The 245,390-nt window shown below is 46.9% G+C and overlaps 21 protein-coding genes, 2 long non-coding RNA genes and 3 pseudogenes across 31 annotated transcripts; 15 read left to right on the plus strand and 11 right to left on the minus strand.

Moving 5' to 3' along the window:
• Positions 1–281: 281 nt before the first annotated feature.
• LOC120665271 lies at positions 282–2,901 on the plus strand. Its single transcript, XM_039944794.1, has 2 exons — positions 282–1,459; positions 2,486–2,901. The coding sequence occupies exons 1-2, from the start codon at positions 394–396 to the stop codon at positions 2,497–2,499; spliced, it is 1,080 nt and encodes a 359-aa protein (XP_039800728.1). The 5' UTR covers positions 282–393; the 3' UTR covers positions 2,500–2,901.
• An 11,434-nt stretch (positions 2,902–14,335) lies between these two features.
• On the plus strand, positions 14,336–15,625 carry LOC120665280. The gene is made up of 2 exons (XR_005671134.1): positions 14,336–14,582; positions 15,235–15,625. It is a non-coding gene; the product is annotated as an uncharacterized LOC120665280 (long non-coding RNA).
• A 4,461-nt stretch (positions 15,626–20,086) lies between these two features.
• On the minus strand, positions 20,087–23,146 carry LOC120695044 (annotated as a pseudogene).
• Positions 23,147–31,489: 8,343 nt separating this feature from the next.
• Positions 31,490–32,281, minus strand: LOC120665286 (thaumatin-like pathogenesis-related protein 3). Its single transcript, XM_039944811.1, has one exon. It carries the CDS (start codon positions 32,248–32,250, stop codon positions 31,723–31,725), a length of 528 nt encoding a protein of 175 aa, XP_039800745.1. The 5' UTR covers positions 32,251–32,281; the 3' UTR covers positions 31,490–31,722.
• A 20,914-nt stretch (positions 32,282–53,195) lies between these two features.
• On the plus strand, positions 53,196–56,216 carry LOC120665295. Its single transcript, XM_039944823.1, has one exon. The coding sequence runs from the start codon at positions 55,620–55,622 to the stop codon at positions 56,046–56,048; it is 429 nt and encodes a 142-aa protein (XP_039800757.1). The 5' UTR covers positions 53,196–55,619; the 3' UTR covers positions 56,049–56,216.
• Positions 56,217–61,184: 4,968 nt separating this feature from the next.
• On the minus strand, positions 61,185–61,833 carry LOC120695885. The gene is made up of 2 exons (XM_039979096.1): positions 61,352–61,833; positions 61,185–61,244 (listed from the first exon to the last, which is right to left on the minus strand). The coding sequence occupies exons 1-2, from the start codon at positions 61,758–61,760 to the stop codon at positions 61,198–61,200; spliced, it is 456 nt and encodes a 151-aa protein (XP_039835030.1). The 5' UTR covers positions 61,761–61,833; the 3' UTR covers positions 61,185–61,197.
• A 5,286-nt stretch (positions 61,834–67,119) lies between these two features.
• Positions 67,120–67,793, plus strand: LOC120695886. The gene has a single exon (XM_039979098.1). The coding sequence runs from the start codon at positions 67,197–67,199 to the stop codon at positions 67,623–67,625; it is 429 nt and encodes a 142-aa protein (XP_039835032.1). The 5' UTR covers positions 67,120–67,196; the 3' UTR covers positions 67,626–67,793.
• Positions 67,794–72,443: 4,650 nt separating this feature from the next.
• Positions 72,444–73,128, plus strand: LOC120695887. Its single transcript, XM_039979099.1, has one exon. The coding sequence runs from the start codon at positions 72,547–72,549 to the stop codon at positions 72,973–72,975; it is 429 nt and encodes a 142-aa protein (XP_039835033.1). The 5' UTR covers positions 72,444–72,546; the 3' UTR covers positions 72,976–73,128.
• Positions 73,129–78,197: 5,069 nt separating this feature from the next.
• Positions 78,198–79,890, plus strand: LOC120665309. Its single transcript, XM_039944845.1, has one exon. It carries the CDS (start codon positions 79,235–79,237, stop codon positions 79,661–79,663), a length of 429 nt encoding a protein of 142 aa, XP_039800779.1. The 5' UTR covers positions 78,198–79,234; the 3' UTR covers positions 79,664–79,890.
• A 1,425-nt stretch (positions 79,891–81,315) lies between these two features.
• On the minus strand, positions 81,316–84,405 carry LOC120665304. Its single transcript, XM_039944834.1, has one exon. The coding sequence runs from the start codon at positions 83,539–83,541 to the stop codon at positions 82,294–82,296; it is 1,248 nt and encodes a 415-aa protein (XP_039800768.1). The 5' UTR covers positions 83,542–84,405; the 3' UTR covers positions 81,316–82,293.
• A 4,436-nt stretch (positions 84,406–88,841) lies between these two features.
• On the plus strand, positions 88,842–91,554 carry LOC120665319 (non-specific lipid transfer protein GPI-anchored 14-like). The gene is made up of 3 exons (XM_039944858.1): positions 88,842–89,517; positions 90,653–90,748; positions 91,100–91,554. Exons 1-3 carry the CDS (start codon positions 88,971–88,973, stop codon positions 91,273–91,275), a joined length of 819 nt encoding a protein of 272 aa, XP_039800792.1. The 5' UTR covers positions 88,842–88,970; the 3' UTR covers positions 91,276–91,554.
• Positions 91,555–97,327: 5,773 nt separating this feature from the next.
• On the plus strand, positions 97,328–104,571 carry LOC120665324 (exocyst complex component EXO84B-like). The gene is made up of 7 exons (XM_039944866.1): positions 97,328–97,739; positions 99,532–99,629; positions 100,240–101,281; positions 101,913–102,425; positions 103,109–103,297; positions 103,372–103,505; positions 104,111–104,571. The coding sequence occupies exons 1-7, from the start codon at positions 97,521–97,523 to the stop codon at positions 104,271–104,273; spliced, it is 2,358 nt and encodes a 785-aa protein (XP_039800800.1). The 5' UTR covers positions 97,328–97,520; the 3' UTR covers positions 104,274–104,571.
• A 1,731-nt stretch (positions 104,572–106,302) lies between these two features.
• Positions 106,303–107,051, minus strand: LOC120695888 (uncharacterized protein At1g15400-like). The gene has a single exon (XM_039979100.1). It carries the CDS (start codon positions 106,854–106,856, stop codon positions 106,410–106,412), a length of 447 nt encoding a protein of 148 aa, XP_039835034.1. The 5' UTR covers positions 106,857–107,051; the 3' UTR covers positions 106,303–106,409.
• Positions 107,052–131,198: 24,147 nt separating this feature from the next.
• Positions 131,199–132,680, minus strand: LOC120695046. Its single transcript, XM_039978368.1, has 2 exons — positions 132,006–132,680; positions 131,199–131,831 (listed from the first exon to the last, which is right to left on the minus strand). The coding sequence occupies exons 1-2, from the start codon at positions 132,021–132,023 to the stop codon at positions 131,199–131,201; spliced, it is 651 nt and encodes a 216-aa protein (XP_039834302.1). The 5' UTR covers positions 132,024–132,680.
• A 1,237-nt stretch (positions 132,681–133,917) lies between these two features.
• On the plus strand, positions 133,918–139,984 carry LOC120665331 (replication factor A protein 1-like). 8 transcript variants are annotated; one of them, XM_039944906.1, is made up of 15 exons: positions 133,918–134,272; positions 135,584–135,646; positions 136,853–136,943; positions 137,249–137,393; positions 137,475–137,748; positions 137,828–137,924; positions 138,016–138,143; positions 138,236–138,317; positions 138,389–138,506; positions 138,593–138,744; positions 138,827–139,143; positions 139,230–139,315; positions 139,401–139,460; positions 139,550–139,631; positions 139,701–139,984. In XM_039944906.1, exons 1-15 carry the CDS (start codon positions 134,083–134,085, stop codon positions 139,853–139,855), a joined length of 2,040 nt encoding a protein of 679 aa, XP_039800840.1. In that variant the 5' UTR covers positions 133,918–134,082; the 3' UTR covers positions 139,856–139,984. The 8 variants fall into 8 exon arrangements, with proteins under 8 accessions (XP_039800840.1, XP_039800864.1, XP_039800831.1 ...); XM_039944930.1 differs by having other exon boundaries at positions 139,550–139,611; XM_039944915.1 differs by lacking the exon at positions 133,918–134,272 and adding an exon at positions 135,416–135,440.
• Positions 139,985–142,570: 2,586 nt separating this feature from the next.
• LOC120695889 lies at positions 142,571–144,152 on the plus strand (annotated as a pseudogene).
• A 59-nt stretch (positions 144,153–144,211) lies between these two features.
• LOC120695890 lies at positions 144,212–145,698 on the minus strand (annotated as a pseudogene).
• Positions 145,699–148,888: 3,190 nt separating this feature from the next.
• LOC120665376 (coatomer subunit gamma-2-like) lies at positions 148,889–156,369 on the plus strand. Its single transcript, XM_039944941.1, has 18 exons — positions 148,889–149,127; positions 149,362–149,459; positions 149,609–149,659; positions 150,107–150,220; positions 150,318–150,518; positions 150,615–150,716; positions 150,927–151,034; positions 151,104–151,334; positions 152,179–152,429; positions 152,509–152,680; positions 153,149–153,304; positions 153,381–153,431; positions 153,651–153,788; positions 153,865–154,065; positions 154,157–154,288; positions 154,369–154,542; positions 155,291–155,530; positions 155,907–156,369. Exons 1-18 carry the CDS (start codon positions 149,079–149,081, stop codon positions 156,099–156,101), a joined length of 2,664 nt encoding a protein of 887 aa, XP_039800875.1. The 5' UTR covers positions 148,889–149,078; the 3' UTR covers positions 156,102–156,369.
• Positions 156,370–158,036: 1,667 nt separating this feature from the next.
• LOC120665386 (putative UDP-rhamnose:rhamnosyltransferase 1) lies at positions 158,037–160,224 on the plus strand. Its single transcript, XM_039944951.1, has 2 exons — positions 158,037–158,696; positions 158,998–160,224. The coding sequence occupies exons 1-2, from the start codon at positions 158,319–158,321 to the stop codon at positions 160,006–160,008; spliced, it is 1,389 nt and encodes a 462-aa protein (XP_039800885.1). The 5' UTR covers positions 158,037–158,318; the 3' UTR covers positions 160,009–160,224.
• Positions 160,225–162,122: 1,898 nt separating this feature from the next.
• On the plus strand, positions 162,123–163,821 carry LOC120695891 (UDP-glycosyltransferase 91C1-like). Its single transcript, XM_039979101.1, has 2 exons — positions 162,123–162,601; positions 162,707–163,821. Exons 1-2 carry the CDS (start codon positions 162,152–162,154, stop codon positions 163,706–163,708), a joined length of 1,452 nt encoding a protein of 483 aa, XP_039835035.1. The 5' UTR covers positions 162,123–162,151; the 3' UTR covers positions 163,709–163,821.
• A 3,028-nt stretch (positions 163,822–166,849) lies between these two features.
• LOC120665396 lies at positions 166,850–169,636 on the plus strand. Its single transcript, XR_005671157.1, has 2 exons — positions 166,850–167,171; positions 168,178–169,636. It is a non-coding gene; the product is annotated as an uncharacterized LOC120665396 (long non-coding RNA).
• A 3,426-nt stretch (positions 169,637–173,062) lies between these two features.
• On the plus strand, positions 173,063–174,261 carry LOC120665402. The gene is made up of 2 exons (XM_039944967.1): positions 173,063–173,328; positions 173,872–174,261. Exons 1-2 carry the CDS (start codon positions 173,124–173,126, stop codon positions 174,114–174,116), a joined length of 450 nt encoding a protein of 149 aa, XP_039800901.1. The 5' UTR covers positions 173,063–173,123; the 3' UTR covers positions 174,117–174,261.
• Positions 174,262–189,860: 15,599 nt separating this feature from the next.
• On the minus strand, positions 189,861–196,021 carry LOC120695047. Its single transcript, XM_039978369.1, has 4 exons — positions 192,718–196,021; positions 191,957–192,120; positions 191,645–191,773; positions 189,861–190,388 (listed from the first exon to the last, which is right to left on the minus strand). The coding sequence occupies exons 1-4, from the start codon at positions 196,019–196,021 to the stop codon at positions 189,861–189,863; spliced, it is 4,125 nt and encodes a 1,374-aa protein (XP_039834303.1).
• A 6,668-nt stretch (positions 196,022–202,689) lies between these two features.
• Positions 202,690–206,075, minus strand: LOC120695048. The gene is made up of 4 exons (XM_039978370.1): positions 205,609–206,075; positions 204,325–205,052; positions 203,597–203,691; positions 202,690–203,115 (listed from the first exon to the last, which is right to left on the minus strand). The coding sequence occupies exons 1-3, from the start codon at positions 205,977–205,979 to the stop codon at positions 203,636–203,638; spliced, it is 1,155 nt and encodes a 384-aa protein (XP_039834304.1). The 5' UTR covers positions 205,980–206,075; the 3' UTR covers positions 202,690–203,115; positions 203,597–203,635.
• A 4,113-nt stretch (positions 206,076–210,188) lies between these two features.
• Positions 210,189–216,761, minus strand: LOC120665410 (DEAD-box ATP-dependent RNA helicase 52B-like). The gene is made up of 7 exons (XM_039944977.1): positions 216,610–216,761; positions 215,120–215,969; positions 214,943–215,026; positions 214,088–214,330; positions 212,371–212,538; positions 212,066–212,179; positions 210,189–211,048 (listed from the first exon to the last, which is right to left on the minus strand). Exons 2-7 carry the CDS (start codon positions 215,927–215,929, stop codon positions 210,530–210,532), a joined length of 1,938 nt encoding a protein of 645 aa, XP_039800911.1. The 5' UTR covers positions 215,930–215,969; positions 216,610–216,761; the 3' UTR covers positions 210,189–210,529.
• A 703-nt stretch (positions 216,762–217,464) lies between these two features.
• On the minus strand, positions 217,465–221,121 carry LOC120665422 (DNA-directed RNA polymerases II, IV and V subunit 11-like). Of its 2 annotated transcripts, XM_039944997.1 has the most exons (7): positions 220,943–221,095; positions 220,852–220,912; positions 220,366–220,453; positions 219,828–219,917; positions 219,675–219,753; positions 219,492–219,587; positions 217,535–217,889 (listed from the first exon to the last, which is right to left on the minus strand). In XM_039944997.1, the coding sequence occupies exons 3-7, from the start codon at positions 220,416–220,418 to the stop codon at positions 217,845–217,847; spliced, it is 363 nt and encodes a 120-aa protein (XP_039800931.1). In that variant the 5' UTR covers positions 220,419–220,453; positions 220,852–220,912; positions 220,943–221,095; the 3' UTR covers positions 217,535–217,844. The 2 variants fall into 2 exon arrangements, with proteins under 2 accessions (XP_039800922.1, XP_039800931.1); XM_039944988.1 differs by having other exon boundaries at positions 217,465–217,889; positions 220,852–221,121.
• Between the last annotated feature and the right edge of the window lie 24,269 nt (positions 221,122–245,390).

Here is a 245,390-nt window from a genome sequence, read left to right on the forward strand (position 1 = left end):
GGATAAGCGGTTGGTGACTAGGAGTGATAATGGGCCATGACTTTAGTAGCCTCTTCACAGCCCAATAAATTTTTTTTAAAAATATTTAGCTCAAAATTATATAAAATTAGAATCCGACTCTTTTATGATCTGGTCCATAGATTTTCTAGTTCAAATCTTGGGCCCTTTACTACCCTATTGGTGACGCATCAGCATCGCAATCACAGTCTCGCTGCATCACTGGCCCCACCTGGCAGATCAACCGCACCAGGTCAGGTGGTGTGGCCCCGTCTTCCTCTCTCGCGCTTATCCGTCTCTCTCCCAGTCCCAATCTCGCTTCTCTTCAGTCTCCCCGTTTCCCCGACCAAACCCTAGCTCCCGCCGCGCGCCGCCGGACGAATCCGACCAATCGCCATGGCTGCGGCGGCGCGGGTCCCTGCTCTGATGGACGAGCTCGTCGAGGAGATCATCGTCCGCCTCCCGCCGACGGAGCCCGCCAACCTCTTCCACGCCGCCCTCGTCTGCAAGCCCTGGTGCCGCCTCATCTCCGGGCCCCGCTTCCGCCGCCGGTTCGGCGAGCTCCACCGCACGCCCCCCATGCTCGGCTTCTTGTGCAACCGCATCGACGTGTCCCGCTTCGTCCCCACCGGCGCCTTCCGCCCGCCCCACGCCGACAACCGCGGCTGGAACGCGATCGACGCTCGCCACGGCCGCGTCCTCTTCCGCACCTCGGGCTGGGGGCCTCGTAGACTCCTCATCTGGAACCCTGTAACGGGCGAGGAGCGCCAGCTGCCCTTGGTGGGGCCTCTGCTCGCGCGCGACTGGAACGCGGCTGTGCTCTGTGCGGCCGGCGGCGCGTGCGACCACCTCAACTGCCACCGCGGACCCTTCCTCGTCGTCTTGGTGGCCACCGGAGACGAGCACATTACTCTGCGGGTCTACTCATCGGAAACTGGCTCCTGGAGTGAGCCGACCTATGTCGCTCAGTTCCCAAATTACAAAGTCGATAAGCTGGCCGTGCCTGCCATTGTTGGGAATGCGCTCCATTTCGTGATTGACTCGAGCAGGAGAATTCTCAAGTACGATTTGGCCACACGGGAAACCTATGTGTTTCTCCAGCCTCCTGTGTCCTATGGGTACCATACCACAATCATGACAATGGAGGATGGCGGGCTGGGAGTCGCAAGAATGAAAGGGCTCAGTCTCTCCCTGTGGTCATGGGAGGCAAAATCCGACGGAGGCATGGGATGGGCACAGATCAGAGCCATTGACCTCGCGAAGCTACTCTCTGTCAATGCCCACTCCGTTTGTTCTGATTTTGTTGTCTTTGCACATGGTGTCGGAATCTTTTTTGTGGGCACAGATGATGGGCTATTCAGTTTTGATTTAAAGTCTGGCCAGGTGAGGAAGATATGTGAGGGGGATCGCCGTTACAATGACATCCGTGGCGTTGTTCCCTATATGAGCTTCTACACTCCAGGTACAGCTTTGCTTGGTTTGTGTTTTCTCAAGTTTTAGGACTTCTACTTTACCTGTTGGTAAATTGTAACATGAATTTTAATGGTATTGTGATTATATCTGTGTTCAACTAGATTAGTGGATTATAAAGGTGGGATATATTTCAACCTTATGTGTATCAATAGTTATTGTTGGGGTTTATCTACCATTTTTACGTTGCTAGACTTGGCTAGGAATTTATTAACACAAATGTTTTTATCAAATGATGGGGTCTCAACAACTTTAGAGCGCCGAAAAGTCATTTCTCTACCCCAGCTGCCGGGTAGTCAATGTTTAGTGCTGCACATTGCTTGGCTTTGATTCAGTTGATGTCAATTACTGTAATGATATGGATGATGATATATGTGTTAAACAAAGAATTTTGCATTTCTTGAGTTTTGAGTTCATCCCCTCTCAATGATTTTGTGCAAGTGTCTGTTAACGGTGTGCATGGGGATAGTAGGTTAGTGTGTTTAGTTATCTATTAGTAACATATGTTTACTGGTGTTTAGTGAGTAACAAATTTTTGATGGGGGCGAAAGGATTGCCTTAATAAAAAAATGCTATTTTGAATGTTTAAATTTATGAAAGTGTAATGTCACTGTTACATGTACAACTGTGATACTCCTTTGTGACAAGCTTTGTTATGAACCATTCATGAAATTGGTTAGATACGTGTATCGGTGTAGGACCTTTCTTTTTCCATCTTTTGCACCAGCCTTGAAGATCTAAATTTTGCTGTGCCTGGAAGGTATCAAGCAGGTAAAAACTGAAAAAGGCCATTAACACTGTATTCTTTGGGTATGATCTGTAAAAGTCACTTAACAGACATTTATACGATTGAATTGAATCAGTGTTAAAAAAGCGTAGTTCTTTTTTTCTTCAAGTTATGAATCAAATGCTTGTATGATTAGCCAGCATCTCAGTTTATTTTGTGGCAATCGTTAATTGAGGTCCAATTGGTTATCAGTGAGCTCATGTTATTTCCAAAACCTGTTTACTTCTGCAGCATTGGAAGCATAGCCTACAGGCAAGGGAGCAAGAATCGGTGCTTTAGGTGCATTAAAAGCTTAAAATGCAGATCCACTCATCCACAGGCTTCTCAGACGAGTGGAGATCAGGTCATGGTAATGGTTGATGGTAGAAGCTTTATGATGGGCCAGTTTTATAGCATCAGTGAGGTTATTTGTGGCCTTAGTTTGTTAACCTTTAAGGGTTCTGTTTTTTGTTTTAGGGACTGTATCTCTCAATTTTTTTCATTTGTCCATTGGCCTTGTCTGTAAACTGGTTAACCTACTCTGCATGCCTACTCCATGTGTATTCCAAGGCTTTAGCTAGGTTGCACCAAGCCTGGAATGGATATGCTTATGAGAATGATAATTTGCAATTTAAACAGTGCAGCTATGGAAGACTGAGTCATACTGATATCTTGAGTAACAACTTGGTGACATGTGGTGGGCTAGAGCAAATAATAGTGGGTGGTCAGGTCTGAAAAGGCTTCAACTTTATCATCATTTTAGGTGCATGTTCGATATGGAATCACCGTAATCTCTGCATGTTTGATGGAATTCTTCCTAACATAAATGGAGTGATGTTACTCATTAGGAGTTGCACTTCTGGAGTTTGGCAGGGGCTTGAGGCATAGTTCAGCTAGGCGCTAGGAGGATTTTAGGCGCCGACCCATTGCCTAGCGCCTAGGCGGGATTAATCGCGCCTAGGCGGCGCTAGGCGTTTTTCTAGGCATTTTAATTTTTATACACCTATATATGTATTACCTTAATAAAAGAAAAAAAATAAGAGAACTGTGGACCCAAAGTTAAAGAAAGGCCCATCAGGAAAGCCCAGCAGCCTACTTATCCACCCATCCCACCTTATCCATCCGGCCATCCTCACCACACGATGACTTCTCCCTCTCCCCTGTTTCTTCGACGCCGCCCGTCTGCGCTCCCGCAGATGCAACCACCGCCTCCTCCTCCGCCGCCGCGCCTGCCACCTCCACCTCGTCCTCCTCCGCCGCCGCCGCCCGATGTCAAGCCCGTCTGAAGTTCCTCCCCCACCAGCAACCTCCGCCAGGCGCCGCGGAACCCCTCCACCTCCCCCACCGGCGCCGCCGACAAGACGCCGCCGCCTAGGAGCCCGCCTAGCCCCAAATAGACGCGGTGCCCTCCGATTAGCGCCTAATCGTGCCTAATCGCCGCCTAGGCGCCGCCTAGCTGAACTATGGCTTGAGGTATATCTCATCTCTTTGTCTCAGTGCCAAATATTGGCTAGGATTCTGGTTGAGACCAGGTTTTATATGTATTAAAAGGCAAGTTTGTGCAAGCTTATTGTATGGTGAGATTGTGTGATGTTGTATGGGTTTTAAACCCTTTTTCTTAATATCTAATGATGCTCAGCTTTCCTGCATGTTCGACGGGACAAAAATACAGATCTTGAGTAGTACCTTGTGTCTGGTGGGCTTGTAGGGCTATTTTGGCCCTTTTACTCCCTTAATAATGTAATATTGCGCAGCTCTACTGCGCATTCGAGAAAAAGATAGCAACTTGTTGACATTTGGTTGCTGGAGTAACTAAATGTTCACTGCTGGTATATCAATTCTGCAATCAGCCAATTTTATTTTCAATATTTGTATTTTTCAGCAGCACCGGGACTGGCCGCTACATAAGCTTTGGAATTTATTCATCTATGGTAACATCTTACGGACATGGCTACATATGCTTTGGAATTTATTCATCTATGGTAACATCTTACGGATTTGGGCTGAAAACACACACAAGAAGGTTGCTGAATGCGTACCTTATGCCTATGTTTAATACTGCACATTTCTTAGCTCTGATCGATTTAGTGTCACTTGATGTCACAAAATATATGGATGATGCTATGTGCTAAACAATAAGAGGTATTCCCCAGGAAGTTGCGTCAATCCTCTCGGAGTGATTTCTGCAAGTGTGGCTGCTAACTTGTGGAGCTGAGATTGTAGATTATTTTTGCTTGGCTAGCTACATGTGGTTGGTTGGTGAGTAGCAAAATGTTCATTGATGGTGATCTTACTGTCCATGTTTGTGCTTTTCTGCAGCATTGGGATCAGCTTCTACAGTTGTGGGACCAGGAGTTGATGCTTCGAATACTTAAAATAAAAAACTCAAGCTGCTGGAACAAAAAGTATTCAAAATCAAGAGGGAAGTCTCCTGTGTCCTTCGAAGAAAACAAATCAAGAGGAAAGTGTGCTAAGGTGGGGGTATAACAACTGTTGTTTGGTTTCAGTGAGTGGTGAACGTAAATCGAAGGGAGCCTTGAAATTCGTTGTTCTGGTTTCCTGTTGTCAATTTACCATTTGTGCCAAGCTGCTAAGGTTCACCATCTCCTTGAATTTGTTTTTGTTAGTTAAGTTTAACTACTCTAATCGCCATTGTGCCATCTTCTGCTGGGGGATAACCAAGTTAAATGTAAATTACCGTTGTTCATGTCATCACTCATAGCAGCATCAATGTGAATGAGATGTTAGAGTGCTAGTAGTGATAGATCTCTTTTTAATTATCTGGAGACGTAGGTGCTCAGTATTTGGTTTTGCCACTAAGGGTTAGGTCCCTGTATGGACAGATCACCAATAAAGGCATGTTTCCTTTCCAGACAGAAGGTGAACCTACCTGCACATTGCATTTGTTTGATATGTGCCCTGTTTCATTATCGAGCAACATATACATACATGTTCAATATTTGGTTATGCTGTAAGGTTACTATGTCGGAAAGAATGGTTGAAGATGGACCACCTACTCTATGATGGTCAAGGAAAAAAAAGATGAAAAGGCATGTTTCCCTACCAGAATGTGATGCCGTTTTCCTGTGGAGTTAGACGAGGCAGCAGCGGAGAAAAGCTGATGATGACTGTCGTTGTCTCCAGTTATTTCGTTTTTCTAGGTTGTTCATTTGTGAAAAACTCTGCCATGGATACAAGTTCTGCACAGCACTCTGACTGTAACTTGGCTGTTCTAGAGTTAACTCTTCAGCATAATGCATCTCTATCCAAAGCGCATTTTCTTTTGCTTCACACTGACCAGGTTCAGTTCTTATCTTACAATACGATTTCCGCACCAAAAGAAAGGAGAGCGTGGCCGCGTCAAAAAAAAATTGTGCCCGTCCATCCGGCGACCAACGGCCGGCGGCTGGCCGAGCCCATCCTCCCCGCGGCCCGCTCCTCTGCCGTTGGGCGAGGCCACGCCCCGCCGGCTCCTCGCAGCGCAGGCCTGAGGCTTCTCGCACCCCGCCGGGCGCCGCGCGCGCCCGCAGCCAGCCCGAGGTGCGGCCGCCTGGTCATGGCTCCCCGGAGCCGGATTCGACCGCCGCAGGAGAGAGAGATAGAGGGAGAGGGAGAGGAGGGAGAGAAAGGGAGGCCAGACGCCGAGGCCCGTACGCCGCCGCCGCGAGCTCGTCGCCGTCGCCCGTGGCCCCGCTGAGCTCGAGGCCGCATGGGCAGGGCTCGAGGCCACGCCGCCGCGCCACGCAGGCCAAGCTCGAGGCCACGCCGCTGCAGCGAGCTCCGGGCTGCTCGAGGCTGCGCGCTCGCGGATGGAGAGGATGGGAGCGAGGTGGGCTGGGGCGGCGCTCGCAACCGGGGAGGGAGGAGGGCCGGGGCGGCGCGGCCTCGTGCAGCCACCGCCGCTACCTCCATGGCCGGAGAGGGAAGCGCCGGCCGGGAGGGAGGAGACGCCGCGCCCCACGCGGATCCTGCCGTGAGGGAGCTCCAGGGTCGCGTCCAGGCGCCCTCGAGGCTGCCGCCGCCGCCATGGCCCTGCGCGGACCCACCATGGCAGCCAGGCGCCAGCGGCCGACGCGCTGCGCACCCGCGGAAGCGCAGCTCCCGCCGCCCCGGCCCTGTTGGCATGCCAACGCCATGGCCGAAGAGAGAGAGGAAGGGGCGGCGGAGGACCCAGACAGAGCCCCGCTACCTCCAACGCCGCAAGCCCTACGCGGATCCGGCCCCGCCACGAACATGGTCGTCCAGAGGATGGGGAGCAAGGAGGAGCGGGCCACTCGATGCCGCGCGCTCGCGGATGAAGAGGAAGGGGCGAAGCGGGCCAGAGGAGGGCCGGGGCGGCGCGCCGCTCGCGGCCGGGGAGGGAGGAGGGGCGGCGCTGCGCACGCGGCCGGGGAGGGAGGAAGGGAGGTGCGGCGCTCCCGGCCGAGGACGAAGCAGGGAGGAGGGAAGAGGGAGGGGGCGGCGCGGCCCTGCTCGCCTTGGAGGAGGCGGTGGAGGGCACAGAGAGGGGAGGGCGGCCGAGGAAGCTAGGGAGGGGGAGAGGGCGACGGAGATCGAGAGGGAGAGGACGGGGGAGAGGATAGGGAGGGAGAAATAAATAAGAGAGAAAAGAGAGAGAGAAAAAAAGAAAATAGGAAAAGGAAAAGGGTGAAAGAAAAAAGAGAAAAAAAAAGAAAAAATAGAAAAAAAAACTGTAGCACTGACCTCCGAACAAAAATAATGCGAAGATAACGAATTGACATATTCATCCCACCTACGTTACAATCCTAAAAAAAAGCATCAAACTACGTACATTCTTATTCCACGTATTAAATAAATTTACAACAACTAGAATACGTTCCAATCGATACTACTACAATAACAACACTATACATACAATTCGATTACTATTCTTCTATGGATTCTCATGCTACGTCCACAATAATGCATCATATTTTAATATAATCACTACATACTAAAAAAAATAATGCGTCTACTAATTAAAACATGTTTTCGAAAATACATTAAGTAACGCACTAATTGCGCTCCGCCCTCCCTAATAAACTATCTTACCCCTTCTTTCACAAAAAAACATCAACAAAATAATATACAAAGTTTCGTATAATACAAATAAAAGTTTGCGGCCTTTCTAGTTTATCCAATTCACACTGATCAGGTTCAGTTCTTATCTTCCCGATTCACACTCATCAGGTTCAGCACTTGCATTCTGCCAGATTTCTTGGTTGCTAGCTCATAAGTAAGATCATGAGAACACAAATCACCGTCCAACGCTGAATTCAACGCTACAGCATTAGCATTAGCATTAGCATTAGGAAAAGTCTAAATTTCTACCCTCAACTATAGCTAAAGTCTGGATAACCCCCTAAACTATCGTTTGGTTTATTTTACCCCTCCAAATTATGCTCTTTGGTTCAAATTGCCCCCTAACATAATTTATCCATTTCATTTCTCCATGCATAGCTGGAGTTTTAAATTGAAATTTTACAAGGATACTCCACATCACAACACATGTTAGAAAAATATATCATTATTATTTTATTATTATTGTGATATGTTAGAATATTTACCAAAAAATAAATATTGGAGTTCACAATTATATGAAAAATTATAAAATTTTTCTAAAATAGGCATCATGATGTCCACTACCACCCTGCAAAATTTGAGATTAAAATTCAACTTGTGTATGGAGAAACAAAAAGAACAAATTGTATTATGGGTAGAATGAACTAAATGACATAGGTAAATTAGACCAAGTTATAGTTTAGGAAGTTATTCGGACTTTGGCTATAGTTGAGGGGAGTAATTTAGACTTTTTCCTTAGCATTAGCATTAGCATGAGTAGTTCGAATTTTTCCTTCAGGTCTATTATATTTGTAAATAAATAAATACTCCGCAGTTGGATTCTGACATTCTGCTCGCTGACTTGTAAGGTCAACTGGTCAAGCTGTTTCGCAGACCCCACCCGCAGGCCGCCGCCCACCCCCTAGCTGCGCCGCCCACCCGCGCCGCACTAGACCAAACCCTAGCTGCGCCGCCCGCCGCCGCGCACCGACGAGAAGCGAGCGGCATGGTGCTGATGGAGGAGCTCGTCGAGGAGGTCCTGCTCCGCTTCCCGCCGGCCGAGCCCGCGAGCCTCGTCCGCGCGGCCCTCGTCTGCAAGCCCTGGTGCCGCCTCATCTCCGGCCGCCGCTTCTAACGCCGCTTCCGCGAGTTCCACCGCTCACCCCCAGTGCTCGGCTTCCTCTGCAATCTCCCAGGCAAGGGCGGCTACGCCTCCCGCTTCGTCCCCGCCTCCCCCGCCTGCCCGCCCCACGCCGACCTAGAGCGCTGGCGCCAGCACGCGCTCGACTCCCGCCACGGCCGTGTCCTCCTCCACGCCGCGGGCCCAAGCCCGCACCTCAACGTCTGGGACCCCGTCACGGGCGAGCGGTGGGAGCTGCCGCCGCCGCCGGGCGTTTGGAATTGGTTGCCAGGTGACTGGAACGCGGCAGTGCTCTGCGCGGCCAGCGGCGGCGCCTGCGACCACCTTCACTGCCGCGGCGCACCCTTCCTCGTCGTCTTTGTGGGCTCCGACGCCGAGCAGATTTCCTTGTGCACCTACTCATCGGAAGCTGGTTCATGGAGCGAGCCGATCTTTGCCGCTCCGGCCAATCCGGACGGTGTCGAATCTGTCTATTCGGTGCCTGCAGTCCTTGTGGGGAACTCACTCTACTTCAATATTGGTATGAGATTTAGCATGCTCAGGTACGATTTGATCACACGGGAAACATCTTTTATTGATCATATACCCGTAAAGTCTATTATTCATGATCGTACTGAGCCAATGACGATGGAGGACGATGGGATATTAGTCGCAGTCTTCAATAATTATGAAAGGCTCCTCCTCTGGTCAATGGAGGAAAATCCCAACGGAGACGCAGTATGGCCACAAATCAGAGTAATTGAGCTCAAGAAGCTGCTCCCTGCCGATGCCTTTCCCGTCTACCCTAATTGTTTTGCCTTCGTCCGTGGTGTTGGAATCGTTGTGGGCACAAAAAATGGGTTATTCGTCATTGATCTAAAGTCTGACAAGGTGGAAATGGTATGCGAGGGCAAGATCATTCAAGGTGTTGTTCCCTACTGTTAGATAATTATCCATGCTCTAGCTTGTCTAGGTTCTACGCTGCTAGGGGCTCTAGCTCCTCCTCAGTCAAGCCTGCCATTCAATGTTGGGCGGCAGATGACTGTTGTCTATAGTAGTAGCTGCAAGTTGTAGCAAGGTAACAGTAGAAGTAGTGGTAGTAGAGGCTGCACTACACTGTGGGAGCCATACCTTGTAAATGCTTTCTTTGACTGATTGTCTATAAAAGAAAAGAGCAGCTGCAGCTCACTGATTAAGCAGCTCCACTTCGTGTGCTCTTCCTGAGTCCTTCTTCCTCTCATCTTCTTCCTCCACCTGCAAGCAAGAGGGTGTTGTGTGTGTGAGAGAGTGCCAACAAGTGGTATTTAGAGCTTGAGTGTTCGAGTTTGGTGGCCATGGCTTCCTTGAATCGTGAGCATGGGCACGGGCGTTCTCAAGAGCGTGGCCGTGGGCGCCAGACGACGTACGTCGTGAAGAAGACGGTGCGAGACATCAGCGGCGCGCAGTACCCCATGCTCACTCGCACGAACTACGCCGAGTGGGTGGTGCTGATGAAGGTGATGCTCAAGGCGAGGCGCCTGTGGGCGGCGGTGACCGTGGGCACCGCTGACGAAGAAGACAACCAGTCGGCCATGGAGGCCATTCTCAAGTCGGTTCCGACCGAGTACGTCGTCCCACTCGGCGCCAAGGACTCCGCCAAGGAGGCATGGGAGAGCCTGGAGACGATGCGGCTCGGCGGCGACCGCGTGCGCAAGGCGAAGGCGCAGCAGCTCCGACGGGAGTACGAGGCTATCGCGTTCCGCGATGGCGAGGCCATCAAGGACTTCGCGCTGCGGCTCACATCTCTGGTGAGCCAGCTAGCACAGGTCGGCGTCGACATCGGCGAAGAGGAAGCGGTGGCGAAGTATCTCCGCGTCGTGCCGCCGCGATTCGCGCAGATTGCGCTCTCGATCGAGACGCTGCTCGACATGAGCACGCTCTCGATCGAGGAAGTCACCGGGTGGCTCAAGGCGGTCGAGGACCGCGCGGAGGCCCCCGCCCGTACGACCGCCGGCGGCCAGCTACTGCTCACGGAGGAGCAGTGGGCAGCGCGCCTGCGCGAGAAGAAGCAGGGGGAGGGCTTCTCTATTTCACGCAGCGGCGGCGGAGGCGGCGCGTGCGGCAGGCGGCGCAGCAAGCCACGGCGGAAGCCGGAGGGCGCCGGCAAGGACGGCAGAGATCGTGCCGCCGACAAGGATCGTTGCCGCAATTGCAGCAAGATCGGGCACTGGGCCCGCGACTGCAAGGAGCCGCGGCACTAGGAGCGGGCGCACCTCGCCCAGGATGACGAGGAAGAGCCTGCGCTGCTCATGGCGCAGGTTTGTGCCATCAACACCGAGGCAGAGGACCGCGGCGGGCGCGTCGAGCTCGACGAGCCGCGTGTGCGGGTCAACCTCGGGCGGGCGGAGGAGGCAGAGGAGCAGTGGTACCTCGACACCTGCGCGAGCAACCACATGACCGGGAACCGCACAACCTTCTCCGAGCTCGACACCGGAGTCGTCGGCACCGTGAAGTTAGGGGACAACTCCGGCGTCAACATCCAGGGGCGCGACACAGTCGTGTTCCAATGCAAGAATGGCGAGCATAAGGCGTTGACGGATGTGTACTACATCCCCAAGCTCCGGAGCAACATCGTCAGCATTGGCCAGCTCGACGAGCGAGGCTGCCAGGTGCTGATCGACGGCGGCGTGCTCCGGATCAGGGACCATGAGCGGAAGCTACTCCCAAGGTCGAGCGTGGCAGGAATCGCCTCTACACCTTGGCGCTGCGCATTGCGCGCCCGGTGTGCTTGGTGGCAAGGTGCGACGATGCGCCGTGGCGCTGGCATGCGCGCTTCAGCCATTTGAGCTTCGATGCTCTGGCCAGGATGGCGCGGCAAGGCATGGTGCGAGGGCTGCCACTGATCGAGCATGCCGCCGAGCTGTGCGACAGCTGCCTTGCCGGGAAGCAGAGGAGGCTGCCGTTCCCCAACAAGGTGAGCTATCGCGTTGGCGATACCCTCGAGCTCGTCCACGGCGACCTCTGCGGGCAAATCACGCCGACAACGCACGGCGGGCGACGCTACTTCCTGCTCCTGGTGGACGATTGCAGCCGCTTCATGTGGCTGCACCTCCTATCGAGCAAGGATGAGGCGCCGGCGGCGATCAAGGAGTTCCAGGCGCAGGTGGAGACGGAGACGGGGAAGAAGCTGCGCGTGCTGCGGACGGATCGCGGTGGCGAGTTCACCTCGATCGAATTCGGCATCTACTGCGCGGGACAAGGCTTGGAACGCCACCTCACGGCGCCGTACTCGCCTCAGCAGAACGGCGTCGTCGAGAGGAGGAATCAGACGGTGGTCGGCATGGCTAGGAGCATGCTCAAGGCCAAGAGGATGCCGGCGGCGTTCTGGGGCGAGGCGGTGAGCACGGCGGTGTTCATCCTGAACCGCGCGCCCACCAAGAGCTTGGAGGGCACGACGCCATTCGAGGCCTGGCACGGGAGGAAGCCGGACGTGTCCTTCCTCAAGACATTCAGCTGCATCGGGCACGTGAAGAAGACGAAGCCTAACCTCGCCAAGCTGGAAGACAGGAGCACTCCCATGGTGTTCCTAGGGTACGAGCGCGGGAGCAAGGCTTATCGGCTCTACGACCCGGCCAGCAGCAAGGTGGTCGTCTCCCGCGACGTCGTCTTCGACGAGGCGGCGTGCTGGGGCTGGGAGTCCGGTGATGGGGAAGCGACGCCAGGAGGCCTGAGCAGCTCCTTCACCGTCGAGTACATGGCGTACTCCGGTGCGGGGGAGCTGGCTCACGGCGAGGCGAAAGGGACACCCTCGAGCGAGGCGGAAGGGACACCCTCGAGCGAAGCGGAAGGGACACCCTCGAGTGCGACACAGGGGGCACCCTCGAGCGAGTCGCAGGAGACACCCTCGAGAGCGGCACAGGGGGCACCCTCGAGCGAGTCGCATGGGACACCCTCGAGTGCGACACAGGGGGCACCCTCGAGCGAGGCGCAGGGGGCACCCTCGAGAGCGGCACAGGTGACACCCTCGAGCGAGGCGCAGGTGACACCCTCGAGAGCGGGGCAGGGGACTCCGATCTCCGCCGCAACGAGCACCGTTTCGTCGATTCGCTTCGTCACGCCTCCGCCAAACGCCTCCCCGAACATCGACGCCGATTACTCCGGCGAGCCACTCCGATTCTGTCTGGTGGATGACATCGTTGGCATGGGGAGTCCGCCCGGGCAGGCGGCCCATGTGCTGGACGACCTCAAGCTGCATTTGGGCAGCACAGAGGAGCCACCAAACTTCGCCGCAGCAGAACAGGAGGCATGCTGGTGGGAGGCGATGCTGGAAGAGATGGCAGCGGTGGAGGAGAACCGCACGTGGGAGCTGGTGGATCCGCCGGCCGGTTGCCGGCCAATTGGGCTCAAGTGGGTGTTCAAGGTGAAGCGGAACGAGCGCGGCGAGGTGGTGCGGCACAAGGCGCGGCTCGTTGCCAAGGGATTCATACAGCGCGAGCGCATCGACTTCGAGGAAGTCTTTGCGCCGGTGGCGCGCATGGAGTTCGTGCGCTTAGTGTTGGCGCTGGCGGCGGTGAGGTGCTGGAAGGTCTATCACCTGGACGTGAAATCGGCATTCCTCAACGGAGAGCTCGCCGAGGAGGTGTACGTGCAGCAGCCGCTAGGATTTGTCATCGCCGGCAAGGAGCACAGGGTGCTCCGCCTGCACAAGACCCTGTATGGGCTGCGTCAGGCATCGCGCGCGTGGAACATCAAGCTCGACGCCAGCCTCGCGTCGCTCGGCTTCACCAAGTGCGCCACCGAGCACGCCCTCTACACACGGCGGTCGAAGGGAGGCCTGGTGATCATCGGCGTGTACGTCGACGACCTCATCATCACCGGAGCTGAGCAGCGGGACATCGACGCGTTCAAGGAGAAGATGAAGTCGATGTTCCGCATGTCAGACCTCGGCCTGCTCACTTACTACCTCGGCATTGAGGTGGAGCAGGGGAGGGACGTCATCACGCTCCGCCAGAGCTCCTATGCTGGGAAGCTGCTGAAGCGGAGTGGGATGGGCGAGTGCAGGGCGTGCCAGACGCCCATGGAGGAGAAGGTGAAGCTGTCAAAGGACAGCACTGCCCCCTTGGTGGACGCCAGGAGCTACCGGAGCATCGTCGGCGCACTGCGTTACCTCACGCACACGCGGCCAGACATTGGGTTCGCCGTGGGGTACGTGAGCCGGTTCATGGTGGAGCCGCGGGAGGATCACCTCGCCGCGGTCAAGCATCTGCTCCGTTATGTGGCAGGGACGCGCGACTACGGGCTCGACTACCCAAGGAGGAGCAGAGGAGAGCTGGAGGTGATTGGGTTCAGCGACAGCGACATGGCGGGCGACGTTGATGGACGAAGGAGCACGACTGGTGTGCTCTTCTTCCTTGGAGCGTGCCCGATCTCCTGGCAATCAATGAAACAGAAGGTCGTCGCGCTGAGTACTTGCGAGGCAGAGTACATTGCGGCGGCGACGGCATGTTGCCAGGGAGTTTGGCTGGGGCGGCTGCTGGCAGAGCTCACTGGAGAAGAAGCTCGGGCACCCGTCCTGATGGTGGACAACCAGTCCGCCATCGCCTTAGCAAAGAACCACGTCCACCACGACCGGAGCAAGCACATCGACACCAAGTATCACTTCATCCGTGATTGCATCAATGGTGGACAGATCAGGCTCGAGTATGTCGAGACAGCTCGACAGCTCGGGGACATCCTCACCAAGCCACTTGGGCGCATTCGACTCACAGAGTTGAGGACCAAGATTGGAATTGAGGAGATCAAGCAAGAGCAGTGCAATTAGGGGAAGAATTGTTAGATAATTACCCATACTCTAGCTTGTCTAGGTTCTACACTGCTAGGGGCTCTAGCTCCTCCTCAGTCAAGCCTGCCATTCAATGTTGGTACTATAGCTGCAAGTTGCAGCAAAGTAACAGTAGAAGTAGTGGTAGTAGAGGCTGCACTACACTGTGGGAGCCATACCTTGTAAATGCTTTCTTTGACTGATTGTCTATAAAAGAAAAGAGCAGCTGCAGCTCACTGATTAAGCAGCTCCACTTCGTGTGCTCTTCCTGAGTCCTTCTTCCTCTCATTTTCTTCCTCCACCTGCAACCAAGAGGGTGTTGTGTGTGTGAGGGAGTGCCAACACCTACATGAGCTTCTACATTCCAGGTACCACTTTTCTTGGTTTGTGATTTCCCAAATTTTAGAACTTGGAAATTAGCAGTTAGTGACATGAAAATCTGGGCAGTATCACCGGAGTGTATACGTTCACCGAGTCTATAAAAGTATGATAGATGTATAACTCTGCTACTTTTGCCTTTTATCTTGGATACGAACCATTCTTGACACTAGCTACACTTGCCTAGGAACTTATTCATCTATTATACATCCTATGGTAGACATGATGGTGGTGTCTTCACCAATTTAGGCTGAAAATACCTAGTAAAGTGAAGCCATTAATTAATTTGCCCTCCAGATGCCTGCTTGTGCCTGTGCTGCTTATTGCTGTACATTTATTACCTTTGATCAAGTTACATTACTTAAAAATATGGAAGACACGGATGATGATACATGTGTTAATAATATTTAATAAACAGATATTTTCCTCAGGAGGTTTGAGTTTATCTTTCTCTGAAGGATTTGTGCAAGTTTAGCTGTTAACAGGTGGAGCAGTCGGTAATTAATGGTGCTTAGTTATTACCTGTTTAGTAGAGACTTGTAGGAACATGTGTTTGGTTGGTGAGTAACAAAGTGTTTGCTGGTGGCATATCAGTCCCACAATCAGAAGATCTTATTGTCGATGTTTATGTTTTTTCTGCAGCACTGGGATCGGTTGCTGCAGTTGAGGGGCCAGGAACTGTTGCTTCAATTGCATGAAGTAAAAAAAAAAATCAGAGCTGCGGAGGCAACTGGGCAACAGGGCAAGTCCTTCACAATTAAGAATAAAGTGTGGCTACATGCTGGGTGAAAATGGGAATTCATGTCGAGTGAGAAGGGTGCAAGAAATTCCCGTACCGTCAGGAGCCATCTTCCTATTTATGATATTGTTTATGACCATTTCCGGTTTTAAGAAAAACATAGAACTTGTCATTTTCAATTGTTTGGCAATCAAATTGTAACTTCCATTTAATAGTTCTAGTTGTAATTTGAAGAGTCTTGAATTTGTATCTCTACGCTTGTTTGGTTTTAGTGGATCTTGAATGTAATTTGAAGAGTCTTGAAATTTCTATAGTCCTAGTTGTCTACATGTTGGAAAGAATAGTTCAGGGCTTGAGGCCAGAGTCTTCATCTGTTTCTGTTTGCTAGGTTTCTCACATGTGAACAACTCGATCTGCCATGTATATGAGATCTGAAGCACCAGGACGAATTGAGTCCCTGCAGTAAGAACATCTGTCTGAACGAAATGCTGAATGCTGATTTGCAGAGTCGCACATCACCAGTGGGGCATGGGGAACTGTTTTATCAACGTGTGGTCAAACGAAATCTTCTAATGCGAAATCTTCAAACTCCAGAGTGAGGATGCATGTGGAGTTTCGACCCATTCAGTTACAGCAATCGAAATCTTTAGGCTGAGCCGCCAAGGCAGTAGCAGAGAAGAGTTGGTGATGCTGGTCCTACGATAATCCTACGGCGACGCACGGCTCATTGGAAACTTGAACAAATTGTCTGTTCTATAGCTGATCATTGGAAACTTGAACAAATTGTCTGTTCTATAGCTGATCATGTAACCTTTTTCGCATTGTCCCAGCACTAACTTTTGCCACTCAACCATCAGGATCAGCTCAATGACTTGTATCTTCCCTGTGACCATCTGTAATTCATACCGTCATGGATCACGATGAATTTGTGAAATCTATAGTTCCTTCCAAAGAGTGCACGCAACCATCTTAACCTGAGTATGCTAGAGCAGTAAATGCAGAGTTATGCTGGCCAAGAAACTGTAAAGATCTCTGGGCAGCAAGGCAACACTAGCCATCCAACACTAGCCATCCAGCAAGGCAACACTAACCATCTATCAGTACGAGTTTACTGTTGATCTTAAAAGTTCCAGGAAAAGCAAAAGTTTATACACCAGCACAGCCTCCAACAGATCGATCTCTGAACCACTACGGCCAACAGCAGCTCTTGCTGGTCACTTTTCAGCAGAAAAACATCACTTCCTTCACGTTGGCCTTGACCTGATGGTGGAGGCTCCTGCTAGCTCCTCCATCGGCGCCCTCTGCATGCTCATCGTAGTACCTCGAGCGGAACGCCGCCAGGTGAGCGTAGTAGGCCGGCGGAACTGCACGGAGAGAGTTGGAATAAATTTTCTAGTGGCAAATAAGAAACTCCAAGATCATCAATGTGGACATGAATACAGACAGAAACATGAGAGGAAAACTAGTTTCTCTCACACTGTCTCTCACACTGTCACTCCAAGATAGTGAACATACTATGCCAAGGTCAGTCTCGCACAACCACTCAATTGTCCCTACAAAATCACACGACAATATAAACTAACCATGAAGCCAAGCTAAAGTGCTAATGGAAAAATGGATTTGCATGCAAAATGTTGTAAAATGTTATCCAGACACTTGTTACACAGAAAATGCAAATTACTTACACATATAGAAGACAAAAATAACTTGCCATATGTGTGCTACACAAAAAAAACAACAACATATTTTTTTACTGCTCCACTTTTTTCCACACAATTCTTTTTTCCACTAACCATTGAGCATTTTCTGCAAACATAAAGTGAAAAGTTGGCAGCCCTCACTTCGGCCATATTAACATGCCGTGGAAAATATTACCGTTGTGGCACTGGACATAGCGTATCAATTGTCAATTAATATATATATGCCAGTCATTCCCAGGTGGATCATTTACGGATTGAGAATTGACTAAATCTTAGAGATCTAGTCATCGAATACCTTCCAACAAAATGAGATTCGAAATATGAAAATATGCAACTCTAGGAACCAGAGCTTGCAAGAAAACCATCAGATCAGGAAATATAATTCTCCAACATATAGAATCATCACTCATGGAACTAATTAAGAAAATGAAATTAAAAGACAACAATCAAACTCAGAATGTTGTATAACAGATACCATAGGTGGAGGCAACACACGCGCTTGCACATTGGTCATCTGATTGGTATTCCAAACACCTGTGCCGGTCTATCAGCTGCATAGTTGTTGTGGCCAACCATCTAAACAAGGTAAACAAAAATTTTAGAAGTCATAACACTTAATTTGCTAATCCAAAACATCAGAAAAGACATTAGATCAAGAAAATGAAAAGGAGTTAATTTAAGAAATAAAAACTACACTATACACATTTAAATGTGTGGTACACTTGCTTACAACAATTACTTACACATGCTTATTAAATTTGCAGTTTTTGGATACATATGTGAGGATACCATATTGCTTTTTGATATTTACGAAACAGATTGGGGAGTTTTTAACTTCATATATTCCAAAAGGAATTCTAGAAATTTTAACCCGTAATAAAAGCAAAGAATAAAAACCCAGAACTGAAATCAAATTTGTCAGGCTATCGGTTCACTAGTTTCCCGGTCCAACCAGTGGCTCACTAGTCGAACTAGCGGTTCGTTATTTATTAATATAATATAAATTTCTCATGATTTGTATGGAAAATATGCAAATTTCTATCATATATGTAATAAAATTTGCCCAAACATAGCACATATAGCATAATATATTAGATAACATGGTAATACGACAATAGTATATTGTCCAAAGTTCAAACCTAGTGTCAAAACATTGAATTAATCACTGGTTCACCGCTTCAATGAGAAACCGGCTGGTTCAACCGATTCACATCGGTTGAATTGCAAGACCGATCTGAACCAAGTCTGTTGGGTCACCGGTTTAGTGTTTTTTTCCCAGTCCAACTAGTGACCAGTTCATTTTGTTGTTTTATGAATAAAAGCCGTGACAAAGCCAAGTGGAATGGACACATACCTGAATGATGCTTTTCTCCCTCTCCTGGGGACGTTTACAGGTTGCCTTCAGTATGCTGGCTACCTGTACATCACTGAGCTTCCTAGCATACTTCAGTCCTTCAATAATTTGGCACACCTTCAAACTACTATACATATACTTAGCATGGTGCATCAGGTGTTGCGCAGCACAAATGATGCTAATGTTACCTCCATAGGTAAATATATCGGCTTAGAATTATTGCCAGACTGCAGGCAGGGCCAAGCAGTGTATTGCAGCCAGTGCTTAAGAAAAAGAGCCCTTTTACCATGCTTGGAAATACTTTCCAATACTTCCTAATGCCTCCCAATACTTCAGCAAAATAATTTTTTATTGATTTTATTCTTCAAAGGGCATTGTTGTCATTGCACATCATCAAATAACAGAGGGCACCATCGCCCAGTCGGCCAGAGGCCTCCGCCGCCCCTCCCTGACACCGCGCCGCGCGCCGCCCTGACCACGGCGCTCGCCCAAACGCCGACGCCCCTCCCGGGACTATCGGCACGCGCCGCCCTTACCAGAGCTCGCCCCAACGCCGACGCCCCTCCCTGGACGTTCGCCCCGCGCAGCCCTGTGACGGGCTCTCGCCCCGCCATCGCCGCCGCCGCGAAGTGATATTCCTGTGTCGTAATTATATGTTTGTACCTATTGTGCAGGCCACACTTAATTACAGCCAGGATGTGGTAGCCCTGCTTCATTCTGAGATCATTATACTCCAGTTCATTAGTTAGTGTTGCTTGGAGCAGTTTAAGATCATGTAGTAGTTCCTTGCAAATATATGTTTATGTAGTTCACATGATGATTACAAATAGCTCTTGTAAAGTATGGGAAGGACTTTTCTGATTGCATCCATCCTCATTCTGTTCACTGTCATTTAAACAGATTTTTTTTTTCATTTGGTTGGACTCTTTACCTACTTAATTGTTTCCACAAATATTCTATTAACTGCACGTGTCTTTTAACCATGAGACAATATAAAGCATGTTGGCTTGCCCATCCATGAACCCCATTGTGACAGCTTCTTTTGTTTTGCAGGGTAGAAACTAGAAAGCAGTGTTCATCTTGTTGCTATATTTAGACGTGGACACCATAGCAAGTTTATATGAGACCTCAGACTCTGCCACAATCAATCTTTTGTAGTTGAGATAGCCTGTACATTCTTGTCATAATTTAAATGAGCTTCTGTAGTTTATTACTCTCTCTTTTTTAGTGGTCTTGTGCAGCTGCTATGCCGCAATTCTAATGTGAAGTTGTTAGGCATCTCATGTATTTTGTGTGTTCATGTTCGGATGAAATGATATAGAAAGTTCAGTGTTGCACGTGCGAATGGTGCTGATGTGAAAAAACGAGGTAATGTTAACTACTGTTGAGAGTAGCAGCTGCCACAAATTATGTAATACTCTGTTACCATGCTGTATGGGATGCCTTTGGAAGAGCAGCCAACGAAGCGACCATTACCGTCTGCTGACATTTTTTCTCTAGCTTACACACTGCAAGACGAGTGCCAATTTATAAGGTCGATAACAAGTGTTAGTTTGAACAAATAAATTGTGGTGAAGTCTATAATTATGGAAATATTAGAGATGAATGTAGCATTGTTATGACTTATGACATTTTTATGACGGCAACCATATGAATGACTTAACACCATCTAGAACTAACACGTAACCACTGACAAAGAACTGATGACACCTGATGAACCCTCGCATGTTACATCAGATATTCAGATTCAACGATGCCATAGAAGGTATATGCCATACTATACAAGCAAGCCACCCTAAGAACAAACAGCTCGTCAACCAACAGCAGCAGTTAATCCAATATCACTATCAACAGTAATATGGGAAAAGGTAATCTAAACAAATTGCCTTTCTTCTTTTTTTTGTACAAACTTTTCATAATTCTAATTTCTTCCTATAAGAGGTTCCAGCGCTGCCTCTGGCAAATGTCTGCTGCCTCCATTTGCCTGCTCCCAGGTACTTCTCGTCTCCCAGAACGATTTCAGAAGCTCATCGTAGTCCGGGGTCCGCAGCTCCTCTATCGACTCCACACTTGGCAGGTCGATCTGCCTTCTCCTCGGTGTCGAACACAACGGCTCATCCACCTGTCATTTTTCAAGGTACAGTGGCAATTTCATCAGTTGGAGCACATGCATTTTCTTAACTACCTGTTGCTTTTCAAGATTGCTCACCAGATAATGCCGCACTGACCATTCTACAAGCACTTCGGCCAAGCAAGACCTTCCACTATCAACTGCAGTGGTGGCCTCAGTGTAATTTTTCTCGGTTTCTTCCATGTAGAAGCCCCACTTTTCCCGCACTGATGAGGTGAAGTCCTAGGACATCGAAATTTCTTTCTGCAGGTGACTTGTCCTTTTTACAGCACTCTCTCGAAGGGTACTTACGGCTGTTTGGACCTGCAATGCATGCCCATGATTAACAGTCTGTAGCAGTGGTGTGATAGTTCAGGATATCCATCCATCAGAACACTACTTCTTTTCATGCACATCAAACACTACATTGTGTTAATCACATGGGCACAAAACAAGGGAAGCAATGGATAATCCTCACCAGATGCTTCTTCCGTGCATTGGAACTTGCAAGCATCTCCGCCACCTTCTCTAGAAGCTGTTTTCTTCATTAGCAGCACACTCCTGTAAAAAAGAATAAAATTATATCATGCTGCAAAATCATATCCTCCGATGAACTGCTTACGGTCAGCGTAATTATCACCACAAATTTCTTTTCAAGGTCAACTAGTTGTTGATCTTGCACACTTTGTGTGTCTTCCAAAATATTGGTGAGCTTAGATGCATGAACATCTAGCGAGTGGGAGAAACCAACAGTGATCTTAGAGATGGACCGTGATGCCTCCACAGCTCTCAGGTGTCCATGTGCCCAAAAACAGAAGTTATAACAGAAAGTGGCTTAGGAGAACAGCAAATGATTCTGTGCTTCCACAAGATACAGACCTCCCTCTGCTTATTTGCAAAATGGGCCAGTCTTTCTTCTTGTTTCGCTAGGCCGCACTAAAGCTCATTTAACAAGCTATCTGCTTCTGAAGCAATTCCTCCGAAACACTGTAAACAGGAAACCATATGACTGAGACTAGAAAGGTACCTGAGTCTTTCCAAGTTTTTCACCCAACTCTGCACTGATCAGCTTCAGGTACGAACACGAGTTCATGAACTGAGTTTACGCTCTTAATTTGGAAGCCATAAAGTCATCTCGTGCTACTGCATTCCATATCCTGAAGGTGGAGAATACAATTGCCATTGATCGTTAGCAATTCCATAAGAATACTTTTAGATGGAGGGCCAGGGATGTCAATGTTCAGTCTAGGCAGAGTTAATAAGAAGAAAATATGTGTGGTAAGAGAACTCACGAGCACGACGCGTGCGGCGTCGGAGGTAACGGGCGGCCTGGCGAACGCCGCGGGATCGGAGGAGAGGACGGCGGCGAGCACGGCGCGGCCGGGGTCGGAGGAGAGGTCGGCGGCGAGCACGGCGCGGCCGGGGTCGGAGGAGAGGTCGGCGGCGAGCACGGCGCGGTCGGGGTCGGAGGAGAGGTCGGTGTCTAGGAGCTTGAAGAGGAAGGGGATGGAGAGGGGGGAGGATGAGGCGGCGGCGTGGGCGCAGAGCAAATGGAGCCGGACGGCGACGGTGGCCTGCAGGGCGTCTCGGCGTCAATCGGCGCCTCCCTGGTCGAACGGAACCCTAACGAGCTAGATGAATATAATCATCTTTTCCTTTTCTTTAGAATAAATGAATAATTCATCTAACTAGAAATTACTATGCTACCCTTAATTGAAAAAAATAACTACGGAAAAAGGAATCCCCATGAATTTCTAATCCATTTAATTTTAGATGTATTGGGAGGTGTTACGGGACTTATGGCCCACCGACCATAGACACAACTAACGCCTCCCAATGCCTCATCATTGACGCCTCCCAATACCTTCCGTTATATAGGCCCACAAATGATAGACACATGAAATGCCTCCCAACGCCTCTCCAAGTATTGTAAAATTTCTATAAGAAAATACTATACCGAATAGGCATCGAGAGAAGAGATATGACAAATGGGGCACCTCAGCTGTGCCAGTGGGACAGAAGTAATCCCAATATCTTGTAGATGCTCCCTTTGCCCTGCTGGTGTGTAGTCTCCACACGAACTCCGTGCAGGGCTTTCTTAATCTGAAAAATAATTAGAAATAGATCAGTTAGTGACTGTAAACTGTATGCAACAACCTTTGTTGACAAATAATACCTTCAAACGATCCCTGTCCGAGAAAGGCTGCAAAGGGTTTGTCACCCGCAGAAACTCCGCAACAAATTGTATCACAGGGACAGATTTATAAAATGATGAGCAAATGTCTGAAAAATATAAGTATGATCAAGAGGTTAAAGAACAGAAAACAAATGCATAAGAACATTCCTATGAACAAAAAAAATGAAGACCCATCTGTAAGACTGTAACCTACAGTGTTGAAGGGGAAAACTCAATTTTTGAACTGATGAAAATGTATGCTATGTTGGCACTCTCTCACACACACAACACCCTCTTACTTGCAGGGGGAGGAAGAAGATGAGAAGAAGGACTCAGGAAGAGCACACGAAGTGAGGCTGCTTAAGACTCTGAGCTGCAGCTGCTCTCCTCTTTATAGACACACCGGTCAAAGTGAGAATTTACAAAGCATTACTCTACATTACAATGCAGCCATGACTATTACATGTACAGCCATCTACGGCTACCATGCTGCATCTTGCAGCGGCTACTATGCACAACAGTCCTTTGCCGCCCAAGAGTAAATGGTAGGCTTGATTGAGTACAAGCTAGTGCTACTACTACTAGGCATGGAAAAAGCAAGCATGAGCATGAGTAATTATCTATCAATTCTTCCCCTAATTGCACTGTTCTTGCTTGATCTTCTCAACTCCAAGCATGCCTCTGATGAAACCAGTCTGACCGGTCAGTGGCGATCGGTCTGACCGGTGCAGGCTGCCGCCTCTGACCTGATTGGTTGGATCTCAATCGGTCATGCACTGGTCGTGCAACCTTGCCGAACACAGGCCTTCTGTGATCCTCCTCCCAGTGGTGAGATGGTGGGTATAGCATCAGATAACAATACATCCAAATTCTTTCATGCCCCCATGTAGGACAAGAAAAACCCGATGCCGATGACACCCATGGCGTGGTAGTACACATCTTCTGAGGAGGGAACGCTGTAGTGCTGTCACCCCTACGCTTGCTGGATTCTCCCATAGGATAAGAACGCTTTCCTTGACGCGGAGGTGAACTTGGTTCTTTTTTTAGTGGCCGATCTTTTGGAGCGGCATTTGTGTACTTGTTCAGTAGCTGAGCAAAGGTGAGCTTCTGCTTTGTAAAACTCCCCTGCACCTTTAACTCATTAACCTTCCGAGTACCTCCTTCCGGGCGCTTAGACTTGAAAGTTCTGGGCCGGCCTTTTGTCTGACCGGTCTGACCGGTTGAGGCGACCGGTCTGACCGTTCGTGCCTGGGCAACAAGCCGACTCGTGTCTCGTGAGGAACTCTCTTGCCCCCTGGGCCTTGAAGTTTTGATAGTGATCTTCAATGACTCCTTTCCATCAGGAGTTTTCTCCATCGTCACTTCCCTAACCTAAATCTTGTCATTGATATTTTTCGGCCTTGGCTCACCAATGATAACATTTTTTCCTTTTGCTCCGTCGGCTTGTTCCGGCCAAATGAGTACCTTGACATTATCCAAATCAATCGTATGGACAGGGAATGACGCCTTGTCATCTTTTACCTCATGCATTACCAATCGTCCTTCATTAACGGCTGATTGGATTTTTCGACGAAAGATATTGCAATCATTAGTTGCATGACAAAAAGTATTATGCCACTTGCAATATGCATGCCGCTTCAGCTCCTCAAGCGGCGGTATGACATAAGACAACTTGATGTTTCCGCTTCTAAACAATTCATCAAATATACGATCACACTTAGAAACATCAAAAGTGAAACGAGCTTGTTCTTGCCGATTCTTTGGAATCGGCTTAAGCGATGAACAAGAACATGGCTTAGCATCTGATGGCCATATGAATTCAGCAACATAAGTTTCCTTTTTCTCATCGTCCGAATCAGATTTACAATCGACATGTATGGACCGATGAGTATTATGGGCATCTTTTGCGCTCTGGAGTCTAAATTTTAAACCCAAAACTTTCATGTGCAAATAATTAACAGTGTAGTACTCAAAGCCTTCGAGTTCTTTTTTCAAATAAGAACGCAAACCATCAAAAGCCAAATCAGTCAATTCCTTTTCAGAAACTGTTAAATTGAAATATCGGTTGTTTATATCTTTAAACCTTCGGAAGTAATCCGAAGCAGGCTCATCTTGGCCTTGCCTAACCGATGCCAAATCCGACAGTTTAGGTTCATTCTGCCCATTATAAAAACGATCATGAAACTTACGTTCCAACTGATTCCAAGATTGAATAGAATTCGGGGCCAATGAAGAAAACCAAGAAAAAGAGGTTCCAGTCAAAGATAATGAAAACAAGCGAATGCGCAAAGCCTCATGGAAACCAGCTTTTCCCAGTTGTAAGATATATTGGTCAATGTGCTCCCAAGGTGCTCTATTATCATCACCACTAAATTTCACAAAATCAGGAACGCACCAACCAGCAGGAAAAGAAACTAAATCAAATTCAGCATGATATGGCTTTTGATATAATATAGAATTACATATATCCACACCGAATTTAGTTTTCAGAGCACTAGCCGGATCCTCTTTTAACCTAGCGGGATCGGCTTTGCATCTACCACTCGTGGATGCTTGTGCTACAGAAGTAAGACGATGTTCTATAGGATTATCTTGTACCATCATTTGAACCGAACTTATCGGTGCATGCCCCATAGAATTTTCATGTACATTAACAAAAATCGGTTCATGTGGAGAACCAGATTCTTGTGAAGGAGAAGGCTGCACACAATTTGTCATCTCATTGGTTCGGCTAAGGATTGCCGAGCAAAGAGTAGACGTGTTCGGTGTAGATGTTACTGGGCTGACCACCATCGCACCGGTCTGTTGGACCGGTCTGACCGCATTCGGCTGTACCAGCTGCAATGGTGATGTCTGCCCTGCAAAATAGTTCGTCGGCATGCTATATAGTAGTTCTTGAATAGATGCTGGCGTAGCCGATGAATTAGCAGTTTGGAAAGCACAATTATCATCTACGGATTTGCCTTTTTTCATGATATCTATTTGATCTTTTAAATCATTCATGGGCTTATATATATCAGCAATTTTCTTATCCATAATAGATGATAATTGGCTAAACAAGTCGGAAGATGAAGTGCTTACATTGCTTATTACCTCGACTTGCTTTGCTGATTTTTCTTGAATCCCTTCAAGAATTGTGCTTTGAAGTGCTCCCTAACCACCAAGTACTCTTGGTGCTCCTCCTCGCTGAGTTCCTCGATAGATGTGGAGATGTTGCCTTCGTCGAGGTCGGTGATGACGCCCATCTTCTTTGAGAACTAGATTAGATCGGTTTAAAAACCAGATTAATCTGTCACCAGCGGAGTCGCCAAAAAGGGTGTTGACACTAATTTGCACCAACACACTCGAATGCGCTAGAACGTGCTTTGATCGTCAACACGATCTTCACCAACGGGCTCCTTGCACATAGATCGGTCAGATCGGTTATGGCGACCGGTCAGACCGGTTCTACAGAGAACGCCGCGAAGACCTAAAACCTCGAGCTCGGGAGGAACCCTGTCGGAGCTCGTGGATCTAGGGTTGCTCTGAGATCGGCAGGCCACTCAGAACGCCATCGAACGCCATAGAGACGAGCGAAGAACAGCAGATAGGGTTGGAAAAATTAGGGTTTGGAGGATAAAAGGTGAAGGTAATTGTGTGAATCGATTGGGATTCCCCTCAATCGGCCGTGGCCCTTCGTATATATAGGGTGGGGAGGTCGTACCACTCTCCAAGTCGGTTTATACAAGAATTTCTAAAATAAAACGAAGCCTACTCGGATTACAACTGAACAGACCGGTCTGACCGGTCGACCGGTCGGCCTCTGAACTGCCAGAATTGGTTGTCCGTCTTCTTCACGACGTACGTCGCCCACGGCAATGCTCCTGAGAACGCCCGCGCCCATGCTCACGATTCAGGGAAGCCATGACCACCAAGCTCGAACACTCAAGCTCTGAATACCACTTGTTGGCACTCCCTCACACACACAACACCCTCTTGCTTGCAGGTGGAGGAAGAAGATGAGTGGAAGAAGGACTCAGGAAGAGCACACGAAGTGGAGCTGCTTAAGACTCTGAGCTGCAACTGCTCTCCTTTTTATAGACACACCAGTCAAAGTGAGAATTTACAAGGCGTGGCTCTACAGTACAATGCAGCTATGACTATTACATGTACAACCATCTACTGCTACCATGCTGCAACTTGCAGCGGCTACTATGCACAACAGTCCTTTGCCGCCCAAGAGTAAATGGCAGGCTTGACTGAGTACAAGCTACTGCTACTACTACTAGGCATGGAAAAAGCAAGCATGAGCATGGGTAATTATCTATCATGCTACACACGAGCTGTTGTTTTGATCGTGTGCCACAACTAAGTTTGTATTTGTTTGTATGCCACCTGAACTTGAGACACAGATTCCAATAGCATACACATAATTGCGGAACCAATGATGGCACACGAACAAGACAACAACTTGTGTGTGGCTTACACACACAATCCCCAAGTTGAAACTATGCCGATAGTTGCTTAGTTCAGCCTCTCAATGTGGTGTAATTTTCAACAAGCTGACTTTTTGGAAAAGATCAGTACCAATGTTTAATGAGAGGCCCAATTGAGTGAGGAACAATAGCCTCTCTCCAGCACTCCATCCCATCACTGGTGTCCTCAGTATCGAAACGCTTGGAGAAAAAGGATCTAGAAATACTGACATGACTGAAAAACATAAGGAAATAAGTAATAACCACATGATCATCTGGTCCAACAAAACAAGATATTTAGCAAAGAAATGGTGAAGAAATATCACTGATATCATACTTGAGAGAAGGAGACTCCCTTATGATAACATCAAGTGCTTGGATTGTGTCATGTGGCGAGTCCCTTTGTAGCCGGTTGAGGAATTGCTGCAGGTGGTACAGATTTACCCGTGCCGCATATCGAATTGCCATCTTGTATTTCAGCAATTAAGATAACAGGAGACAAAGTGCATGCACTAGTTAGCAGCTGCAAAGCAGATTGTGTAATAGACACATAGAATACAGGTGTGGTGCTTACATTTCTTGGCGTCCCAATTTGACAACAAAATCCATTGATTTGAATGGCAGCTCGCTTGCAATGTACAGGCTCCTGCTTCCATCATAGGCAGGCATCTTGTGGGCGAGAGATGTTGCACCGTGCAGCCTGACAAGCTCCGAAAGCAGCACCCTGTTGGTTCTTCTTGCCTTCGGCTTTCAGGACTGATTGAAACCTGTAGGTGAAATGTGCAAGGAGCAAAACAACAGCCTTCCAATCAAACACTAAAAGATAATGATAAAATGTGTCATGAATACAGAAGCAACATAAATCAAAGAAATTTTAGTAAACAAACAAACCAAATCTATCAGCTACACTCCAAACGCACAAGTGCAGCGCTACTGATCAGGTATGCAGTTCTGGAACATGTTGAAATTATCTCACAAACGAGTCAAAATTGCTACCTATATTTTTTCGTCTTTCTTTTTTTCAAAAATGTTCAAAATTCAAATTCATTCAAGCCCCAAAGCTTCACTAGCATCAATATCACCCTTCACCCCACATATGCCTCACCACATAGGAGACCCCAACCTCCCTCTAAAAGGGCCATGACCACAAAATCCTAACCCAGTAACCCTCCTCCTAATTCTAGCCCTAACCAATTGGCCAGAGAAGATAATGGTGCAGCCTCAAGCAGGAATCTACAAGTTCATCTCTGACGGCATGAGATCGAACTACTGATTTCTCGAAATGACAGCTAGCAATTACAGATAAGTACCTCTGGCTAGTAACAGGTAATGCACGACAGCACGAGGTGCAAAATAAAAGCTCAAAAGGGGGATCGCTAGCTACCAAAGAAAGAACCATAACCTTGCCGAGCACCAACCAAACTAAAATCCTAAAGAGCATATCCACTGTGCAACCACTAATTTGCAAGAGGACCCAAGACCTTGCCTAAAAAGCATTGATCACTGGCAAAGCAGTATTGAAGTGACCCGAGGCGTCACTGCCAACCCATCCTTTTTACAAACATGGGGTGTGTTTAGTTCCCACAAAATTTCCAAATTTTCCATCACATCCATCACATCTCCTATCACATCGAAACATTAAATATAGTAAATAACTCATGCATGGAGTACTAAATGTAGTTAAATAAAAAAACTAATTGCATAGTTTTGATCTACGTTGCGAGATGAATCTTTTGAGTCTAGTTAGGTCATGATAGAACAATATTTACCACAAACAAACGAAAAGTGCTACAGTGACTGATGTGACTTTTTCTCCCTCTTTTCCCCTCATCTAAACACAGCCATGGAAGCAAGTACATCACATGCAGACTTCTGCTCAGAATAGCAAATGAAGAATTACCACTTAAGAACCTAGAAAATAAGATGAAATTGGACTGCTAATATTTCCTCTATGAAAATAAAAAGATAACTCTACCTGCTTCCACCACTACATCCAACAACAACAAAAACTCGACCTGCAAGGGCTAAGATAGCCTCCAGATATTTTGCATAGAGACTCAAACCCTTACATAGCGGCACCTAAGCCCGTGTGAGACAACCAACGACTTGGATCATACCAGACGTTGGACCTGTGCTATGGTTTGGGACAAATGAGGGATTGTTTTTACCCCCACCTTGAAATTCGCTCGCCAGGACTACAGGAGAGCCACCTAACTAGTTCAGCAAGAGGCCCATTGGCCACTACATCCAACAAAACAAGCCCACAGTGGTGACAATCCACATGAGAATCGCATGGCATAAGAAATTCATATGGTGACGAACATAATATAAATCAGATCCGACACCAACAAAAAACTACTAACCGCTAAACCCCTAAAATGGAAGGATAAAAATTGTGAGGGGACTGCAATAAGTACGAGCAAAGGATGTTAATCTTGATAAATATTGCTTCACATAGAGAACAAGCATGCCTAAACATGAAAGAAACCCTTACTAGATTGATCTGAATAGATCTAAAGCTATGGGATACTACAAATGCATGAGTAGATGGAGAGGAGTTGAGAACTCACATAGTAATGGCAGATGTCGTTGTTCCCAAAGTTTTAAATAGCCGGCCATAGCTTCCGCTATAGATGGCTATAGCTATTAGGAAGGACAGACGCTATGACATTTAGCTCGCTAAAGCCGGTTATAGCTCGCTAAATGCCTGCTATAGCCCGCTAAACACCGTAACGGCAGCCCTGCCGCTAAACATCTTAGCCGGCGATTTAAAACATTGTTGTTCCCCACTTCAACCAGGAAGTAGTTCGCGCGGATGACAACCCTTCTCCCTAATGTGCCAAACTGCGGGCGCATCGGGTGGGTGATCCCCTTTCTTGATACAAGTGGACGCACTGACAACGGATACTCGGCAGCCTGTGTTGGAGATCTAGCTAAAGGTGTAGAAGGAGCGGGGTCCGCAATGCCCAAGCCTCTCCTTGAATCTCGCCAGAGAGATCACAATTTTGGTGGTGGGTATCGAAGGAAATGGATCTGAACTCAACACAGATCCAGATCCAGATCTAGACACATGTGTGAGCGCGCGAGAGCGGAGGCTACCGCTGGGACTACCGGCACTACAGTACGTGGTGCGGTGGGATGGACGGGCACCTCCACGCCGCCATAGCCCAGGTCTCCACTCTCTCTGCGCCTGGTGGTTGCTGATAGGGCTACCGATGCCTTCCCCTACCTCCGTGTTCGTAGGATAGCTGGTTCCCTCCCCCACTGCCGATGTGGCTGCTAATTCCGCGCCTTCACCCTCATCGTCTTGCCTAGCGAGGCCTTTACCTCGGCCACTGCCTGCGCCCCGTAAAGCCATGGCAAAGAGAATGTGTTGTGAAAGAAGGCGCAATGATGAGAAAAGAAAATGGCAAATGAGCACACAAAACCAGGGAATACCGAGGACACGTTTATAGCCCAAGGTGCGCTGGCACACAACAATGAGGGAGGCCGTAGGTTTGGATGGCACAGCTGGGTTGTACCAACACTCGTGGAATGTGGGGTCAGAAGGCACAGGTCCCACTTGTTAGTGAAGTTTAGGGGATCCTTTTATGTGTGATTAGTCTAGCATACATTTGGAAACAAGTCCGTCCAAATTGGTACAGCATACCTTATATTCCCATGTATAAAATCATGTAAATCTGCACCTTCTGATTCGAATCTAACGATTGATAACCGTAGTCTTTGAAACTTATCGTCTGCTCCATACCCTCCTCCCTACTACCCGAGCGCCGCCACACTTACATCGCCTAAGGTACATTCAAAATGGAAAACCACCTTCAAAACCACCCCAGGGGTTAAATTTGTCCGGTTTTGACAGTTGGATGGCCTATATTGTCCGATTTCGTAGTTGAAGGTTGAAAATCGGACTTTTATGATAATTGGAGGATGTAAATCAGACTTTTCCCTATTCTAATAGAGGCGATTCACAGAGAACAAGAGGCGGCAGCTAGAAGTTAGACGCTCGGCTTGGCTTAAATCCAGCCATTTTGGTTGCCGCTGCTGCCAGCCCAAGACACAGTGTCCACATCAATACACATGCTCCTACCAGATATGCCAAACAGAATAGCTCTATTATTGTTTATGATGACTCGCTGTGGTTGGCAGCTAATTTTGTCCACATCAATATATGCGGCTAGCTGGGGACTAGCTTTTGTCTGACTCAAGCACACGTACGTGCGTCTAGTGGCTGAATATGTCACGATCTCGACGCAAAGGGTTGCTTTCTAGCTAGCCATATAATATGCCTGCACCCTTTTTTTTCTTGTTTAATCTCTTCGTGGAAATAATTAAGAATTTTGCTCTCTTTGCTGCATCGTCATCCCTGCTTTCCAACATGACAAGAACATAGTCTTATTGTATTGTATACCATATGGTATACTGTATACAGAGTATACGTACACAGATCCAGCTACATATATATGGACGAGTTTTATCTACACTCGTGTGTAGCTACTCTCACAATCAGTATACCGTGCACGATGCGTCCGCATTATTCTTCCTGCTGCAAATATATATAATCACTTGATACATTATTACGGCAGCCTCATCTCATCGATCACGGGCAGAAGGTGACCCGGTAGTTGCTGTTGCCGCCACAGGCATGGGTCTTGACGTCGTTGGGGTTGTGGTACGCGTCAGGGCATCCGGAGTCCCTGCACACCAGCCCGACGCCGGTGCTGCAGGAGAAGGCCATGCCGACGTTGAAGCCGTCGATGACCGAGATGTCGTAGAAGTCCTGGCTGCCGCCGATGGTGAACTCGGCCAGCGTCAGCGGCGGCTGGCCGGACAGCGTGCAGGCGAGCGCGCCGCCGCAGTCGCCCGTCTGGCAGCTCCCGCGGTTGCCGTTGAAGGAGCAGCCCGTGCGCGCCCACACGCGGCCGGAGCTGGTGCCCGCCGGCACGTTGACGGTCCACGTCCCGCCTCGGTTCAGCTGCGTGCCCCCGCCCACGGGCGTCGCCGCCGGCCACACCGTGAACCCGCAGTTGTTGGTGATGGTGAAGGTCGCGGCGCTGGCGCTGGCTGCCAAGGAGGCGCCCAGGACCAGCAGCAGGAGGGTCATCGAGGAGGAGGAGGAGGTGGCCATTGATGCTAGCTGCTGCTTGGGATGTTTGGGAGAGGGAGTATCCGTGCATTTATAGGTGGCTGGCCGCCCGGGGACGACGAGTCGACGAGGGGTTAGAAAAGTATGTATATCTTGGCAGCGATTGGCCAAGGTTTACAAGTCATACTACATAGCATAAGGTTGCCATCAATTGTGGTATCTAAGCCTATTTTCTTTGACTTGATTATTAGAGAAATCTGCTGCATTGATTGCCGTGTTACGTCTGTTAGAAGTTCATGCACATTCGTCCAGATGTGCAGAAAAATTAATCCACTGACGAAAGACAACACATTAGTCATACAAGGTATTGCTTGCTCAATGGATATAACTTGGTCTTGAAGGCCTTTGCTTGCAAACTTGTAAAGGCTGATGGATGATTTTCTCGGAAAATTTCTAAAGGTTGGATGAAATTTAATATACGTACATACATACAGTGCTGATCCTCACACATAACTGTAGCATTGAACTAGGAGCAGCAAATAAACAGAGCGGCTTCGTGTTTTCTTTTATCAAAAGTTCTGGAGTTCATTTAGTGAAAGATGATATTATTTCCCTTTTTGAGGATTTTTCATAAAGGGTACTTGATTTATGTCGTCTGAACGTTGCCTTGGTTACTCTCTCATCCCTAAAGTTGGGGATTGAGACAACTAACGTGAAGCAGTTGAGACATATAAGTTTCCTAAACTGTAGTTTCAAAATTTTGTCAAAGTTACAGACCTATAAAAAAACTCAATCTTGGTGCCGGGGGTGGGGGGGGGGGGGGGGTTTAAGACCGCTCTACCGCATTTTATTAAAGAAGAAGACCTTCACACACAGATCGAAAAAACCCCCGAACCCCGCTCCTATGCGGGCCCGTAACTCGTGAGAAGACCGGACCACCTCTGTGGTTTTCATTGCCTGAGTCAGTCCTACAGCTGTGCTTTGGACATGGAGCGAGCGAAGGAATTTTTTAACTCATAGGCAGAAATTCGACCCGGCCGAGGATCCAACCCCAGAGCTTGGGGTGTTGCCGAACCCAGCTAGCCAACTCGGCTAGTGGGTTGTTCGCAAAGTTATATTACAAACCTATAGGTGGCCTGTCCGCCCGGAGACGACGAGAGGTTTGAAAAGTATAACGGCCAGTGGAATGACAAAACTGTCCTTGATTGTTAGTTGGCCCAGAAGGATAGAGTCGCTGAGATCCGGCCAAATTGCCAATTGGAAAGTGTCATGGACGCAGATTGCAGAGCATGATGTTGATCTTCGTGGCTAACTCTGTCAATGAGCCACTTCACAACCTGTACGAGTCTGAATGCGCATGCCACCGAAAATCCAGATACCGGGACAAGGGACGCTGAAAATCATGTATAGCTAGGGTACATACATGCATGGAGAAAGAGTACTCATTAATTTTATTAAAATCATAATAATAACAATAATTTCACATTTGAACTTATTTTTATTTCTAAATTAGCATCATGTTAAGTTTCCCACGTAAACTTGCATATCCTATGAGGAACGAGATCCTCTGCGCACTTGAGTGACTGCCATGTGAGCCCCACTTGAGTGATTGCCATGTGAGCCTCAAGTGCAGTGAGTGAACTGCAAAGGAACCGTTCCTCCTATGAAGGCAATGTTCCCATCAACCACTGTTCATCACCTAGACGAGCGTCTAGACACTAGCCCGAAACCATAGAGTCTAGTTTATAAATATCTAGCCAACGATTGGCCAAGATTATAGTTAGAAAAGTCAGGATAAATGGCTCTCAGCCTAGCTAGAAAATAGAAATTAGCGTCTAGGATAATGTTTAGAGGTTGCCATCAGTTGTGGTATGTGCAGTATGCCTATTTTGTTTGACTTGATCAGATGATCGAGGAGCTAATAGTACTTGGTACAGAAATCTGTTAGGCTTATTAGAATTTGTGTCTGCCGTGTGTTAGGCTTGTTAGAAGTTGCGTCAGATAGTTCATGCATCTAGATGTTCTGAAAAAAATAATCCAAGGACAACACATTGGTCATCCAAGATATATTGCTTGCTTGTTCAAGTACAATTAACTTCGTCTTTTTTTTATGAAAATAATTAACTTCATCTTGAAGGTCTTGTTTGGAAACATGCATGTGAGTACAAGTACCATAGGCCGCCGGCCGGCACAAGCAGCGCATAAGAGCAACTTCAATAGGGCTTTTAAATTTAGGTGAGCAAATATCTATTTAAAAGCCCACTTTTAAATTTTAGTCATCCAAATATGGGCATCCACTCCAGCAGGCCGAGTAAATTGGGTTTCTATAGAAGGTCCATAGTTGGCAGCCCAAATAGAGGGCCGCCAAATTGAGGGGATGGGGGGAGAAATTTGGAAAGCATACCAAAATGGCAGTCCATTTCGAATGCTTGCTAGAGATCAATTTTTTGCACTCACCGAGTAAATATGAAAATAGAAGCTCATTTAGTAGCCCTGCTGGAGTTGCTCTAATACCCTTGCCGACCCAACATTAGAAACTATTGCATTTTTCTCTGAAAATTTGTAAAGGTCATCGCAAATTACATGTATACGCACACACAACATGCTGATGGTTGTGCCATATTTGTCGAGAATCTAGACATGCAGATACGGATCCAAAATAGCCTTCAATTTTCCACACTGCCGCCAAATTGTGTCCTTGTGCATCCGATCCTGAACTACACTGTTCCTGATCAAGCAGGACGAGATGTGTGGACGCTGGAGGACGAGCAAGTCCACGAGTCAGCAGTCCGCCCTGTGCAGACCTAAAGGTGGTGCTGATCGCCACACATGTACCCACAAAGATAGTTTTTTCCTCTCTTTTTCCACGTACGTACACATCTGCAGAGCATGATGTTGATCTTGCGATGACCTGTCGTCAATGAGCAAAGACAGATTGCAGAGCATGATGTTGATCTTCGTGGCTAACTCTGTCAATGAGCCACTTCACAACCTGTACGAGTCTGAATGCGCATGCCACCGAAAATCCAGATACCGGGACAAGGGACGCTGAAAATCATGTATAGCAAGGGTACATACATGCATGGAGAAAGAGTACTCATTAATTTTATTAAAATCATAATAATAATAATTTCAAATTTGAACTTATTTTTATTTCTAAATTAGCATCATGTTAAGTTTTCCACGTAAACTTGCATATCCTATGAGGAACGATATCCTCTTCGCAGTTGAGTGACTGCCATGTAAGCCCCACTTGAGTGATTGCCATGTGAGCCTCAAGTGCAGTGAGTGAACAGTAAAGGAACCGTTCCTCCTATGAAGGCAACGTTCCCATCAACCACTGTTCATCACCTAGACGAGCGTCTAGACACTAGCCCGAAACCATAGAGTCTAGTTTATAAATATCTAGCCAACGATTGACCAAGATTATAGTTAGAAAAGTGAGGGACCGAAAGGGCGACCAGAGGGGGGTTAATGGGAGCCGATTAAAAATTTTTATGATCGAAAGCTCGGCCTAAGATCCCAAGTTCGTACACAACCCTCAAGTCCTAGGTGAAGTGTAGAGTAGCTATAGAGGAGCTACACTAACACAAAACAGCCCTAGGAACAAAGCGTGAACAAGTGCGGAAGCATACGCGAAGAAACAGCGCAAGACACAGCACGGTATAATTCAACGGTTGATCCGACGCACAGATTTGAACAGCGTCGGTTCAACCGATGAACAGAGCCGGCAGCAGAGAGAAGCGAGCACCGGTTGATCCAACGTGGAAAATGACACGGCGTCGGTTCAACCGATGATAGAACACATAGGATGATCCGGCAAAATCAAATCCAAACGCTGGTGCAGTTGTCCAGAGGGACTGCAAAATGACTTAGAGGTCACCGGTTAAACCGACATGCATAGAGAGCACATCGTCGGTCTAACCGTCGCGCAGAGTTGCACAAAACACAGAACCAATCACCGGTTAAACCGATGAGCGACAAAAGGAGCTCGTTGGTGCAACGGCTCAACAACAAAACCCTAACGCATGAGAATCCTACTCACCGGTTGAACCGACGCGTACAACTTCAAAGCGTCGGTTCATCCGGTGCTAGGAAGAACAGAGTCCAGAAACGCTTTTCAGCCCGCGACCTTTGGAATCTTTGATGATTGGAGGGTCAAATCAAGTCCAAAAGAGCTCAAATTTTGCAGGCATGATCACAAACTTGTGAACATGTCCACAGAAGGAATCGACAAATCACTCCATGGTTTGGGAGGAATCGAAGAATTTCGGGCAAAAACGGGGGTTTTCTTTAGAACGCCAAGAAAATATCATCCACGTATATCTGAACTAATAGAAAATCAGTGCCAGACCGCATGAGGAACAAAGTATTATCCACACATCCCATTTTAAAACCCTGAGCCAGCAAAAAAGTTTTCAGTCTATCATACCAAGCTCTAGGTGCCTGTTTCAAACCATAAAGTGCTTTCTGAAGTTTGTAAACACGGTTTGGAAACTTGGGATTTTCGAAGCCAGTGGTTTTTTTACATACACCTCTTCTTCGATAAAACCATTTAAGAAGACAGATTTAACGTCCATTTGAAAAACTTTAAAACCCTTAGAAGCAGCAAATGCAAGAAAAATCCGAATCGCTTCCAAACGAGCAACAGGGGCAAAAGTTTCATCAAAATCAATTCCTTCTTTTTGACAAAACCCCTGGGCAACAAGACGAGCCTTGTTTCGAACAACCAACCCATCCTCACCCTGCTTGTTTTTGAAAACCCACTTCGTCCCGATGGGATTACAAGCAGGTGGAGGCTCGACTAAAACCCAAACTTGATTTCTTTCAAAATTTTCGAGTTCCTCATGCATGGCATTGACCCAATTAGAATCAGAAAGAGCGTGTCCAATATCTTTGGGCTCAAAAGAGGCAACAAACGCTGAATGAGCAAAGCCAGCGATACTTGTTACCTTGGACCGTGTGACTCGCTCATTTAGGTCACCTAGCATCTGTTGAGGTGGATGACGACGCTGAATGTATCGCGGTGCTTCCCTTGTCGAAGTCGCCTCCTCCTCAACCAAAGCTGGTGCCTCCTCAGGTGCAGCTGGTGGAGGCTGAGTCACCTGCTCGACTGGCCCCCGGGAAGTAGATGTAGTAGGATCAGGGCCGTCATCATCGTCCGAGCTCGTGGCGGAGGTGACTGGGTCCACAGCACGCGTGGTAGCCTCAGCATCACCCTCAGCAGCTTCTTCCTCCTCATATTCAAATATGGAGGTGCCGAGCTCATCATCTCCTGCAACCTCAAAGACAGAATAATTGCACGGTGCAGTCTCGTCAAAAGTGACTTCACAAGTCTCTCTGACGATGTTAGTATCAATAATCAGCACACGGTAAGCTCTAGAGTGAGAAGCATAACCGATAAAAATACCGTCAGACGATCGAGACTCAAACTTATCAAGATTTCCTTCTTTCAGCACAAAGCACCGGCAACCGAAAACTCTGAGATGATCAACACGGGGCTGGCGTCCAAATCGCAACTCATAAGAAGTCTTGTGCATGAAAGCACGCAATAAAATACGATTGGACACATAACAAGCGGTGTTAACCGCCTCAGCCCAGTACTTTCTAGGAGTCCTATGCTCATCGAGCATCGTCCTAGCCATCTCAACCAACGTTCGATTCTTCCACTCTACAATCCCATTCTGCTGTGGAGTGTAAGGGGAAGAATACTGGTGTTCAAGACCTTGATCACCGCAAAAGGTGTCAAAACGAGCATTTTTGAATTCTGTGCCATTATCACTGCGAATCGCTAGCATGGCCTGGGGTAGCTCCTTTTTCAACCTTAAGATCAAGTCTTGAACAAACTCGAAAGCCTCATCCTTGGTTCTCAAGAAAAATACCCAAGAATAACGAGAAAAATCGTTCACGATCACAAGAACGTACCACTTCCCACCAACTGACATCACCCGAGAAGGACCGATTGTGTCCATGTGTAGCAATTCTACAGGGTGAGTGGTCATCACCTGATTAACAAGCGGATGAGAAGTAGCAATCATCTTCCCGTGGCGACACGGATGGCAAACAAGGTCCTTTTCAAACTTCAATTTGGGCAATCCTCGGATTAGGCCAAGTGAGTTAAGTCTAGACAACAAATCGAAACTCAAATGTCCAAGTCTCCTATGCCACCTCCACAGTTTCAAACTTCAATTTGGGCAATCCTCGGATTAGGCCAAGTGAGCTAAGTCTAGACAACAAATCGAAGCTCAAATGTCCAAGTCTCCTATGCCACTTCCACAGATCAGAAGAAGGACCAGCCAACAAGCAACAAGAAGGGCCAAAAGGAGTTCCAGAGAAATCGACCAAGAAGACTCGGTCACGAGGAACGATCCGGCAAACCAAGTCTCCTCTGGAATCCAAAACTCGAGAACAACCCTCCTTGAAGCGAACTTCCAACCCCTCATCAAGAAGTTGCGAAACAGAGAGCAAATTAAAGCCAAGATTCGAAACCAAAGCAACCTCTCTCAGGGTGAAGCGATCAGAAACTCTAACAGCGCCAACACCATGTACCTTGCCCTTACCATTATCCCCAAATATGATGTATTCTTTGTGGTGCGTTGGGGTGAGGCTGGAGAATCATTTGTCATTCCCGGTCATTTGGCGCGAACAACTGGAGTCCATGATCCACCTGTTCTCCAAGCCTCCAACCTGCACATCAGTAGTAAGACAAAGGATGAGCAAATGTCTCAACACTGGGGTTAGCAAAGTGTGAAGCAAACCAGTGTCGAGCCATTTGCTCTACAGAGGGGTTAGCAAAATCAGGCAAAGCGTATCCCCTGTCCCGTCTACCGCGAGGCTGACGACCACCACCGCGAGGAAAGCGTGGTGCATCGTAACCTCCTCCAAAGCCTCGGTCACGTGGTCCACAGCCGTACTGAGGACGACCAGGAGCACGACCGGTAAAGCGACCACCCGCTGGAGCACGGTAACCACCACCATCTCCCTGTCCTCCACCTACACGGCACGCCCTAGTATCTTGCCTACCACCACGCCGAGGAGGACCATGCACCCGAGCAGAGTACATGTCCGAGTTGCGTCTCTCCTGCTCATGCCTCTCAGCCCGCTTCCTCTTGAAGCAAAACTCCTCCAAGTGACCATCTCTGTCACAGAACTCACAGTGGTACCTCACCTCTCTCTTGGGAGGTGGAGGCCTCACCTGCGGACGGGGGGGGGGGGGGGGGGGGGGGGGGGGGGGGAGCAGCCCCCTTCTTCTGGGCAACCTGGGCTGTGGCAGCAGGGAGCATATCGAGGGGATTCCTCAGCTCATTGGGCTTTGGAACCCAAACCTGCTTCTGTGGAGGTGCTTTCGATGGTTCTTTAAGCACACCATCCACGGGGTCAACAAGCGAAGGCTGCGTGCTCGTGTTAGCAGTGTTTAGAGCACTTGGAGCTCCAGCAGCCTTGCCGATCTTACCATACAGCTTGTCAAAGTCTGATTTCGTGTATGTGTAACCGACCCCAAAGCCATCACCACGCTTAAACTGCTTAATCATTATGACCAACTACGGCTCACTGCTAGAAACCCAACTCAGAATCGCCCTAAGATAGGTATTCTCATTCTCCAAGTTGGCTTTCTCTACCGCAAGATTATCCAAATCAGAAATCAAACTAGGGCAAACATGACAATCAATAGGTGGGCTAGACTCCCCGACATTAGTCTTCCCTAAAGACTTAATCAAAGCGTTCTTCTCATCTAGCTCCGACCTAAGCGTGGGACAAAGCTTACAGACACCAAGCAGAACAGGCCTAGATCTAAGATCCTCTAGCTCACAAACAATAGTAGCAAACTTAGACTGCAAATAAGCTAGATCAGACTTAAAGATGGGACACTCATCACATTCAAGCACATCACTAACTATGGGAGCGTCCTTGACCAGTTCAAGTTCATGCTTGGCCTTGGATAGCTCGTGAGACACGTCATCAAGCGAAGTCTTAGCATCATCTAAGTTCGCGACGTTCTCATCATGCTTCGCACGGAGAGCAACAAGATCATTCATGTGAGATATGCAGCCAGCGCACTCATCCTCACCAGATTTCTCTCTAGCACAAGCCAGCTCAGCCCTAAGCTTTCTACGCTCTCTAGCTGCTTCCTTAAGCAGCATCTTCTGGTTGTCGAGAGCAGCGTACAACTCCCTAACCTTAGTATCAAGCTAGTCAATAGTGGAGTTTACCTCTGAATCACTCTCGGATCCAGGAGAAGAACTGTCGTGCGTCAATGTAGCATGCCCACCTGGAGACGCACGAGCACCATTGGCCTCACCCGCCATGGTGCAGAAACCCTTGCGCCGACCGGCCGCCAAGCAAAGGCCGATGAAGCCGGTGGCATCCTTGTCCCGCTTCTTCTTCTTCTTTTCGTCGTCATCAGAGGTCGGTGAAGAAGAGCGGTCGGAGTCGGAGCTCTTGTCAGGGTCGCTGATCTGCACCAGGAAAGCCTTCTCCCGCTTCTTGGCCTTGTACTGGAAGCGCTTCTTGAGCGACTCCTTGTCGAAGCGTCCTCCCCGGACACGACTGCGGTGCTTGTGGCGCCGACGCTCCTTGTTGGAGCCTCTCTTGTCGCGGTCGCGGTGGCGGTAGTAGTCGAAGTTATTGTTCTGGCCACCGCCGGACTTCTTGGGGCAGTCGGCGATGAAGTGGTTCCGATCGCCGCAGTGGTAGCACCCGGGGTTCTTCTTCCTCTGCCTGTTGTGGTAGACACGCTGAAACTTGTTGATGAGGAGGCACAAGTCATCGTCGCCCAGCGTCTCTAACTGCTCATCTGTAACAGAAGGCAAAGAGGCAAGAGAAAAGCCAAGAGCAGAGTTAGCGTTAGAGCTCGATCCACCTGGGCCAGTTACAAGAGCGATGCTCTTGGAAGGAGGGGCACCATTGAGCTTGGCTCGTGTCTGGTTATCCACCTCTGTGGCCTTGAGCTTGCTGAAAAGCTCATTCACGGTCAGAATCTCATAGCCTGCAGACTCGATGATCGTATTCACCTTGAGATCCCACACAGAGCGGTCAAGTGCGTAGAGCAACTTGAGGGCCTTCTCGTGCTCTGTGTAGTCAAGGGCATCAGCAGATTTGTTCACACTGAATTTGTTCACAATCGATTGAAACCGACTGAACATGTCGCCAATTCTCTCACCCGGCCCCTGTGTGAAGTTCTCATATTCACGCCGGTGAGTCTCGAACAGTCTAGCCTTCACCTGAGGTGTGCCTTCGTGGTAGTTCTCAAGGCACGTCCAAACTTTGTGGGCTTCCTGAAAACCCTGGACGCGTGAGAACTCCGCACGAGAAACACCAGCGAACAAGGCATTGACAGCCTTGGCGTTAGCGTCATGCTCAGACACATGAAGTGGAGAGGTCCGAATGGCAAGCACCTCGTACGTCTGGTTCTTGGTGATATCCCATACCTCGGCTCCCATGCTTTGCAAGAAGGCACGCATGCGAACCTTCCAATAAGCATAGTCCTCGCCGGAAAACACTGAGATCTTACCAAGACTCACCATGGTCGTCAAGTGGTTTTCGAACCGGTTAAGGTACTGAAAACCTCAACCAAGCTCTGATACCAATTGAGGGACCGGAAGGGCGACCAGAGGAGGGGTGAATTGGAGCCGATTAAAAATTTTTATGATCGAAAGCTCGGCCTAAGATCCCAAGTTCGTACCCAACCCTGAAGTCCTAGGTGAAGTATAGAGTAGCTATAGAGGAGCTACACTAACACAAAACAGCCCTAGGAACAAAGCGTGAACAAGTGCGGAAGCATACGCGAAGAAACAGCACAAGACACAGCACGGTATAATTCACCGGTTGATCCGACGCACAGATTTGAACAGCGCCGGTTCAACCGATGAACAAAGCCGGCAGCAGATAGAAGCGAGCACCGGTTGATCCGACGTGGAAAATGACACGGCGTCGGTTCAACCGATGATAGCACACACCGGATGATCCGGCAAAATCAAATCAAAACGCCGGTGCAGTTGTCCAGATGGACTGCAAAATGACTTAGAGGTCACCGGTTAAACCGACGTGCATAGAGAGCACATCGTCGGTCTAACCGTCGCGCAGAGTTGCACAAAACACAGAACCAATCACCGGTTAAACCGATGAGCGACAAAAGGAGCTCGTCGGTGCAACGGCTCAAAAACAAAACCCTAACGCATGAGAATCCTACTCACCGGTTGAACCGACGTGTACAACTTCAAAGCGTCGGTTCATCCGGTGCTAGGAAGAACAGAGTCCAGAAACGCTTTTCAGCCCGCGACCTTTGGAATCTTTGATGATTGGAGGGTCAAATCAAGTCCAAAGGTGCTCAAATTTTGCAGGCATGATCACAAAGGACTTGTGAACATGTCCACGGAAAGAATCAACGAATCACTCCATGGTTTGGGAGGAATCGAAGAATTTCGAGCAAAAACGGGGGTTTTCTTTAGAACGCCAAGAACTTCGATTCGAGTGAACTCGTGATTCCAGAGGTATTAGCACTAGGTTAGATGTATTAGAATCACTACAAAGAGTCACTCGATCATCAGAAAACCACTCGTCATCTCGTGCCCAAGATTTATCGAAGGAAAATTGAATTCATCCAAAACAAAGCACAAATCGTACAAGATTGAATTGAATTCAAAACCCCAGAGGGTACAAGGAGGATTGGGCCTCCTTTCCCAATCAATCTCAGTACAAAAACTCAAAACTCCATGGATCCAAAGCCTACTCTAGAGAGGAGAGGGAGAGAACCGAGAGAGAGAGGGGTGGCGCCAGGAGAAGGGCAGCTGTGTTCTGTTCTGGATGGCTGGCGCAAGGGAGAGAGAGGAGAAGGTGAGGGGTATTTAAGGTGCCCGCGCAGGGGTCCAAAATACCCTCGACTCAAACTAGACACTAAAACGCCCGTAGGGGCAAAACCGTAAATATCAAATCAGTCAACACGGTATATCAAATCAGTCTAGAGCTAGGCAAGTTCAGTTTAGGAGAAATAAAAGCATCACCCTTGATCTAACACTAGCAAGTAGGGAATGAAAAACAGTGCTAATCAAACTCATACAGGTGAGCCAAGAACATCCAAAGCATGTTGTAAACATTCATTTTGCAATCAAATTATATCAAGCAATTTAATGCTAGGGGTTGAAAGCTTGTCATGCTTTACTTAGCAACGAGGCTAAGCCTATGCCAAAGGCAATCAGAAGCTTAAAGCACTCATTTCAGTCATGCACAGCCTTGCCCGGGTTCTCACAAGTGCAAAGTGAGCCGTCCCGAAAGCTCGATCAGTGCGACAAGCAATCCCACCTGGATTTTTCCATTCCATTTCAAGCACAATTCAAACAATTTTATCAATTTTAGATCATGTCAAGTATGAATTGCTGAACGAAAGGCTACACTAGCATGAATGAGATAGCAAAGCATATCAACACGCCCTAACATGCTAGTAGCCAAGACAGGGTGACCATGTTTTCAAATTTTCAAATCAAAATAGCTTAACTCAGATAAAGTCATATACACAGTGGAGCAAGCTATACATGATCACATTTATAAACTCACACTAGCAAGCACTAGGAGATCATAGCAATGTATACAAGAATGCTAGTGCAAGTGAAGCAATACAAAATGCATAAATGTACAATGCATATGCACAATGCAACTACCAAACCTAGAAAACGAAGAGAAAAACAAACAAGACCTACAAAGCTAACCAAAGAAAAATCAGCTATCAAAAGGGGTAACAAACCCCAAGCTCCCCTCGCAAGCGAGCAAATGTGTCCTGCTCAAGAGGTTTGGTTAGGATATCTGCGATTTGCCTCTCTGAAGGGATATGGATCAAGTCTATGTGGCCTCTCTCATGATTGTCTCGCAGGAAGTGGAACCGAATATCTATGTGTTTGGTTCTGGAGTGTAGGACATGGTTCTTTGCAATGCTAATAGCGGACATATTGTCTACAAAGATGGGAACCCTATCAAAACTCAGTCCATAATCCTGCAAGGTTTGTTTCATCCAAAGTATCTGGGAGCAACAGCTAGCAGCGGCAACATACTCAGCTTCTGTGGACGAAAGCGCTACGCTAGCCTACTTACGAGAGGACCAAGACACCAAAGATGTACCGAGAAATTGACAAGTGCCGGATGTCGACTTGCGATCCAACCGACACCCACCGAAATCGGCATCAGAAAAGCCCACCAAAACCAGAGAAGAATCCGCAGAGTACCAAAGACCAAACTCAGGGGTGAATTTCAGATACCTGAAGATGCGTTTCACCACCTGATTGTGGGAGGTGCGCGGAGAAGCCTGGTACCGCGCACAAAGGCCAACGCCGAACTGAATGTCCGGCCGCGTTGCCGTCAGGTACAGGAGTGGACGCCACAACTGCCGCCCGGCACGAGCTCCGGTCCCGGCTGCCCTTCACCGCCGTCCACCGCACGGTCCATCGGCCACAGCACCTCCACGGAAGCTCTTCGTCGACACTTGACGCCCGTGTACCTACAACCAAAGGCCAAGCACACGATCACACCGCACGGTTGACAATTCACTCATCACAAGCAGGATAGAATACTCAACATTCCTCAAAAAGTCAGGATAAATGGCTCTCAGCCTAGCTAGAAAATAGAAATTAGCATCTAGGATAATGTTTAGAGGTTGCCATCAATTGTGGTATGTGCAGTATGCCTATTTTGTTTGACTTGATCAGATGATCGAGGAGCTAATAGTACTTGGTGCAGAAATCTGTTAGGCTTATTAGAATTTGTGTCAGTGCCGTGTGTTAGGCTTGTTAGAAGTTGCGTCAGATAGTTCATGCATCTAGATGTTCTAAAAAAATAATCCAAGGACAACACATTGGTCATCCAAGATATATTGCTTGTGAAAGTGCCGGTAGCGCGCTCTAGCCTAAGAGGGGGAGGGGGTGAATTAGGCAAACTAATAAACTTAAACTTATGGCTCCAACTATTTGCACAATATTAAACTAAACCATGCTATCTAGACGTGCAAGTATGGTTATTCTAGTGTGAAACCACTATTCCAAAAGAGTTTAGCAACATATAGCTTTTCCTATCAAGAAACTACTCTATGAAAGTAAAGGCACACAAATTGCTAGCAAGAAATGCGGAAGCATAAAGAGCGGGATAGGAGAAAGCAAACTCTTGACGCGGGTGTTTATCCCGTGGTTCAGTTAGCCACAAAGGCACACCTACATCCATGTTGTTGTAGCACTCACTAAGAGTATTGCTACTCGGCCACCAAGTCTCTTCCGTGAACACAATCACAGTCACTTTGGCCCCGGGTTCCACTAAGGAGCTTCTCCACAAAGGATGGGGGTCTCCACGTCCCCCACACAAAGTTGTCGTCGCCGCTCCACACCAAGTCGAAGGGTCAATGATGTTGCCGGCGAGCTTCACAGCTCCAAGGAGCCGGCGCACCAAGCTCTTTTTTTGGTTCACTAGAGAACCACAACACATGGGCTCAAGGCCTTGCACTCTCACTCACTAAGAGCTAATCCTTTACACAACACTCTCAAAGTGTGCTAAGGGCTAAGGATATGAACACTAAGCTCTTGGATGGCTTGGAGTGGTTCTTGGGTGTGTATGTGACTTCCTTGAACTCCAGCAATCTTCAAATGGCCGGGAGATGCCATATATATAGGCCTCCAAGTCGTGGAGCCGTTGCTCCAACGGTCAGCAGAAATCTGCGCACCATCGGATGAACCGATGCTTCTGCCAGGGATGATGTCGGTTCATCCGGTCACTCTAAGCAACTGAAGTAGCCATTGGCTTCACTGACATAGTTGCAGGGACTCCAGGGACCATCGGTTAGACCGATGCTTAGGGCGTCGGTTCAACCGGTCACACACACAGCATCTGGACTAGCTATTGGGCCTCCCTCTTCTGCTGACGTCAATGCACCGATACTATGATCCGATGACTCGCCAGTTCAACTGGTGCTGAAGACTTGGCTCCTGCGCGCTTGACATCGTCTCTGGAACATGGTACATTGAATGCACTTATGCCTATCTTGAAGCCGTCGGTACAACCGGTGCTTCACTTGATCTTCACATGATCTCCAGAGGCGCACAGACTTGTGCCAATAGCCAGGCCGTCGGATCATCCGACAACCATCGGATGCACCGATGCTTGGGCATTGGTTCTTCCGGTGCTACTGGTTTCAGTAGAACTCGTCCAATTCAGCGTTTCTTTGAGTTCATTCTTCGTGTTTTGCTTTGCATGGCCTTTTTACTTCATCCCTGGTATCTAGAAATGTTCACTTAACAAAAGCATTAATCCCATTGATTGCGTTGTCAATCGATCACCAAAATCACTCGAAATGGCATAAATAGTGCCATGTTCGTTACAATCTCCCCCTTTTTGGTGATTGATGACAACACAATCAAAACAAGCATAAAATTTGCAATGATTGACAAATTTAACCACTTGATACCAATTGAAACCGCTTACGCTTGCTTGGATGGTTTGGCCTCCCCCTAAAACCATGACCCCCCTTTGATCCTCCCCCTTTCTCGCTACTTCTCCCTCATGACTTGATTCACTTGGCATGTCTCCCCCTTTGGAATGTTTTTCCTTCTTGGGAACATCTCTCCCTTTTTGTTGGGAACATGCCTTGCTTTGATCCATATTTCTCCCCCTTTGGAATCAAATCACCTAAAAGGTCTTGCACCTAAAAGGTCTTGCAAAACAGCATAGCTCAAGAGAAGATTAGTAGCCTAGTGAGTTAGTTCCATGACTCATGATCCAATGATATGATATCAATGAAGATATCAATTGAAAATTTTCACTACGGTGGATCACAAAATCACGAAACTAGCATGACATGAGCTAAACTCTCCATAATTGTGTACACAACATGATAATGTGAAAATCAAGTGCACAATGTTATAACTAGAGAGCTTAGATCATATCATGCACGGAGGTAGCTCTAAAATAAATAGGATATGTCAATGATACCAATTTAATGAATTTAGAACCTTGCATACCTCTGGGGGATATCTTTGTTTACCTTGTATGTACAAATTTGAAAGTGACTTGCATACAATTGAAAGTCTTTAAACAAAAAGCACTTGGTACACCAAGGTTAAGCAAATGTATGAGCATATAGCCTATGAACTTAGATATGAGCATTTAAGTTCAATAGAGCATGGCTCAATATGCATGAAAGCACATTTTATCTAATCACTTTTGTAGAGTTGTTTGTTCACATTGATCGTGAGAAACATTCTCTTAGAGTGTTAACACCACGTGAGACTACAAAAGATAAACTTGAAAACATGTTAGTCTCAAAATGACAAGCCATAAAGTGAACTCCCCCTAAATGTCTGCATTTAGTGTTTGAATCACAAAGCAAATATATGCACATAGTTATTGACAACAATGGGAAGTTTACCCTATAGCTTGTGTTCATGGTACACATATGAAATACATACCTCATGAAGTCTATGTACCATGAAGGGGTAACCTTGTGTAGCTTTCTACACACTTATCAAACCATGTAGGTTGCTCATGGGTTAGAATCATGACACAAGCAATCCACCATATATAACACTAGGAAATGCAAATGCATGCAAACATCCTAGCAAAAGTAATGGTGCTACATGATGCTTGAATTGAAATCTAGCTACCATTACCTTATGGGGGACTTGGGGAACAAATGTCCAAGTTGTGAGCACTTCTTTGGCTTGAACCTTCACTTTAACTTGTGAGCTAAGTCTCCAAATCCCCCGAAGCCTTCCTTGGCTTTAAGTCTCCTTTGGAACCCACACCATTTGAGGCCCCTTCATATTGGTTATGACATCCTTGGGAATCCAAATGGATCGATTCCAACTCCTTTCTTACTTCCCAACCTTGTGAGCAACCACCTTGCCATTGGTTTTCTTCTTGATCACATAGGAGGTGCTTTTCCTTTTGTTCCTCCGGTTGGGCTTGGTGTAAATGAGAGAACTTTTGATTGTAAGCTTCTTCTTGTTCTTCTCATCCGAAAGCTTCTTTCTTGGTTGAGGACACTTGTTGGACTTGTGGGCTTCTTTGTGGCACTTTGAGCAAGTCACGGTGGACCCCTTCTCAAGCATCTTCACCATGTTTTCACGGTTATCTTGAGAAGGTTGGACATTGCTCTCTATGCCTTTGCCCTTCAATCTATACAAGTCCTTCATGAGCCTTTCCACTTCTTCCTTGAGCTCATCATTCTCCTTGGCAATGATATCATCACATGATTCTACAACAATATTCTCATTGCATTTCTCATTGCAAGGGTTAGAGCAAGAATCATCAATTAAATCAATGCAAGAAGTTGAAGCATCTACCCTAGAGATAGGAATTGCACAAGGGATAGTTTGCTTTATTTCCAAAGAGTCATTAGTATCATTAATGCTCTCAAATTTTAATTTGAGTTCTTCATGTTCCTTGCTAAGCAATTTGAATTTGCACATTAAATCTTCAAAATTTGTAGCAAGAGAAGCATTTAGATCTTTGAGAGCACTAAGATTTTTGATTTCTTTTGATTGTTTCTTAATGACTTTTTGGTGCTCATGAACAAGGTCAATAAGTTCATCAATTGAAGGAGAGTCGGAGTCATCATCACTTACATCGCTTTCCATACCTTTGGCCATAAAGCAAGTGTTGGATGATGATTCCATGTGAGTGGTGAATTTCTTGTTTGATTCATCACTTGAACTTGATTCTTCACCACCGCTAACCCATTCACCAAATATGGCAAATGATTCATGCTTGGACTTCTTCTCCTTCTTTTACTTGTTCTTTTTGAACTTCTTCTCAACCTTCATTAGTTGATGGTGAGGCCCATCTTTGAGGAAGACTACATACCCCATGGAGTTGATTTTCTTCAAGCATTTGTTCATCTTCTTTACTTGCTTGTAAAGGTAGGGGTTCATTGGCTCTTGATCATCACTTGAGGAGCTTTGGCATGCCTCCTCTTCTTCCTCTTCACTTGAGCTACCTTTGATGGCCATCTTCTTCAACTTTTTGACTTGCTTGCATGCAAGTGCACTATGTGTTGGTGAAGAAGGTAGCGCTCTTGGCTTGATATCATGACGTTGCTCATGGGCGATCACCTTGTTGAGGACTTGATTTGGTGTCATTGTATTGATATCTTTCTCATATAGAATTGTGGTCACCAAATCATAGTCCGGTCTTCGGAGTGAATGAAGGATCTTGCGAATGAGTTCCAAATCTTCAATTTTCTTCACATCTAAAGAGTTAATCTCATTCACAAGAATATTCAACCGTGAGTACATAGTTTCGGCATTTTCATGATCAAGTTGCTTGAAGCTATTAAGTTTATCAATGAGAACATAATATCTTTCATTTACAACATCTTTTGTGCCTTCATGGTTCTCACTAATAGTTTTCCATAAAACTTTAGCATTTTCGCAAGCAAATACACGGTTGAACACATTTTCATCAAGAGAGTTTAAAATAGCACACTTGGCTATAGCATCATATTGCTTCTCTTGTTGACTATTGCTCTTAGTTGCTTCACTTGTTACTCTCCAAACATTTAGGCCCTTAGCTTGGAGGTGTGATTGCATCAAAATCTTCCATCGTTGGAAGCCCGTGCCATCGAAACGTGGAGGAGGTCCTAGAGAAACCATCCCTTCCCCTAAAAGAGCTAACTCACTAGGCGGTGAAGCCTAACCGATCAAGTGAGCCGGTAAATACAAATTGCCAATGGAATTGGCCTTCTTTGTGATAGAAGTGAGTCCCGGCTCTGATATCAATTGAAAGTGCCGGTAGCGCGCTCTAGCCTAAGAGGGGGAGGGGGTGAATTAGGCAAACTAATAAACTTAGACCAATGCCTCCAACTATTTGCACAATATTAAACTAAACCATGCTATCTAGATGTGCAAGTATGGTTGTTCTAGTGTGAAACCCCTATCCCAAAAGAGTTTAGCAACCTATAGCCTTTCCTATCAAGAAACTACTCTATGAAAGTAAAGGCACACAAATTGCTAGCAAGAAATGCGGAAGCTTAAAAAGCGGGATAGGAGAAAGCAAACTCTCGACGCGAGTGTTTATCCCGTGGTTCGGTTAGCCACAAAGGCACACCTACATCCACGTTGTTGTAGCACTCACTAAGAGTATTGCTACTCGGCCACCAAGTCTCTTCTGTGAACACAATCACGGTCACCTTGGTCCCGGGTTCCACTAAGGAGCTTCTCCACAAAGGATGGGGGTCTCCACGTCCCCCGCACAAAGTTGTCGTCGCCGTTCCACACCAAGTCGGAGGGTCGATGACGTTGCCGGCGAGCTTCACAGCTCCAAGGGGCCGGCGCACCAAGCTCTTCTTTTAGTTCACTAGAGAACCACAGCACAATGGCTCAAGGCCTTGCAATCTCACTGACTAAGAGCTAATCCTTTACACAACACTCTCAAAGTGTGCTAAGGGCTAAGGATATGAACACTAAACTCTTGGATGGCTTGGAGTAGTTCTTGGGTGTGTATGTGACTTCCTTGAACTCCAGCAATCTTCAAATGGTCGGGGGATGCCATATATATAGGCCTCCAAGTCGTGGAGCCGTTGCTCCAATGGTCAGCAGAAATCTGCGTACCATCGGATGAACCGATGCTTCTGCCAGGGATGGCGTCGTTTCATCTGGTCACTCTAAGCAATTGAAGTAGTCGTTGGCTTCACTGACACAGTTGCAGCGACTCCGGGGACCATCGGTTAGACCGGTGCTTAGGGCGTCGGTTCAACCGGTCACACACACAGCAACTGGACTAGCTGTTGGGTCTCCCTCTTCTGCTGACGTTAATGCACCGATGCTATGATCCGATGACTCGCCGGTTCAACCGGTGCTGAAGACTTGGCTCCTACGCGCTTGACATCGTCTCTGGAACATGGTACGTTGAATGCACCGATTCCTATCTTGAAGCCGTCGGTTCAACCGGTGCTTCACTTGATCTTCACATGATCTCCAGAGGCGCACAGACTTGTGCCAATAGCCAGGCCGTCGGATCATCCGACAACCATCAGATGCATCGATGCTTGGGCATCAGTTCTTCCGGTGCTACTGGTTTCAGTAGAACTCGTCCAATTCAGCGTTTCTTTGAGTTCATTCTTCGTGTTTTGCTTTGCATGGCCTTTTTACTTCATCCCTGGGATCTAGAAATGTTCACTTAACAAAAGCATTAATCCCATTGATTGCGTTGTCAATCGATCACCAAAATCACTCGAAATGGTATAAATGGTGCCATGTTCGTTACAGCTTGCTTGTTCAAGTACAATTAACTTCGTCTTTTTTTATGAAAATAATTAACTTAGTCTTGAAGGCCTTATTTGGAAACATGCATGTGAGTACAAGTATCATAGGCCGCCGGCCGGCACAAGCAGCGCATAAGAGCAATTTCAATAGGGCTTCTAAATTTGGGTGAGCAAATGTCTATTTAAAAGCCCACTTTTAAATTTTAGTCACCCAAATATGGGTCTCCACTCCAGCAGGCCGAGTAAATTGGGCTTCTATAGAAGGTCCATAGTTGGCAGCCCAAATAGAGGGCCGCCAAATTGAGGGGATGGGGGAGAAATTTGGAAGACATACCAAAATGACAGCCCATTTGGAAGGCTTGCTGGAGATCAATTTTTTGCACTCACCGAGTAAATATGAAAATAGAAGCCCATTTAGTAGCCCTGCTGGAGTTGCTCTAATACCCTTGCCGACCGAACATCAGAAACTATTGCATTTTTCTCTGAAAATTTGTAAAGGTCATCGCAAATTACATGTATACGCACACACAACATGCTGATGGTTGTGCCATATTTGTCGAGAATCTAGACATGCAGATACGGATCCAAAATAGCCTTCAATTTTCCACACTGCCGCCAAATTGTGTCCTTGTGCATCCGATCCTGAACTACACTGTTCCTGATCAAGCAGGACGAGATGTGTGGACGCTGGAGGACGAGCAAGTCCACGAGTCAGCAGTCCGCCCTGTGCAGACCTAAAGGTGGTGCTGATCGCCACACATGTACCCACAAAGATAGTTTTTCCCTCTCTTTTTCTACGTACGTACACATCTGCAGACATTAATTTTTCCATAGGATATCTAAGAAGCATACTTCATGAGACGACTGACCTATCATGAGAGAGCAACTGAACTGAGATTGATCTCATCTAGCACTAGCAGGATAACCAAGACACTGAACTGAGATTGATCACAACTATTGTAAGAACCCGTTTTTTTATCCTTCTTATATGACGCGGCAGCGCTCTTGCCTTTAAATTCAAAAAAAAGATAACCAAGACACCCACCATGGATGGAATAAGCAACTCAAATCAATATTCCTTTCCCTAAAAAAATCAATCGCGTTGTTCAGCTGGCCGTGGTTGGTGGCTGCTGCTGATTTGCTGTGAGAGAAAAAAATACTGCTGGCTGGCTGGTGGCTGGTGCTAATTTGGTGTGAGAGAAAAGTAGTGCTGCTGGTTGCCAGCAAAACAGAGCGAATATTCCTCAAGCAACAGTAACAGTAAAGTTAGTTTAAGGGGTTGTTTGGTTTGAGGGGCTAAATTTTAGTCCATGTCACATCAAAGAGAATTTTAATATTAAGAAGTATTAAATAAAAGTTAATTATAAAACTATCTGCAGAATCCTGAGGCTAAACTGCGAGACGAATCTAATGAGGTATATATTAATCGATGATTAGCGAATGGTTACTATAGTATTACTGTAGCAAATTACGAATTAATTAAGCTCATTAGATTCGTCTCGCGAATTAGCGCTCAGCTGTTAAAAAATATAAATATTTTTTATTTGATACTCCAAAATAGTATGATTCTTTTTTATGTGACTGGGACTTAAAAAAATCTTTGAAATCAAACAAGGTCGGGGGGGGGGGGGGGGGGGGGGGGGGAATCATGTCTGCTCTTGTACAAGGGACGCCACCCCACATGCATTTAGGCACGCAGGCCCTTGACATCGACCTGGATTTGACCCACATAACCCGGTTCGAGTCGACGAGAATATACAAGCTAAAACCCTGACTAACAGGCCAGTGGCAGCGAAGTCCGGCAAGATGATGAGTGTGTGTCGGCCGGTCGGGGAGGCGCACCACGGCCAGCGGCTGAACCCATGGAGACGGCAAGTCGCGGTGAGCTGGGGCGTCGGCGACGCTGTCCTCATCTGCGGCGGCGCCGGAGCAAGAACGCCCGCGGTGGCGGCGCCCCCGGCCGCCGACGAGGTACGCCCGTCGGAATGGATGATGCTTCAGGTGGACGGCAGAGAGCAGCGGGAGGCGGGAAGCGGGAGGGCGGGCCGTCACTGGGCCTGTGCGGGTTCATAATTGGGCTTCGTTTTTTATCCATCGAAGCCCAGTTTCGGCCCTCGAAGGCAATCGGCGGTCCACAACTCAACTGGTCGCTTCGGTTCCCTTCCCACTCACTTTTGCTTCGTAATATCCCGAATTGTTTAATTTCTCCCTCTCGGCGGTCTAACTCTAACATCATTCTATTTGGCAAAACAAGAAGTGTATTTTTTTTCACCCCTTAAATATTGCAAAAGTGTGATATTCATCCTTTATGTTTAATCGGTGCAAATTAATCCTTTAACTAACTAAACCAGTGCACTAATCATCCCACCTAAACTTAACACTGGCTTAATGACTAATCACTCAGTTGCAATGTGGGCTGAGAAAAATAAATATAAAGCCCATAAAAAATTCCCAAGAAATTATCTAGTTTCAAATCCCATAAAATTTAAAATATAGGACAAAAACATTTAGAATTGAAACATTCTAGCAATTTTAGGATGGATTAGGAGATAGAACAAAAGACGCATATACCTTCAGGAGCTCTTAGATTACTAGTTGTAATTAAAGTTGTTCCTATATTAAGCAGTCAGGGAAGGAATACAAAAGATAAGTATGCAGTTAAGAGCTATGAAGAAGTAAATTATTTTCTTTAGTACTTGTCCAAAACTTCTAGAATATTTGGGTATAAATTTTGAACCCTTCAATGCCTTACATTGCGACAGAGAGAGTACTACGGTATGCCATGGCTAGGAAATATGCATGGACAACTAAGTTGCAATGGTTAAGGCATGGACAACAGCAAGGTAAGAATAATTTTTTCGAGAAAATTAACGCCGCTGATTTGTGTTGGAATGTTACATTGAATTGATTAGACCCAGCATATGACATGGATAATAAACAACGATTAGTTAGATGATTAACACGCCTTAAATCATTGTTAAACAGTGTAGGGATGATTAGTGCACCGATTTAGTTAGTTAAGAGCAACTCCAGTAGGGATTCTAAATTTGGGTGAGCAAATGTCTATTTAGAAACCCACTTCTAAATTTTACTTGCCCAAATATAAGCTTCCACTCCAGCAGGCCGAGTAAATTGGGCTTCTATAGAGGACCTATAGTTGGCAGCCCAAATAAAGGGCCACCAAATTGGGGGGTGGGGGAGAAATTTGAAAGGCCTACCAAAATGGCAGCCCATTTGTAAGGTCTACTGGAGATCAGCTTTTTGCACCCACCGAGCAAATATGGAGATGGCAGTCCATTTAGTAGCCCTACTGGAGTTGCTCGGAGGGGTTGATTTGCACCAATTAAAATGTAAAGGATGAATGACACTTTTGCAATACTCAGTGGATGAAAAACACACCTTTTCCTTTGGCAAATATCATATTAGAAAACATGATTTTGATATGAAAAACATAAAAAAATCTAATTATAAGGTATTCCCCAATCATCTCCACTATCTGACGCGTGCTAATAAAGATGATCCATGCGCATGATTGGTTTCTGAACCAGCGGACTCGCATGTCAGGTCTAGGCTCTCTCAGACGGAAATAGTTTTATTGAATCCAGTTGATAGTGTATTTTATCTAGTATTGTAGATGATATTATATTTTTCTACAAAATTTGATACAGCATGGATATGTCTGCAGATTTTTACTTCGTTTCAGATTCAGAGGACCCAAGGTATCAGTCAGTCATGTCTGGCAGCCCAGGTTTGGATTTTGCTGAATCGGTCGTTCTATGCTAACTGTTCTGGTACTACCATGACGCGATAAGACTTGTGCCACTAGCTGGTTGGGCAACTCTTGACTTGGTCTCAGTTGGTCAGTGACTTTGTGCGTCAGAGTATGCATGCTGGACTGCTGGTCACAAGTCAGATACGGCAACCTGTGCGCCTGTGCGCCAGTGCTATTGCCAAAGAGGATCAGGACTCAGGAGTACATTCGTTTGCCTCTGAATTCTAGTGACAGATTCCTGTCAATTTCAGAATTAAGTAACACCTGAACTGGCCATGAGCCCTCTATATAAACGTGCCTCCGTTGCCTCAAGTTTCATCACAACAAACTCAACCCATTAGCAATTTGGCATACTACAGAGTACCAGACAGCCTAATTCCCAAGTTAGAACCACTTGCTAGCAAAGCTCCAATGGCGTCCCAAATTGAGAGCCACCGCTCCGGTGCAGAGGTTGTTACCGGAGAAGCCATCTGCAGGAAGAAGTCCATCGAGCTGCTGGGAGAGCTCGGCCTCCCCAACGGCCTCCTGCCGATGGAGGACATCCAGGAGTTTGGGTATAACCGTGCCACGGGGTTCATGTGGCTGGTGCAGGGAAAGAAGAAGGTGGAACACACCTTCAAGAAGATCAAACAGACCGTCTCCTACGCAGCTGAGGTGACGGCATTTGCTGAGAAGGGGAAGCTGCGGAAGATCACTGGCGTCAAGACCAAGGAGCTGATGCTGTGGCTCAGCGTTGTTGAGGTCTATGTTCCTGAGGCCTCGCCGGAGAAAGTCACCTTCAAGACCGGCACTGGCCTCTCCGATAGCTTTGACGCCACTGCCTTTGCGCTTGGGGAGTAAACATTGAGTCAGTTGGATCAACCAGAAATGATGCAACGTCTATATCTTTCTTTCTATTGTGTTGCAAAGGCGAATGTATAAGTATGTTCCTACAGTTGCCCGTGTGAATTGTATCTTGAAGTTTTCTTGCAACCTGAATTCAGTTCGCATGAATGTTGTTGTCTCTTATTACAAATTTCTCTCAAATCTGGCCTTTGTGGGAATCGTATTTTATCACTTTAACCATTACGAAGATTATGTGGGAGGATATTTGCATATTTTTTTATAGTCCATCAGTCCATATCACAACTCGGAGCATAGTCATGAAAGGTTAACAACATTATTTAACTCCCCTATAGCCGAGGGTTCCCATTATCTTCATTCTGTTCCAGATTGTAATCCCTAATGAAAAAAATAGCTCCATGAGCAAAAGCCCCTATCATGATGAACCCTGCAATGTATTGGTGATGTGTATAGCTGATACTTGTTACAAATTTCTTGCTACCAAGTACACTCTATCTAGCACGTAACCAATACATATCCTCTGCCCAAAATAGAGGTTTTGACAGAAAAAAGCATAGTATAGAGCCATAGATAAATATATTTTCATGATATGTGATGAACTGGTTGCTTGTTGGTTCTAGTCCAGATAGCAGCCCTGGGATGGCGTTTTCAGCCTTACATTTTTGTGTATGTTTTCAGGTCAACCCTTGATGTCATTTTATATGAAGAGCCTTGCTTCTTGTTTTATATGTATACAGCATGACAGCATACTTCTGTTGAATTCATCTTCATAGTCTGCAGGATATTTAATTTGATTTGTTTTGAAGGTACAAGTCAACACTTTTAGCATTTGTGCGATTGTTACTGGTCTTTGTTTGTTGGCCTTTAGTGTCGTACCCCTTTTTGTTTAAGGGATAGTTTCTCTGTTCGATTTGTTAGCTTGTTCATTCGTGCCAAGTCTCCATTGGGTTGCCTTTAAGCTGTTAGCACTCCGTTGTCTTCGATTTGTATTATTTTTATAATAGCATAGGTGAGTAATTTACATGAAGATTAGGAGTTACTTTTGATTTTTTTTTAATAATGGCCGGGATGGATAATTTAGATACATATTTAGAGGATTACTTTAGTCTATTTTTATAATAGCAGAGGTGGATAATTTATTAGAAAAAAGATAACAAAACCAAGTGTTAGAATCAGTGAGGGTTCTAGGATCGACTAGACACGGATCAAGAGGGGTATCCTCCATCTTTCCTTTTCACGAGTGCAAAAGGGTTCCTAGATCTAGAACATAGAGTACATTAGAGTACAGAGAGAGAGGGAGAGAGAGACCATCACCACCGGAGGAGCTTGAGGCGGCCATCACAGGTTCGCTGATGAAGATCTGCTCTAGGGCAGCGGCGAGCGATGCAGCGGCTTCACGGTCGTGGCGGCGTTGTCGTGGACGACGGCGCCAACGACGATGAACCAGGGTTGATGGTGGCGGCGGTGAGACTTCCCACTGCTCCAGCGCCTCTCTCTAGATCGGCTAGGGTTAGGGAATGTGGGTAAGGGTGCTGGCGGCACGACGATCCTCGTGTCGTGTGCCCCGGCCCCTCACCCCCTTTTTATTTTGGCGCTGTGCAGCGGAGGCCCACCAACCATTAAGGGTTAGACGCCCCCGATCAGGGCGCGGATTAAGGCCCTAATAGACCGTTGGGTCTATTAGGAAGGAGATCAATCCAACATTCTCCCCTTTGATCTCACTTTGTACTTTAACTTTATACTTTAACATGAAACTTTTTCCTTTAGTTGTTCAATCACAGATTAATAAATAGAGCATGCTTTATCGTCACGGTCCAAGACCGATGGACTCAACATCTACCATACACATCACTATTTTGAAACAAATTCTTTATCTTTTGGGCCCTTTTTTATTCTCCAGAAATCACAGGCTTTCCCCTAAACCCATGCCGGCTATGTGTTCCATGAACACATTGGGTGGTAAGCCTTTAGTGAGCGGATCCGCAAGCATTTTCTTTGTACTTATATGCTCGAGTGTAATAGAATGATTCTGGATTTTCTCCTTCACAACATAAAACTTTATGTCAATGTGTTTGGCTGCTTTGGCAGCACCACTTGACTTATTGTTGTGAGCATAAAACACTACTGGTTCATTATCGCAGTACATTCTGAATGGTCTTTGAATGTTGTCTACCACTCTTAAACCGGGTATAAATTTCTTTAACCATTCAACCTGCCCCGAGGCCTCATAACATGCCACAAATTCAGCGTACATCGTCGATGATGCAGTGACGCTTTGTTTGGAGCTTTTCCACGATATAGCTCCCCTTGCGAGTGTGAACACATAACCGGACGTGGACTTTCGGTCATCGATGTCCCCCGCAAAATCCGCATCTGAGTACCCTTCTATCTCTAGGGAATCGGATTTTCTGTATGTTAGCATGAGGCCTTTCGTGCCTTGCACATAACGTAATGCTTTCTTTACCATAATCCAGTGTGCCTGTCCTGGATTACTTTGATATCTGCCAAGTATCCCGGTAACAAATGCTAAGTCAGGGCGTGTACAAACTTGAGCATATTGTAGGCTTCCGACAGCTGAAGCATATGGAACCGCTTTCATTTGATCGATCTCATACTGGTTCCTGGGACATTGAAATTTCCCAAATCTATCGCCCTTGACTATTGGAGCAGGTGAAGGCTTGCACATATGCATACTATATTTCTTTAGAACCTTTTCTAAGTATGCCTTTTGTGACAGTCCTAATACCCCATTTGTTCTATCTCGGTGAATTTCAATTCCCCAAACAAATGAAGCTTCACCGAGATCTTTCATATCAAAGTTTGAGGACAAGAATTTCTTTGTCTCCAGTAGCAGACCAACATCACTACTAGCAAGTAGAATGTCATCCACATATAGGACCAGGAAAATAAATTTTCCACTTCTGAACTTTGCAAAAATGCAATTGTCCTCCTCATTTTCTTTAAACCCAAATTTTCTTATGGTTTCATCAAACTTTAAATACCACTGCCTATAGGCTTGCTTTGATCCATAAATGGATTTCTTTAAACGACACCACATATGTTCTTTTCCTTTCACGACAAAACCTTTTGGTTATGCCATGTAAACATTTTCATACAAATTCCCGTTGAGGAATGCCGTCTTTACATCCATCTGATGTAACTCTAAGTCATAATGTGCCACCAATGCCATTATAATCCTGAAGGAATCTTCACACGAAACCGAAGAAAAGGTTTCGTTATAGTCTATCCCTTCTCTTTGCGTAAAACCTTTTGCCACGAGTCGTACTTTGAATCTTTCTACATTCCCTTTGGAGTCATATTTTATCTTGTAAACCTATTTACTGCCTACTGTTTTGGCTCCTTTAGAAATTTCCTCTAAGTCCCAAACACCATTGGAACTCATTGATTTCATCTCATCCTTCATAGCTTCCAGCCATTTAGATGAGTGAATACTTATCATGGCTTCTTCATATGAAGTGGGATCACCCTCCATATGAACCTCTTCTGTATTATAAACTTCATAGTCGTTAGAAATAGCCGACCTTCTTTCTCTTTGTGACCTTCTAAGGGCCACTGCTTGTGGCACATTTTGTGCCTCAACTTCTGGCACATTTTCCATAGGGGGCTGTAGCACCTCCTCCTCATGTCCAACCGCGGGTTCAGGCGGTTCCTGGATGACAGGTTCCAAACCTTCGCTCACTGTTGGTATGGGTGGAGTTGCGACAGGTGTTGACACCGTAATAACTGGAATAGTTGGCGCAGCAACAATCGAAGAAGGTACTGACGTCACTATTTCAGGAACTTTTGGTGCAGCATCAACAGGTAGTGAGAAAAATGGCTCTTGAATCATAGGAGTAGGCACATACACCCGCTTCTCCTCAAGGTCAATTTCTCTAGGTACCATGCTCCCCCTGATCATTTCACTTTCTAGAAAGACAGCATGTCTCGTTTCTATAAACTTTGTATGTCTGTCTGGGCAGTAGAAACGAAAACCTTTCGATTTTTCAGGATAGCCTATAAAATGGCAGCTTACAGTTTTGGGATCCAGTTTTCCAATATTTGGATTAAACACTTTAGCCTCAGCTGGGCTCCCCCAGACCCGTAGGTGAGTCAGTGAGGGTTCTCATCCTGTCCATAGCTCATATGGCGTTTTGGGCACCGATTTGCTTGGCACTCTGTTGAGAATATGGATGGCGGTTTTAACGCCTCCATCCACAGACTCAATGGCAATGTGGAATAACTCATCATACTGCGCACCATATCCATTAGTGTACGGTTGCGCCTTTCAGCTACTCCATTTTGCTGAGGCTCCCCCGGTGTAGAGTATTGAGCAACTATACCATTTTCCTGTAAAAACCTCGCAAAAGGTCCAGGAACTTGTCCATAAGGGGTATGTCGACCGTAGTACTCCCCTCCACTGTCTGATCTTACTATTTTAATTCTTTTGTCAAGCTGATTTTCAACCTCAGCTTTGAATATTTTAAATTTATCCAATGCCTCAGATCTTTCTTTAATTGGATAAATGTAACCATAGCGGGAGTAATCGTCTGTGAATGTTATGAACGAATCATAGCCATCCACACTTTTCACAAGAAACGGTCCACATATATCAGTGTGGATTATTTCTAATGTTCCTGCACTTCGTGTGGCACCCTTTTTGATTTGCTTTACAATTTTTCCTTTAATGCATTCAACGCATTGTTCAAGATCAGAGAACTCTAACTGTGGAAGAATTTCACTCTTCACTAATCTTTCAATTCTCCCCCTCGAAATATGACCTAAACGACAGTGCCATAATTTCGATGAAGTATCTTGAGTTCTCCTTCTTTTCTTTGTTTCTTTCTCTGACAAGGATTCATGCACATTCACATTACATACAGAATACACTTTATCACGCAGAGATAATAAATAAAGATCATTGTAAAGGATAGCATCACCAATACAATTATTATCAAACCATAGTTCACATTTGCCATTCGCAAAATGACAATCAAAACCATCTGTGTCTAAGCGTGATACACTTATCAAGTTTCTTTGAAGCGAAGGAACAAATAAAACATCTTTTAATACAAGCATGAAACCATTAACTAGCTCGATGGAGACATCGCCAACAGCTTCAACATCTGCCTGTACTCCGTTCGCGACTTTAATGTGTCTTTCGCTTCTTTGCGTAGTCCTTGTCGAACGGAATCCCTGTAAAGAATTTGCAACATGCACAGTTGCACCAGAATCAATCCACCAAGTAGATTTAGAAAACTGTAAATACAGGGATTCATTAACAAATGAAATTACATTCTCACCATTCTTTGCCATTATCATCTTTAAGTAAGCGGGGCAATCTGCTTTACGATGCCCCTTGTCAAAACAGTGGAAGCACTCATCTTGTGCTGGAGGGCGCTGTTTCTGATACTTCTGTGGCATAGGTGCTTTGTCTTTGGACTTTGGGGAAGAAGCAGCATGGAAATGCATTTTCTTGTTATTATGCACAAAATTGACAGACCCACCATTCTGTTTCTTGAGTCTATCTTCCTCTTGTGCACACATGGCAATTGCCTTTTCCATGTTCCACTTATCTGGCTGTGAGTTATAGTTTACAACAAATGTTGCAAACTCTTTTGGCAGAGAAGCGCATACCAAGTGCACCATAAACTCTTCTTTAAGATCCAAGTCCATTGGTTTGAACTTGGAGTTCAAAGCGCACATCCCCATGATATGATCTCTTATTGTACCGGCATTGCCATAGTACCTCTTTGTGACCAACTGCTCTATGATCTTTGTAGCATAAGTCTTTGAAGAACCAGTAAACTGATTCTTTATCTTTGCAAGGTACTCAGCAGCTGAATCACACTCTCCAATTGAACCCGAAATGTTAGGATCAATTGTGTTCTTTATAACTGCCACACATTTCTTGTTGGCGTTATTCCACTTTGTCTTTCCGAGATCATAAGCCATCTGTAAGGGAGCATAGTCCCTTTGCTTTTTCTGCCGCTCAACATCAGTGTCAGAATCTCCTCTCACTGGAGCCGGTGGCTCAGTGGGCTTTGGAGTGGTGATTATCTCATCCACTTCTCCACAGACGAAAGCAAGATCAACCTTCTTGATCCATTCGCCATAGTTGTCTCCTTTTAGAGTCGGGATGTGACTGATGAATCCCATCAAGTTCATCCCCGCTGAAAATTTCAAAAAAATAGTGAGAACATAATAACAATAATTGCATGTAAAATTCCAACATTGGTCAAAATAGAACATACAACTGTTTATGCAATTAAATCTATATCACCGTTGGGCAGAAATAGAAATAAATGCACAAGAACTATAAAATTATAGTATTGTAATTAACAATGTTGGTCAGAAAATTAACAATACCATAATCCTCAAAATTACTTTAAACAAGCTCTGAATTTTAATTGTCTTGTTGGTTCGAATTAAATTAGAGAGCAAAAACTTTAAACTTTGCAGCGGAAACATGTAAGAATTTCTTTTTCCAGAAGCAAAACTATAAACTTTTATCTCTAAACAATAAACACGTTTGTGCAAAATTGAATAGAGATCACACTATAATCAAAAACCATTCAAAAACTATTGAAATTTGCTTCTGGAAAAAAGAAAAAACAATGAAATATCAATATCATTGGGCGGCCCAGAGATGAAAAACAGCCCACGTCTCGCTCAGCCACCTCCTCATGGGCCCGAGGCCCGACAGCCAACGGCCGGGCCGCCGATTTGGCTCGCCGCGGCGTCCCCTCCCCCGCCCGAATGGGCCGCTTGCCGGCCCAGAAGGCGAGGCGCTCTCGCGGCCGTTGATCACGATCGGACGGTCGTCCGCGGTTTTCGCCAGATCAAAAACCGCGCCGCCGTCGCCGCGCCCCAAACCCTAGGATCATTCTCTCCCTCCCCCTTTCCTCTCTCCACGAGCGGCGGCAGCCACTGAGTGGAGGCGATGACGGCACGGCTGGCCGGGAAGGGTGGCGGCGCCGCCACGGGTCCATTCGCCGGCATGCGCACTCGCCCCCGTGCGAGCGCACCGCCGTCGAGCGGCCTCGCTGTGGCTCCCGAAGCCGCGCGTGCACCAGCAACTGGATCCCGGAGAGCGGCGGTCCATTCTCTCTGTTGCGCCGGCGAACCGGCTCTGTGTAGAGCTCTGCGTTCGAGACGGTGGTGAGGCCCTGGTAAGCCCCGCCACTCTTTTCCCCTAGGGTTAGGGTTTTGCTTTTGAGTTTGATTTGCATCGATTATATTGGACCTTTCTTTGATTCTTTCGATTCAAGTCCGAATCCGTCTTTGCCCCTACTAGATCTATGCATTAGCATGAGGACTGATACCATTGTTAGAATCAGTGAGGGTTCTAGGATCGACTAGACATGGATCAAGAGGGGTATCTTCCATCTTTCCTTTTCACGAGTGCAAAAGGGTTCCTAGATCTAGAACATAGAGTACATTAGAGTAGAGAGAGAGGGAGAGAGAGACCATCACCACCGGAGGAGCTTGAGGCGGCCATCACAGGTTCGCTGATGAAAATCTGCTCTACGGCAGCGGCGAGCGATGCAGCGGCTTCACGGTCGTGGCGGCGTTGTCGTGGACGACGGCGCAACGACAACGAACCAGGGTTGATGGTGGCGGCGGTGAGACTTCCCACTGCTCCAGCGCCTCTCTCTAGATCGGCTAGGGTTAGGGAATGTGGGTAAGGGTGCTGGCGGCGCGACGATCCTCGTGTCGTGTGCCCCGGCCCCTCACCCCCTTTTTATTTTGGCGCTGTGCAGCGGGGGCCCACCAACCATTAAGGGTTGGGCGCCCCCGATCAGGGCGCGGATTAAGGCCCTAATAGACCGTTGGGTCTATTAGGAAGGAGATCAATCCAACACCAAGTTCTCTCGAAACCTCTCCCAGCAGGCTAGCGGCTACTGTTCAGAGAAGCGAAAGGGTGTGATTCGTGCTTCCGCCGGCGAGGCCGCCGTTCTTCTTCGCCTCTGATGGCCTCATTGGCCTCGGATGTGAGGGGAACGGCTGGGTCTCTCCTCAGCGGCGTAGCTTAGGTCCCTCTAGGTTTAGGGTTGTGTTTCCCGCCGCTGGTCGCAAGGTGGAGGCGTCGTTGGTACTGTGGAATAAGGTCCTCCGGCCCTCTCTCCGCCTCGTCGTCAATCACTCCGGTGCCGGCGATGGGCTTGTGAGGTTGGGGTTCGTCGGATTCGAAGACCAAGTTGGAGCTCCGGATCTGGGCGAATCTTGTACAGGAGTTTGTCTTCTTTCTTCTTTGGTCTTGCTGGTTCTCTTTTTGATGTTTCTGGAGGCGTGTGTTGCGGTTTCTAGGCTTGGGTGGTTCACTCTCTTTGGAGTAGTGGAAGATTGGGAAGGTGTTTCCAGATCGAAGAGACTGACTGCTGAAGTTCTTTCAATGAGAATCTCTTGCAGCTTTCTTATGCGTGGAGTCCGTTCTTTGATTTGGCTTGGTCAGTTTGGTGGTTCGTTTCTGCAACGCGCAATCTGGAGACGAGGATGTAAGAGATGCCAGTTCGATCGGAGGAGGAAGATGCACAGTAGGGGTCTTGTTGTAATTTCCTTTTTACTCAGGGTCCTTTCTGTTAAAATGGGATGTATTGTGCTATCACTTATCTAATGCAAGTTATATCTCGTTTCGCAAAAAAAAATAGATAACAAAACCAATAAATATTATGATTAAATTAGAGTTGTCGGATTGATAGCCGGATGTTTTTTATTTTTATGAGAATTTCTGAAATTTCTCTATTTTTTAGAGCGCCCACTTAAAATTCTAGGTGGCTTCACACGAAAACTTCAAAACAAACCTCGGAAACGAACAGAAATGCTACGATGTGTTGTGTCGCCATGCTTTCTCGGAAGAAGCACTAGCAAAGCTTGGAGCAAGTTTCAAATTTCAAATTCAAACTTGAGTGTTACCTGTTGGGGCTTCTCTACTTTTTTTTGTCAGTGCGTTTGCCTTACGGAGCCCTGTACGTCCCTTTCCTCCCCAGTTTGGGTTGCAACCGTTTGTAGCCTGATCAATGTCAGCCTAGCCTGTAATGCGAGTCGGTTGATTGATCTTGTAATATTGCTTTGACGAAACCAAATGTTACCTGAGATTACTGAGCCCCTCATTTTTTTGAGGATAATTACTGAGCCCCTCATTGATTAATTAAAAAAACGCTATTGTTTACATTCTAAATTTTATACCTACATAATTTAAGTGACTTGGCACAGCAAAGGACATATAACAGAGGTCTTTTCAGAAACAAAGCGTCGCCCCCGCATCGCCCGCTCGGGCGGATCCTCGCCGCCGCACTCGGCCGTCTCCTCCGCCACTCCTTGACCTCGCCGCTGCTTGAGCGTGCCGCCGGAAGTCCGTGCGGACGCGAGGATGGCGGCGGCGAGGCCTCCTCTGCTCTCTCTCCAATCCTCCCACTCCCAGATCTAGATTTGATTTCGTGGGTGACGGCGACAGCAGTGTCGGCGGCGGCGGCGGCGCGTGGTAGCTCCCCGTGGCGGGGTCATCGGTGGCCTACTGCGCTGCGGCCCGTGCCTCCCTGCCGGTGTTGCGCCTGGTGAGGCCCTCCGTGGCGGGGGGCCGACGGTCAACAGCGCGACACTTCTGGTCCGGGTGGCAGATCCCCGTGGAGGGGTGCGACGTTCTGCAGCCGCGGCACTGCGGCGGGCCTGACGGCCGCCGACGGCCGGTGGCCTGCGACGCGGCACCTCGGGGCCAGGGAGCGGCGTCATCTACGGTGGTGGCGGCAGCAATGGTGTGGCTCCACGTGGGGGGGTCCTGGCAAACTACGGCGCTTCTGTCGTAGGGGTGGCCAGTCGCGCGGCATCTCGGGACCATTCACCTCCGCTGGCTCCAGACCGCGACGCCACCGCTCGCTGGGGGGGTCTCGGCGAGACTGGGCCGTTGCCCCCCTCGGCGCCGCGGCTGGCGGTGGTGGTGCTCCTTAGTTTTCGCAGTGCTGGTCACTGCCTGGGTGACGTGCAGGGGTGAACTTGGCAGCACTGGGCGAAAGCCTCAGCCAATGTATGTTGGAGCCGACGACAGCGACACCCTCGGGTGCCGCAACCTTTGTTGAAAATGTCGTCGAAGGTGCCACCTCCTCACCCTGTGGATTCTCCGGAGGAAACTCTACCTGGACAATCTAGGCGGGCGACGTAAAGCATCGTATCCTCCCTGGTGGTGTCGCCTTGGAGTTCGCACATCATCCCGGTAGGGATCGGCTCAAGGGGAATGTTTCGGCACTCGTGCAAGTATATGGATTGAAAAGGGCAAGCAACGGATCATCCGGACATCAAGCTTCTAAGCAGGCGAGTGATATGATGGATTGATACCACATGAAAACATTGCATGATTGAAGCGATAACGAAGAAGATTGAAGCTTAGTCTTCTAGATTTTTTCTTTGTTTTATTGCTTTTTATTCTTGTATTTGTGAAATTCCTCATTTGGGGTCTAGAGTCTAAAAACTCTCGTAACTCTTTTGGCTGTAGTTGTTCGATTGTGAGCGAATGATCAAGGCCGGAACTCTTTTCTTAATCTAAAAAATTTAAGTGTGGGTTCCATAAAATTTGTTGAACAACCTGAAATTCGCTAAATTACCGTTGTATGTGTCCTTCGCAAGCAATCTGGGACTGTGGCTCATCTGAGAACTCAGAGACATGATAAAGCATGGAATTTCTCACCTGGTTTCGGAGGAGATAATGTGTCCGACGGTCATCTCTGGCTGTCCAGTTATAGACTTCTGACTTGGTCGTGTCGGGCTAACGGCAAGACTTTTTTGTCTGCAGTCTGCACTAGACACTGAAGCAGTTGTGCGTCTCTTGACTAAGTCAGTGATTTTGTGCGTCAGAGCATGCATGCTTGCTGGTCACAAGTCAGATCTGGCTACCTGTGCAGCTGTGTGCTATTGCCTACGAGGGTCAGGAGTCCATTTCTTAGCTTTGCCTCTGAATAACAGAATAAGACCAGCCAAATTCCATCCAGTTTCAGAATTAAGTAACACCATAGCAGGCCTTGAGACCTCTATATAAACGTGCCTCCATTTCCTCAAGTTTCATCACAACAAACTCAACCCATTAGCAATTTGGCATACTACAGAGTACCAGACAGCCTAATTCCCAAGTTAGAACCACTTGCTAGCAAAGCTCCAATGGCGTCCCAAATTGAGAGCCACCGCTCCGGCGCGGAGGTTGTCACCGGAGACGCCATCTGCAGGAAGAAGTCCATCGAGCTTCTGGAAGAGCTCGGCCTCCCCAAGGGCCTCCTGCCCATGGAGGACATACAGGAGTTTGGGTACAACCGGGCCACGGGGTTCATGTGGCTGGTGCAGGGGAAGAAGAAGGTGGAACACACCTTCAAGAAGATCAAACAGACCGTCTCCTACGCAGCTGAGGTGACGGCATTTGCTGAGAAGGGGAAGCTGCGGAAGATCACTGGCGTCAAGACCAAGGAGCTCATGCTCTGGCTCAGCGTTGTCGAGGTCTATGTTCCCGAGGCCTCGCCGGAGAAGGTCACCTTCAAGACCGGCACTGGCCTCTCCGATAGCTTTGACGCCACTGCCTTTGCGCTTGGGGAGTAAACATTGAGTCAGTTGGATCAACCAGAAATGATGCAACGTCTATATCTTTCTTTCTTTTGTGTTGCCAAGGCGAATGTATAAGTATGTTCCTACAGTTGCCCGTGTGAATTGTATCTTGAAGTTTTCTTGCAACCTGAATTCAGTTCGCATGAATGTTGTTGTCTCTTATTACAAATTTCTCTCAAATCTGGCCTTTGTGGGAATCGTATTTTATCACTTTAACCATTATGAAGATTATGTGGGAGGATATTTGCATATTTTTTTATAGTCCATCAGTCCATATCACAAGTCGGAGCATAGTCATGAAAGGATAACAACATTATTTAACTCCCCTATAGCCGAGGGTTCCCATTATCTTCATTCTGTTCCAGATTGTAATCCCTAATGAAAAAATAGCTCCATGAGCAAAAGCCCCTATCATGATGAACCCTGCAATGTATTGGTGATGTGTATAGCTGATACTTGTTACAAATTTCTTGCTACCAAGTACACTCTATCTAGCACGTAACTAATACATATCCTCTGACCAAAATAGAGGTTTTGACAAAAAAAAAAGCATAGTATAGAGCCATAGATAAATATATTTTCATGATATGTGATGAACTGGTTGCTTGTTGGTTCTAGTCCAGATAGCAGCCCTGGGATGGCGTTTTCAGCCTTACATTTTTGTGTATGTTTTCAGGTCAACCCTTGATGTCATTTTATATGAGGAGCCTTGCTTCTTGTTTTATATGTATACAGCATGACAGCATACTTCTGTTGAATTCATCTTCATAGTCTGCAGGATATTTAATTTGATTTGTTTTGAAGGTACAAGTCAACACTTTTAGCATTTGTGCGATTGTTACTGGTCTTTGTTTGTTGGCCTTTAGTGTCGTACCCCTTTTTGTTTAAGGGATAGTTTCTCTCTTCGATTTGTTAGCTTGTTCATTCGTGCCAAGTCTCCATTGGGTTGCCTTTAAGCTGTTAGCACTCCGTTGTCTTCGATTTGTATTATTTTTATAATAGCATAGGTGAGTAATTTACATGAAGATTAGGAGTTACTTTTGATTTTTTTTAATAATGGCCGGGATGGATAATTTAGATACATATTTAGAAGATTACTTTAGTCTATTTTTATAATAGCAGAGGTGGATAATTTATTAGAAAAAAGATAACAAAACCAAGTTCTCTCAAAACCTCTCCCAGCAGGCTAGCGGCCACTGTTCAGAGAGGCGAAAGGGTGTGATTCGTGCTTCCGCCGGCGAGGCCGCCGTTCTTCTTCGCCTCTGACGGCCTCGTTGGCCTCGGATGTGAGGGGAACGGCTGGGTCTCTCCTCAGCGGCGTAGCTTAGGTCCCTCTAGGTTTAGGGTTGTGTTTCCCGCCGCTGGTCGCAAGGTGGAGGCGTCGTTGGTACTGTGGAATAAGGTCCTCCGGCCCTCTCTCCGCCTCGTCGTCAATCACTCCGGTGCCGGCGATGGGCTTGTGAGGTTGGGGTTCGTCGGATTCGAAGACCAAGTTGGAGCTCCGGATCTGGGCGAATCTTGTACAGGAGTTTGTCTTCTTTCTTCTTTGGTCTTGCTGGTTCTCTTTTTGATGTTTCTGGAGGCGTGTGTTGCGGTTTCTAGGCTTGGGTGGTTCACTCTCTTTGGAGTAGTGGAAGATTGGGAAGGTGTTTCCAGATCGAAGAGACTGACTGCTGAAGTTCTTTCAATGAGAATCTCTTGCAGCTTTCTTATGCGTGGAGTCCGTTCTTTGATTTGGCTTGGTCAGTTTGGTGGTTCGTTTCTGCAACGCGCAATCTGGAGACGAGGATGTAAGAGATGCCAGTTCGATCGGAGGAGGAAGATGCACAGTAGGGGTCTTGTTGTAATTTCCTTTTTACTCAGGGTCCTTTCTGTTAAAATGGGATGTATTGTGCTATCACTTATCTAATGCAAGTTATATCTCGTTCGCAAAAAAAAGATAACAAAACCAATAAATATTATGATTAAATTAGAGTTGTCGGATTGATAGCCGGATGTTTTTTATTTTTATGAGAATTTCTGAAATTTCTCTATTTTTTAGAGCGCCCACTTAAAATTCTATGTGGCTTCACACGAAAACTTCAAAACAAACCTCGGAAAAGAACAGAAATGCTACGATGTGTTGTGTCGCCATGCTTTCTCGGAAGAAGCACTAGCAAAGCTTGGAGCAAGTTTCAAATTTCAAATTCAAACTTGAGTATTGCCTGTTGGGGCTTCTCTACATTTTTTGTCAGTGCGTTTGCCTTACGGAGCCCTGTACGTCCCTTTCCTCCCCAGTTTGGGTTGCAACCGTTTGTAGCCTGATCAATGTCAGCCTAGCCTGTAATGCGAGTCGGTTGATTGATCTTGTAATATTGCTTTGACGAAACCAAATGTTACCTGAGATTACTGAGCCCCTCATTTTTTTGAGGGTAATTACTGAGCCCCTCATTGATTAATTAAAAAACGCTATTGTTTACATTCTACATTTTATCCCTACATAATTTAAGTGACTTGGCACAGCAAAGGACATATAACAGAGGTCTTTTCAGAAACAAAGCGTCGCCCCCGCATCGCCCGCTCGGGCGGATCCTCGCCACCGCACTCGGCCGTCTCCTCCGCCACTCCTTGACCTCGCCGCTGCTTGAGCATGCCGCCGGAAGTCCGTGCGGACGCGAGGATGGCGGCGGCGAGGCCTCCTCTGCTCTCTCTCCAATCCTCCCACTCCCAGATCTAGATTTGATTTCGTGGGTGACGGCGACAGCAGCATTGGCGGCGGCTGCGGCGCGTGGTAGCTCCCCGTGGCGGGGTCATCGGCGGCCTGCTGCGCTGCGGCCCGTGCCTCCCTGCCGGCGTTGCGCCTGGTGAGGCCCTCCGTGGCGGGGGGCCGACGGTCAACAGCGCGACACTTCTGGTCCGGGTGGCGGGTCCCCGTGGAGGGGTGCGACGTTCTGCGGCCGCGGCACCTCGGGGCCGTAGGGTTCATGGAGCGGCGTCATCTACGGTGGCGGCGGCAGCAATGGTGTGGCTCCCCGTGGGGGGTCCTGGCAAACTGCGGCGCTGCTCTCGTAGGGGTGGCCGGCCGCGCGGCATCTCGGGACCATTCACCTCTGCTGGCTCCAGACCGCGACGCCACCGCTCGCTGGAGGGGTCTCGGCGGGACTGGGCTGTCGCCCCCCTCGGCGCCGTGGTTGGCGGTGGTGGTGCTCCTTAGTTTTCGCAGTGCTGGTCACTGCCTGGGTGACGTGCAGGGGTGAACTTGGCGGCACTGGGCGAAAGCCTCGGCCAATGTCTGTTGGAGCCGACGACAGCGACACCCTCGGGTGCCGCAACCTTTGTTGAAAGCGTCGTCGAAGGTGCCACCTCCTCACCTTGTGGATTCTCTGGAGGAAACTTTGCCTGGACAATCTAGGCGGGTGACAGCGGCGTAAAGCATCGTATCCTCCCTGGTGGTGTCGCCTTGGAGTTCGCACATCATCCCGGTAGGGATCGGCTCAAGGGGAATGTTTCGGCACTCATGTGCAAGTATATGGATTGAAAAGGGCAAGCAACGGATCATCCGGACATCAAGCTTCTAAGCAGGCGAGTGATATGATGGATTGATACCACATGAAAACATTGCAAGATTGAAGCGACAACGAAGAAGATTGAAGCTTAGTCTTCTAGATTTTTTCTTTGTTTTATTGCTTTTTATTCTTATATTTGTGAAATTCCTCATTTGAGATCTAGAGTCTAAGAACTCTTGTAACTCTTTTGGCTGTAGTTGTTAAATTCGCTAAATTACCGTTGTATGTGTCCTTCGCAAGCAATCTGGGACTGTGGCTCATCTGAGAACTCAGAGACATGATAAAGCATGGAATTTCTCACCTGGTTTCGGAGGAGATAATGTGTCCGACGGTCATCTCTGGCTGTCCAGTTATAGACTTCTGACTTGGTCGTGTCGGGCTAACGGCAAGACTTTTTTGTCTGCAGTCTGCACTAGACACTGAAGCAGTTGTGCGTCTCTTGACTAAGTCAGTGATTTTGTGCGTCAGAGCATGCAGGCTTGCTGGTCACAAGTCAGATCTGGCTACCTGTGCAGCTGTGTGTTATTGCCTACGAGGGTCAGGAGTCCATTTCTTAGCTTTGCAGTTACGTACTTCTTGATGGAGTTCAAGAAGCTTGACAGCCAACAAAAACAAGAGAAGCAGAAGACACAAATGAAGTGGAAAGCTCCCCCTGCTGACTATTATAAACTGAATATTGATGCTTCCTTTGATCCCAAAATGAGGAGTGGTGGCTGGGGTTATGTAGCGCGAAATAGTGAAGGAGATTTCTTGGATGGTGGAGCTGGGAGCATAATTCGTGTTTTCGATGTCTTTCAAGCTGAAGCTCTTGCCGCACTGCATGCCGTGCAGAGGGCAGCTCAACTTGGCATGTCGCGTATTATCCTGGAAACGGATGCAGCTAATCTGGGCAAAGCACTAACTACAAAGGAGCTTGATCGTAGTGCAAATGGATCTTTATTTAGGCAGATTAGAGATCTTTTGATCAATGATTTTTCTTTTTATATGATCTCTGTTTGTCCTAGGACCTGTAACAAAGTGGCAGACAGACTTGCTGTATATGGTGCGAATATTGTAATTCCTGGCTCATATGAGTTTTTGAGTCAGGCACCAGACTTTGTATCTGATCTGGTCTCCGGCGATAAGCATGGAGACGGTGTATAATGGGAGTGCATGTTTCCCTGCTCAAAAAAAAACAGAATAAGACCAGCCAAATTCCATCCAGTTTCAGAATTAAGTAACACCATAGCAGGCCTTGAGACCTCTATATAAACGTGCCTCCATTTCCTCAAGTTTCATCACAACAAACTCAACCCATTAGCAATTTGGCATACTACAGAGTACCAGACAGCCTAATTCCCAGGTTAGAACCACTTGCTAGCAAAGCTCCAATGGCGTCCCAAATTGAGAGCCACCGCTCCGGCGCGGAGGTTGTCACCGGAGACGCCGTCTGCAGGAAGAAGTCCATCGAGCTTCTGGAAGAGCTCGGCCTCCCCAAGGGCCTCCTGCCCATGGAGGACATCCAGGAGTTTGGGTACAACCGGGCCACGGGGTTCATGTGGCTGGTGCAGGGGAAGAAGAAGGTGGAACACACTTTCAAGAAGATCAAACAGACCGTCTCCTACGCAGCTGAGGTGACGGCATTTGCTGAGAAGGGGAAGCTGCGGAAGATCACTGGCGTCAAGACCAAGGAGCTGATGCTGTGGCTCAGCGTTGTTGAGGTCTATGTTCCCGAGGCCTCGCCGGAGAAGGTCACCTTCAAGACGGGCACTGGCCTCTCCGATAGCTTTGACGCCGCTGCCTTTGCGCTTGGGGAGTAAACATGGAGTCAGTTGGATCAACCAGAAATGATGCAATATCTATATCTTCCTTTCTTTTGTGTTGCAAAAGGCGAATGTATAAGTATGTTCCTACAGTTGCCCGTGTGAGTTGTATCTTGAAGTTTTCTTCTTGCAACCTGAATTCAGTTCGTATGAATGCTGTTCTCTCTTATTACAAATTTCTCTCAAATCTGGCCCTTGTGGGAGTCGCATTTTATCACTATAATCCTTATGACGATTATGTGGGAGGATATTTGCATAATTTTTTATGGTCCATCATCAGTGCATCACAAGTTGGAGCATAGTCATGAAAGGATAACAACATTATTGAACTCCCATATAACCGAGGGTTTCCATTATCTTCATTCTGTTCCAGATTGTAATCTCTAATGGAAAAAATAGCTCCATGAGCAAAAGCCCCTGTCATGAGGAACCCTGCAATGTATTGGTGATGAGTATAGCCGATACTTGTTGCAAATTTCTTGCTACCAAGTACACTCTATCTAGCACGTAACCAATACATATCCTCTGAACAATATAGAGGTTTTGACAGAAAAAAGCATAGTATAGAGCCATAGATAAGTATATTCTCATGATATGTGATGAACTGGTTGCTTGTTGGTTCTAGTCCAGATAGCAGCCCTGGGATGGCGTTTTCAGCCTTACATATTTTTGTGTATGTTTTCAGGTCAACCCTTGATGTCAATTTATCAGAAGAGCATTGCTTCTTGTTTTATATGTACATAGCATGACAGCACACTTCCGTTGAATTCATCTTCATAGTCTGCAGGATATTTAATTTGATTTGTTTTGAATGTACAAGTCAACACTTTTTAGCATTTGTGCGATTGTTGCTGGTCTTTGTTTGTTGGCCTAGTGTCGTACCCCTGTTTTGTTTAAGGGATAGTTTCTCTCTTCGATTTGTTAGCTTGTTCATTCGTGCCAAGTCCATTGGGTTGCCTTTAAGCTGTTAGCACTCCGTTGTCTTGCTTGATCAGTAACCATGTGTACTCCAGTACATCTGCTATTCTGCTTTCAATGAAAACAATTTCTTCCATTTAAAAATATATGGCCAGGAAGAAGCTTAATAAGAAAGGGTGTCGTGCAGCACGGCAGAGGGTGATGCAATGGTGGAGTGATTTGTGGAACTAGCCTATCAATGTGTTCTCCCGCACGGGCTAATTAGAATTAATATAAAAATAAAGCTTATAAAAAATAATTATAAATATCTATCTCACATCCTCTTTTATCTATTAAATATTCTAACACATACATATTTGTCATTATTTAGTTGCAATAGATTTAATTTTGCATCACACCTCCATATTTAATTGAACCTTATTTATGAATTGATATTATTATCTCTTCTATCATACATGAATATATGGTGAGACATATTGTGGACAGTATTTTAATATAAATAATAACATAAATAGTATATTAATAACAGAAAAAAGTAATTCAGAATTTTATATTGATGCACTTTAATATTTGTTATAATTATATATTTTAGATTCAGATTTAGGGTTTACTTTAACTTTTAATAATGATATAATTGGATGATTTATATGCAGATTTAGGGGGTTTTTTGTATTATTTTTATAATAACATAGGTGGGTAATTTACATGAAGATTAGGAGTTACTTTTGATTTTTTAATAATGGCCGAGGTGGGTAATTTAGATACATATTTAAGGGGTTACTTTAATCTATTTTTATAATGCAGAGGTAGATAATTTATTAGAAAAGATAACAAATTCAATAAATATTATGATTAAATTAGAGTTGTCGGATTGACAACGGATGTTTTTTATTTTTATGAGAATTTCTGAAATTTCTCTATTTTTTTAGAGCGCCTACTTAAAATTCTAGGTGGCTTCACACGAAGACTTCAAAACAAACCTCCAATTAGTAATTAGTAAGATGGATACAAGAAGTTAGACGGGAAAAGAACAGAAATGCTACGATGTGTTGTGTTGCCATGCTTTCTCGGAAGAAGCACTAGCAAAGCTTGGAGCAAGTTTCAAATTTCAAATTCAAACTTGAGTGTTGCCTGTTGGGGCTTCTCTACTTTTTTTTTGTCAGTGCGTTTGCCTTACGGAGCCCTGTACGCGTCCCTTTCCTCCCCTGTTTGGTTGCAACCGTTCAACTTTTTTACAATGGTAGGGGGGAATGGATGGCTCACGAGGCTCGATCTAATGGTTGAGAATTGATAAGCATGAAGAGGCATAAAAAGACAGGCACTTATAAGCATTAAATGCATATTTAATGGTGGGCCCATAGACACCGTATGCTTATTAAATTAGTGGGCCCAACTTTAAAAAAAATAAATGTGATAATTCTATTTTCGAAGTTATTTTATTTAATCAAGGGTAAGATAGTAAATCGATATAAGTTGGAATAATATCTGGAGTAGTATAGTTGAAGAAGGTGATTTGGTGGACTATAGTCTGTCGACGAATAGGGTTTCGATTTGTTGTTCGTCCAGCAGCCGACGTGCGTTCCTCCAGCCGGCGGCTTCCTCCTCCTCGCGCTCTTCGCCGTCACATCGGGGGGTCTGGGTCCTAGACCAGGGGGTTTCAATCGGGGGGAGGCGGACAGCGCGGAGGTGTACTTGATCCTCACGTTCCACGACTACACGCCACCTCCGCCCCTCGCGCTGCCGCCGGCGCCGGGGACCTCCGCGGCGTGGGCAACCTCAACACCCAGTGCGTCGTCCAGAAATCGGTGAGGCTGGGCGGCGGGGTGTACATCAGTGGCAACGGCAGCATCATAATCCTCGGCGGCGTCGCAGTCACCTAGCTCAGGAGAGGATCAAGGAGAACACCGAGATCTTCGACTGGGATTTGTATAATTTCCATTTCTGGTCTTCTATGAGTGATGTTATGGTCATTGCTACATTTGTCCTGATTGGAAAATTGAAACATGTTGCAGCAGTGAGTGATATTAAGCACTCAGTTTCTCATACAACTCATGTAGGCTGCCGATAGTTTTCTGGTCCTGCTGCAGCAGTAATCATAATGTACAGCTGAAGTGAAATGTTGAAAGCCTTGTTCCTATTGAACAAACAAATCTCTCAACTTAACAAGCAACTTAATAATAAACAAATTTCCTACCAGTCTCATCTAACAAAAAACGAAAATGAAGAAACACAGCCCAAGTCTTCAATTGGTAAACAAAATCTCGGTTCTCAAAAATGAAACCACAACATAAGCATTTAAGAATCCTCTGGGAGACGCCATAAGTCCGGAGACTCCAATTTGTTCGCTAAAGAATCCCTGCTTTAGCATGAGCATTCATCATTAGCTTTACGTCTGCTCCATTGATCTTGACTAACCCAGCTGACACATCAATCACTGGATCGGAAAGGAGGTAGTGCAACTCCGCATCGCCTGTGTATCTGAATGGATGCAGAACCTCCACCATTGTGTGGTACTCAATAGTTGTGTTCTCTGGCTATTTATTTCATCATAGATATGCTTGTGAACTGAATTATCTCATTACTATGATCTTGACGTCAGTTTTAACTGCTATATGTTTGTGGACTGAGGCAGAGCATTGGTGGCTTCAATGATTTTTCCTGCATTTCGGCTAATAAACATGAAATAATTGAAAACAAACAGGATAAAAGAAAGGAAAATGGAAAGCCAAAGATATTCAGAAGTCGTGCTTGCAGTCCATGCTAGGAGAAGTGAGAACCACCATTGGCCTAAAATATTCAGAATCTGTTCACATGTTCTGAACTCTGAAATATTTAGAATCGATGTGTATTAGTGGCATAAATAATTCACAGACGTGTTCCATTGTTTGAACCATACATTTCTTGCCTGCTTCATTTGATCTGGATACAACCAGGTACGAAAAAAGATGCAACAGCAGAACCAGTTGCTGTGTCCTGAACTCTCGAGTGCGCTAGCTAGTGTAACGAACATGGCACCATTTATGCCATTTCGAGTGATTTTGGTGATCGAATGACAACACAACACTTGGACTAATATGATTGTTAAGATGATCATTATCAGGCTTTTAGGTTCAAGTGATGACAAAAAGAAAGAGAAGATAGGCATAGCAAGACCCGAAGGGCCGCCCCTACGGGGGTTCCGACGCTTCTGTTGAATTCATCTTCATAGTCTGCAGGATATTAAATTTGATTTGTTTTGAATGTATAAGTCAACACTTTTAGCATTTGAGCGATTGTTGCTGGTCTTTGTTTGTCGGCCTTTAGTGTCGTACTCCTGTTTTGTTTAAGGGATAGTTTCTCTCTTCGATTTGTTAGCTTGTTCATTCGTGCCAAGTCTCCATTGGGTTGCCTTTAAGCTGTTAGCACTCCGTTGTGTTGTTTGATCAGTAACCATCTGTACTCCAGTACATCTGCTATTCTGCTTTCAATGAAAACAATTTCATCCATTTAATATGGCCACGAAGAAGCTTAAGAAATTAAAATTTGGCAAGGTGCCGTGCAGCACGGCAGAGGGCGATGCAATGCTGAAGTGATTTGTGGAACTAGCCTATCATCCGTTATCCCGTGCAGGCTGATTAGAATTAATATAAAAATAAAGCTTTTAAAAAATAATTATAATTATCTATCTCATGTCCTCTTTCATATATTAAATATTCTAACATATATATATTTGTCATTATCTAGTTGCAATAGGTTTAATTTTGTGTCACGCCTCCAAAGTGTTTGATATATATTTAACTAAACCATTTGTTTGTAAATTGGTATTCTTATCTCTTTCATCATAAATGAATACATGGTGACACATATCATGAGCAGTATTTTAATATAAATGATAACATAAATAATATATTAATAACAAAAGAATAGTCATTTAGTATTTTATATTGATGCACTCTAATATTTTATTATAATTATATAATTTAGATTCATATTTAGGGATTATTTTAACATTTAATAATTATATAATTGAATAATTTATATGCAGATTTAGGGGGTTATTTCCATTATTTTTATAATAGCATAGGTGGGTAATTTACATGAAGATTAGATGTTACTTTAGTTTTTTTTATAATCGCAGAAGTGGGTAATTTAAATACATGTTTAGGGGGTTACTTTAATCTATTTTCATAATGGCAGAGGTTGATAATTTATTAGAAAAGATAACAGATTCAATAACTATTATGATTAGATTAGAGTTGTCGGATTGATGGTGGCTAGATGTTTCTGATTTTTATGAGAATTTTTAGGATTTCTATATTTTGTTAGAGTGACCACCTAGAATTTTGGGTGGCTTCACGTGAAGGCTTCAAAACAAACCTCCAAGTTAGACGGGAAAAGAACAGCAATGCTACGACGTGTTGTGTCGCCATGCTTCCACGGAAGTGGCACCGGCAACCTAGCTTGGAGCAAGTTTCAAATTTCAAATTTAAACATGAGTGTTGGCTGTTGGGGCTTCTCCTTTTTTTTTTTTGGTCAGTGCGTTTGCCTTACGGAGCCTTGTACATCCCTTTCCTCCCCTGTTTGGGTTGCAACCGTTTGTAGCCTGATCAATGTCAGCCTAGCTTGTAATGCGAGTCAGGCGATTGATCTTGTAATATTGCTTTAACGAAACCAAATGTTCCCTGAGATTACTGAGCCCCTCATTGATTCATCAAAATAAAAACGTTAATCTTTACATTCTCCATTTTATCCCTACATAATTTAAGTGTGGGTTTCATAAAAATTGTTGAACAACCTGAAATTTGCTAAATTACCGTTGGATGTGTCCTTCGCAGAATCGAAAGCAATCTGGGACTGTGGCTCATCTGAGAACCCAGACACATGATACGGCATGGAATTTCTCACCTGGTTTCGAAGGATTCTATGTGTCCGACGGTCATCTCTGGCTCCCCCGTTGTAGACTTCTGACTTGGTCGTGGTGTGCTAACTGCAAGACTTTTTCGTCTGCAGTCTGCACTGGACACTGAACTAGTTGTGCGTCTCTTAACTTGGTCAGTGATTTTGTGCGTCAGAGCATGCTTGCTGGTCACAAGTCAGCCCTGGCTACCTGTGCAGCTGTGTGCTATTGCCTACGAGGGTCAGGAGTCCATTTCTTAGCTTTGCCTCTGAATAAGACTAGCCAAATTCCATCCAGTTTCAGAATTAAGTAACACCAGAGCAGGCCTTGAGACCTCTATATAAACGCGCCTCCATTTCCTCAAGTTTCATCACAACAAGCTCAACTCATTTGCATACAATACAAGTGCAACACAGTACATTCCCAGGTCAGCAACCTTTTCTAGCAATTAGCAAAACTCCAATGGCTTCCCAAATTGAGAGCCACCGCTCCGGCGCAGAGGTTGTCACCGGAGACGCCATCTGCAGAAAGAAGTCCATCGAGCTGCTGGAAGAGCTCGGGCTCCCAAAGGGCCTCCTGCCAATGGAGGACATCCAGGAGTTTGGGTACAATCGCTCCACAGGGTTCATGTGGCTGGTGCAGGGGAAGAAGAAGGTGGAGCACACCTTCAAGAAGATCAAACAGACTGTGTCCTACGCAGCTGAGGTGACGGCATTTGCTGAGAAGGGGAGGCTGCGGAAGATCACTGGCGTCAAGACCAAGGAGCTGATGCTCTGGCTCAGCGTTGTTGAGGTCTATGTTCCTGCGGCCTCGCCGGAGAAGGTCACCTTCAAGACCGGCACTGGCCTCTCTGATAGCTTTGACGCCACTGCCTTTGCACTCGGGCAGTGAACACAGATTCAGTTAATTAACTAGAAACGATGCCGGTTGCATAATCCTTCTATCTATGTTGATGGTGCTACTTATGTTTGATGCAATATCTGTCTGTCTTTCTTTTGTGTTGGAACTATACATGTACAAGTATGTTTACTACTACCAATATGGAGTTTGTATCTTGCAGATTTTTCCTCTCTGTCTTTTTTTTGGGATTAATTAGATCTATGCCATTGCAATTGTTATGTTTCTGAAATATACTATTACTATTTGCGAAATCAGGAGTATGCCATTATAATTTCACATTTATTCGAAATATGTCATTATGCACCCATTCGACATGTTTATAAACATTTTGTGACCAAATTACCCTAATCTTCTCCCTTCCTCCCGGCTCACCCCGACGCCAGGTGCGCGTGCCCACAGTGCCCAGCCACCGCTGCAGGTGCCGACGGCGTCCTCCGCGCCGCGCTGGAGGAGGAGCTCGACGACCTCGGCGAATCCCTCCCACGCGGCGATGTGCAGCGTCGTGCGGCCATCGGAGTCGCGGAAGTTGGGGTCGGCGCCGCCGTCGAGGAGCTCGCGGATCCCCTCCACGCTGCCCTACGGCACGGCACGGCGGCCATGGTGTCTCGACCCCAACAAGCATGCCAGGGAGCTCCACCGCGCTTCGCTGAATCTCCTAGGCCACTCCTCACCCTCGCTAAGACCTTCTATTCTTCTAAGTTCTAACCCCGTGCACACCATCACTGGCGGCCAACCAAAGTGCTGTACATGGCGACCCACCTTGCTAACTCGTCTTCACGCCAATCTGCAACGCCAACAGCACCACCATGCCCTCCTGAGCACGATTCACCTCCAAGCCAGGCTCCTGGGCGGCCAGAGCAGGGAGTTCCGCGGCGGCGCATGCTCAAATGGGTTCGTGGCTTGCTGGTGGTGGTGTTGCTGCAATTTGGCCGGATAAGGCAGCTGGGGCAAAGGGAAAGAACTGTGAGCCTGCAAGAAGAAGACGCGCCTCCAAATCAAGACGCGGCAGAGCGGCGGTGCAACGCGCGGGGCGTGGTGGCGCAGGCCAATAGAGGATCTGGGTGTTGCCAGGCGCGGCGTGCACGGGCGGGCAGCAGTGGCGCAGCAGGGCGCGGCGTGCACGGGAGCCGGCGAGGCGCGCGCGGCTGCCAGGTAGGAGCCGAGCAGCGGGGCTGCTGCGGCCGGCTGGCACTCCGACGGTAGAGGATGGGGGAGAAACCAGATAGGGGCCGGAGGTGGAAGATGAGGGCACTTTGGTCCAAATATTTTTATAAACACATCGAAAAGGTATGTAATGGTATATCTCTAATAAATGTATAATTGTAATAGCATACTTCTGATTTCGCGAATAGTAATGGTATATCTCGGAAACGTGACAATTGCAATGTCATAGATCTAATTAAGCCTTTTTTTTTGCAAAATGAATTCAGTTCATAGAAAATTTTCTCTTATTACAAACATATTGATCAGTTTTATCGTTATCGGAATATATTAATGTGGAGGACATTTGCATATTTTTCTTATGGCGTGTCACAGGTTGGAGCATAGTCATCAGATTAATGTGAAGGATATTTGCTACTACCTCGTCAGGTGTAGAATTCAATACTAACAGAATAAAGCATTGTTAGATAACAGCTAAAAACTACCTGATCAATAAATACATGTACTCCATTACAGCTGCTTGCAACAAAATACGAATAAAATGAGTACAATTTTTTTCTTTTTAAAAAGAGTAAATTGCACCCATCATACATCAACTTGTGCAGTTGTATTATTTTAGTCCAACAAATTGTAAAACGCACGAATAGATGCATGAACTTGTCAAAAGTGTGCATCTACGGTCACACGTACACCACAGAGCGTATTTAGGTCACAAGCTTTAATGTGGAGAAGAGGGAGGGCCCTAATGCAAAATATCTCTTGGCTGACGTTGGTCTCTGCCATGTGATGATGCTCGTGCTACCCAGTTCGATCCGTCGATAGCTTGTTAAATATGATCATAAATCTGTTGTTTACTTTTGTTGCCACACTTGATAGTGTGACATCAAAATTTAATATTCTGAATTCTGGAGGCCTAGAATATTATAACCAAAAGCACAATATAAATTGAAAAAAAACAAACAAGAATATTGCAGTCTGAATAAACACTATTGACAGCACTAGAGATTATGCCTGGTACATTACAATCACACGATAAAAAAAGATTGTTTCAAAAAAATAAAAAAGACTCGTAATGGCCTAGGTGCCGGCCTTGGTGTGTAACATATTCTATAGCAGAAATAAATTAGATACTACTGGCATTCACTTTGGCGCTATTAAAAATGAGTTAGTGCAAGTAAAAAGATACTAACCTCATTCATCAAATTGAAGACCATGCTCTCCAGATGTTTACTCAGATCATTTGAAGGTCACCGATCGATTAAAGGAGAACGCATATTTGTATTATGGCCCTTCCTCTTCTCCACATTAAAATTTGTGACCTAAATACGCTATATGGTGTATGTGTGACCGTAGATGCACACTTTTGACACGTTCATGCATCAGCTTGTGCATTTTACAATCTATTGGACTAAAGTGATACAACCACACAAGTTGATGTATGATGGGTGTAATTTACTCTTTTAAAAACCATTTGCCAAGCTCAATACGCTTCCATTGTACAAACCAACTGCAACGCAGGGCCCAATATCTGCCACATCTGTAGAAGTGCTTGTCCTAGGATCATAAATCTTCAGAGATCCCCTGTTTCCTATGTGAACCAGCACTATCCTGCCATCATTCAGCACCAGCAGAGGACGCACCGTATGTTCAGCATGCCGGTAGCTGATACTAAGCTGCATCCTGTATTTCCTGACCCATGATGCCTTCTCCACATCCATCAAGAACCACAGGTCCATGGAGGAGGCAACTGTGCGATGCGTCACGACCAAGCAGCCATTCATGTCAGCCAGTGACAACTCGCCCCAACCCATGTGATCGTCGGGATGCCCGGCGGCGGCGGCGGCGCCGTCGTCCCCGAGGCTACTGCTACTCAGGGGTCCTCGGATTGTCGGCGCCCACTCCTCGGTCGCGAGGTCGAATGAGGCTACGCGGTCGGGCATGGCGTCTTGGCCATGAACGAGCTCGCTGGAGAAGAAGAAGACGGCGCCGTCGACCACCGCCCACGTGCCGGATGCAACAGGGCACGCGGGGTCCTTGATCCGCCGCCACCGGCTCCGGCCGCCGCCGCCGTCGCCGCCGTCGAGGGTGGTGATCTCGTAGAGCTGCCGAGCCGTGCCGGGGAACAGGTGGAGCACGCGGAGCACCTTGCGCTCGCCCGTGGCGGCGACCTGCCCGAGCGCGACCATGGCGGCGTGGTGGCTGATCTCCCGCTCGTGCGCCGCGTGCTCCTCCGCCAGCCCCTGGGGCAGGGCGCGCGCGCGCGCGGCGGCCGGGCTCAGCAGCGCGCAGCTCACGCCGGCGCCTCTCGCGGCGCAGACGAGGTCCAGCCGCGCGGACACCACCCACTCGTTCTCCGTCCTGCCGGCGCCGGCGACGGCCGCCCCGCGCGCGCGCTTGACGACGCGGCCGGAGAGGTCCAGGACGTCGTAGAGGGCGCCGCCGCTCGTGTGCGTGGCGTAGCCGGCGACGACGAGCGGCTCCTGGTGGCGGGCCGCGTGGGCGTCAGCGAAGGCCCTGTCGGAGAGGAGGGCCCGCCACGGGCGGCACACGGCGCGGAGGCGGCAGAGCTCCTTCGCCGGGAGGCGCAGCAGGATCTCGTAGACGGCGTCCGGGGGCAGCAGGACGCCGGCGGGAGCGGGAACGGCGTCGGCGCGCCCGTCTGCAGCAACCGGCCGCCCGGCGCTGCACGACGGCTTCGACGACGCCATGATTCCCGAGGCCACAAAAAAATCGGAGCGAGAGGTGCTTACCAGGAGTCCAGGAATAGGACCTGGACGGATCCCGGTGCTGGAGGAAGAAGCTAAGCGGTGGCGGCGGCGGGATTGGGGGTTTGTGGACGACGACGACGACGACGACGACGCCTCGGCGTGTGCGTGCTCTGACCGGAGACTGAAGCGTTGACGACCTCGCCGCGACCGGGGTTTGTGGACGACGCTGCTGGCCGCCGCTCCAATGTGGGGTGGTTCTTTGTGGACGTCGACGTCGCGGGAGGTGCAAAATCCTGGTAGAAGTGTTGAATTTTCTGCAAAGAAAACACGGACTTTTTCCTCCAAAAGAAAAATGCTCGACCGGCGGGGCACCCGGCTGCTTCCTCGCCGGACCAGCGTCGCCGTCGCGACGCGCCCGGAGATGTCCACGACGTACGTCGAACGGGGCGGCGCCGTCGTCGTTCGCACGGCCGGCGACGGCGAGAAGCTCTATCCGGGCGGTGCACGGCGCGGGCGGCGGCGGACGCCAGGCCGGGAGGAGGGAAGGACCGCCACGGCCGCCGGCAGGCGGCGGAGATTGTCGGCACACGAACACGGCTCGCGCGCCGTCGGGCAAGTCAATTGCAGCAGGTCGGGCTTCAAAAAGAAACAAAAAAAATTGCAGCAGGGCGTGATACGTGGTCCGGCAGGCCGCCGTGGGGTGAATTTTTTTGGCTTTTTTTATTTTTATATTTTTGAAAATTGTTTTTTACAGAAATATATTTTTAGTTTCATAATTTACAGTTTTATACCCTACCGGCCGGCTACGGGGCCGCCTGCCGCCCCTCTGCCGGGCGGTAGGGACCTATATGTAAATAAAATTTAGCCTTTCTTACATGAAGACTCCTGACGGGAGGCGCCTGGCTACCGGCCGCCCGGTGGCGGGGCGGCAGGCTGCTGCGCACTGCTCCATCTACATGCATTCAATGCGTGTGCCGTGTCACGATCCGTCGTACACGGAATCACTGGTCCAGTGTGGGGGGCCCGGCCATCCTGTGTCGTCTCTTGTGAAACGGTGCCGGTGTGGCCATGTGCAAGGCACGTCCCAGATCCGATCAGGGCGATTAGCCGCCCAGGGTCCCTCCCCCTCGGAACTCTGTCGATCGACGCGGCCACCGTACACATCGCACAGTCACGCGGCAAAGAGAGGGTAACCTACGCACACCTTCTTGGTGTACTACAATTTTTTTTAATATATATAACAAACACCTTTCGCGTGCTAAATTGCTTCCAGTTTCATAACATTTTGGAACTATTGGTGATGTAGCCACATCATAACTGCTGCTGATCCTTTTTAGCGGCCCGCTATGTCTGGTTTAGGCCTGTTTTTTTCACGTGGATGAAACTATCATGAAAAATCACGTGCACTACCTGGCGGGATTGAATGCACTACATGGCGGGATCGCGACACGGCACGCGCATTGAATGCAAGCAGATGGAGCAGTGTACTACCTGCTGATCCGCGCACATGTAGCAGCAGGGCGGGCCTGCCGCCCCGCCACCGGGCGGCTGGCCTGCCTACCGCCCGGCTGCCAGGCGGCCGCCTTCCGTCAGGGGTCTTCGTGTAAGAAAAACTAAATTTTATTTACATATAGGTCCCTACCGCCCGGCAGAGGGGCGGCAGGCCCCTTGCCGCCCCGCAGCCGGGCGGTAGGGGTATAAAACTGTAAATTATGAAATTAAAAATATATTTCTATTAAAAATGATTTTCAAAAATATAAAAATAAAAAAGCACGAATTTTTTGTTTCTCCTGCTGGGCCGGCCCACAGTGGCCTTGCCGGGCCCGGTGAGATGCATAATGCCTCCTTGCCTTTACTACGGTCGTGTTTGGCCAGGCTTCTCAACCGGCTCCAACCCTAGCTCCAGTCTGAGCCCTGCCAAACGGTAGTTTTTTGTGCAGCTCCAGATGAGAGCCGGACCTGGAGCCACTTGCAGCTTCCATACAGGAGGCGGAGCCACGAAAACGTGGCTCCAATCGGCTGGGCACTCCTCTGGGACCGGCTCCGCCCTCCTCCGTCCCAGAGGAGTGCCCAACTCCCCGGCGCCCGCGCGCGAGTGCATCCCAGGTATGGGCCGGCGTGCTTGGCAGAGGGGCACCCATGGCTGGTGGTTTGCAAGATTGGTGGAGGGCGCCCATGGCTGGCCGAGAAGGAGGTGGCCGACGGCGCCCGCTGGGAGGATGGGGCCGGTGGTGGCCGCAAGCAGGGGTCGCGGGGAGGAGGTGACCGGCCGATGGCTGGTGGCGGTCGCAGGCAAGGCTACAGCCTGCGGGGAGGGAGGTGGCGTAGGTAGTGCGAGGGGAGGCCGGAGGAGGAGGAAGCGACGGGAGAAGAAGAGATAAGGAGGAAAGAGAAGGAAGGAAAGAAAGATAAAAAGAAAAGGAAAAAGAAAAAATAAAATGGAAAAGGGGTATTATGGACACTTTACCTTTCTTATGTATTTTAAATAATTTGAAGGAGTTGTTTTATCAAACGTTTTTCAAAACAGCTTCATCTCCACCAGAGAAGTGGCTCCACCAAAGGAGCCACAGCCAGAGCTGTTTTTGGAGGAGCCGGAGCCGTGCCAAACATGCCTTACATCTCTCGAAAACCTCTCTCTTGAATTAAAAAAAACTCTCTCAAAAAAGGGGAAAAGATAGAACTCCCGCTCAAAAAAAAAGAGATAGAGCTCCTGCAATGTTTTCATCGAGTAAATAATGATAATAGTAGCAGCAGCAGCAGCAGCAAAAATAAATAATGGTTCTTGATTTCTTGGTGAACATTCAGAGCGTCTAGTTGCTTGGATTCTGAGTGTCCTGATCAAATCTTTGTTCAACTATATATATATATATATATATATATATATATATATATATATATATATATATATATATATATATATATATTCAACTGGTTGCAATTGCAACTAGACAGCTTCTGTGCGTTGGATCTGATTGGAAAATGCAACCAGTAGGAGATAATCTCTAATCTGCCATCACTGATGACAACAAGAGGGTTTAGGTGTCATCAACTGAAAAATATCCAGATGGCGTTCATGGTTCTGAAAATGACGCATGGGTTATGGTTTATGGCACAATGACCACTGGTTGATAGGATTTTCTTTGATCGGACATTATTAGCACGCATCATCATGAAATTAATAGATTGCCACATCATAATAAATTACCACGCAACGGCTTAGAAATATGTAAGTACTAGTTCGCTATCTGAGCTTGAATGCGTTTCTTTTTGTCCTTTTTGGTTGAGGTCAATCTGAATTTTAAATGATGGTGGAAAATCAGTTGGTTTTATCAAAATGGAAGAACATATCGCTTTTACTACCAAAAACCATATGTTTCATAACCAAAGTCCTTGACCCCACGTCCCCACCCATCAAGCAGTCATCCTTGTTAGAAAATACTAGGTAGGCTCACATGTAAAAAATGTATTTGCTTGAAGATTCACTAGAGAATTACTCCTTATGACTATCCTTAATGGTCTAATTGAACAACGCAACGAAATATCTCTCGTGCAATACACCACAACACCAAATTAACAACGGGTGTCAATCGGTAAAATTACAATATTACCAATGGACAGTACCAATATTCCGTCAGTGATTGTTGTTTTTCGGTAAATGTATATATATTTACGTAGGCTATCATTAATACAGTGGGGCGCGATAAGTAAAAAAAAAAGGTTTCTTTTTTTTTGCCATGTCATCTACACCCGGTGTTTTTCCCTGTTAGCGGTGAAAGAGTGATTTGCTTCGTGCGTCGCCAGAGTGCCGTCATTAAGGCATTCTACGGCAGTCAATTAATTTCATTACAGATGGTAGGCTGGGAGTTCTGAACCCATGCATGTGTTTCAGACTGACTGATCCTCTCAACTAAACCGTGAGCTTTCAGAAATGACACGCGAGCAGCTGCAACTAGAGGTGGTAACGGATCATGATCCTAATGCTCTCTTCACAATCTAACTTAATTTTTATATATTTGTAACTTAAAATTATATAAGATAATAAAAGCCTAACTCTTATATTATCTAGATTAAAATTTAGGGAAAAGTTCAAATTACACCCTCGAACTATCACATAAGTCCGAATTTCAACCTTCAACTATAAATCTGGATAACATAGGCCATCAAACTATCGAAATCAGGCAAATTTGACCCTCGAGGCGGTTTTCAAGGTGGTTTTGTATTATTTGAAAAAAACAAAAAATTCTAGTTAGATCTAAAAATAAAAACTAATTTATTTCAAGTAAAAAAAATAAAACTAGTACCAAATTTTTTCAAAAAATGTAACCTATCTACTATTACTCTATTTGAATCTTCGTTATTAAAAATAATAGACATGAATAAAAGCAATCAAATACTATGAAATAAAAAATGGATCTGAATAACTGAAAAATATCATGCCAATAGATAAGTTAAATTTTTAGAAAACTTTTGATACTCATTTTATATTTTTTATTTAAAATGAATTGCTTATATTTTTTAGTTTAAAATTGAATATTTTTAATTCTCACAAATGAAAAACCACCTTTAAAACTACCTAAGGGGCTAAATTTGCCCGGTTTCAATATTTGGATGACCTTTGTTATACAGTTTTGTAGTTGAAGGTTAAAAATTAGATTTTTATGATAGTTCAAGGATGTAAATCGAATTTTCCCTATTTAAGATGTTTTACCACCCCTAGCTACAACTCGTCCATCCAATGTCACTGGCAGCATGGGAGAGGCAGGCTTGCTCAATCAGCCAAACAGGCAAGCTCGTTCATCCCACCTAGTAGAAGGCTAGGACAGCAGCGGCTCCCCACCATCTTGCTGGGCACTGTTGTGCTCTGTTGGATGGCATGGGCGAGGGCGACAGCCTTCATGGCTTCCCAACTCCTCAGATGCTAACAAATGGCAAGGTGTAGCCGGCCGTGGGAGTCCCGGCATCGCCCAAACGCCCACCGTTCGCTGTTGCTGTACCTGCCATCATTCTGGCCACCGTACCCTCTGTCGGTTGTGATTTGCATCGTTAGGAAAAATGAGAGCAAGAAACTTGTGATTTGCACTGCTTCATTACTCATCTCATACCTCGAAAACAAACTGATGATTGATTTTTTGATGTATAATCAGAGTCTATCACCAAGAATTCTTTTTATCCTGAATCCGCTATTCAGGTGCTGCTTTTTCTTCTCCATTCAGAAGAAAGAAAATCACCCATCCGTCAGACTGTCATTCAACCTCTGACAGAGGCAACATGCTATCCATCCATCATTGATCTTCCATCCACGCACGTCACGAGCGCCGGACACAACGCGCACCACCACCCCGTCCGTGTCCGGCCCGCTCCAACCGGCGCCGGGCCCCTCCACCACCACCTGCCCCGCCCCGGCCGGGACGCCGCCGCCCACTGCCCACATGAAGTCGGCGTGCGCGCACGCGCCCCCGCCGGCGCCCCCGCGCGCTCACACGGCCGCACACCTGACATCTCTATATATCACAAGCGTCGCCGCGCCTCCCTGGCCTCCACCATCAAGCCAAGCGGCCCAAAATTCCACTCCATCACTCACTAGCTCTCGCGCTTGCTTCCGATCCCCTGCGCGCAGAGAGCATCAGCTCCGGCGAGCTCTGGCCGCCATGGGTCCGAGGGCGATGGCGCTCGTGGCGGCGGCGATGATGGCGTCGGCGGCGGTGGTGGGCGGGGACTTCGCGGCGGACCGGGCGGAGTGCTCGGACAAGCTGGTGGGGCTGGCGACGTGCCTGGCGTACGTGCAGGACGAGGCGGCGGCGCCGACGCCGGACTGCTGCGCGGGGCTCAAGACGGTGCTGCAGACCAGCCGCAAGTGCCTCTGCGTGCTCGTCAAGGACAAGGACGACCCCAACCTGGGGCTCAAGCTCAACGTCACCAAGGCGCTGGGGCTCCCCGCCATCTGCAAGGCCGCCGCCAACATCTCCGACTGCCCCAGTACGTGACCACCTCACCATTCCTCAATCCTCGTCATCATCCACCGGCCAGTAATTGGTGGAGTGGTTCTTAATTGTCATCTTGATCATCTATCTCTCAGTCACTTTATTAGAATTTGTTACTTATTTATGAGAACTTGAGAAGTGAGAATATATTAGCATCGAGGCTAAGGCGCGGTTCGGAAAAGCTTGACCCAGAGCAACCCTAAGTTAATTCAACTAGGACAAGGCTCAACTCAAGCTCGGCTCCGTGGTCGAGATTGAGTTGAGCTCTCTCCTTGTGGTCGATTAGTAAACTAATGAAAAAGAACTCGGGCTCGACTACTTAATTTTCCTAATAAAATCAACTGAAGAAATCACATCTTTTATTTCTCACAAGGAAAACATACATAAAAAACCCCCGGCCTTGTCTGCATGTTCGGTTAGGATTCAGAGTACGGCAGGGGCGCAGGGCCGACACACATCCTTCTCCAAACGTCACAGCAGCTTTGAGAGATGCCGTGCTAGCCCGGGGGATGTCGTTGCGGATAGAAACAGGTCGTCATGAACATTCCATGTTCCATAGGAAAACTAGCTAGCTAGACTAGACACCGGATCGACCAGAAAAAAATCCTCCTCGTCGGCTGCCTGCCGCCAGAGAAGGCTCCAAACCCGCGTCTCTTTTTCCCGGGGGCACGGCTGGCCGCCCGTGATCGGCGTCACCGTCACGCGCGGTTGATGAGGAGGGAGATGGCGTGATCAATCAGTCTCCTGCTGCCAGAAGATTCTGAAACTGAAAGGAACTAGTGTGTGTGGACTCCCTCTTGACTTCAGTCGACAAGCTCGTTCCATTCTCCAGCAACAAAATCAATCTATAGGGCGTGTCACTCTCCTAGCATGCAAGCGTGGTCATAGGGCCCCAAATGTCAGGAATGGGTGGCCGGCGCAGAAACGGTAGAATTCAGGAGTACTCGAATCTTGAGGTGGAGGAAATTCACAGTTTCACACTGCTTGGACAAAACAAGATAGAATACTAGTGACATGGTTGCGCAAATAGAGTTTTTTTTCCCAAAATTTTCATTCGCGAGTTTAATTATCTGCTGCAACTATATAACATGGCGTGTTTATTTTTTTCTTGGTTTTGTGGCTGTATGCAGGGCTGCTGAACCTGGCGCCCAACTCCAAGGAGGCGCAGGTGTTCGAGCAGTACGCGAAGCAGGCGGCGGCGCAGGGCACCGTCCCCGGCGGCACCGGTCAGTTTCATCATCGATCACCAACTTGCTTTAATTTCCCGCCCATTTTCTTCGTCTCGCTCCTTGCATGATGATTCAGATATGCAACAGTGAAGTAACGGACATGGCTCAAGCCAAGTCCTGAGTACTTGATAAAAAAGAGAGAAACTTTTTATATTAATTAGGAGCGGTGCTAGCTGCACCTTTTTTTTTCAGTTTAATTTTCATGGTCGTGCAGACCTGTGGGGATAGGATACGATCATCTTCTTCTTGGAGCTCGATCGCTTTACGCTTGTTTTCGAAGGCAATCATCGCCGGCTTTAATCCCCTGTCTATAATTAACACGCGCACGCCTGCCGTAATGCTCTCCAGGTGGCGGAAGCAGCAGCAGCGCGCCGGCCGCGGGCGCGCAGAAGAGCGGCGGCGCCGGGCCCGCGGGGCGGTGGTTGGGAGTGGGGAGGGTCGGTGGCGGCGGCGCACGCGCGGTGGTGGCGCTGCTCGCCGCGGCCGCTCCACTCGCCGTGCCTCTCCTCATCCTGCTGGGATAGACGGCGACCGGTGAACGGGCGGCGGCGGATCGCATCGGAGGTGGTTACGTGATTGCGTCTTGCGTGCGTGCTGTGCTGTGCTGTGTACTTGTGGAAAGGAAGTGATCAAGCACAGGTCCAGTGAGGAATAGTTGCAGCGTTGGCAGTTAATTATCGTTTGTTTAACCGTTGGCGGTTACTATCACACTTTATCATCATCAGATTATCAGCTTATGGACAAAAGCCCCTTCAAAAAAAAAAAGCTTATGGACAAAACAAAAGCCCGTTGATTTCCGTTTCTTTTCGGGGTCACTAATTGTCTAACGAACTGGTCTGCCTAAATCTTGTTTCTACGGACTGATAGAACTTTTTTTTTTTGAAAAACAAAACTTGCATTGCTATGATTTTACCAAAAACCAAACTGCGGCTTCCATACTGGCCACCGGCTACATGATTGAGTAGTAGTACTCCTACTTCTGCTAAGAGACCACTTAATGGAAGCGATAATGGCATAGGTATTTCAACCACACTGAAAACGACTTCACTGGTAGCACCGTGCTGCAAAATGCAGGTGCTCACAACGTACTCTGCATGTATCATAATCCTGCCCGTAGCATCTTCAACCATATGCATATTAATTGCGCATCCTTGAACTGAGCCATCATCTCAATTGTTTGAGGGTATTTGTCAGTGCAAGAGTAGTCGTGCAACGTATTGTTCAGTTTATAGGCAGCAGTACTGCCATACGAGCATGGATAGTACAGAACAAGAGAACGATAGGTTGAATGATCCTTTATTAACAGAAGAAAGAAAAAAATAGAAATGGAGTTCACGCGCAAATCCTCTGTGCCAGTGCCCTGCAAACAGAGGAATTATTGCTAACAGATAGACAAAATGAGATCTCGAGTGTAAGTTTACTCTCGCTGTCACTCTAGATCTCGAGTGGCGGTGGCTAACGGGTTATGTTGGCCTAGAAGATACTAAAATTCCATATCATGTGTTTTACAATTTTGACATTTTGTGCAATAATACTAATTGTCCTGCAAATGACAATTAATCGTGTAGAAAAAACAAAAAAAAATAGAAAACTCGTGAACATGCCCGCCAAGCCCATCCACGGGCCCGCCGAGCCTATCCACAGGGGAGGCCGCCGCTCCTCCGCCGACCGGATCCGCCAGCCCCGAGGCCAGATCTGGAAGCCCCGAGGTCGGATCCAGCCTCCCTGCCGGCCCTCGCAGATCTGGAGCCGCCACCGGGTCCCGCCGCACTCGCAGCCGCCGGGGGCCTTGCCTGGGCGTCGTCCTCCATGTCCCCCGCCCGCAGAGAAGCCGCGCCCGCGGCCGCCGAGGGGCCTCCTCACTGGGGAGGAGCGCAGACGCGGGGGAGGGGCGCGGCCGCCGATGGGCCTCCTCGCCGGGAGAGGCGCGGACGCGGGGGGGGGGGCTTCTTGTCAGAGAGGAGCGTGGCCACCGAGGGCCCTCCTCGCAGGGAGGGGCGCGGCCGCCGGCGGCCCTCCTCGCCGGGGAGGGGCGCGGCCGCCGGGGGCCGCCTCGCCGGGGAGGGGCGCGACCGTCGGGGAGGGGGTGCAGCCGTCGGGGAGAGAGAGAGATGAAGGAGAATGAGGTGCGGCCGCTGGAGGCGTAGGGGGCACGGGAGGAATAAGTGATTAATCCTAACTTCACTATATATATAAAGACAGTTTTCGAACCTCATATGAACTTGTATGGGCTTCATATGGGCTTAGACAATTAACTAAGGTGAACCTTTATAAGAAGTCCGCCTCCGAAAATAGACTATTAATCGAGACAGACATTTATAAGTTGTCCGCCTCGGTTAATATATTTTATGAGGCGGTTTTTTATAACCGCCTCAGTTAATAAAAAGTGACCGCCTCGGTTAATGCGGACCATTAACCGATGCGGTTATTTTTCTTGCCCGCCTCCGAGCCCTTTTCAAAACGCCTCGGTTAATCAGTTTTTGTGGTAGTGTCGGCAACAAGAGGAATCCTGTAGTGCGATATAAGTGGGTACCAACTATTTTTCCAGATACTTGTAGGCCTTTTCAGTTTCAGCGTAAAATATCGCGATAAGTAGTCTCACAAAATCGAGTACGAGTCATCTTAAAAAAAACACTTGTATAGATATCATGTTCAAATTTCAATTCATGTCATTGACAAAGCAAAATATCTGACATCCTACAATCTCTTAATAGCTAGTTCATCATTGACATGAAAAAGGAAAACAATATGATCAGCTCAAACCAATCATCTACAACTAAATTACATAATGCCAAAAGGTACATTTGCTGGCATGCGGTCCAAGATATTCATATGTATAGCTTCCTGGTTATCTAATAAGATAAGATTTTGAACTTAAATCTTTGTCTCGTTTCATAATATTATCATTAGTTGATTAAAATTATATATGAATCAAGAGTTAACATACCAAAAAGTTTTAGAGTGATTTGTAGGACATTTGATGTAACTGCAATAAAAACATAACAACCTCACATCTTTTGTTAGAAAACTTCACAAATGATGCAAAAAAATTTAGGCCATATATATGAAGTGTTTCAAAAGACATCTATATATAGATTATAAACAAAAGATTTACACTTTTGCAAAAATCTATATATCAAACTCAGTAAGACCTAGGTGAATGGACATGGACATGGGCATTTTTTTAGTAGACAAGGGAAATGGGCCAAATTTAAATGGGTAAGCCCTTTTCTAGTAGATCCCCTGCCCCTTGGATGCTGATCCAGTGGTCAGATTGGAGTTTGCACGGTTTGCACGGAGAAATTGGTTTGCACCTGATATCTTTCTAATATCATGCTATAGGCTATGGCCTATGGACTTAGAAGAGGTGGGGTCCCCTTTCATTGTTTAGCGTTGTTTTTTTATTTGGAGAAAAATAATCAATTCGTGAGTCTTGATGCGAACAAGACAAAAGTTCATAACGAGCCAAAACGCAAACCTTTTCTTGTAGCTACCTTGCCTGATAAGCAACGTGCTACAAACGTTCCATCCGGATCCGGGACATTTTATCTAGGGATAAGTCTATTTTACAACCTCGAACTAGTCAAGAAGTCCGTTTTTCAACCTCCAACTACGAAACCGGGTAACATAGGCCCTCGAACTGGCAAAACCGTCCGAATCACCCCCTCGATCACTGTAGCAAGCTGTTTTGAGGGCGGTTTTGCTACAGTAACATTTCCGAATTTCTGGAATTTCACACCTCTCAATTAAATAATAAAGAAAGCATAGTTAATATTGTCTAAAAATCATGATATTTTTTGGGAGGTAGATAAAAAGACAAGGAATCTATTTTGGCTAGATGTGCTACAATAAACATAAAGGAATTTGAATTATAAAATTTTAAAAATAGGTAGAATTCAAAATTACTTGAATTTTAGGTCAGCTAAACCTATGATAAAAATGCATTAAAAATATGATAATTCATAATTTTTTATTTAGTTTAGTTAGGTACTTTTTATTGGCCCAAGTTCTATAGAATATTCATAAATTAAAATTTGAGGAATCAAATTTGATTCAAATTTGAGCATTGTGAAGGAATTCAAAAACTTTCATAAAAACTTGGGCCAATAAAAAATACCTTATTAAAATAAATAAAAAAATTATGAATTATCATATTTTTATTTTATTTTTATCAAAAGTTTAGCTAACCCAAAAATTCAATGAATTTTGAATTCTACCCATTTTTAAAATTTTATAATTCAAATTTCATTATGTTTAATGTATCACATCTAGCCAAAATAGATTCCTTGTCTTTTTATCTACCTCCCAAAAAAATATCATGATTTTTAGACAATATTAACTATACTTTTTTTATTATTTAATTGAGAGGTGTGAAATTCCAGAAATTCGGAAATATTACTGTAGCAAAACCGCCCTCAAAACAGCTTGCTACAGTGATCGAGGGGGTGATTCGGACGGTTTTGCCAGTTCGAGGGCCTATGTTACCCGGTTTCGTAGTTGGAGGTTGAAAAACAGACTTCTTGACTAGTTCGAGGTTGTAAAATAGACTTATCCCTTTTATCTATCCTACAACGATAGTTTTATTTGTATGTCAGTATGAGGCCGTGTTTAGTTTCATTGAAATTTTTTTTGCAAAAGAATCTTACTAATTTGAAGTACTAAATGAAGTCTATTTACAAAACTTTTTGCACAGATAGGTTGTAAATCACGAGACGAATCTAATGATGCTAATTAATCCATGACTAATCAATAATTAGCGGATGGTTACTGTAGCATCACTGTTGCAAATCATTGCTTGAGTAGGCTCATTAGATTCGTCTCACGATTTACAGCCCATCCATGCAAAAAGTTTTGTAAATAGACTTCATTTAGCACTCCCATGCATATGTCGAAACATTTGATGTGACGTTTTTTTTGTGTTTACGGAGTTTACGGGATCGGATCCGTTTAAACAGGGCCTGAAGCTGGAAATCCGATGACCATTAGCAGCTTAGCGCCTTATGGCCTATTCATACAAAGGAAAGCTACAAAGCATGGATACTAAACTCAGAAACAACTTTGAACTGCCATAGAGGGGATTTGAACTGTTTTAGGAGTTAGGGATATATGATTTCCAGTTTTCTTATTCGAATGTGTTTTCAAACGTAGAAACAAGTTCAGTTGGAAAGTTTTGACTTGAGTCTTCTGTAAAAGGCCATTGTGAAACTTCTGAAAATTACTATCATAAATAATACGAATCCTGAAACGTACTTTCATAATACAATTAAAACATTATAACGCTTGTGAATACATCCAAATATTACACTAATGTCCCTACACGGCATTACAAAGATAAGATAACCAAAACATCTCTCATCGCACAAAAAAAAGAAGATAATCAAAATATCGTTTTTCACCCATGGTAGCCCCTCCTTGTTGTTTACCTTGAACCAAATCACCGAGACATGTACGGCCAAGTTCTTGGGGAAGTCACAATAGCTAACATGTTCACCCGATTCTCAAATATGATATGTTAAGCTACCCTGGTGCTAGAATAAAACTTTTTTCTACTAATTAGTCTCGTATTTGAGAAAATAGTATATGAGACAAAATAATTTTTTTTGAAATATAATTTTTAACAAACATTTACGTAAGAGCCAAATGTTGGGAGCAACAAGTCAAAGAAACAGCATGCAGCACGCAGTAGAAACAAAGCTGATCGCCCATTTCCAAGGCCATATCACAATTCACAACTCACACCAGCTAAGCCTTCGTTCGCTGTGCTGTCGCTGGTGGCCGGTGCTGATTTGTTGTGAGAAAAAAATACTGCTGACTGGCCGGGGCTGGTTTGATGTGAAAGAAAAACACTGTTGGCTGGTTGCAGTGAACAGTGTAAAAGGCCCGGGCGGAAAAAAAACTTAAACTTTGGGCGCACGCGCATTTAGTTACCAAAATTTTTTTGCCTCGCCTTTAGACACATGTATGGAGTATTAAATATAGTTAAAAAATAAAATAAATTATACAGTTTAGATGTACATGACGAGACGAATCTTTTGAGCCTAATTAGTACATTATTAGTCATAAGTGCTACAGTAACCCACATGTGCTAATGATGCGGTCAAAGACCTTAAAAGATTCGTCTCGCGGTTTCCAAGCAAGCTCTGAAATTAGTTTTTTAATTAGTGCCCAAAAATTTCACCCGATATCTGGTCAAACATTTAATGTGACCTTTATACCAAAAATTTTCACCAACTAAACACCCCTAATCCCCACGCCAAAAATCATCGTCGCAAAATAACAAAAAAAATCGTATTTTTTTCCGAACCAAACCCAACCAGGGTTTGAAATTTCGGCGAAATTTCGCCGAAATTCGGCGAAAAATTTCGTTTTCGCTACTTACCGGGAAAAAAAATTTCGGTATTTTTCGGAAAATTTCGTTTGAAAATTCAAAATTCAAAAAAATTCGGCCAAAAGTCACCGAAATTCGCCGAAATTTACCGAAATTTCGGAACGAAATTTCGTTTCCGCTAATCACCGGGATTTGCAACGAAAACGAAATGGTTAACCCTGAACCCAACCCAACCCAACCCAACCCAACCCAAAGCCAGCCGAGCCGCACCCAAATCATTCGTCTCCCTCCTCCATTCTTCCGTTTGCTTGATTGATTGCCGAGCAACCACCCCCACAACCGCCGCAGCAATCTCCTCGCCATCTCCGCGTCGCGGAATCCCCTCGCCATTGCCGAGGAGGAGGCGCGGTCGCCGCAGCGGGAGGTTGTTCTGGATCTCGGATGGCGTCGGCGAAGTCGTCGCGGTCGCGGCCGGCGGGCCACTCGGGGGTGTTCCCGGTGGGCAGCGCCGCGGCGGTGGGGAGCGGCGGGGGCGGGGGCGGGGGTGGAGGCGGCGGCGACGGCGGGGTGCAGCTCGCCGACAAGCTCAAGATCTTCAAGACCGACAACTTCGATCCCGACGCCTACGTGCAGTCCAAGTGCCAGACCATGAACGAGAAGGTGAGCCCCGATCCGCCCGCGGCTCGATCCGGCGGCGCCTCTTGCCGCGGTGGTGGGGAGGTCGCATTTCGTTGTCTCCTGGTTCGGATGTCTATCGGAATAGGTGGCTGTGATCTGGGGGAGAGGCCATTAGTGTTGGAATTAAGACGAATTGCGTCTTAGGGCCATTCTCGTATCTGGACGATTGGTTATTCGGGGAATGCACTTCGGCATTTCTCGCAGTGCCACTTGGCGGACACCTCAATGCGTGTGTTCTTTGCCCAATTGGTACTTTACAGTCACAAAAATGATTTTGGCATGACTTGTGTGGACAATTCGGAATTTGATTTCTTCACTTTATATAGAGCAACTGACGTTCTGATGGCAAAAATTTGGTTTTGTCGATTGTGTTATGTGTGCAAATCAGAAAGCTGAGCATGTGTCAAACCACAGGAGCATTTTTGAATGATTTTATCTGCACATTTGAATACCAGCCAGAGATTTTGAAATACTTTTGAATATGCTTCCATTCTTCAGGTTGCATCATATTGTGGTTCTGTGTCAGGTTTTACTAGAAATGAAATGCTAGAGGCCTACGAGTAGTTGTCTTAAGTCTTAACTCTTGAATTTTCTGGAAATTTATGGCATTGCTTCTGGAACTAGTGCATTTTCAGTTTGATATCGCTATTGTTACAGCAGTTTGAGTCCAAACATAATTATGATGGTCACAGCAATTTAAGGGTTCAGGATCATGCTAAATTGAAGTCTTGATGTTATATTTTTGTTCACTGGAATGCATTTCTTCCTTATTGATGTATTTGGTGGTAGAAAAATGGTATTTTGTTTCCTTTGAACATCACCCGCAGCTTGAAAAGCTAATACTCCCTCTAATTTTAAATATACAACGTTTAGGACAAGGTAATAAGTTTAAAATGAACTAATTAGCTTTTTCGAAATATCATGGATTCAAAAATAGAGGTATATTTTAATGAAATATACCCTTGAACACTATATCAGTTCAGTTAGGATTTTGAGTTTTGTGACAACTTTCAAGTAAACCATTGAAAATGGAGTAGATTTTATATCATGTCTTCACTTGACTCCTCACTAAGAATGGTACTTCACTGTTTATATATTGTGATAACTGGGGTGACTTCACTCCAGCCTAACACGTTGCATGTCGTTTGAGAAATCTCTAACTCTGGGTCTACATCCATCCCTATCGTAGGACTCATAGTACTGTACTTGTTATTTCATTACTCTTAATCCTATTTCATTACTCTTAATCCTGCTATTTTTTTTGGTTTCGACATTTTGGCAAAATTCTTATTTTTATATGGTTTAATATACTGTGTAACATGCCTAATTTGTTCTTACCAACCAGCTAAGATCTCTTCATTTGACTTTCAAGTTTGCACAACGGATTTGGTTCATGAGAATACTCCTACTTTAGAATCACTTTATTGTTGACTTTCTAATTTCCATATCAATTTATCATTTTTAAATACATGGTATTTATCCTATGTACTATGTACTGATAATGCGTTTTTCATGGGTTTTCATTAAAATAAACTAGCTATTGCTATTTTCTGAGACACAATGATGTTGGCAGTGGCCTTTCTACTTTCTCGGCATTTTTGCAATCATGTTTCTCAAAGCATCTGCCCTTGTACTCCACATGTAATCCACTTATTGTTGTCTTCTCTGACATTGACATTGTTGGAGTGTTAAATTCCACCTGAACTGTCAGTTTGTATTAGAAATTAGAATGTGCACTAGGCATAACTGACAAGGATTTTCAAATTCATTGCAGGAAATAAGACATTTGTGTTCTTATCTGCAAGACTTAAAGAAAGCTTCGGCTGAAGAGATGCGCAGGAGTGTTTATGCAAATTATGCTTCATTTATCAGGTCCGGTAGCAACCTTTTGTGCAAACTTTCCTTAAATATGTTGTGCTGTTGTCACTTTTGTTTGAGATATCGACACTAATCATGATGATTCATAAACCTTCCCCTTTTGTCGTGCTTTGAGCTGTGTTATCTTTTTATTATCTTCACTTTCATCAGATCCTTACTGCTCTCTCTGATAACAGTTCTTAAGTATCATGTGCTGAATTCTGCGTACAGGACAGTTATTAATTTGTTTAGTAATTCATTGCTATAACATTTTTTTTCTTTATGAGTTGAGCCATTTATGCCATTAACAATTTTTATGTAGAGGCATTTGCCTACTTTATTTGTTACATTGATAATATCTTTATCCTCATTTGTACTTTATAATCTGTATACCTGGTTTTGTTTCTCTCAGAAACTAAATGTTTTGACAATTTTAAAGAATGTTTCCTTTTCAAGTATTAGTCTATCTATTTTTGTTAAATGAGGGTTATATTAATGTAATTTTATTTATTCATCCTGAACTTTTAATCTTTATAGTGTCTAGCCGGCGACATGTGAAATCACAGTTTGCATTGTTGACCTTTTCTGCTAAATAATTACTTTGTACTGATTTCCTTGTCATCAGAACATCAAAGGAGATTTCGGACCTTGAAGGGGAGCTACTGTCAATTAGAAATCTGCTTAATACACAGGCAGCTTTAATTCACGGTCTGTCTGAAGGAGTTCAGATAGATTCATTGACATCAGGCCCTGAAGGTTCTGCAGAAGACGACATATCCAATGTTGAAGATCAGGAGCCTTCAGAAATTCAGAAATGGTCTGCAGATTTTCCTGACATGCTTGATGTTTTGCTAGCTGAGCGAAGAGTGGATGAAGCACTTGATGCACTGGATGAAGCAGAACGAGTTGCTGTTGACGCAAAACGAAAACAAACTCTAACTGCAGCTGAAGTTTCGGCTTTGAGAAGATCTGTCTCTGATAATCGTCAGAGGCTGGCTGATCAGCTTGCTGAAGCTGCTTGTCAGTCTTCCACTCGTGGTATTGAGCTTCGAGCTGCTGCTTCTGCCCTCAAAAGACTTGGTGATGGCCCCCGGGCTCACAGCCTCTTACTCAGTGCACATGATCAAAGGCTTCAATGCAATATGCAAACTATACATCCATCTAGCACTTCATATGGTGGGGCATACACTGCAGCACTTGCTCAACAAGTTTTTTCAGTCATAGCTCAGGCACTCAGTGACTCTGTAGATGTTTTTGGTGATGAGTCATGTTATGCATCTGAACTGGTTACATGGGCTACCAAGCAGGTTATGTCCTTTGCACTCCTGGTAAAGAGGCATGTGTTGTCCTCTTGTGCAGCTGCTGGAGGCTTGAGGGCAGCTGCAGAATGTGTTCAGATATCACTTGGCCATTGTTCCTTGCTGGAAGCTCGTGGTCTGTCTGTTTCATCTGTTCTCCTGAAACAATTCAAGCCCAGTCTTGAGCAAGCGTTAGATGCTAATTTGAGGAGAATTGAGGAGAGTACTGCTGCACTAGCTGCAGCTGATAACTGGATACTCACTTATCCCTCAACTGGTATTCGCCCATTAGCTAGATCTTCTGCTGCTAATTTGGCACTTCAGCCAAAGCTCTCTAACAGCGCACACCGCTTCAATTCAATGGTTCAGGTAATGGTGATCTCTTATGGTTAGATTACAAGAATGAATCTATCTATTTGTTGTATCCAGAAAGATGATATTAATCTTTTTTCAAAATCATGTATCAGCAGAGCTATATCATATTGATGGTAATTGGTAAAGGCTAATGTATATTCATTGGCATAGTTATGTCTTATGACCTAACATTTCTTTTGCCACTAGATTGGGCATTCTTTGTAATTTCATTTCTGTTTCCTGTTTTTACCTGGACTGTCTGTTGCACTTATGTTCACATCAAAGACGCTGTTTTCAGCAAGGATCATGTTAATTTCTCAGTAAACCCTCAGCTTGATTAATCTAATACATGACTTGTTCTTTTTCCGCTTTATGCATTTCAGACTATTTGTAGTGTGTTAAACCAATACAATAGGTGCGAATCACTAGAATGATGATGCCAGCACAGCTCCCTTGAATCACTAGTTCAGTAATGAAAGTTTTGGTTTAGCTGCAAAACAGATTTTTCCCCTTATCATTACTTTTGCACAAAAAGAAATATTCTACTCTAAACTACTTCCATTGGACTTCATGCTTCTTCAGAAAAGATGATTAGCTTGTATCTAGGCTCTATATTAGGTATGTCTAATGTTATCTTGAATTTCAGGATTTCTTTGAGGATGTCGCGCCACTACTTAATCTGCAATTAGGTGGCTCTACAATGGATGGGATCACACAAATTTTCAATTCATATGTCAACTTGCTTATAAGTGCTTTACCTGGTTCAATAGATGATGAAGCTAACTTAGATGGTTTAGGAAATAAGATTGTTCGAATGGCAGAGACTGAAGAACAGCAGTTAGCTTTATTAGCTAATGCATCTCTACTAGCTGAGGAGTTGCTACCTAGAGCAGCTATGAAGTTATCATCAATAAACCAGTCCAGCATGGATGATTTGCGTAAAAGAGGAACAGATAAACAAAACCGTGTGCCTGAGCAGCGTGAATGGAAAAGAAAACTACAACGTATGGTGGACAGATTGAGAGATAGTTTTTGCAGGCAGCATGCTCTTGAACTTATATTTACAGATGAAGGCGATACCCATCTTAGCGCAGAAATGTATATCAATATGGATAATACCGTTGAAGAACCAGAATGGGTTCCATCTCCAATTTTCCAGGTACATACAAGTTTGACTATTTATTGTAATTGGTTAAATTGGTCCCTGGACCATGCATTTGCCGGAACGGCTCATATAGGTCTCTCAGTAAATTCTTGAGCGTTTAGAAAATTTTCTGTTTCAACATATGTCATTTTACTTATAATTTCCTTGCCAAAATAGTGTGTCAATGAAATTCCAACATTGAGGCCATTGTACATCTTTTCGTGCAGTTGCTGGGTCAATCCTTTGATCATCTTATCACGATCACATACCTATGTAGTAGCTAAATTAGTTGAGCATATGGTGTTTGAATGGATGGGTTGAACGTACAGTTTTGAAAGAGAAACTTATATTACCCACGCAATTTTGATGATTGTTCTAGCTGAGTCACTGGAATAAAAAAATTCATATTGACACAGTTTTAATAGCACAATTGGTTAAGATGGTGCACCATCGAAAGTTAAGGGGCTCATGGACTAGTCATTTTAAAAAGTAGGTCTTCTCTGTTAATCCTTAATATTGGATATACTTTGCTAAGATTGCATGTTTTATGGTGAAGCTTCTTTTATCTTCAATGCCAATGTGTTGTTAAAAACAGTGGACTTGTCAAAAGTAGTTGTCTTTCTTTGCATAGCCCAAGTTAGTCTTAGATAATGTTGTATTCGGAAGAATGTCATCTACTCATCTGCTGTTTGATGCAGGAGCTATATGCAAAGCTAAACAGGATGGCAAGCATTGCCGCAGAAATGTTTGTTGGTAGAGAAAGATTCGCTACTTTGTTAATGATGCGCCTCACGGAGACAGTCATACTGTGGCTCTCAGAGGACCAGGCCTTCTGGGAAGAGATTGAACAGGGGCCAAAGCCTCTAGGTCCCCTTGGTCTGCAGCAGGTAAGCTCATTTCCTCCTTTTTCTTTTTGTTTCATTGGTCAATTGTTGTTTTAAATTATTTTCCTTTTTTGCAGTTCTACCTGGATATGCAATTTGTCATCATTTTTGGCCAAGGTCGTTTTCTCTCTAGACATGTACATCAAGTCATTTTGGATATCATTGATAGAGCAATGGCTGCATTTTCTGCTACTGGAATGAACCCTGATAGGTACAGTGCTCATCATTTTTGCCTTTCTGTTGGTTCAGAATTAGATGTTCTTTCATCTGCTACAAAAAAAAACTGCTAGTATTTGTTATGTACGGAGTTCTCTAGCAAAGTGAACCCTGTACTGCATTTTTGTCTTCTAGAGTTTGGATTACGCTAATGTTCTTCCGTTAAGAAAACTAGTAAGAGAAGGAAGGATAAGTAAATAACTTGGAGTTATATATATTCCTGTAGGCTGCTACCACTGTAGCTGACAGCTTGGCTGTAGGGATGAAGTCCCACCTTTTTTGGGTCATTAGGTCGACCCAAAACTTGATAAAATGAACTGGAATGGCACGCTACGTATCTAGTTTGGGAGAGAAAATGAACTAAAACGACAAACCCAAAAAAACACCAATGGGTACCCACTTGCATCCCTACTTGGATGCTAACAAGGCATCCTACTTACTGTAGTTTAGTCATACTTCCGAAAAATCATGAGGATCCCCTCACATGTTCCTTGTTACATGATCCCATGATGGAGATTGTAGTAGCTACAGTTGGTTTCTCACAGAAGTTGCTTCCACTGGGAACTTCAAATTTCAGCCAATATTCCTGTTTCTGTGCAGTGTCCTTCCGGGCGATGATTGGTTCATGGACGTCGCTCAAGAAGTTGTCAGTATGATCAGTGGAAAGGGTAGAGCTGCCAATGGGGACAGGGAAGTGAACAGCCCGACCGCCTCCATTTCAGCACACTCCATATCTTCGTTCAAATCCCACGGCAGCTCCTAGTTTGCAAGCTGGAATTTTTTGTAGACAGATCATTGTATAATAATCAATAGTATATATTCTTTCGCCCTTTTCCTCCACTTCTTTGTTCTTTTTTTTCTGCTTCCTTTTTCCCTTCAAAATCTGTTGTGCTAGTAGTATTAGTATAGAGGGATAATTGTTTGACGTAGGAAAAGAAATATCGAGTCATTTGTTTCAGAGAGCTGTGGCCCGCATGTGTTGCATGGCCAAATGGCTGGTTTGACATCTACACCAGTGTATCATTCTTTCATCAGTTTTTACTTGTCAGTTGGCATGAATACAGAGATTCCACGCTTCGAGTAATGTCTGGCATGTAATGAGTTCTGAAACTATTGACTTTGAGTTAGCTAGTAATCCACTACGCACGGCACTAGAGGATGCTTCACAGTTCAGTCCTGTCACAATCTCGAAAGCAAGTGTTCATAACAACATTGGAAGCCTCGTGAACTCAGTTCTAGGGCCTATGATTTATTGCCATTAATGTTTCAGATTGATGGTAATGATCCAAACTTCATTGTAACCTTTTCTACTCGAACCTGTTCATGTTGGTTGATGGTGCAGGGACATGACTTGGACATGCCAAAAATGCAGCTGCGTGATGGTGAGCATATATTTGACCAAGCATAAAAAAAAAAATTGATGTGACACTTATGGTTCGGGTTTGCAGATTTGTACTGGCATGCTTGTTTGGTTTGGTTAGGTCACGAACTCATGACGTTGCTGCTTCCTTTGGGTAACCTGTCCTGTGTCCAGGGCATGCATCTTCAGTATGTTCAAAGAACCTATGACCTACTCACTATTTCGTTCATGGCAAGAATCCATGGATGTTTGGCTGCCTGAGACGTACGGCATGGCCTGTTAGGTTGCTAAAGCCATGTACTCACTAGATTATTTCTCCTTTCTTCTGTCTTCAGTTTGGTAGCCGCGGCAAAAGTTGGCAACCTGTTCTTGGCTCGCATCCCTCTCGTTTGCTTCTACTATATATGCGGTTTGGATTTACATATTTGTAAGCGAATACTAGTAATCAAATCTTGATATTTCACTCAAATGTTTCATTTCTTTTCTATATAGAACCAGCAGCACTTCAATTAGTTCCTGCCCAACCAGGCTACCCCTAAATTAAATGTCCACCTTCACAGAACAACTGAGAATTGAATTAGAGTATTTGGAGCTCTTCCAAGAGTTGCACAGAAGTCCCATGGAAGTTTTTGTGACCTTCGCTGCTATGCTCGCTTGTCGATGGCCTTAACGGCCGTCATCGGCGCTCATGTGCCGGCGGGCAAAGGGGCTGTTTGTTTGAGCTTCTTGGCAGCTTCTCGGCGTGAAAAAGCTAGAAGCTTAAATAAACAGCAAACTTCTCGTGCAGCTTCTGAAAAGTTGGGAAGTTAGAAAAGTTGAGTTTATATGGAAAAAAGGAAAAGCTCAATTTTATGAATTTTTGTACCTTTTTGAGCTCAGAAAACTAAACATATCTTTTAAAAGCTGCTGTTGGATTTTTAGAACAAAAAAGTCAGCAGCTTTTCAGAAAAACCCAAAAACTGCAGCTCAAACAAACAATCAGCTTTATTGCCGGACGGATGGCGGAGACCACGCCAGTCTAGGATCACATCAAAATTAAGGCAATAACAAATTCGAATGGTGTCAGCGAAACATTCCAGTCTATTTGGCATACAAGAATACATGATCATTTTTATAGCTCGTCGTCAGCCTACACAAAATTCAAGCACGCGTGCAGTAACGCACATGATGCTATGATCTCAACCCACACAAAGGCCCTGTTTGGGACTGCGTGGGCGATAAGCGCGAACGGAATAAGCGCAACGCGGCCGCGAGCTCACTTCTGCGATTTTTTGCCGCCCAGTTCAAATCCTGCGTTTCGCTTTCGCATGCGGCTGGAATAAGCGCGTTGGAAGCGAAGCATTTGGCGGGATTTTTCTACATTTTCTGCGGAAAAGCACCGCAAACGCTGTCCCAAACACACCCAAAGAACAGAAAATGTTACAGCACATCGAGCGCAATAATCCACGCATCTTATGCACAGATCCTGCCGCATATATATATGCGTCGTCTCCGTTGGTAGATGTATATATATACATATATAATCCCGCGCCCCACACGCTACTGCTGCGCGTGCGACGCCGGGGGATGGCCCATGCAGGCGCAGAACGCCGACGAGATCTTCCGGCGCCGCCTCGCGTGCCGCTCGTGGCGCTCGCCGTCCGGCCCGACGACGACGGTGGCCGGCGACTCGGAGGCCGCCGCCGGGCTCTCCACGATGACGGCAGCTGACGGCGACGAGGCGCCCGCGCCCCCGAACCCGACGGCGCCGCCGCCGTGGCGCATCATCGAGCGGGACACGACGCGGGGCGAGGGGTCCCCGGCGAGGATGCTGGCGTCGGGGTGGTGGTGGTGGTGGTAGTGTAGCGGCGCCACGGCGGCCGCCGTCGCGGACCGCGGCGTCGACAGGGTCTTGAGGTCCAGGCTCCCCCGCAGCGGGTCGTCCCAGATGCGCCCCGACGAGCCCTGCCGCCGGAACGACACCGACGACCTCTGCAGCCTCGACATCGGTCGACGACGTCTCCTTGTGACGACGAACTAATTAACGGGAGACCGATGGAGGACGTAATTGCTCGACGGCGGCGAGCTCGACCAGGCCGGCGGCGTCGCTTTGCGAGGACTCTCGCTCTCGGCCTCTTCTTCTTCTTCTTCTGTTATATATATAGCGCCGGCCGGCCGGGCCGCCGCGGCGGTGGCGATGAGTTGGTGCCAGTCCACGTCCCGTGCGCCGCTGCTCTGGATGGTTAGCCTGAAATAGGAGGGGCAGTTTGGCGCGAAAACGAAGGGCGGGTGAGTTGGGCAGGAGTTGAACGGCAAGCGTGCGTCTCCAAGGACCAGGGAGGCAAGGACAGTAACTAAATATTTGTCATTTGTAAAGCTTTTGTGCAAGTCTATATCTATACCTCTATACTATAAGGATCCAAAGAAATTGAAATGACTCCCACCAAAAAGTTTACTCCCACCCTCTCACAGAGGGCCCACAAATCAGAAAATTTTTGGTTGAACCTTGGCTTGACGAAACTCTCTAGCGGCAAAAACAATGTTTCCGCGATGTTTCTGCCTTCCCCGTCGTTTTTTTCTCACCGCGCCTCTCCGCTTACCCGCCGCGATACCCACCCCGCTAATCAGGCTCTCCACACTCGTCACTCTCCAAAAAGAATATTCTTGTCTGGTCATCGAGATTCTCTTCTTTATATTCAGTTTCTCCATACCCATCTATTTTCTATATCACTCTCTATACCAACTACCATGTGGTGGGACCCATACGTCAGCATTTTACTTTTTTCCTCTCTCCACCCTCCTTTCTCCCTCCACTGCGCTCGCCCTTCGCAGCCGCTGCGCTCGCCCTTCGCAGTTGCTAGCGCCGGCCCGCTCTGCTCGGCAAGGGCGCATCCCACCGGCGGCGCACTGGCCCTTGCTGACGCCGCGGTCCGCCGAACTTGAGTGCAGCTCGGAGCGCGCACCCGTGAGCAGGCGAGCGGTCACGAGGACCTAGCTGCGGCGGCGTGGCGCCGGCAGCCATCCCGGCGGAGGCGCATGGCCTTGTCGGCGCGCGGCCACCCGTGTCGTGTCCCAGCGCCTGGCGCTGCCTGTGTGGGGCAAGCGGCAGCTTTTGTGCAGCATGCGGCCGGGATCTGGTTGGTTTTTGTTGTTTAATCATTTTGATGATTTTGTGTTGGTATCCAACGGAAAGAAGCTAGGAATTAATGTCTCCGATTTTCTTTGCTTGTGAATTGCAGAAGAGGAGCCAAGCGGGTGGGGTATCGGTCGTAGCATGCTCCTTGCTCATTTGGTTGTTGTAGTTTAAATTGCTTAGATAGTTAGATTGGTTCCGAGAACTTGCACACCTCCAATTAACTGGCCAAGCAGCAGACAACTTAACTTTATCGTCATGGACGACTACACCAGCTCGTTGCGAAGGTATTGGCTGGAGGAGGAGGAGGAAGACGATGATATGGATTTCTTGTTTGATGAAGATGAAGCGGAGGCCATGACATACAACCATCTGCTGCAAGCAGAGAGCTCTCGCAGGCGCCGTCGATCCGATGCGCCACCAAAGGTCATTCGGCAGAGAGACCTTCCTTCTGGTCACAGGAGGATTAAAGCTGACTACTTCGTTGCAGATCCTGTTTACAATGATAAGCAGTTTCGTCGAAGGTAAACTTGAGCATATTTCGGACACCGATGGCTCTATGTATGCAGTAACTCATATGAGAAGTGGTCTTGCAGGTTTCGGATGTGTAGGCATTTATTCAAACACATCAAAGAGGCGGTCAAAAATTATGATAACTACTTCAGAAAAAAGGTGTGATGCCACTGGCAAGGTTGGACTATCGGCTCTTCAGAAGTGTGTCGCGTTTATGCGCATTCTCGCTTACGGTGTGCCGGCAGATGCCGTTGACGAGTACGTGCGTATTGGTGAGTCCACTGCGTGAGAAGCTTTGCAGCATTTCTGTCGGGCTGTTATTCAAGTTTTTGGCAAGCACTATCTCCGGGCACCCAACTCTATCGATGTAGCAAGGCTTCTTGAAGAAGGACAGAATCGTGGGTTCCCGGGGATGCTAGGGAGCATTGACTGCATGCACTGGGAGTGGAGGAACTGCCCCACAGCGTGGAAGGGTCAGTTCACGGGCCGAGGGAAACATCCGACTATGATCTTAGAGGCGGTTGCATCGCATGATCTATGGATTTGGCATGCATACTTTGGGATGCCTGGGAGTAACAATGACATTAACGTTCTTCATAGATCCCCTATATTCTCCTCTTACCTGAGGGGTCGTTCTGCCCCTGTGGAATTTATAGTCAATGGGACGAACTATAACATGGGATATTACCTAGCCGATGTGATTTACCCAGAGTGGTCAGGGTTTGTTAAGAGTATTCGGCACCCCATGGAGCAAAAGACGCGACACTTTGCACAGCAACAGGAGAGTGCAAGAAAGGATATAGAACGTGCATTTGGTGTGTTGCAAACTCGGTTTGTAGTGATTCGAGGACCCGCATATGGTTGGCACCGTGACCAGATTAATGATATAATGATGACTTGTATTATTTTGCATAACATGATAGTTGAGCATGAACAAGAGAATGCCCATAACACTGATTTCTTGGACATCGGCCAACTAGCTGTTCCATATCCGAACAATCCAGATAGGCAGGCCTTTGTTGCAGCAAGCCATAGGCTGCATGACCGAACCATGCACTTTCAGCTACAAAGTGATCTCATAGAGCACTAGTGGTTTAGGCTGGGATCTCTTCATCAGTAGATTGTTCAGTTTTATTAGTATGTGGTCATGTAATATTATTCAGACTTGTAATATTATTCAGGACTTGTTATATTATTCATGATTTGCTCCTTCATCAGTATATATTTGCATTGAATTTTCCTTGGCACATTTACTAGAGTGGTCATTCCAGTGGAATCCAGATTCCAGTCTTCCATACCTTACATTTGCAGACATCATCAGTTGATCATGGGCCTGGGATAGATATGATTGTACAATGCAGAGAAATATTACTAGAAGAGGCTTTGCATTAGCTCTCCTCTCATGCATGCATGCATGACAGCGTGAGTCATAAAAACCCTCGGCTCAGGCTCACATCCTGATAAGTAAAGAGATAGAACAGGCACAAAGCAGCTACCTAGGCAGCCAGCCAAGCCACACAGGCAGCAGGTAGGGACAAATAATATGTTGGTTTACAACAAATAAGGTACACAGAGTTTGAGGAATGTTGAGTACTCTATCCTGCTTGTGATGAGTGAATTGTCAACCGTGCGGTGTGATCGTGCGCTTGGCCTTTGGATTGCAGGTACACGGGCGTCGAGTGTCGACGGGGAGCTGCCGTGGAGGTGTTGTGGCCGATGGACCGTGCGGTGGATGGCGGTGAAGGGCAGCCGGGACCGGAGCTCGGACCGGGCGGCAGCTGTGGCGTCCACTCCTGGATCGAGGGCGCAAGCGGCGACGGAAGGCGGGTTTCTTGGTTTGCGCCACAAAACCAAGGAGGCGGACGGCGGTTGAAGACACCAAGTCGTGGAGGTGACGGGCGTCGGTCTCGGGACTGACGGAGGTGACGGGCGTCGACGGCGTCTAGGGCCTCGCTGCGGGCGAGGAAGTGACGGGCGTCGGGCGGCGTCTAGGGCCGTCAGAAGGCCGAGGCGGGAACGGCGTCAAGGGCCACTGTGGCAGTACCGCCCTAATTAATCCGGCTCAAGTGCGCTAACCATCATCTTAAAGAGAATCCCGGCTAACACGCACTTCAAATGGAGTAATTCGGCAGTGCTGTCGGGTAAAGTCCCGAAGAATCCACCTTAGCGTCGATCGAACCCAAAGCTTACATGCAACCCACACGAAGGTGAGTCCAAAGAGTACAATATTTCACAGATACATTACATTACAGGGTCTTAACTTAATTATTACAAACCAAGTTCGAAATCTCCGAAAGGTACTTGAAGTTCAAATTGAAAGTAGTTCAGAGTTCATTGCAGCGGAAATAAAACGAGTTCTAAACGACGATACATGATGTCATGATGAAGCCCGTACATGACATCACTCGGCATTGCCATCGTTGGCCGGAGTCGTATCCCACTCCACCGACCAACCAGGAGGTAAAACACACGGCCAAGTCAAACTAGCTATCTGATCTTCAAAAGTATCACCTGAAAACAAAGTAGAGCCACAAGCAAGGCTGAGTATACTAATACTCAGCAAGGCTTACCCGACTAGGATATAACTAACCCTCTAACTAGACATGCAAGGCTTTTGGCTTGAGGGGTTCGTTTTCGCCGAAAAGCAGTAAGTCCTTATTTTCCGATTTTAGCTTTCAAGTTCTATTATGATTAACCATTCTACATTAGCATCTATCCTAAAGCATACATGGTGGAAAGCAATTATTTTTCATCATTCAACCATATTTCTCATCATCATTGTTCCACTTCTTACTCTATGTGGCAAAAGGGTTAAGCAGTCTCAATATCCGTGAGAGACGGACGATTCGAATCGAATTTGTTAACCTGGCCAGGCAGACCTAAACACACGCATGGGGAATGCAATCACCCACGCGACTTTTCCCCTTTTTCCCCGGGCATGAAACAGGCCCACCGTCCTAGGGTGCCCTGCACCCGTGCGTGACCATAGACCAGACAGTGGGGAGTATATTCCACGGCCGGTTCCATCATGTACTTAAGCTTACCGATTACCATATTCTCGGCATGTGGTTAGTACGTTCAAACGCTTAACCACCACTATCACACACCGCGGCCTTATCCAATTTCACTAAACAGACGGGGTATCACAAGTACAACAACCCCGCCCGTAAACCTTATATTGCAGTGTGTAGTAAGCATTCAACTCCTATGAGCTCGCGAGTGACAGGAAATCACTCGACTTCTACCGAACCATTAGCATAGCCAACTAGCGACCTACACATACTAGAGTTCAAGCATAGGTACCTAAGATCATGCAACTAAGGTTCCAAACAATTCCTGCAACTTAAATGCATAATAAACAGGAATACAAATAGTTGCATAAATTAAAATAGGTAGGACATGCTCCGGGGCTTGCCTTCCTGAGCGGAGCTAGCCTTGGGCTCTTCTGAACTCGGGTTCAGGTCTGCAGTGGCTTCAGTTAGATTCACTTGAGCTTCACGCTGCTCACTCTCGGACTCCGGCATCAACTCGTACGTACCGTCAGGAAGAGTAGTCGAATCTATATGAAATGCATATGCGTGAGTTATTTTAGTGATACGATTTAATCAATTCTTCACTATAGAGTTGTAATCCAACGCAACTCAAGATGATTTGCAATATATTCTGTTACATCATTTTGGGCAATCATTTATAGAGTAATAAACAACAATTATTAGTTCATAGAGTCACTGTGGGGTTTCCATCATTTACCAACACATACCAAAAGTCATTTTCTTTAACAAACACTAGAGATACACGTGCTGTCCAAAACTATAGTTACACAGTGCTTATAGGGTTGAAATTTTTATGTATTGTACTTCAACAAGTGTAGGTCCTACTGTACAAATTTCAGAAAGTTTCACGCAAAAATAAAATTTATGAAAAACAAAATACACAGCCACAGCTAGGAACAAGATTAATTTGTATAGATCAAACCATGTAAGTACTAGTGCTGAAAATTTAACTGAGTATTTATGATCCTATTAAGAACCTACTGGAAAAATTTTAGATTTAACTAAACATTACGCAAGGCATGAAAAATAGCACAATGTACAACTGCAGTAAAGAAAACTAAATTATATAGGTAGTTATACTGAGTACCAGGAGCTCAAACATTACTAGCATGATTAAGTACTCAAAATCAAGCTTTAGTAAAAGTATCAGATTTTTCTAGGCACAGAAGCTATTTTTCACAGTTTAGTGCATTTATTCATAGCATAAATCACTTGAGCATGTTTTGCTTGGGTAAAAAGTCTATACATTTTTCTAAAGCATCAAGGTAGCAATTACAAATCACTGAAAAAGTTTCAGCTTATGGTTCAAGGTGCAACAACTTGGAAAATTAAAACTATTTATCCTAGGCATACATCAAGATTTAAAGAAACCTATAGCTAGAGTTGTCAAAATGTCCTCAAATGTTTACAGTAAACTATCAATCTAGGGTGTAGCACACTGTCCAAAAACTAGTCTTAGTTCATGATTACAACAGGAGATACATTTGTGTTCTATTTAATCTAATCTTTATTCTAGATTAAAATAGAAGCATAATAAGAACATGTGACTGTAACAAAAGTTGTAGGTTTTGATCTAAGGATTCCAAAACATTTTAGTTTGCATTTTTCTGATTTTGCTACGATTTTATATGGAATTTACAAGTTTGCTGTTTTTGAAGACAAAAGAAAAAGGAAACGAACTTTTGCATATAGGCCCCTGGAAGTTTTGGTTCTTCTAACTGGAGGTCCCTGGTGGACATTGGAGAACAGAGGAGGGATTTCGGCCTGGTTTCCGGCGAGGTTCGGCCCTGGGGGCGAGGGGAAAGTTGGGGAAAGGAGAGAGGGGACTGAGCCGCACCTCTGGGTGTCCTTGGTTCGCGGGGAGAAGGTCCGAGGCGTCGGCTCCACAGGCGCCGGCGGACAGCGGCGGTCTGCTCCGGCGCTGCGGCGTTCCGGTGGGTGAGGGCGAGCGGTGGAGGGGTCGGTGAGCTTCAGGGGAAGGTCGTGGAGCGATTCCCGGGCTCGGTTTGGACGAAGGGAGACCGGAGGTGGGAGCTCCGCGGAAGCAGGGCGACTGCGGCCATGGGGTGCCGCGGCGGCAGTGGTCTGGTGGCTTTGGACGGTGGCAAGCGGTTCGGGGAGCACCGGTGGAGGCCAAGGAAGACAGTGCGGAACTCCTCCCATGTGAAGCGGTAGTTGGCAGGGTGAGATGCCTTGAAATTCCGCCACCAAGCCCCAGGGGCATCATGCAGTTGATGAGCAGCAAAAAGAACCTTCTCATGGGGCTCACACTCAATAAGACCCAGCTTCTCTTCAATGACATTGAGCCAGAAATCCGCATCCAGAGGATCCTTGGAACCACGGAAGATGGGAGGATTGGTGCGGAAGAAATCCCCGAACCTGTTCACTTGAGGCTCAGCTCTTGGACCACTATTGCCGGCATTGCCCAACTGATTGACTAGGTGCGCCATGAGTTCAGTTTGTCGGGCTAGGACGTCCGCGAGGTTTGGGTGAACTGGAGGATTAGGAAGGGGATCCTCGTTGTTGCGGTGGTTATTGCCACCCGAACCACTGGCACCATCCCTTTCATTTCCCGAACGCAACACCATCCTGTTAATAAACAAAATGGTTAGCGGTCAGGAATGAAAGATGAAGAATGATACTCAAAGGCAGGGTGGAAAAACAATGTGCAGATAAAAATCTAACACACCAACAACACCGGAGTAGCAACTCTAAGAGATAGAGCAGATTTGGTCCACTACGATTAGCAAGAACGAGTTCAACGATATCTAGATCACGACACACTAGATCTGCGCGAGGAAGGGTGGAGGAGGGGGCTCCGCGGCGAGCCCGTGCTTCGCGGCAACAATGGCGGCGGCAGCTCTGGGTGCGCGTGTGCAGGGTCCCAGCTCGGCCTCAAATAGGCGCACGAGGGAGGGGAGGTGGTGCTGGGGAGGCCGGGCAGCTCGGGCAGGCGGGCAGCAGCCCGGACTTGGCCGGAGGCGCGCGTGCGGCTGGTGGCAGCAGCGGTGCGTTGTGTGGCGGGCGTCGGGTGCAGCCTACTCGCTGAGCTCGGCGTCAGCAACGACGTAGGCTCGACATTGAAGGCCAGGGTAGGCGCGTCGACCGCGGCGCTCGGCATTGGTGGCCGGCGGCGTCGAGTGCGCGTCGCCGAGCGCTTGTCCGGCTCTTGTGGCCTGCAGTGGCGTGCGGGGAGGACTCATGGCCGGGCCGTGGCGCAGCAAGCGGCAGCAGCAGGATGGCAGCAAGGCAGCGAGCGCGGCGGTGCAGCGGCGTAGCGAGGCAGCACGCAGCGGCAGCAGGCGCAGCGAGCGGGCGGCAGCGGCGCAGCGTGCACGGGCGTGCGCGCTCGAGTAGCTTGGCGTGAGCAGAGAAGCCAGGGAGAGTGAGGGAGAGAGAGAAGAGAGAGAAAGAGAGAAAAGTCAGAGAGTTGACTTTAAATGTTCTCAAAATTTTCAATGGAAGCTCGAAAAAGTTTGAATACGAAAGTTGTTCAAAATTCAAAATCCTACAACTTTCATTTCAGGCACATTTTCGTTTGAAGCTCCGTTTGAAAGTTAAGAATTCAAATTAAATGCAAAAGAAAATTACCCTAAACACATTATTTTTTTTTCGAATTTTTCTCCAAATTTTGTGTGCTAACTTGAAAAACTGTGAACATGAAAGTTGTTTGTTATATGAAACTCTACAACTTTTGTTTTGGGCAAAAATTAATTTAAGCTATGGTTTGCACTTTGTATTTTCAGATCTTTTTAGCATTTTCTGAAATTAATTATGGGAGAAAATGTACTGTGGATCGACTTATCATTTCATGTGCAAAAACTCACTTTCTTCCCATGGCTTCAACTGGACTATGGTTTATTATGATTTTAGTGAGATGCCTAGGAAATTTCACAAGCAAACTTGCATCAGTTTAAAAACTATTTAAGGTTTTCGACCTATGCACAAATACATCTAGACATACATACATACACATCCATTTCAATGTTTCTTGGTTAAGGATGTATGATTTGGTGCTAATGACTCTGGTTCATCTAATTGAACACCTGGGGTGTCACAGCCTACCCCCCTTAAAAAGAATCTCGTCCCGAGATTCGGGTGAGTAAAATTAGAGGGGAACGTGCGTGTGCCTTGGGGTGAGATTAGGAAAACACAAAAAAATTTGTTTATATAACCTTCAATGTCCCGCGCGTCTTCATCCTCGGTATGGTGACTCCTGAGGATCTTATATGTACATAATTGAATAGTTGCACCGGCACATGCGTAGCATGGAAAACAACAGGATCAACTCTACTACTACTTGAGGCACTCCTTTTCTAGGCTTGAGATCTTATTCTTGGGTATAAACAAAGTTTTCTCAAGACACTCTTGCTCATGGTTCTTTTATTTAATGGAGTTGGTGTTTGTTTGAGAAAGATGCACACTTATTCAATGCCATGATGTGTTATAGAAATGCCAATATGCCATGAGACTGTTGGTACGAGGTGGAAACTTATAGAGCATATGTGTGGTTGCAATTAGTTAAGGCACCCATGGGATTAATGTTTGCGATGACGCATTGCACGGATGCAATAACTTATGCATTGATGAAATAATGCACATGGCGTGTTGCATTGGTTATGATGTGCCGGTCATGATGCATGACTGATGGTGCACGTGTTGGAATGCATGTTAGCAACCGTGGGAGTCATGCAGATACTCCCTAATACTTTTATTTTAACCCGAATTAGAACCCATGTCATCACATTATGCAGGTTGCGAAAATAGTATGTCGCGGGGTTGCTATCGCGGACTATGATACCAGCGCGCACCTAGTGACACAAGCGTATGGCTGTAGCGCATACGAGGCCCTAGGTTCCGTCGCGGCACCATATGTCAATGACAAACACCACGACAAGATGAAAATATAGCGACCCAAATAATGTGCATGGCTAGGAAGGAAGATAGAGCCTGGTGAAAATCAGAAGTCCTTCCTAGATGCATATGATGTTAATGTAGACAGAGCCCCAAAAATGCAGGTGATTTAGCAATGACAATGGCACAACCATGCATGTAATGATCCTACATGATATTCTCGTATTTGTATGCAGCATTTTTAGTTTTTTCAAAAGAATTATATGTGCAAGAAGGGCAATTGAGATTTCCTCAAACTTGTCCAAGGGGGATACCATTACTCCTCTTTGATGGGCTGACTAGGGAGCCAGGCTGGATCCTGGGATCCCCGCAAATATCCTTCTCAAATTCCATCTCAACTTCCAAGGAAAAGTCATATATATCTTACCCACTTGTTGTCCAATAATTCCCTCATATTCTACTTAATAGATTCGAACTCAAAGCTAGGCTACAAAGTGTGTGGGCTGCAGGTGCTTGTTTTGAAATTTCAGAAAAATGAGGGGCACAAAATTGACCATAGCTCGAAGCGGAGAAAGCAATAAATGCTCAATATCATACAGGAGGTAGGTGACACATTTTCCCCTAGACAGGGTTGGCCCTCTAAAGAAATTATTTGGTGTGTGATATGGGAAAAACTTGTGAATCAAGATGATAAAAACAGATTCTAGGTAGTGCACTAAAGTAGCCATAACTCAAGGAGTTGATGTCCAAAAATTTTCAAATTTCACCCGAACATGCCTAAGATAGTTGCGCACAACTTTGCTAGTCAACCCTTGGGCTAGATCAGATTCTAAGATGGTCATATCCTTATAGTTTTGCTTTGCTGTCAGCCCGAAATTTTCAGGGACCAGAGAGCCAGTAAACTGAGTGCTGAGGACAATTTACTAAGCCTAAAATTACCAAATTTTTACAGAAGCTTGGTAAGTAAATTTGGCACAAGTTTTGTGTTGAACACTTCTGCATAAAATATCTCTAGGAAGGCCTAAAATTCGTGCAACCCAAGTGCTCAAAGCTGACAGAAAAACTGGGTGTCAAAGTTTCTAATGTGCCCCAATGTATACAAGTCGAAAAATTCCCAAATTTAAACAGCAACTAGTAGACAAGTTTTGGAGCAAAATTATCCACTGCGCCTCTACAGATAAAGTCTTCTACCATGCCAAATAATTCATCTTCCACGATATAGCAGAAATGACAGATTTCTAGATAGACCTTAATTGAGAGAAGATGAACCGTGCTCACGTGCAAACCTTAACCTTACCGACTAACCCACATCTATTTTCAGTGGCTTTCAATTATATGAGTATGATGCATGCACGACCTAATCGTCCTCCCAAGGAAAACAATTGCCAAATAGTTTTGGGCTTACGGGGTTAGCACCGGTGGCATGGCACAATTTACGTCTCTCCCTATATAGATTTCTAGCCGAGTTCTAACCGTGCTTAACTTACGTAATTGTGGTTAGTGTACCTGCAGAAAATTGACAGATATAAATTTCATTGAACCTTTCATGCCAGCACACATGAAAGCGTCCCCATACATTACCGCTCACTATAGAAGCGGCATCCATGCGTCCAACACTGCAGGGACAGCGCTCATACGCTACCGAGGTGACGTATTCACGGTTTCCTTTTACTCCCAATATAATCGACTGATGGTCGGTATATTGGCAGCAGCTCAAGTAGGCCACTGCTTGAGCGCAGCGTTCGGTTCGCATCACCGATGGGAAGGTCAGACTCTCTCAGCTGACTAAGTATACTTTACTCCCAATATAGCCAACTAATAGTTGGTATATTGGCAGCACCTCAAGTAAGCCACTGCTTGAGGGCAGCGTTCGGCTCGCATCACCGACGGGAAGGTCAGACTCCCTCAGCTGACTGAGGATCCTTACCGTCTTACCTTAGCGTAGGTGCGTCGTTACAAATATAAATACTGAATTTAAAATACAGAAAGAAACGTGCTGGAAGTCAGTTATAAATAAACCATAAGTTAGATAGCCACCTAAAAACTCTCATAATATCCCTAGGGCTTTACGTACTATACACAATCCTTAACGAACCACCGTATTTACCAAATGCGATTATGTGGCCAAGTTTTAAGTAAAACTTTTAAAATCTAGTCGCACTCTTAGGTGTGCGCTTTGTTCGGCTCTGATACCAGCTGTGGCAGTACCGCCCTAATTAATCCGGCTCAAGTGCGCTAACCATCATCTTAAAGAGAATCCCGGCTAACACGCACTTCAAATGGAGTAATTCGGCAGTGCTGTCGGGTAAAGTCCCGAAGAATCCACCTTAGCGTCGATCGAACCCAAAGCTTACATGCAACCCACACGAAGGTGAGTCCAAAGAGTACAATATTTCACAGATACATTACATTACAGGGTCTTAACTTAATTATTACAAACCAAGTTCGAAATCTCCGAAAGGTACTTGAAGTTCAAATTGAAAGTAGTTCAGAGTTCATTGCAGCGGAAATAAAACGAGTTCTAAACGACGATACATGATGTCATGATGAAGCCCGTACATGACATCACTCGGCATTGCCATCGTTGGCCGGAGTCGTATCCCACTCCACCGACCAACCAGGAGGTAAAACACACGGCCAAGTCAAACTAGCTATCTGATCTTCAAAAGTATCACCTGAAAACAAAGTAGAGCCACAAGCAAGGCTGAGTATACTAATACTCAGCAAGGCTTACCCGACTAGGATATAACTAACCCTCTAACTAGACATGCAAGGCTTTTGGCTTGAGGGGTTCGTTTTCGCCGAAAAGCAGTAAGTCCTTATTTTCCGATTTTAGCTTTCAAGTTCTATTATGATTAACCATTCTACATTAGCATCTATCCTAAAGCATACATGGTGGAAAGCAATTATTTTTCATCATTCAACCATATTTCTCATCATCATTGTTCCACTTCTTACTCTATGTGGCAAAAGGGTTAAGCAGTCTCAATATCCGTGAGAGACGGACGATTCGAATCGAATTTGTTAACCTGGCCAGGCAGACCTAAACACACGCATGGGGAATGCAATCACCCACGCGACTTTTCCCCTTTTTCCCCGGGCATGAAACAGGCCCACCGTCCTAGGGTGCCCTGCACCCGTGCGTGACCATAGACCAGACAGTGGGGAGTATATTCCACGGCCGGTTCCATCAGGTACTTAAGCTTACCGATTACCATATTCTCGGCATGTGGTTAGTACGTTCAAACGCTTAACCACCACTACCACACACCGCGGCCTTATCCAATTTCACTAAACAGACGGGGTATCACAAGTACAACAACCCCGCCCGTAAACCTTATATTGCAGTGTGTAGTAAGCATTCAACTCCTATGAGCTCGCGAGTGACAGGAAATCACTCGACTTCTACCGAACCATTAGCATAGCCAACTAGCGACCTACACATACTAGAGTTCAAGCATAGGTACCTAGGATCATGCAACTAAGGTTCCAAACAATTCCTGCAACTTAAATGCATAATAAACAGGAATACAAATAGTTGCATAAATTAAAATAGGTAGGACATGCTCCGGGGCTTGCCTTCCTGAGCGGAGCTAGCCTTGGGCTCTTCTGAACTCGGGTTCAGGTCTGCAGTGGCTTCAGTTAGATTCACTTGAGCTTCACGCTGCTCACTCTCGCACTCCGGCACCAACTCGTACGTACCGTCAGGAAGAGTAGTCGAATCTATATGAAATGCATATGCGTGAGTTATTTTAGTGATACGATTTAATCAATTCTTCACTATAGAGTTGTAATCCAACGCAACTCAAGATGATTTGCAATATATTCTGTTACATCATTTTGGGCAATCATTTATAGAGTAATAAACAACAATTATTAGTTCATAGAGTCACTGTGGGGTTTCCATCATTTACCAACACATACCAAAAGTCATTTTCTTTAACAAACACTAGAGATACACGTGATGTCCAAAACTATAGTTACACAGTGCTTATAGGGTTGAAATTTTTATGTATTGTACTTCAACAAGTGTAGGTCCTACTGTACAAATTTCAGAAAGTTTCACGCAAAAATAAAATTTATGAAAAACAAAATACACAGCCACAGCTAGGAACAAGATTAATTTGTATAGATCAAACCATGTAAGTACTAGTGCTGAAAATTTAACTGAGTATTTATGATCCTATTAAGAACCTACTGGAAAAATTTTAGATTTAACTAAACATTACACAAGGCATGAAAAATAGCACAATGTACAACTGCAGTAAAGAAAAATAAATTCTATAGGTAGTTATACTGAGTACCAGGAGCTCAAACATTACTAGCATGATTAAGTACTCAAAATCAAGCTTTAGTAAAAGTATCAGATTTTTCTAGGCACATAAGCTATTTTTCTCAGTTTAGTGCATTTATTCATAGCATAAATCACTTGAGCATGTTTTGCTTGGGTAAAAAGTCTATACATTTTTCTAAAGCATCAATGTAGCAATTACAAATCACTGAAAAAGTTTCAGCTTATGTTTCAAGGTGCAACAACTTGGAAAATTAAAACTATTTATCCTAGGCATACATCAAGATTTAAAGAAACCTATAGCTAGAGTTGTCAAAATGTCCTCAAATTTTTACAGTAAACTATCAATCTAGGGTGTAGCACACTGTCCAAAAACTAGTCTTAGTTCATGATTACAACAGGAGATACATTTGTGTGCTATTTAATCTAATCTTTATTCTAGATTAAAATAGAAGCATAATACGAACATGTGACTGTAACAAAAGTTGTAGGTTTTGATCTAAGGATTCCAAAACATTTTAGTTTGCATTTTTCTGATTTTTCTACGATTTTATATAGAATTTACAAGTTTGCTGTTTTTTAAGACAAAAGAAAAAGGAAACGAACTTTTGCATATAGGCCCCTGGAAGTTTTGGTTCTTCTAACTGGAGGTCCCTGGCGGACATTGGAGAACAGAGGAGGGATTTCGGCCTGGTTTTCGGCGAGGTTCGGCCCTGGGGGCGAGGGGAAAGTTGGGGAAAGGAGAGAGGGGACTGAGCCGCACCTCTGGGTGTCCTTGGTTCGCGGGGAGAAGGTCCGAGGCGTCGGCTCCACAGGCGCCGGCGGACAGCGGCGGTCTGCTCCGGCGCTGCGGCGTTCCGGTGGGTGAGGGCGAGCGGTGGAGGGGTCGGTGAGCTTCAGGGGAAGGTCGTGGAGCGATTCCCGGGCTCAGTTTGGACGAAGGGAGACCGGAGGTGGGAGCTCCGCGGAAGCAGGGCGACTGCGGCCATGGGGTGCCGCGGCGGCAGTGGTCTGGTGGCTTTGGACGGTGGCAAGCGGTTCGGGGAGCACCGGTGGAGGCCAAGGAAGATAGCTACGGGGTCGTTTGGGCGCGAGGAAGGGTGGAGGAGGGGGCTCCGCGGCGAGCCCGTACTTCGCGGCAACAATGGCGGCGGCAGCTCTGGGCGCGCACGTGCAGGGTCCCAGCTCGGCCTCAAATAGGCGCACGAGGGAGGGGAGGTGGTGCTGGGGAGGCCGGGCAGCTCGGGCAGGCGGGCAGCAGCCCGGACTTGGCCGGAGGCGCGCGTGCGGCTGGGGGCAGCAGCGGTGCGTTGTGTGGCGGGCGTCGGGTGCAGCCTGCTCGCTGAGCTCGGCGTCAGCGACGACGTAGGCTCGACATTGAAGGCCAGGGCAGGCGCGTCGACCGCGGCGCTCGGCATTGGTGGCCGGCGGCATCGAGTGCGCGTTGCCGAGCGCTTGTCCGGCTCTTGTGGCCTGCAGTGGCGTGCGGGGAGGACTCATGGCCGGGCCGTGGCGCAGCAAGCGGCAGCAGCAGGATGGCAGCAAGGCAGCGAGCGCGGCGATGCAGCGGCGCAGCGAGGCAGCACGCAGGGGCAGCAGGCGCAGCGAGCGGGCGGCAGCGGCGCAGCGCGCGCGGGCGTGCGCGCTCGAGTAGCTTGGCGTGAGCAGAGAAGCCAGGGAGAGCGAGGGAGAGAGAGAAGAGAGAGAAAGAGAGAAAAGTCAGAGAGTTGACTTTAAATGTTCTCAAAATTTTCAATGGAAGCTCGAAAAAGTTTGAATACGAAAGTTGTTCAAAATTCAAAATCCTACAACTTTCATTTCAGGCACATTTTCGTTTGAAGCTCCGTTTGAAAGTTAAGAATTCAAATTAAATGCAAAAGAAAATTACCCTAAACACATTATTTTTTTTCGAATTTTTCTCCAAATTTTGTGTGCTAACTTGAAAAACTGTGAACATGAAAGTTGTTTGTTATATGAAACTCTACAACTTTTGTTTTGGGCAAAAATTAATTTAAGCTATGGTTTGCACTTTGTATTTTCGGATCTTTTTAGCATTTTCTGAAATTAATTATGGGAGAAAATGTACTGTGGATCGACTTATCATTTCATGTGCAAAAACTCACTTTCTTCCCATGGCTTCAACTGGACTATGGTTTATTATGATTTTAGTGAGATGCCTAGGAAATTTCACAAGCAAACTTGCATCTGTTTAAAAACTATTTAAGGTTTTCGACCTATGCACAAATACATCTAGACATACATACATACACATCCATTTCAATGTTTCTTGGTTAAGGATGTATGATTTGGTGCTAATGACTCTGGTTCATCTAATTGAACACCTGGGGTGTCACAGCCACAGCGTGGAGGCGGGAATCTTCCCGCGCGTGAGGTTTTGGCGGTTTTCTCAAAACCGGCCACCTACCCGGGTTTCGCGGACCCTCCAAAACCGCGGACTGGATCTTCATCAAAATGGCGGCATCGTGGAGAAGACTTCGTTCCGAAGAAAGAACCTCGGCCGTCAGATGAGATCGTGTACAGGGGGTGCTGCAGGCCAACCGGTCTGACCGGTCCCTGGCACCGGTCTGACCGGTCTAACCAACCGGTCTGACCGGTCCAGCGTACCGATCTGACCGGTCCCGCGGGTATAAATACCCCTTCACTTGTGTTAGTTTAATTGCGGCTTTTGTAATCTGTTCGTGGACTCCTCTGTTCTCCAGGCCACCGCCCCTGTGTTCCTCTCCCTCCGTTCCTCTCTTTAGAGTAGGATTTGTCCATGGATTTGTGAGACTTTGTATTGGATTTGATTGGGAAAGGAGGCCTCATCCTCCTTGTGCCCTCTGGGCTTTTGAATCAATCCAATTCTGTCCCTCTTTTGCTTTTTGTGATGGATTTTTGTTTCGTTTTTGATGCACTTGATTGCGACAGTTCGTAGAGCTCTTTGGAGTGATTCCCGTGCTCCTAGCTTCGTCCTAAACCCTCGGAATCACGAGCTCTTCAGAATTGGAGTTCTTGAATTTTTGAGAAAACCCCAATCCCTCTTAATCTACACTCAAATTCTCAAGATTTGTTGATCTTTAGGATGAGATCTTTTAGGGATATGTTCACTGAGTAGGGGCGAAGCTATTCCCCAAGTTTGATCGATTTTCGTGGTCGTTTGGTGGAGATTCATCGTTTGAATCCAAGTTTTCGAGGGTTTTCTGGGTGCCACCGGTCAGACCGGTCTGCCAGTTTTTTGAACAGCCGAGACCGGTCAGACCGGTCGAGTGCAGATCAGTTCTGCAGTTTTCCCGATTCGCTTCCGATTTGCTTCGTGGTTTCGCTCGCTCGTTCGAGGCCTTTTGTGTTGGTTTAGCTTTTCAATAGCTATTCTAAACTTTGGTCAGAACGCTTGAGGGCTTGGGTGATTTTTGGGATATAGGCCGACGGTTTAAATTTCGAAGAAATTTTGATCGGCTCCCATTCACCCCCCTCTGGTCGCCGGCTTCGGTCCCTCAATTGGTATCAGAGCTTGGTTGAGGTTTTCAGTACCTTAATCGGTTCGAAAACCACTCGGTGACCATGGCGAGTCTTGGTAAGATCCCGGTGTTTTCTGGCGAGGACTATGCCTACTGGAAGGTTCGCATGAGAGCTTTCCTGCAGAGCATGGGAGCCGATGTCTGGGAGATTACCACGAACCACCTTTACGAGGTGCTTGCTGTTCGGACCACACCTCTCCAGGTGACCTAGCACGAGGCTAACGCCAAGGCTGTCAATGCCTTGTTCGCTGGCGTTTCTCGTGCGGAGTTCTCACGCGTCCAGGGTTTTCAGGAAGCCCACAAAATTTGGACATGTCTTGAGAACTACCATGAGGGTACACCTCAGGTGAAGGCCAGACTGTTCGAGATTCACCGGCGTGAGTACGAGAACTTCACACAGGAGTCGGGTGAGAGCATTGACTTGATGTTCAGTCGTTTTCAGTCGATTGTAAACAAAGTCAATGCGAACAGATCTGCTGGTGCCCTTGAGTACACAGAGCATGAGAAGGCCCTTAAGTTGCTTTACGCACTTGATCGCTCTGTGTGGGATCTCAAGGTGAACACCATTATTGAGTCTGCTGGCTATGAGACTCTGACGGTGAACGAGCTTTTCAGCAAGCTCAAGACCACGGAGGTGGATAACCAGACACGAGCCAAGCTCAATGGTGCCCTTCCTTCCAAGAGCGTCGCTCTTGTGACTGGCCCAGGTGGTGGATCGAGCTCTAACGCTAACTCTGCTCTTGACTTTTCTCTTGCCTCTTTGCCTTTTGTTTCAGATGAGCAGATGGAGACGCTGGGCGACGACGACTTGTGCCTCCTCATCAGCAAGTTCCAGCGCGTCTACCACAACAGGTAGAGGAAGAAGAACCTCGGGTGCTACAACTGCGGCGATCTGAACCACTTCATCGCCGATTGCCCCAAGAAGTCCGGCGGTGGCCAGAACAACTCCTTCGACTACTACCGCCACCGCGACCGTGACGAGGGAGGCTCCAACAAGGAGCGTCGGCGCCACAAGCACCGCAGTCGTGACCGGGGAGGACGCTTCGACAAGGAGTCGCTCAAGAAGCGCTTCCAGTACAAGGCCAAGAAGCGGGAGAAGGCCTTCCTGGCGCAGCTCAGCGACCTCGACAAAAGCTCCGACACCGACCGCTCTTCTTCACCGACCTCTGACGACGACGACAAGAAGAAGAAGAAGCGGGACAAGGAAGCCACCGGTTTCATCGGCCTTTGCTTGGCGGCCGGTCGGCGCAAGAGCTTTTGCACCATGGTGGGCGAAGCCGATGGTGCTCGTGCGTCTTCGGGTGGACATGCTACACCGACGCACTCCGGCTCTTCTCCTGGATCCGAGAGCGATTCAGAGGTAAACTCCATGATCGACCTGCTTGATACAGAGGTTAGGGAGTTGTACGCCGCTCTCGACAACCAGAAGAGGCTGCTTAAGGAAGCAGCTAGAGAGCGTAGAAAGCTTAGGGCTGAACTGGCTTGTGCTAGGGAGAAATCTAGTGAGGATGAGTGCGCTGGCTGCATATCTCACATGAATGATCTTGTTGCTCTCCGTGCCAAGCATGATGAGAACGTCGCGAACTTAGATGTTGCTAAGACTTCGCTTTCTGACGTGTCTCACGAGCTAGCCAAGGCCAAGCATGAGCTTGAACTTGTCAAGGACGCTCCCATTGTTAGTGATGTGCTTGAATGCGATGAGTGTCCTATCTTCAAGTCTGATCTAGCTTCTTTACAGTCCAAGTTTGCTACTGTTGTTTGTGAATTAGAGGAGCTTAGATCTAGGCCTACTTTGCTTGGCGCTTGTAAGCTTTGTCCCACGCTTAGGTTGGAGCTAGAGGAGAAGAACGCTTTGATCAAGTCTTTTGGAAAGACTAAGGTCGTAGAGTCTAGCCCACCTATTGACTGCTCTGTTTGCCCTGGTTTGATTGCTGATCTAGATAGTCTTGCGGTAGAGAAAGCCAACTTAGAGAATGAGAATACCTATCTTAGGGCGATTCTGAGTTGGGTTTCTAGCAGTGAGCCGCAGTTGGGCATGATGATTAAGCAGTTCAAGCGTGGTGATGGGTTTGGGGTCGGTTACAAATACACGAAGTCAGACTTTGACAGGTTGTATGGTAAGATTGGCAAGACTGCTGGAAACACTGCTAGCACGAGCACACAGCCTTCGCTTGTTGACCCCGCGGATGGTGTGCTTAAAGAACCACCAAAAGCACCTCCGCAGAAGCAGGTTTGGGTTCCAAAGCCCAATGCGTTGAGGAACCCCCTCGACACGCTCCCTGCTGCCACAACCCAGGTTGCCCAGAAGAAGAGGGCTGCTTGTCCCCGTCCGCAGGCTAGGCCTCCACCTCCCAAGCGTGAGGTGAGGTACCACTGCGAGTTCTGTGACAGGGAAGGTCACCTGGAGGAGTTTTGCTTCAGGAGGAAGCGGGCTGTGAGGCGAGAGCAGGAGAGACGGAACGCGGACATGTACTCTGCTCGGGTGCATGGTCCTTCTCGGCGTGGTGGCAGGCGAGATGCTAGGGCACGCCGTGTAGGTGGAGGTCAGGAAGACAGTGGTGGTTACCGTGCTCCAGTGGGTGGTCGCTTTGCCGGTCGTGCTCCTGGTCATTTTCAGTACGGCTATGGACCACAGGACCGAGGCTTTGGAGGAGGTTTTGAGGCTCCACGTCTTCCTCGCGGTAGTGCTCGTCAGTCACATGGTAGACGGGACAGTGGATACGCTTTACCTGACTTTGCTTACCCTTCTGTAGAGCAAATGGCTCGTCACTGGTTTGCTTCTCACTTTGCTAACCCCAGTGTCGAGAAGTTTGCTCCTCCTTTGTCTCGATGGTGATGCAGGTTGGAGGCCTGGAGAACAAGTGCACCATGGATCTTGGTCTTATGCAGGTTTGATCAAGACTTGATGGTTCTCCAAGGCTGATGGATAGCCCATGGTAGCTGTTGTATCCTCTGTACATTTGAGTTTGTCTTTTGAGTTCTTTGTACATTTTCTGCATGTGACTTGTTGTAGATTCTACATCTCTACTTGCTTTGCTTGCTAGGTCTGTACTTATGCTATGGTGGAGTAGCCACTCTGTATGCTAGTTTTTGTGGTTTTCATCTTGTCTTGACTCTTGCTAGCTCAGGGTGTGTGCTTTGTCCAGTCCCCTCATGCTTGTGTAGCTTTTGCTCCTTAGGTCTGGTTGCTAGCTCAAGTATCTTCTTCATATAGTCATGCTGCCTTGGTTCATGTTGTTGAGTGCCTTTAGATTATTCTAGGGATATCTTTTGTCTTGATATGTTCTAGAGTGTCTTTTGGTATACCCTTGCATGTGGCTTGACTAACACCTAACCATTTGCTTGAGTCTTGCTCTGGATCTTTGGTGTTTGCTATCTTCTTGTGTCCTAGCTTCTCTTGTGCTAGGTATCACTTGTTGAGGGGGAGCTCTACCTCAGGTGCCGATGATGATCCGGAGTTACTGCACCGGCTGCAGGCTCCGGCCCCTTCTGCTTCGACTACCTCAGCTCAGGAGGACGATCCAGTACCACTACTTCCACTTCGATCGTTCACCTCTACACGAACCTGTTCGAGCAGAAGGTGGACCCGCTGAGGACGCAGGGGAGGTGACCTCAAGCTTGCTATGCTCTAGGTCCAGCGGGATCTTCATCGAGGTATGTGAGCGTTCGGCTTGTACGTTTTCCTCTCATGATGGACTTGTGGTTTTCTGATTGTTGCCTTTTCCATGGGACTCAGTTGGATCCATTTGGTCTAGTCCTGTGTGTCTTTGAGCCTATGTATTTGCTGAGTGCTTCATTTGCTTAGCTTTTGGCTTGTCTTTGTCTTTCTCTTAGTTTTAGCTTGGTAGTTGCATTGTGCATATGCATTGTACATGTTTGTATTTTGCATTGTCTCACTTGCACTAGCATTCTTGTATACACTGCTATGATCTTCTAGTACCTGCTAGTGTGAGTTGATAAATTTGATCATGTATAGCTTGCTCCACTGTGTATATGACATCATCTGAGTTAATCTATTTTGATTTGAAAAACTGAAAACATGATCACCCTGTCTTGACTACTAGCATGTTAGGGCGTGTTGATATGCTTTGCTATCTTATTCATGCTAGTGTGGCTTTTCGTTCAGCAATTCATACTTGAAATGATTTAAATCTGATAAAATTGCTTGAGCTATTCTTGAAATGGATTGAAAAATCCAGGTGGGATTGCTTGTCGCACTGATCGAGCTTTCGGGACGGCTCACTTTGCACTTGTGAGAACCCGGGCAAGGCTGTGCATGACTGAAACGAGTGCTTTAAGCTTCTGATTATCTTTGACATAGGCTTGGTCTCGTTGCTAAGTAGAGCATGACAAGCTTTCAACCCCTGGCATTAAGAATTGATTGCTATAAATTTAATTGAAAAATGGATGTTGGCAACTTGTTTTGGTTGGTTTGGCTCACCTGTATGAGTTTGAGTAGCACTGGTTTTCATTCCCTACTTGTTAGTGCTAGATCATGGGTGAAGCTTTTATTTCTCCTAAACTGAACTTGCCTAGCTCTAGACTGATATGATATATCCTGTTGAGCTAGATGCAGGTCTTGTTTATGGATGCACACGTGCTTGTGACTAGATGTTGCTCATATCCTTGTATCCCTGAATGCTTTCACTTACACCTCCTGCATTGCATTCATTGCATAGCATCTGTTCAGGGGGAGTTTCAGCTTCGGGGGAGCTTTAGGTCTTTTTAGGCTTGATGTGTGCATGTGCCAACAAGGGGGAGAATTTTGAGAGAAGTGATCGAACAAGGGGGGAGACTTGTTTGATTTTTGAAAAACCTGTTGTGCACAAGGTTTTGAGAGTGCATCATTTTGGGTGAGTTGCACTTGTGAGAGGGAAAAACTTTGCTTGGGGAGTTTCTGCTTTGGTTTTGGCTTCTGGTTTTCCACGTTTTCCCTCTGCTTCTTGCATGACTGCGTCGAGCATTACCTCTGTCTTTGAGGAGTCATGTTTTGGCTTTTGTTCGATTGCGTCGAGCCTTTGCCCTTGTCTTAGGGGATCGATTTTGCTTGAGTAAGTGACTGTTCCTGCCTTTCTGAGCTTTTTGTCACTTGCTTGTGCTTCTTTGTTCTTTTCTGGTTTCACTTCTCTTGGTTCGTTTGTGGTGTGTTGACAATGCACTCATCAAGGGGGAGATTGAGGAATGTTGAGTACTCTATCCTGCTTGTGATGAGTGAATTGTCAACCGTGCGGTGTGATCGTGCGCTTGGTCTTTGGATTGCAGGTACACGGGCGTCGAGTGTCGACGGGGAGCTGCCGTGGAGGTGCTGTGGCCGATGGACCATGCGGTGGACGGCGGTGAAGGGCAGCCGGGACCGGAGCTCGGACCGGGCGGCAGCTGTGGCGTCCACTCCTGGATCGAGGGCGCAAGCGGCGACGGAAGGCGGGTTTCTTGGTTTGCGCCACAAAACCAAGGAGGCGGACGGCGGTTGAAGACGCCAAGTCATGGAGGTGACGGGTGTCGGTCTCAGGACTGACGGAGGTGACGGGCGTCGACGGCGTCTAGGGCCTCGCTGCGGGCGAGGAGGTGACGGGCGTCGGGCGGCGTCTAGGGCCGTCAGAAGGCCGAGGCGGGAACGGCGTCAAGGGCCACGGCGTGGATGCGGGAATCTTCCCGCACGTGAGGTTTTGGCGGTTTTCTCAAAACCGGCCACCTACCTGGGTTTCGAGGACCCTCCAAAACCGTGGACTGGATCTTCATCAATACGGCGGCATCATGGAAAAGACTTCGTTCCGAAGAAAGAACCTCGGCCGTCGGATGAGATCGTGTACAAGGGGTGCTGCAGGCCAACCGGTCTGACCGGTCCCTGGCACCGGTCTGACCGGTCTAACCGGTCCAGCGTACCGGTCTGACCGGTCCCGCGGGTATAAATATCCCTTCACTTGTGTTAGGTTAATTGCGGCTTTTGTAATCTGTTCGTGGACTCCTCTGTTCTCCAGGCCGCCGCCCCTATGTTCCTCTCCCTCCGTTCCTCTCTTTAGAGTAGGATTTGTCCATGGATTTGTGAGACTTTGTATTGGATTTGATTGGGAAAGGAGGCCTCATCCTCCTTGTGCCCTCTGGGCTTTTGAATCAATCCAATTCTGTCCCTCTTTTGTTTTTTGTGATGGATTTTCGTTTCGTTTTTGATGCACTTGATTGCGACAGTTCGTAGAGCTCTTTGGAGTGATTCCCGTGCTCCTAGCTTCGTCCTAAACCCTCTGGAATCACGAGCTCTTCAGAATTGGAGTTCTTGAATTTTTGAGAAAACCTCAATCCCTCTTGATCTCCCCTCAAATTCTCAAGATTTGTTGATCTTTAGGACGAGATCTTTTAGGGATATGTTCACTGAGTAGGGGCGAAGCTATTCCCCAAGTTTCATCGATTTTCGTGGTTGTTTGGTGGAGATTCATCGTTTGAATCCAAGTTTTCGGGGATTTTCTGGGTGCCACCGGTCAGACCAGTAGGCAAGACCGGTCAGACCGGTCTGCCAGTTTTTTGAACAGCCGAGACCGGTCAGACCGGTCCAGTGCACCGGTCAGACCGGTCCAGTGCAGATCAGTTCTGCAGTTTTCCCGATTCGCTTCCGACTTGCTTCGTGGTTTCGCTCGCTCGTTCGAGGCCTTTTGTGTTGGTTTAGCTTTTCAATAGCTATTCTAAACTTTGGTCAGAACGCTTGAGGGCTTGGGTGATTTTCGGGATATAGGCCGACAGTTTAAATTTCGAAGAAATTTTGATCGGCTCTCATTCACCCCCCCTCTGGTCGCCGGCTTCGATCCCGCAGAGTTCTCACATTATTACAATCTAAAACATTTAAGGTACACGGAGTTCTCACATACACTCATCTAACAAATAAATAAGGTTCGAAATGCAGACTCAACATACTCTCATCTAACAGTCCCGATTACAACAAATAAATAAGGTTACACGTGCAATATGCATGAAAGCTGGTTGCCTCTTGCTGGATCTTCATGGCGCCTGTGTATTACTGCGCCGAGCTTTAATCTTTGCCACAATTTCCTCCTGACGAACTTGATAATACTCCCGCTGATACGGTAGGCAGGCATTAAGATCAATCGCAAGGATCCTTTCCTCCTCTTCCTTCTCCTTTAGCTTGTCCCGTTCATGGTTCTCAACCATGATGCGAGTCTTCTCTTGCTCACACTGTAACAGTGATCTATTGTGGCTTCTCATTTCCTCATAACGCTTCTCATCTATACATGCAAGCTGCTGGAAATGATCACTCTTACGGACTGATTCTTCTTGCATGAAAGAAATCCTCTGCAAGGTTAGATCTTCCATTCTCGCAGACCACTCCGAAGATGATGCTGAACCCGCATCCGAATTTGCTTTCTTCTTGGATACTTTCGACCTATCCCTGCCTGGAGGTCTCTCCTCGGCTGCACCACCTGGGTTACCGTTGTCCTCATCAAGGTTGATTGTAGCATCATTGTCACCTCCACCAGAGGCTGCACCTGACTTTTCAAATGTTATGTGCTTTGGATCCTGCCACTTGGGCTCATGCTTCATAATGTGCCAGCAGTGCATGAATGCAAAGTTGTGCTTCCATATAGAAGCAAAATTGGAGGCTGCAAGAGTAGTCTGCAACATGAAACAATTTTTGTCATATTTATGTTTTTGCCTACTATTAAAGTACAGAGGTATGCAACATTCAGAAACATGGCTGCTACACAATTAGAGAGCTATATATCACCAACTACAATCAGTGATCAAAGTGTGCAAACTATATTCAGAGACAATGTATTAAATGATTACCTTGTCGCTATCCGACATCCCGCTAGGATTCTCTCGAATGGCATCAGCATAGACTGATGCAAACTTCCCGACTTCATTCTTGATAGTGTCCCAGCGGCACTGTAGAGACCGTTCACTCCTTTATGGGTTTCTTCCCCTCTTCAAGTCGTATCTATCCATAATTCTATCCCACATACGACCTTTTTTTGTCCAGTACTTGTAATTGGGTCATTGCTTATTTCAAGCCATGATTTCACAAGGTATTCATCTTCTTCTGGGTTGAAGTTGGCCAACTTGATACGACTGGCGCATTTCTTTGTGCTCTTTCATTTTCCTGTATGCTCGGGGGAGAGCTCTGGTTCCTCCTCATCTACTTCCAAAGATGGCTCTGCGTTTTCAGCCGGAGGATACACTTGTTGCCCACTGCTACCTGGCTGCCCCATTGCGACATAGGGTGGAACCAGCTGCCTACCTTGGGGGAACCAGGATGGAGGAGCTTGGTACACGTACATGTACGGGTTGCAGGCACCCGGGTAGGGAGGAATGTTGCCACCAGGAAAACCTCCCTGTGACCCATCATTGGATTGGTTAGGGTCCATCCTGAAATCACAGTCGAAAGACATATATCAGTGATCATTTAAATTCAATCTTGCATATTCTGGCATAATTGCACATAAGGCATATACTTGCTTCATTGTAAACATGGTGACATTTGGGTTAAGTTTCCTTTGTGTTGGACCTGCAACTAAATTGCTTACACTATTCTGAACAACTATAACATAAGACTAAACATTTGGGTTGACAGTAAACAAGTTCAGTTCAGCGTCCTCAATAATTTGATATTGCAATGGAAGTACTACATCATACTGAACTAAATTGCATCCATCCTCAGTTAGTTTCAAACAGCAACTGGTGATTGAAATTGCATTGCTTTCTACTCACTGCAGATAGTATCTTAAAAGCAAATGCTAAACAATATGTACAAGTAACAAATTGCATTGCTTTATACTCAAATGCTGATAGTGCATATTGGCCAACGCAGGGCTACAAAGGGAGATACCTGAGTTTTCTAGGACCCCAGCTCGAGCGCCCGGTTGAGCTCTCCTCGGATGTGGCCGCCCGAACTGGTGAACTTTGCCGCCGCCGCTTCCGCCCACGGCGCGACACGCTCCCCTTCCCCAGGATGGCCTTGCGGCGCCGGACGCCCGCGCGTGCGGGCTACGACGGGAGGGCTCCGAGTTGGGGCTCCGGGAGGCGGCCCACCCCCGCGCGGATCCGGTCTTCCCTGGACCGGATCCGGCGCGGACGCCGGTGGATCCGCCGCGGCAGGCCGCGATTTCCCGGCGGCGGCGCACTTCCTCAACCCACAACCGGCGCCGGTGCAAGGACAGGGCGGCGGCGGCGATTCACTTCACATCTGGCCGAGGCGGGCCCTCCCCCGCGCTGATCCGCTCCTCCGCGCGGTGCCCGGCCTCGATTCGGCCACGGTAACCGCCGGAGGCTAGGACGACGGCGGATCAGGTGCGACAGGACTCGATCCGGCGACACAACTCGGCGGAGGCGCGGATCCGGCGCTTGCAACCTCGATTGCACAAAGGTAGACGGTGCCGGCGCTCCTCTTCCTCGACCTCGAGCCCGCGGCGGCAGCGCCTTGCACTTGCGGAAGTCGCGGGGGCAGGCCATCGAAGGTGGACGAGGGGGTGGGGGTGTGGGGGCGGGGGGGGCAGGAAGGGCCGCGCGTGGCGTGGGGGTTGGGGGACAGGGGCTCGGACGGTTGGGGACGACGGACGCGAGGAGGAGATATAGAGTCATTGGACGCGCACTAGGAGTACTGTGCGGATGATGAAACTGAATCTTACCGTGCGGATGATGAAACTGAATCTTACCGTGCGGGATGTGCGGGATAGAGAGGCCCGCTGCGGACTTTTTCTCCGAAAAATCACACTGCAAATCAGTAGCGTTTCTTTAACAGAGCCCAGTGCGGGCAGCCTCACACCCTCTCCATCCCCGTCGCTCCTCCCTTCCCCATCCGCTCCATCCGCTAATCCGCATCGTGCTGCCCTTCCCATGCTCTCTCCTCCTCCGCCCGACTGCCCCCATGCGCTTTGCCTCCGCAGGGAGGAGGTTCTCCTTCGGGGATGGCAGTGCCGCGACCGGGGACACGCACGCTGAGCAAGGGAGCGTGGAGATGGAGGCGGATCGGGGACGAGATCGCGCAGATGGACGCGTGCATCGCGCGGAGATGGCGTCGGCCGGGGGCGTTAGCGACGGCGACGGCCTTCTCTCCGGTAATCTCGTCTCCATCCTCTTCCTTGACCTTCTCTCACGGGTTAGGGTTCGATAGTTTTTTTATTCGTATGCCTGGATGGCCGGATCCGGTTCTTGACTCATGATTTTCATGCCTAGCGGGCCGAATCCGGTTCTTGATTCATGACTAGAATGGCTGGATATTTCGATTTGGTTTTCTTGTTGATTATTGTGGAGCGGGCATGTGCCGGTGAGCTGGCCATTGGTTCGTGCTCTAGATCAGAGTAGTTGATGTCATCACACGTGTCGCATAGTAGTTGATTTGGTTTTCTTGTTGATTATTGTGGAGTGGACATGTGCTGGTGAGCTGGCCATTGGTTCGTGCTCTAGATCAGAGTAGTTGATGTCATCACCCATCCTCTAATGGGCAGGAATTTTCTTTGCACTGTGCCAAACGGGCCAAAGTTCATGGTCGTATAATCTTGCTCTGTGCTTGAGATTCTGAAGAAGATCTTGGATCTTGGTTAGATAGCAAAGATCGATGACCCTGGTTAAGTACTGTACTTTCTTCACTGAATGTATGTTGTGCCTTGCCAAATATATGGATCTCCTTTTTTTTTCTTTTGATCACTCAGAATGTGATGGACTGATAGCTAAAAGTAGCTGCATTAGAAAACCTAGAATTTAAATTAGTTGTAAGCTAATTTTACATGTACATCTAATTATCTGATTTCATGTAGTTTGCATGCTGCCTAATATTTGTCTTGCTATTCCCCCCCCCCCCAAAAAAAAATAAAATTGTCTTGCTATAGTTGAGCTGTTTATATGAGTAACAAACAGAAGAGTTGTCTTGCAGCCTGCTTGTTGTATGGATAAATAAAGTCAAGACTAGGCAGTCAGTAGTACATGTAAAATTAGCTCACAGCTGCAGCTCTTATTAACCTTCCCCGTAATTGACCGGGCCCTCGCCGGACGCTGTCGCATCACAAACTATGTAGTCTCATTTTGCTTTTATTACTGTAGGTCCTAAAAGCCACAGCCCAACATTGTTTCAGATTTCTATTGATTTTGCTAAAGGGGACGTCGATGTCCAGATTACCAAATTCACAAGCCTTGTGCCAATCTACTTGAAGTTCGGAGCCTCACTAATCATACTAAATGTTTGTGCCTATATATGTTGATATAGATTGTGGAGAGGCATGCTAGGAAGTAAGCAAATATTATTTTTCTACCTTTTCTTTTGTTCTGCACATGTTCTTGTGAATCAGTCGTGCATATAGTGAGCTCACCGCTAAGCATAATCACTACTTGACAAAGACACGATTATATCTAAACCCTGTCACCTTTTCCAGGTTTTGGTGGAACTGGAAAAACCTTCCTTTGGAATTGCATCCTTTCTAAATTAAGATCACAAGGTAAAATAGTCCTTGCTGTTGCTTCCTGTGGAATCGCTTCTCTCTTGCTTTGTGGTGGAAGAACTGCACACTCTAGATTTCATATTCCTATAGATATAAATGAAACAAGCACATGTACCATTTATCGAGGAACAAACTTATCTCAACTCATCAGTAAAACAAGCCTAATATTATGGGATGAAGCCCCAATGACACATAGATTCTGTTTTGAAGCACTAGATCGAACTTGAGAGATATTCTTTCTGTTGAAGAAGCTACAAATAGTCAAAAACCATTTGGAGGCATGAATATATTGCTAGGGGGTGATTTTAAGCAAGTTCTTCCGGTAGTTAACCATGGAAATGCAACAGATGCTATTAATGCATCTCTCATCAGCTCCTCATTGTGGCAGCATTTCACAGTTTTTAAACTGACCATCAATATGAGACTTCGGAACCCACATCTCAATGATAGTGAAAAACAAAAAAATAGCACAATTTGCAAAATGGGTGTTGGATATCGGCGAAGGCAAATATCCTGCTTATGATGACAATAATGACACTGATGAAAAATGGATACAGATACCTTCTCAATTATTACTTCAACCAATGGCCAATAATATTGAAGCAATAACAGATGTGATTTATCACGACTTCTCTACAAACTTTACATGTATTAACTATCTTGCTGAAAGAGCTGTGATCTGCCCATTAAATACCACAGTTGACGTCATCAATGATACAATGTTAGAGAAGGTCCCTGGAGACAGCAAGATATATCTGAGTTACGACAGCATAGTCAACTCAATTGAACAACCAGATGACTTCCCAATTCTATATCCACCTGAATTTCTTAATTCTATAACATTAAACAATTTCTCCCAGCACAGACTTGCCCTAAAGATTAATGTTCCAGTTGTCCTGTTATGTAATATTGATCAGTCAATCGGACTATGCAATGGGACTCGGTTGCTCATTGTTAAATTAGGTGACTATGTGATTGAAGGAAAAATAATAACAGGCTCCCATATTGGAGAGCATGTTTGCATCCCTAGAGTCGTTTTACATGGAACCAGTCCAAAATGGCCATTTACTCTAGCAAGGCGTCAATTTCCAATCAAAGTATGCTATGCACTGACCATTAATAAATGCCAAGGTCAGACGCTGCAAAAAGTTGGGATTTACTTGAAAGGACATGTATTCTCTCACGGTCAATTATATGTTGCAGTTTCAAGAGTCACATCACAAGAAGGCCTGAAGATATTAATCGAAAATGAAGATGGAACATCTGGGACTGCTACAAAGAATATTGTCTATAGGTAAATTTTGGAGCATCTCTAATGCTATTCATCGAGCACTTGGCAACAACATTACAACACCATATCCTTTTGATAAAACATATTATATACACTACCATGATTATATGGAGCTTCCTGTCATCTTGAATAATACTTATTATCACTATGACTACCTACTATTCCGAAATCAAACAGGCTATTTAAATGTTCTTTTTTTTGCTCCCTGTATATCATCAATGTACTTCCTTTTTATTAGGTATCAATCACTTACCTTTTTGTATCTATTACCATATGGTACCTTAATGTTTTCCTTCCAACTCCTATAGGATGACCTGCATTCCATTAAAGGATATCAACCAAGGATCATACAAAACAAAAATCTGTGCAAGACTAACAAGGCTTTCTGAATTTATCCTTGATGACAAACCAGAACAAATACAACGATTGGACTTTGTGCTACTAGATGTCGAGGTACATATAAAACTTAACTCCCTAAAAAACAGCCAAACATTCTTATATTACAATTATATTAACAAATGTTTCCATACACAGGGACATGCAATCGAAGCTCAAGTACCCCAGCAACACATCAGTCGTTTCTTATCACGTCTTAAAGAAGGAACTGTGTACTTTGTTGAATTCTTCCAGGTCGTTCCATGTAGGACCAATTACCGAGCAGTCAGCCATACATACATGATTAAATTCACATGCCATACTAGAGTAACTGAATTCAATGCTGCGCCTCCAACATTACCCAAATATGCATATACTCTAGCATCATTTGATACTCTGAGGACCAGAATCGACTATACAGCTGACATGTCAGGTGATTCCAATTCAAACATAAATTCTGTTGCTTTAAATAATATTATAGAACTAAAAAAAATGACACAGCAAATTTCCAGACACAATAGGTCGAATTGTCTCTGTTGAACCTGCTACAACTGCTTATGTAAAAGGTCTGAAGAAAGCAATACGTCACCTTTACATATCCGATGGCCGGTATGATTACAGCAATTATTCCAAATACGAAAATAGGATCACATATTTTTTAATTTACTTCATGTTACCTATATATTTTGATACAATGCAGCGAATCCATTGAAGTGGTCCTTTGGAGCCGTCAAGCAACTGAATTCCCAGCTGAAAAAATCATTGAACTGAGTAAAGAAAAACCTATAATTTTACTACTCCTTGGTATCATTGCCAAATCACGTGAAGGTAAATAAATCGTCACCAAATATTCTTTTCCTCTCTTCAAATTATGCATTCCTTTATTCTTTCTGTAGTTAATAACATACTTTTAAAACCAGGTCAGCTAAAAATACAAGGAAGCATGTCATGCCAATACCATATCAATCCTGCAATCCCAGAAGCAGCAGCTCTCATAAACAAGTAAGTTCACTTAACTTATTACCTGCAAATTCTAATAAAAATTCTACCCTAATTCCAGTAATATTACATAGATTTACAGGTTTTCCTCATCAAGTAACATGGACTGGTGCAGCCACTTCTTCTTCTTCAGATATTATGACTACATCAGTGACAGAATTAGCAAAATTGACCAATCCACATGAACTCTATGTATGTTCCCACAAACTGCAATCATGATCCACATGACCAGGTTCACAGCTTCACCACTGATTGCCTGTTATTTATCCTACATGTAGGGTAACATATATCAAGTTAACGTCGTACTCAGAACAATATCACCCAATCAACCATGGTGGTACTTAGGCTGCATATTATGCAGAAAAAGAGTATTCCCAGAAGGTGAAACGTACAGATGTCCCAAATGCTCTGGAAATAAAGCTGAACCTATGTATTTCCCTCTCGACTCAAATCTACTTTCCATAATTAAATTATTGTCTTGCTATTTAAATATTTCTTTCATGAACAAACAGGTACCGAATTGTTTTCATTGCAGCTGATCCAGACAACTTCTTGGAAGATAATGCACCTACCATTGAAATAACATTCTTTGGAAACATGGGTCAAGAACTTACAGGCATCCCGGTGCTCCAATTAGCAGCAATATCTGAAGGAAATAATGTTTCTATCCCCCCAGAAATAACACGTCTCTATAGTCACAAATACACCCTTGCAATCAGTGTTCCATTCTCATCAATGCAAAGAGAAAATGTATCATATCAGGTAAAAAATATCATCACTACAGCAGGCCCTGTTATCACTACCAAAACTATATATCCTGCTACTTCAGGTACACAAAAAGGAACTGCTCCACCATCCATGCAAAACTTCAAGGTCGCATAACCTAATAGCAATCTGTTGCATTATGTTTCATAGGAACAGGACAACAACAAACTAAACCTACCCAGGACACCACAAGACACTTACCAGTTGCTGAAACCACCAAACTAGACAGTAACAAGGTGAAATAAAATTCAGTTTGCCAACTTCCTTTTCGTATCTATAACAATATACTGTAATAACAACTTCCTATTTATATCTACGCAGGAAGAAGGCAAGGTAGCAACCCCCCTGCCTTCACCTCAACGATTACAAATGGAAACATCGGTACATTTCTATACCCACACCATGTGCATTTAATTATACTATGCATAACCAAACAAACAATAATATGTCCTATATTTGCCTTCTGTCAGTCTCCAACAATGAAACAGACAACTTCTTCAGAGGATGACCTTGCATTTTCTACAGAAGCTGGGTACCTCCCTCATCAGAAAAGTACACCACACATTACATTTCCCTACTTCATAAAAACGGCAAGTCTAACTTACAATTTTTATTCTACAGCACATCCGGTAAAAAACAAAACGAAATGTGAGAAGAAAACTTGGAGACTGAACCTCAATCCAACTTCAGCGGACTTCACCTACTATCAATCTACTGCCTCTTTTGCTCTCAGCAATCAGTTGCCACTAGCTACCCTAAACGTTTGTATTATGTAACAATTATGTTTGCGACTTAGACTTCATATCTATCAGCCATGTACAAAACAACTTGAACGGCGCAGCTTAGCGCGCCTACCTTTCTAGTAGGAATTGAATTCTAATTATTCTATCTACACCGGTGACTCACGATAGCACTCAAGTTCCATGGCGGGGGCCCTACCGACTCTGTTTCCTGTGCCCAGCCCGAGGAGGACTGCGGGAGAACACGGAGTCGCAGCGCGGCTGAGCAGGTGATGCGGAGCTCGGCCATGCAGGAGCCGGCGTGGGCGAGCTCGGGGTCAGCGGTGGCACCTTGGAACGGGGCTGTCGGGCTGGACGTCACGTGGACGTGAGGTACAGCGGCGCGACAGGCTCGAAGCGTGGTGGACGGGGCGCTCGAGGCGGCCGCCGCCGAACGCCGGGTGGAGAGGCTAGGAGCGCACGGACCCTGGCCGTGGTGGGTGCTGCCGCCCACCCAGGCAAGGCGCGGCCGCCTAGCCGCTGTTGCGAGGCGGAGCGCCGGCGGCTCGAAGGAGGAGCAAGGAGAGCCGCCGTGGCTGGCCCCCCGGCTCAGGCGAGGCGGACTGGCGAAGCAAGGCGCGCTGCCGGGCCAGCAACGCGGGGGAGGCGGAGCGCTGTGGCCGGGCTGCCCGCGGGCGAGGTGGAGCAGGGAGCACCGCAGTAACATGTGGGGAGAGCGTTGGAGGTCACCGTCACTGTCAGGAAGGCCGCAGTAGCTTTTTTTAATCTAACTCTTCTGCTCCGATCCGTCTGCCAATCCTCCTATTCCTATTATGACACGAACTACTGCTTACCTATACTATTCCATATATCCATATCCCTATATATATATATATAAGAACACACAAAGTTTCTGAAATCATAACGTTTGAATATAAATTAATTCTCCTTATCGCATATGTGCGGTTGGCTTGCAGCGCCCTCTCTCGTACACAAGCATTGCTACGTAAGCTCAATTCTCCCGAAATCACATGGACGTACACTTGCAGATGGCGAACAGGTACGAGGAACACACTCCCGTTAAAGACCAAAGCAGCACCACCATCACAAGTAATACTGACCAATTATTATATCTATAAATGTTTATTCCATCCCACACTATGCAACAAAATGCAGATTATTATTTTTAGATGACGACAACATTAGCAATGATAGTGGGGCCATGATATTCGGTGACCAACAACAATTAACAGATGCTAAAGAACGTAAGAGGAAGCGAGAAAGAGACCGGTATGCACAACTATCTGACCAGCAAAAGGATGAACTGCTACAAAAACGTCGTGAAGCTCGTCAGCAAAAGAAAGTTTTGCAAGGGGAACTACGCTGCACACCTAAGCAAATTGAAGCAAGACGTACAAATGCTAGAGCACGTTATGCAAATTTAACACCCGAGCAGAGACAGGCAATACGTGATCGTCAGAGATTGCTTTATGCAAACATGACATATGAGCAAAAACAAGTAAAGAGAAATCGTGAAAAAGCATATCGTGCGAAAAGACGCAACGCTCCGAGTAAGAAATCTATCGCTATGGTAAATCCTTTGTACAACTCATCAGATTCAGATTAAAGATATTTTTAGAAAATATGTTCATTTTTATAATATTGTAAAGCATGAAGGTATGCACTCAAAAAATTATTCATGTTCATGTGTTGTGCTACTTTCTTCTATCCAATCCTTGTGAACCCATTGCAACGCACGGGCACTATGCTAGTAATTAAAAAAACGCAGATTGCGGATGTTTGGTTGGTTGATGTGTTTTTCAAGATATTTGGAAGATTGGTTTCGACTCATTTTGAGTTTCCCATCCTATTCCCTCTATTTTTTTTCAAAACAAGGCTCGTCCCCGATTCCATTTCGAGAAACGGAATTACATAGTCAGAAAAGTCAGGGAAGAAGAGACTAAGAAGGAAGGAACCAAGCCTAAAGAATTCTCTAACCTGACTTTCAAGCTAGAGGAGAACCAAGACTGTTAGCAAATAATGGGAAAAAAGATCAAACACGGGACACAATTTTTACGTGGAAAATCCTTGCGGAAAAAAACCACGGGCACCAACGCAGGAAATACAATAAGTCATCAATTTTTCGCGTGCGGCTTACAGAATGTATATTTAGAGCGGAGCGGACTGAACTGACTGCAGTCAAACACAGAAACAAATCCGCTAATCACATAACCCGAATCGTGGGCCCTCCAGGCGTCTCCACAAGACACGTTACAATTCGGATCACATCAAACAAACTCCAACTTGAGACGAATTCCATCTTGCAGCAAATGAAGTATCATCAATGAACTCACTTCAATAATAAATAATCGTCGGGCCCGGATGAAAGCCTACTGATATGATAACTAAGTCTGTTCCTATAGCTATCTTCCTTTAAATTATAATCTCAAATGAAAAATAGTTGGCCTAAAGGGCCCATAGCGTCTGGCTCGCCCTGGGCCCTTAAAAACCATGAGCTGGACTTGATTGTCGTGGTATCATAGTGTTTTTTTTTGAACTTATCTGATTCATATTTAGGCACCTTCCTGATCACAAATCATCGCCACTAGTCAAATCTAATGGCCACTAGCTGATCACAAACTGATGTAGAGCCGATAAGATATAGTACTCTGATATTCACAGGCAGCTTCCAAATCTGATCCAAGTGATACGACGGATCCTTCCACATCTTCAATGAGGCACTTGTAATAATAAAATATGATTCACGTGATGCTCGGATTATTACTTGCGCGGCCATTTGTTGTACAACAGTGGCTTCACTGCCAATCTGCCATTATAAGCAAGATCAATCACATCGATCGAGTTCGAGCTCCAAGAAGAAGACTACCATCCATGACAGAATCCAAGAAAGACGAAGCTTCTCCCCTGCACGTGGTGGTGTTCCCATGGCTCGCTTTCGGCCACATCATACCCTTCCTCGAGCTCTCGGAGCAGCTCGCCAAGCGCGGCCACTTCATCACCTTCGTCTCCGCCCCGAGGAATCTCGCCAGGCTGAGGCCCGTCGTCCCGGAGGTCAGGCCACGCATCCGCCTCGCGCCACTGCCCCTGCCGCGCGTCGAGGGCCTCCCGGACGGCGCCGAATCGACGGCCCACGTGCCGCCGGAGAAGGTCGAGCTCCTCAAGGTCGGCTTCGACGGCCTCGCCGCGCCCTTCGCCGCCTTCCTCGCCGGGGCCTGCGCCGGCGGGGGGGGGCCGGAGTGGGGCACGGCAGGATGCCGGACTGGATCATCCTTGATTTCGCGCACCACTGGCTCCCACCTATCGCCGACGAGCATGGGGTGCCGTGCGCGGCGTTCTTCAACTTGCCCGCGGCCTGCGTCGCGTTCATCGGCCCCAAGGCGCTCAACGACGTGCACCCGAGGTCCGCGGCGGCGGACTTCACCGTCGCGCCGCCGTGGTTCCCTTCCCCGCTGTCCCATGTCGCGTACTGCGGCCACGAGGCCGAGTGGGTCGCCGGGGCGTGGCGGCACAACGCCTCGGGCATCTCCGACGCAGCCCGCGTCTGGGAGACGACGGAGCAGTGCCCGCTCCTCGTGTGCCGCTGCAGCCGCGAGGTCGACGGCCCGCTCTGTGACCTCCTCGGCGACCTCTACGGCAAGCCCGTCCTCCCCTCCGGCCTCCTCGCGCCGCACGACGCCGCCGCCCGCGCTGCCTCGGCCGCCGGCGACGACGGTCGCAATGACGACGACGGCGACGACGAGGAGACCGCGGGCCTCATGCGCTGGCTGGACGCCCAGCCGGGGAGGTCCGTGCTCTACGTCGCGTTCGGGAGCGAGGCGCCGCTGACGCCGGAGCACGTCCGCGCGCTCGCGGTCGGGCTGGAGCTCGCCGGCGTGCGCTTCCTCTGGGCTCTACGAAGGCCGCTCGGGGAGGCGCGGCCGGAGCTGCCGGACGGGTTCGAGGCCCGCGCGCGCGCTGCCGGACGCGGGGTGGTGCGCGTCGGCTGGGTGCCGCAGGTGCGGGTGCTCGCGCACGCCGCGGTGGGCGCCTTCCTGACGCACACCGGGTGGAGCTCGCTCATGGAGAGCTTCCTGTTCGGGCACTCTCACGGCGCGGCTGATGGCGGCGCGGCGCGTCGGGCTGGAGGTGCCGTGGAACGGCCGCGCGTTCGCCGGCGAGGACGTCGCGGCGACGGTGCGGCGGGTGATGGTGGAGGAGGAAGGGAAGGAGCTGGCGCGCAACGCCAGGGAGCTGCGGGAGGTTCTCTGGGACACGGAGAGGCAGGGGAGGTACATTGACGAACTCATCGAGCACCTGCAGCTGCGCCGCGGAGCTTAGGCTGCACCGTGCACGACGCGCTCGATTGTAGCGCTCCTCCCCTGCTGTCCGGCAGCGCGTCGTGCACGGTGCAGCCTAAGCTCCGCGGCGGCGCTGCTGCAGGTGCTCCACGAGCTCGTCGATGTACCTCCCCTGCCTCGCCGTGTCCCAGAGAACCTCCCGTAGCTCCCTGGCGTTGCGCGCGAGCACCTTCCCTTCCTCCTCCACCATCACCCGCCGCACCGTCGCCGCGACGTCCTCGCCAGCGAACGCGCGGCCGTTCCACGGCACCTCCAGCCCGACGCGCCGCGCCGCCATCGTGAGGCCCTGGTCGGCGAACAGCGGCAGCATCACCAGCGGGTGCCCGAACAGGAAGCTCTCCAAGAGCGAGCTCCACCCGGCGTGCGTCAGGAAGGCGCCCACCGCGGCGTGCGTGAGCACCCGCACCTGCGGCACCCAGCCGACGCGCACCACCCCGCGTCCGGCGGCGCGCGCGGGGGCCTCGAACCCGTCCGGCAGCTCCGGCCGCGCCTCCCCGAGCGGCCTTCGTAGAGCCCGAGGAAGCGCACGCCGGCGAGCTCCAGCCCGACCGCGAGCGCGCGGACGTGCTCCGGCGTCAGCGGCGCCTCGCTCCCGAACGCGACGTAGAGCACGGACCTCCCCGGCTGGGCGTCCAGCCAGCGCATGAGGCCCGCGGTCTCCTCGTCGTCGCCGTCATCGTCATTGCGACCGTCGTCGCCGGTGGCTGAGGCAGCGTGGGCGGCGGCGTCGTGCGGCGCGAGGAGGCCGGAGGGGAGGACGGGCTTGCCGTAGAGGTCGCCGAGGAGGTCACAGAGCGGGCCGTCGACCTCGCGGCTGCAGCGGCACACGAGGAGCGGGCAGCGCTCCGTCGTCTCCCAGGCGCGGGCGGTGTCGGAGACGCCCGAGGCGTTGGGCCCCCACGCCCCGGCGATCCACTCGGCCTCGTGGCCGTGGTACACAACATGGGAGAATGAGGAAGGGAACCACGGCGGCGGGACGGTGAAGTCCGCCGCCGCGGACCTCGGGTGCGCGTCGTTGAGCGCCTTGGGGCCGATGAACGCGACAGTGGCCGCGGGGAAGATGGAGAACGTCGCGCACGGCACCCCGTGGTCGCCGGCGATGGGCGGGAGCCAGTGGTGCGCGAAGTCGAGGATGATCCAGTCCGGCTTCCTGCCGTGCCCTTCTCCGGACTCCCCGCCGGCGCAGGCCCCGGCGAGGAAGGCGGCGAAGGGGGCGGCGAGGCCGTCGAAGGCGACCTTGAGGAGCTCGACCTTCTCCGGCGGCGAGTCGGCCGTCGACTCGGCGCCGTCCGGGAGGCCCTCGACGCGCGGCAGGGGCAGTGGCGCGAGGCGGATGCGTGGCCTGACCCCCGGGACGACGGGCCTCAGCCTGGCGAGGTTCCTCGGGGCGGAGACGAAGGTGATGAAGTGGCCGCGCTTGGCGAGCTGCTGCGAGAGCTCGAGGAAGGGGATCATGTGGCCGAATGCGAGCCATGGGAACACCACCACGTGCATGGGAGAAGCTTCGTCTTTCTTGGATTCTGCCATGGACGGTAGTCTTCTTCTTGAGCTCGAACTTGATCGATGTCACCGGGAATGTGGACACGGGTCTCGGTGTCGATGGGATTCAAGAACTAACAACTCGAGGATCTTACTTATAATAAGTAAGGTATCTGGTGCAAACCACAATTTTGTGAAAACCCGTGCAAACCATGGCAAAAAAGTCGTCTAAATTCACCAAAAAAATCACACATATAGATAATATGATGATACACAATTTTGTAAAATATGTTGTCCAAACTCGACTTCGTTTGTGAGATATAAAAATAACAAATTTCAAGCCAGAAAGTTGTCCAGATGATTTGTTAGAATTTTGCTATTTTTATATCTCATAGACGAAGTCAAGTTTGGACAAGATATTTTACAAGGTTGTGTATTATCATATCATCTATATGTGTGATTTTTTGGTGAATTTAGACAATTTTTTTGTCGTGGTTTGCATGGGTTTTTACGAAGGTGTGGTTTGCACCAGATACGTTCCCTACTTATAATGGCAGATTGGCAATTTGGCAGTGAGGTCACTGACATTATTGTACAAACAAAATGGCTGCGCAAGTAAATCCGTGTATCACGTGAATCATATTTTATCACAAGGGGCTTTTCAGACTCAGAATTTACTATACCATTGAAGATTTTGGTTGTTCTAAATTAAATTGTTCTAAATTTGACCAAATTTATAGAAAAGAGTGATAATATTTAGAATATCAAATGAGAATAATTTAGACCATTATAAAATATATTTTTGTTATTCACTTATTTAATATGTTAGATGTCAATATTGTTGTCTATAAATTTGGTTAAACTTAAACTACTTTAACTTCTCTAACTTAAGGACAATGCAAATGGCCGCGCAAGCAAATCCGTGTATCACGTGAGTGATATTTTATTACAGGTGGTTTCTCGGACTCAGAATTTACTATAGCATTGAAGATTTGTAAGAATCGGTCGTGAACTTCCAGTTTCATTACATACGCTCCTGTGAATATTAGAGTATATCTTATTGGCTCTATATATTAGTTGGTGATCAGTGCCATTAGCTTTGACTATTTGTGAAGCAGAGTGCTTAACTATGATACCACGACAATGGGCTCTTGTTATTAGTTGACCATATTTTTACACAGAATCCAAAAGTCAATGCTAAGATTCAATAGTTTTCATTTGTCAAATTGTTTTTCTAGTTTTCTAGTAGCTACAAATTAATTACTTGCCTTTTAGTCTGTATGATAGTTTCAGCCCATTTATGCGCCAGAGTCGGGCCGCTTCAAAAACGTTTTTTTTGTTTTCTAATTCTTGTGTTATGGAGTCTTTTGGGATTTCTAATTCCTTGTTTTTGGTGTCCTCATTTACATTTATTTCATTTTAATTTATGTATTATAATATTATTATCTCAATTCTAATTTGATGTTCTCATTTGACTTATTTTCTATATTTAAAATGCACTCAATAGAGTTTTATTAATTTGTTAATTGTTCACTTTCACAAAAGTACATCTATTTCAAAAATCAGCATAATTTTTAGATAGATAAAGCTTGCACAGTCTGTGTAGAAATTTTGTCTAAGCTTTTTTTTCATTCCACGTACTCCTACTAAATAGATACTATTTCAAAAAATCAATGTGTATAAATTTTTAGTGAAAGTTTGGTTGAATTCATTTTTTTAGTTCCACATGCTGACTGTTGTTTATTTCATAAATCAAGTCATTTCTAGATTGGAAAGATGTGCATTTTGTCTAAAAGATTTGCAGAAATTATTGTTTCCAAAACTGCGTGAATTTTCTAGTTGCACAAATGGCATGCATTGTGTAGTTTATGCATCGTTTGGCAAAATTCGAGTGAGAGCACTGTCAAAAATAACTAAATCTTACATTGAAGCACTTGAACGTATGGCCCCACAAGATATCAGCTGCAATGGATTAGCGTTAGCCTGAGCATTCGATGACAAGCTTATTCGGCGAGCTGATCGTCGCCATTGAGGTGCTAACCCCAGCTGCAATGCTTTGCCGTCCCTTTGTTCGCTATACTTTGCCACTGTTGTACTCTGGCGGATGCTTGCCGCTGTCGTCGTGTTGGTTGGAGTTCACTTCGAACGAATGCTTTGCCGCTATAGTTGGCCAGTCAAGTGGATGCATTGCCATCTTAGTTGTGTTGTAGACCTTGCACCCCTAGTGTTCTACTTCACTTTAATAGGTCCAATTGTTTGGTCGTGGTTTGGTTGGTAGATTTGGGTGGGTCTTCTCCCCCATTGTTCTTGCTGTTTTTATCTATTGTTGCTAGAGTCGTTGCCGTTTATTTGGTGGTGCTCTGATTTCACATTAATAGCATCTGTCTATTAAGATTTGTAATGATTGTATGCTTCTCTCTTAATAAAATATATGCTCAAACATATTTTTTTAAAAAACCTCAACTGCTGTGTTTCTTATTGAATGACAGGTGCTAGTAAGTAATGAATGAAGTAGATTACACCAACCGAATAGCCGGGAGGAGTAAATAGAGCATAAATTTTAAGCTAGGGGTTAGATGGACAAAGTGGATAGATAAGAATATTAAAATAGATGTTTTCAAGTATACTATAATGAAAATAATTGTTAAATTGAGCGCTTTGAAAATGAGTACAATATGATCTTTTTTAATCCAAAGTGGTCATTTAGAAGTCAATAATATTTAAATATTATTTAGTATAATTTTTTTTACTGATGTTCCTCCGGCAACACATCTATGACCCTATTTAGTTGCTAAATGAGGCTCAAAACACGCATTTTTTTACTATAAGTGTACAATAGTGCATAAAACACTGATTTCCCACCAAAAGATCAGTCCAATAATACCACTCACCCGTAAATATTGATGGACGGATCAAAAGCCTTATGAAATTTAATATCTTAATGCTGATGACGAAGTTTTTTTATCAGATTAATTATATTCTAATTAATCCTACATTCTATATCATATAGTAAATTACAAAACCATACAGCAATTGTTCATCTTCAAATTTCATCTCCTATGTATTATTTTCATAATTATCCAAATACATGTGATAGTTTTCTTTTAAAAAATAATTATGATGAACGCGTCGGTGTCCATGGTTGAATTGCATCCGAAGGAAAGGAAACGCTCCACATTTCCTCAACGACTGGCCGCGGCTGGTACTACACCCCGTCCTCTCTCTCGTTGCCAGATTCAGATCCATGCCGCCCGCCTCTCCACTCCTGTAAGCCCCCGCGCCTCCCCATCCCCCTCCCCCTCCCCCTCCTCACTCCTCCGAATCCAGCGAGGCCGCCGCTCGCGGGAACCCCTCGCGCCGCCACCCGCCGCTCCCCCGCCCCGGCGCCGCCGGCTCGGGCGCCCCTCCCCTGCGCGCGCGCCGCCCCGACAGCAGCCGCGGCCATGGCGCAGCCGCTCGTCGTGAAGAAGGACGACGACCTCGACGAGGAAGGTGCGCGCGCGCCCGCCGCCTCCCGCCCCCTCCTCACCTCTCCTCCTCCCTTCGCTGCGCCCGTGCGCGCCTCCGGTTGTGTGTGTGCCCGTGCGCGCGCGCGCGCGCGCTCGCTCGCTCAGATCTGCGCTCGCCGGGCCCTAGATCTGGGGCGATCCGGCCCGGACGGATCGCCGCGCCCTTCACCATTGCGGCTGGCTGACTGACTGCTTGCTTGGTTGGTTGCTGCTGCAGAGTACTACTCGCCGTTCCTCGGCATCGAGAAGGGCGCCGTGCTGCAGGAGGCCCGCGTCTTCCACGACCCGCAGCTCGACGCGCGGCGATGCTGCCAGGTGCCCGCCTGCCCAGTCGCGTTTCACCCCCCTCCCGTCGGATCTCGCGATACCATCTCGCTGCGTTTCTGGGAATGTGGATTTCCCTGCATCCGCAGGCTCGCGTGAATGCCGTGTGGTTTCTGATGCTTGCTGTCCCGTGTCTGTAGGTTATCACCAAGCTTCTATACCTGCTCAACCAGGGTGACACCTTTACCAAGGTACGGTGGCATGTGGCTTACCTTCCCGTGATCATAATTTGGCTGGGTTTGTGGACTTGGATTGCTCGGCATAGATGTTTACATTGCTCATGTACATGGAAAACTAATGTGAAGCTATGCGTACTTGTCATATATATTGAAAATTTCTGTGAATGTTTTGACGTCGCTAGTCATCCATAAAGAAGTTGGTACTTGCAAAATTAGGTTGGGCACCTTGTACCTTGAATGACATTAGGTGTGGGGTTAGTTGCTAGTTTGATGTGCAGAGTATACATTGAGTTCTGCATTTTCCGAACACCCAAAAGTACAAAAGGGATCTGATAGTACGTAAAATCACATGTGTGGAGGTAGTTCAATTTCCTCAGTACATTAGTGTGTCCATTGTGAGTACTGAGTACAGGACGTGTGGATGTGGTCTAGGTACATGAGTGTGGGAAAATTTTGTAGGTGGAGGCCACAGAAGTCTTCTTTGCAACGACCAAGCTGTTCCAATCCAAGGATGCAGGGCTTAGGAGGATGGTGTACCTCATGATCAAGGAACTGTCGCCTTCAGCTGATGAGGTTCGTGAATCTCGGTTGCTACTTGCTACTTTGTGATTACTACTTTGCATCCTATGGAAGAGGAGAAATGACTTAATTTGTGTTTTATTGAGCGTAGGTTATCATAGTCACTAGCTCTTTGATGAAGGACATGAATAGCAAAACTGATATGTACCGTGCAAACGCTATTCGAGTTCTTTGTCGTATTATCGACTCAACCCTTCTCACCCAAATTGAGAGGTATTTGAAGCAAGCCATTGTTGATAAGAATCCTGTCGTTGCCAGCGCGGCTCTTGTTAGTGGCATCTACTTGCTTCAGGTATGTTGCATAGTTATATTTGTACTCTTATTGGATATTTTGTTCCTGCAGCTGTAGATCCTTATGATGTTTTCTGCATGTTTTTATTATTGGCAGACAAGTCCGGAAGTTGTGAAAAGATGGAGCAATGAAGTTCAGGAGGCTGTGCAGTCAAGAGCTGCTCTTGTGCAGTTTCATGCCCTTGCTCTTCTTCACCAAGTGAGTTCAACATTTTGTGCTTCTCTTGAGTAGGATGGTCATCTCCATAATATCATCAAATAGTCTAATGAATCAGACAATCGGCAAAAACTTAACTTTATACAGCCCTGGTTTATTTGCTACTTTATGGGCAATAACAAGGAGCATTATGTTATTCACAATGAAGTCAAGCCACAAATAAGTTATAACATCATCTACTTGACATTTCAGATTAGACAAAATGACCGATTGGCTGTCAGCAAGCTCGTTACTAGTTTGACCAGGGGATCAGTTCGCTCACCTTTGGCGCAGTGCCTGCTTATTCGGTACACCAGCCAGGTATGCCTTCTAATTCTGCAAGATTTATATAGATATATTATAGATATCTGAAATATGCGCCATCCACAGGTGATTAGAGAGTCTGGCGTAAACCAAGGTGGAGATCGTCCTTTCTTTGATTTCCTTGAGTCCTGTCTCAGGAACAAAGCAGAGATGGTCATACTTGAGGCTGCAAGAGCAATAACTGAACTGAATGGTGTCACAAGCCGTGAGCTGACTCCTGCAATAACTGTCCTGCAGTTATTCTTAAGTTCATCTAAACCTGTTCTCAGATTCGCAGCTGTTCGCACACTTAATAAGGTTAGTCTACTTATTTTGATATAACTATTCTTCATCTTATGGTCATCTCATTTAAGTTAAACTTTTGATCGTGTAGTAGCTGCCAATTCAGAATCTTTTCCAGATTTCTGGGTTTCCTTTTCTTCTCAGAAATCCAATAGTACAACAATATTCCTATTTTCATCTGTACTGTATTAATATTTATCCTGGATTAGAAGAACTTTGCATTTTCATGAATGGACTGCCTAAAAGGTCTAAAGCTTGAAATGTTTGAAGTTAATAATCTTGGATAATTTGTTTACCACAACATTCAGTTTGTGCTTGCTTTTAAATTGTCCCAGTAGCCATATAATATAGCTGGAAGATAGGGCTGTCAATCTATCAACTCCTGTCATTGAATTCTTCATTCTATGATTTTTATACATTGTGATCCATAACAGCTGTCCTTTGGGTAGGACAAAGACATCTTTTGGTGTTTTGGTTATTAGATTAGACTGAATTGGTGTCATTTTTTTGGTTCAAGATTCAGAAATTACAGAATGACATTCTTTTATGATGCCCTCACGGACATCTTTTTTCATAACAAGTTCTGAAACTGCATTTGTTTCCTTTTATTACCATACAATGCAATAGATGATAAGAGTGTAACGTTCACTTATCTTTTCACTTTTTGTTTGTTTGGTAACCATATATATTTCCATAATTGTTAAAACTAGGATACCTTTTCCTGTTGTGATTGATCTATCATGGAAAATGTGGCATTAACTTGCTTTTTTGATAGTATGACTTTTGGGTTCTTGTAGTTTTTTTTCTCATAATCGTACTCCATTATTTTTACTGAGTGCTTGCGTTAATAATTGCACAGGTTGCATCAACTCATCCTTTGGCTGTCACAAATTGTAACATAGACATGGAGAGCTTAATCTCTGATCAGAACAGAAGCATTGCAACCCTTGCGATTACAACACTGTTGAAGACTGGCAACGAGTCAAGTGTTGATCGTTTAATGAAACAGATGACCAACTTTATGTCAGACATAGCTGATGAATTCAAGATCGTTGTTGTCGAAGCAATAAGATCCCTGTGCTTGAAATTCCCTCTGAAATATCGCTCACTGTATGTATATTAGTATGTTTTCTTGTACCATTCCTGAAACTACCTTTTCATCTGAGCAACATTCATATACTTTGTCCAGCATGAACTTCTTGAGTAATATTCTACGAGAAGAGGGTGGCTTCGAGTACAAGAAAGCCATAGTTGATTCAATCATTATACTCATTAGAGATATTCCTGATGCAAAAGAAAGTGGTTTATTTCACTTATGTGAATTCATAGAAGACTGTGAATTCACCTATTTATCCACCCAGGTAATCATCTATTGATCATTATATAGGCATGAAATCTGGAAAATAGCAGTAAGATATTAACTTAATTTCCTTGTCTAGATATGCACCTTCTGCTGTGTAGAGATTTTTTTCTGCTTCTTTATATATAATAGGCTAATCGATTTGAAAACTGCAACGGCTGAACATACATTATATATATAATTATATATCTTCCCCTTTCTAGAGATGATTATTTTCTTTTCTGTAGATATAATAACCTAATTGAATTGAAATTGTAACTGGACGCACTTTGTATTTTCCTATATTTACACAGATTGATTATGGACTTGCCAAATATTTGTTCACAAACTTTCATTTCTATATATTTTCATGTTGTGCTTTGTTTCCCCTTTAAATTGGGGTGTAGAAATGATGTACTATAATACCCTGAGCTACATGGTAGTTTTTTACATTATAATCAAATTGCATTTCTTTCACATCTTGTCACAGATACTCCACTTTTTGGGAAATGAAGGCCCAAAAACATCAGATCCCAGTAAATACATACGATATATATACAATAGGGTGATACTTGAAAATGCTACAGTTCGAGCTAGTGCAGTAAGCACATTGGCAAAGTTTGGCGCATTGGTTGACTCACTCAAGGTACTTTAGTTTTTCATGCTCCACAATATGTTTCTGCTTTCTCAAAAATCGGTTGCACTTACATTTTTTTATCCAGCCTCGCATATTCGTGCTGCTGAGACGTTGCATGTTTGATGGTGATGATGAGGTTAGTGCAAAATTTCACCCATGAAAAAACTTATATGCTGTTTTGTAAAATTCAGTGACCTTTTCCACTGTGCGCCTTCCTCATTTACTCATTGGGAACTTTGTCTAAGGAAGTCTAAATTGTGAAACGGAAGTTATGTGGCCTTGTTATATTCTTATTCTTAGATAGGAATGTTTCCTTTGCTGACATTTGATATGCTTTTTTTTTAAATCTTTCTAGGTGCGTGACAGAGCAACCCTTTACCTCAAATTGTTAGGTGGGGAAGCTACAGTTGGTGAGACTAAGGATGTGAACGAGTTTCTCTTTGGTTCACTTGATGTTCCGCTAGTAAACTTGGAGACAAGCCTGCGGAATTATGTATGTTTAGATCACTTAAATATAAATATTTTACTCTACCTTCCTGGCACCTTATGCTATGGTAACTTGTTGACAGGAACCTTCGGATGCACCATTTGATATTTCGTCTGTTCCAAAGGAGACAAAATCACAACCACTTGCTGAGAAAAAGTCTACAGGCAAGAAACCAACCGGTCCAGCATCTGCTGTTAGTGGCCCTGTTTCAACTGTTGATGCATCGTATGAGAAGCTTCTTTCATCCATTCCTGAATTCGCTGATTTCGGAAAGCTATTTAAGGTTTGTATGGATTACTTTTGCTTATATGGAAGGCAGGAATAAGCACTGGCTGAATCACAATTCATGTGTTGTAACTTTTTATTCTCTCCAGTCGTCAACACCTGTAGAATTGACTGAAGCTGAGACCGAATATTCGGTTAATGTTGTGAAGCATATTTATGATGGGCATGTTGTGCTCCAATACAACTGTACCAATACAATTCCTGAACAGTTGCTTGAACAGGTTTGTCACTTCTTTCATATGTAATTGCATATCGTGTGTTGTTATGATTAAGTGCCTTTCTTAACTCCTCAATTCTGCAGGTGGTTGTTTTTGTTGATGCTTCAGAGGCTGATGAATTTTTAGAAGTTGCCTCAAAGCCTTTAGAATCATTACCTTATGATTCCCCTGGGCAGACCTTTGTGGCTTTTGAGAAGCCAGAAGGTGTCATTGCCACTGGCAAGTTCTCGAATATACTGAAATTCATTGTTAAGGAGGTATTATACTCTTCTCAATATACTGGACAGACCTTTGTGGCTTTCGTTATGTTGTCTTTTATACCCTTTTCTAAGCATTTTGATTTGAGGTTTGGTGTCCTGGTGACATTTTTGACATCTGGCCTGCTTTAGGAAACAGCCCTTAAAAATCTAGCTGGTGATCTTATACTAAAAAGCTCTTTAGTTTTGGGTTCATACCTAGTTTTTTTCACTGGAATTACCTCAACCAGGTTATTCCTAGGAAAAGGCTGAACCGGATTCATCAAACCTGGTTACTTGTGCAGAACTATTCTGGTTCTCCAGCCAGGTCCCTAGCTGATTCTGCTAATAATCATCTCATACTGACTTTATTAGCTGTAATTTGATCAAACACAAGATTTTGGTGTTTTGTCCTATACTTAGAGGTTAGTCTGTACCCAAATAATATTTGAACTCCGAATACTTCTGTTTTGCTTGACTTATGTTTTTTTTCTCTTGCTACTCATAAAAGTGGATTTAGCTTCTGCCTAGCACAGAGTTTGCAACTAAACTGTTAATTTGGTACTTGGGTGTCCTTGTCAAATGCACTGAACTGGGCTATAGATTTGCAAAATACATGGGAAAACACTTGAATTAATTTTAAATAAAACCATATGACATGCATACACACTTGAATCTAGGCAGAGAATTTTTTTTAGATGCTATTCATTTCCAATTTCATGTGGGAAATAATACCTTATGGGCTGTGACTCATTTTGTTGTGTTTCAGGTTGATCCATCCACAGGTGAAGCTGAGGATGATGGTGTTGAAGATGAGTACCAGCTTGAAGATCTTGAAATTGTTTCTGCTGATTATATGTTGAAGGTGGGAGTATCGAACTTCCGAAATGCCTGGGAAAGCATGGATCCAGAGAGCGAGCGGGTTGATGAGTATGGACTTGGAGTAAGGGAGGGCTTGGCTGAAGCTGTAAGTGCTGTTATAGGCATCCTCGGCATGCAACCTTGTGAGGTTAGTCTTTCTGCTATCATTCTTTTTGCCCTATGAGATGAATGCCATGGCCATATATAATAAGCTGACTTGTAATATTTTTCCTGAATTATCAGATAGTTGTTTCTACCTTAAACCTTATGCAGAGAGAAAAGTTATGGGATTTATAGTTTCTTATTTATAAATAATTATCATGACCTGCGCCAACAGGCTTTACTGGTTGGTTACCGCACAGCTTGGTGCAATCCTTGTCATTTGGTTCAGCTTACATTTTCCTCAAAAATTCGATATTATAGCTTCCTTTCATACTGCTTATCGCTGTGATTTATACCCAATGCAGTATTTAGCATTGCTTGGCACCTTAACCTGACGATACCATTTGCCTTTTGGTTTGTAGGGTACTGACGCTGTCCCAAGCAATTCAAGGTCACACACTTGTCTGCTCTCTGGCGTATTTATCGGTAACGTAAAAGTCTTGGTGAGGCTGTCATTTGGAATCACCTCTTCGAAGGAGGTGGCCATGAAGCTAGCAGTCAGATCAGATGATCCTGAGATCAGCGACAAGATCCACGAGATTGTTGCTAATGGCTAAAACATGAGCATTAGAGTTTTTCTTTTGACTCTTCTTGTTTCGGCTTTCATACTACCGAAGGCTCTTGAGGGAATTCAATTAATTCTAGTATATGTAAACTTGGTTTCCTGTTGGATCCATCCTTTGTTGCACCGACATTCTTCTTGGCAGCCCCTAGTATACGTCAAAACACTTTTTGGTTGATTTGGATCTGTACAATTTCTTTATATATGGACTGAAATCTGAATTGCATATATGTAATAATATTCAAAGCGAAGTTTTGCCCTCATATCTTGCACCGACAATTTGGTTCCTGCTTGACGGCCCTTTAGGTGAGTGAGCTCGCATGCCTTACCCACGACCTGCAGGAACACTGTTGGAACTGGAAGAACCTGCATTTTTGTTTTGAACATGCTATTAACGGATTAGCAAATTGGATTGCAATGTTCCGCCCCGAAGGCAAATTCTTGAGAAAAAACGTTATACCGCAATATGATTGTAAGCTGCTACAAGGAGCCGGGGAGGGTCTAAATGCGTATTAGCCAACCAGACCTATTTTGGTCTAATTTGTGAAAATATTTGTAAGGGTCTAAATGACATTTGAATGCTTCTATGTCCCCTCTTATTCAAACTACTCCTTTAGTCCCAAGTTCCAATTTGATAATTCATTTTGGCTTTTTTAGATAAAATAGTTTTTATTATATATATAGATATAAGAAAATATATGTATCTGATCTGAAAACTGAAATGAATTTTAATTTTGAATGGAAGTAATAGCGTCTTATAATCTAGGTGCATAGTTGGAGCACAAATTCTACTGATACTCCTTCCGTTCCAAATTATAAGTCATTCTAAGAATCATAGAGAGTCAAAGTTTTTCAAGTTTGATCAAATTTATATAATAAAATAATAATATTTATGATATCAATTAAGTATCATTATATTCTTTATTAGCTATATTTTTATAGTGCACCTATTTGATGTCATAAATTTTTATATTTTTCTCTATAATTTTGGTCAAACTTTGTGATAGTTTGACTCTTCAAGATTTTTGGAATGACTTGTAATTTAGAACGGAGGGAGTATTTTTTTAGGAGAGTATTTGCAACTTAAACGACTTCAGAGTTACCTTTCTTTTCGCCATGATTTTGATGGTGATAGTTTCAAGAAAAACTCAACCTCTTGAACTCCGCTATTTGCAACTTGCCCCAGGGCTCCGAGCTGATACACATAAGTGACATGGAGAACCATCGCTGTCTGTGGTGACGTTGCCTTGTTGGGTTGTTGGGTTTATTGGATCCAAATGCTATATCCAAAAGTGATTAAATTTAGCACTAGATATTCAAATAGGAGCGCTAATGAGATGGGTTAAACTTTAGCCGAGACCTAAAAAAACTTCAGTAAAAATATACATGCTAATAGGTGCTAAATTTATCACTCAACTTTAGTCTATCCAAACTTACGTTGAAAAATTAAAAGAACAGACTTATGACAAAATAAGGGTGTGTTTCATTTTGCAAAAATGTGTAAAGATGTAAACAGGGCATTTGAAGTATTAAATGAAGTCTATTTGTAAAACTTTTTGCATAGATAAGTTGTAAATCGCGAGACGAATCTAATGATGCTAATTAATCCATGTTTAATCAATAATTAGCGGATGGTTACTGTAGCATCACTGTTGCAAATCATGAATTAAGTAGGCTCATTAGAATCGTCTCGCGATTTACAGCCCATCCATACAAAAAGTTTTGTAAATAGACTTCATTTAATACTTTAAATTAGTAAGATACCATTTCACTTTAATGCGTTTACGGCTTTTTTCCTAAACCGCTCATGAAAACTACAAATGCTGAAATCATACGAACACACTGTCCTGGGACGACTGATTCAAAACACGTCAATAAAGGCGGCTACTGCCAAGAGACATCTCAACAACCGTCTAGAGTACCCCCACAGAGATGACGAGGGCAAATCACATCCACATCTTTTCGCCAAAAAAAAAATGAACAGCTTGCTCGCGTGTCTGTGTACTCCGTATATCCGTATTTCATCAGTGTCCTGCTCACCTGCTGAGCTGCACTCACACTGTGCATTTCACTGCAAACAGGTCGAACTCGCTGCCCAAGAAGCAAGAACCGGCGGCCATGGCAGTAGGCAGTAGCAGAGGCCGAGCATGGAGGAGCCGCCTCTCCTTCCCCTCTCCACGTCGTGGTGTTCCCGTGGCTGGCGTTCGGCCACATGATTCCGTTCCTCGAGCTCTCCAAGCGGCTGGCGCGGCGCGGCCACGCCGTCACCTTCGTGTCCACGCCGCGGAACGCCGCCAGGCTGGGCGCCGTCCCGCCGGAGCTCGCCGCGCGCCTGCGCGTCGCCGCGCTGGAGCTGCCGGGCGTCGAGGGCCTGCCCCGCGGCGCCGAGTCCACCGCCGACGTCCCGCCCGAGAAGGTCGGCCTGCTCAAGAAGGCCTTCGACGGCCTCGCCGCGCCGTTCGCCGACCTCGTCGCCGAGGCCTGCGCCGGCGCCAATGGCGACGCCACCGCGGGGTTCTCGAGGAAGCCCGACTTCGTCATCCACGACTTCGCGCAGAATTGGATCTGGCCGATCGCCGAGGAACACGAGGTAAGAGATGGCATACTGTTTGTAGCCACTTGTTCGCTGTCAGCTACCGCTTGGAGATGATACGACGATACGACAAATACTCTGAATCTCTGATGCGTTCCGACAAGATGATAAAATACGACATGCAGGGAGATCCAGATGATAAAATTAATCGTTAACTTTTACTACTATATCGAATCTGAGAAGAAGTTCTTGAGAAGATTTTTTTAGTGATCTTCCTCTGTCAGGAGTAGGAGAGGAGAAATTCGAAGACTAATTTTTGTTTCCAGCTTCATTTATATATTTACTTGTCTGCTGGTAGATCCCATGCGCCGTCTTCATCATCTTTCCGGCGGCGATCCTCGCCTTCGTGGGCTCGCGGGAGGCGAACGAGGCGCACCCGCGGAGCACGGCGGCGGAGGACTACATGGTCCCGCCGCCGTGGATCGACTTCCCCACCACCATGGCGCATCGCCGCCACGAGGCGCGGGCCATCGCCGCCCTGTTCCGGCCCAACGACTCCGGCGTGTCCGACGTGGAGCGCTTCTGGGAGATGCAGCGGCCCTGCTGCCGCCTCGTCGTGCTCCGCAGCTGCCCCGAGGCCGAGCCCCGGCTGTTCCCGCTCCTCACCGAGCTCTACGCCAGGCCGGTCGTCCCCGCCGGCCTCCTCCTGCCCGACGAGCTCGTCGGCGGCGACGACGACGGCGCCCCGGGCGGCGACCGGCCGATCCCGGACGTCGTGCGGTGGCTGGACGGGCAGCCCCCGCGGTCCGTCGTCTACGTCGCTCTCGGGAGCGAGGCGCCGGTGACGGCGGAGCACGTGCGGGAGCTCGCGCTCGGGCTGGAGTTCTCCGGCGCGCGCTTCCTCTGGGCGCTCCGGCGGCCGGTCGGGCACTCCGGCGAGCTCCTCCCGGACGGGTTCGAGCGCCGCGTCGCGGGGCGCGGCGTCGTGCGCGCCGGGTGGGTGCCGCAGGTGCGCGTGCTGGCGCACGCCGCGGTGGGCGCGTTCCTGACGCACTGCGGCTGGGGCTCCACCGTGGAGAGCCTCTTCCGGTTCGGGCACCCCCTCGTGATGCTGCCGTTCGTCGCCGACCAGGGCCTCATCGCGCGGGCCATGGCGGCGCGCGGGGTCGGCGTCGAGGTGCCGAGGAACGAGGACGACGGGTCGTTCCGCGGGGACGACGTGGCGGCGGCGGTGCGGCGGGTGATGGAGGAGGAGGAGGGCCAGGAGCTCGCGCGCAATGCCAGGGAGCTGCAGGAGGTTGTGGGGGACAGGGCGAGGCAGGAGCAGTATGTTGATGAGCTCGTGGATCATCTGCGACGCTGTAAATAAATGAAGTGCGTGTAGGTCCACGTGGATCAGATAGAGAGATTATGAAAAGCTGGTTTGTAGTTTGGGGTTTGTAAAAGCTAGATTGTTAAAACTCAAGTCTGTTTGAATCGCTCTATTTTATCAGGGATTTGGATTGTTGCCTTTGAACGAAAACAGTCTATAATGACCTTGGCAGGAGTGGCTGGGTAAATCTAAGGTGTGTTTGGATGTGCTAAAGTTTAGATCTGGATGTGCTATTGGGGCTAAACATGGACTAATGTGAGCTAATCAAAGGCTAATGGGCTCTAACAATCAGTGCAATTAGATCAGCAACTACCCAATATTTAGGCCTACTATTTGGCATATAGATAAGTGGGCTAAAGTTTAGCCTCTTGGATCTAAACACTTCCTAAGTAAAATTGAATTCAGAGGGTTTTTTTTTTCAATGCACGATCCTAGTAAAAGGCACAAGATGACATCTTGTGAAGTTGTTACAATCTGAACTGGTGGATTGTAAATGCTTGATAAAAATTGCAAGCTCTGCAACCACTAAAATGGAACTTGTGATCACCTTCTCTTTCGCTGCTTCTACTTGGGGCAAATTTGGTGGAAGATCTTGCACAAGATCGGCTTCATGTCGCTCACGAACTGGTGGATGCACCTCCGCAAACGGCTCTAGAAGGACAAGCTAAAAGGCTTCGAATCCCTGTTCGTCCTGGTCGTGTGGTAGCTGTGGAAAGAGCGCAATGCACGAACCTTTCGTGGCGACGCTCTTCAGCCGCTCATAATCCTTCTGCTCATTCAGTTAGAGGGGGAAAACTGGATTGCAGCAGGAGCCAAGAACCTCGATCATCTTTTTTTTTTTTGTTGCGAGGAGTAGCCTATAGTTTCTCTCTTCACCCCATCCCTATTGCATATGTAATATAGCACTTAGGGTTGGTTCGGCGTCCTAGAATGCCATTGGGTTATAACCTTAATGTGCGTGGTTGTAAATCTCAAAACTCTGTCTTCTTTATACAATGATGCGCAGTTCATGAGAAAAAAAAATCTTGAAAACTAGCATGTTTGAATCGGTTAGAGTTTATAAAAAGCTGAATTCCATAATCTGGGGTCCATCCACATTCCTGTGGTCTAGTTGCTTCTAGCACTCGCAGCCCGTGTCACATTTTTTTTTGTTGGAAAATCGATTATTTGTCATTCACCGCGTTCGGCAGGCTGGAACTAGAGGCTGGAGCTAGAATGGTGTGAGAGAAAAATACTGTTGGGCTGGCTGGAGCTGGAGCGATTGGAGAGGGAAAAACTGTAGCGCTAGAGGGCTGGAGACCAGCCGAACGCAATATGTAGATTTGTACAATCTCCCATCTGATGATCATACATTTGAATCTGTCTAGTACACATCTTTGTATTACCCCTGAACTCTTGGCTTTGAATCAAACATACCATCGAACATCTACTCTTCTTTCTTCTATCTCTAGTTTCCTTCCAACATATGATTTTAACCATTTCTTTGTCAACAATTTTTTTTGTGCAACACATAATGTTAACGCAAACGCTTATATATGGACCTGCAGACCCTATCGCGAGAAGCTGGACCGGCGTATTGACAAAGCCACCGCATATGCTCCGCTTTAACTTACATCTATCACCGTTCGTTTTAAGTTACTTTGTGTATGACCATGATATTTTATATAGATACTTAACTTTTCAAGTTAAAATATCACTAGAAATTATTTATATTAAAAAAACTTGGTAATGCGTCCCCTAATATTATTTCAAAGAGTGTCACAACCATTAAGTTTCTTTTGTATTAATGGTCAAAGTTTCAGAACAGAGTTATTGTAAATTTTAGTGGCATTTGCACTGGTCCACTTGGCATCCAGCAGCAAGAGATGGAGGCTCCCAATACTCAGTTTAAAATATACAACAGATAATGTCACCTGTTACACTATGCCCAATAATACTGTATCCAACTTTTTACGATCGATCGACTGATTGAAGCATGGTTTAAAATATACAACAGATAATGTGTTGAAACCTGCATGTGACCATGCATCGACAAATCAAGATCGAACCAAATTTCAAGCAACATCCAGCCATTCTGGAGCTAGATATATCGATGGTGCTAACATCTCGTCGGCAACCTCCAGCCATTCTAGAGCCGGCCATGGCAGGAAGCCAAGCAGCTTCTCCGTCCTCTCATCTCCACGTCGTGGTGTTCCCATGGCTCGCCTTCGGCCACATGATCCCGTTCCTCGAGCTCTCCAACCGGCTCGCGCGGCGCGGCCACGCCGTCACCTTCGTGTCCACGCCGAGGAACGCCGCCAGGCTGGGCGCCGTCCCGCCGGAGCTCTCCGCGCTCGTCCGCGTCGCCGCGCTGGAGTTGCCGCAGGTCGAGGGGCTTCCGGACGGCGCCGAGTCGACGGCCGACGTCCCGCCGGAGAAGGTCGGGCTGCTCAAGAAGGCGTTCGACGGCCTAGCCGCGCCGTTCGCGCAACTCGTCGCGGAGGCCTGCGCCGGCGGCAAAGACGAGGTCGCGGCCTTCTCGAGGAAGCCCGACTGGATCGTCCTCGACTTCGCGCAGAACTGGATTTGGCCAATCGCTGAGGAGCACGAGGTGGGTAGTCTTGATCGACCTTCTTCTTCCTCCTTCAGATTGCCATGGAACTAGAGCTGATGGTTTCCTTGGACCTCTTCTTCTCCGTGCGGCGGCATCGGCAAGATTTCGTGCGCCACCTTCTGCATCCTGCCAGCGGCTTTCTTGGCATTCGTCGGCCCGGAGCACGAGAACGCGGCGCACCCGCGGAGCACGGCGGAGGACTTCATGGCCGCGCCGCCGTGGATCGACTTCCCCTCCACCATCGCGCACCGCCGCCACGAGGCCCAGGCCATCGCCGCCGTGTTCCGGCCGAACGACTCCGGCGTGTCCGACATGGACCGATTCTGGGAGTTGCAGCAGCGCTGCCGCCTCGTCGTCCTCCGCAGCTGCCCCGAGGCCGAGCCGCGGCTGATCCCTCTCCTCACGGACATCTTCGCCCGGCCGGTCATCCCTGCCGGCCTCCTCCTGCCAGACGACGTCGTGGGCGACGACGACGCCGCCCCCGGCGGCGACCAGTCCTTCTCGGCCGCCGTCCGTTGGCTGGACGAGCAGCCCCGGGGGTCGGTCATCTACGTGGCTCTCGGGAGCGAGGCGCCTGTGACGGCGGAACACGTGCGGGAGCTCGCGCTCGGGCTTGAGCTCTCCGGCGTTCGGTTCCTCTGGGCGCTCCGGTGGCCCTTCGGGCACTCCGGCGAGCTCCTCCCGGACGGGTTCGAGCGCCGCGTCGCGGGGCGCGGCGTCGTGCGCGCCGGGTGGGTGCCGCAGGTGCGCGTGCTGGCGCACGCCGCGGTGGGTGCGTTCCTGACGCACTGCGGCTGGGGATCCACCGTGGAGAACCTCTTCCGGTTCGGGCACCCCCTCGTGATGCTGCCGTTCGTCGCCGACCAGGGCCTCATCGCGCGGGCCATGGCGGCGCGCGGCGTCGGCGTCGAGGTGACCTGGAACGAGGACGACGGGTCGTTCCGCGGGGACGACGTCGCGGCGGCGGTGCGGCGGGTGATGGTGGAGGAGGAAGGCGTGGAGCTCGCGCGCAACGCCGGCGAGCTGCAGAAGGTTGTGGGGGACAACCCGAGGCAGGAGCGATACACCGATGAGCTGGTCGAGTACCTGCAGCGTTACAAATGAAAGGCGTGCAGCATGAACGTGTTACTTGTGAACGTGTGTCTGAAGTCTGAAGAATGTCGCGTCAAATTTGTTTGGGATTTGCATTGGCTATCTCCTGTTGAACTACCTCTCGCAAGAACACTACAAACTGAAAATTTTATTATTTGTATTTTAGTTTTCAAATATAATTTCTTTTCCTAAAGAGAACGAGTCCATGTTAGTGCAGTGTTGGCTCTGGACTTGTTAGTCAAAACTCATAAGAACGTTGTATCAACATGGTCCGGTTAGGAGCCAGTGTTTAAATTGCCTGCTAAGTTGTCAGCAACGCTCTGAAGAAGAAAAGGGCACTGTTTGTCATTTTGATGTCGCCAAACTTCTAAATAAATGCCTCTCATTTCATTTCAGGGCGGCAGAGAAAAAGGAGAGGCTCACTTCTTTATCATGAATGGTGCTATCAGTTCAGCACCTTCTTCGTTTCCTTCAGGGCACACATTAGTGCCAGGCAAACAAAACACTGGTGCCTCGTCAAACTAACTCATGGTAGACGAATGATGCATGAACAATTGTTGGATGACTTGCCTCAACAGTTGCATGTTACAAGCCAGAACAACACCCAAGACTGCCATACTATCATATATATGGATTCAAAATGTTACGAGAGGTGGATCGATCAACTTGTGTCTCTCTGTCGAGGTGTGAAGGAGTTGGATATTTTGGGAGGGAACTCTTAGGTATTGGGCTATTGGAGGTAACCAAAATATCACTGTGAGCTTTGAGTCGTGTGGCTTACCGAAAGCACATAATGATATTTTGGCTTACTCAAAGCTCACAATCATTGGAGGGAATTCTTAAGAACTTTGCAGCAGCATATCATTCAAACGTCATCCCTTCTCCGTTGTACAGAGAGCAGCCGAAATCCATCCGCTGGTCCCGGCGTGATGCAGAGGAGATGAATGGGAAATTGGTTAGCATCTAGAGGGCTTGAGGCCTTGAGCGGAGGATGGGCCAATGAGTTCAGAAGGTGCGGAGGACGAGGCAAGAGCTGAATCGGCAATGTGCAAGAAGGCAGCATATTTGTAAAACTTTAAGTATCTTTTTGAAAATATGTTGGATCCCGATTATTAATCTCCATCCAAATTATGAGGTTTTGTGCGTAAAATCGGATCGCGATCGATCGATCCAATACGAGGGGTTATTTGTGAAAGTTTGCGCCGGGACGTGGCCGCCGACCGTGACCGTCTGCCGCCGCCGCCTCCTCCCGCGGTGCCTCAGGTGCCCGTCCTCTATGCGCCTCATAGCTCATGGCTCCGTGCCTGGCGTCCGCGACTCGTCGCAGCCGCCAGAGGGCGGCGCTGGGATGGCCGGCCCGTGGAGGCCTGCCGGAGGCGGCACGGGTGAAGGGACGGGAGAAATTTCCTTTTGCCGAAGCGTCGCGTCTCCCGGCCGTTCATCTATCACCCCCCGCGTTGCATTTGGTGCCCGGCAACAGTGTCGCCTGAGATCCCTGAGAAATGGACTGGTGGCAGCAATTTCGGGTGCTGGCATGCTGCTGATGGTTTGTTTGCTGGCTTGCTGCAGTGAATGTTGCGGTGTGAGATACTAGAATCGAAGGAAATCTTCAGGAACTCGTGCCGGACGTGAAGTCTGAACATGACACTTCTGACAGACGCCAGAGCTCCAAATTCAGATTTCTCAGACTGCTTCCATCATTTTTAATCTTTTATCTTGACTGGCAGCATGATTTCTGAAAGGGTAATTTCAGGTGTTACAACCTTGCTTTGAATACAAAGATGTTTCTTCTAGTTCTTCTGCAATGTGTTCGACAGCAGTAAATGGTTGGTGATGGCTCGCTCCTGATAAGTAACCTGCGTCATAGGAAAATTTCAGGGGTCGCCTCTGGCTGACCCCAGATTGCTATCTGTATAGAATGTCAATCATGTTTGCTCGGCAATTCCCTACTCGGAATTATCTAGAGGAAACAGAGCAATGGAAGAAACAAAGCACGGACCAAAAAAGAAAGAGCAATGGAAGGCCCAGAGACGGCCCAAATCCACCTCCAAGTCTCCCTGACTTCCCACCAGCCCATCCCCTCCCGCCCGCGGTTTTTTTTATTTTTTTATTTTTTATTTTCGTTTTTTACAAAAATATATTTTCGTTTTCAAAATTTACAGGAATATACCCCGGCCGCCCCGCTGCGGGGCGGCAGGGGCTTTTCTGTAAAAATTTTGCGAAAATTTTTGTAGAAAAGTCCCTGGAGGACCGGTCGCCCGACAGGCCGCCCGGTAGCGGGGCGGCGGCCTCCCAGATACCGCCGACCCTCATTTGCTTCACTAAAAAATTCAGAAAAAATTCTCGGTTTGTCGTAATACTATTCGTATAAAAGACAATAAAAAGAATGTGCCTTTGGTTTGTAAACAATGGCGGTTCCCGTACTTGCAGCATTCTGAACTCATAATTCGAACTAATCAGTGCAGTCTCGTGCATTTAGAAGATCAACGACTACACCAAAACGACAGGTCCATAATAACAATAGAGAAACAAGTGGCAACAACTAACCACCCCTACCGTGCCGACCTCTCTTACGTTGTGCGTGTACGTGATCGGTAGGGTAGCTATGACGGTTCGGTGGCCTCACGTCTCTGGCAGGACGGCATAACTGAGCCAGAGGTGTATGCAAGCTGGGATCATCATCCTGGGCAGGCGTAGCAAACAACCGTGTAAATTCGTCGAAGGAGACCTCGTCGTTGCCTTGAGACCACCCTACGGATCACATTTTTTTAAAGCATTGTTAAATAGGTGAATGCAATTCCGTACAACTGATTGTACGCCCCGCTTTGCCTCTCCCTCACCTCTCCTCTCTTTTCTTTTTTTCTAGATTTTTAGTGAGGCAAATGAGGGGGTGGGGGCAGCCAACCCTTTATATAGGGGGAGGCAGCCGCCCCGCTGTCGGGCGACCGGTCCTCCAAGGGCTTTTCTGCAAAAATTTTCGCAAAATTTTTGCAGAAAAACCGATGCCGCCCCGCAGCGGGGCGACCAGGTCCCGGCCGCCCGGCAGCGGGGCGGCCGGGTATATTCCTATAAATTTTGAAAACGAAAATATATTTTTGTAAAAATGAAAATAAAAAATAAAAAACCGCCCTCCCGCCCTGCCTGCCTGCTCTGCTGCCCTGCTTCGTTCTCGTTCCCAATCCCAGCCTCACAGGCCTGCCCAATCCCTAGACTACGCGCCGGCGGGCAGCAGAGGCATGCCCAATCAGCAGAGGACGGCGGCGGCTAGCGGTCGACGGGCGGAGGCGGCCGAGCGCAGTTGTGGGGCAGGCAGAGGCAGCGGATACCGCTAGCAGCCGGCGGCGGCGGCCAACGGGCAACGGGCGCGCCGGCGCGGGACCGTGACGGGCTGACGGCGGTCGACTCGGCCAGACGGCCAGTCGGCCTCGGCGAGCGGCGAGCGCGGAGTGCTGGAGCGCAGCTGCGCACTACACAGGTGAGCGAGCATCTCCAGCAGCTTACCAAAAACTCATTACCAAAACAATTTCTCTCTCCCTCCCAAATAGTAGTTTTTACATTTTTTTGACACACTGTTGCAGCAGATTACCAAAAACTCACTACCAATATTTTCTCTTACATGTGGACCATATCTGTCAGTGGGAAACCTTTTTGTCCCCCTTCTCTCTCCTCTCTTTCTTGGTTGCGCCGCCAGCACCATTCCTCTCTCTCTGCGCTTCTTCTGTTGACGCAAACAGTAGGCCACGAGCTCCTCAATTCTTGAATCCGAGCATTTGCTCCAAAATTCCCCACTGAATCTATTGTCAAGCTCAAGTGCCACCACTGATTACTCCAAATCACAGCACAACAAGCACCAGGAACCGAGCACCTCCAGACCCCAGCAGATCGAGCTTGCAATAGGTTGTGGCTTGCGGCGTGTGCGAAGGAGATGGATCTAGCCATTGGTGGCTGTTGGGACCACCGCCATCGATGGAACCGGAGGCACAAAATAGCTCTTCTGCCGCCACTAGCGAAGGCAGGTCGACCAGTCTTGCCATGGATTCTTCATGGCTCGAGAAGAAGCTGCTGCTCCACGGTGGCAGCGCCCTTTGCGAGCTCCTGCTCCGGCGCGGCGGCCTTGGATGGTGGCGGCGCCCTTGCGAGCTCCTCCTCGACTTTGCGCATCACGGCGTAGAGCGGGGGTAGTGCAGAGGTGGAGGATGACGGGTCGCGGCGGCGGCAACGCCGATAGGGGATGAGTTGCATCACCCTACATTTAGGAGAGAGAAGGCAAGTTTTTGGCAACCACCAAAAAATTTTTGGTATTGGAGATGAGATTGGTAGTCTGCTGGAGCTCATCTATTATCAAAATGACTAGTTTTTGGTATTGGTAGTGAGTATAAGTAGTGTGCTGGAGATGCTCTAATCTGAGCACGGAGCACTATTAGATTTGTGATAGTTTGAGAGAGATCCATTTCTAAAACATGTGCGATTGCGATTTTTAGGTTCAAATCATGAAGAGGAAGGGCAGTAGTGTTATTACTGATTTGAGGTCTTTTCTGCAAAGAACTGCAAAGAAAAAACAATCTGAGCCAGAGATTGTTACTCCATTTAGTACCAATGAAAGCCAAATGAAGTTGGTGGTATTCCAAGGCCAGAGTGACACTGGAACAAGCTCAGTTCAACCTCAACCAGTGAGAGATGAGCAGCGGCGCCCAGTTGAACCCCCAATAGCAGAAGATGATGAATCTGAATCCAGTGACAGTGATGAAGACGATAATGGTTATGACATTGAACAAGATCCCGGATTGAGGGTTCCTATCTCAAGCTATCCTATCAATGACCGAGATTCAGTTAGAAGGACGCTCATTGCAATGGGGCCATGACAACCAAAAATAAAGAAGGAGGATTTCCCCCAACATAATTGTCGAGGTATGCGCCGGTTCCAACCCAACTGGTTTGATGAATTCAACTGGCTTGAGTATAGTGTGCATAAAGATGCTGCTTATTGCTTTGTTTGCTATTTGTTCAAAGATAATTGTGACGTTCGTGGTGGAGATGCTTTTGTTGATGGAGGGTTTCGAAATTTGCACATGAAAGCTAGAATCCGTAAGCATATTGGTGTTGTTAATAGTTCTCATAATAAAGCTGAAGAGAAATATAAATTTTTCATCAGGCCTAAGACATCAATCCGCGAGTCCTTTGCATCAAACACTGAACAGTTCAAGGTCAAGTACTCCAATGCAAAGATCAAGAGCTTTCTATAGAGGTGACCACCGGTTTCATGCTGATATGTTTTTAAGTATCATTGATAGACAAGTTCAAGAGCTTAATAATAGGTTTGATGAGGTAAACACAGAGCTTCTTAGATGCGTGGCATCATTCAATCCAGCCAACTCATTTTCTGCTTTTAATTTTGAGAACTTGGAAAGCGTGCTAAGTTCTATCCTCATGACTTTGAATTTGAAGAAATGAATCAACTTTCTTTTCAACTCAAGCGATATATCAATGATGTGAGGAGTGATGAAAAGTTTAAAAATTTGAGAAGTCTAGCAGAGTTATCTATGATGCTAGTTAAAGAAAGGAAGTTTCCTCAGTATGAAACTGTTTATAAACTTCTCAAATTGGTGCCACTTCCTCCTGTTGCAACTGCTGGTGTTGAAAGGATCTTTTCTATAATGAATATTGTCACAAAAACAAGAAAAGAAGCAAGGTGGGGCAGAGATATATGAATGGTTGCTTGGTCACATTCACTGAAAGGGAATTCTTCTTGCAAGCTATGGATCAGAACATCATCACTTTATATTCAAGGCATGAAAGATCGGAAAGTTAATCTATAGGCTGTAAGCTTTCTTATTAGTTTGCTGTTTTGTCCTCTATTTATTTCAGATGTTGAAACTCATCCATCTGTTGAACAACTTCAAGCTTGGATCAATTTTATTAATCGATGATGTTGGCACTCAATTTTGTGGTGTGAATTAATAATTTAGGCTGTCATTTTTTTGCTATTTGAAATTTTGAATACCCATGGTCAAAATCCTGGGCCCACCCCTGGAGATATAGTGATATGTGTGTTTCTCTTTGAAGCAGCTAGTAAGGGAACTATGAACCTTAGGAGGAAACTAAATTACCAGTTTTCACTTGTGTAGCTGAATGCAGTCACAACACATAGTGCACTCATGATAGACGAATGATGCATGGACAGTTATGGGATGACTTGCAGCAACCACTACATGTTTGCAAGCTAGATAAATGTACCGAGACTATCATATGTACTCTGATGCCTGGGATGCCATTCAAATGTTCTATGGGTAGTATTAAGAGTGTGTTCCTCTTGTATATAGGGCAGCAAAACACTGAAATACTGGAGCAAATCATGCTGAGGATTGGGTTGTACTGCCGTGTTTGGTTAACACGTCAAAGCTTGCACATAGCCATGTTCCACACGTATGCTTCCACCCATTCAAAGAGATTTATTTGGATATATTTGATTTGTTGCTTGTCCACACATAGTTATTGTAACCGCACGGTAAAAAAATGTTATTGCTACCGAAGAAGGGTCATTCATTGTCGGAGTTGGTGTTAGTGTCTGCGCAGTGCGGCACAGCAGCCCGAACGGTCTTCGCCTCCTCTGCAGTACATTGACGATAAGCACGCAGGTTGCTACTCACCAGAGATGGACAGTTTGGAAGGTGGGCAAGACGGAGGATGTCGGCGTTCAACAGTGACCCTGAGACGGCGAGATAATTCGGCTACCCAGAAGGAGTGTGTTTGTAAAACAGCAGGGGAATTTTTTGTAAAATATCAGATCGTGACTATATTAATTGCGATCCAATCTAGGGGGTTTCATAAAATGTTGGATCGCGATTAAAATCACACTAAACAGAGGTTATGTTATGCGTAAAATATCACCCTAACGAAAATGGCAGCCGCTTTGTCAGCTCCCGCAGCATTCGCCCCCTCGCACGGCCGATGAAGTGAGGCTCTCCGTCAACTCTCCCTTGGCAGTGCATTTGATGCCTGGTACAGCAAGCTGGCAACAATATCGTCTACTTCTGATTTTTTTTTTCTGCTCCATTGAATGTTGAATAAGGCCATGTTTAGATCCAATCCCGTAAACCCCGTAAACGAAAAAAATGTCACATTCAATGTTTCGACACATGTATGGAGTACTAAATGAAGTCTATTTACAAAACTTTTTGCATGGATGAGCTGTAAATCGCGAGACGAATCTAATGAGCCTACTTAATCCATGATTTGCAGCAGCGATGCTACAGTAATCATCCGCTAATTATTAATTAATCATAGATTAATTGACATCATTAGATTCGTCTCGCGATTTACAACCCATCTATGTAAAAATTTTTGTAAATAGACTTCATTTAATACTTCAAATTAGTAAGATTCATTTAAAAAATTTTTTGCAACGGAAGTAAACACGGCCTAAATGTCAGCAATGCCGATGTGATGCAAGATGGGAACGAACACCAAAGGAGATATACGGGGGCATACAGTTTTACCTGGCAGACTCAACCCTGCTGTCTGAAGAGGCAAGCTCTGGCCATGTTCAGAGTTTTCACATTTCTCGAGATTTTTATCTATACGAATACCACTGTTTAGGGTTTAACATTCATCCACTTGTTCACATGGCACATTTCTTTTGTGTGAAACTGGGATTGATTTCAAGATTGATCTAATACTTTTATCTGAATCATTTTGTGTTTCTTCTGCATTCCTGCTGTAATGATACTCGACGGCATCTTGGAAATCTTCAGAAGTTGCCCGACAGGTCGATGCACTCTGTTGTCTGATGATGCCAAGTCAGACAGACCCCAAAATTGCTCGTTGAACTCCAAATCTTCATCTTCAGGCTTCAATGACTCAAGTTTTCTTTCCACATGTCTGGCCATGTTTGGTTCATAACGTGAAATTTTTTTCACAAAAAGACGAATGCATGCATGGAGTATTAAACAAAGTTTATTTGCGAAATCTTTTCACGGATGGGTGTAATTTTTCGAGACGAATCTAATGATTCAAGTTCCACCATGATTGGCTATAGTGATGTGACAGTAACCGCACCTAATATTCCTCTAATCATGTGGTCAAAGACCTTATTAGCTACAGCACATGCTACAGTACCATAATTATGAAGATTGTTTTGTAATTAGACTTCATTTGATACCTCTAATTAGTGGTCAAAGGGGCGAAAAGTTTTTATGAAAACTTTTTCACCCCCTAACCAAACACGGCCTCTCATTCCAACAAAAATGTAGCGCGGATTTGGATCTTGATCTTCTATTATCTACGAAGTTTTCTATTACCTACGAAGTTTCTGATGTATTTAGATCCGCTACTTCTCTGTAAGAAAGTGAAGGATAAAAAAGAATTGCCCAGCGCTTGTGTCATGCCCCTAAAGTCAGAGATCCTGGTGGCCGAGGACTGGTTTCATCAAATTGTTGGTTGCTGCGTGGAGGTAAGAAAATAGATGACAGAATCAGCTGATTGATGCGAGTAGTTAAGAACACGCATGGTTGGGATCTTTCTTCAGGTATGTCACAGCTGGGACAGTGAACACGATATTCTTGCAATTGATAGTAATTTTCTTCAGTTTTATGGAGTGAGAATGCAATTAAATGTTTTCTCGCTGACAGTGTCCCTCTCTTTTCGGTATACAGACATTCATTCTTGCAACAGTTTTCTTCAGGATCTATAGATGGGACTGGTGTTCAGTATTACACTTTCAGTTTCACTGCAAATTTTGGAACTAGTGTTCCTTTACGTATATGCTTGGTGTAACACCAAAACATTTTTCTGGCTTTGTGGAGGATGACATGGTAATAAGGTGCTTCTGGTTTCGAGCTGCTTTAATCAGTCCCCGAGACCCCGACTCCCATCATCCCATGACTACTAAATAAAGGTGCCGTCAGAATACAAGTCGCTGTGGTTGTTGATATTATAGTTATTTTCTCGCGCTGGTCGGATGATTTTTCCATGCATGCATGTTCATTATATCTTTGGAGGAAGAGAACGTGATGAACTACTCCATTTTCCATCCTCATCATAATAAACGTCTCATGCATATATTGTCAGATGAGAGGTCTTTTTTCCTCAATTTATATATCTATATCTATTACTAAAGCGAGTAAGGTTTCCACCTAAATTTTTGGTTTGTTACATTGGTTTGATCCGTCTGTGTTATTGACAAGTGGGTCTTAGTCCATCCCGTATGCGAGTCAGATCAACTCCCTCCATTTACGACTTGATCACGTAGATCTTTACAAATTAACACACGAATACCAATATGTATCCAATACATATACCAAACTTTGTCCGTAGCAACACACGGACATAATTTCTCAATATAACAAGGGAAACAGGCCACAGGGGTTGGTTCGTTTTCATCTCCGCACTCAGCAGCTGCCGTCCAGATCCCATCCTCTCCTCTTTCCTCATGCCGACGGTGGCGTCTCTGATGTTGAAGCTCTCCCGTGACGCAGCTCGCGCCGCCCGCTCGGCTGCATCTGCCGCATCACGCTGTGCGGAGATGGTGCGTCGCCGAGGTTCAGACGGTGCGGCCGCTCCAGATCCGCTGCTGCGCCGCTCCTACAACCACCCGCCCCGCTTCGCTAACATCTCCATCCCCGATCCTCCACCAGGTAATCCCTCTTTAGAAACAGCAGCGGCAATAATCTTGTCATGGATCACTGTCTCATCCCCGATCCTTCACCAGGTAATCCCTCTTTACAAGCAGCAGCGGCAATAATCTGTCAGTCTTTTTATGGATCACTGTCCTGTCCGATTTACTAGCTACTTTCCGGCTAGATTCCCTCATCTTATTAAACGTTGTGCAGCTGAACGGATCATACAGTACTTGCAGCATACACAGGCTGACAGGCTAATAGGTTTACTAGCCTTTTTTTTTTTGTTACAAATGATCCAAATTTATGGTGCCTGTTGATCCAAATTCGTGAATCATTTCTGAGCTGAATCTATCGAATGTTAGGAGACTAGTGCATCTTACGTAGCATGCAGGCTAGGCTTGCTAGCCTTTTCGTTACAAATGATCCAAGCTTATGGTTCCTAATGGTCCAAATTAGTGAAGCACCTTTATTAACGAAATAAAGGCAAATTTACACTTGTACCCTTGTTTTTCGTAAAAAAAATATTTATCTGATTTGCGCACTTAATTATTTCTGTAGTTAAATTTCCGGTGATGGAGGCTGACATGGCTTCAGATGAAGCACTGTGGGCCTTGTATGAGCGTTGGTGCAAGGCTTTCAACCAGGAGCGTCAACCTGATGAGATGGCTCGCCGATTCAGCAAGTTCAAGGAGGTTGTGCTGAGGGTGGACAGGCACAACAAAGCCAATCTTTCCTCCAAACTTGGGATAAACAAATTTGCTGATAGGAAGAATATTGAGCTTATGAGGATGAAGAGGTTGTGACCCCAAGAAAGTCCTTGAGGGACATCAACTGAACTCCCCAGATCAATCACCATGAATCGCCATAACCACTGAATCTTGAACTAGTTGCAACCCTGAATCTGTAATAAGTTATGCTTGTTTGTACCAGGTCGTGCTTCAGAACCAAGCCTGTGTGTCGTGGTGTGCAAATCCACAGCCGGGTGGCGGAATGCACCCGCCTAAGTCCTAAGGGAGTATGAACTCGAGGGGTAGCTGCGCTTAGTACATCTCGATCTAGAACACAATGAACACCAGCGTTTAGAGTGGTTCGGGCCGCCGAAGCGTAATACCCTACGTCCACTGAGTGTTGTATTGCTTGTGTCCGAGAGCTTGAGAGCCCGTGTGTCCCCTCTTTTAGCGAGCGCCTCCCTTTTATATCTCAAGGGATGCGCGTACATGACCGTTGAGTCCCTGACAGGTGGGCCCAACGATGCAGTGTAAAATAACATACTGTATAGAGCATTATGGCGCTGCAGGTGACGGAGATCTTATTCCAGGATTTCCCTGGTTTGTCCGTGGGAATCTTCCGACCGGCGTGCTTTGCCCTGTCTTGTCGAAACGGTGTCAGACGTAGCTTGCGGCATAGCCTGCCACGTAGCTGTACCGGCCGTGTAGCTTGCGGCGTAGGCAACATGATGGAAAGGGCCGTGCCGTCGTAACTATTTAATGCGGCAAGGCGTGCTCTACGCGGGCGCTGCGCTTGCGGCTGCACTGTGTTTCTCGGTAATATGCGGTGTACAGCGAGGCCTGACAAAGGCTGCCCCGCATTCTGTGACGTCAGAGCACGCTTCAACCACCCGCATTGAATGCGGTGGGTGGGCGAGTCTTTCAGCGGAAGACTCGCGCGCGTGCCAGCGCCTGCGGACACGTGGCGGCTCCGGACCTGCCCCAGGCGGGTTGTCTGTTCCCTCCCCGCTGAGGGGTCCGGGACCCCGTGGGAGGTCCGGGGCCTCCGGCTGTTAAGGCGCATAGCCTCCCCTCCTCAGGGGTACGTGGCATCACCGGACCCGTCCCAGAGCGGGGAGCGGGTCTGGGGCCGTTGGCCTGGAGAGGTAAGAGCTGGACCCGTGGGGCCCGGCTGCTTCGCCCCTTATGGCGTAGTTACGGGTGACTACGCGAGTCCTGCCTTGCGGCAGTAGGAGTGGGTATCCCTGCTATAGGGTACCGACAGTGGCCCCCGGGCCCACCTCGGGAGAGGCACGAACCCGCAGGTGGGGCCACTACTACGACCAAACTCCGGATAACTTGAAGCTTCCAGCGTTCGACCGCGCGCGCTGCAGGAGTCTTGTCCGGCTTTGACCATCCGTTGGGTTTCCTACTGGCCCACCACGCCACCACGGCTCACTGACTCAAGGCCCCCACGCACAGTGGAGCGCCTAGTCATGCGTACGACGCTCGGCATTACTGCCGCCTGGGTGAAAGGAATCCTTTACTGTCGGCGCGGTTTCCAGAGATTCTGACCCTGTCAGCGCACGTTCGGGCGCGTCGGTTCGGCTTCCGCCTCGCCCCACACGCCCGCGCGACGGTTCACATCCCGCCTTTTTACACCTTCGTTTGTTACCCGCCTCTCCTGACAGGCGAGTCTGGGCCCCCTTGTCATGGACTGGGCGGCTGACACTAGGCGTGAGCGTCGCTTGGCTTCCAGCGACGATTTCGGGGCATGCCGGTTGGATCAGGCTTCATAAAAGGCAGATGCCGCAGTCTGCGGTTACTTTTCTGCACTCCCTTCTTCCTCCCAAACCTTTGCGCCCCTTTGCCTTCGAGCCTTCTCCCCCTTGCTCTTCTGCACATATTGCTCTTCGCCCTTACAGAAAAATGGCGTCACTCGTCCGTCCCCGCCGGTTCCAGACCGAGGCGGAACTGAACGTGGTGCGCCGCCTGCTCGGGTGGAGTTCTCAGGAGACCGCCTAGGGAATCCGAGCGGGCTCGGTTCCACTCGGCGATCTGCGCGCCGGGGAATTTGTGCTGTTTATTTCACACATTTCCACCGGCGTGGGGCTGCCGATCTCTTCGTTCCTGCTGTTGCTGCTGGAAGATTTCGGCCTCCAACTCCAGCACCTCACGCCCCACTCCCTCCTCCTGACGTCAATCTTCGTCCATCTATGCGAGATGTTCGTGGGGGTGCGGCACTGCGTCATCCTCTTCCGCCACTTCTTCGTCCTGTTGAAGTTCGGGAAGGGGAAGGTGTAGCGAAAATGGCCTCTCATGCCATATTTCAATATAATGTTTTGGTGATTGATATAGACAACACAACACTTGGACTAATATGATTGTTAAGATGACCATTCTCAGGCTTTTAGGTTCAAGTGATGACAAAGAGAAGATAGGTGTAGCAAGGCCCGAAGAAACAAGACAGAGACAATTTGCTATCAACGGTTAAACAGATGATGAGCCAATTGTACTCATCGGTGCAATGACTTGAAGTGAAGACAAATCAGCAGAGTACACCGGTTGAACCGACGTTGGTTTTGACAGCGTCGGTGCAATTGTCCAGAGACTCCATTTTTGGAGGTTTCTGAGATTACATGCACCGGTTGAACCGGCGTTAGTTTTGAGAGCGTCGGTTGATTGAAGATTACATGCACTGGTTGAACCGACGTCAGTTTTGTGAGCGTCGGTCGATTGATCATGTAGCCGTTGAAGTATAACGGCTAGTTGGAAAATGCACTCACCGATTAAACTGGTGATGACAAAAATGGCAACATCGGTTTAACCGGTGATAGCGCTTTTTGTCAGCCTTTTTCCAACGGCTAGTTTGAGGGGTTGGGGCTATATATATGCCACCCCACGGCTCATTTGACAGTGCTGGAGACAAAGGAAGCATACAAGAGCCAAAGATCATCTCCAACCACCTTAGAGCTTCATTACATCATATAGGCTTAAGCACACTTGTGAGAGTGCTTAGTGCTTGTAATAGGGATTAGTTCTTGCGAGAGCTCCCTTGAGAGAAGTCTTGCTGCGGCAAGCAACTTGTGATCCGTCGTGTGACCCTCCGTCTTGGTGTGGAGTGGCAACAACACTTTGTGCGGGGGAAGAGGAGGCCCCCTCCTTGGTGAAGAAGCTCCGTAGTGGATTACGGCCGGGTGACCGAGAGAGACGGTGGCGATGCACGAGACTCGGTGTCTTAGGGGCACTTGCCTTTGCTTGCCGGCATCGCCTTGGTGGCGTAGTGCAAGACGGTGATCGGAAGAGCCTCGGTGTCCCGTGGACGTAGGCGTTTATGCCGAACCACGTTACATGACCGTGTCTACTCGGGAGTTTGCATCCCTCTTTACTTACCGTATTACGTTTCCGCATTTACTATATCTTGCGTACCTTTACTTTCCTAGTTAGTTTGATTAGGATTGGCTAGGTTGCAAGTCTTTTAGGGGTAAGTAGAGAGTAGCATAGATAAACCTTAGTCATAACTAGCATGTATAGGACGTGTTAGGTTTATCTTATGCAAGTAGTTTGAGCCCTAGATTAAATAGCGATTAACGATCCTATTCACCCCCTCCCCCTCTAGGGTCGGACACCCCGGTGATCCTTACAAAAAGATGAGGTGGGGGTATACTACTTCCAGACGAGGAGCGACCTGCCGACGCCCTACATTCCCGGCCTCACTGGCGGGAAGTGGGAGGATTGGCGCAAGGAGTGGGTGATCGCCACCACCGAATCCAACGAGCGCCTCGCCTTGCCGACTGAGGGACCCGCCTCCGACCGCCAGTCCTGGCGGGCTAAGCCGTCCCTGCCACCGGCTTTTGACCCCGTGCTGAGCAAGATCAGGTTGCTGGCGGAGGGCAGCCTCACCTCGCTACACGTGCTCGTGGATTTCCTGAAGCGCCGGATCGCCCCCCTGAAGCAGCGGCCGCGTCCTGCTTGGAGCTTCACCGGCCCCAACGACTGCAGCAGGACCCACCGCGGAGAGGGGAGCGATCTGACCCAGGAAGCCCTGGAGGTCCTGGTGCGGGCGGTGACGGGGGAGATCTTCGTCCCGGAGGTCCTGATCCTTCCCCAGGGTGTCGTTTCTCTCTGCGAGGACTCACGCCTGAGGACTGCAGTGCTGGCTACCCTGCCGACCCTCGACGACGGTGGGCTGGCAGCGCGCCAGACTGGAGGCGATCCGGACCGTGGGATCCGGATCCCTGGTGCGTCCAGGGAACAGGTCATGCCGAGCGCCGCGGGGTCCGGTCCTTCTGCCAAGGGAAAGCAGGCCATGGCTGGTAGCTCCGCCGCGAGCGGTCCCAGCCAGGCCCGGAGCAGCTCCGGCGCGTCGTCAGAGGAAGCGAGCCGGCGCAGGTTGCACCGCGGTGACGGGACCCCAGTTATGGTGCCCGCCGCAAAGCGTCAGAGGACCGCTGAGGACGAGGGCCAGGGTTGCTCCTGGGCCCCCGGCTCTCGCGGGACCCCCGGAGTAGCCGCGCCGCCACCACCACCGCCGGGAGATGTCTCCCCCCGGCAGCAACAGCAGCAGCAGCAACCACGAGTTGCGCCTCTGCCGCCGCCACGGGAGCAGCAGCAGCAGCCACGAGGTGCGCCTCCGCTGCCGCCACTGGAGCAGCAGCAGTAGAAGAAGCATTCGCCGAGCCTCCGTGGGCGCTGGAGACCCGGCGCTTCGGGGTAAGTATTCTTCCGTTCACTCCCCTTATTCCCGGTGCTTCGCTTTTTGCTGAAGGCTTCTTCTCTTTGTTTGCCACGGCCTCTCGCCCAGGTAGCTCTTCCACCGCCGCTGGCTTGTCAGCGGGGGTCCAGGCAATCGGGGCCTCGGCGGCAACGGCAGGAGCGACGGTGTGTGCCGGGAACTCGGGTGCGGCGGCTTCCGCTAACCCGATGGCGCCCAACGCGGTGGCGGCGGATGCGCCAGCGCCAGGCGCAGCAACGCCCGACGCGGCAGCGGTGGATACGCCAGTGCCAGGCGCAGCCACACCCGACGCGGTGGCCCCCGAGATCCCAACAACGGCGGCAGACACGGCGGCACCGGGCTTGGTGACAGCGAGTCCGGCGGGGGCTGACGCGGCTACGACGAGCACCTCGGTGCCCGCGGCAGATGCGCCAGGTGCTCCCATCCCCAACTCCCCACCTGTAGCAGAGGAGGAGCTGGAGGTAGTTTCTGGTAGGCGGCTCCTGCAGGGTCTCCCAGAGAAGGATGCGGTTCCCCTCCCCCGGGTGCTGGTCCGGGTCCGGCGGACCATAGAAGAGGCGACTTCTACCACCGAGGCAGCCTTCCAGCGGGAGTGGGTGGCCCTGGAGAGCGAGCGTCAGCGCCTCGGCGACTGGCACACCCGCCTGGAGGGGCGCACGAAAGCCGAAGCCTCCCATGCTGCGCGTGTTCGGTCCGAACTCGAGGCCGACCTTGAGTCCTACCGAGCCAGTCTTCGGAAGGTATTCGGCCGGGAGCTCGCGGTGGCGGGGCGGGAGAAGGCCCTGGAGCAGCAGGAGGCGGCCATTGCTAAGGCGGAGGCCGGCCTTATGGCCCAGCGATCCGAGCTCGAGACTCGCAGCCAGGGTCTCGAGATCCACAAGCAGGAGCTCGACAAGCTCTCTGAGACTCTGCATGGATGGCGCAAGAAGTTGTAGGAGACCGCCAGCAAGCAGGCTATTGCCGAGATGGAGCTCGAGGAGGATAGGAAGTATCTTGCAAAGCGGGAATCCCACGCCACCAACATGGAGCTCCAGCTTGCGCGCCAGCGCGAGGCCCTCAAGTCCCTGAAGGAGTCGGTGCAGGAGAAGGAGGCGAAGCTCCAGGAGAGGACCCGCTAGGTGGAGGCGGCCCAGGCAGCACTGGACGCCCGGGTGATGGAGGCGGTCCAGGAGGCAGTCCGGAATCTGCAGGAGGACCAGCACAAGGGGGCCCAGCGAATCACCGACTGCGCGGGTGAAGCAAGCTCGGCTCTGGTGCTTCTCGGACTAAGTCCAATCCAAGTGGCAGAGCCCCCAGCTTCACTCGCTGATGCCCTCCCGTTGCTGGACACCGCTTCAGAGAGACTCCGGTGCCTTCGCCGGCCACCTCGAAGCCGAGGGCCGTGAGCTGATCCGGATGGTGGTGGAGCACATTTTTACCTGCCTCCGAAGCCACGACCCCGCCATCTCACTGGCCCCAGTCGTTGATGGTCTAGTGGCGGAGACGGAAGCTTCCGCACGGGAGGCGTGCGTGAGCCTGCAGATTCCGGAGCTGGGCCATCACAGCAGTAGCACTTTTGTTTTGTTTTTTGTAGATGTAAAAACATTGTACTTGTTGAAATTTTAAATAGAAGAAAATTTCAACTTAGCTGTTTATCAGTTGCTGTGGTTTGCGGCATGCAGCACCCAGCACCCTGGCCCCTGGTAGATAGGTTTAGTTGTTAGAACCTATCTGCCATCTGAGCCGAGAAGACGCTCCGGACCCCCGTTTGAGGTTGAGCAAGTGTCCTTGGGAATAGGTGTAGCATAGATTGCAAGTCAAACGAGCGACTTATTCCCTGTATAGCAGAAAAAACTACAGAGAGGAAAATCAAACTCGCTGGGATGGTAGTAATGATACTGCAACTTAGCTGTTTGACGCATGCAGAATCGATTCTTGGTGTCTGGCTCAAAGCGAACGCTCCGGCCCCCCTGGGAGACAGGCTCAGTTGTTTTGAGTCTGTCTACCACTGAGACTGGACCTCGATCTGCATGAAGCCTTAAAGCGGATACCGGGACCCCCTGGTAGGTAGGCTCAATGGTTTGAGGATAGCTACCACTAGTCAAGGTCTAACCTGCATACCACTCAAAGTCAAAGCTTAGTAGCAGGCCCGCGGGACCTATTCTGAACCTGCCCCCAAGCTAGTATGAGGTCCGGAGCTTCGGGTACGCAGGTCCAGATAGCAAGATGCTTGTTACAGAGTGGTGGAGTGCGTAGGCTTAGGGTACGGGACCAGGCTAAGCGGCCACACAGGACTCTGGACCATTCCAGGAAACAAGCACCTCTTCTCCAGATCTGGTTCACAGGATCCCGGACCCCTCCTATCAGAGGGTGAGACCATTCTGTCATACTTGATCCTTTGAGATATGAAGCCGGACTTGCTGTGTAGGACTTAGGAAGCCAACCTTTGATCTAGAACGAGGTCCGGGCCCCTAATTACCCAGCTCCGGATACTAGAGCGCTCATTACAGGGTGGTGGAGCGTGTAGGCTTTGGGTACGGAACCGGCTAAGCGGCTACACAGGATTCCGGACCACCCCAGGAAACGAGCACCCCCTCTCTAGAGCAGGTCCTTAGGGGTCCGGACCCCTCTTCCAGCAGCAAGGGGGTCCAGACCTGTATGGTAGTCTAGCAACTCAATACAGATCTTAGTTGTAACGACAAGTGTGAGAGTCCGTGCGGGGGTTAGAAAGGGAAAAGGTTTGTGAATCGAAATGCGAAATAAAATTTTGACACAAAGACAGAACTGGGAGCAATTCTTTCCTTTGCAACTTGGTATACATGGCTTGCGCGATGGATGCCAGAGGCCGGGTTTATGAGGGCGGACCTCTACCGCTCTGGGCCGCGTGTTAATGCTAGCCGGTGGTGCGATGGACGCCAGAGGCCGGGTTTATAGGGACGGACCCCCACCGCTCTGGACCGCACTCTGATTCTATCTTATTACAAAGGAAAAGTTCTTTCCCTACTCTGTCTAAGCGTAAAACTTACACAGATGCTCTATGTTCCACGGGTTGGGCAGCGGCACTCCTTCTGTGGCAAGGCGAACGCATCCAGGCCGGCATACTTCCATCACCCTGAAGGAACCCTCCCAACTGGGGGAGAGTTTGTGAAGCCCCGCTCGGTTCAGGATCCGCCTTAGGACAAGGTCCCCAGCCTGGAGTTCCCTACTGCGCACGAACCGTTGGTGATAACGCCTGAGCGCCTGGTTGTAGCGTGCATTTCGGATTGCGGCTCGCCACCTTCGCTCGTCAACGAAGTCCACATCATCACGCCGCAGCTGTTCCTGCATGGACTCGTCAAAAGCCTGGACCCGTGGTGAGCACAGGTGAATTTCCGGGGGAAGGCATGCTTCAGCCCCGTAGACCAGGAAAAATTGGGTCTCCCCGGAGGCTCGACTGGGCGTGGTCCGGTTGCCCCATAGCATGCACGGAAGCTCATAAAGCCACTTTGCACCATGCTTCTTCAAGCAGTTGTAAGTGCGGGTCTTGAGTCCCCTGAGGATATCTGCATTTGCCCTTTCGACCATTCCATTGCTGCGGGGATGTGCCACGGATGCAAAGCATAGCTGAATGCCGATGTCCTCATAGTACTCTTGGAAGAGTCTGCTTTTGAATTGGGTCCCGTTATCCGCGATGATAAGGTTTGGGACGCCAAATCTGCACACAATGGACTTGAGGAATGCGATTGCTGATTTTTTGGTAATGTTCACCACAGGGGTAACCTCCAGCCACTTTGTGAACTTGTCGATGGTGACGTAGAGGAACCGGTATCCGCCGACGGCCCGGGGGAACGACCCCAGGATATCCACGCCCCATACGGCGAATGGCCATGAGGGCGTGATCATTTGTAGAGCCTGAGCCGGTGTGTGTATTTGCTTTGCATGGAACTGGCATGCTTTGTAGGACTTTACCAGCTCGGCTACATCCCGGAGTGCTGTCGGCCAGTAGAAGCCATGCCGAAAGGCCTTACCAACAAGCGTGCGAGATGAGGAATGACTTCCACACTCGCCTCCATGGATCTCCGCGAGCAACTCGAGGCCCTCTTCCTGGGAAATGCACCGCATGAGGATACCATTAGCGCCACGGCGGTAGAGATCCCCTTCTACCACCACGTAGCGTTTAGCCAATCGTAATATGCGCTCAGCGGACACATCGTCATCAGGAAGGATATTGTCTTTCAGGTAGTCCCGGATCTCGGAGATCCATGCATCAGGACCTCCCTGAGCAGGTGGGAGTGGCTCTATGAGGTCTCCAGGATCCTCAACAGAGCACAGAACACAGGGCGGGCACCACAGATGGAATGCCGCTGGGACCGCTAGCTTCGAGGTGCTAGCTTGATCCCCTTCACCCTGTTCGGCAGGCTGGGCGGTAGGTCTCAGCAACTGTCTTTCGAAGACGCCCTCGGGCACGGATGCCTAGGTAGATGCTCTCGCGGAGAGACCATCTGCTGCTGAGTTGAATTCGCGGGGAACATGTTGCAGTTCCAAGGCGTCGAAGTCCTTCTCGAGCTTCCTCATGTGAATGAGGTATGCCGCGAGCTGGGGATTGTTGCAGCTGCAGTCCCCCCGGACCTGCTTGATGATGAGCTGAGAATCTCCCTTCACCAGGAGCTGCCGGATCCCTAGAGACAGAGCTTGTGTCAGGCCAAAGATCAATGCTTCGTACTCTGCCATGTTGTTGGTGGCCTTGAACTCAAGGTGCACCCTGTACTTCAATTGATCTCCGCTTGGGTCAATGAGGACCACACCAGCTCCAGCCCGATACTCACGGACGGACCCGTCGAAGAAGAGTGTCCAGTGGGGCTCGGTGAAGACTGGTGTCCTGATTTCCGGCTCCGGGGGTCCGGCGTTGATGTCCGGACCCCCAGGATTGCTTGGGGAAGGAGTCCATTCTGCTATGAAGCCAGCCAGGATTTGGCTTTTGATCGTGTGGCGGGGCTGGAAGTCCAGCTGGAACTCAGCCAACTCTGCTGCCCAATTGACGATGTTGCCCGTGGCGTTGGAGTTGTGCAGGATCGCTCTTAGTGGATAAGAGGTCACTACAACAAACCTGTGTGCCTGAAAGTAATGGCACAGTTTCCTAGACGCAATAAGTATGGCATAGATAAGCTTATGCTTCTCAAGATACCTGGCCTTCGCCTTGTGAAGGACTTCGCTGATATAGTAGACTGGCTTCTGGATGGTCCAGTCCCTGGCCACCGGGTCCGTCTCGTCCTTGTCCACCACGTCAGGTCCTTGGGCCCCCAAGCAGTTCTGGGTTCCCACTGGATCGAGGCTCCTCCGGACCCCCTGGTCCGAGGACCGGACGTTCAGACAGAGGAGTGGCTGCCGGACCCCCATGTCCATGGCCCGGCTAATCATCCTTGGCCGGAGGGACCCTGGTGTCCCCCTGATGGGCTTGCTCCGTCCTCTCGGCCACCAGCACCATGCTGACCGCCTCTGCAGATGTAGCAAGATATAAAAACAACGTCTCACCTGGCTCTGGAGCCACCAATACTGGCAATGAGGTGAGATGCTGCTTTAGTTCCTGGAAGGCTTGCTCAACCTCTTCAGTCCAAGAGAATGCACCGGCCTCCTCAACAGCTTGAAGAAGGGGAGGGCCCTCTCAGCCAGCCTCGAAATGAAGCGGCTAAGAGCGGCCAGAGATCCAGTGAGTTTCTGGATGTCCTTGATGAGGCTAGGAGGCCTCATCGCCTCGATCGCCTCGATCGCCTTGATCTTGGCTGCGATGCCTCGATGTGAGACCAGGAAACCCAGCAGCTTCCCTGCCGAGATGCCGAACACGCACTTCTCGGGATTCAGCTTCGTGCGCGTGGCGCGTAACCGGTCGAAGACGAGGGACATGTCCTCAATTAGTGTTGACCCTACCTTAGTCTTGACCACAATGTCATCAACATACACCTCAACAATATCTCTAATTAGATTACAGAAAGTTTTATTCATAGCTCGTACAAACGTGGGTAAGGCATTCTGCATACCATATGGCATGACAATATAGCAATAAAGTCCATCCACTGTTACAAAAGCAGTATGCTTCCTATCCTCTCTAGACATCTGAATCTGGTGGAAACCAGAGTATGCATCTAGGAAAGATAAAAGGTCACACCCGGAGGTGGAGTCCACGATCTGATCGATAAGTGGAAGAGGATAGGGGTCTCTAGGACATGCCTTGTTGAGGCTGGTGTAGTCGATGCACATCCGAAGCTTCCCGTTGGCCTTTGGGATGACGACCGGGTTGGCCAACCACTCGGGGTGGCGGACCTCCTCGATGAAGCCAGCGTGTTGCAGCTTGCGGACTTCTTCACGGATGAAGTTCTGCCGCTCCATGGACCGCTTCCGAGGTTTCTGGCGTACCGGCGTGGCGTCGGGGTAGATCCTCAGATGGTGCTCGATCACTTCCCTGGGGATTCCGGGCTTCTGTGACGGTTCCCAGGCGAACACGTCCATATTTGCCCAGAGGAAAGTGATGAGCGCGTCTTCCTATTTCTCCTCCAGGTTTCCCGCGATGCGGGTGGTCCTGGAGGAGTCCGCTCTGATCTACACGGACACGGTCTTCATGGGAACATTGTCCGGGTCGGACGATTGAACCTTTGGTGCCTTGGCAGGCACCTTGGCTCGCGAGGCGGATGGGGCATCCTCCTCGGAACGTGCAGCCTCTGCCGCTAGAGCATGCAGTTTCTCGACTGCAGTGACAGCAGCAGAGCGGTCACCCCGCACGGTGAGGACACCGGCAGGGGAAGGCATCTTCAGGACCAAATACCCGTAATGGCAATGGCCATGAAGCGGTAGAGAGCTGGCCTACCAATGATGGCATTGAACGGGAGGTTCACCTCCGCAACATCAAACTGGACGCTCTCTGTGCGGAAGTTCTCCTCGATCCCGAACGTGACCGGCAGAGTGATGCTCCCCAGAGGGAACACCGGATGTGGGCCCACTCCGGAGAAGAGGGAGTCAGCTTGGAGGGGGTGAGCCGTCCTTGGAGGGCGGCTCACGCCGCCCACTGACCCACTTCACGAGTTTCTGGATCTCGCGGCAGTCAGCAGCGCTGTGGCGAGCGGTGGGATGCACTAGGCATGAACCACCACTGCCGCCCTGCGGGCGTGGGCGCTTGCCGTTCGCATTCTGGCCCCCAGCTGCCGTTGCTGCAGCTGGTGCTACTGCCGCAGCAACTGGGGTTCCAGCCTGGGGTCCCCCGCGACCGCGGTTCTTGTTCTTCTTTTTCTTGCCACCGCCCTGAACGGTGGCTCCAGAGCCACCAGCCTCGGAGACTCCACCTTGGGGGGCTGAGTGCCATGCGCGGCCCTGGCACACTTGTCGGCCAGGGAGAAAAGCGTGGTGACGCTTTTCACCTCGTGCGTCGCCAGTTTCTCGAGCATCTTCTCATCACGTACCCCCTAACGGAAAGCAGTAATGATAGACGCGTCAGAGATACGAGGAATGGTACCTCGTACCTTGGTGAAGCGCGAGATGAATGCCCGGAGCGTCTCTCCGGGTTTCTGCCTCACGGCGTGGAGGTGAGCCTCCACACCATGCTGCTGGTATGCACTGGCGAAGTTCGCAGTGAACCTCGCACAGAGCTCCTCCCAGGACTGAATCGTCCTAGGAGTGAGGTTCATGAGCCAAGTTCGGGCTGGCCCGGTCAAGGCTACATAAAAGTAGCTCGCCATGATAGCGTCATTGCTACCAGCTGCTGTGATGGCGGTGACGTACACCTGCAGGAATTCCGATGGATTAGTGGTACTGTCGTACTTCTCCGGCAGGTGCGGGCAGAACTTGGACGGCCAGGCCACCGCGCGGAGATGATCCGCGAGCGCGGCGCAGCCCACCCGAGCAACCGGGGCAAGCACTGGTGCCCGGGCTTTTCCCGGAAGCTTGGGTGCCGCTGCATCCAAGTCGGCGTTGAGATTGCGGCCCTCGATGTTGAGGCGGCGTTCTCGCGCCCTTTCGAGGGAGACGCGGGCGTCCTCACCCGCACGCCTACGGTTGAGCTCCACCTGCAGGTCTTCTGTTCGCGCACTCCTCACAGTGGGGGAGTGCACGGATGTCGACGCACTGCCCTGGCGTCGGTGGTAGGGTACCACCGCATTGCCGGGCGGAGGTCGTTGCCCAGTCCTTGCAGAACTGGGGGAGGCCTGAGCCAGGTGGAGGAGACGGTCAACGTCATCCCGCCACTGCCTCAGAGCGTCTGGTGAAGCTGTAGCAGCCGGAGGGTTGCGGAGCAACTCCCTAGCTGCCGCCAGCGCCCCGTCGCTCGCAGCTTGTGAGGGGGCCTTTGACGGGCACCCTGACAATCGCTGATGTGCAGCGTGCGCCGTTGCTAACGGCGGCTGCTCCACGGGCACGGTTGCCCCCGGCGCAGGAAGGCGAGAGGTGCGTGGTGCGGATGATGCCACACCCTCCGCCATCTCCACGGCATCGTCGTGGTGAGAGTGCTCCACCACACGTACCATGGAGACAAGGATGAGATGAACTAAAACTCGCAGAATCCCCTACCTGGTGCGCCAAATGTCGTGGTGTGCATACCCACAGCCGGGTGGTGGAATGCACCCGCCTAAGCCCTAAGTGAGTATGAACTCGAGCGGTAGCTGCGCTTAGTACGATCTCGATCTAGAACACGATGAACACCAGCGTTTAGAGTGGTTCGGGCCGCCGAAGCGTAATACCCTATGTCCACTGAGTGTTGTATTGCTTGTGTCCGAGAGCTTGAGAGCCCGTGTGTCCCCTCTTTTAGCGAGCGCCTCCCTTTTATATCTCAAGGGAGGCGCGTACATGACCGTTGAGTCCCCGACAGGTGGGCCCAACGATGCAGTGTAAAATAACATACTGTATAGAGCATTATGGCGCTGCAGTTGACGGAGATCTTATTCCAGGATTTCCCTGGTTTGTCCGTGGGAATCTTCCGACCGGCGTGCTTTGCCCTGTCTTGTCGAAACGGTGTCAGGCGTAGCTTGCGGCGTAGCCTGCCACGTAGCTGTACCGACCGTGTAGCTTGCGGCGTAGGCGACATGATGGAAAGGGCCGTGCCGTCGTATCTATTTAATGCGGCAAGGCGTGCTCTACGCGGCGCTGCGCCTGCGGCTGCACTGTATTCCTCAGTAATATGCGGTGTACAGCGAGACCTGACAAAGGTTGCCCCGCGTTCTGTGGCGTCAGAGCACGCCTCAACCACCCGCATTGAATGCGGTGGGTGGACGAGTCTTTCATCGGAAGACTCGCACGCGTGCCAGCGCCTGCGGACACGTGGCGGCTCCGGACCTGCCCCAGGCGGGGTGTCTGTTCCCTCCCCGCTGAGGGGTCCGGATAGTATATGGGGGTCCAGGATCCCGTGGGAGGTTCGGGGCCTCTGGCTGTTAAGGCGCGGAGCCTCCCCTCCTCAGGGGCACGTGGCGTCACCGGACCCGTCCCAGAGCGGGGAGCGGGTCCAGGGCCGTTGGCCTGGCGAGGTAAGAGCTGGACCCGTGGGGCCCGGCTGCTCCGCCCCTTATGGCGTAGTTACGGGTGACTACGCGAGTCCTGCCTTGCGGCAGGAGGAGTGGGTATCCCTGCTACAGGGTACCGACACTGTGCCTTCTTCAAGGCATGTAATAGCTTCTACTAAGCTATCTGTGCTCGTACTATGTTTTGCTCTGCTTTTGTAAGATATGCAACTTTCTGTTTGATGTAATTTTCATATTTATCTTGCTGTGCAATCTGTGTGTTTACTCTCCTACAACCTGTGAGAAGACGTTCATATCCATCATGCCTTGCTATTTATTGTGCACACCATCTGGTTGTAGCAGAGAACATGCTGATCATGGAAACAAGGAAGTTGTGGTGTGGTTGATATGTACCAGAACCTTGACTAGTAAATCAATAAAACACAATTAATAATGCACTATACTTTATGAGAAACCTTTTTACTGGTGTACATGCATAAAGAAAAAACTCATCACATACGAGAATGTCTTCCTGATAAACATAAGTACATAAGTACCTTGTAACTACACTGCAGCCAGCTTGTCCAAGAGTGTTGATGACTGGTCCGCAGATTCAGCAAGAACCTGAAGATATCTGGAACTGGTGGCGTAGCAACGTGCAGGAGGCCTTCCAACATCTGAATTACTGCTCCCATGGTCGGCCTAGAGGACTCATCTTCCTGGACGCACCAACAGGCAACCACGCAAGCCCTCTCGAGCTCCTCCAAGTTGACATCTCTTCTCTGGTCAGCATCCTGTGGGAGGGAATAGAGATGCGTATAATGTTGTGGATAATATTGCATTGAGGTCTCGGCTGGTATATATGAGAGTACATGACTTAAAAAACCAGAGAGGTAGAGAGAAGAATCAGAGGGCGGGGACAGTCCAGCCGGCGGCGTGGGTGGCGGTGCGGGGCGGATCCCGTCGGGGCGATGGCGGAACCCGCCGGGTAGGGTGCGGATCTAGTGGCGCACGACGGCGGATCTCGCCAGGGCGGGCGGCGAGCTGCGGCTCGAGGGAGGGGATCCCGACCAGAGGCGGCACCCGGCAGTGAGCCGCGGCTTGAAAGGGGGAGGGTGGATCCCGCCCGGAGGCGGCGGCAGATCCAGCGCCTGACGATAGAGGGACGAGGTGAAGCGGGATGCCGCCAGGGAGGTTCGTCGGTGAAGGGCGAAAGCAGCACTCGGCAGCCCCTGCTGCCACCATGGCGGCACGGGTAGGACGCGGGTGCTGTAGGAGGCTGCGGCTGCCACCACGACAGCACGTAACGGAGTTGTCGTCGACGGCTTCCATGGCGGGTGATGAGGTACGACGCGATCTGTTGCTGTTTGACGCTGTGGGGGTGGCGGACTAACTGGATCCGCCGCAGAGAGGGGCGCTGCCCCGGGGAGATCATGAGGGATCTCCCTGGGGCGCACTACGAGGTCGAGGGGGCGCGCTAGAGGCGCACCATGCAGCATAAGGTTTAGCCTAGGATCCCGAACCCTAATCTCGTGATACCATGTGGGAGGGAATAGAGATGTGTATAATATTGTGGATGATATTGCATTTAGGCCTCGGCTGGTATATATGAGAGTACATGACTTGGAGGGCAAAGCTCTCCGGAATACATATGGCAGTCTACGATACGTATATCTAAACTACCAAATATACTCTTAACACATCCAACAGCGCCCACACATTTCCTTCCTGAATTTTTTCTGCAACTAGTATAGGGAAGAACTTGTCCGTGCATCGTCGACCCCCACCATGCTCTATGTTTCTTTTGTGTGAGATGATCTCAAAGAGCATTATCCCGTAGCGAAACACATCAGCTTTCGTGGTGATGGCCGTGCCGCTTATCCATTCAGGTGCCAGATACCCGATGGTTCCTCGCATTGTCGTCATGACCCTGCTGAAATCCCGGCCCAGCAGCTTGGCTAGTCCGAAATCTGACACTTTTGGGACAAAGGATGCGTCCAGCAATATGTTTTGTGGCTTGATGTCACAGTGGATAATGCAATCCCTGCACTTGTCATGCAGGTAAGTTAACCCTTTGGCAACCCCAATAGCTATTTGGTATCTCGTGTGCCAAGGCAGGGCATCATCAGATTTAGCCTTGAACAGGCACCCATCCAGTGAACCATGTGGCATGTACTCGTAGACGAGCAGCCGGTGCTCTCCCTTGGAGCAAAACCCAAGCAATCAGATCAGGTTTACATGGTGAATTTTTCCAATTGTACTCGTCTCTGCCCGGAACTGCTTCTCACCGTGGCGAACACCTTCGAGCTTCTTGATCGCCACAATAGTGCCATCCTGAAGGACCCCTTTAAACACAGAGCCGAAGGAACCTGTGCCTAGTTTATCTAAAAAGTTCTTGGTTATCAGCTGCAGATCTTTGTACCTGTAAGCCATCAGGTTCATGTCAATGTTTCGTAAACCATTGATCCTTCCCCTACGAAGAAGACACAAAACAGCCGTAAGGCATACACCCAATGCGAGTGCAGAGACTCCAACGGCAACCCCTATTGTTCGCCCTCTGGTAGATTTGGTGCGCGGGACCTCAGAAGCAGTAAGCCGGATGAAGATACTATCCCCTTTGTTGTCAGGAATCTCAGGATCTTCTTGCAGGTTCATCAAATCACTGTACCATAGAGAGCAGGTGCCATTGTAAGAGTAAGCCAAGCAAGAACAGTTGCTAAGGCAGGCTACTTCACACACACTTATGCTAGCAGCTTGCACGATCCGGGATGACGACCCATCAGGCAACTTCACATTGTTGATAGTGTAGAATCTATCCTCCCCATGTCTACTACTCATCGACGGCATCGTCGAGCCTCCGCCGCCATTCAAGCTGCACGGCAATGCGACGTTCCTAGTGCAGCCTCCCGTGTAATTTCCTGAGCTCCACTCAGTTGGGCTTCGCACGCTGAATCCCTTGAGGCAGCTGCATATAGATGTTGTCCATAGCGCACCAGCTGAAGGCCCCGCAAGCGGAATGGACGGAGCACATATCGTTGGGCTCCAGAAAGTATATGTCACACCCGTGGCCAACTGATCGAAATCGCCGGCGTGAGATAGACGAAGGGAATCAAACGCAGAGCGAAATGGATCGGGACGAGGTCACCTTTCCTTTTCGATTTTGGGGATAAAAATGTTGTTACAGTTTTTCTCTTTTCCCTGGCTTATAAAGCCAAACTCACGCACACCCCTCGGCACGCAGGCCGTGCCAACCTCAGTACAAAATGTATTTTCTGTCTACGCCTAATCTCCTCAGTATACGCCTTCTCCACGGTTGTGACATCTCCCCCCCCCCCCCCCCCCCCCGCCGAGATTTGTGGCTGTCCCCAGACAGAACTTGAAGGAAAGCGCGTCTTCACCACATACAGGTCTTCCCACGTTGTGGAGTCTTCGTGTAGACCCGCCCACTTCACCTTTACCTGTGGAATGGAAGCATTACCTCTCTTGACTAAGCGACGTTCCAACACAGCTTCTGGACTTGTATTGGCGAGTGCCAGATCAGTAACACGAGGTAGCTCAGCATAAACTAGTGTATAATCCTCATGAAACTGTTTCAGTTGAGAGATATGAAAGACTGGATGAATGATACTGTCATCAGGCAGCTTCAGCCGATAAGCCACGGAGCCGATACACTCTGTAATTTCATATGGTCCATAATATTTGAAAGACAGTTTGGGATATGGGCGATTGGCAACAGACGTCTGTGCATACGGTTGGAGTTTAAGCAGTACCTTTTCCCCCACCATAAACTGCATTGGACTGCGCTTCTTGTCTGCTTGAAGTTTCATCCTGTTCTGAGCTGCTAACAGGTGCTGCTTCAGGGATTGAAAATGCAGTGCCCTGTCTTCAACCAACTCAGACACTGAAGTATTGGTGCTTGGAATGGATGTAGGAGCTAACACCAAGTTGGGTTCATGAGCATACAGTGCTTTGAAAGGTGAACAACCCAGAGAAGAGTGATATGAGGAATTGTACCATAACTCAGCAAGAGGGAGCCATGTTTTCCACTGTCTTGGAGAATCATGAATTACACACCTCAGATACATTTCCAAGCACTGATTTACTCGTTCTATTTGTCCATCTGACTGTGGATGATATGCAGTACTCATGGCCAGCTTCACTTGATAGATTCTGAATAGCTCTTTCCAGAAGTTACTTAGGAATATTGGATCTCTATCAGATACAATAGTTTTTGGAAGTCCATGCAGTTTGACTATAGTGTCCAGAAATAGTTTGGCAATCATGGAAGCAGTGTAAGGGTGCTTGGTTGGTAAGAAGTGCGCATATTTAGTTAACCTGTCCACCACCACCACAATGACACTATAGCCGTCAGACTTTGGAAGGCCCTCGACAAAATCCATTGAAATATCCTGCCAGGCTTGAGATGGAATTGGGAGAGGTTGGAGTAACCCAAATGGATGAGTGTTAGTATGTTTGGCCTTCTGGCAAATGAGGCATTGTTGGACAAAACTTTCCACGTGTTGTTTCATGCCTTTCCATGTGAAGAGCTGCTTCAGACGTTGGTAAGTGGCTTGAGATCCAGAGTGTCCCCCAATGGCACTTGCATGGAATGCATTGATCAGCTTGGTCTGTAATGCAGAATTGGCACCCACCCAGATTCTTTCCTTGTACTTGATGAGTCCTTTGTCCAACACAAATCCAGCAGAATCAGGACTGGTAATAGCCAGCTGTGTCAACAAAGACTGAGCATGGGGATCGGTTACATAAGAGTTTAGCACCTCCTGCACCCATATGGGTTTAGCTTCAGCTACACTCTGGACTGTCATAAGATGAGCCACTCTGGAGAGAGCATCAGCAGCTACATTATTAGAGCCCTTGTTGTACAGTATTTTGAATTTCAACCCCATCATTCTTGCCATTGCTTTGCGCTGCATCTCAGAATGCAAGGTCTGGTCATTTAAATAAGCCAGAGATTTGTGGTCAGTTTTAATGATGAACTCTTGATGTTGTAAATAGGGCCTCCATCTTTCTACTGCCATGATTAAAGCCAAGAACTCCTTTTCATAAATTGAGAGGTGCTGATGTTTATCACCCAAAGCTTTACTAAGGAATGCTATGGGTTGTCCCTTTTGCATCAAGACTGCCCCTATACCATCTCCACATGCATCTGTCTCTATGGTGAAAGGTTCAGTGAAGTTTGGTAAAGCCAATACTGGTGTGCACATCATGGCCGACTTAAGTGTGATGAAAGCTTTGTCAGCCTGGTCATTCCAGCCAAAGTTCTTCTTCTTGAGTAGTTGAGTCAATGGTTTTGCTATAATGCCATAATTTCTCACAAATTTTCTGTAGTAACCAGTGAGTCCCAAGAACCCTCTCAGTTCTGTTACTGTTGTTGGTTTGGGCCATTTGAGCATAGCTGCTGTCTTAGAGGGGTCAGTTGCAACTCCATCTACTGAAATGATATGACCCAGATATTCCAAGCTGTGTTGAGCAAAAGAACACTTGCTGAGTTTCAGGAACAAGTGGTTGGCCCTGAGTGTGTCCAACACCTGTTGGACATGCTTTTCATGTAACTCCAGTGTGGGACTATATATTAATATATCATCAAGAAAAACCAAAACAAACTTCCTCAAAAATGGCTGTAACAGCTCATTCATAAGACACTGGAAAGTAGATGGGGCATTTGTCAGCCCAAATGGGATGACCTTGAATTGATAGTGTCCCTGGTGGGTCTTGAATGCTGTTTTAAACTCATCTCCCAACAGCATCCTGACTTGATGATATCCTGATCTCATGTCCAACTTTGTGAAATATTTTGCTCCTGCAAGCTCATCCAATATTTCATCTATGATAGGCATAGGGAATCTGTTTTTGATAGTCATGGCATTCAGTCTTCTATAGTCCACACAAAATCTCCATGTCCCATCTTTCTTTTTGACTAATAGCACAGGTGATGCAAAAGGGCTAGTGCTGTGAGATATCAGCCCAGCTTGCAACAGTTCTTGTACTTGCTTTTCTATCTCTGTTTTGTGTTGTGGAGAGTACTTATAAGGTCTGCAGTTGACTGGTATTGACCCTGGTTGAAGAGGAATTGCATGATCATATACCCTGGATGGTGGCAATTGCTTGGGTTCTTTAAATAGATCTTGATATTGCAGCAGGATTTCCTGTATAGAATCAGGAATTGGTTGTAATTGTTTTGGCTGGGAGGCTTCCAGTATTGCATAGGCCCATATGTCATTGCTCTTGGCACATTTCCATAATTGCAGTGCATTGATTGGTAAGACTTGTTGCTCTGGGGAAGACTGCCCCTTCAATTTAATTGTCTTGCCTGCAACCACAAACTCCAAAGTGTTATGTTCCCAGTCACAGTTCATTGGGCTGTATTTCTTGAGCCAATCATAGCCCAATATTGCATCATAAGTCCCCAATTCCAGAACCCTCATATCCATAGACATAGTGTTTCCCTGGCACCACCACTCCATATTAGGAACCATTTTATCAGACAAAAGAATCTGTCCATTAGCCAACTTAACTTTTTTGGTGCCCACATTTTGCATAGATAAGCCAACTTGGGACACAAAATCAGCACTAACAAAAGAATGAGAACTGCCACTATCAACCAGGATAAGCATCACCTTGTTCTTTACTTTGGCTCTCAGTTTCATGCAATTAGCAGCTTCAACACTAGACAACGCATGGAGAGATAAGTACCCAAACTCTTCAGTGAGAACATCTTCAGTTTCCAAGGCATTTAAAGTTTCCTCCGGCAATGGCTGATCAAGATCATTCACCACTAAGGCATTGAGTTGGGCTTTTGTTTTCTTAGTACAAACCTCCAGATGGCCAGGTTCAAATTTCTCTCCACAGTGGAAACACAGCCCATTGGCCTTCCTGTAGTCTCTTAACTGTCTCTCCTTCCATAATGTCGTGTTGGCTTGTTGGGGCTTATGATCTCTGAACCCTGTCCTTTGAGACTTGCTCTTGCTTCTATCCAAGATTTTCTGCTGAATTTTGGCTAACAGATATGCTCGGTCAACATCATCAGGAACTTGAGCTTGAACCGCATAACGAATATCCTCTCTTAACCCATTAATAAACTGAGAAGTGAAGAAAACCTCCCCATATTCTGGATTGTACATGCATATTTGGAACTGTAAAGACTGAAAAGCTGCATAGTATTCTTCCACAGTACCAGATTGTTGTAACTCCAACAAGTCAATGACTGCCTTCCTATAGTTATCTCTACCAAATTTCTGTTCAACAGGAAGGACAAACTTCAACCAAGAGGTAGACTTATGTTGCTTTTTGTATACTTGCAACCATTGAGCAGCAGGTTCATCAAAATTCATAGATGCAACTGTAAACCACATGTGCTCTGGAATATCGAATAACTTGAAGTAATCCAAACACTTATCCTTCCATACAACTGGGTTATCACCATTGAAACGGGGGCAAGACATTTTGGGCATAGAATAGCGAGGTATAGGATCGCGGGTGGTAATGCGATGAGTCTCACCTCGAGGTCGCTGACGCCGTGATGGTTCTGGTGTAGTACAGGCAGAGGAAATGGAATCACTGTCTGAAGATGGAGTTTCCCGAGAACTCATCTGATCGATCCTGAGTTGGGCGATGGCTTGTCCGGCTTCAGCAATCTGCTTGGCCATGATCTTTTGCTCGGCAGTCTGCATATCTACCGCTTGAGTGTTGAGATCCAACTGAGCCCGCATCTTCTGTTGGGTGAGGCCGATGTCCGTGACCCGCGTGAAGAGCATATCAATACTGTCGAGGATCTGATCCAGCTTGGCCCCTTCCTTCTCCGCATCCTCAGCCATGGCGTCGAGGATGAACTTCGTCTGCACGGATGGTTTGGGTGGCGCCGTGTTGGACGATCCCGCACTACTGACCTAAGCGGCGTGGAAATTAGTGGGCGACGGCGCCGGAATGGCTAACCGGCGGTTGGCGTGGATGCCGTGGTCGATTGACGCACGACGGAGCTGGTCCAGATCGCCGGTGAGGCGGATCAGATCGGAGCGGAATCGTGGGCGAAGAAAAGCGAATCGGAAAGGGAATCGGCGTCCAAAGAAGCGGATCACCGGATAGATACCTGAATCTGATACCAAATGTCACACCCGTGGCCAACCGATCGAAATCGCCGGCGTGAGATAGACGAAGGGAATCAAACGCAGAGCGAAATGGATCGGGACGAGGTCACCTTTCCTTTTCGATTTTGGGGATAAAAATGTTGTTACAGTTTTTCTCTTTTCCCTGGCTTATAAAGCCAAACTCACGCACACCCCTCGGCACGCAGGCCGTGCCAACCTCAGTACAAAACGTATTTTCTGTCTACGCCTAATCTCCTCAGTATACGCCTTCTCCACGGTTGTGACAGTATAGCATCCAGTCTTGCCTCTCCTCCATCCAGATCATCCCCTTCTGCTGGCCGAATGGGTCAACCACGGTACGGAGGAAGATGTTGTCGTCCTTAACCGTGAGCAAGAAGTACTCCTCCTCGTCATTGTCGACATACTCGTAGGTGTACACCGAGTTCGGCCGTGACATCACCGTCATCGACGGTATGCCGTCAAATGCGCCTGTCTGGGGGTTGAATTTGCCCGGTGTGAAGTAGGGTTAAGAGTTGTTCCAAACTAACAAGTATTGTGCTGCTACTTTTGGGTTCATCACGGCTGAGAAGATGCCCGGCGAAGGGTCCGTGTGGTCTCTCCATGAGACAAGGCGGTCGCTCACGCGGTGATCTTGTTGCGTCCAAACTTCATTGCAGGAAGCTGGGTGTCTGTGAGGTGATTGAAGCTTTGCCATACAAAATTTGTGGTGTTGGATGCATGTGCAAGAACAAGGTTGCCGGTGTTCAGGAGCACAGCAATGATGGTAGTGTTGGAGGCTCCTGTGGTGGTTACCCTAAGAATAAATGGTTATAATGTCACCGTCGGCTTTAGAAGTCGACCAATTTCATTGTTGAACTAAATTGTCATAGTAAATCCATCGCTTCTATTCTGTATTTTATAGCCATAACCAATGCGCAACAGCTTAATCCCATACTGCATAAACTCCCTATACATCCCCGCTCCCCGGCACTTAATTAGTAATATTGTAATAGATTTGAAGATATAGTTATTCATTTCACAACTCTGACATTCGTAAGTTTTCACTACTACAAAAACGATTTGCAGCAACGCTTCAAATTTTTTTAGGGGCGGACAAAAAAAGTCACTCGTTCCTACAAATGATGCACAGTTACTGTAGCAACCGACATGTCTCTAAAAATACATTTTTGGGCGGGTCACCCCCTCACCCGCCCCTAAAAATGGACCCATTTGTAGGGGCGGGTGAGGGGGTGACCCGCCCCTACAAATGGCATTTTTAGGGGCGGGTCATCCCCTCACCCGCCCCTAAAAATGATTTTCAGATTTATTTTGGAAATTTATTTAATTCAAAAAATATAGCAAAACACATAAAAAAAAGTAAAAATTTTACCATAGGTCTATTTTGATCTATAGAACAAGAAAAAATATCAAAAGTATAATTCAGTGTATATAATGATTATGAGTGTGGAAAGCACAAAGTAAGTCTTGAGTTGTATGAGATAGTAGAGTGAATGAGTTATACATTATGGTTTCACACTCTTAACCATTATATATGCTGAAATCTAGTTTTTGTTATTTTTTAAATTCTACATGTCATAATAGGCTTATGGCAAAAATTTTACTTTCTTTGTATGTGTTTTGCTAAATGTTTTCATTTAAACAAAATTTCAGAATAAAAAAATTATTTGTAGAGGCGGGTGGGGGCGTCACCCGCCCCTAAAAATCAACCCCATAACGACGGCATCCATGTCATCAATCCACCCCCCACCCCACCCTCCTCCAATCACATGCTATCAATCCACCCCCCTCACCCTCCGCCAATCACATGCCACGTGAGGCTCCCCACGCGCTCCGCCACCTGCCTGTTGTTTATCTTTTCCTTGGTTACTTCTCTTTCCCTCCAATCCTCTATTCCTCTCCCCTTCTCTCTCCCTCCAATCCCTTCCCCTCCTATCTCGCCGCTGTGCAAGGATGACGAGCCTAGCCATGCCCCTCCGCCTGTCCCTCCTCCTCCCGCCCCTAGAAATGGTTTTTCAAGGGCGGACGCGTTACCCGCCCCTGAAAAAAGGTATTTTTAGCGGCGAAAACTAGGGGCGGAAATTGCATCCATCCCTACAAATTCGTTTTTACCCACCCCTAAAAATCGTTTTTGTAGTAGTGTTTACTATCTATTATATAAGTGAACCACTATAATATGTTTGCCGCCTTTTCTCTTTGTTAATGGATTAATAATATAATATATGCCTCCGGAAAGATACATAAAAAGTAAATTTTAATTGTGATTCATTACACATAACAAAAATCAAGAAAAATCCTTCACATATTGAATAATTCATTAGATTTTTTGTCTAACAACAAAAAAACAGAACATTATAAGAAGAAAAGGAAAAAGACTGCCCATTCACATATACATTCAACTCAGACGGGATATTGGATGAAGTTAGCTACCTGGCTGGTAAAACCCCAGAGCGAACTTGCCACCCTGGGAGACCAACTTCTGTTTCCCTGAGAGTGGCTGCGTCGCTGTGATCACATCGGTAGCTCCCACAGGTGATCCTTGCAAAGAAAGAATTAATAATATGACTAACATGTAGAGGGCACCGGTACCAAGAGTGGTAATGGTGGTATCCATGGATGCAGATATTGGCCTGATATCAGAGCAAGAGAGCTTCCAATTCAATGAACTAACATGGCCAAGGAGTCCTTTTTATGGGCCCCTGAGCTGTACTAGCTACTGACTCTTACTTCATGTCGTGCTGCGTGAGCGAGAACAAATGGCTGGAGAGACTTACTCTGGTCGTTTGTATATTCAGAGCAACCACAGTGTATCAAGCAGAAGTAGTCCATAGAGGCAGGTCCCACAGCAGGTGATAATAGTTAAGTTACAGGCCACATATCCGGTCATCCAATCCATAGCGGTGGGTCCCTCAATGTATCCGGCGCGGCCACTCGCGAGGCGCGCGGACGCCAGGCGAGGCAGGCGCACGGACGGACGGTGTCAGATGTACAGTAAAAGTAATAGTTTTTATTGTCATATGGCCAGGCCATAGCGCTATGGTTGGCTTTTGCTATTTCTTCCCAATTGACTACCCTCACAATATATCAGTCACCTGGTACAGATTATTTAATTCACTATGAACTACTTTTCCCCAACATTGTGGTTGCCCTCTAGAGCGATGTTGATGGAAGTAAATCGGTCATGCAACGGAATTTTCTATACTCATGTTCTAGAGCGATGCTGATGGAAGTAAATTGGTCATGAAACGGAATTGGCAATTCTACCCAGGACCAATAAAGCCGGCCCTTGACCGGTGAGCAGTCTGCAAATGATCAAGAATGGGCAGGGACCCTAGCTACTAGAATTTATGGGTTTGGTCCCGTCTCGGAGTACAGACTGAAACTCTGGACCCTAGCTACTGTGATTGATCCCCACTACTATACACGATCCTCTAGACCTCAAGTATTGGTTGTTGGTGTTCTCATTGGTAACAGGTTAAGGGCTCCGCATAGATCGACGATCAAATAATACTGGTTTTCATTTCGTATTTCGACATCTACAACACAAAATTAGTATTATTAAATTGGTTGTGAAATATAGTTTTATAACACAAATACTAGATTACTCCCACCGTCTATCCCAAAAATAGCTGCATTTTTAACTTTATCCTTAGTCAAACTATATTCAGTTTTGCACAAATATGTAGATAAGATTATCGTATTTATGAGATAACGTATAGGCATACTATGAATATATGTTTCTTGGAACCTAAGTATACTTATTTGGTATATAACATTGATAGTTTTTTAAATTTGGTCAAACTTCAGACGGGTTGACTTAGCACAAAACTAAAACCGCACTTATTTTGGGACTAAGAGAGTAGTATGTTTTAAAATGGAGGAAGTATAATGCGAATCATTAATTATTGCTCGGTTTTCTACACCTCTATTGTGCAGAGGCAGGAGGGATCAAAGTCTTTACTAGTTTTGAATACTACTATTCCCTAACCCAAAGTTTCCTAGTAAAAGACAATATAAGACAAGGGAGCTAGTGATGTCCATTTCGTGTTCTAAACTAATTAATTATTTCAGCGAGTCCAGTGCGTCAAACTTGTTTTGCAGAATGTGAGAATATGCCACATTGGATTGGTGAATTCTAGAAGCCGGTGTTTTCCCCCCACCAGTTTTGGCGATTTTCTAGACTTTGGAACTAGCTTCAACGAAAAGGGCATACTCTCAACTAACGTGTAAATTTGAAATTGTTTGACTTCTCGAGAAGCGAGAATTGGGTTCTTTTATGGATGGAGATGACACCGCGACACTGACAACGTACTGACAGGTTGACGAACCATAGGTGGATATCTTCAGGAGTTGGCTGACACTGACAGGTTGATGAACCCTATTGTCTGATGATGTCCAAGTGTGAGAGACCCCAAAGTTCATCCATCCCGTCGGTTCAAACTTCTGGAATCCGGTTCAAACTTCTGAAATACAAAATGCTGCAATGCGACACAAGTTCTTTTTATCATCAGATCCATGATCCCCACTGCTTCACCGTCAGAAATCCAAGCTTATCCATATTCGTTCACCAGTGTGCCACCCATTTACTTTCTGCTGCCGTCGTCGATCCTCGCCGCCGCCGAGCGTCGACGAGCTCATGCGCCTTCCTGCTGTATCCACCGCATCCCACGAACGGAGGATCCTACGGAGATGCAGCTGCTCGTGCGGCTCCATGCCATTGTCAGGCTACCCTTGCAACATAAGGAGATGCTTTTCGTCGTCCTCGCGAGTCACTGATGGCGGACTCTGTTCATGGCCGCTCGCCGGAGAAGGGCGATGAAGGGTCCGGAGTGAGTCTCTCCTCCATCTCTCCCTTGGTTTGCATTTGATGCCCGGTAGGAGGCAGCAGTAGAACTAGTCACATACCTGAATATATCTAACTGACGGACTGGTGCATCAGGCAACAATGGCGACTGCTATGATTTCTCTGCTCCACTGGATGTTGAATGTCAGCAATGCTGATGCAAGATGGGGTCGAAGGAGATCTGCAGGGACTTGTGCCTAAATTTTGAAGATGCAAATTATGCCCAAGTCTGAGAGGCAGCAGCGCCTCATTAAATTCAGAGTGTTCTCACGATTTGCATGTGAGAGCTCGTAGTATAGTTTCAGGTAGAATAATTTCAGTGTTTTGCATTCATGATATAGCCAGCTTGTAGTACTTGACTAGAGGTTCACATTCTCCCCTGGCCACATGGCAAATTTTTTTGGACAAATGCAACGCTTCAAGCAAATATTAACATCTTCTATTAGTAACAAAAAAAAGGGCAACAAGCCTTGCATGCAATGCTAACTTAATTCTTCATAAGCTGGAATGAAAGGGAAAAAAAAGTAAAACCGAATGATCTAGTACTTAATTTTATCGAATCATTATGTTGCTGGTGATATAGACGAATAATCCCCCCTCAAAAAAATGTAGACGAATAACTTCGGGATCGATACTACGCACGATGTGTTTTGTCCTGCATTCCTGCTGCAATGATGCTTGGCAGCATATATTGAAAATCTTCAGGTGTTGCCTGACAGGTTGAGGAACTCTGCTGCCTGATGCTGATGGTGTCCAAACTCTGATGACCCCAAAATTGCTCCCAGTACGGACTCCATGTCCTCCTGTCCATTCCATCCGTGCCGGCCTGCAACGCATGGGTGATGGTTCAAACCTCTGAAACCCAAAATACAGCACTGCTGGTAGAAGCGATGTGACTGAAATGACGATTAAGGCAAAAGAAGGACTAAAAGAGGATGTCCAATTCGGCAATTCTACTGTCTGATGATGTCCAAGTTTAATAGATGCCAAAATTGCTCGTTCCTCAGTTAATTCAGTCCATTCCATCGGTTGGTACCTTCAGAAGTTCCCTGACAGGTTGATGAACCCTACTGTCTGATGGTGTCCAAGTCTGACTGACCACAAAATTGCACTTCAGGATTCAATTAGTTCAGTCTATCCATCGGTACTGTGCCAGCAACACATCAGCGATGGTTCAAACTTCTGAAATAGAAAATGCTGCAATGTAACTGATGTTTTTTTTCTTTTGAAAGTGCTTTTTAAGGGTAAGAAATTGAAAAGAATTTGCCCAGTGCATGTGTCATGCGCCTGCAAGGCAGAGATCCTGGCGGCCATGGATACTACTGGTTTCATCAAATTGTTGGTAGCTGCATGTGCACGCCGCACACAAAGACCACAAGCACACGAGCTTCTTCCTCGTGCTCTGGGTGTTCGATCTTCTTCGCTGGGATTTGTTTTGACAGAGACCTGACTGACTACTGACATGCAGAGAAAGGTTTCGAATGGGGTTCCGCTTACTCTAGCATACTCAGGTTCAGATGGCACTTGACACAACCCATCCATTCAAGAATCCCTGATTGCGGGCACTCTTTGGAATGAACTAGATTTCTCAAATTCATCATGATCCATGAAGGTATGAATTACAGATGGTCATAAGGAAGATACAAGTCATTGAGCTGATCCTGATGGTTGAGTGGCAAAAGTTAGTGCTGGGACAAGGCGAAAAACGTTACATGATCAGCTGTAGAACAGACAAGTTGTTCAAGTTTCCAATGAGCCGTGCGCTGGCGTAGGATTATTGTAGGACCAGCACCACCAACTCTTCTTCTCTGCTACTGCCTCAGCAGCTCAGCCTGAAGATTTCGATTGCAGTAACTGAATGGGCCGAAACTCCACATCCTCACAAGTGAACTGGTGTTTGAAGATTTCGTTGGACCACACGTTGACAAGAGTGTTCCCCATGGCCCCCTGGTGATGTGCGACTCTGCAAATCAGCATTCAGCATTTAGTTTAGACTGATGTTCGGGACTCAATTCGTCTTGGTGCTTCAGGTCTCATATACATGGCAGAGTTGTGCACATGTGAGAAACCATAGCAAACAGAAACAACTGAAGACTGTGGCCTCAAGCCCTGAACCATTCTTTCCAACATGTAGACTAGGACTATAGAAATTTCAAGACTCTTCAAATTACATTCACAATCCACTAAAACCAAACAAGCGTACAGATACAAAATGGCCGACAGTATGTGATTTTCCATATCTATAAAATGAACTATTAAATGGAAGTTACTATTTGATTGCAAAACATTTGAAATTGACAAGTTCTATGTTTTTCGTAAACCGGAAACAGTCAAGAGTCAATATCATAAATATGAAGATGGCTCCCGACGGTTCACACTCAGCATGAATTCCCATTTTCACCCAGCATGTAGCCACACTTGATTCTTTATTTTTAAGAACATACCCCATTGCCCAATTGCCCCTGCAGCTCTGGTTTTTCATTTCATGCAATTGAAGCAGCAGCTCCTGGCCCCTCAACTGCAGCAACCGATTCCAGTGCTGCAGAAAAGCATAAACATTGACAATAAGATCTGCTGTTTGTGGAACGGGTATGCCATCAGTGAACATTTCGCTACTCACCAACCAAACACATGTTTCTACAAGTTTCTACTAAATAGGCAACTAAGCACCATTAATTACCGACCGCTCCACCTGTTAACAGCTAAACTTGCACAAATCCTTCAGAGAAAGATAGAGTCAAACCTCCTGAGGAAAATATCTCTTTGTTTATTAACACAAGTATCATCATCCGTGTCTTCCATATTTTTAAGTAATGTAACTGATCAGAAGCAATAAATGTAGAGCAATAAGCACAGGCACAAGCAAGCATCTGGAGGGCAAATTAATTAATGACTTCACTTTACTAGTAGGTATTTTTAGCCTAAATTGATGAAGACACCATCATATGTCTACCATAGGATGTATAATAGATGAATAAATTCCTAGACAAGTGTAGCTAGTGTCAAGAATCAAAATAAAAAGCAAAAGTAGCAGAGTTATACATCTATCATACTTTCATAGACTCAGTGAACATATACACTCCGGTGATACTGCCCAGATTTTCATATCACTAACTGCTAATTTCCAAGTTCTAAAATTTGGGAAATCACAAACAACCAAGCAAAGTGGCACCTGGAATGTAGAAGCTCATGTAGGGAACAGCACCGTAGATGTTGCCCTCGCATACCATTTTCACCTTATCAGACTTTAGATCAATGATTAATAACCCGTTATTTGTGCCCACGAGGATTCCAACGCCATGGATGAAACCAAAACCACAATGATTAATAACATCGACAGGGAGCAACTTCTTGAGCTCAATTACTCTGATTTGTGCCCATACTATGTCTCCGTTGGGATTTTCCTCCATTGACCAGAGGAAGAGACTGTTATAATTCTCGACTGCGACTAATAATACCCCACCGTCCCCCATCATAATTGGCTCAGTAGGATCATGATACTTTGCAGGTGTGTGATCAATAACAGATGTTTTCCGTGTGATCAAATCGTACCTGAGCATGCTATTTCCCCTAAAAATCATGAAGTAGAGTGAGTTCCCCACAAGGGCTGTGGGCGCTGAATAGACACCGTACTCACTGGCCGGAGCGGCAAAGATCGGCTCGCTCCATGAACCAGCCTCCGGCGAGTAGGTGAACAAGGAAATCTGCCCGGCGTCGTCGCCCACAAAGACGACGAGGAAGGGTGCACCGCGGCAGTGAAGGTGGTCGCAGGCGCCGCCGCTGGCCGCGCAGAGCACTGCCGCGTTCCAGCGACCTGGCATCCAATAATTCCAAACGGCCGGCAGCGGCAGCGGCGGCAGCTCCCACCAGGGTTTTATTTCCGGACCGGTAACCACCGGGCTCCGGTTCCGGTTTATCGGACCGATTTGACCGGTTACCGGTCGGAACCGGTTGAATTCAAATCCAAATTCAAATAAATTCAAAAGAACCCGTGCAACCGGTTCCGACCGGTTTACCGGCGGGTTTGACCGGCCGGTTTTACCGGTCGGTTTGACCGGTTTGAATTCAAATCCAAATTCAAAAACTCCCATGCAACCGGTTTACCGGCCGGTTTGACCGGTTTACCGACCGATTTGACAGGTTTAATGGCCGGTTTGACCGGTTTGACTGGTGGGCCTTAATGGCCCGGCCCATTTTTTTTCTTTTTCTTTTTTGATTTAACTTTAAATCCTCGCAAACTATACTAAATGAACGAATTTTTGAGAAAATTTGATACCATTAGATTCATCACAACTTGAAGTATTTTTAGGAATTTTTTTGGGATTTTTTCATTTTTTGAATTTAAATTTAAATTTTGAATTTTGGCCAGTTGGGTACCGGCCGAAACCGGAACCGGTCCGGACCGGTTTGACCGGTAACCGGTCAAACCGGACCGGTTCCCACCGGTAAGGTTAACCCTGGGAGTTGCTCGCCCGTGACGGGGTCCCAGACGTTGAGGTGCGGACTTCCGTCCGCGGCGCAGAGGAGGACGCGGCCGTGGCGGGCTTCGAGCGTGTGCCGGTGCCAGCGCCCTAGGTCGGCGTGGGGCGGGCAGGCGGGGGAGGCGGGGACGAAGCGGGAGGCGTACCCGCCCTTGTCTAGGCCGTGGCAGAGGAAGCCGAGCACCGTGGGTGAGCGGTGGAACTCGCGGAAGCGGCGGTGGAAGCGGCGGCCGGAGATGAGGCGGCACCAGGGCTTGCAGACGAGGGCCGCGCGGACAAGGCTCGCGGGCTCGGTCGGCGGGAAGCGGAGCAGGACCTCCTCGACGAGCTCCTCCATCAGCGCCATGCCGCTCGCTTCGTCGGTGCCCGGCGGCGGGCGGCGGAGCTAGGGTTTGGTCGGGGCGAGACGAGCGAGGGTGTGGAGCGGCGGCCGGGTGGGAAATGGGTGGGATCTGCGAAACAGCTTAACCCTAGAAGAAGAAGTACGGGTGGTAATGGGTCATAGTTCTAGTGGCCTCTTTACAACCTAACAAAGTTTTTAAATTATTTAATTTCAAAATTATATAAGATTAGAGTCCCGTCCTTTTAGAGCCGGTCCTTAGATTTTCTAATTCAAAATATTGGGCTCTTTACCACCCCTACCTACAAGTGAGCGAGTATATATGGGAAATTTAAATCTGTACCATTAAAATTTAAAAGATCCCAAAGTTAAATATATTTAGATCTTTTAATGGTACATATCCAATTTTTTCACTATATATTTACATAAATAACAGACCTGAAGGGAAAAATCGAGCATGTACGTTAATGCTGTACTTATGCGTTGAATTCAGCATTGGACGAAATAATAACTCCAAATTTGTGTTCTCATGATCTTACTTACTGTACGAGCTAGCAACCAAGAAATCTGGCAGAATGCAAGTGCTGAACCTGATGAGTGTGAATCAGGAAGATAAGAACTGAGCCTGATCAGTGTGAATCGGATAAATAAGAACTGAACCTGTTCAGTGTGAAGCAAAAGAAAATGCTCTTTGGATAGAGATGCATTGTGCTAAAGAGTTAACTCTAGAACAACCAAGTTACAGTCAGAGGTGCTGTGCAGAACTTGTATCCATGGCAGAGCTTTTCACAGACGAAGAACCTAGAAAAACAAAATAGCTGGAGACAGCGACATAACGCCATCATCAGCTTTTCTCCGCTGCTGCCTAACTCCACAGGAAAACGGCATTAACACATTCTGGTAGGGAAGCATGCATCCCTTTTCATCTTCTTTTTTTACCTTGACCATCATAGAGTAGGTGGTCCATCTTCAACCATTCTTTCCGACATAGTAACCTTACAGCATAAGTGCATAACCAAATATTGAACATGTATGTATATGTTGCTCGATAATGAAACAGGGCACCTATCAAACAAATGCAATGTGCAGGTAGGTTCACCTTCTGTCTGGAAAGGAAACATGCCTTTATTGGTGATCTGTCCATACAGGGACCTAACCCTTAGTGGCAAAACCAAATACTGAGCACCTACGTCTCCAGATAATTAAAAAGAGATCTATCACACGAATGACATGTGCAAGTAAGTAAATACAGAATACCTAGGATTCCTGTGGTTAGTATCACCCAACACAATAATCACACAAGTAGAAGATTCCAACACAATAACCAAGTAAAAAGATTCAGTTAACTTTTCCAAACCCAATGTGTGCATAATGTGGCGATATCACAGCAAAGAGAACCATAGGCTCCTAGTTCTCACAGAACTTGGCTATCCTCATCGATGAGCAGGGCTTGCTCAAATTCAGATTTCATTTCATTCCAAACTGACAAAGTATTGCCTGCAGTAATCTCATAAGCACCGATCTTTGCAAACTAGCACTCTAACATCTCATTCACATTGATGCTGCTATGATTTATGACATGAACAACAGTAATTTACATTTAACTTGGTTATCCCCCAGCAGAAGATGGCACATGGCGATCAGAGTAGTTAAACTTAGCTAACGAAAACAAATTCAGGGAGATAGTGAACCTTAGTAGCTTGGCACAAATGGAAAATTGACAGCCGAAAACCAGAACAACGCGATTCCCTTCGATTTACGTTAACTACCCACTGAAACCAAACAACAGTTGTTATACCCCCACCTTAGCACACTTCCCTCTTGATTTGTTTTCCTCGAAGGGCACAGGAGACTTCCCTCTTGATTTTGAAGTCTTTTGTTCCAGCAGCTTGAGTTTTTTATTTCAAGTATTCGAAGCATCAACTCCTGGTCCCACAACTGTAGAAGCTGATCTAAATGCTGCAGAAAAGCGCAAAAATGGACAGTACGATCACCATCAATGAACATTTTGTTACTCACTAACCACATATAGCTAGCCAAGCAAAAGTAATCTATAATCTCAGCTCCACAAGTTAACAGCCACACTTGCAGAAATCACTCCAAGAGGATTGACTCAACTTCCTGGGGAATACCTCTTATTGTTTAGCACAAAGCATCATCCATATATTTTGGAGAAAAGTCCAATTTCCACCCTCGAACTTCGCAAAAGTCTGATTTTTAACATTCAACTACGAAATCGGACAACATAGGCCATCCAACTGTCAAAACCGGGCAAATTTGACCCTTAGGGTGGTTTTGAAGGTGGTTTTGTATTTTCTGAAGAAATTAAATAAATCTAATTAGATCTAAAAAATCAAAACTAATTCACTTTAAATCAGAAAAATATGTAACTAGTACAAAAAATTTTCTAAAAATGTAACCTATCTATTATTGCTCCATTTGAATCTTAGTTATTAAAAATAATAGGCATAACTGCAAACAACCAGTTATTATGAACATACAAAATTAGATCTAAATAGCTCACAAGTCATGTGACAATACATTTCATAATTTTTTGACTTAAAAAGAATTAATTATAATTTTTTTAGTGTAAAATTGAATATTTTTAATTCTCACAAAATGAAAAACCACCTTCAAAACCACTCCAGGGCCAAATTTGTTCGGTTTTGACAGTTGGATGGCCTATGTTGTCCAGTTTTATAGTTGAAGGTTGAAAATCAGACTTTTGCGAAAGTTGAAGGGTGTAAACCGGACTTTTCCCAATATTTTGTAATATAAAGTGACACTAAATCGATCAGAGCTAAGAAATGTGTAGGATTAAACATAGGCACAAGGTAAGCATCCGGTGACCTGGAGCAGAGGGCGGCGCAAGCTGGAGGGAGGAGAGAGGGCGGCGCGAGCTGGAGAGAGCGGCGGGCAGCGCAAGCGTGAGCAGAGAGGGGCGGAGGAGCATATGGCGGCGGGGGATAGGAGGAGCAGAGGGAGCGGTGGAAAAAAATGAGAGGAGGAGAGAGCCGGGGAAAAAGGGAAAAAGGAGAAAAAAAGGGAGAAAGAGAAAAAGAAAGAAAGGGAAAAAAAGAGAGAAAAAGAAGTAGGGTAGTTGGTATAGAGAATGGGATATTGAGTATAACGAGTGCTGGAAAAAATGAGAATAGAGGAGAAAATTTTAATAATCAGAATGAAATATTTTTTTAAAGATGAATTTAGCGTATAACGAGTGTGAATAGCCTCAAAGGTTATGAGATTAATGTTGGTAGCACGCTTTGCCGGCCGCTTGGGAGTTCCATGGAAGCGCGACGTCAGAGCGTGGAGGTCGGCATGAAGCTGGCCGCGCGTGGCGAGGAAAACCGGCCACCATTCCGCGGAGGCATCTGGGCGAGGGGCGCCATTGAGATGGCGTGGTGGCCTCAATTGCCGAGGAAGGTGCCGGCGAATGGGAAGGTCTTTCACGTCATGGTCTCGTCGCCGGCGACGACGCCCACCGGCGCTGCGGCGAACCGCGAGAGCGTGTCAGTCCAGCGCAGCAGGGCGCGGTGGACGCTGGACGGTATCTCATTTACCGTCCGGGGCGTCGGGTCATGTGGGCCGTGGGAGGCCCGACCGCTGTCGTTCGTTTCCTTCCATTCGGCGACTGGCTCGCTGGAGGACATGAGCATCCAGCTCCTGAAACTACAGAGCTTTGATTAATCGATTCCATTCAGTCTTCGGTATGGAAAAAAGAAAAGAAAAGCGGAATGCACCAAAAATCCTCGCTGTGTCATGGTATTTAAACTTTTATAAGATGCAGTAATGCACATTTAGGAACGCGACTGAGGGCAACGCGGAGCTGCAGAAGGTTTTTGGCGACAGAGTGAAGCAGGACCAGTACGTTATTGAGATCGTTGAGTATTTACAGGGCAACAAATGAGGGACGAGTGATTTGTTCACGCCAACGGACATCACAAATTTGGTTCCATCTGCCATTGCATTTGTTTTTCAGTAACACTTGATCCTAAATCCAGATATTCCAAACAAGAGAGTTAGTTAGGTGCATCTTTTTAGGATCTAGTACTGCCTGATATTTTTTCTCTAATGATAACACCAAAAACTTAATAGATTAATGGGTAGAAATATAACCAAAATGTAGCAACATGTACGCCTGCTCGTTGTGCTCACGGAACAGAACTTAACACCAAGGCAGCATTTAAAAATGCTGGAACAAAAACGATCGGTACATTTAACTTTTTAACTCTTCGAAAGATCAAAGAACAAATTAACAATTAACAATCAAAGCAGAATCACCCAGTGAATACGACTGAAATGGCAAAACAAAAAATAGCATCGGGAAGAAACAGACAGCAGACCACCAATCCAGATAATAAAAGATCACACAAGCCAATTCCTAGTACAACATAAACAAAAGGATTAAAACCAGAACACTAGCGAAGGGGACGTTTCCCAACACCATACTCATCCAGTGAAGATACAAATTTCATTTCCACGCATCCATTTAACCCAAGGGAACCAATTGATCACTGTCGGTTCATTTTCAGCTTCACACTTAGTACAGATCAAGATCAGTCCCAAGCGCTCTGACCACCACCGTAGCCGCCGCCGCCGCCTCCATACCCACCACCATATCCCGATGACCCCCCATATCCGCCACCACCGCCGCCACCATAAGCACCACCGCCGCCGCCATACCCACCACTGCCCCTGTCTCGCCTGAAGTCACGGCCACCAAACCTGGCACCGCCACCTGATCTGCGGTTTCTACCGCCACCACCTCCGTAGGTTGAACGGGCAGCGTACCGCTCAAGCCACTGTGGAACCTCCTGGTTGGCCTCTTGCATGAGCTCACTCAACTGCCTTGCCAGCGACGTGTTGCTCTCATTGAAAAATGCAGTCGCCAGGCCAGATTTGCCGGCACGCCCAGTCCTTCCAATACGATGGACATAGTCATCTATATCATTTGGGAGGTCAAAATTGATAACATGAGCGACATGTGGTATGTCAAGACCACGAGCAGCAACATCAGTTGCCACAAGGATGGGAGTTGCTCCACTCTTGAATGATCTGAGAGCATGCTCCCTTTCCTGCACAATGATAAACATGATATTGGAATTTAGAATATTAGAATTTAATAATCGCCGCACAGTTGCAGGTTAAAAATAAACAATACAGTGAAAATAGGAACGAACAAATGCAACAAACTTCAGCAGTTAATGAAGATGGACAATGAATCTATTTCTTCAAATATCCAACTCTTTTGTTAATGAACTGTGCTGGAAGCCAGTACAATATCATTCCGGAGCAACAAAGTGAGATTTTTCATTTTATTGGAGCACCAAAATGTGTTCTTTTGTACTCATACCACTTGCGGAAATAGTAGCACTTCAATTTAAATTTCAAGAGCGCACAACAATAGAAACTTTTAAAGTATCAAAAACCCAGAAAAGAATTCCAAATCTTTAGAGCATCAGCCAGACATACCATATGCTCAAATTCCATTCATTTAGCAGATATAGCAGATGCACAATGATGTCGCAACAAAAACACAAGTAACAAATTGCTCCTGATGCGTTCACTCGTGATATAGTTGTGACAATTATAAATCCAATTTTTACAATGATCTCCCCATATTATCTTCTAAACATATCTACTCCTGCTTGAAATCACAAGGTGTATTTCATTCCATTAGGACAACGTTTTGACCGACAACTCTATTCACTGGTGATATAATTGTGACAATTACAAATCCAATTTTTACAATCAACCGCCCCTATTATCTTCTAAACATATCTACTCCTGCTTGAAATCACAAGGTGTATTCCATTAGGACAAGGCTTTGACCAATGACTCTACTACATGCCATTCATGTGATATTAAATCATAATCATAGATCAGTAAAATTTTGCAATGCAAATCTAATAATATTGCATTTGAGTTACAAAAACTATGTAATAATGAAGTCTTGTCCTCACGAAATGCAATACACTTAGTATTTTCAAATTGAGGGAGTACCACATGATTATAACAAATCTATGCACTATATGCTAATTGATAACTTTTAGCCAGCAGGTGAAAAGCATGCACACACGTCAAATTTGTACCTGTTGTGACCTGTCTCCATGAATGCTAGTTGCCGGGAAACCATTTCTAAAGAGCCAGTCCTCCAAAGCATCAGCCCCCCTCTTTGTCTCCACAAAGACCAAAGTAAGAGCTTGCTGCATCATAAAAATTAAACAAAAACATTGGAACAAAGCATCATAAGCTCAGAACTGTAAAATCATTTGGAAATAACAAAATACAAAAACAAAAAATTAATAATTACTTGCATTAATTTTACTAGGTTTTCAAAACTTAAAATCAATCAGATTCGATCTAAGAAACAACAAATCCTAGAAAACACTATTACCTTCCCATGTGTACCATTAGCCTTTTGCGCATGAAGAAGGTCCATAAGGTAGCTACGTTTGTCTGCATCTAGGACAAACTCCACCCTCTGAACAATCAAATCGGTACTTGAACCAACCCTCCCAACAGCAAGAAAGATGTAATCAGCAAGAAAATCTGCAGCCATACTCTGCAAAAAAATTATGCGAAACCTTCAGCACAATAAAAATGAGTATGCCAGAGTATTAATAGTAGCAAACGGTCTGAAATGATAGTAAAATTAGCTCTTCTCAAAAAGCTTTGGCAAGCAAGATAGATGATGGGACTAGTCCTTAATAGGTTTCAGAATTTGTTCCCATGCAGGTTACTATGAATGTTATAAATTAATTGAACTACACTTTTACAAGAGGCTAGACATGAGGGGGGAGACGTTACTCTAGATGGGCAAGTGGTGGTCCAGAAGGATACTTTTCGGTATTTAGGATCGGTGCTACAAAAGGATGGCGACATTGATGAAGATGTTAGGCATAGAATTTCAGCTGGCTGGTTGAAATGGCGTCAAGCTTCTGGCATCCTTTGTGACAAAAGGGTGCCACAAAAGCTAAAAGGCAAGTTCTATAGGACAGCAATTCGCCCGGCGATGTTATACGGTGCTGAATGTTGGCCTACAAAAAGACGACATGTCCAGCAACTGAGTGTAGCAGAGATGCGAATGTTGAGGTGGTTTTGCGAGCACACGAGGGATAGAGTCCGAAACGAAGCTATTCGGGATAGGGTTGGGGTGGCACCAATTGAGGAGAAACTTACCCAACATCGGCTGAGATGGTTTGGACATGTCCAACAGAGGCCTCCTGAGGCGCCGGTGCGTAGTGGGGTTCTTGAGCGGGTCGATAATGTAAAGAGGGGTAGAGGTAGACCTAAACTGACTTGGGATGAGTCGGTTAAGAGAGACCTTAAGGATTGGAATATCTCTAAAGAGATAGCTTTGGATAGGAGCGCTTGGAGACTAGCTATCAATGTGCCTGAACCATGACCTTTATTTCTTTTGGGTTTCATCTCTAGCCTACCCCAACTTGCTTGGGAAAAAAGGCTATGGTTTTGTTGTTGTTGTTGTTGTTGTACACTTTTACAAGAGAAAGCAATACCACTACACACAGAATAGTACTAAAGAAGTTATGGCATTATAAAGACATGAGATGTGAACGAAGTCTGAACAGTACATCCATAGAAGCTTTAGAGCTTTGTCATTACAAAGCATTTACATAGGAAATGGATAGGAACAAACACTACATGCATCCTGCAAAATAACTAAGTTCCAGGCAGTCCTTGCATATTTGCATGTGTACTTAATAGGAAAAGAAAACCCTCAATTCCAACACGATCCTACGTATTTGTGAAACTCTGCAGTTATGCAATGCAGTGCAAGCATAGCCTCTGTAACTCTAAAACAATGCCAGACCCTTGTTGGGAAACCACTGCCAAGGAAGCAGATACTATGGTTTGTCACGCCTACATTTAAATTTTTTGATTAAATACTGGTTGAGAGCAAAGAAGAAACTCAGTACCACTTTATAGGTCACAGTAATAAAGAACAATTAGATAAACAGCTACACATACACATATTCAGTGTAGACATTACAAACCCACAGGTTATTACATGTATGGAACCACTAGAATTATAAAAATAGACAATAATGGAGAAATATAAAGAGTGTAGGAGGAACTGAAAATAAATGAACCTGTATCTCTTTCGGGAATGTAGCACTAAACAACATTGTCTGCCTCTGGCCACGTGGAGGCATGTCCATCTGCTCAACAATTTTACGTATCTGTGGCTCAAAACCCATATCAAGCATTCGATCAGCTTCATCGAGAGCTAAATACATAATGTTTTGCAGTGAGACTCTAGCCCTCTCCAACAGATCCATTAAGCGTCCAGGAGTTGCCACCAGGATTTCAACACCTCTTTCTAACTCCCTCAGCTACAATAGATAAGGAAAATACATGATAAATAAACAGGATTTTCACATCACGTAAGTGCTAGGAACCAAAAAGGAGCCAGATTCATAAGAAAATTAAAGATGCACGAATTGGTAACAGCTTATATAATAGCTTTTCATGTCTCTGTCAAGCCCCCACAAAATAAAATTGGATTACCAAATTAACAAAAACTCCCTCAGAAGTATTTATGGACTTTATTAAACAAATCCATTGCCTAAATTTGGCAAATGACATGTTTGCTTACATTTTCCAGAGACCTCTACATACTCCGTGTGGCAAGGGGACCAGCAAACTAAGACAGAAGAAAACTTCATATCTATTTTTGCTGCACTAGCACAACCATGTGATTATAACAACATTACGGAGAGAGATGTGGCCTTTATCATTCATTGCAGTAGAATGCAACTACAATATTTGCAACTAAGGACCATGTAAATTCCATTTTGTTATTAAAGCAGAACACGAATGTAACCATTAAAGGTCATGGCAATAGTATTGTTAAGAATCTTAAGTGAAGACATAAATGCATTGAGAATTTAAACTGGAAGGAACACAACCATTACAAGCCAAACACATCATGAACAAAGAGGTACCTGATTTGTTATCGGTGCACCTCCATATGCAACCACAACTCTGACACCAGTCTGATATGCAAATTTCCTTGCTTCTTCATGGATCTAAGGGTCAAATGTGACAAGAAAACCAACCACAAAGTTTAAAAGGAGATCTACATTACATGACTACTGCATAAACAATAATTGTTTACATACTTGGACTGAAAGCTCACGAGTGGGAGATAAGATCAGAGCCAGAGGACATGCAGTCCTTGAACTACGCTGCCTCTGGGGTGGCCTAGACTTCAAGATGCCACTGATGATTGGGAAACAGAAGGCTGCGGTTTTTCCAGACCCCGTCTGTGCGCAGGCCATAAGATCCCGCCCAGCGATGGAGATTGGGATAGCATAACGCTGCACTGGTGTTGGTTTCACATACTTGCACCTCCGGATATTCTCATTCAGCGCATCACCCAAATCAATCTCTGCGAATGTGTTGACTGGTGCGGGTACATCGTGGCCGCTGGTCTCAACAGGGATGTCTTCATAGGCATCAAAATTGATGCCAGTGTTCTCAGCACCCTCGAAGTCAACTTCTTCTGCCTCAGCTTTAGCAAAGGGATCCGGCTCACGGTCTCTGCGGTCCCAACCGCCAGGACGGGAGTTCCAGGCACCGCCACCGCCCCCACCGCCACGGCCCCCACCGCCATAACCCTGACGAGGAGCACCCACACTGCCACTTCCACCACCGTTAACAATGCCAGCCCAGCGAGGGCCACCAACAGCAGCAGCCGGACCAGATGGCTGTGCGGCAGCTGAGGGCAATGGGCCACCTTGCGCCGGCGCTGCTGAGCCTGCTTGGGCGTCAACACCAGCACCAGCTGGACGGCCACGGAGGTGAGGAGGCACGTAGGAGCTGCGCGTGGGGCGCGGGTTGCCGTGATTAGCAACGGATCCGTTAGCAGCACCAGTCGCGGGCGCCGATTCCTCGGCGTTCGCAACTGAATCAGCCCATGAAGATCGCATAATTAGCACAGGTCACTTGATGGAGTTGCCCCGCTGGTCACTGAAACGTAATCGAAAAGCAAATTAGCTAAAGGGGCAAATAAAGTGAACGGCAGGAAATAAATGAGCATAAAAGCAGAACCAGCCAATAAAAAAGCACAGGAATCTGTATGATTGGCCAACAAAGGCTCAACCAACACCGCCACAGAACTGCACTAAGCATGAACAGATTCCGCTCAAGATTCAACTACTCTCCCGAGACCACACCCTAAACCGAGAACAAATCTAGGGATACGACCCACCCCAAAAAAGCGGTTAAGAAAATTTCGAGAGAGAAAAAACTTCAGCGAGTTGCAGCGCTGCAGATCGCAAAACACGAATCATAACAGCTCCCACATCGCAAGCAACGACACGCTCGCCGCACAAAACACTCGCAAAACCAAACAAATCCAACCGAAGCGCTAAACCTAGAATTCCCCCTCGAAGCAGCAGCGTCCCCGCCCCAATTGCAACCCGCGAGGCACCGAGCCCAAATTACCCCACCTACCCCCGCTCCTCCCACCTAAAACCCTACGAATCTGAGACCTCGCAAGACGGCAGCACCGCCGCGACGCGGCAGCAGCAGCAACGCCCGGTACGGCCGCGCGGATTAGGGGACCGGAGAGGGCGAGCAGGGGCGGAGGAGGAGGCGGCTCACCAACCTTGCTCGGGAGCGCGGGTTTCGAATCCGGCGGCGTGGAAACCCTAGAGACGCGGGGGAGAGGAGAGGAGAGGAGAGGAAGCGGCGGAGATCAAGAAAACAAGTGGAGAGAGAGATAGGAGAGGTTGCGGGGGTTGTTTTGTTGCGGGGAATAGAAGAAAAGAAGGGGAGGGTTTATTTTATTTTATTTTATTTTTTCTTGAGGGGCTTTTTTGCCCTGTGCTGGCCCACATGCAGCGACGGCGTGGCGTGGCGGGTGGGGGACGGTAGGGCCTGGGGTCGGCGGCGCGCGGGGGGCGGGCGCGGGAACCGTCGGATGGGTAACGGACGGACCGGATCGAGGGGGGGAGGGCGGATCCAGATCTGAAACCTCGAGCGCTCCGACGAGACAGATCCGGGCTGAGCAACGTGACAGAGTTCACACTTCACAGAGGAAGAAACGTGACGGCCTGGAACCTGAAGATACCGTTGGGAATGTTCCAGACTGTTGCTGCGAAAGTACTACACGACCTCGTTGGGAATGTTCCAGACTGTTGCTGCGAAAGTACTACACGACCTGTAAAATTCCCTTGGCGTGTGTTTAGATCCCAAACTCCTCCAAACTTTCCATCACATCGAAACATTAAATATAGCAAGTGTTTTATGCATGGAGTACTAAATGTAAGTAAATTAAAAAACTAATTGCATAGTTTTGATGTACGTTGCGAGACGAATCTTTTGAGCCTAGTTAGGTCATGGTAGGACAATATTTACCACAAACAAACGAAAAATGCTACGGTGTTTTTCCATCGCTACAGTGTTTTTTCAAGGGAACTAAGCACAGCCTTGGTAGGTTTACCACTTTCACCATTACTGCTACCATTCTTTACCACATTTTTTATTTACTAGTACGACGCAGAATTAACATGAAATTGGCACGAGCATGATGGTTCCCACGAGAACACAGAACATGGGGTGATGGCAGATGATTAACCACGCTGTCCTGGACTCTTGGCACAGGTTCAACAACAGAGACAAGGTACTGACTGGTAGTTCAGGGATCAGTCTGGAGTCATGTTACAAACTTGCACGATCCCTGAGCATTTCGTTTCAATACAAGTCATGCGCCAGTTGTTCAGGGATCATCAGTCTTGCTCTTGCATCATGCTCACAATCCCTGTGCGATTGTTTCAAGGTGACTTTGCCCATGATAAACTAACCCAGAGCTTTTAAGTTCAGATCTCCGGCACCATGGATTTAGAACCCCTGCTTCGCCCTTTCCTCGTACCTGGTCTTCTCATCCTGAAGACAACACTCAGAACGTCAGTACCATATGTATGATCCGATTCAACATACAGGTATCATGACATCTTGAGAGTGAGACACGGATGTCTTCAAAAGGAATATGCATTGCCAAAAGCAATTTCAAATTAAACTTCTAAAGACATAGAATCAGAGAACAGTGCTGATACAGTAATTTTTAGCATGACACAGCCGACCTAATTAGCTAAATCCTAGCATCAGTTGCCATATGGTTTTGTACAAAGGCAAACAAAACAAAATATTTCATCCGACTAGCATCAGGTAGACATATGGAGATCTAGTTAACTCCTACTAGTAGTTTCAGGTTTAACTAACAGGAATATACTTTGCTAAAATTCTGAAGAGTAATGTGACATCAAAGTTCAAAAGTCCCAACTTTCAACTACACGTTCAAATTTCCATAGGCTGTTACTTAAAAGTTTCCTTACAAGGTATAAGGCTGTTATTTAGCATTTTGTATGTAGCAGAAGATGCATCAAAAACAGAACATATAATACATGCACCTATGGTCTACTCTTCCTAATGTGTTTTGTGACTTTGTGTAATCATGTGCATCAACGCTAATAAGCATACGCATGCTAGGACATGCCATTGGTGTTACTTCAGCCATCTACATCTTGAATAAAGAAAGGCAAATTATTCTTCAAAACTAACATGAAAATGGCAAAGGTGCATCAAATTTATAGCAAATCAACAATTTTCTACTCCCATATCAAGGGCATTCTCAAACGAACTTTCACACAAACTCTGACTTGCTATACATCATGAGTTCATGACTTACGGGAACTAAAATTTCACTTATATTATATGCAATTGCCAGATCTCATGCCATGCAACTGGCAAAAACTAGCTAATACAAAAACTTGCATAGTCCTGCACAGATTCTTTTTCCTAGTGTTACAATTACCAACTTAAAACTTGTACATGAGTAGCATGGGAAAGGTAAGGTAATGAGATAATCCTTCCAAAAGACAAAGAATGCCAGAATGACTTTAGGCTACAAAAAGATTTTGAAGGTGGAATGATATGTAAATTTTATCGAATGAAAGCACACAGCATAAGTATGTGCCATCAGAGACAAATTTTGGCACTTCTTTACATCATAAACTTATATGGGTTCCATGATGCTCCCGATAGCAGTATTGTTAAGAGGACAACATGGGTTAGGTGTGAAATCAAAATACGAGGAATGTATAGGCCCAATTATTTCTTCAGTATATCAAGCAAATTTTTGGTGAAAGTGGATATTTATAGCATGTAAACTATCAACACATCTGAATCCAATGTCATGGTGACTTCCAAGTTCAGTATTTCAATCTCAATTGGGTGGCTAAAAGAGAGTGCATTCATATTTATTAAGCTTCCCAGATCAAAAAACGACATATCTGAAATCTCATGGTCAATGTATCAAAGAACTTCCCATCCAAATGTAAGAGAAGCAGAAGCAGGAGGCACTTTCTTTTATATAGCAGAGATCAAGTTAAACTGACCCTTCTCATTTTGTTCCTTACTATTACATGACACGACAACTAATTACTGCAAAAGTAATTGAGAGATTGAGTGAACATATCAGACACAGACCTCGAAAGCTTGCTTAAGGTACTCGAGCTCCTTGTCTAGATCATTGATAGCCTGGGTGTAGGCCTGTGTCGGGGAAGACTGGCTCGTAGTATGGATCTGTCCACACAATAAAAATAAGAGATAAAACTGGATAAACCTTGACTGAAGAAAATAATTAGAAAAAAAACAGAAATGGCATCATACCCTAACAATAATCTTGTACTGAAGAGGGTGAGGGAGCTTATATCCAGCAAAGAGCACATTTGGGTCCCTGTGCAGCTGCCTGCAGAATATCACTCCATATGGGCATCATCAAACGTAAAAGAAGAGGACAAGACAAAGAATTATGGAACTTACATGCGAACGATGTTACCAATGGTGTGGTCCTCACGCTCGATGGTGAAGGAAGCAGCATTCACAATCTTGGTATCCCTCTCATATGACACCCTGCACAGATGGTTCTCAGTACCATAAACACTACAAATAATTCTGCAATGACAAAGGGCTACTACAGCCAATTGAACCCCTAGCTTTAATAGACTGCAAGCAAGAGAAGCAAGAGACAAACATAAAACTTTCAAAACTTTATGGTGCCAAATGAATCACTTTACAAAGACCAGAGGAAATGGCTACTGGCATCAGCAAGTGTTGTAGCATTGCCTAAAATATGCGACTCACTGCTTCTATCGTCAAACATTCAGAACATTACGGTTTATGCCAAATGAATCAATTTACAAAGACTGGCAGAAATGACTACTGACATAAGCGAGTGCTGTAGCATTGCCTGAAACATTGCGCCTCACTACTTTCTACCGAAACTACTAAACAAGCCATACCGAAGGACCACAAAGATCAATCAAAACGAAGTGAGGTGGCAGGGTGGGGAAGGACTCACTTCTTGGTGCCCTCGGGCACAACAAAGCGCTCGTAGCGATCTGGGGCATTCATCTCCGGTTAACTCCTGGCACCTCCTGCTTCAATCACTACAAGAGTGGTTCATCAGACCACAGAGAAAAAAAGGGTACAATATCAGCAATCAGACATCCAGACTCTGGTTCCAAAAATTGGTTGAGTACACCCAACACGGAATGAAGTAGAACCAATCAGATCTCACCAATTTTGACCGCGTTGGCATGTCATGTCAGAGACGAATTCATTGGCGGGGGAAAAAACATGGTTAGGGTTCAGTTAAACCTCCGAGAACGAGTACACTAGCGTTATCATGTTGGAAATAGCTCGTATTAGTACTCTAACCGCGCGCGCGCAAACAAATCCGCAACAAACGACTGGATTGGCGAGCACGCGCAACTCGGATTTGAGGGGCGGAGGAGGAGGAGGACGAGATTCTTGCGAACAGTCCAACCAAGCTAGGGTTCCTTACCAGCGAGGAGAGAAGCAATCGGCCCGGGTCCGGGATGAATCCGCACTCCACGCCAGGCAGCGGCCGGGGGCGGTGACGCCGAGCGGAGAACAGGGAAGGGGGCCGAGCTTCTGGGACCTGGGTTGACGGGGCCGTCAGCCGTGCGCCCGCGCCTGGGGCGGTCGTCGGTGACTCGGGGGTGGAGGTATGGAGGGAGGGACGGGAGACGACGACAGGGGGAACGGGCTGTGGACCTGCGTGCGATCTTCGGGCCAAGATGGAAGTAATCCTCTCCCAAGCCCAAAACGGAATGGCCTGGTTTTAGAATTTGGGGATTCCAGTAATCGAGATTTTTTTTTGAAAATTAGTAATAGTCTAATCGACGTGCCGAAATGGAAGCGAACCAGCTTGAAAACATTCGTACTCCCTAACTTTTCTCCATTTGCTTTCTCCTAAATTTTGTCTAAAGTTCTGTAACAGCGACGATCTAGGTAATACTGCCATCTATTCTTGATCTCCGCATAGCCATCCTGCAATTTTTGAAATCCCGTACTAAATCGGAGTCAAAATATTAAGATAATTTGAAACATGAAACTATATTAATTTGTAACGATATTATATACAAAATGTACCCCGATGGGTGTATCACTATATATGTATTACAATATAAATATATATGACGCTATGGTATACGATATTTTCGGATAATCATTCTTTTAATAGTACAATGGAACAATTTATATGTACTCGTCATTTATTATGATAGGCTTCTATCATTCACAAGAATGATCGTATGTCAAAATGGTTTTTTCAACCCAAATTATTTATTATTGAACTTTATTTACCTATTTATTTCTATTAGTAAACTAAAGGGGCGTTGTCTGTACAGCCCACCGAAACTACATAATCAAGGGACTTTAGCCGACTGCACGTACACACATGCTTCATAGCACTTCTGGTACCATAAACCATGAGAGGCAAGAAAAGAAGAAAAAAAGAATGATGTAAGGGTACGCATGCATATGTGAGGGAGAAAAAGAATGGGGGTGGCCATGCACATGCACACAATTTCAAAAATAAAAAACCGGTACTTTTAAAATCGAGCATCGAAATCAATATCCGATTACATATTGTGTTTGGTTCAATAAGAGCTTGAAAACAAGATCTCGGGCCACTATGTTTCAATAATATATTTTTTATGAGACAAAATATTTTTAGTGTATTCTAATTTGCTTATGATGTTTGCAAAAATTACTTACGGCTTTACAGAATGTTGCTTCACACGCCTGAGTTCAATTAGTGGATATTGGTGTTCTTGTTGTGAAGATAGATTGTTTGGTGTGATTAGTGGATAGGGGTAAATAACTTTGTTGGGTAGATGAATGTTTATTGCATGAACAATAATAGGCAACTTTAGCATATCAGTTGAGTGTTTAACTAATTTATTTAGGTATTTTCCATTATACATAAAGCAATGTATGTGTTTTTGAAAAATATTATCGAAATATATGTAAGTGGGATCTTGTTTTGAAGATCTCTTCGAAAAAGATACAGTTGTGCAATCGAAATTTGAATGTGAATGATAGTTTAAGAACTGCGTTTTTTAAAATTTTGAAATTGCTAGCCTGTGCCTACTAGGATAAACACTATGCGGGGTGGATGAAAAATTTAGGGTGTCGTGCAATAGCCCAAACACAAGGCTAGCTGGAACAAAGTCATTATTATACTATATAGCTACAACTCTAATAAATGTTTTGCATTCTTCTATTGGATTTTATATGAATAAGGAGTATTTAGTGCACCGGGCAAAAAGAAGATAAATGTTCGAGGAAGATCTTATTTACAAAATTACGCTTTGATGAATATGTACTTTTTAGAAGAAAGATTCGCACATTCAACATATATATTCTATCATTCCTTATAATTTGGAAGGTGGTTGCGCCCATCACCATGTCTCCTTATTTCCCTTACTCAAAACTTTAAAATCTTTCTTGCGTTTCAGAAAAAACTAGATAGTTTTAACCAATCTGGTGATTTGAATCTTGTTTTTTTGGCCACGATGACCCATGTCCTCAGTCAACACATACTATCTCATCAACTAGATTGCGTAATTGCTAATTGAATGTAAATTATCTCACTTTTCGCATATTACTAATATAGTTGTACGACTTGACTCTTAGCCTCAAGCCGTCAACTTTATCTTAATCCTCCATCTCCTTCTTGACTCTACTTCATTTTGTGCATTCAGAACTAGTATGTTCCTTATTTTCACGCTCACTCCTCTCTTTTATATCTTGCTTTTATTCCTAACTAGTACACCAGTCTTTAGAAAATAGTGTAAGTTCGTTCGTACAACTCGTCTCCTAAACTGCATCTAGCTAGATCGATAAATCTTCAAGGATGATGGGTAAAAAAAACCATCTCTTGATCATCGCCAATAACAGTTAGACATGTTTAGTTGTGTGAGTTGGGAGTTGGTTAGAAACCAACTTAGACAGTTTAACAAACATGTTTCTCTTCGTAGCATCTGATAGCTAAGTTTGCATTAAAATTGATCTTGGCTACTTAGTTTATATCCTAATACTAACATCTTAGTTTATATCCTAATACTAACATATCTTTTCTATCAAGGTAAATTTAATAATACTTATGATCCCATTCCCTTCTACTGCCTCCGTCCTAGAATATAGCTATTTTTATGTTTCCTTCAAGTCAAATCATTTAAACTGTTACCGTAGATGGTAAAAACTATAAACAATATAAAAGTGATATCAATTCATTCATAATGAAACCAACTATCATAATATGTAACATTTTCTATTAATAATTGAAAATAATTATTTTTAAGATATTATTGGTCAAAGATGAAAATATTTAACTTCAATAAAATTAAAAAGTTGTTATATTTTGGGACGAATGTAGTACTTCTTTGCTAACTGCAGCTATAGAAACCACAACAATAATAATAGTCGACTACTATAGGTAATGGTAGCAGTTAGCCAGCAGAACCGAATAGGTGGATAAATGCTAAATGTCTATGTTCATTCTACTGTATACAGAGTAAGATAATGGTCGGAAAATTAGATTTCAACCATAAAAATAATATATAAATTGTGGTCAAAATTAGGAAAAACAAATGTAGAAGATTGATAGAATAGAGCAATTCAAAAGCCGTCATGTCTCATGTCATGGACTAGTGAAGCAACTCCTTTAGCACCTCGTGTCGGTCGCCGCGACACGTCTACATGGCCACGCACCGGCACCGGCGCCCACACGCCTGCAATCTGCTGTGCTAGGCGTCAATGGCGGATCTAGAACTTAAACCTACGGTATGCCTGGTACAAAGATTTGAAATAGGATGGAAATTACCACACAGATTTGAAATAGGATGGAAATTAAAGCACTAGTACGAGAGCCGGCTATTAGCCATTGATATCTAACAAGTAAATAAAAGATTGCATAAAATCTTGGTAGTTCTAGGACTATTAAAAACCTCCTGGATTTGCCACTGCTAGGCGTCATGTTCCTGCGGCTCCTGCTCCTGCACCTGCACGCTCGCTGGTGCTACAGGCACGTGACTGGCCGGTTGTAACAGAACGGTTCAAATTAAACCGGTTTAAGTGTACTAACTATCATTTTAATAGTTAATCAAGTTACCATGCACTTAAAATGATGTAATCCGGTCGTCTGTCGGTTTAAGGATCAAAAAACACTAGAAGTCTCGCACGAAGACGAGCACAGATGATTACAAGCAGATAAAAATTCTCAAATTTAATTTACAAAGCAGAGCTTTACAAAATGAGTTTTAAACAAATTATCAGAGTTCAACATGCAGCGGAATTCAAATAGAAGTCGAAGTTCAGTTTAAAAACCACGAGATCTACGAAGACGGGAGGATGTCACATCGAGCCCACCGATATAAATCCTGGTTAGCTCCAACCAACAGCAGCTACCTAAAAACAGGATAAAAACAAACCTTGAGTATACTAATACTCAGCAAGGCTTATCCGACTATGGGTATACTTAGCCTACTATCTAGACATGCAAAGCTTTTGGCTCTGGAGTTTATTTTGCTGAAAAGGCTACTAACAATAGATCCTTACTTTCAAATTTTAGCTCAGGTTTAGTATAACCCGTACCAACTAGGTTTGCCTGAATTTCTAGAGCACACATGGTAGAATAGAGAAATCCTCTGGTAACATCACAATCCAGTTCTCTTCATTCCATTCTCATGTCAAGTTCTTACTACGATGTGATAAAGAGATCAAGGCTCTCATAACCGCGAGTCACGGCGAATCGATCCGATTTAACCTTGCAAGGTGGACCTAACTCACACGACGCATGCAAACCACGCCGGGCCACACGCGTCAGCTGTTCCCATCATTACCACGACATCTGAACTATGCCTGCTAAAACCCAGGTGAAGGGCCCCTCACGGTGAACTCCCGGAGAACCCAAAGGCGACATCCAATCCAACACCCGCCATCATCCCACGCCCAGCGTAGCAGGACAGAATTCAAAGTATCGTCGTAAAGCGGTACACAGTTTATCGGGTTTGACTACCTCCTACTTCCGGTATGTGGTTAGTACTGTTCAATCCTCGATCAACATTGCCAACAACGGTACGGTCCTCAATCGACACAGGCAGAGGCTTACTTTCCATACATTCCATATCCATAATCCAATTCCTCTCCGGCCGGTCTCCATTATTCTTTTCTCACAGATTCATTTTCAAACCACTTTGCCATAAGTAACAAGGTCTTATAGCTCGCGAGTGATAGGAATTACTCGACTTCTACCGAGTCCTAATTAAGCATGACAGTACTAACGACCTGCACACTAGTAGAGCAACTGAGGAAACCTAGGGATCATGCATCTACGGTTCCAATCAACTCCTAGAAACGTAAATGCACAATACTTAAATAATAAACATTAAATAGTGAAATTAAGGATTATGCTCCGGGGCTTGCCTGGGATTACACTGAGTCAGTGTTAGTACTAACAAGGCCTTGGGCCCTTCCGACTTTGAGCCGGGTCTTCGGTTGCTCCAGCGGGTCCTTCTTGTTTCAGGATGTGTCCACCCAACACTGTCTTGTGGTTCGGTTCCGTCAGCACGTGCTCCACGTCCACACGTTGTACGTCTAGCGTACCTAAATGATATGCAACGAGGCGAGTGCATGACCATAAAGAAAACAACACATGATGCATTAGTGCTCATGATGCAATGCAATTACAAGAAAGACCTGACTGGGCAGTCATTTATCGAGTAAGCACCGCAAACAAGCTCAAAAGGCAAAAGAGTTGATGCTACATTACGAGAGTTTATTCTTATTTTAGCCTGAAGTGTTTCCTACTAAAAAGCACTACTCGCTTGCTTGGAAAAGGCTAAGTAAAGATATAAAGTAAGAAAGGACAATTAGGACAATTTATTTCACTAACAAGCAACTTCAGCAAGTCCCACAAAAGCAACCTACAAACTGATCATAACAGAGTTGGAATGATCTACAACTGAACAAAATACATTTATGAAAAGTACACATGCAGAAAAAAATTTACTTAACAACATAAAAAGAAAATTATAGCTAGGAATTAAACAAGGGCAAAAACATAACTTGCAGGCATGATTGGGTAACAAAAAGTTACCAGCAAGACAAGCTAGTGGTAAAGCATGCAATAACAATTTACCAACATTTATTGCCAACAGAAAGCATTTATTTTAGCCTCAACAAGACAAATTGAATAAAAATAGATTTACAACATGCACATAGCTTCTGGTTCTGAAATTTTTACAGTAAACTAAACATGTAAAGAGTAAGCTACTGCATAAATTTCATAATTTTTCAACTTCCCGAACTGCAGATATTAAATAAGCAAGCTAAAACAAGCATTACTCATGACTAAATCAATACATCAGAGAAACATTAAACAAACAGCAGGTTAAATATTTTACATAAGTTATACATGCCAAAAAAAAGCTAACCCAACTGGTTTTATATTTTTCTCATGCTCCTAACTCCATTTATGCAATTAACAAGTTATAAAAGCATTTATCTAGCATAAATAAAACTGCACAGCAAAAGTTGCCAAACATCACATTTCATGGTTCTATCTTATATAGCATAAAAAGATGAAGCTAACAAAATTGGTTTCGTCACTTATGGAGCAAACTATAATTTACTAGGCATTAAACAAGTTTAGCTCATTTTCTAATTTTACACCTTTCTATTATTCATAAATTATTTATTAAACACTACATAAGTTAAATCAAAAACTCATGCACACATGCACTAATAAATTTGAAACTTCTACCAAAGCACATGCATCACAAGACTAACCTACCATAAAAAAAATTCATAGCAAACGGAAGCAACACAACTACAAAAATGAATTTACTCCTAACAAGCATAAATAAAATTCTAGGACAATATTTTTCTACTAACACCCATCATATTATGTACCCACTACATAGATCTACTAACAAATATTCCAAAACATCTTCATTTGCTATTTTATGATTTTTGTACAATTTTTAAACGAATTTGCAAGTTTATTACAAAAATTTACAAACAAAACTAGATATTGTGTATGGGTCCCTGGTTTTGCGCTGGGGTCCCTGGATACATTTGGGGCCTTGCAAATCGGCCCTTGGCCGGACCAAAAATAGGGGAGGGGCGGCTTGCCCTGCCCAGACCACGCACGCCGTAGGTGCGGCGGCGCTCTGGCGCAGGGGAGGAGGGGCCCTCGGCGGCGGTAGCCAGCCGACGGCGGCGCAAGTAGGGCAGGGCGGCGGCTAGGGCGGGTGGCGGCGGCGGCTTGCGAGCGGCGCAGCGCAGGGTTGGGGCAGGGGCGTACACGGGGCGGCGGAGGGCAGGGCGGTGGCGCGGCTACTCCGGCCAGCGCAGGGCCAGGCGGCAGCGCGGCCGGGCGGGGCAAGCACCAGCGGGGCCGGCGCACGCTGTGGCGCGACTCGGTGCCGCGCGGGCACTGCCCGCGGCGTGCGGCGGCGGGAGCAGGGCGTGCCAACGGCAGCGCTGTGGCGTTCTGGCGCCGGTAGCGCAAGAACCCGAAGAAAAAGGGGTTGGGGAGGATGAGGGCTTCGCGTCTGAGCTCACCGCGGGCTCGATTTGGGCGAAGGGTGGCCGGAGAGGGGTCGTCGGCGTGAGGGGCGGAGATTCAACGGGGACGGCAATGGCGGCCACGGTGGCGCAGGGCCGATTCGGCCGGGGGACAGCACGAACGGGCTCGGGGGTGGGCGGAGGAGCTTCGGGGTGAGGCGAAACGGCTCTGGGGGCGTGGAATCGGGCGGGACGGCGAGGGGCGGCCGGAATCGGCGCCGGCGGCGGGAGCTCTGCTCGGGCTCGGCTCAGTCTGAGCTCGAGGAAGAAGGAGAGGATGGGGAAAGGATAGGGCTTACGCGAGCGGATAAGAGCGGCGCACGTGGAGCACGAGGTTCGCCGGCGCGCGACGCGTGGAGTCGCCGGCGGTCGGTCGTGGTATGGGCGTCGATATGGCCACAATGGAGCACAGTAACATGTTTGACTGTTTTTTACTCGATTTTGACTGTCCAAAACTCCAAATTTCATATAGAAACTTGAAATTTGACCAAAATAAAAGTTGTAGAGAAAGAGAAGATCTACAACTTTTGTTTTGGGCGAAAGTTGATTCGAGACCCGAATCAGGGAGAAAAACGCGATCGAACACGGCTAAGTCAAAGTTTACTATGCGAACTCGATTAGCGCTAATGACACTGCTTAGGTCCATAATTAGTGAGTTAAACCTGTGATTAGCACCTTAATTAACACAGGGGTGTTACACCGGTGGCCGCTCAAGTCAGACCTTATGTCGCGAGTTCCGGCATCGTCTGCCGCTGTCGTGTCGGCCTCATCGTGTGCTACACGTGCCTGGGCTATGGAATCTCACCGTGTCGACGAGCTGCAGAATACCCTCAACTCGATCTCAGGTCATTACCAACTTGTCTCTCTTCCCATCCTGCTTCCCCGACCTTTTTCGTTCGCCTTATTGGCATCGAATCAACTGGTAATACTACTGTTTCTTGCGACATTTCAAGTACGAATTAAGAAAAAGCGTGGATTACGCTGCAGCTGCAGTATCAACAGGTTATTTCAAGATATGGAAAAGCTGGTTGGAACGGCAGCGCTCTTCACCTTTTGTTTCAGTCTACAGGGATGCACTAAGAAAATTGGGAGAATGGTTGGTTCGGGGTGAAATTGAAGAGGTCGGCTGGAGTATTGCAGGAAGTGAGTATATATGCGTTTCATCTCATAAATTAAATTTAGCACAAAATTAAAAAATAGATTCCAAATTTATCTTCAGAAAGGCTCGTTTGAGGTACAGTTGGTCAATATTTTTGAACCAAATTAACTGTAAGAACAGAGGTTTAGCATATAGTTTGTTGTCCAGGCAGCGAAATGGCTACAAATTGTAGTAATGCAGTTGTTGATAATACTGCAGTTGTTTAACATTGAGAACTATAGATGGCATTCTTCTGGCTGATTGTATCAGTTGAAGACCCTACTGACATAGCCAGCATGATATGGTTTCTTGTTATATTATTTTGCTGACATTCTAGCATTGCTCAACTTACTTTTGTATAAAAACTACTGAGAAGAGATGCAGAGCCATTGGCCTTCGAATGCTGCCAACTAGTCCTATTAGCTTGGATTCCTTAGTAATATGTACAAGAAAGAGGACCTTTGGCTGTATATATCCACCAGATGGATATAGAGGATGTTTATCCCTTATCTAAAAGAACAAGAAAGAGGACACGATGATGTGAGGAAAAAAAAAGAGATTGATGATGGCCGGAATGTTTAACTTTTATGTTTGAGACTTTGCTGTCTGAAGGGTCCTTGCCAAGTCCAAGGACATAACTCACAGTCTGCTAGTATTTGTTTGAATTGCGTTTGTGCTCTTATGGTAACTGGTTGTAATGGATTTTATTATTTTCTCACTTGCGAGGTCTCTACCATGTCCAGCACGATGATACCAAGTGTTGGTAGAGGAGAAGGAGCATACCTAGCACTTGTTTGGTTCTATCCAGGTACCTTTTGCTTACTTATGGTTGCAATCTTCAAACCATCCATCTGGCAACACGAGGTATATGCCGATTTTTTTCCCTATGGTGTTATTTTGTGCTTCTGCTGTCTTGATGGACAATGATTTATGACCCAAGAGTACCTCATGAAATGCTTAAATCTTTGGCAGCATTTGCACTAGCAACTTTGCCTCTAAGTTTCTTAGCAAGTATGACTATGAGGTTATAATTGACTAGGTAAATTTCCAGGTTTTTTGTCTTTGAACTTTCTAAGGAGACTTTGGAAAAATCCTAATAAAGCTTTCTTAATCGACGAAAGAACATTTGGGGGAAATAAAGGCAAATCTCAGAACTGTTATTAACTCTTGATTACTCAAAATTTTGATAAGCAATGGTTGCCCTAAAAAAGTCCAATTCCATTTCTATATTTGATTATTGCAGTTCAGATTCTGCAACTGTATACCTAGATGTTTAATGGGACACCCATCTGTTGATGTTTCCCTTTTTTAGAGTGATTTTGTAGCTTGTTAGATCATGACTCCATGCATAACCCATAGTATATTCTTGGTTAATTAAATATACACTTTAGATGAATGCGGTTAAGGCACTCTTACGATTCCTTTACATACTGGTGTTATTGGAAACAATAGGGTTGTCCTTGCCTAAAATTGTTTGGTTGCAATCCCTCAGTTTTCTCATCATGCATAACCCATAGTGTATTGTTGCATTTTCTAAATTTCTGGGTGTTTAACTTTAGATACTTCTTAACTCTTCTGTTGATTTTGAGTAAGGAATTTATTGATTCCTATATGATCATTGATCTGGTGCTGTACACTTGTTTTTTTCCAATGAGATGTTGATGTACAGTTTAGCAAATCAACGTTGTTCCTTCAGCTTTAGCAAAATGAACTTTTGAACTCATTTATTTCGATGGATTCAATTCAATAGATTATTTTAATACTCTATGTTCCTTCAGCAGTAGCGAAATAAACTTTTCAACTCATTTGTGCTGATAATATCACCTCCTATTTTTTTGCATTCAATTCACACACATGCTTTTGATGGTTTTGCTGAAATCGGACCTTACCGAGTGATGTGGTTGGAATTTTAATTTCAAAAGATTTCAAGAACTACCATTTTGCATATACTTATGCATAATTGTTGTAATTGTTCTTGGCAACTATGTCTCCTGGTAGCATAATTAGTTGAAATGTTAGATTGACATATATGGTTACATGATCTAATCACACTTGTTGGGAGCAGAAGGGCTAAGCTTTAAGCCTACTGTATCTCACAAAATTTGTCAAGATGCTGTTGAAGAGGCCTTGAATGTCTTATTAAAATGATTCAAAAGATAAGCTATTAACTTTATCAAAATGAGTGAGATGGAAGGCACAAACAGAGTTATTTTTTAGGACATTCATTGATGTCGTGCTGAACCCAGTACATATATGTATCCTGGAAAATGGGTTGATGTATATATTTTCTTGAGACATGCAGATAATCAGTCTCTTCCTCGTAGATTTATTAGTAATGAAAATTCAACTCCATTTGCTTCAACCTTGAGGTTATAATGCTTGTTTTGACATGGTAGGTGGATGTGCAATGTGGCTGTATCACTCCATGGTGAATGCAGGAACATGATGGAGAAAAAGAGGCTGCTCGATTTGGCCCCTCTAGTTCCTCTCGTGTGCCAAGGTTCATGGTGCTGGTAATGCCAGGAGATAAGTGATGATAGTACAGAATAGCTATATAGTTGCTATGTCTGAATGTACCTCATCATTATTCTTAATTACTTCTTCATTTCCCTTGGTGATCCAAATACTGCCTCAAAATCATATGTAAATTACTATAAATTCTAGGAGTTGTCGGGAACATATGGTCTTAGTTTTATGATTCTAGCACATACTATGGATTGTTAGAAATTTATGCAGGTTGATAGCTTCTAAATGTCCACTTTTAGAGCTGCATTTTGAGAGAAAAAACTAGGGTGCAAATATAATTTCTGTATGTGCACGTTCTATCCCAATTAAGAAGTATATGATTAGTTTTGCTTAGACACGTTTTCCTTCCACACTATATGTGACTCGATAAACTCCTAATCCAATCAGCTACATATATTTATGTTCTGCCTTTCATTTCGTAGCAATTGAACCATTGTCTTATACTCTGCGGATAATCTCATCACAACTCATTTTTTCAATTGAGCAGCTACTCTACGGAGGCTTGCACACATTATGGGTCTTGTCACTCGCGACATGCTTTGAGCTAAGGTCGGTGGTCTACACTGGTTGCATTGGTCTGGTCATTAGTATATGGATATGCTCACGGTGTTGTGATGCTTGCGGAGTGCAATATAGCTTAAATGGATCCTTGATGCGTAGTAAGACATTTTGAAATTTAAATATTGCTTGGTCAGGGTTACTATAGTCAGTTACAAAAAAAAAGAGTGCCCAAATGTCGATTTTTTTTCTTGTGGTATTATTTTGTGCTTCTGCTGTTTTCATGGGAAATGACTTATGATCCAAGAGTATCTCATGAAATGATTGCATCTTTGGCAGCATTTCCACCAGCAACGTCACTCTAAGTTTCTTAGCAAGTATGAATTATTCTGAACAATGCGTAACTCAGTTAACCCACATTATTCACAAGCATTAAACAGGGATGCGAGTTTTATATTCCTGCAGTTTATATTTTTAGTTGAACTGAAATTTAATTTTTGCACATCAAACTTATGATTTAATGATGTTGAATTAGTAGTTTGGCTGCAGAACAAATGCTTTCATCATGGTATGAGGGCTTCACCTATCTATAATCTAGATGTGTGTGTTGACTCCTCACTTTATTGGTCAACTAGGGACCTATGGATCCCCTTAACATGTATGTTCGTACCTGATACCTGATTAGCTCTTAGCAGGGTAAAGGTTAAGAAGACAATTGTGGCAACTGAGAATTTCTCTACTGCAAGTGAGGTGGACCTTCTTGGGTGTGTCACATTTTCTAAATTGTTGTCCCAATTTATGAACCAATTTGTGGCATGGTTAGTCTGTGTCAAAATCAGTAGTCTAGAACATTCTGGTTGTGATTCTTAGTTGTCTGGTATATTTTGTGCAGCTGGGTTTGATCAGCTCTGCTGCTAGATAGTAGAATGTTGGTAATGAACATCTGTCCATTTCCCGCTATTGGGTTTTTTTTTTTGCAGTGTAATGCAGTGAAGTTTTCTAGACAATACATAAAGCTCTGTTAACGCATAACAAGGTGAAATGAAATAGGTTGTATGTGTTGCTTGACATTATTCACAAGGGATAAACACGATATGGATCCCGGAATCCCAATTTTCATTCAATTAATTTTTTAAATCTGTTATTAGATTTTGTCATGTAGCCTCTGTTTTAGAAACTTATGATTTGATGATGCTGAGCTAGTAGTTTTGCTGGAGAATAGATATTTTCAACACTTTCTTGGTAAAATATGCCCCTATGGGTCCCCTTCACAAGCTAGTTCGTAATTGACACATGATTAACTCTTAAATGTGTATATGATTAAAAAACAGTGCTGCATAATGTCCTCTTTAGTGCAACTAATATGGACTATGATGGGTGTCACATTTTCTATCGCTTTCTATTTTATGAAACAATCTGTAACTGACTGTCAGACTGTGACTATGTTACTGCAGAGTCGCTTTCTACTTGGGCTCCTCCTGGCAGCTCCGAGCCATTGTGGTGGTCATCTACTGCCATGTGAGCTGGCGCAGAGTTGACGGCATCAGGATGCTCATCACCATCAGAAGGGATGGATGCGGCGAGGTCGGAGTAGCGAGGTGAGTGATCGTGCTTCTCCAGTGAGGAAGATGAGTTGGTGTCGCTTGCCGTCATGCCGTCCCGCGGGTCTCCGTCTTCCTCCTCGTGTACAACCCCTTCATCTTCTGGGCCGCAAGGGACCGGAGTCGTGTGCTCGCTCCGGCGCGGTCCGCCATGTACAGTAGATCCTCAGAATTCCGAGGAAGTCGAGACGCGATGTCGACGTAGCGCCTCGGAGACGTGTCCGAAGCTAGCGCCCTGTCGCTGTCGGATAGCGAACCCTTCCCCGCAGTGATGGGAAGGCAAGGTGCTGAAGTCCTCGCCTCATCAGGGCCTGTAGACGTACCGGAGTCCCTTGCTTCTTCCCCGCCTCTGAACCACGAGCGAACGTGGCCTAGTCGAGGTAGGAACGCCTTCTTGAAGTTTGCCTTCGGGTTCGGCGTGATCTCTTCGTCAGAAGGGTAGCTGAACTCGTAAGTCACCATGGGAGGGACCCACTCCATCTTCGAATCATCTCCGGAGTGTGCTGCCAGTGCGGTGCACATGGCGACATTCTCTCGGGCTTCTTCTGGCATCTTCTCCGTCTTGTGTGAAGGAGCGCGATCACCCTGTTCTATTCCATGGAGGGCGGAAGCTTGTGTTGCTGCTGCGTCTTGCGTGAGAGCGACGACGTCTTGAGCTTGGGGAAGCGCCGCCTGGTCCAGTGCTGGTGATGACCCCTCGACTCCTTCCATGGGCGTGGGTGATGGAGACCGGTCTAGTAGACTCCCTGTGGAGTCCACGATTGGCGTAGCTTGGCCTTGCATTCCACCGTGGCCGAGGATGATCGGCGCGTGTTCCTCGGTTGCGGCGGCCTCCCTTGCATTGGTGCCACCACCCTGTGCTCGTCGTGGCTTCGGTGTCAATCGAGTGAGGAGGTAGTTATACCTCTCGTCGCCCTCCAAGTTAGGAGAGATGCGGAAGGAGAAACGGTTGTTCTCTTGGTGAAGCTCTCCATCAGGTTGGATGCGAACTTGAGTGTGCCTTAGCACCAACTCTTCGAGCTCGCGGTACAACGCGTAGCGGTTCCTCCAGCGCCTCTCGCGCTTGCGCTGGTTCTCCGTGGGAGCAGCTTGAACGCGAGGCGGAGCTTGGCGTGCCGGCGCAGCCTGTCGTGCAGCCGTAGTAGGAGCACCTTCTTCTTGTCGCCTTTGTGCTGGAACTCCATTCCTCGGGGAAGATGGGGCTCGAGCAGGCTCCCTCCCATACGAGGAGTCGCCAACTCGCCATTGCTGAGTCGGGTGGGGACGCGCAGTGTAGTCTTGTCGCCTTGACCAACTATTCCAACGAGGAGGCAAGGTGACTTGCCTACGTTGGAAAGTGTGGGGTGGTGGAGATCGACGTCGTGGTGCCAGCGTCTGACGCTCATGTTGCGGGCGACGACTAGGAACGGGTCGCTCCGCCCTGCCCCTGGCTCGTGCTGACGACGTCTCAGGTGCTTCTTGCTGTTGAAGCCTTCTCCCGAGTTGAGCCACTTGGTCTCGAAGTCGGCGCAGCTCCTGCCTGAAAGTGATCGGGTGCTCTAGCCTAAGAGGGGGAGGGGGTGAATTAGGCACTAATAAAAACTTAGACCTATGGCTCCAACTAGTTTGCACAAAGCTTAAACTAAAACAAGCTATCTAGATGTGCAACTAGGTTGTTCTAGTGTAAAACCCCTATCCCAAAAGAGTTTAGCAACCTATAGCCTTTCCTATCAAAAAACTATTCTATGAAAGTAAAGGCATACAAATTACTAGAATGAAATGCGGAAGCTTAAAGAGCGGGATAGGAGATAGCAAACTCTTGACGCGGGTGTTTATCCCGTGGTTCGGTTAGCCACAAAGGCACACCTACATCCACGTTGTTGTAGCACTCACTAAGAGTATTGCTACTCGGCCACCAAGTCTCTTCCGTGAACACAATCACGGTCACCTTGGCCCCGGGTTCCACTAAGGAGCTTCTCCACAAAGGATGGGGGTCTCCACGTCCCCCGCACAAAGGTGTCGTCGCCGCTCCACACCAAGTCGGAGGGTCGATGACGTTGCCGGCGAGCTCCACGCTCCAAGGTGCCGGCGCACCAAGCTCTTGTTTTGGTTCACTAATGAACCACAGCACAAAGGCTCTAAGCCTTGCAAACTCACTCACTAAGAGCTAATCCTTTACACAACACTCTCAAAGTGTGCTAAGGGCTAAGGATATGATCTTGATGCTTTTGTATGGCTTGGAGATGTTTTTGGGTGTGTGTGGGATGTCCAGCAACTCCAGCAATCTTCAAATGGCCGGGGTGAGGCGTATATATAGGCCACCAAGTCTTGTAGCCGTTGCTCTAACGGTTAGCTGAAAATCTGCGTACCACCGGAAGAACCGATGCCTCTTGGCAGGGTAGCGTCGGTTCATCCGGTCACTCATAACACGAAGTAGCCGTTGGACTCCTGACGACTGACGCAGAGACCACCGGTTGAACCGATGCTTTGCACCGATGCCTCACCGGTTCAACCGGTGCTGAAGGAATCTTCTCCTGGACGCTGACGTCATTACACCGGTGGTATGCACCGATGCCCCATCGGTTGAACCGGTGCTGAAGACACTTCTCCTGGGCACTGACATCGCCTCTGGTACAAAGGACGGCCAATGCACCGATGCCCCATTTTGACCCGTCGGTTCAACCGGTGCCTGTAGGCTGACTTGGCTTCGATTTCCTCCTGCACCAAACATCGTAGCGTCGGTTCTTCCGACAAGCGTCGGATGCACCGGTGCCCCTGGCGTCGGTTCTTCCGGTGCTCCTGATCCGAAGAGCTTTCAGGGCGCTGCCCTGAGACCCGCGAGGGGCGGCTCCCCCTCGACCCCGTCCGCTAACCGGGTAGCGGAACCCCCGTAGGGGCTGCCCTTCGGGCCTTGCTACGCCTATTTTCTCTTTCTCTTTGTCATCACTTGAACCTAAAAGCCTGAGAATGATTATCTTAACAATCATATTAGTCCAAGTGTTGTGTTATCATTCGATCACCAAAATCACTCGAAATGGCATCAATGGTGCCATGTTCGTTACACTGCCTCATGCCTTCATCTTGAGGTGCTGATTCATTAGTCTGCAAAACTGCGAACTTGTTGGTGTTAGCTATAGTCGGCTCTTCGTTCGCCGTTGCATGGTAGCAGGACACCCATCCGGTCGGCCGGATTGGCGTGCTATTGACGAAGGAGGCAGTAGGTCCCGGGAGCCGAGTTTGCTTGCTTGAGCGCCACCTCTTCCAGTACTCCCGCATGATCATGCGGCGCACCAGACTCTTGATCTTGCCCGGCTCGTGCGCCCACTCGTCGGGGAACACGTCGTACGGCGGCTCCAACGTGCTGGGGTAGGCGAACACCTTGTCGAGAACGACTCCCGTGTCGAGGGACCAGTCCTCATCCGGGACTGTGCTCTGGGCGATGCGGGAGCTGATCTGTTGGTGTAGCCGCTGCACCTTGCGGTACTTTCTCCTGTAGTTGCGAAGCGGATGAGGACTTGCGGCGTGGCGGGCGAAGGACATCTTCCGTCGCAGATCGCCAGACGTGGCTTCAAGAGCTTCCAGGAGCTCGACCTCTGTGCGCTCCACCGCTGGAGCAGGCACTTCTTGAACGGGTGTTGGCGTAGGTGTACAGAGAGTCGTAGTCGCCGCCCTCCTGTTGACCGCCTTGACGCGCAGTTGTTGCGCAGCCCGCACGTCTCCCTTCATGTCGCCCACCACGGACTTCTTCAAGAGAGCCCGCGCCTCTAACATCAAGTTGCGCCGCTCCTTCCTGGCCTTGGCCGAAGCTCTCTTCTGAGCTTTCCCACGCTGGACCGACTGGAATTGCGCCGGGTCCTGTGTCAGGTGCATGTAGGTCTTGTCGCGGTACTCGAAGACAGCCACGGGAGGAAACGGTCCGAACTGGATCAGGGTCGGCTCCTGGGTGTTGATGGCGACTTGGGCAGCCCCAGCTTGGTCGACGATTGTCGCCGGTGTGGGCAGCACTTCGGCCTTGGTGACGACGGCTCTTCCATCTTCCGCGGGGATCTCCACAGGTGGGAAGTCTCCGAACTGAATCAGGGAGCACGCCTGAGTCTTGACAGTAACGGACGGTCCTCCTGCAGAAAGGGGACTCCTCGTCAGGACAGCTCCACGTCCCAGGACACCATGCGTCATGCTGTGTTGGTTGGAGAATGGCGAAGACGAATCCGACGACCACTGCGCAGCAGAGATGGGAGGAGAACCACGTCCCACTGTGCGTGCCAGTTTGTTTGGAAAGAAAATTCGCACATGATTTTCTCTACGCAGAAAATAAAGAAGCGGGCGTGCCAGTGTATATAGAAATACACAAAAGGAATAAAAATGCGGGAACACAAACTTTACTCATACTTTATAAAATACAAATAAGGTTCCCAATACAAATGCGCTCCGCAGACAGCCTGCTGGCGGTGATCTGACTCAGGCGACATGGTCTTCTGGTTCCCGGGGCCTCGGAAACATGGTCTTCTGGTTCCCGGGGCCTCGGAAACATGGTCTTCTGGTTCCCGGGGCCTCGGAAAGCTCCCGGTTAATTACCTCCGCAAGACTAGCTTGCTGGAGTACCTCCGATTTTGCTGCTGTGGTCGTCATCATCAATCTTCGCTCGTATTCTCCATGCATGTGTGGTGGTGGTAGTGGTGTAGATGGCGTCGGCATCATCCATGGCCTCGTCGGTCCATGAGCCGGTGCAACGTCGCTGGGACATCAGCGGCGCCCGCCTGGGTCGTCCGGCCTCGTCGGTCTCGGACGGCGTCGTAGTCGTAGTAGAGGTGGGTAGTCGATGCAGAGTCGGCGAGCTGGACGGAGTTGACGAAGTGTCGTGGCAGCAGATCGTAGGCAAAGTAGTTCTGCGGGAAAATTCCCATCCGCAGGGCACTTGAATCTTGCAATGCAGCTTGTTCTTTGGTGGAGCACGTGCTTGCATGGCACTGTATCTTGCTTGCTTCTCTACAGGTGCACTTGCACGTACAGGTGCACTTGCACGGTGACGGCGCGTGCCTGGGCTTGCATGTGGGCCTCGGCTTCTCGGCTCCACGCGTGGCCTTCAACATGACACGGCAGCCTGACGTCAACATCACCGGCGCCGTCGTCGCCACGGCTTGCCATGGCGTCCTTGCGGCGACGTCGGTGGCGGCTCCGTGCCGGCCTCGTGGCGCAACACCGGCTTCGTCGCTCGGCGCTTCATTGTCCTCACGGTGCCATCGGAGGCGGCGGCAACTCGACCCCGTCATCGGCCGGCAGCCGGGCTCGGAGTCGTACCGGGGTGTCGTCGCCGGTAGCCGGGCTCGGAGTCGTACCGAGGTGTCGTCGTCGCCGGCCATCTCAGTGTACTCGCGGCGCCGTCGTCGTTGGTCGGCAGCCGGGCTTGACGATGCTGGGTGGTGTCATCGCCGGTAGTGGCGCCAGCGTCGGCCGGCGGCCGGGCTCGATGTGGTGTCGTCGCCGGCCGGACCTTCATCATCTGCTCGGCGTCTCCATCACGTGCTCGTACAACACTTCTTCGGCGACATGGATGGATGATGATCCGGCGAACACCAGTGGACGTGTGTGTGCATGCAAAACTGTAGAAGAATTGGGAGAGGATAGAAGGTTAACCTGCGGCGCTTCCGAAGACGAAACGAGGCGCCATGGCTTCTTCCCCGGCTCCCTTGACTCGCTTCTCGGCCTCTGTTTGGCGTCGGCGAGGTTGACGAGGTCGCCGCCGGCGTTGTGTGGATGAAGGCGACGGCGGCGAGGAAGATGAAGACACAGGCGGACGTGATCTCCTTGGCTTCTCCTGCGCCTGCCTTCCTGACTCCCCTCCCCCCAATCGCCCCGGAGCACGGAGGGGTAGGTGCCTTTATATAGGCCGGGTTCAGGTGATGGGTTCACTAGGTTTTCCCACCCGGCGCCGCCTCTCTTCTGTTGAGAAAAAAAAACGGATGGGAACACGTGCGTGAGAAGCTAAACGGATGGGGTGACGCGCGCGGACTACGCTGGGTTGTTACCGCGGCGAGGGAACTGATGCTTCTAGAATATTCTAGACTTGGCCGGCTGCCATGTGGGCCTGGATACGTGATTGATCCTCCACTTGTATCGCGCCGAGTTCGAGTACACGTACACGACTTCATACGTATACGCCGGCGCTGCACTCGTATAGCCGCATGGACTTTCTCACACATGCACGTGCATGCATGGGCATGTTCTTTTATTTGCTTGGGGCTTCACATGCTAAACTCCCATTACGTGATGTTCATATATATGATTCATGACACATATTTTAGATTGGTTGCACAAAATCTCATCAAACAAATGCCCCTCACCAATTTGGGATTGGATGCGTAGCCAATCCAAACTCAAATTGGTGGAAAGAGTCCGTATATTAACCGACGCGGCCACATACACGCAGCCGGAGTTGTTATCAAATCTTTTTCGGGGAACAGGGGCTCTCGGATCACCCCCTCGGAGTCGTACAGGGTCTCGTGGCGTTCACCATCCTATTGAATCTCCATCATCAAGGCAATTTGGTTAAGCTTCTCGCCGACCTCTAGTCAACAGGCAAGTCAATCAGAACCCTTGAGCCTCAACGCTCTGGTGACAAGCTAATGCATCTCGTTTCCTTCTTTTTCTTTTGCTGATGATCAACTGGTTTCTTTCTTGTTCGCTCTCGCAAGGCTTGCATCACGATGGCTCGTGGCAACAACGACCGTGAGATGGATTGGCGTGATAGGAGGCCTCGCTCGAGAAGGTCGCATGGTGACCGTGAAGACCAAGGCTCTTCAAGCCGGCGCCGTCGTGATGCCGCGCCGCGCGACGAGGAGCCTCCCAGAGTTGATGTTGGACCTCCCCATCGGCAGCGCGCCCTAGAGGTTCCGGCGAAAAGGGCCGGACGCGCATGCGCCTCGCCGCGAGCAGTGACGAGGATGAACCTGCTGCTCCGGTCCTCCGGTCCATCGCGCAAGCCGGAGGAGGGCGCGTGACGGCGGAAGCGCTTCTGGCGGCCGGCGCAATAGCGATCTACCTGGCGTCATGACAATAGAAGATGAAGAGATTGTCAACTACGAGTCCTCTGACCCATCATCCCCCCGTGGAAGCTCCTGCAAGGAAGAAGGGGAAGAACGCGAGCAGCGGTGGAGGCGCTCGCGACAATGAGTCTACCGGCCTGTCGCCGGAAGGTTCGTCCAAGCTGGCGCACCCTACCAAAGCTCGGAAGGACGAGTCGGTTGTACTCATGCCTCGACCTCTACCGGGCATATCTATCAAGCCAAACTCTTCAGCAACCTCCGAGGGAGGCACATCTACACGAGCGCAGGTGGCCGTGAGTGAGGTAATTGTACTTCCGAATTAATACGATCCAAATAGAGGAGCACATCATCCTTTGCATCCTTCACAATCTGTCGTTGCCTCCGTGTTTGCTTTGCGGCCATCATCAATCTGTCGTCGCAGTTGCCATGGAGTTCCCAGCGCCGCACACGTCGGGGCCGCTCGGCTGTGATTAGGCCATGTTCATGTCGGGGCAGGATTGGCGTGGCCGGGTCGAAGTTGAGCCTCCACTCGCACGTTCCCTCATCAAGATCTGCATCTTCCTTCGTGCCATCTTACCAAGCTTCCTGTAAAATGTTAGCACACAGGAGGGACGCAAGGGGAACAAGACAGAGGATAGAAATAATAAAATAAAAATAACCTACCTTATTTGGAAACCCCTAGGCATACAAAAACTAGTTAGATTGCAAATGGAGAAAAAATATGTGGCAGAAACGCCTAAATTAATCTGGTTCAAGTGCTCTAACCATCATCTTTACGGACGAATTGGTTAACACACACTTCAAGCGGAGTAATATGACAGACTGTCGTGTAAAATCCCGATACAACCACTGTATTTCCGATCGAAACAACATACCTCACGCAAAGGTGAGTTCAGAGATTACAATAACCATAAATTTTACAACACAAACTTTAATAGTATATTATTACAAACTGAGTTTGAGAACTTAAACAGGGTACCTCAGAAATTTGAAAGTAGATAAGTTCTTCAGAGTTTATAAACAGCGGAAAAGAAAACGACATCTAGCTACGATATATGACATCATGATGAAGCCCGTACATGACATCAATCTCACCAAGCATCCTAAAAATTTACCTGAAAATAAAGCCACAAGCAAGACTGAGTATACTAATATTCAGCAAGGCTGACCCGACTAAGGGTATATAATATCCCTTTAACTAGACATGCAAGGCTTGTGAAGGCTCTGGGGTTTCTTTTGCTGAAAAGCAACAAAGAGTATGTCCCTAATTTCAAGTTTTAGTTTTCAGATTCTAGTTTCATTAGTCATTATAGGTAAGCACCTATCTATACAATCATGGTAGAGAAATTATTTGCATCCAATAAAATTGAGTATAATAATTGTTCCACTTCTTACTCTATGTGGCAAAAGGATCAAGCAGTCTCAATTTCTATGAGAAATAGACGATTCTGAATCGAATTTCCAACCTTGCAAGGGTAAACCTAACACACACGCTTGAGCACTATCAAGTCACTCCCAAGCAACCGTTGGCTTCTCATTCTGGTTCATGGATCAGGGCCACTCTCCCCGACTACAGGGAACAATCCACATCCCTGCACCCGTAGTGTTGCGCAACAAAAATAAAATCCTATCTCTAAGAGAGAGTGGGAGGTATGTCCATTTGCCGGGCCGATCAGTTACTAGGCTTACCGCGTACCATATTTACGGCATGTGGCTAGTACTTTCAAACGCTTAACCACCGCTACCACACACTGCGGCCTTATCAATTTATCAACACAGATGGATTTCAACATGAAGCTTGTAACCAAATCCGTCCATGGTCCTTATAGTGATTGCAAGAAAGTAAATAATCAACTCCTATAAAGCTCGCGAGTGACAGGCAGTCACTCGACTTTTACCGGTCCTATTAGCTTAGCATCTATTCGAACTCAGTTTCTAGTATTCAATCAATAGGTATATAGAATTATGCATCTAAGGTTTTCATTCAACTCCAATAAATTAAATGCACAAGTAAATAATAATAAGTTGCATAATTTGAAAATAATAGGATTATGCACCGGGGCTTGCCTTCAATGGCGTCTATGGGGTCACTAGCTTTTGGCTCTTCCGAATCTAGGTTCGGGACTTCAGTTAATTCCGTAATGTTGACCTGGGTTTCGAAAAAAAATCCCCGCCTGGTTCCTGGATAAGCTCGTACGTTCTGTCTGCTAGCGATGTTGTTTTTATATGAAATACAGTAGTTGGATTTAGTGAAGTGCTTGAGTATAGCTTTCCTTCACTAAAATATTGTAATTCAACCAATCAAATAATTTAGATTAACCCTGTTAAGTACTCTCTTCTATAACTCATTAATCCTAACTTCATAAAATAACATGGCTGGCTACTCTAAGCAAAATAGAGTGGTTTCATTCAAATCTAGAGTTTGAATTCAAAAGAATTCAAACGACTAAGACCTTAATGCAAACATGGCATGACCCTGCATTCTATCATTTTAACCTAGACTTGGCAAACATTGGTGGAGTAGTACTTTACAAAAATTAACCAACTAGAGTAATATGATTATATTCACATAGCAACTAGGGTGGGGTTTATGTCCATCTAAGTCATGGTTCAAGAACAATTAACAAACCCTAAACTAGGAACATGTTCTGATTCTATAAATTTATGCTAAACATTACTAAATAAAACAACTCTACCCTACAAATTCAAACCCCTTCATGCAGCACATAAATCATGATAAATAAAACAATCAAACAGCTCCTAGATATTGCTCAAATTCTACAGAACAATCTATTGCAGTACTGGAGCTAGAAATTTAACTGCACACTCTTAGAACAGATATAAAGCTTCAGTAAAATTTTCAAGATTTAAGACTCAACAGAACATTAGTACAAAGATAGACAAAATTAAAACTAAAACTCATGGTTAAATTAAAACCATAATCTAGACAGTGCTAAAACTCTCCCAAGAATTACTATAAACTACTTGTGATCAGTAGAGCCCATGGTAAAAAGATGACCCTAAGAAACTAACAAGAACATGCTTTAATAATTAATAAGTAAATAAGCTAGAATTAAACAAAGTACATGAAATCACAAGCAAAAGTCAGGCACTAGGGCTACAAATTTTTCACAAGAGCATACATAGTACATAGGTTACATAGTTCAAAGATCAAGTCCAGCACAGCTATGGTTCAAGAGATAAAAATAAAACACTCATTTCCTAATATTTAATCTAGAGCACAAACCAAAGGGATTCAGTGCAACTCACAAAAAACAAATTTGTAGAGCTTGGTTTAAGGAGTCCAGAACAGTTGAGTTTACATTTTTTTGATTTTTCAACAATTTTCTAGGATTTTCTAAAGTTCATCACATAAAATAGAAAAGCTCTTGGTCTTTTTGCAGAAAGAACCCTGGAAAGATTTTAATCCCTTACAAACAGGTCCTCGACTCAAGGAAGGAGAGGACAGGGAGGGGGCTGGTCGAATTCCGGCGAGGAGGGTTGCCGGCGGCGATGGCCAAGGGGCCAGGAAGCAAGAGCGGCTCGAGGCGAACCTCTGGGTACTGGTGGCGCGGTTGGAGGTGGCCGATAGGGTGGTCGTCGGCGAGGAGATGCGGGCGGCGGCAGGTGAGCTCGTCGGTGGCTATGCTCCAGCCGAAATCCGGCAGGTTTGAGCAGCCGAGGAGCTTCAGGGAGCCAAAGGGGTTTGGTTCAGGGGTTTATCTGGGGCAATGGAAGCCCGGGGGTATTGGCTCCACGGCGGGGTGAGTTCGCTGGAGAAGGAGAAGGAGTGGCGGTGGAGGAATGGCGGTGATGAGGTCCGGCGGGGTCTATTTATAGATCAGGGGAAATGAAGATAGGCGTGAGAAGTGACTTAGAGGGATAAGCTCGATCGAGGAGCAATGCCGGTGGCGGAGCGGTTTTCCAGGGGCGGGCCGGTGAGGTGGCGCGAGGGGAGCCCTCGGGGCGGCGTGGCGCGGGCTAATGGCGCCAGCAGGGGTGGCGGAGTGGCGGCGGGGGCCTTGTGCGCGGCGCGTGGAGGCAGCGCGGGGCAGCTGGCGGGCGGAGGAATCGCGGCGGCGACCAAAATGGCGGCGAGGGCGGCGCCCCTATTTCGGCAGAAGAAGGAAGAAGAAGGGAAGGGCAGGGATGGTTTTGTAATTTTCTAAAATCTCAGGGACCTAACTAAAAGTAAAATTTCTCATTGATCTAGGGCTCTGATGAAAAAGTGTTCAACATGAAAGTTGTGTAACTTTGCAAGATCTACAACTTTCCTGTTGGGCAAAAACTCACCAGGTCAAAGGATTTGAAACTATTTTGAAATCTGTCAATTCTTTTAAATGCAAAAGAACACAACTTAAATTTTTAAAACTGCAAGGGTAGCCCTAAGCATAAATAAATATTTTTATGATGGTAAAAGTGAAAAACAAGATATGCACTTTAACCCCTCACAAAATTTGAAATTTTGCCTTATTCAAAAAAGGACCCTACACTTTTTCAAAAATACAAAAATACCCTCGCTATAGCAATCATGGTTTAAATTTTTAAATAAACATAACACAAAAGCTATATTTTAATTGGGTAGTTCTAGCCCATAAAACTTGGATTGTCACAAAATATATCTCAGTAACTTGTTTTGGATAGAAAATCTGACGTAGTT

The sequence above is a fragment of the Panicum virgatum genome, chromosome 2K, assembly GCF_016808335.1.
Source record: "Panicum virgatum strain AP13 chromosome 2K, P.virgatum_v5, whole genome shotgun sequence".
Taxonomy (NCBI): Eukaryota; Viridiplantae; Streptophyta; class Magnoliopsida; order Poales; family Poaceae; genus Panicum; species Panicum virgatum.

Coding starts and splice junctions, on each gene's coding strand:
- LOC120695047 (XM_039978369.1), bottom strand. CDS start 196,021: ATGGCTGAGGATGCGGAGAAGGAAGGGGCCAAGCTGGATCAGATCCTC. Junction 192,121..192,717: donor GCAGCTCTTCACATGGAAAG/GCATGAAACAAC, acceptor ACTTGGTGTTAG/CTCCTACATCCATTCCAAGC. Junction 191,774..191,956: donor AGTTTATGGTGGGGGAAAAG/GTACTGCTTAAA, acceptor CAACTGAAACAG/TTTCATGAGGATTATACACT.
- LOC120665304 (XM_039944834.1), bottom strand. CDS start 83,541: ATGGCGTCGTCGAAGCCGTCGTGCAGCGCCGGGCGGCCGGTTGCTGCA.
- LOC120665402 (XM_039944967.1), top strand. CDS start 173,124: ATGCCGACGGTGGCGTCTCTGATGTTGAAGCTCTCCCGTGACGCAGCT. Junction 173,329..173,871: donor CATCCCCGATCCTCCACCAG/GTAATCCCTCTT, acceptor TTATTTCTGTAG/TTAAATTTCCGGTGATGGAG.
- LOC120695048 (XM_039978370.1), bottom strand. CDS start 205,979: ATGGCGCTGATGGAGGAGCTCGTCGAGGAGGTCCTGCTCCGCTTCCCG. Junction 205,053..205,608: donor ACGGGCGAGCAACTCCCAGG/GTTAACCTTACC, acceptor CCGGAACCGGAG/CCCGGTGGTTACCGGTCCGG. Junction 203,692..204,324: donor CATGAGCTTCTACATTCCAG/GTGCCACTTTGC, acceptor GCTTTTCTGCAG/CACTGGAATCGGTTGCTGCA.
- LOC120695887 (XM_039979099.1), top strand. CDS start 72,547: ATGGCGTCCCAAATTGAGAGCCACCGCTCCGGCGCGGAGGTTGTCACC.
- LOC120665309 (XM_039944845.1), top strand. CDS start 79,235: ATGGCTTCCCAAATTGAGAGCCACCGCTCCGGCGCAGAGGTTGTCACC.
- LOC120695888 (XM_039979100.1), bottom strand. CDS start 106,856: ATGTCGAGGCTGCAGAGGTCGTCGGTGTCGTTCCGGCGGCAGGGCTCG.
- LOC120695885 (XM_039979096.1), bottom strand. CDS start 61,760: ATGGGGATGTGCGCTTTGAACTCCAAGTTCAAACCAATGGACTTGGAT. Junction 61,245..61,351: donor GATGATAATGGCAAAGAATG/GTGAGAATGTAA, acceptor AATTCTTTACAG/GGATTCCGTTCGACAAGGAC.
- LOC120665386 (XM_039944951.1), top strand. CDS start 158,319: ATGATTCCGTTCCTCGAGCTCTCCAAGCGGCTGGCGCGGCGCGGCCAC. Junction 158,697..158,997: donor CGATCGCCGAGGAACACGAG/GTAAGAGATGGC, acceptor GTCTGCTGGTAG/ATCCCATGCGCCGTCTTCAT.
- LOC120695891 (XM_039979101.1), top strand. CDS start 162,152: ATGGCAGGAAGCCAAGCAGCTTCTCCGTCCTCTCATCTCCACGTCGTG. Junction 162,602..162,706: donor CAATCGCTGAGGAGCACGAG/GTGGGTAGTCTT, acceptor GGCATCGGCAAG/ATTTCGTGCGCCACCTTCTG.
- LOC120665376 (XM_039944941.1), top strand. CDS start 149,079: ATGGCGCAGCCGCTCGTCGTGAAGAAGGACGACGACCTCGACGAGGAA. Junction 149,460..149,608: donor ACGCGCGGCGATGCTGCCAG/GTGCCCGCCTGC, acceptor CCGTGTCTGTAG/GTTATCACCAAGCTTCTATA. Junction 150,221..150,317: donor TGTCGCCTTCAGCTGATGAG/GTTCGTGAATCT, acceptor TATTGAGCGTAG/GTTATCATAGTCACTAGCTC.
- LOC120665295 (XM_039944823.1), top strand. CDS start 55,620: ATGGCGTCCCAAATTGAGAGCCACCGCTCCGGTGCAGAGGTTGTTACC.
- LOC120665286 (XM_039944811.1), bottom strand. CDS start 32,250: ATGGCCACCTCCTCCTCCTCCTCGATGACCCTCCTGCTGCTGGTCCTG.
- LOC120665331 (XM_039944874.1), top strand. CDS start 136,093: ATGATAGTGAAAAACAAAAAAATAGCACAATTTGCAAAATGGGTGTTG. Junction 137,749..137,827: donor CTATACAGCTGACATGTCAG/GTGATTCCAATT, acceptor GCAAATTTCCAG/ACACAATAGGTCGAATTGTC. Junction 139,461..139,549: donor GATTACAAATGGAAACATCG/GTACATTTCTAT, acceptor GCCTTCTGTCAG/TCTCCAACAATGAAACAGAC.
- LOC120665422 (XM_039944988.1), bottom strand. CDS start 220,418: ATGAATGCCCCAGATCGCTACGAGCGCTTTGTTGTGCCCGAGGGCACC. Junction 219,754..219,827: donor ATTGGTAACATCGTTCGCAT/GTAAGTTCCATA, acceptor GATATTCTGCAG/GCAGCTGCACAGGGACCCAA. Junction 219,588..219,674: donor AGTACAAGATTATTGTTAGG/GTATGATGCCAT, acceptor TTGTGTGGACAG/ATCCATACTACGAGCCAGTC.
- LOC120665319 (XM_039944858.1), top strand. CDS start 88,971: ATGAAGTCGGCGTGCGCGCACGCGCCCCCGCCGGCGCCCCCGCGCGCT. Junction 89,518..90,652: donor CAACATCTCCGACTGCCCCA/GTACGTGACCAC, acceptor GGCTGTATGCAG/GGCTGCTGAACCTGGCGCCC. Junction 90,749..91,099: donor CACCGTCCCCGGCGGCACCG/GTCAGTTTCATC, acceptor AATGCTCTCCAG/GTGGCGGAAGCAGCAGCAGC.
- LOC120665410 (XM_039944977.1), bottom strand. CDS start 215,929: ATGCGATCTTCATGGGCTGATTCAGTTGCGAACGCCGAGGAATCGGCG. Junction 214,331..214,942: donor GTGCACCGATAACAAATCAG/GTACCTCTTTGT, acceptor TATCTATTGTAG/CTGAGGGAGTTAGAAAGAGG. Junction 212,180..212,370: donor CTAATGGTACACATGGGAAG/GTAATAGTGTTT, acceptor TTTATGATGCAG/CAAGCTCTTACTTTGGTCTT.
- LOC120665324 (XM_039944866.1), top strand. CDS start 97,521: ATGGCGTCGGCGAAGTCGTCGCGGTCGCGGCCGGCGGGCCACTCGGGG. Junction 99,630..100,239: donor AATTATGCTTCATTTATCAG/GTCCGGTAGCAA, acceptor CCTTGTCATCAG/AACATCAAAGGAGATTTCGG. Junction 101,282..101,912: donor GCTTCAATTCAATGGTTCAG/GTAATGGTGATC, acceptor CTTGAATTTCAG/GATTTCTTTGAGGATGTCGC.
- LOC120665271 (XM_039944794.1), top strand. CDS start 394: ATGGCTGCGGCGGCGCGGGTCCCTGCTCTGATGGACGAGCTCGTCGAG.
- LOC120695886 (XM_039979098.1), top strand. CDS start 67,197: ATGGCGTCCCAAATTGAGAGCCACCGCTCCGGCGCGGAGGTTGTCACC.